The 288,358-nt window shown below is 44.0% G+C and overlaps 2 protein-coding genes across 3 annotated transcripts; both read right to left on the bottom strand.

Annotated features, from left to right (window-relative positions):
• Positions 1–69,849: 69,849 nt before the first annotated feature.
• TRIM44 (TRIM family member 44) lies at positions 69,850–191,068 on the bottom strand. Of its 2 annotated transcripts, none has more exons than XM_055423845.2 (5): positions 190,309–191,068; positions 169,245–169,322; positions 141,121–141,360; positions 129,802–129,821; positions 69,850–74,879 (listed from the first exon to the last, which is right to left on the bottom strand). In XM_055423845.2, exons 1-5 carry the CDS (start codon positions 190,924–190,926, stop codon positions 74,861–74,863), a joined length of 975 nt encoding a protein of 324 aa, XP_055279820.1. In that variant the 5' UTR covers positions 190,927–191,068; the 3' UTR covers positions 69,850–74,860. The 2 variants fall into 2 exon arrangements, with proteins under 2 accessions (XP_055279820.1, XP_088699380.1); XM_088843254.1 differs by lacking the exon at positions 69,850–74,879 and adding an exon at positions 92,450–93,044.
• Positions 191,069–239,483: 48,415 nt separating this feature from the next.
• Positions 239,484–246,439, bottom strand: FJX1 (four-jointed box kinase 1). Its single transcript, XM_055422438.2, has one exon. The coding sequence runs from the start codon at positions 246,319–246,321 to the stop codon at positions 245,020–245,022; it is 1,302 nt and encodes a 433-aa protein (XP_055278413.2). The 5' UTR covers positions 246,322–246,439; the 3' UTR covers positions 239,484–245,019.
• Between the last annotated feature and the right edge of the window lie 41,919 nt (positions 246,440–288,358).

The raw sequence follows: 288,358 nt of genomic DNA, 5'->3' as shown, positions 1-288,358 counted from the left end.
ATTTCAGGTAAAAGACAGTGGGTTCAAGTTCCAATCTGAGTTGCGTGGTTTCAGCAGAGGGTCTGAGTTATGAGGGACCAGCAGCATCAGCGTCTCTAGCATTTGTCACATAAAACTATATAAGAAGGATGCTCAGCACAGCTTCTTTTAGTGGTGAAAAGCCAAGAGAATCTAAATGGCCATCAGCACAGGACTGATTGGAATGTGGGTGTCCGTATAATAGAATCCTTTGCAGGTCTTAGGAGAAATAAGAAAAATGTTCAAATGTGGTCAGGAAAGGCATTCTTCACTTCATGGTGCTCTAGAAAACACAAGTTGCAGAACAATAGTGTCATCCTGTTTGTATATCTTCAAAAATGTGTATATTTGTAAATGCACAGACACATTTTGTAAGCATATGTAAGAAAATGTAAGGAGTGACAGCCTCTGGGGAGTTTAGACTGAGCATTGAGGGTGTAAGGAGGAAATTTTTAAATTTTCACCTTATGGTTTTCTGTTGTTTAAGTTTTTTGACTTTGAGCCTGTGTTAACATACACACTCACTTGCAGATGACAGAATCTCAACTCAAGAGATTAAGGGGAAAGGGGAAATTTGTTAATTCATACAGCTGTGGCTAAGGACACCAGGGGGGCTGGATCCAGGAGCACAAAGGGTATCAGTGGGAATGTGGCTTTCTGCAGCTCTTGGCTCACCTTTCCTGCCCTTCTTTCTCCCTAGGTAGGCTCTCCCTTGGGCTTCCCTTGTAGCTCAGCTGGTAAAGAATCCGCCTGCAATGTGGGACCCCGGGTTCGATGGGTTGGGAAGATTCCCCTGGAGAAGGGAAAGGCTACCCACTCCAGTGTTCTGGACTAGAGAATTCCATGGACTATACATGGGTCACAGAGTTGGTCACGATTGAGCGATTTTCACTTCACTTCAGGCTCTCCCTTTATAATGGCAAATGCCCTCCAGCCACTCCAAGTGTATGCTTTTTTCAGCTCAGCAGTGTCAGTGGGAATAGAGAGTTCCTCTTCCCTAAAGGTTTCAATGAAAGTCTAGAGTTGACTCTCACTGAATCAGGTCTATGCATGCGTTCACCCCTAAACCATTCACTGGGGCTAGAAAGAATTAGGCTGAAATCACCTTCCAAAATGGGGGGTGGGATCACTTTTACCCAAACCACTTGGGTGAGCACTGGGAGAGGAAGGAGAAGGGATTCCATCCAGGAAAATTGAGGTGCTGTTATCTAAAGACAAAAAGAGGACACCAACAGGCCGGAGCAGCCATCTGCCACATGTGCATTCCACTTACAATTTTAATGGGAGAGAATTTCAAAAAAGAAACAGTGCAGATTGTCAGAGGAAAATCTCAGAGCAAGTGAAATCTCTTACTGTTTTGCTAGTAAAGCAAAACAGAAATTATTGAAGACAACAATTGAACACAGAGTAGAGAAAATTCTCTTTTGCTCTCTTTCCAAAATAAGCTAAAGCTGCATTTGTTTGCTGCAAGAATTAGGCCAATTGAATAATTAGTGTTTAATGTTGAGCTGAATTAAATAAATTATTAGTATATCCATATGATGGGGACTATGCAGCCATTAAAATGATGTAGTAGATGAATATTAATATGAAAAAAAATTCCCTGTAGTTACTTTTTGGGAAAATGAGTGTTGCAAAACAACACTAACAACACAATCTCACAGTGAATAAATGTGCATATGTGTGTATATAGTGAAAGACTCTCAAGTAGTGTTTCTCATTTGGCTTTTCTGGGTTGATATGTTATGAATGGCTTTTATTTTATTCTCTTTCCATATTTGTATTTTCTGAGCTTTCTTCAATGAATATTTATTAACTTTTTAAACATAATTTAAATTTTTATCAAAGTTATTGCCTACTTTAAAAAGTCAAACAGTCCTATGAAGCTTATAATAAAGCTTCCTCCTGTTTACCCCAGTCCTTGCTTTCAGAGGCAACCACTTTTAACCGTTTTAGATGCTGCTTCCAGCATTCACTTCTAAATCACTTGTTGCATTGCTATTCTTAATTTTCTAGGTTCATATATCATATATTGACTTCCTAATAAAAAAGATGAAGATTCAACTCTAATATAGCATCCTCATCTGTATGGCTTAAATCGTCACTTTTATTAAACTCTTGTTTGTTGTTCTCATGATTAGGGACCATGTAAATATTATCCACTGCTGAGCCAAAAATTGTAATTAGATTTCATTTCCTAAATACCTATTCCTTTTACAGATTTTAATTTGATCCGGAAAACCTTACAAACAAGTTCAGTTCAGTTCAGTTCAGTTCAGTCGCTCAGTCGTGTCTGACTCTCCGCGACCCCATGAATCACAGCACACCAGGCCTCCCTGTCCATCACCAACTCCCGGAGTTCACTCAAACTCATGTCCACAGAGTCGGTGATGCCATCCAGCCATCTCATTCTCCGTCGTCCCCTTCTCCTCCCGCCCCCAACCTTTCCCAGCATCAGAGTCTTTTCCAGTGAGTCAACTCGTCTCATGAGGTGGCCAAAGTATTGCAGTTTCAGCTTTAGCATCAGTCCCTCCAATGAACACCCAGGATTGATCTCCTTTAGAATGGACTGGTTGGATCTCCTTGCAGTATAACGGACTCTCAAGAGTCTTCTCCAACACCACAGTTCAAAAGCATCGATTCTTCGGCGATCAGCTTTCTTCACAGTCCAACTCTCACATTAAGAGCTGTTAAATGAATGAAAAAAAATTCCACTAATTAGGGAAAATATTGATGTATCACAATGCAACCCCGGAAGATATTAAGAAGAGGTGGCAAGAATACACAGACGAACTGTACAAAAAAGATCTGATAATCACGATGGTGTGATCACTCACCTAGAGCCAGACATCCTGGAATGTGAAGTCAAGTGGGCCTTAGGAATTATCAGTACGAACAAAGCTAGTGGAGGTGATGGAATTTCAATTGAGCTCTTTCAAATCCTGAAAGAGGATGCTGTGAAAGTGCTGCACTCAATATGCCAGCAAATTTGGAAAACTCAACAGTGGCCACAGGACTGGAAAAGGTCAGTCTTCATCCCAATCCCAAAGAAAGGCAATGCCAAAGAATGCTCAAACTACCTCACAATTGCACTCATCTCACACGCTAGTAAAGTAATTCTTAAAGTTCTCCAAGCCAGGATTCAAAAATATGTGAACTGTGAACTTCCAGATGTTCAAGCTGGTCTTAGAAAAGGCAGAGGAACCAGAGATCAAATTGCCAACATGTGCTGGATCATGGAAAAAGCAAGAGAGTTCAAGAAAAACATCTATTTCTGCTTTATTGACTATGTCAAAGCCTCTGTGTGGAAAATTCTGAAAGAGATGGGAATATCAGACCACCTGACCTGCTTCTTGACAAACCTGTTTGCAGGTCAGGAAGCAACAGTTAGAACTATACATGGAACAACAGACTGGTTCCAAACAGGAAAAGGAGTACCTCAAGGCTGTATATTGTCACCCTGCTTATTTAACTTATACGCAGAGTACATCATGAGGAACACTGGGCTGGAAGAAGCACAAGCTGGAATCAAGATTGCCGGGAGAAATATCAATAACCTCAGATATGCAGATGACACCACCCTTATGGCAGGAAGTGAAGAAGAACTAAAGAGCCTCTTGATGAAAGTGAAAGAGGAGAGTGAAAAGGTTGGCTTGAAGTTCAACATTCAGAAAACAAAGATCATGGCATCTGGTCCCATCACTTCATGGGAAATAGATGGGGAAACAGTGGAAACAGTGGCTGACTTTACTTTTCTGGGCTCCAAAATCACTGCAGATGGTGACAGCTGCCATGAAATTAAAAGACGCTTACTCCTTGGAAGGAAAGATATGACCAACCTAGATAGCATATTAAAAAGAAGAGACATTACTTTGCCAAAAAACGGTCCGTCTAGTCAAGGCTATGGTTTTTCCAGTGGTCATGTATGGATGTGAGAGTTGGACTATGAAGAAAGCTGAGCACCGAAGAATTGATGCTTTTGAACTGTGGTGTTGAAGAAGACTCTTGAGAGTCCCTTGGACTGCAAGGAGATCCAACCAGTCCATCCTAAAGGAGATCAGTCCTGGGTGTTCATTGGAAGGACTGATGTTGAAGGTGAAACTCCAATTCTTTGGCCACCTGATGTGAAAAACTGATTCATTTGAAAAGACCCTGACGCTGGAAAAGATTGAGGGCAGGAGGAGAAGGGGATGACAGAGGATGAGATGGTTGATGGCATCACCGACGCGATGGACATGGGTTTGGGTGAACTCTGGGAGTTGGTGATGGACAGGGAGGCCAGGTGTGCTGCTGTTCATGGAGTCGCAAAGAGTCGGACACGACTGAGCAACTGAACTGAACTGAATGCAACCCCAGGTGCCGAAACAATTTTTACCAGCAGAAAAATAAGTCAATTGAATAATAAAACAAGTTTAAATAAATATACATGATAACTTGATAGTAAATATAGCTTGTGTATGTGTATTTATATACATAAGGCTTCTCAGGTGGTGCTGATGGTAAAGAACCACTTGCCAAATGCAGGAGATGTAAGAGATGTGGGTTCAATCCCTAGATTGGGAAGATCCCTTGGAGGAGGGCGTGACAACCCACTCCTATGTTCTTGCCTGGAGAATCCCATGGACAGAGGAGCCTGGTGGGCTATCGTCCACAGGGTTGCAAAGAGTCGGACATGATTGAAACAACTTAGCATGCATATATATATATACATACATATATAGTATACACATTTTATACATATATATAAAATGTGGGCTTCTCCATGGGTCAAACCCAGGTCTACTGCATTGCAGATGGATTCTTTACCGTCTGACAGCAGGGAAGCCTCAGTATATATATGTATATATATAAAATGCACTTAAGTCTTCTCTTCCTCCTTTGGTGAAAAAAAAATATATATATAATGTGATGCTATATATATATATGTGTGTGTGTATATATATATATAGTGTGAATAAAATATGTACATATAACATGAATTTTGAAAATGTATATGTGTGTGTGATGTAATGGAGATTATTTTATTCACCAAAGGAGGAAAAGTAGACTTAAAAGCACGACTGTTGCAGGAGTCATTTTCAGGAAGGTATGTTCTTTCTTCACTTTCTTCACCAAAGTTTTTGGGCTTATGCATGTCTCTCACTCAACCTGCACTTAAATTTGGAGTATGTAGAAATGTTTCTAGAACTAAGAGAAGGCTAGAGATGAGAATGCTTGGGAACACAAGGAAAGAGCAGGCACCCGTAATAGACTGAAGTGTTGGTTAAGGTCTTTCTTGTTTGGCATTCCTGGCCTAACAAAGCATCTGGGCTCACCCAAGCATAGTAAATATCTCACATTGGTCCAGTATGCTAGTCTCTGACTGGAAACTGTTTAATCAGTTGGGAAGTGTGTCATTGCCTAACATTATAATGTTAAACTATCACCTCCTATGGCATATATATTTAGTGTGCTTCTGGGTCTAATTTTGTTGTCTCATAGCAAAAATAAAATGAAAGGCAGAAAATGCTTATTGTCTGAAAAGTGGTATAATCTGTCAAGAGATATTATGGAGAGAAAATTTTAATAGTTCTTTTAGAAGGTAATTGTACGGTGTTTATTTCTTGTTCTTCAGTTCAGTTCAGTCCCTCGGTCGTGTCCGACTTTTTGTGACCCCATGGACTGCAGCACGCCAGGCCTCCCTGTCCATCACCAACTCCTGGAGTTTACTCAAACTCATGTCCATTGAGTCAGTGATGCCATCCAACCATCTCATCCTCTGTCGTCCCCTTCTCCTACCATCTTCAGTTTTCCCCAGCATCAGGGTCTTTTCCAATGATTTTCTTTTCTTGTACTTAATTGCTTTTAAAAAACTGTTTGGTGTTCTTCAAATTTCTGATGAAACCTTCTGTACAACTTATGGAATGGCTCTTCTCACACTCAACTGTATCAAATAAGCCACCATTTTCATTTTTACTCCTAGAGTCACTCTGCTCTTCTGCTCTGTTCTGGATTGGTTTTCCTCTTTGGGTGCTATACAGCTGGTTTCCTTGTCAGCTCTTTTCCATCCTCCTGATAATCCCCTTTCTCTGCCATCCTGTGCTGGGTGAATGACTTGCTGATTCCATTCCTCTTTCTTGATTTACTCCTTCATTTGGATGGAGCTCATCCTTCAGTGTCTTCTTTCAAATGGTACATTGGAGGTAAATTTTTTTAGACAGAGCAGAGCAGCACTTGATGAGAATGACTGATGGTGTTGGACAACCCCCAGCCTTTCCTTCCCACCCCATCCTCCTCTCACTGCCACAGTGACTATAGCATCCTAGAAAGAGCACTGACTTCAGCATCAGGCCCTCTGGGGACTGGGATCTTAGCTCCAATTTCTGAATGCTTCTATTTTATGTGCATTCCTGACTGATGATTCAACTGGCCACAGAATTTAAGTTGGCAATCATTTTCCTTCTGAATTTTGAAAGCACTGTTCTGTAGTCTTCTATTATAGTTGTATGCCACTGTAATCTCTAACTATTTCTCCTTGACAGCTTTTGGGATCTTCTTTATTTCTGGTGATGCGTAATTTTGGAATGCCTGGCTTTGATGTGAGAATTCCTTCCTTAGGCTAGGTTCTTTGAAGGCTCCTTCCATCTGGAAAATTACTTTCTTGAGTCCTAGAAAATGTTCTAGTACTTCTTCCTCCACTTGGTTTTCTCCCTTGATTAACCACCAGACAGAACACACCATTTTCTCTCATTTTTCCATCTCTGTTCTTATGTTTGAGTGTCTGGGGGTATGTCTTCAACTATATCATCTCATTTATCAACTGCATTTTCATTTCTGCTCTTACATTTTGCACTTCCAGACATTCTTTCTTGTTCTTTTTCTCCTTGTTCTTGTTTTATAGTTGTAAAATCTTCTCAATATGGCTGCTAATTACAAATTTGGTGGAACTGTTATTTTGCCTCCTGCTTTGAATTCATTTTCCTGAGTTCATTTTCCTTTCTTTTTCCCTCCCTTTCTTCCATTTTCCTTCCTTCTTTCCTTCCTTTCTCTTTCTCTTATCTGCCTTTCTCCCTCCCTTCCCTTTTTTTTCTTTCTTTTGGATTGTTGTTTTAGCCTCTGTCTTCCAGAATCCATCCCATAATATCTAGTGGACCTCTAGGAAAGAAGCTCTGAACTGCTGACAGGAAGTCCTCTGCTTGCCAGTGTGACCAGTCAGCTGCTGGACTCCTCCGTGGACAGATTGGGAAAAGATGGCTCTCTCACTGGGACTTCTTCTGTGCATGAGATTTTTAAAATATTTTTTTTTATTTGGTTGCACTGGGGCTTGGTTGTGGCACACAGGGTCTTCACTGCATCATGAGGATCTTTCATGGCGGTGTGGGGTTGCTCTGCAACATGTGTGATCTTAGTTTCCCAGTCATTGGCAGGTGAATTCTTAACCACTGGACCACCAGGGAAGTCCCCTGTACATTATGTTTTAATTTAAGAAAGCAACACATTATTTTATAGGAAAAGGCAATTACACACCACTTACATCAAACCTCAACTTAAGAATACCAAATGATTTCAAGATCACATACATCTGGGCACTGTAGGCTATCTGATTACTCACCCAAAAAATGTCCTGTAAGTAGAGAGCTGTGACCAACTTCTGGAGCTCTGGACTCTAAAGAAAAATGAAAATGGGTTCCCTGAGGACATCATAGCCCTGTCACCACTGAAGTTGCCTCATATATCACCATGGCTACAACTTTCTACTCTGAAGCTATTACACCAGCTGAAAGCTAGGTGGTTGTCCTTTTATGAATTGAAAGTCTGATGAATAAACCTAATCCTTTTTGACCACAACGATTCAGCACTCACTAGGTTCCAGGCCTTGTGTCAGATGCTTCTAACACAGTATTTCTTCCCTGCACAATCCAAGGGCTGTCATTGACTTTGTGGTCTTATGATGGCCACCTGGATTTGTGCAGTGCACAACCTGAGAAGCAATACATGATGGCTCTGACTTAAATCCTCCCATCAGTTCAACAAGGGAGTTACTGTTCAGGTGATTTAACAGATGACAAAACTGTGATTCAGAGAGGCTAAGTAATTTGTTGAAGTTCTCCCAGCTGCCAAGTGTGGGAGTTAAGATCCCAGTCTTCAAACTGCACGGTTCTGAAGGCAGTGATCTTTCTAGGACACTATTTTCACTGTGGCAGAGGGCAGGGGCTGGCGGGTGGCAGGGAGGGTCAGGATGTGGTGGGATGGAGAGGCTGGAGACTGTCCAGTCCCGTCAGCAATTCTCATCAGGTGCTGCTCTGCTCTGGAAGCCACCTTGGGGTGCCTTGCCATGGTGGGACAGTCCTTCAGAAAATCTTTGTCTTTGAAACTCTGCCTCCATGATGATTGCCCTGCTCATTGTGTGTCTTCTCTCCACCTGAGACAGGCACAGATTCAGGCAGCTTGTGCTGCCAAGCATTCCCCTTGGCAGTCAGATCACTAGAGGGTCTCTGTGTCTTGAAGTCATGAGTCCCTTCAAGAAGACTCGGAAGGCTGTCTGAGGCTGTCAAGAGGGCCACAGGGAGGGACAGAGAGCCATGTTTGGCCAGGGACAGCATCTAGGAAGGACCCTGAGTGTAGTCATGCCTTTCAGGGTGTAATTTCTATCCCAAAAAGAGTGAAGTAGTTGCCCTCCTACAGGGTGCCTTTCTTGGGGGTGGGGGTGGCCCCTTGTGCATGATTGTGTATGCTTGAGCACCTGTATATGTGTGTTGTGTTTATAATACTTGTGCACTCACAGATACCCAAAGATAGAGCTTGGAATAATTGTGATGGGGATTAAAACTCATGAAATCTAACTTCTATATGAATGGGATGGTGTATGTGTACATGTACACACACAGACACACATACACACACAGGGGCTTCCATACTGAAGCATCTTGGCATGTAAGTTTTATTTTGTTTCTGACCTCAACCCAGGCAGATTTGAAGGTTTTCATTCTTTCTGTTGACAGGTTCTCTAGCTTTTGGGTAGTAACAATCAGTTACATTCTCACAACAGCAAGATAACTGTTGGTTATTTTCTTCCTATTCCGAGCCAGACACTGTGCTCAGTACTTTATATGCATTATCTCATGACCCTCCCCTCAGCATGAATGCTCAGTCATTCAGTTGTGTCCGACTCTTTGTGACCCCATGGACTGTAGCCCACCAGCCTCCTCTGTCCATGGGGATTCCCAGGCAAGACTGCTGGATTGGGTTGCCATTCCCTTCTTCAGGGAATCTTCCCAACCCAGGGATTGAACCAGCATCTCCTGTTGTCTCCTGCATTGAAAGTGGATTCTTTACTCTCCTTTCTGGTGCTCTATAGAAAAGATATTATACCCAATTTACAGATAAGGAAATTGAGACTCAGAGAGAAGTAATGTTTCTAACCAGTTGAACACACATTCAAACCAGATCCAGTTCTAAACATGGGCTCATTCCAATGGATTAATTGATTCAACAAATATTCTTTGAGCACCTACTGTGTGCCAGGAACTGGACAATCAGAATCTTATAAGAGGGGACTGATTGCTGGTGATTTAGCAGTGAATGAAAGAGAAAAAAATCCCTGACCTCATGAAACTTATATTCTATAAGAGAAACAGATAAACAAATAGTAAAATATATCAAGTATAAATAATAAGGAGAAAAAAATGCAGAAAAGAAGAGCAACAGTTTGGAGTGACTGATACTTCTGATACAGTGACCAAGGAGAGCAGCGTGGAGAAGGTGACATTTGTGTAAAGATTCAAAGGAAGTGAGAAAGCAAGCCAAGCAGAAATGTGTGGGGAAAGAATTCTAGGTAGAGGAAACAGCCCGTGCAAAGGTCCTGAGGTGGGGGCATGGCAGCTGTGTTTGAAGAATATGGAGAGAACCAGCATGGCTAGAGCGGAGGCCATCCAAGGGAGAGCAGTGGATATCATGCTTCTCTTAGTGATGAACTACAAACCTGTGCATTACCATCGGTGTCCTCAGACCAAGCATTTTCAGCAGACTCTGCACCACTCCACACCCCACTTTTCTGGCATCTTTCACTGAAGTCTGCAGAGATTGGAGGCTGGGTGGTGTTTGCAGAGAAGGAGGGAGGGAGCCTCTCGATTCCCACCGCTGTCCACTTCGGTGGGAGGAGCATGCAGGGTTAGCAGGGGGAGGGAAGGTCCTGTGGGGACAGGAAAACCTCAGCCCTCTCATTGCACTGGCGTTGCCCTCAAGTCACTTGGCAACCAGCCCAGCAGCAGCCGTGCAGGCCCCTGCACAGTTATACCTCTGTAGCCCTGTCTCTTCTTTGTTGGAGCCAAAAGAGAAGCTCTGTATAATTCTTAAGACCACATATTTAGCTAACCTACTCTGGCCTAAGTGACATTTTATGAGGAATTAATCTAACGGCTGATCGTCTCTCACCCTGACAGTGGTTAATGTGTCCTGGGAAGCCCTCACTGCCGAGCCAGGATCTCTGTTCTTGGCAGGGACTGGGCCTGGACTAGGGATATGGCTCCAGATGCAAGCTGGGTCTAGGGGTTTGGGAGGTTTTAAGGAAATCAGGGCCGACCCAGAGAAAATCAGGCACAGAGGAAAAAAATAAATAACTTGAATTTTTTGAGGAAATTGCTTTTATTTTTTTCCTCTCATGTCTAGCTCCCTTTAATTTGAGGGAACCCTGTATGAGTTAGTTATAGGCAATCAACAGTATTTTCCACCCATGAATCAGTAAATATTAAAGAATCCAGTTTGGGGATGACCAGTGACCTGGGATGGCCACAGTTACAGGAGGTGTGCTGTGCCACCAACTCCTTTCTGGAAGTTCTTTGCCCTCAGCTGCCGCCGTGGCACCCTATGACTCCCATCTCCCTGGTTACAGGGGGATTGGCCACCTTGCCTAAGGACAGCCAATCCTTCCTCTAATCCCCAGCCTACGAGATGGTCTCGGATCCAGCAAAGTCAAGGATGAATAGCCAGATTGTTTCACTGGGAGAACTTGAGGTCAAGGCCCGGTTGCAGGAGCTAAAGAAACAGAGAAGCAGAGACAGATTAACTGAGGCTTGTTTAGAGGAGGCGGCGAGAACTGGTCAGAGCGTGTGCTGGATTCTGGAGGGCTCCCCCTTGCTTCCACTGTTCTCTTTCCATTTCTCTCTAATCCTCTTTGCTGTCTTTTCCTCCACCCATCTTCAAACTCCACTTCCCTTCATGTGGTCATACATTCCAGTGGCAAAAGGAGGATGAGGGAGGTCTGTCACCAGATGATCTCAGCACCAGACTTCCATCACACTATTTGGAAACTCCAGCAGAAGAAAGCTTCTGTCTCCTGGAGCCCACATATAAAGTCCCAGGGAAGGGCCCTGATTGGTCAGTGTGCATCACATGCCCCTCTCACTTGGCAAATTCCCATGGGCAGAAGGCTGGTTTGATTTGATTCCTCTGGCTTATGTCATATGCCTAGAGCCTCCAGGCAGGAAGCCCCATGAATCACATGAAATGGAAGATGGGCATAATTAAAAGAACCTGTCACTGAAGTTACCAGAAAAAGAGGCTGAGTGGTGATGGCTGAGCCAGACTGATATGTCGGCTCTGTGTTTGATAGTCCACCCTGGCCTAGGCACCTGTGGGGAAAGTGGTATGGGCACAGCCCTCTTCTGTGTTGGAAAAGATGGCACACTCACCAGAGACAATGATCAGCACTTCTGAAGCAGCTGGAGAACTGGGATTCCTGAAAGTCAAGGGGATGGTCTAGACATTAACTCAGTTCCATGTCACTTGCCCTACTGATTCAAAAAGGCCCCAGTGCTGTGAGATGAGTCTGTGGCAGAAAGGTAAGACCACTTCTGTATCACCTTGAACAAATTCTTAGGCTGCTGGTCACCTAACAATTTGAGAAAAAAGAGGTAGTTGGGGTGGAGGGAAAGAGTACAGGATATCACTGTCTTCTCCTGAAGCCATCCAAGAGAGGGTCCAGGTGATCTTGGTGGCTCTGAGCCTACGGAAGGTTGTCTGCCAGGGCAGCCTTCCCTGCCTGAGGGACTGGGTGTGGGGAAATGCTTCCGTGAAGATGGGCTCAGGGATTGCACAAACCAGGATGTTGTACAGGGAGGTGAAGTGGAGTTTCCCTAGCCTGGATGACCTCATTAGAACAGACCATCGACTGTGGACCTAGAATGAAGGCCTGACCTGGAAATGGGAGGCACAGGTGTGCAGCTCCATGGGTCAGGGAAAGAAGGCAGGATGGGTAAGGGGTGGGGCATGAAGAATAGTTTGGTAAGTTCCACCCTTGGAGTCAGAGTTGCAAAGAACTTAGAGATACACCTGTGAGGCTGTCAGGAATTAAGATCTAGAGCCGAATGACAGAGGAGGAGCAGGATTCTGAGGAAGAAGATGGAGCTCAGTACTGAAAACCTTCTTAGGGGAATGATGGAGGAAAATAGACATCTCTGACTCAGGTGAGGGACCCTGGACTGTGACATCTAATTGATACAAGACAGCAGTACTTGGATATTATTAGGAAGAAGGGCCACGCTATCAGATCTAGGGTGAAATGGAGGAGCCACGCAGAAGTGGGAGAACTGAAAACCAAGGAGGCTGGAGAGGTCCATACATGGGGCTGCACAGTGGATGGGGCTCTGACCCGGAAACTTAAAACAAGAATATCTTCTATGTGCCAAGTTTTATACCTTCAATTAGTTAATCCGTGGTGTGTGCCTCTCGTACACCCCAGGAGAAAGGTAGCATTGGTCATGGGGCAGTGGTGGGGAGGAGGAGGCCAGACAGGCCTGGGTACCAGGAGTCAGCAGGAGGTGACTAGAGGGGAAGATGGTGCATAAAGTTAGGCTCCAAGCCTCACTGAAATGAAGACCCATCGGCCTGGACTTGCTGGTGGTTTAGCTGTTAAGTCGTGTCCGACTCTTGCGATCCCACAGACTGTAGCCAGCTAGGCTCCTCTGTCCATGGGATTTTCCAGGCAAGAATACTGGTGTGGTTTGCAATGGGTTTCTTCAGGGGATCTTTCTGACCCAGGAATCGAACCCAGGTCTCCTGCACTGCAGGCAGATTCTTTACGGACTGAGCTACCAGGGAAGGCCTGCACTTATAGAACACAAATTTAAACATAAAACTATCAAGACTTTCAAGATAGTGACTAAATAACATTAAACCCTAAGCATGGCCCTTCTAAGTACAGACTATAAATTTCTGTGTGTCTGCACTGGTGGCAGGCCTGGGAAGCTGGCCCCACTCAAGCACAGCAGAGGAGAAAATTTCAGTGGCCGAAAAGCTGTCCCCAGAATTCTGGGGAATGAATTATATTTGAGTTGGAGGCAATGTCCCAAGGGCATGGGCTTTGGCAAAAACCAAGGTGGCAGAGGACAAAGCTAAGCTGTTCCTAATGAGTTCAGGAGAGCAGTTCTTTCTTTGTTTCAGAGAGGAGCAGGGAGAGATGTGCCCATGAGAAAGGAGAAGCTGGCAACCGTGTGAATGTGTGGGGAAGACTAGCGGAGACAGGTCCCTGGTGTGATGGTGGCAGTGGGAAATTTAAAGCCCTGGGATGTGTGACGTTGAATTTTAAGTTCTTCATAAGTCTGTGGTTACAATTCTCTTCCACTTCTCCCCTCCCATTTACCCTGATTGGGAAAATATATACCCACAGATGCTTAGAAGAAGTGGCGTGTGTGTGTGTGTGTGTGTGTGTGTGCACGTGCGTGCATGAGTCAGATGAGGAAGGAGCTGGGTTTCACATCAGATTCATAGCGATACAGACTTCATAGGCACAAACAGAAGCAAGAGTCTTGCGACTATAAATCTCCCAACCCTGAGAACCTAAGGAATCTCAGCCAGAGCTTTGAACTTCCATGGGATGTTGAAGCAGGAGAGAGAACGCCCAGGCCACTCTGATGTAGATCTCCAGGGGCTGTATGAAATGTGGGCCAAACAAATCTTCATGGATCAAAGTAATCCTGAACTTCTAAGTGGCGGTGGTAGAGATGATGGTGGGAGTGGTGGTGATGATGATGAGGAAGGTGATGATAATGACAATGATGGTAATGATCAAGTCAAACACTGTCCAATATAATTCTCACATCATCCCATCAAGAAGGAACTCTTTATTGCTCGTTTATTAAAGAATGTATGAGGCACAGAGAGATGAAGTAACTTGTCCACAATCACAACCAAAATCACAATAGACAAAGTCTATTCTGATGGACCTAGCTGGAGGGAGGTAAATCTCTTCTTGAGATCTGCCTATCAGGATGGTCTGTGGACAGATCCACCAACAATGCCGTGTGCAGCACAATCCAGGAATGTCATTCCTATTTTAAACTATGTCAGTGTCCCCTGCAGGTGTTCAGTACACAACCTAAGTCACGTCTACAGTAAAGCATTTTCTCCATATCTTGATGATGAAGCAAGCACAGTTCAGTTCAGTTCACTTGCTCAGTCGTGTCCGACTCTTTGCGACCCAATGAACCACAGCACGCCAGGCCTCCCTGTCCATCACCAACTCCCGGAGTTCACTCAGACTCATGTCCATCGAGTCGGTGATGCCATCCAGCCATCTCATCCTCTGTCGTCCCCTTCTCCTCCCGCCCCCAATCCCTCCCAGCATAAGGGTCTTTTCAAGTGAGTCAACTTGTCGCATGAGGTTGCCAAAGTATTGCAGTTTCAGCTTTAGCATCAGTCCTTCCAATGAACAGCCAGGACTGATCTCCTTTAGAATGGACTGGTTGGATCTCCTTACAGTCCAAGGGACTCTCAAGAGTCTTCTCCAGCACCACAGTTCAAAAGCATCAATTCTTCTGTGATCAGTTTTCTTCACAGTCCCACTCTCACATCCATACATGACCATGGGAAAAACCATTGCCTTGACTAGATGGACCTTTGTTGGCAAAGTAATGTCTCTGCTTTTTAATATGCTATCTAGGTTGGTCATAACTTTCCTTCCAAGGAGTAAACGTCTTTTAATTTCAAGATGCAATCAGCATCCGCAGTGATTTTGGAGCCCAAAAAAATAAAGTCAGCCACTGTTTCCACTGTTTCCCCATCTATTTCCCTGAGGAAGGCTTTCTTATCTCTCCTTGCTATTCTTTGGGACTCTGCATTCAGATGCTTATATCTTTCCTTTTCTCCTTTGCTTTTTGCTTCTCTTCTTTTCACAGCTATTTGTAAGGCCTCCTCAGACAGCCATTTCGCTCTTTTGCATTTCTTTTCCATGGGGATGGTCTTGGTCCCTGTCTCCTGTACAATGTCACAAACCTCCGTCCAGAGTTCATCAGGCACTCTATCAGCTCTAGTCCCTTAAATCTATTTCTTACTTCCACTGTATAATCATAAGGGATTTAATTTAGGTCATATCTGAATGGTCTAGTGGTTTTCCCTACTTTCTTCAATTTAAGTCTGAATTTGGCAATAAGGAGTTCATGATCTGAGCCACAGTCAGCTCCTGGTCTTGTTTTTGCTAACTGTATAGAGCTTCTCCATCTTTGGCTGCAAAGAATATAACCAATCTGATTTCGGTGTTGACCATCTGGTGATGTCCACGTGTAGAGTCTCGTCTTGTGTTGTTGGAAGAAGGTGTTTGCTATGACCAGTGCGTTCTCTTGGAAAAACTCTATTAGCCTTTGCCTTGCTTCATTTCGTGCTCCAAGGCGAAATTTGCTTGTTACTCCAGGTGTTTCTTGACTTCCTACTTTTGCATTCCAGTCCCCTATAATGAAAAGAACATCTTTTTTGGGTGTTAGTTCTAAAAGGTCTTGTAGGTCTTCATAGAACCGTTCAACTTTGGCTTCTTCAGCATTACTGGTTGTGGCATAGGCTTGGATTACTGTAATATTGAATGGTTTGCCTTGGAAATGAACAGAAATCATTCTGTCATTTTTAAGATTGCATCCAAGTACTGCATTTTGGACTCTTTTGTTGACCATGATGGCTACTCCATTTCTTCTAAGGGATTCCTGCCCACAGTAGTAGATATAATGGCCATCTGAGTTAAATTCACCCATTCCAGTCCATTTTAAAAGTTCACTGATTCCTAGAATGTCGATGTTCACTCTTGTCATCTTCTGTTTGACCACTTCCAATTTGCCTTGATTTATGGACCTAACTGACTCGTTCAACAGCAAACGTGTATGGAGAGCAACTGCAGGCTGGAAACTGCTGGGCCCTGCGGATCCAGACTAGGTGATGTAGTTCCTGGGAGAGACTGTCACATGGGGGCTGTGTTTTTATAATTGTCCAAGTATGGGGGAGGGGATAGAGAGAAGGCAGCATCTCATTCTGTCTGGAGAGGGTGGTTAGAGAGGGTTTCAAGGAGGAGGCCATACTTGTACTGAGCCTTAAAGGATGAAGAGGTCACCAAATAGACCAAGAATGATTGAGGACCCATTCTTGGCTGGCGAAATAGAACAAACAAAGGCAAAGAATTGTCGCTTCATGCCCTGCCTAAGGGGAAAGCAGTTTAGATATGCTTGTTTGCAGTGGTGATAGAGTAGTTCATGTGCATGGTTGAATAGGTGGGTGGGAATTTGGATCTTGAGATGCTTTTCATGTCGTGCTAACAGGTGAGATCTCCATACTAAGGGAGGTGTGCAGTGAGGCCAGGGCTTTATCGCCAGCCTCCAAGAATTGGATTATGACACTGGAAGTAATGTGAAGGGAGTTGGAGAGCCTCTTACCAGGAGCTTGAGGGCAGAGGTATCAAAAAATGAATTTACCACACGCCTACTTAGTAAAAGGCCCATATTTACTAGGTCTTATGATGAGTTAACAGGGCTTCCCTGATAGCTCCATTGGTAAAGAATCCACCTGCAATGCAGCAGATCCCGGTTCAATTCCTGGGTCAGGAGGATCCGCTGGAGAAGGGATAGGCTACCCACTCCAGTATTCTTGGGCTTCCCTGGTGGCTCAACTGGTAAAGAATCTGCCTGCACTGTGGGAGACCTGGGTTCGATCCCTGGGTTGGGAAGATTCCCTGCAGAAGGGAAGGGCTACCCACTCCAGTATTCTGGCCTGGGGAATTTCCTGGACTGTAAAGTCCTTAGGGTCACAAACTGTCGGACATGACTGAGCAACTTTCACTCTTACTCTCACTCTGTCATGATGAGTTGACAAATGGCGACTGGGCAAGTAGATAATGTCAAAGAGTGAGGCTGGCAGGCATCAGGGCTACTGTGAAGTGGCGGGGCCCCCAGTGGACTGATGCCTGCATGCCAATTTAAAGCGGGCAGTCATTACTCATCAGTTGTTTCCAAGAAGGAATATAGGCCCAGTTTTGCCAGAGCTGATTTTTCAGGAAAAGCCAGAAACAGTGGAAGTGAGGAATAGATTTAAGGGACTAGATCTGATTGATAGAGTGCCTGATGAACTCTGGACGGAGGTTCGTGACATTGTACAGGAGACAGGGACCAAGAGCATCCCCATGGAAAAGAAATGCAAAAAAGCAAAATGGCTGTCTGAGGAGGCCTTACAAATAGCTGTGAAAAGAAGAGAGGCGAAAAGCAAAGGAGAAAAGGAAAGATATAAGCATCTGAATGCAGAGTCCCAAAGAATAGCAAGGAGAGATAAGAAAGACTTCCTCAGCGATCAATGCAAAGAAATAAAGGAAAACAACAGAACAGGAAAAACAAGAGATCTCTTCAAGAAAATCAGAGATATCAAGGGAACATTTCATGCAAAGATGGGCTCGATAAAGGACAGAAATGGTATGGACCTAACAGAAGCAGAAGATATTAAGAAGAGGTGGCAAGAATACACAGAAGAACTGTACAAAAACGATCTTCACGACCAAGATAGTCACGATAACATGATCACTGACCTAGAGACAGACATCTTGGAATGTGAAGTCAAGTGAGACTTAGAAAGCATCACTACGAACAAAGCTAGTGGAGGTGATAGAATTCCAGTTGAGCTATTTCAAATCTTGAAAGATGATGCTGTGAAAGTACTACACTCAATATGCCAGCAAATTTGGAAAACTCAGCAGTGGCCACAGGACTGGAAAAGGTCAGTCTTCATTCCAATCCCAAAGAAAGGCAATGCCAAAGAATGCTCAAACTACCGCACAATTGCACTCATCTCACACGCTAGTAAAGTCATGCTCAAAATTCTCCAAGCTAGGCTTCAGCAATATGTGAACCGTGAACTCCCAGATGTTCAAGCTGGTTTTAGAAAAGGCAGAGGCACCAGAGATCAAATTGCCAACATCCACTGGATCATGGAGAAAGCAAGAGATTTTCAGAAAAACATCTATTTCTGCTTCATTGACTATGCCAAAGCCTTTGACTGTGTGGATCACAATCAACTGTGGAAAATTCTGAAAGAGATGAGAATACCAGACCACCTGACCTGCCTCTTGAGAAACCTGTATGCAGGTCAGGAAGCAACAGTCAGAACTGTACATGGAACAACAGACTGGTTCCAAATAGGAAAAGGAGTGCGTCAAGGCTGTATATTGTCACCCTGCTTATTTAACTTATATGCAGAGTACATCATGAGGAATGCTGGGCTGGAAGAAGCACAAGCTGGAATCAAAATTACTGGGAGAAAAATCAATAATCTCAGATATGCAGATGACACCACCCTTATGGCAGAAAGTGAAGAGGAACTCAAAAGCCTCTTGATGAAAATGAAAGAGAAGAGTGAAAAGGTTGGCTTGAAGCTCAACATTCAGAAAACTAAGATCATGGCATCTGGTCCCATCACTTCATGGGAAATAGATGGGGAAACAGTGGAAACAGTGTCAGACTTTATTTTTGGGGGCTCCAAAATCACTGCAGATGCTGATTGCAGCCATGAAATTAAAAGACGCTTACTCCTTGGAAGGAAAGTTATGACCAACCTTGATAATATATTGAAAAGCAGATACATTAATTTGCCAACAAAGGTCCATCTAGTCAAGGCTGTGGTTTTTCCCGTGGTCGTGTATGGATGTGAGAGTTGGACTGTGAAGAAAGCTGATTGCTGAAAAATTGATGCTTTTGAACTGTGGTGTTGGAGAAGACTTTTGAGAGTCCCTTGTACCGCCAGGAGATCCAACCAGTCCATTCTAAAGGAGATCAATGCTGGGTGTTCATTGGAAGGACTGATGCTAAAGCTGAAGCTGCAATACTTTGGCCACCTCATGCGATGAGTTGACTCACTGGAAAAAGTCTGATGCTGGGAAAGGTTGGGGGCAGGAGGAGACGGGGACGACAGAGAATGAGATGGCTGGGTGGCAACACCGACTCTGTGGACATGAGTTTGAGTGTACTCCAGGAGTTGGTGATGGACAGGGAGGCCTGGCGTGCTGTGATTCATGGGGTCTCGGAGAGTCGGACACGACTGAGTGACTGAACTGAACTGAACTGAACTCGTCTGTGTCTTAATGAGAACTATTAATTCAAATACCATATAGGTGAAACAAACACAAACATGACCAGGATTTAGCCCCCTAGCACCCCGATCTTCCTATTTACCACCCATTCATTCATTCACCTATACTTCTATCCACACATCCAACCAGCCAGCCACCCCACCATCCATCCACCTTTCACTTTGTCCATCTGTTTCTTCCTATCCACTTGTCTACCCATCTATTTGTTCTCCCATCTAATAACGCACTACACACACACACACACACTCATGCATCACCCACTTATTCATCCAACTATCCATCCGTCATTCAAGGAGATCAAAACAGTCAATCTTAGGGGAAATCACCCTGAATACTCATTGGAAGGACTAATGCTGAAGCAGAAACTCCAGTATTTTGATCATCTGATGCGAACAACTGCACTCATTGGAAAAGACCCTGATGCTGGGAAAGATTGAGGGCAGAAGGAGAAGAGGGCATCAGAGGATGAGATGGCTGGATGGCTTCACTGATACCATGGACATGAAACTGGGCAAACTTCAGAAGATGGTGAGGGACAGAGAGGCCTCGTGTACTGCCACCCATGGGGTCGCAAAGAGTCATACACGACTGGGCAACTGCACCACCACCACAACAACACTTGTACATTCAACCACTTATCCAGCTACCCATCTATCCATCCATCCATCCATCTTTCTTGCACTGTTAAAGTATCAGTCAGTTCAGTTCAGTTCAGTCGCTCAGTCGTGTCCGACTCTTAGCGATCCCATGAACCACAGCACGCCAGGCCTCCCTGTCCATCACCAACTCCCGGAGTTTACTCAAACTCATGTCCATTGAGTCGAGGATGCCATCCAGCCATCTCATTCTCTGTCATCCCCTTCTCCTCCTACCCCCAATCGCTCCCAGAATCAGAGTCTTTTCCAGTGAGTCAACTCATCGCATGAGGTGGCCAAAGTATTGGAGTTTCAGCTTTAGCATAAGTCCTTCCAATGAACACCCAGGATTGATCTCCTCTAGGATGGACTGGTTGGATCTCCTTGCAGTCCAAGGGACTCTCAAGAGTCTTCTCCAGCACCACAGTTCAAAAGCAACAATACTTCGGCGATCAGCTTTCTTCACAGTCCAACTCTCACATCCATACATGACCACGGGAAAAACCATAGCCTTGACTAGACGGACCTTGGTTGGCAAAGTAATGTCTCTGCTTTTCAATATATTATCCAGGTTGGTCATAACTTTCCTTCCAAGGAGTAAGTGTCTTTTAATTTCATGGCTGCAATCAGCGTCTGCAGTGATTTTGGAGCCCAAAAATTAAAGTCTGACACAGTTTCCACTGTTTCCCCATCTATTTCCCATGAAGTGATGGGACCAGATGCCATGATCTTTGTTTTCTGAATGTTGAGCTTCAAGCCAACCTTTTCACTCTTCTCTTTCACTTTCATCAAGAGCCCTTTAGTTCCTCTTCACTTTCTGCCATAAGGGTGGTGTCATCTGCATATCTGAGGTTATTGATATTTCTCCCGGCAATCTTGATTCCAGCTTATGCTTCTTCCAGCCCAGCGTTCCTCATGATGTACTCTGCATATAAGTTAAATAAGCAGGGTGACAATATACAACCTTGATGTACTCCTTTTCCTATTTGGAACCAGTCTGTTGTTCCATGTCCAGTTCTGACTGTTGCTTCCTGACATGCATACAGGTTTCTCAAGAGGCAGGTCAGGTGGTCTGGTATTCCCATCTCTTTCAGAATTTTCCACAGTTTATTGTGATCCACACAGTCAAAGGCTTTGGCATAGTCAATGAAGCAGAAATAGATGTTTTTCTGGAACTCTCTTGCTTTCTCCATGATCCAGCGGATGTTGGCAATTTGATTTCTGGTGCCTCTGCCTTTTCTAAAACCTGCTTGAACATCTGGAAGTTCACGGTTCACATATTGCTGAAGCCTGGCTTGGAGAATTTTGAGCATGACTTTACTAGCGTGTGAGATGAGTGCAGTTGTGCGAAGTTTGAGCATTCTTTGGCATTGCCTTTCTTTGGGATTGGAATGAAGACTGACCTTTTCCAGTCAGTTTGCTGAGTTTTCCAAATTTGCTGGCATATTGAGTGCAGCATTTTCACAGCATCATCTTTCAGGATTTGAAATAGCTCAGTTGGAATTCCATCACCTCCACTAGCTTTGTTCATCATGATGCTCTCTAAGGCCCACTTGACTTCACATTCCAAGATGTCTGGTTCCAGGTGAGTGATCACTCCATCGTGATTATCTTGGTCGTGAAGATCTTTTTTGTACAGTTCTTCTGTGTATTCTTGCCACCTCTTCTTAATATCTTCTGCTTCTGTTAGGTCCATACCATTTCTGTCCTTTATCGAGCCCATCTTTGCATGAAATGTTCCCTTGATATCTCTGATTTTCTTGAAGAGATCTCTTGTTTTTCCTATTCTGTTGTTTCCCTTTATTTCTTTGCATTGATCGCTGAGGAAGTCTTTCTTATCTCTCCTTGCTATTCTTTGGGACACTGCATTCAGATGCTTATATCTTTCCTTTTCTCCTTTGCTTTTCACTTCTCTTCTTTTCACAGCTATTTGTAAGGCCTCCTCAGACAGCCATTTCGCTCTTTTGCATTTCTTTTCCATGGGGATGGTCTTGGTCCCTGTCTCCTGTACAATGTCACAAACCTCCGTCCAGAGTTCATCAGGCACTCTATCTATCAGATCTAGTCCCTTAAATCTATTTACTTCCACTGTATAATCATAAGGGATTTAATTTAGGTCATATCTGAATGGTCTAGTGGTTTTCCCTACTTTCTTCCATTTAAGTCTGAATTTGGCAATAAGGTGTTCATGATCTGAGCCACAGTCAGCTCCTGGTCTTGTTTTTGCTAACTGTATAGAGCTTCTCCATCTTTGGCTGCAAAGAATATAATCAATCTGATTTCGGTATTGACCATCTGGTGATGTCCATGTGTAGAGTCTTCTCTTGTGTTGTTGGAAGAGGGTGTTTGCTATGACCAGTGCGTTCTCTTGGCAAAACTCTATTAGCCTTTGCCCTGCTTCATTTCATGCTCCAAGGCGAAATTTTCCTGTTACTCCAGGTGTTTCTTGACTTCCTACTTTTGCATTCCAGTCCCCTATAATGAAAAGGACATCTTTTTTGGGTGTTAGTTCTAAAAGGTCTTGTAGGTCTTCATAGAACTGTTCAACTTTGGCTTCTTCAGCATTACTCGTTGGGGCATAGACTTGGATTACTGTAATATTGAATGGTTTGCCTTGGAAACGAACAGAAATCATTCTGTTATTTTTAAGATTGCATCCAAGTACTGTATTTCGGACTCTTTTGTTGACCATGATGGCTACTCCATTTCTTCTAAGGGATTCCTGCCCACAGTAGTAGATATAATGGTCATCTGAGTTAAATTCACCCATTCCAGTCCATTTTAGTTCACTGATTCCTAGAATGTCGACGTTCACTCTTGCCATCTCCTGTTTGACCACTTCCAATTTGCCTTGATTCATGGACCTAACGTTCCAGGTTCCTATGCAATATTCCTCTTTACAGCATCGGACCTTGCTTCTAGCATCAGTCACATCCACAACTGGGTATTTGTAAAGGCAAAATTATAGGATAGTGAATGAGGAATTCCCTAGGTCGGTAGGTGCCCCGTATGCTACTGGAAATCAGTGGAGAAATAACTCCAGAAAGAATGAAGGGATGGAGCCAAAGCAAAACAAATACCCAGTTGTTAAAGTATACTTCCTCTTAAATCTTCACAGGATAAGACCGAAACATTCCTTTTGTTTCACTTGCCCCTGGCCCTTGGAAAGTCCTATTTCCCTCCAAGTTTAAGCAAAAGTTAAGTTTGCAACATGGTGCCAATGTGAGCGGCCTTGTACCTTCCTCCTTCTACAGGAGGATTTTCACTTTTGAGATATGTCCTTGCTGTGCTGCCTGGAATAGAAGGGTATTTTTTCTCCCCTTGGATCTGAGCCTTCACAAGCGTTCCAGAATAAAATGAAACCCTCCCTTTTCTTGGAAATCTCTTGCCACTGGGCCAGGCTCACTGGGAATTAAATAAGACTTCTAAAGGAGATCTGAAACAAATTTCTCAGTGGGGGTTCAGTAAATGGATTTATGGGACATGGATTAGGATTGGCAAATTCTAAATTGCAATACAATGAATGTACAATATATCTGTGCAAATATCCCTTCATTTTCTCCTTCTCCATATCCAACTGGAACTCCTTAATGTCTTGCATCATTCAATCTTCATTTCTTGACCTAAATATCTCTTCTAGCTGGAGGCTGGTGGATTTTATATTCCTGATTTCAGTGGCATATAATTTGGCATGAGCTAAATAGCAAGGCATAACTACATTGAGAAATTCCTTGAGCTTCAGTTTCCTCATCTGTTGAAATGGTACAAAGCTTCCCTAACCCTTCCTCACGTAAATATCCTCAGAGGGGCTACCAAGGTATCTGACAACACCACCGGGACTCACCCACCTTCAAATGAATGAAAACTTTGCTGAAATGTCAGCGTCCTGGGAGTTCTTCCCATCATCAAATAAACTTTTATTTTTCATTAATTCAAATGTATTAGACGAGGAAGCCCATGAGGAGATGGAGCAGAGTAGGCGGTGGTGATGGAGTGCGATGGAACCAGAGAAAGGTCTGCACAGAAGCTGCAGGAGGGAGAGGCTGATCCTGCAGACTCTGGGGAACCTCAGGGGTGGATTAAACATTGCCAGGTAATGGGATGGCAATGGAGGAGGGACACCTTTCCTACCATCTCTGACCACTTAGTCTGCTACTCTCTCAACTGGAACTCTTCCCTGTCTGTACAGCATCACAGTGTGTCAAGTAGAACGGTGTCATGGAGGCTGCTGAGTACTTCTTGTCATCCATGACCCTCAGTCTCCTTGTCTATCATAGCGACAGAATTGCTGTAAGGGACTAATACTAAATGAGATGAATCAAGCTAGTGTCTGTGTGGGGGTCCTGTGTTCTCCTCTAAGAGACTGCTTCAGACCGGCCTGCCAAGCTGGGGTTGGGTCTCTCTTGATACCAAGGACTAAAAGGCAGAGTGCTCAGTCGCTGTGTGATTCTTTGTGATCCCATGGACTGTAACCCACCGGGCTCTTCTGTCCATGAAGGCAGAGAGGGGTCTGCACAGCTGGGGCCAGGTGTGAGGGCAGGACAGGTGACCTGATGGCTGTATCCAGCTGCAGACCTGGGGAGCAGGAGGAGGAACAAAAGCAGCAACCTTTCACTTTTATTTGGTGCCAAGAACTTTAAAAATATTATTTCATGTTATCTTTTAAGAACCACCGGAAGTAGGGACTTTCCTGAGTCCCATTTTATAACATGGAAATGGTGGCAAACGCAGGGGTGAAGTGATTTCTCCAAAGCCCCAAGAAATGGAGCGATCAGGACAAGAGTAGGAGCGACAGGGACCATATGGCCTGCAAAGCCGTAAACATTTCCCATCTGGGGCTTTCGAGACCAAGTGCACGGACCCTGCTACAGAACAGAGCTGCTGACCCTCTGATGCCCTCCCCTCACTGTGCTCCGTTCTCGTGGAAGTGCTCACCCTCACCTCATGTTACCAGTGGACTGTGCCCACACGTAGATGAGTACAGTATGCATGGTTTTGTGTCTGCACACAAAAACACATGAAGTATGTACAGAAAGTCCCATACATGTGAAACTAAGTTACACACGTTCAAAGGTTGAACGTGCCTGCCAGTGCCCGGATGCTGGCTGCCGTACTGCACTACTGCACTTTTCAAGGCGCTGTAAGATTTAAAATGCTTGCTTTTTGTGCTTGTTGTCATGTATATTTATTAATGTGAAATCTTATAAACCGATTACAGTACATTACTCTATAGCTGGGGCTTCCCTGGTGGCTCAATGGAAAAGAATCCACCTGCCAAGCAGGAAGCATGGGTTCGATCGCTGGGTCAGGAAGATCCTCTGGAGAAGGAAATGGCAACCCACTTCAGTATTATTGCCTGGAAAATTCCGTGGACAGAGGAGTCTGGTGGGCTAGAGTCCATGGGAGCCAGATACAACTTGGTGACTAAACAATGGCGATTATATAGCTGACTGTGTTAGCTGGGTACCTCAGCTAACTTTGTTGGACTTAAACAAATTGGACTTAGGAACAAGCTCTCAGAACAGAACTTATTCATATATCGGGGGCTTATATACAGTGCATATGTATGCGTGTGTATAAACATGTGGCTATTTGTGGTTATCACCTTATGTCTACCCTGCCACCTCAATTGTCACTCTATCCCTGGTACCCCAAAACATCAATCTGCTCAAGCCAAGCACTCAAAACGTGCTGGCTGACTGAAGGAGTGAAATAATTTTAGTTGCTTTTAATCATTTCTTTTGCTTTCACCTGTTATGGACTGACTGTTGACCTCCTAAGACCCAGCGTGATGGTCTTAGGTGGTGGGGTTTTTAGGGAGTCTTCATGAATGGGATAAGGGCCCCTTTTCCTAAAAGAGGCTCTAGAAAATTCTCTCACCCTCTGCCATGTGAAAACCCAGAAGAGGGCTCTCACCGGAGCCTGGCCCTGCTGGCACGCTGATCTCCACCTTGCAGCCTCCAGAACTCTGACTAATAAACTTCCATTGTTTATAGGCCAACCAGTCTAGGACGTTCTGTTTTAGTCGCCCGAACTAGGGCCCCCTGCCTGCCAGCCAGTAAGCACTCAGATTGTACCAGGTTGCTCTGATGAACGCAGGAGTTCGGGATACACATTTGCAAGCATATCAAGGATTGAGAACCCCTGGCTCTGGGGGGCCCACGCTCACACCTAAATCCCCGATGCCCTTTGGCTCCAGCCCTCACCCTGGACCCTGGCTTCCTTCCCTGTCAGATGAGCTCATCCTCCTCATTTCCTCTCCCTGTGGCCTCAGGAGGCAGGTGAATGGGAGCAAACAGCTGCACTGCCAGCAGCACCAAAGGCAGGGAAATGTGTGCCATTTCCTCAGGAACACACAGGAGAGCGCAGCTCGTAAAGGGGAGGAGGCAGGAGCCGGGAGGCTGGCTGGCCTCAGGCTGGCTTCTTTTCCCAGGGCCCCTGCGGCCAGCAGAGCACAGTGGAGTCACGGTAAAGGGACTTCCTCGCAGGCCTCCGACTGGAAGCGTTTGGTGAAGGCTGAGGACTGTCTCTGGGGTGGGTAGCAAGCCAGCTCTGTACCTTTCAGGGAGGCTTACCTTGGCTGCTGTGGTCCCTGGGTTTTCCCAGGAGATGCACCCCTGTATCCGTGTCACCTGGGAGTCCATTTCAGCCCGTGAACCTCCGTCTCCTTTTTCCTGCTGGAGCTGACAGGCCTATTACAGTTGGAGCCAGTCCCCAAATTACCCACTTGTCTCTTGGGGCTGCAGAGAAAATGTAGTTTCTCTAGTTGTCCGTATCTACTCAGATATTTTTCTTTTTTTATAGGCTCCCAGCTGCCGGATAAAATATTTTCTATCCAGTCCTATAAACTTAGTTTAATGCAAGTTTTTAGAAGTCATCGTTCACCTCTTTAAGTAAAACAAACAAGTGAGCAAACAAAAACCCTCTCAGCCTCTCCGACTGTCCCACGCCTCTCTGAGATGGCGCTTGAGTGTGGAGAAGGACTGTGGCCACACGCACGCAGCAGGGCGAGGCCCTCCGCATCCTTGCCCTGGGCCTGCTGAGGGATGGCTGTCCACACTGGGCCCCTGGCAGTGGCCAGGGCAGCCTGTGGCTGCTGGCCTGTCCCTGGTCCTTTACTTGGCTTGGTCAGGCCCTCGGCCTACTCTCTGCCTGAACTGGCCCTATCTTGGTTCTCAGCTTGAGTGCCTACCAGGTCCTCCATCCAGCCCCTGGGCTACAGAGCCAAGAGCCAAGTCACATTGATTTTGCTGCCCAGGGACTTCCCTCGTGGTCCAGTGTCTAAGACTCCATGCTCCCAATGTAGGGGGCCGGGGTTTGATTTCTGGTTAGGGAATGAGATCCCCTATGCCACAACTAAAGATCCCTCATGCCACAATGGAGACCCAGTGCAGCTAAATAAATAATTTTAAAAATGTTTGCTTTCTATCCGTTGTTTTCATTCATTATGATTCTTCTATGGGGAATTTCAAACCTGTGTTATTTCAATGAGTGTCCTCACCAGAAATGAATGTTATACTCAAAAAGCATTTAGCTGAAGAGATATGAATGAAGGGGCTGAGGAAAGTGTGATCAGGTTCATGGAACCAGAAAGGGGAAGCGTGGCCCCCAAGGAGCAGCAATAATGGGGACTGTTACCACCCCGTGGCTTGAAGGGCAGAGACCATTGAAAACTGAACAGAGGAGAGTGTGGCTGACGGATGGGAGCTGATCAGAAGCAGGGTTCAGTGGACTTCAGCCCTAGGGCCAAAGTTGAACTGCCACCTGTTTCTGTAAATAAAGCTTTAGGGGAACACAGGCATGCTTATTCATTTACATAATATCCATAGCTGCTTTAGAATGCGATGGCAGGGTTGTGGTGATCAAGGCCATATTGCCCACAAAGCCTAAAATACTTACTCTCTGGCTCAAATGTACTGACCCCACCTCCTCAGAATTTGACATGTTGAAGTCCTAAATCCCACTACCTCAGACTGTAACTGTATCCAGAGAGAGTGCTTTTAAAGAAATAAGTTAAAATGGTCATTCAGTTCAGTCGATCCGTTGTGTCTGACTCCTTGTGAACCCATGAATCACAGCGCGCCAGGCCTCCCTGTCCATCACCAGCTCCTGGAGTCCACCCAAATTCATGTGCATCGAGTCAGTGATGCCATCCAGCCATCTCATCCTCTGTCGTCCCCTTCTCCTCCTGCCCCCAATCCCTCCCAGCATAAGGGTCTTTTCAAGTGAGTCAACTCTTTGCATGAGGTGGCCAAAGTATTGGAGTTTCAGCTTTAGCATCAGTCCTTCCAGTAAACACCCAGGATTGATTTCCTTTAGGATGGATTGGTTGGATCTCCTTGCAGTCCAAGGGACTCTCAAGAGTCTTCTCCAACACCACAGTTGAAAAGCATCAATTCTTCGGCGATCAGCTTTCTTCACAGTCCAACTCTCGCATCCATACATGACCACGGGAAAAACCATAGCCTTGACTAGATGGACCTTTGGTGGCAAAGCAATATCTCTGCTTTTTAATATGCTATCCAGGTTGGTTATAACTTTCCTTCCAAGGAGTAAGTGTCTTTTAATTTCATGGCTGCAATCAGCATCTGCAGTGATTTTGGAGCCCAGAGAAATGAAGTCAGCCACTGTTTCCACTGTTTCCCCATCTATTCCCATGATGCCATGATCTTTGTTTTCTGAATGTTGAGCTTCAAGCCAACTTTTTCACTCTCCTCTTTCTCTTTAATCAAGAGGCTTTTGAGTTCCTCTTCACTTTCTGCCATAAGGGTGGTGTCATCTGCATATCTGAATTTATTGATATTTTGCCCGGCAATCTTGATTCCAGCTTGTGCTTCTTCCAGCCCAGCATTTCTCATGATGTACTCTGAGTATAAGTTAAATAAGCAGGGTGACAATATACAGCCTTGACATACTCCTTTTCCTCTTTGGAACCAGTCTGTTGTTCCATGTCCAGTTCTGACTGTAGCTTCCTGACATGCATACAGGTTTCTCAAGAGGCAGGTCAGGTGGTCTGGTATTCCCATCTCTTTCAGAATTTTCCACAGTTTATTGTGATCCACACAGTCAAAGGCTTTGGCATAGTCAATAAACAGAAGTAGATGTTTTTCTGGAACTCTCTTGCTTTTTCCATGATCCAGAGCAAGTTGGCAATTTGATCTCTGGTTCCTCTGCTTTTTCTAAAACCAGCTTGAACATCTGGAAGTTCATGGTTCACATATTGCTGAGGTTGGCTTGGAGAATTTTAAGCATTACTTTACTAGCATGTGAGATGAGTGCAATGGTGCGGTAGTTTGAGCATTCTTTGGCAATACGTTTCTTTTGGATTGGAATGAAAACTGACCTTTTCCAGTCCTGTGGCCACTGCTGAGTTTTCCGAATTTGCTGGCATATTGAGTGCAGCACTTTCATAGCATCATCTTTCAGGATTTGAAATAGCTCAACTGGAATTCCATCTTTAGATTAGGTCTAATCCAGTATCGGACAAAGGTCCATCTAGTCAAAGCTATGGTTTTCCTAGTAGTCATGTATGGATGTGAAAGCTGGACCATAAAGAAGGCTGAGTGCTAAAGAATTGATGCTTTCGAACTGCGGTGTTGGAGAAGACTTTTGAGAGTCCTTTGGATTGCAAGAAGATCCAACCAGTCCATCCTAAAGGAAATCAGTCCTGAATATTCATTGGAAGGACTTATGCTGAAGCTGAAACTCCAATACTTGGGCCACCTGATACAAAGAGCTGACTCACTGGTAAAGACCCTGATGCTGGGAAAGATTGAGGGCAGGAGGAGAAGGGGACGACAGAATGAGATGGTTGGATGGCATCACCGACTCAATGGACATGGGTTTGAGCAAGCTCTGGGAGTTGATGATGGACAGGGAAGCAGGGAAGCCTGGCATGCTGCAGTCCATGGGGTTATAAGGAGTCGTACACAACTGAGCGCCTGAACTGGATTGAATGCAGTAAGACTGGTGTCCTTACGAGGAGAGGAAGGAAGGCTACCCACAGGTACAGAGGGAAGACTATGTGAAGACACAGGGAGAGGGCAGCTATCTGCAAACCAGAGAAGAAGGCCTCAGAAGAAATCCCCCCTGCCAACTCCTTGGTCTGGCTTCCCAGAACTGTGGGAAAGAGGTTTTTGTTGTTTAAGCTGCCTGGTCTCTGGCATTTGTTACGGCAGCCCTAGCTGACTATTACTACTGTTATAGCAGAACAGAGCTATTAGAGTCTCAGGAAGGCAGTGCAGAAGCGAGGGGGAATAAACACCAACTGCTCTCTCCTCCTCATCTGCTGTGGTGACCCCCACTGGCTGGACCACCAGGCGAGAATGCAAGTCTAGGGGATTCTCTATCAAGATTGGCCTTAAAGGTACAGAGCAAGGCAAAATAGAACAGAGAATAGATCTAGGGGCAAAAAGTTGGATAACCAGTGAAGTGAGTGAAAGTTGTTCATTTGTGTCCAACGCTTTGCGACCCCATGGACTGTAGCCTGCCAGGCTCCTCTGTCCATGGAATTCTCCAGACCAGAATACCAGAGGGGGTAGCCATTCCCTTCTGCAAGGAATCAAACCTAGGTCTCCTGCATTGTAGGAAGATTCCTTACCATCTGAGCCAACAGGGAAGCCCAAGAATACTGGAGTGGGTAGCCTATCCCTTCTCCAGTGGATCTTCCTGACTCAGGAATTGAACCAGGGTCTCCTGCATTGCAGGCAGATTCTTTACCAGTTGAGCTACCAAGGAAACCCAGTGTATACTTGGAAAAATAGAGAGAATGGTGTTGTAATAAACCCCCCATGTACTCACCTTCAACAATTACCAACATATTCCATTGTGGTTTCATTTCTAACTTCCCCTTTTTTTCTGGAGTATTAAGGAAAATCCCAGGAATTTATAGGTCAATATGCAGTTATACAGGGCTTCCCCAGTAGCTCAGTGGTAAAGAATCTGTCGGCATTGTATGACCTGCAGGAGACACGGGACATGGATTTGAGCCCTGGGTTGAGAAGATCCCCTGGAGGAGGGCATGGCAACCCAGTTTGGTATTCTTTTATAAAAAAATATTTATTTATTATTTGTTGGGCTGCATCAGATCCAAGTTCTGGCAGCACATGGTCTCAGTAGCCCCATGGCATGTGGGATCTTAGTTCCCTGACCAGGGATCAAACCCACATCCACTGCATTAGGGGGTAAATTATATTCTTAATGACTGGACCACCAGGGAAGTCCCCCACTCCAGTATTCTTTCCTGGAGAATCCCATGGACAGAGGAGCCTGGTGGGCTACAGTCCATGGGGTTGCAAAGAGTCAGACAGGACCAAAGCAACTTAGCACACACCCATGCAGGCATTTTAACCAGATAATAACTTTAAAAAACATGATAGCATGTCTTATAGCTAATAAAATGAACAAAAACCCCTTAATAGCACCATCTCATCCTAGTCTATACTCAAACTACCCCATTGTTTCAAAAATATCTTTCAATACTTAGTTCATTCCAATAAAAAGCCAAAATTCATACATCACAATTATTTTTTGGAAAAATTGGGTTATTTGTCTTGTAGTAGAATCTCTTACATTTTGGGCTTATCTGATTGCATCTTTATGTTATTTTTTAATTTGTTCCCATGCTCCCTGAATTTCCTGTAAGCTGATCATTAGATTCAAAGGTTCAACTCGGTTCAGGCTTCTTATTCACAGGGCGGTGCCTATCGTATCACATCACAAGAAGAGAATATCTGCTTCACTCGCTCTCTGCGATGTTAAGAATGATCACTGGCTTCATTCATGTCAGCCTCCACTGTCAAGTTCCCTATCGACCTTTTATCTAATTTCGTTGGTGTTTATTGATAATCACTACCAAATCTATTATTTCATTCCAGTTTGCAAATTGGTGAAGTATTAGGGGTTTTCCAAAGAAACAGAACCATCAGGGTTCTGTAAAGAGATTCATTAGGGAGATTGGCTCATGAGATCATGGAGGCTAAGAAGTTCCATGCTTTCCCATTCACAAGCTGGACATCAGGAGAGCCTGCTGTCATTCAATCTGAGTCCAAAAGCCTGAGACCCATGGGAGCCTATGGTGTAAATCCCAATCTGAGGGCGAGAGAAAATCAATGTCCCAGCTCAAGTAGTTAGGCAGAAGAAGCAATGAATTCTTCCTTCTGTTTTTTTTTTTTTTTTAATGGTTGTTGTTCTTTTCAGGCCCTTAATGAATTGGATGATTATTTTCTTGGGCTCCAAAATCACTGCAGATTGTGACTGCAGCCATGAAATTAAAAAATGCTTGCTCCTTGTAAGAATAGTTATGACCAATCTAGACAGCATATTAAAAAGCAGAGACATTACATTCCCAACAAAGGTGTGTCTAGTCAAAGCCATGGTTTTTCCAGTAGTCATGTATGGATGTGAGAGTTGGACCATAAAGAAAGCTGAGTGTCTAAGAGTTGCTGCTTTTGAACTGTGGTGCTGGAGAAGACTCTTGAATCCCTTGGACTGCAAGGAGATCAAACCAGTCAATCCTAAAGGAACTCAGTCCTAAATATTCATTGGAAGGACTGATGCTGAAGCTGAAGCTCCAATACTTTGGCCACCTGATGCAAAGAACTGACTCATTGGAAAAGACCCTGATTTTGGGAAAGATTGAAGGCAGGAGGAGAAGGGGACACGATGGAGGATGAGACGATTGGAAGGCATCACCAACTCTGTGGACATGAGTTTGAGCAAGCTCTGGGAGTTGATGATGGACAGGAAAGCCTGGTGTGCTGCAGTCCATGGGATCACAAATAGTCAGACACGACTGAGCAACTGAACAGATGCTTACCTATTCTGGGGAGGTTGATCTGCTTTACTCAGCCTACTGATTCAAATGTTAATCTCATCCAGAAATATCCTCACAGATATACACAGAAATAATGTTTAGCCCAATCTTTGGACACCCCATGGCCTGGTCAAGTTGACACATAAAATTAATCATCACAGGTTATTTTCTAAATCTAGTATTCCTTCTGCATCTATTAGGTAGAATTCTTTTATTCAATGTCTATCACCATCCACCACTGTCTAAGGGCTGACAAAATGCCCAATCTCTCTTTATAGAATCCTATACTACATATACTACATTGAACCAAAGAACACATTTCATAATACCACCAAGCAGGTGTGACCCACTGGCCTCAAATCAAAGATCCAGTCTTCATGTCCCTCATCACCAAGGGATGACCAGCCTGATAAAAATGGTGGAAAGGCTTAGTTAAATGTCAGCTAGAAGGCCAGATCAAGCTGGTTAAGACACTGGTATATGGACTGTAGTCTTTTTCCTTCCAAGTCGCTGACCAATAAGTTGGGCCATTCGCTACTGATGAGGAGTTAACATCTGCACACACATTAAGCCAACTGCTGGTAGCTCTGGCTGTCTGGAGGAGTTCTTTCACCGTGATTTCTGGGGGCATCTTTAAGTGGTGCTTTATTGTGGCAGCAGCCCATTTTTGGCTAGAATCGACATTCTACTCATGCTTCTAGAGCCAAGTCAAGTCCTACTGTATGACTCAGAGGAATGAGAATTTCCTATGAGGTTTGAAGCCAAAAAGCCATAAAGGGCTCCCCTACTTGTCCAGGCAGTAGTATAAACTTCCCTGACATTTAGGCTATATGACCCAGCAGCACTGATAATAATAGAGGTGATTGCAGCCATGAAATTAAAAGACGCTTACTCCTTGGAAGGAAAGTTATGACCAACCTTGATAATATATTAAAAAGCAGAGACATTACTTTGCCAACAAAGGTCCGTGTAGTCAAGGCTATGGTTTTTCCCGTGGTCATGTATGGATGTGAGAGTTGGACTGTGAAGAAAGTTGATCGCCGAAGAATCGATGCTTTTGAACTGTGGTGCTGGAGAAGACTCTTGAGAGTCCCTTGTACTGCAAGGAGATCCAACTGGTCCATTCTGAGGGAGATCAGTCCTGGGTGTTCATTGGAAGGACTGATGCTAAAGCTGAAACTCCAATACTTTGGCCACCTCATGCAACGAGTTGACTCACTGGAAAAGACTGATGCTGGGAAAGGTTGGGGGAGGGAGGAGACAGGGACGACAGAGAATGAGATGGCTGGATGGCATCACCGACTCTGCGGACATGAGTTTGAGTGAACTCCGGGAGTTGTTGATGGACAGGGAGGCCTGGCGTGCTGTGATTCATGGGGTCGTGGAGAGTCGGACACGACTGAGCGACTGAACTGAACTGAACTGAACTGAACTATGGCAGATGATGATGCCATGGGGCTTTAAATAAACTTCAGTAAAAGAGATGCAGTACAGACTCCCAGGGTTCTGCAATGAGGCCATGCCTTGATTCTTGGCTCTACCCATGACTAATGCCTGACCATGGGACACCAAGTGACTAGGTAACCACAAATGTTCCCTATGATCTGAGTATTATCGGAGCCAATGAGTCATAAGGTTGGGTGGATACAGAAGTAATCTGTAAAAGAGACATAGGCATTTAGAACAGTCTTTGGGACTCTGTGGGAGAGGGTGAAGGTGGAATGATTGGAGAGAATGGAATTGTAGCATGTATATTATCATAAGTGACCAGTCCAGGTTCGACGCATAAATTTTCCTCTGTTCATTTCTTTGCATTTGTGCTTTTTTAATAAAATTCTTTTTTAGAAATAAAAAAAAAAAAGAAGTAATCCGCTGTATGGTAAAAATGATACATTCGGGATTCAGCCTGACCACATCCAGATGGCTCGAGTGACTGACATGAACAGGTGGTTGAGACTCCCACAGCACCTACCTCTTTTGCTCCAATACGTCTCTCAACAGAGGAACAAAAGGGGAAGTTTATTGCTTTCCTAGCCATGTAAAAGAGAACAGATTTTCACCTTCCTATTATTAAGAATGAAGGGAAAAATAATTCACCCTATCAACAGCCACATATCAAATATCAGAGATATCACAACTGCCAAGGCAGCTGGGCTGCAGTTGTGGCCACCTGATTAAGCTCACAGTCATTTCCCACCACCATTCTCCAAGAAAAGTCTGGCTCCTGCAAAGGCTGGAAAAGTGAATAGCACGGTGTGATGGGAGCTACTGCCCCTGCATCTTTTAAATCTTCAACAGTAGCACTCATTTCGGCAATTCCTCTCATAAATGTCCTTTTGCTTCTGATTCACTGTCTTGACCAGGACAAAAGATAGCTTCCACATGGCCCTTCCTATGAAAATGGCTTTTACTGCCCCACCCTCCCCGTCATCGAGGGAGCCAATGTGAAGGACCTCTTAAAGATATTTATCCCATTTATGCATTCTAACCAAAGCTATCATTGGGAACCAGAGAAATAAACAAGGGGTGGATCCAGAGACATTCAACCCAAGGTACTATATTACCCTGGCAAAAGGCAATGGGTCTCTTTGGGGAAAGATTGGAAAACTACTTCCAATATATACTCAAATTGGCATTACAGGGTCCTTCTTTAAGGGAACCCAATCCCTCATCTATGGCCTAAGGGTTTGTGAGTCTGACTTAGATCCACAAGAGGATGAAGGACAGGTATCAGCCCTTTGTTCTCCAGCTATGGGTACTTTTCATTATGAGCAACTCTCTCGCCATCTTCCTAACCACTGTGATGCGTACTAGCCAATGCCACAGATCCCTGCAGATCAAGGTGCCCTGAATGCCACTCTGGTCTTCTGCCAATTTTAATAATCAGGCCTCTTGCCCTGGTGTTAGGTGCTGCCACATGTGTTTGTTTTGCCGTTCCAGAATCCCACCTTTCCTACTGATATTAGGAAGTCTAGTTCCATGGTGACATCGCTTACTGTTAACCTGGCCTTCAAAGATACCAGTGCCCCCTCACTGGTAAGATCTCCGTTGCCTTAGTGAATGAGCTGTTGTCTGTATCCTCCAGGAGCACACAGTCTGGCAACGCGTTTTCAGTAGTCTCACATCATAAGTCCATTCTACAACTAATGTTTTCCTGAATTTTTGGCTTCTTCAATATTCTGCCAAGGCAGTTCTGACGTCTGACATTATTACTGCATTTGTTGAATGCTATTGTCATGTACAAATTTCAAGGAACCATTCTAGATAACAAGACTGGTCTCAAATACTTTGGGTCCCACGTCACAGGTGTGTGCTCTCATACATTAGCTCCATATTCTGCCCCTTTCCCTAGTCTAATATCCTAAAGATCCGCTCCCAGATATATATTTTTGAGTCCTGTTCGTACAACTCAGCCAGTTTTTAAAATTTCTTTTGGGTGTAGGCAATTTCCTCCTGCAGTAGGGATTATAGTTCTCCACTCAGGCTGTTCTGGGATCTGACCACTAGCACCACCTGGGAAGGCCAATACACCACTGAATGCAGTTTAAGATTTTTTCACAGTGTTTTTTAGTCTTCAGGATCTACCCATTTAAGGACATACTGTCAACATCCTGTTTTATAGAGTCATTTGCAACAACTCTTCTTTGGGTGGCTAAACCACCTATCTAATATGCCATGATTATTATGAATTTCCATTTTTACAACTTTTATAAATTTCTTCTTCATCTATAATTTTATTTTTATTTACAGCATTTACATGGCTTCAAAGTTAAAACTATACAACAAATTAGATGCAATTAAGTCTCCATTAGGCTCCATCTTTGCCGTTCTTTCCTGTTCCTTCTCTCTCCTTAAAGGTCCCCCATTTTTATTGGCTTATTCTTCCATTATTACCTTTTGATTAGATAAGAATATATGTTTCCATATTCATATTCCCCCTTTCTTAAATAAAATATAACATACTATAAACCCTATTGTCTAATTTTCTCATCTTAACCCTACATCCTGGAAACTACTTCATGTAAGTATGTAGAGAGCATTCTTAGTTCGTTAGTTGTATGATACTCCATGGTATGGTTGCACCACAATTTATTCAACCAGTGCCCTCGTGATGGATATCTGGATTGTTTCCATCCTCTTACTAATGTAATTACTGGCAATGGATATCCTCTACTATGTCACTTTATATTTTTACCAGTTTACTTTCTGAGATAGATTCCTGGAAGTGGGATTGGTGTGTTAAAAGTTATGTGAATTTGTAATTTTGCTGGATGGTCCAAATTCCCCCCCATGGAGTTGTACCCTTTGCACTTCCACCAGCAATTTATGAGAGGACTTGTTTCCTGAAAGTTGTATTAACAGAATATGTTGTTGGACTATGGATTGTTGCCAATCTGATAGCTGAGAAATGATATCTCAATAGAGTGTTACCTTGCATTTTTCATACTCAGAGGAAGTTGAGTTCTTATCATGTATTTGCACTGAGGTCATTGCATTTCCCCTCTGTAAAACCATTCATAAACTCTGTATGAATGGTTTTCTGTATGGTTTTTTGGTGTTTTTCTCCCCAATTTTTAGAAGTTCTTTATGTGTTAGGAATATTTCCTTTAAGCTACTGCAATCAGTTTTTAAATTTTTCTTGTTACCTGAAGATGCTTTCCTACTCGAATACAACCATGTTTTTTTACACATCAGGCTATTATAAACATTTATTGAAATGTTTTTCTCTTCCACTAGGCAGGGCAAGAACATAGATTCTTTCACCCCAACCACTATCGGCCACCTCTCTCATTTCTCTCATAGTTTTTCATTTCCCCCCTCCAAGGTAGGCTCCTTATCTAGTGAAGCAGCTATAAAAATGTAGGATCTGATGCAGAATCTAATATGAGTCCCTCCAGGGCACAAGAGTTTCCAGAGGAGCAGAAGGAGGATAAGCAGCTCCATTTCTTTTTTCCTTTCTTTCTTTGGAATGAGCACTCTAAGACTAGAAGGTGTAGCATGGTTGCTACAAGTCTATACAGGATCTAGACTTGTATACATGTCCAGGAGATATCCAAAGAGACTGTGAGTTGACTGGGATATGTCTGGAGGCTGGCCCCTGAGCTGGCCTCCTCTGCTGCCTTGATCGTGTATCTTATTGAGCTTCCATCCCCTTGGCCATAGAAATGCTATGTCTTCTCTCCTGACCTCAGAGCAGCTCATGTATTTCAAGAGCTGGGTGCGTTGGCTCAGCTCACAGCTGTGCTTATCATTTCATATGGAGGATGCCAGATTTAGAACCAACACCCACAGACTCTATCCCGTAAAAATGAAAGTACCAGCACCAGTGGATTTAAATTATAGGATATTTATTGCTACATCGTTTGTAGTGGCAAGAAAAAAAAAAAAAAGGCAGAAACACCATCAATCCCTGTCAATAGAGCCAATGAATGACAGTACCTTCAAACAATGGGGCATTGTTTGGCTCCTAAAAGATTAGTTAGAGCTGGCCCTGTTGACCTAGAGGACAGCAGTGATATCCTCTACTGGAAAAGCTCCTGCAGTGAAATGAGTCCTGTGTGTTCCACGTTTCTGCTTTATTTTAAATGACTGAAAAACCTCCTTTGTTTGTGTCTAGGTATTTGTTTATATGTTTGAATGTTTTGTATACCTTGGACCTCAGTTGCTTCATGTGTAAACTGAGGATAACACTAGTATTTCCTTTTTAAAAAAAAGTCTTTGTTGAATTTGTTACAGTATTGCTTCTGTTTTCTTTTAATATTTGTTTGTTTGTTTGTTTGTTTTCGGCCCTGAGGCACTTGGGATCTTGGCTCCCTGACCAGAGGTCAAACCTGCAACTTCTGCATGAAAGGTGGAGTCTTTCTGGACTTTCTGGACTGCCAGAGAAGACCCTAGTACTTCCTTTAAGGTTGTTGTGAGGATTAAACAAGCTAGAGTAGATCATATGGCTAAAAACAAAAAGCAATGCCTGCTTTGTAATAAGCATTGACTAAGGGTTTTGCTATTATTATTTGCTGTTATTTTAAATGAACATAGAGAGAGATGTAGACGGACGCCCCAGGCTGTTAACACAGGTCACAGTGTAGGGGGCAGAGAAAGTTGGAAGAAAGGGAGATCAACTGTGATTTTCACAAAATGCAAGTATTATTTATGGTAAAAATTAAAGTGAAAATGAAGAAATTAATGTTCCAAGTTATATCTATAATGTTATAAGGAATATGAAAGAACTATATATGCACGTGAAAAAAATAAAAATAGCGACTTAATTATGTGACTGAAGCGGAGGCAGTTTTTATCTTGGATCCTGTCACTATGTCAATATTGTTTTCCCTATCACCTATTTAAAAAAAGAAAAAGGCCTCATACAGCTCCTGGTTTACCTGTTGGCTCAAACGGTAAAGAATTGACCTGCAATGCAGGAGACTTGGGTTCAATCCCTGGGTTGGGAAGATCCCCTGGAGAAGAGAATGGCAACCCACTCCAGTATTCTTGCCTGGAGAATCCCATGGACAGGGGAGCCTGGTGGGCTACAGTCTATGGGTTGCAAAGAGTTGGACACAACTGAGCGACTAACACATACACATAACTCCTGACATACAGATGCTCCATAAATGGTAGCTAGCACTAAAACAATTTCATTATAAGAACCACTTCTCTAGCAGCTTCCCTTCTAAAACCCTGTGGGAGCCCTTAATAAACTCCCCTCTCCCTAATGGCCTATCTGCTGATGATTCCTGTTTGCAGGGTTGTTTCCATCCTGTGCCACTAAGCCAGCAGAGAACCATGATAAATATGGTTGCCAATGATGGAGCTGCAAAACACAGCAGGGCCTGACTCGGAGGCCCTCCACCTACTCCAGCCTTATCTACACAAGGGACATGAGAGGGAAAGCCTAAGTTACTGTGTGATATAAGACAGAGCCAATTTTCACGTGGGAGCTTCACCCCTTGGGAAGTCACTTTGGAAAGAATAAAATCTCAGAGTCAAATCATCTTCTCCCATTTTACCAGAGAGGGCACAGCAAGTTCTAGTAATGCAGATCCACAGAAAAGCAGCCCGAGGAGGAACAGAGAGGCCTAGCATGGGTGGTAGAAGAGGGAGTGATGAGTATTGGTCAAGGCCTTGGGGCCAGCACAGCAGGGAATGCTGCTTGCTCTGTTCATCTTCTTGCCTTCTGTTCCACTGGAAATTCAGACTGGCTGTGACCACGAGGAGACATTGTGACTGACTGGATTTTTACCTCACTTCTCAGGGAGAAGCCAGGCATCTTGTTCTTAAAAAAATAACCTCATGCCTCATATTAGGATCTGGAAGAGGATATAATGGGAGGGTCTGATGGATCTGAGACATTCAGAGGTGATATATCTTGGACACATCTCAGGGATGTCCTCAGATTCTCCTGACTTCACTGTCTTTCTTGGATTTTTTTGGCTCCACCTGCAACTTGGCCCTTCAGCTGATCGCACTGTCTCGGCCATCACTTCCCCGGAGGCCTGCTTAGGCTGACCAAATGTTCATGGAGTGTCGGGTTCCTTCCATCACTTCCAGACTCAGGCACAGCACCATACTGAAGGGCCTTTCAAAAAACTCTCAAGGATCCCAAATGATGCAGCCCAAATATGTGTAGGGATTCACTCCATGTGGGGCAACCGTTGATCAATGGGAAATAAGAATTGGGAGGTGACCTGGCAGATAAATTCCCTTTCATTCCTTCCTTCAACTGACTGCTCCAGAGACAGTGTCTCCAAATAGCCTGCTTGGAGACTTCCACAGGGCTGGACCATTCACCCACAGAGCAAGCTGCTGTGTCTTTTCTCAGCACATCCTGGTCTGCTCAATTATCATCACCTTACATTGCTTTGCATTCTTGTTGCTTGGTAGCTCAGATGGTAAAAAACCTACTTGCAATGCAGGAGACCCAGGTTTGATCTCTTGGTCAGGAAAATCTCTTGGAGTAGGGCACAGCAACCTACCCCAGGATACTTGCCTGGAGAATTCCATGGACAGAGGAGCCTGGTGGGCTACAGTCCATGAGGTCACAAAGAGTAAGATAATAGTGACCAACTAGCACTTTCACTTGCTTTACTTCCCCTTTCCCTCACTCTTACTGCCCTAGGCTTATACATAAGGATAAAATGGGCAGCATATAATCCTTACCTTACGCTCTATTTTCTAGGGTACATTGGTAGAGAGAATAGTGGCCCCTGAAAGATGCCTACATACTAATCCCAGGGACTTGCGACTATGTTACCTTATAAAATAAAATATACCTTGTGAATATGATTAAATGAAGCATCTCCAGATGAGGAAATTATCCTGGATTATCCAGTGAGCCCAATGGAGCCACAAAGGTCCCTATCAGAGAGAGACAGAAGAGTAAAAATAAGGAGGTGATGTGGTTATGGAAGCAGAGATCAGAGTGATGTAGCCATGAGCTAAGGCATGCAGATGCTTGTAGAGGCTGGAAGAGCAAAGGAACTGCCTCCCTTGAAGTCTACAGAAGTAACCCTAGTAACACCTTGTGCCCAGAAGACTCCTTTCATACCTCTGACTGCCAGAACTGTCAGAGAGCTGATTTGTTTCATTTACCACTAAGCCTGTGGTAATCGGTATAGCAACCATAGGAAACTAATGCAGGAACCTTGGCTAAACCCTCTGGTTTTCTGCAAAATCCTATTTTGCATGACTAAGGCTTGGTGTCACATTGTACTTTGCCTTTGAATTCCTTCTGTGAACATATCCTAATCTCTTCTCAGGTAGCTACTTGACCTGGGTGGACTTGGGCACAGATTTAATTCTCTGGAAGGCAACTGTTTACCTATATGTTTATATATGCATCAGGACAAAAACAGGAAGACCGGAAGGAGATATTAAATAATGGCAGCAGGTGACTTATTTCCTGCTTTCAACTGTTATGGATTTTCCAACTATCTTTATCAAACAGGCATTTCTTTTTACAATAAAAACCATCCTTTTAAGTTATCAGATATGAGAGTCTAAGTATTTACATCATTCTCTGTAGTTGAGCAGTTAACCAAAAGAACAGACCACCATGAGCTAGAAGGATCTGGGAGCGTTTCATGGAGGAGGAAAGAATCTGAGCAAGGCCTGGAAGGATGGATATTTGAGAGGTAGAGCAGTAAGGGGAAGGGGTATGATGTGAGGCAAGAAAAGAGTGAATCTTCCTAGGTTAATAAATAAACCCATTTGACTTCAGAGGAGCATCTTCAGAGACTATACTGACAACACAAAGAATAAAAAATGATTTATCCGGCATATACTTTTTGCTGGATACTGTACTAAGTGCTTTGGTAGATTATCTAATTTAATTCTCCCAACAGTCTCGTGAGGAAGGTTCTATAAATATCCTAAATGTATAGATTCAGAATAGATGTCATTAACTGGTCAGCAAGTGATAGAGTTCAGATTCAAATCCCATAATCACACCAGAGCTTAAGTTTGAGAGGTGGATTGGAGATGTAGCATGACTAAGAACTCTTAAGGGCTTGAAATATCAAGTGTATTTACTTCCTGCTGCTGCATGCTAGGAACTGAGTATTTGTATCTTCCCCAAAATTCATATGCTGAAGCGCTAACCCTCAGTGTAACGGTATTGGGAGGCAGGGACTTTGGGAGGTAATTAGATGGTGAGAGAAGGAGCCCTTGTGAATGCCCTTACAAGATCAGAGGCCAGAGAGATGAGCTCTCTCTCTATAACATAATTCACAGCAAGATGAAAGCCATGCGTAAACCAGGAAGAGGACCCTCACCAGGACCTGACCATGCTGGCAACCTGATCTTAGACTTTCCACTTTCCAGAACTGTGAGAAATAATTTTCTGTGGTTTAAGCCACCTAGTCTATGGTATTTGGTTAAAGCAGCTTGAACGAACATGCTGCATAACAAATTGCTAAAATCTTAGTAGACTGAAAGGGCACTGCTTATTATATCATAGTTGTGTAGGTCGGAGATCCTGGTAGGTTCACCTGGGGTTTCTGTTTAAAAGTTATAAGGCTGGACTCATGGCCTCGGCCAGATTAGGCTGTTATCCAGATGGCCTGGGGAAAAGTCAGCATCCACGCTCCTTCAGCTGGTGGGATTCATTTCCTTGTGGTTGTGGGAATGAAGTTCTTACTTCCTTGCTGGTTATTGTTGAATCCTTCCCAGGCTTCTGATCTCTGAATTCTCTTCTGCTACTAGCTGAGAGAAAACTCTCTGCTTTTAACAGGCTTATATAATTAAATTGGGTCCACCTGGGTAATTTCCCTTTTGCTTTATGACATAATTATGGACGTGTTAGCTCATCCTATTAACAGGTTCCACCCACACTCAAAGGAGAATGAATTATACAAGGATGAGTGTCACTGGCTCATTTTTAGAATTCTGCCTACCACCACTAGACCTGGAATTTGGGCTTTTGTTCTGGTCAAAAAGAATTTTTGTTGAGGGATGCGCTTTGCTGAGCAGTGGGGTTTAGAAAGATCACGGGGTGTTAGTGCACAGCTGGGACTGAGGTGAGGAAAGGGTAAAGACAGACCAACAGAAGCAGAGATGGGGTGATGGTGGCCTAGACTGGGGGAGGCTTGGGGGAAGACAGACAGGAAAGAAACGGCGAAGAGAGGCCTGGTGATTATTCTCTAGGACTTTGACGTTTTGGAACACTTGTGCATCCATTACTTCATCTGCTCCTCAGAGGCAGAGCAGCAGCTGCCACCTGTGAGGCAGAGACACCTGTCAGAAGATTCTGTCCTTTTGACAAATGAAGAAACTAGCAAATCCCCGAATGCCCTTATACTTCAAAGGTCATCCTGTGGCTCTGCGGTCCTGGTCATTTGCCTCAGCCCCCTTTCTCCTGGAGCTCAGGAGAAGGAAATTGCGCAGGATGGATTTATGGCCTTATTGTCATGTGTCAACCCTGTTCCTGCCATCTACCCTGCTGGAGCCCATGGCAGTTCCTTCCTAAGTGAAACATCTGTGGGGATCTGATGCACAGGCATGTGGCTGAAGGTAGGAGAAATTCCTTTTACATCCTGGAACCCCCAGGAATCTCAGCAAGGCTGTGAGGAGGAAGGAAGGGAGGGGAGAGAAAGGAAAAGTGAGCGTATTGTCACTGTTCAGTTGCTCAGTCATGTCCAACTCTTTGTGACCCCAAGGACTGCAGCACGCCACGCTTCCTTGTCCTTCACCATTTCCCAGAATTTGCTCAAACTCATGTCCGTTGAGTCGGAGATGCTATCCGACCATCTTTTCTCTGTCACCCACTTATCCTCTTGCCTTCAATCTTTCCCAGAATCAGGTGGCTAAGGTATTGGAGCTTCAGCATCAGTCCTTCCAATGCATATTAAGGGTTGATTTCCTTTAGGATTGACTGGTTGGACCTCCTTGCAGTCCAAGGGACTCTCAAGAGTCTTCTCCAACACCACAGTTCAAAAGCATCAATTCTTAGGCATAGTGAGGATTTTCTCAGCCCTGTTAGGTACAGAGGAGATGGGGGAGAGAGAACGTTTTATTTTTTAAAGTCTTCACTTTGAAAAGGGAATGAAAGTGGGAATGAAAAGAGTAAAGTGGGTGGAGAGTTGCCTGATGATATCTATGCTAGCCCATGACACCTACTGACTTTAGGAGACAAAAGGCTATAGAAGAAACATGAGACATTTTTCTCAAATGGAACAAAAAAGAAACAAAGTCACTCGTAAGCCCACCAAGTAGAAATAACCCCTTTTAAGATTTTAGAGCCAAAGTTTCCAAGTTTTGTATGTGAATATGTGTGTCCTACATCAGGTACCTACTGTTCTAGAAATCTGCTTCTGTGATTGATCAATACTTATGACAGCTGTCAGGGACAGGTCCCTGGGGCCAGTGGGAGTCGATGTCTCTTGACGCAGGTTCCTGCAGAGGCTGTTCCCCCTCCCTTACCACATCCCTCCTGACCTCAGACAGGAAGCAAGGAAGCCCTGTCTTCCTCTCGCTCCAGAAAAGCCGTCCACTTGGCCAGCCCCAGACTGCCTATTCTTCGGAAACAAATCACTTCAACAACAGCAAAAATCACTCCATTAAGAAATTCAGCTCAGTAATCTCAGCCCTTAAATGCTTGCTTTTTCTCCAGCCTGCCTGAATAGGAGAAAAGCAGAAGGAGAATTTTAAATGGCACATATTGATTGGCTTGGCTCACCAAAAGAAGGCACTTTTATCAGCTTTTCAAATTACAATTTATTCAATAGTGAGAAAGTAACTCAATTTGAGAAAGAGCTCTGACACCCTTAGGAGCTGCTTTCTCACCACTTGAATTTTGTCATTATCACTGTTCACTTATCCTTCTCTGGGAGCCACTGGGCAAAGCACAGTTCTTGGCACCCAGGAAGCAAGTGATAAAGGCCATTGAGTTAATGAGACTGCAACTGGCAGGGAAATTCAAATTCCAGGGACTTGGGAGCTTTGATGTGGGCTGAAATGAGATATGCTTGTGAAGTTTATCCCCTTTGACAAGCATTGGGAGGATCTCAAAGTTTAGAATCAGCTACCTTAGGTTCAAGTCCTGCCCTCTGTGCCTCTGTGAATGTCACATCTCTGAGCCTTGGCTTCCGAGGGACAGATAAATTTCCTGCATGCTTCTTTTGAGAATTCAGACAGATCCCCCTCATCAGATGTGTCTATGGGACCAGAACAAAGATGTCAAAATGGTTCTCACATCTGCACCTCGCAGAGTGCTGCTTCTAGATCCTGTTTTAACTGGAGACTGGGGTTTGATTTTCCACGGAGAAGGCAGCTCTATCATGTGTGTGCTGTGAGGTAAGTCATGTCCGACTCTGTGTGACACTGTGGACTGTAGCCTGCCAAGTTCCTCTGTCCATGGGATTCTCCAGGCAAGAATGCTGGAGTGGGTTGCAATGTCCTCCACCAGGGGACCTTCCCAACCCAGGGATCGAACTCATGTCTCTCTTATGTCTCCTGCATTGACAGGCGAGTTCTTTACCCCTAGCACTACCAAGGGAAGCTGTCTCATGATCCCCTTAAAATAGTTGTTGAATTTTTAAAATAAGTGTTAATTCTCTTTGCATCCCATTTCTTCCTTGACTGCAATTCCATAAGCTGCCACTAGGGCTACAGCAGGGGGTCCACTCAAAGTTGCAGTGAAACACTGGATTATTGACTTGAGGAGTGCATAATTTTTGTATATATTCCCTCTCCCATTTTTCTGTCCTCAAATGATCTTAATTTCTTTACCCAAAATAGAAGAATCTATTTGTATATTAGTTTCTCAATTATTTCATTGTCAAAATTATGGATTGCATCTTTGCTTGGAACTGTCAGTTGTAGGTGAGAAAAAGGATAAATGAGAAAATCTTTCTGAATTCTTGCATTGGGATCAGGTGATGACAGCTTGGGAGAGATTTACTTCTAAGTGTTCTGGGATGCTTAATGAGGTTCCAGAAGATAAGTGGTTAATTCAATTCAAACATTGAATTAAGAACAAAGATCATAGTGGCATGAAAAAGAATTTTTTAAAAAATTTCATGGGATTTTCTTTTACTTTAATTTTCATTCAATTAATTTTGCTTCATTCTATTTCATTTCTTTCATTTATTCATTCTTTTCATTGCATTTTTTTTTCCTTTCAAACATTTATTGGGTGTTACATTTTGTTCAGCACTACTCTGTTTAGGCCCTGGAGACAAACCATATTCCTGGGAACAAAGCAAAGGAGTCTTTGTCTCATGGAGTTCCAGTGGGGGAGACAGACAATTGAACAACAATCAAATATAAAAAAATGGCAGGTGGTAATAAATATTTCAAAGAAAAATAAAGCAAAGTAAGAAGTTAGACCGTCATGAAGGTAGTATTAAGACAAAATAACAGAGGACCAAGTCAGAGCAAGCCTTTGAAGAGATATGGGGGTGAAGGAGTGTTATTGGAAGTAGAAAGTGAAGGCCTGCAGACAGGAGCGCACTTTGATGCGAGGAGCTAGAAGACCGGTGTGACCAGAGAACACAGCAAAGCAGGGATGGAGGGAGGTATAGCTGGAGATGTGGCGGGGCTCCGAGCACACAGAACCTTAGAGGATGTGGTGGTGACTTGGGATTCTAGTCAAAGTTAGTTGGAAAATCATGAAAAGGTGTAAAATGGCTGCATTGTATCCCCCACAATATGTTGAAGTACTAACTCCCAGCACCTCAGAAGGTGATTGGATTTGAAGACAGTGCCTTGATAGAGATGCTTAAGCTGAAGTGTGGGCATTAGGGTCGGCCCTAACCCAATATGACTGGTCCTTGTAAGAAAAGGAAATGTGGATACATGAGGGATGTCAGAGATGCACATTTATGGACAAAAGACCACATGAGGACACAGCGAGAAGACAGCCATCCACAAACCCAGGAGAGAGACCGAAGAACAAATTACGCCTGCTGACATCTTGGTGTTAGACTTTCAGCCTCAAAAGCCCACGTGCCCTAGAGTCTGTGTTTCACGAGAGGAGAAACCAGCGCAATGAGAAGCCTGCCCACCACAACTAGAGTAGCCCCCGCTTGCTGCAACCAGAGAGAAGCCCACACAGCAGTGAAGACCAAGCGCCACCGAAACTAAATATATAAAATTATATAAAAATACAGAGGACATCCGGAGAAGGCAATGGCAAGCCACTCCAGTACTCTTGCTTGGAAAATCCCATGGATGGAGGAGCCTGGTGGGCTGCAGTCCATGGGGTCGCTAAGGGTCGGACATCACTGAGCGACTTCACTTTCACTTTTCACTTTCACACATTGGAGAAGGAAATGGCAACCCACTCCAGTGTTCTTGCCTGGAGAATCCCAGGGATGGGGGAGCCTGGTGGGCTTCCATCTATGGGGTCACACAGAGTCAGACACGACTGAAGTGACTTAGCAGCAGCAGCAGCAACAAAGGACATCAAAGTGTAGACTGCTACAATCTGACTTTAATTTTCAAATGATGTCATTCCAGCTGATATGAGAAGAAGACCATAGTAGGGAAGTGTAGAGTTAAGGAGACAAGTCAAGAGGCTACCGCAGTGATGCAGGTAAAAGGAGTCAGTGGGTTGGACCATATTAGTAGTAAAAGAAGTGAAGAGAAGTGACCAGACTAAGGTAGACTCCGCAGGCAGAGACAACAGGATTTGTGGGAAAGAGGAACTAGAACTGTTGGCAAGGTTAGGCTTGTTCAGAATGTCCACCCATGCACTGGCTAAAATTATTCATAGCCTGGCCACCACGAGGGTCTAGGTACTGGGACAAGTTCTTTTAAAAAGAGAAAAACAAGGAAGGTCTTAAGACTTTCAAAAGGGAAAACGACCCCCTGAGACTTCAGAGCCAAACCAGTTTCAGAAGGAGCAAAAGGCAGAGAGAGGCTACTGAAAGAAAGGAAATCCTATAGGGCAAGTTATTTAAATTTTTTAAATCTCAGAAATTTTATCTACAAAATGAGGATGGCAATATCTACTTCATGAGCCAGTGTGAGAATTAAATGAAGTATTTATATAAACCTCCCAAGGTTTATATAGGTTTGGCTTACAGTAAATGGTCCGTGGTCTTCCCAGGTGGCGCCAGTGGTAAAGAACGCACGTGCCAATGCAGGAGACAGAAGAGATGCAAGTTCAATCCCTGGTCTCTGTGTCGGGAAGACCCCCTGGAGGAGGGCATGGCAACCCACTCCAATATTCTTGCCTGGAGAATCCCATAGACAGAGAAGCTTGGCAGGCTGCAGTCCATGGGGTTGCAAAGAGTTGGACATGACTGAAGCAACTTAGCATGCTTATTTATGGTCCCCGAATATGATGTATTGGTTAGCTCTTGCTGTGTAACAACTCCCTCCCCCAAACTCAGTGGCTTGAAATATGAAGCGTGTATTATTGCTCAGGCGTCTGTCAGTCTCTTGTTTAAGGAGGCCAGGCAGGACTGAAAGAGATGAGCTCTGTTTTCAAGGAGCCTGTAAACTAGGGGAACAGCGGAGATACGCCGTAAGGGCGCGAATCTTTGCACAGGCTGTAGGAGCGTGTGAGTCTGGACTAGGATGAGCTGGGGAGCCTGAGTTCTAGTTGTACTGTGTCATTTGGGGCACGTTTCACCCTCACTGTGCCTCATTTTCCTCATATATAATGGGACGAGTTGGATCAGACAGTCTTGAGGCTTTCCTCCGGATATGAACTCTCTTGAATATATGTAATACGCCTACCTACCTGTGTCTTAAACAAACAGGGAGTTACCTGTCTTTTACAAATTCAGAGGCAAGCAGTCTGAACTGAAGTGGCAGCTGAATGACATCACATGATTAAGTTCTTTTCGGTCTCTCTGCTCTGCTTGCCCTTAGAGGGTAAGCTGGTTGTCTCATGGTGCCAAGGTGGTCACTGCACCTCCAAACATCACATCTTTGTTCTAAGCTGGCAAAGGGAAAAGGCAAAAAGAGAAAAAATACTTATACCAGTGGAGTCTGTTCCTTTTTATAAGGGAAGCAAGTTCTTCCTCGGGAGCCTCCTGATGGTTTATACTTATGTCTTATTAGCCAGAACTGAGCTGGATGGTGACTAAGATTCTGAATGGTAATCAGATCAGGCGACTCATGGTGTCGGCCACAAACACTTACTACAAATTCATATAGTGCGGAGAGGGCATTATTGGGTCAGCCACAAGGAGCTCTGGCCAGTAAGCTGGTATCATGGTAGCCTGCAGAAAGGTTGTTCTCCTGGTAAGAGTTCTCATGTAATGGCATGGGACTAGAAATTCCAAAAGACAAGGACATTGTTTGCTTGCTCTCACTTTGAGCTTCAGGACATAATCCAAGTCCTGGTACTTGGTAGCTGCCTGACAAACATTTGTGAATGAATGAATTGTCCATCAATGAGGATGGATTTCAGTGGGCTGGGGCACTCAGGGAATGAGGGATCAGGATAATTGGATTTTCTGGCAGCCTGAGGGTGAAGCAGAAAAGCTTATGATTTCAAATTAATTCCAGCAACACTAAGTGCCTTCTACATCCAAGGCTCCAGGGTAAAAAAATAAAAAAAGAACATCCCATGTGCTATGTATGTGTAATGGTCAGGCTCTTGGCAGAAAAGATGGCATGACCAGGGTAGTTCAGGAGAGTGTAATGAGAGACCTCTCACAAAGGTGTGGGTCAGACTATAGGAAGCCAACCGTGGGTGGTGAACTCCCTTGGGTCTGGTGATGCCAGAGAGCTGTTACCACCCTGCTCACAGAGCAAGGGGAGGAAGTAGAAGAAGTGGATTCCGAAAGAAGAAGAGAGAGATGGCTGGAGCTGGAGCAGCAGCCTGGACTGTCTGGGAGGAGCTGCAGCCTGCCATAGAGGAGCGCTGCAGCTGTCTGTGGCTGTAGACTGGGGCCCTGGCGCAGAGGGAGCCAGGAAACACACACCCGCCTCTCTTTCCTTCTATCTACTGCTCACCTGTTGGCGTATCCCATCCCTGAACCCTCCTGGGGACCAGAGCGGGGGTCCTGTTGGTGCAGTGTGCCCTGGGGCACAAAGCAGGGAGGAAAAGGGTGGAGACAGGATCTGGGGTGAGCTAGGTGGAGAAAATCCCACACAATGTATTATTTTTTGTTATATATAATTTTGTTATTATTTTTTGTATTATTATACATTTGCAGGATTACTTTTTGAGGTTCAATATTACTGTGTCCACTTCTAAATGGCAGAACAGATGCTCAGAGTAGTTCAATCTAAGTACACACAGCTCGTCAGTGGCCAAGTCAGGACTAGAGCTCAGGTCCTGAGACTTTCATTCCGGTGCACGTGATTGGTTCCACGCTGCCTCCCACTCCAGCCTGCAGGGGAGAAAGCCTGCTCATTCCTTTGTCCTCTGGATTCTCCTTGGGAACAAAGGGACCAGAGTGGGAAGGAACTGCCTTTCTGAACAGGAGAACAGATTCTGCCAAGTGTAGGGCTGGAATCTGGATGCTGGGGAGGGGGTTTTCTGGTGAAGCCTCTCTAGAGTGGCAGGAGAACTAGGTCAATGGCCAGCAGGGCTGAGATCTAGGAGGCCCGCACTGATGACTGGAGACACAAGCAGCTGAGCCTGTGTTATGTGCCAGGCACATAAGTGCTTCACACACGTCCTAGCAAACCCTCAAATAATACAAATGAATTGTTATTCCCCCTTACTGGCCCCCAAACAAAAGCACAGAGAGGTTAAATGACCTGTTAACGGTAGAATCAAGACTGGCTGCAAAGGCCACGCTCATCCCTTTACGCCAGTGGTTGACCTTTGGAGGACTGCAACCTGATTTTAAACCGCTTGCATCCCAAGATTTTTGTAAAAAAATAAAGCCAGGGTCTAACCTCTTAAAATTGTGTAATTTCACATAAAACCCTGAATTTTTGACTTCTATTTAAAAATTGGAAGGTTGGAGACCCTGGGTCCACATATGGCAACTATTGACTGAAACTGACGGACAGCTGTTTCCTTCAAATGAAGGATTTGTTCTCACTGTTGCCACAGTCCCTACCACTCCCTATTGGCCCAACACTGAGGCCGAGAATCAGTTGCCATTTCTCAACTGTCTGTACCACCGAGTCTCTTACACTCAGTCCACTTTACTTACTTATGTTGCCTGCCTGGCTCTGACAGGCACTTGGGCTTATGTCTCCAAAGTGCCCACTTCAGCAATGGTACAAGATCACCTGCTGGGGCGAGAGAAGCAAATATTGGACCTTCTGTTAATAAGTATGATCTCATTCATTTTACCATTTATCTTCATGTTTTTTAATGTGATTAATAGAACAGTAGTCATGACTGTATTTTATAAACAAATTAGGCATATACATTGTGGGTATTTGCTCAGAATTCATTTTCCTGTTAAGGCTCTGAGATATAAAAATTTTAGCATCACTGCTCTTTTTTTAAAAAGAATTATTTATTTTTGGCTGCACTGAGTCTTCGTTGTATCACACGGGCTCACTGGTTATGGAGCATGGGCCTCGTTGCCTCGTGACATGTGGGATCTTCCCTGACCGGGGATCAAACCCGTGTCTGCGGCATTGGCAGGCAGATTCCCAACCACTGGGCCACCGGGGAAGTCCCGAAGAAGACCACCCCTCTACATCACTACCTTTTTTACTAGCTGTGCCACACTGTGAAGAGTCCTTTGACTTCCTAGTCCTAGATTATATTTTTCCACTGGAAAATGGAGATATTGACACTGTCTACCTTGAAGAGTTGTTTCAAAATTCTAAGCCCCCAGCAACCAATAAAGTTGCTGAGCAATAGAAGCAGAAAGCCACCCTGGGAGCAGGCACTCGGCACAGCCAGCCTCGCGGTGGCTGCTCCTCCTACGTTAATGTCAAGCTGGAACAGGAACTGGAAGATTCCCTATAGGGTGTCCAGTCATAAACACTGGGCTGCGGGCTGACCTGGTCCAACCCCCTGAACAGCAACAAGGATTGATTTCCAAGTTTATTAGTGCTGGTGATGTGTTCCTGGGGCACACAATGGCTCTGCTCTCATTAACGAGAAGCAGCTGCCCCATTTCTGTTCACCTTCCCCTCACCTCTAACCTACCGCTGGCATCCTGGGGAGAAATCTTCCCATTTCCTTCAACCCCACTGGCCTCCTTTGTCCTTGGGTTCATTTTGGCTTGGGGAAAGTCAGGATTTCAAGGGGGACTCAGAAACATGGGGGAGGGTGTCACTGGAGCACTCAGCCTAGTGTGGTCATGTCAAAGCTCCCTCATCCCAGAAAGAAAGAGGTGACCCTGAAACCAGGCACTTCATAGACTTTCAAGGGCAGATGTGCTTTTTTGTGAGCTTGGGGTTAGAGGGACCCTGAGAGCTGATTGAGTTTCTGGGACATGATGCTCCAGGATCTCACTTCCTGCTGTCCAATCACCAAGGACGGAGAATGGAGGTATGGAGGAGTACTGTTAGAACCATTGCCCACTAAGGAGTCGAGTGAGGATGACCAAATGTCCTGCTTTGCCTGAGCTTGAAAGTTTCCCTGGGATGTGGCACTTTTAGTGCTAAAACTGGGACAGTTCAGGACAAGCTGGAAAGGTTGGACATCCCAGATGGAGCCGGAACTCAAACACTTCACCATCTGTCTCCAAAGGACACATGCCTCTGCAGGGCCCCGAGTGAGGACAGTGAGAGCCAGTGGGGCGTGTGCAGCATGGCTGGCAGGGAACACCTGGAGAAGGAACAGAAATAGCCTCGAATGCAGGGACCAGTGCCCTGTGTTGCTTTTTTGTTTTAGAGAGGGGTGGGAGAGAGGCAAGAGGGTGGCTCCAAACCCAGTCTGTTGGCAAGATGAGATTCCAGTAGGAAGACAGTCTGAGTCTGTGCAGATTCTAAGAGCTGCTGTTCATGAAGCATCTTTCCATTTAAATTTCAGTCGGGCCCTTGGGAGGTAGTTTTCACAGATGAGGAAGCTGGGGCTTCAAGAGGCTCAGCAGTCTGCTCACTGCCCCCTGTAGACCCCTGCAAGCGCTATAGCAGAATACCATAGAGTGGGAAGCTTATAACCAGCAGATGTGTGTTGCTCACAATTCTGGAGGCTGGACATCAGAGGTCAGGGTGCCAGCACGATGGGAGGAGGGCCCTCTTCTGGGTCACAGGCATCTCATGATATTTTCACATGACGGAAGGGGCGAGGGAGATATGTGGGACCTCTTTCATGTGAGTACTAACCCAAATCACAAGGGCTCTAGTCTCATGATCAAATCACTTCCCAAAGCCCCCACCTGCCACTGCTATCACCTTCAGGGGTTAGGATTTCAACATACGGATTTTGCAGGGAGGACACAATCGGATCAGAGCAGCACCATCCCCCTCACCCCCGCCCCTGTTGAAAGTGCACTTGACCTCAAGTCTGCTTGCTTCCAGTGTCTGCAGGTTTACCATCAGGCAACACGACTTCTCCAGGACTTTCTTAAGACAGCAAATCATTTCAGAAGATTATTGTAAGTCAGGAGCTGGCAGGGGTGGAATGGAGGCGGTGGGGAGCTTTTGTTAAATCTTTCTGTGCCTTTTGAGTATTCCTGAGACTTCACTATTGGTTGGCTGGAGTTAAGGCAGAAGAGAGTGAGCCAAACTTCAGCGTCTCTATTTCCTACTTATTAACACCTGGTCAGGAGAGGTCAACACTGTTAAGTGCAACAAGGTCTTGGAGGTGTCTGTGGATTTCAATTAACCACCAGAAGCTCCTCCATTCCCAACAAACACGGACAGTCTTCAGCTGAATTTTGCTCAGAAGATACAGGAGGTGGGGGCTGCCTGAGCCTTGTCTGAACATTTTGGAGAATAGCGAATGGTGTTAGCACACATGTGTGTGCTCTGGGTTTAATTTATCAGTGTTACTGATTGTAAAAAAAAGAAAGCTAGACTTTACAGCACTGCCTATGGGCTAGCACCAAAATTAGTGTTATTTAAAATACAGTAGAGAAACCAATAGATATTTAAATAGCTTTAAAAAGAATAAGACTTCATTGGTTGTAAAATACTGCCTTCTTGGGAGATCCATTTCAAAGAAGAGATTTTTCCTAGGTCCTGAAAATTTATGTTTAGGTGCAGTCTTCTCGTATCTGAGTAAAAGTCATTCATTTAGTCATTTCACAAACATTTACCGAATGTCTCCTATGAACCAGGACTTGTGCTCAGTGATGTGAGGATATAAAGAAAGATGAAATTGACTAGGATCTTTCCTTGAAATTGACTAGGATCTTTCCTTCAACAAGTCCCCAGATCATTAAAGGCAATGAGACACAAAAATTAATTTACTACTAAGTAGAAATGAGGAAAGGGAAAGCATTCCGAGTAGGGGGCAGTGTCCTGAGCAAAGATCCCAGAGGATGGAAAACAATATGGTAAAGAATTCACCTGCAATGCAGGAGACCCAGGTTCAATCCCTGGGTCAGAAAGATACCCTGGAGAAGGGAATGGCAGCCCACTCTTGTACTCTTGCCTGGAAAATTGCATGGACAGAGGAGCCTGGCGGGCTACAGTCCATGTGGTTGCAAAGAGTGGGATATGACTGAGCAACTAACACTTTCACTTTACTTTCACTTTCTTGGAAAGCCAGAAAACTGTTCTGGCTCACAGAGCACGCGGGAAGAGATTAGAGACCACAGCAGGAGAGAAGTCTCCCGTAATGTCATCAAGAGTGAAATGTTGATAAATCAGAACCCAATGAATGATCCAAACTCGGGGAACTGCCAAACAGGGGGCACAGAGGACAAGGTCAGAAGTTCAGCTGAGAGAGAGCTTGGTAGGGGCTGGAGGAGGTGCAATCTGTTTTAAGGTCAGAACAGGAATTCAACCTAGAGGTGGGCTTTGAAGGATGGGAAGAATTTCTTTGGTAGGAGAAAAGGGCTAAGGTCACTTTGAGCAGAGAAATTGCCCTGAAAGGGTGGGGAGGAAGGAAGGAGGGAGGCCTGGACTGGGGGAGTCCCTGGTTGGGCAAGCACAGAAAGATGCTGCTGTAGCTTCCTCCCCTTCTGGATGAGTGGCAGACTGTGTGATGCAGGGCAGCCCAGGTTTTGGAGGCAGACAGGTCCAGGTTGGGTTCAATTCCAGCTCTGTCACTGACTCATTTTAGGGCACCTCTGTGTGTCTCCCTGGCTTTGGTTTTCTTATTTTCAGAAAGGCCTTAACGAGGTTTCCCTAGTGGGGCTGCTGTGAGTTAGAACCTTAAGTCGTTTAAAGCATCTTAGGCACAGGTCCTAACAAGTTTGTTCCAAGTTGCCTTGCCTTCTGCTTTGCCTCCCCAGGTTTGCTCCCTCCTCAGGAACCCGGGTCACATCCAGGCACCTGTTTCCCTAAAACTGTTAAAATACCAAGTTATTTTACCATCAGAATTTTGCAAAGAATTGCAATTCAGGACATGCAATCTATGGTGAAACATAGGCATGTCTAAAGAACAAAGGAAGGGAGCCTGTTTTTATAGGAAAAAGCAGGGGACTAGGAGGGGCTGTTGTGAAGGAAATTCATTGGAAAAAAGTAAAAGTTCAGGAAAAGTAGAAGTTCAATGTTGCATTTCTCATTGGCTGGGTTGTTGGCTGAGCAAGGAGAAAGTCTTCCTTGGGGAAAGTCCAGTACTTGCACTTCCTGTTTGGGAGTGCAAGGTTATGCTTCTTCCTATGGGTCATGCAGTTGACCTTGAGTAGCAGGGCATGAGAGCACCCTCTCTGGCCTCCTGACTCCATTTTTAAAACTTTGGCTGTGCTGCTTTGCTGCACGTGGGAATCTTAGTTCCCCAACCAGATATCGAACCCATGGCCTCTGCAGCGAAAAAGTGGAGTCTTAACCAGGGGACTGCTAGAGATGTCCACTGACTCCATTTTAAAGGAAGTTCCTGTTTATTAATTAATAATGTTAATTTAATGATATTAATTAATAATGACAATTACAAGTAATAATATTAATAAGTCAATTCACACACCAAATGGGGAAAGAGGAGAGGTAATGCCTTGGAACCTTCTAATGGCCCTCTCCCAACTCTGAGGAAATCTCCCAGAAGCCCCAGCAGGTCACATCTCATTCTGAACCACTCCCTGACAAAGGGACTTCTTTTAGACCAATCAGGCCCTATCCCTGAGCTAGGAGGCGGGGCATATTCCCAGCCCCTGGAAGGGGCAGGTGGCTGCTGCAGCGCTCTTGGTTAGACAGACTACCCGAAACACCCATTTCAGAGACACTCCAAAGTCCTCCACACACAGAAGTTTCTCAGGTTGTGGAGGTCACAGATAACTGAGCTTCAGGGATCTTTCCTTAACTGTGCGTGGGGTCATTAAACCTCCAATTAAAAGGGAGAGGAGAAAGTGAAGTGAGATGCTAAGAGAACCTGAACAGCTCAGAATGTTTAGCATCAAAATCATGTTGTAAACTTCCTTTAAATCTGTATTTCCTGATTTAAAAAAAATCTGTTAACATATCTCTCATCCAAGGTATGGCCACATAGCCCTTTTCACTTCACACGGAGAAGCTCCCGGGGTCTGGCGGAACATTCTAGATCCTTCCTGTTGCCCCCTTGTGCCACCTGGAGGTTTCTCTATTGGGCCCACAGAGTCCAGCTCCCTGAATACAAATCTTAGCTCCAGCACTTAGAGGTTTCCCTCTGCCTTTTTCCTCATCTGGAAAAATAACAGAACCTAACTCTTCAGATTGTTTTGAGGATTAAAAAACGATTTGATCTCTCTTTGGCAGAAGCAGCTTGTTGAAGATAGAATTTGTGAATCCTGCCATCTCATCAAAGAACAGAATGTAGAATAGGGCCATGGGAAGGCAAGGAATGTGCAACTTAATGAAAAGCATGCATTCCCTAATTTAAGGAAATTAGAGTATTATTACTCTCCAGCATAGCAACAAGATATAAATAGATACTAATAAGTAAAATTGGGTTAACTGATGCAAAAAAGCATTGATATAATTCATAATAGGGTTGCATTATAGAATTGTTTGCACCTGGTAAAGTCTGTTAATATACACGGACTTTAATTGCTGTATTGGCATGGAAAATTGTCGACTCTGCCATCACTACCTGTGTGATTTCAGACAACTCTCTTTACCTTTCTGAGCCTCAATTTCATTGGCTATGAAATGAGACTAACAATTTCTTTCTTTCAATAAAGGACCAGATGAGGTAATGTGTGAAAGGGCTTTGAAAACTGGAAGGCACAATACTTTCCTTAGGTAATTAATAATTATTGTAACTAATAATCATCCACAATAAAAGTATATTCAAGGAAAATGTAAAGACTCATTCTTTGAAACACCAATCTTAAAAAAGATCCATAAGTACTAAACTCATGCCCTTCTTTACCATAGCGTCTATAAGACATTTGTTTTGCTTTTTTAGACACTGACTTTTTTTTTTATTATTAACATCACTTTTGGATCTCGTGGCATCTTCTTTGGGGACAGAACAGTAATTGACAAACTGTTTCAGACAGAAATCTGGAAGATCCAAGCTCCTGGATTAAGGTAACTCCCTTATAGAATGTATTTTCTGTGTAAACATGAAAACAGGATTAAGTCAAGCACTTCACTGTAGATAAGGAAAATCTATGCCATGTGGGCTGAGGTGTTTATAGTCTTACTACAGAAATGGGTGCACTAGTTATACCTATGAGTTCTGCTATCTCAAACCATGGCTCCTGAGCTCCTCACTTCGTGTTCACAGAGCCATCGTGATGGAGAGTCAGTCATTGTGGGTTAAAAGCAACTAATGTCAGACCCCTGCTGGCCTAGTCTGGCACTGCATGGGGAAACACAACCTCCAGGTCACATTAATGAGGAAACGGGCTGCAGGGGCAAGAGAGCTGAGATGCCAAGGATTCAGTCTTGTCTCACTTCACATGTAGGTGTCGATATTCATCAAAAACTGTGTCAAATGGGAGCTAGAGGAAAGGTCAGACTTGACTTACAATAGCTCTTAAGAGGCAGCCGGGGATAATAATCTCCATTCAGGGCAATTTGAGGCTGGAATCTGCCTGTCCCTCCAGCTTGTTCTTCATTGCTAACAGCACTGAGCATAGCAGTTGTTTTTCAATATGCTTTCAAGCTCATTGTTTGTTGCATACTCTTAACTGCTAGGGGGGCAGAGGTCTTCTCTCCAGCTTTTTCACTTTACCTCTGAAAGGCACGGAGGAAGAACTCTGAAGGGTCAAGGTCAAAAATGGACTGCTCAAGGATATATTTAATGGGGCCATTATAATAGGAGGTAGAGTTTACAGGTATAAAGACTGCCCAGAAGGGGCTTCCCTGCTCTCTCCTCTTTTTCATGAAATTGAGATAAAATGGAGCCTGCCCCTGCAAAGAAAATGGGGTCCAGGGAGAGGATGTACAGGGTAGCCCAGGGATAGAGAAAAAACACAAACAAAAACCTCAGATGAAGAGTGATGGCTCTTGTTTTGAGGAAGAGGCTGTTGATTAGTGCTCCTGGCTGGTAGAAACGAGACACAGCAGGAATGAGGATTTACTTTGGAGGAGCAAAGGCTGGAAGGTGGCCAGGCGGCTGAATCGTGTCTGGCTCAAGTCACAAGCTAATGCTTCTGGCTACAGGGAATAGGTAAACCCCAGGGAGAAGACCAAGGGATTGGGATTGCAGAGCCACAAGGGATGGGGAAAGTCATTTCACTTTCTCTGTTTCAATGGCCAAAGAGATGAATTTTTCTTCCTCTCATGGCAGGGGGCTCTGAGGAGCATTCCCAATGACCGGAAGTCAGGTCCTTAATCCATTTCCTTCGCCCTAGTGACCCCAGTGACTTGAAGGTCACAGGAAGAAGATGGGATTGCACTAGGAAGCTGAGCCTCCTTCAGCCAAGCCCATTAATCCCTTCCTCTTCAGGGTTTGTGCCTCTTCAGTTTGGCTTGAGTGATGCAAATCCATTCTTCCCAGTAAAACGAAATCATCTCATTAGCACCTCAGAGAATATCCTGTGATTGCAGGAAGGAAATCTATGATTGCCAGTCTAAATACAGAGGTCTCGATGATTTTCAAAAGAATTGTTGGCTGAGCTGAGCAGGCAGTGAGAAACCCACCTCGATTTTCTGTAGAGCAGTCCTCTACATCAGCGGTCCCCACTCGGGACTGGGTTTGTGGAAGACAGTTTTTCCACAAACCAGGGGTGGGAGGATGGTTTGGGGATGATTCCAGGGCACTATATTTACTGGGCCCTCTACTTCTATTATTATTACATCAGCTCCACCTCAGATCATCAGGCATTAGATCCTGGAGGTTGGGGACTCCCCCTCTACATGGAAGAATTCCAGGATAGTTAGCTAGTCTTCTGTTGATGGATACTTAGGTCATTGCCAGACTTTTGCCATTAAATACGATGCTACATGGACACTCTCATGCAAAAAAGCTTAACGTGTCATATTTCTTTGTTAGATTTCTAGACATAAGATTGAATATAGCCAAATTCCCTTTCCAAGCCTTCCCCGTTAGAGTCCGGAGTCGGCCTTCCCTCAAAGAAACAGAGGACACTCACGATAATGCAAGACACACAGCGAGGTTTATTTCCAGCTAGCTGGGGTCCAAGTGTCCCCCTGACGCAGCGGGTTTCAACAAGGACCACGGCGGGGGCGGTGTTAGAGTCCGGAGTCGCCCTTCCCTCAAAGGAACAGAGGACACTTGGACCCCAGCTAGCTAGAAATAAACCTCTCTGTGTGTCTTGCATTATCGTGAGTGTCCTGTTCCTTTGAGGGAAGGGCGATTCCGGACTCTAACACTCCCCCCACTCCACCGCCAAGTCTTTGTTCTACTTCATCAGTCAATTTATTATAATAAAGCCAATGTTAATCACAACTTCCTTATTTCTTGAGGAGGTACTATGTGCCAGGCACGACAGCAAACACTTTCCATGTATATTCTTATTGGTCATCTCATCAACCCAGAAAGGTAGGTTCTATTATTATCCCCATTTTAGAGGTGAGGAAATAGAGGCACAAGGCCTGTAAGTTACTTGTTTAAAGTGACTTATAAATGTGAGACCCAGCCCAGGCATTCTGATCTATTATTTCACTCAAAAAAGAACCTATCTTTATTTTAGAAAGAGAGAGTTTGGGTAAAAGGTACAGTGAACTTGGCCACCATTGCAGGGAAAGGAATCCAACTGGAAGCATATTATTGGACGTGTCAGCATCTTGAGTCTTCATTAGCAAATCTTTGGGTTTGGTGTTAGTACAAGGACCTTAAGCTCAAGGTCACATGAGGATTTCATTCCAGCTGTGCCCAAAAGCTCTTTTTTTAATGCATAATCCAATTGACCCGAGTAGTTGTTTCATTTAATCTCTGCAAAGCAATTGGTTGAAATGAGTTTTTTCCCCTCAGTTACCTGACTGTCTTCTTGTTCCGTCAGGCTAAAAGATCCTGAAATGAGAAGGTGGGAAATCTAGTTCAAGGCCATAGGTGATGTGCATTCCTAGGAACGAAATCCTTGAAAGCCGTGCAACATCATATTAGAAATGGGGACCACGCAGGCATTTGCGTTTTCCAGGCATGTTTGTGTCCACGAGCTCCTCTGGGGAAGTACCTTTGTCCCTGGGAGAGAAAGGGTCCGCAGCAGCTAAGGAAAGGGGTGAGAAGGAGGAGGCAGAGGAAAGACAGCTGCTCCAGCAAGTGGGGATATTTATTCTACTGTTGAGCAGTGCTCTTGCTACATTCCAGTGGATCTAATAATCGCCTAAGAAAATACCACCCTGTGTCTCTTGCTTACTTGGAAGGGCATGAACCCTATTAGGAGACAGCCTGTGACCACATGGGGAGCATCCTGCTTGCTTTCTATCTAACGAACAGCGTCGTCACTAAACCATCAGCCTGACGATACACACACACACGTGTACATGACTCATGTCCAGTCGGTTAGGGGTGAGCACTGGTGTCGAAGCGTCACTAAAATTGTAATGAGGTAGAAAACCAAACTTTCAAGAAGTCCATTCGGGAGATACTTGCATGGAACTGCAAGGGATGCTCTAACAGCCACTGGGAAGTGGTGGAACGAGACCCCAAAAGAGTAATTTGGAATAACAACAGACGATCTTTTCTAACAAGGGGAGTCAGGGCTTTTGCCTCTGTGAGTGTGGAATGCAAGTGGGAACTGCCTCGACTGCCTGCGCACCACACTCAGAGAAAGGTGCCTGCCACCCCTTCCTCTAAGTAAATGTTGACCTCATACTTGAAGAGTGGCAATTTGGAGGGGTGCCAAGTCAGTGTTCTGCCCAATGTGCCCACATCTTCCTCCAGTGTTGCATTCACGCGCGCGCGCACACACACGCACACACACACACACATTCACCGACATCTCCCATCCCTGTGCTGCTGCCTGCCACACTGATGCCCCCACAAGTGCATTTGAAGATTCAAGGCTAAAGCGCAAGGAAGGCATTTGAGAATGGTCCATAGTCAACTCTGTTAGAGGCCAGACACAAATGCCTTTCTTTAGTGACCTTAATTTCCTAGTGCTGGAAATGGATGTAACTGTTAAGCTGGGAACAAAAGGGCTGACCTATCCACAAGGCTTACTGAGCACCTTCGCCCTGATGCTTGCTGTACTGTTACAGGAGGGGTCTCAGTTTAGTGGCCAGTGCTTTTACTTGTCCCAACAGTAACCCCAGAATGCAGCCTGGAAAACAGAGCCCACGTGTGGGGGAGAGAGAGAACTATAAATATGTAGGGAGCACGAGAGAGAACCATAGCTTGGCTCCCGCTGCTGCCACTCTGGGAAGCTTGCAGAAGGCTGAATGCTAATGTCTGAGGACTAATGTCCAGTCTCGGGACTGAGACTAAGAGCCCCAGCCTACGCAGTGCTTCTCTTTGGCCTCAAAGAAGGACTCTTGGGGTGTCTCCTAGAATGTTCTAATGTGGACTCTTGGGCCAATAAAGAGACTTTCTCTTCTGGGAGAGGGTGGCCAAAGCAAGGCAGAAGCTTAGGTTTCCCAACAGCCGGATGACCTTAGCAAATCATTCCATCTCTTTGGGCCTCAGTTTTTTTCACCAGTTATATGAGGTCAGCTGGGCTCAGCCCTAAATCAGTGCTTCCTAAAATCGTTAGAGGGAATGCCCTAAAAGAATCCCCTACCCTTTCTTGAGGTTCGACAATGCAACTGAATGTATGAAAAGGTTTGGGAGGTCCCACGAGAGAGAAACCAGCTCAGCATTGTCGAGCCCACTCTTCCACTTGCCTACTGCACAGTTTGCCGTGGCTTGTGCACATCTGGTGTCAGTCTGCTCGGCCTGCAATAACACCGCACCGTGAACTGGATGGCTCTTCAAGAGGAATTCCTTCGTTTCTCACAGCTCAGCAGGCCAAAGTCTGAGGTCCCAGCCAGTCCTGGGGAGGGCCCTCTAGTGGGCTGCAGAATGCTGACTTCTTCAACACTCACGTGAGAGCTCACACTCATGACCTAATTACTCCAAAAAGGAGTAACGCCATTACCCTGGGGGTTAAGATTTCAGCATAGTAATCTGGGGGTAACTGGGATGTGACGCCCAAAGCATTTGGGCAAATGTCACTTTCATGGAGTCTGCATGAGTCTAACTCTCCTGGGCAGCCCCCGTTCAGGTGTTCCTCCCCACCCCATGCTCACACATCTGCATGGACGCGCGCGCGCACACACACACACACAAACACACACACACAGGAAGAAGGGTTGGGACTCTCAGAGGAAGCATCTTGCCATTCCTGCTGTCACTTCCAGCTTTGTTAAGACCTTACAATGTTCGAGCGAGAAGAGACGGAGAGAGCCTGCAATGCAGCTGACTCGAGCCCTCATTTTATGAGTATTGAGAGAGGGAAGCTGACCTGCCAAATGCTGCACAGCTGCTTAGTGGCAGAGCAGGGATGGCCCTTAGGTTTCCTAACTTTCTTCCCTCTTCTGAAGGAAGGGACCTTTTGATGCCACCATGGGCATTGGGCACTCCTGCTGGGGTAGATGTCGCTAAAGGTGTTGCCCAATTTTCTGCATCAAGATGTAATATCTGGAGTAACTACAGATATGAATGCTGTCAAGATGTCAGTCAGCATGTCCACAAATATTTTTGAACATCTGTTTTGTGTCAGGCAATCGGTAGTACAGTGGTGAACGAACAATACAAGCTTTAAAGAGGTGCAGATATGAACGTGTCGTTGGGCAGGTGTGTAGACAGGGCTACGAAATTAGCCCTCAGGGGAGCTAGAGTCTGAGGAGACGAGCCCGTGTGGGGCAAGCTGAGGACAGGCTCCATCCACAGCCCCGGGGAGGCTCCATTTTGCCGAGGGACGGTCGCCACAGTGCATAGTGGTGAGCTCCCACTTACTAAGCCCCTCCCATGTGTCGGGGGCGGTCTAAGCCTCATAGGTAGATCCAGCTGCTTATTGAATTCCTCAGACTTACTTAAGAACAGAGCCAGTACTAGACCCCAGTCTGTCTGCTTCTAAAACTAAGTCTCAAGAGGAAGCTCATTCCATTTCCTGCGGACAGAGGGCCACACAGTGTTCTTCATCCTGGAGCCGCAACGCTGCGGTTAAGTGGCCCTTAATGTTCCAGTTCCTCCCAGACAATTTAGGCTACATTTCACTTTCCACCTCATTCCGTCGCTCTTAGCTCTACCCTCCAGAGACCCTCCTCTTCCTCAGCAGATCCGGCACACAAAATCAGTTACATCCTATTATCTGATGCCAGTTTTGTTTATACCCCAGGAGAGAGAAAAATATGTTTTTATGAGTGCAGACTTTATTTTTTCCATTCTGTCCCCTCCCGGGAGGGAATTTCAGTATTTCTTCTGGAATCAGACGTCGTGTGGGGGTTTGGCGTGGGCGAGGGGAAGGGTGCGTACCCCACCTTATTTATTTTCTCTTCTGCAGAAGGGTCTCAGCTGTTTTTCCTCCCAAATTGAATTCTCTTACTCTTGAAGAATGACCCAAGCAAAGAAACTTCCCAAACATCTGAAATCTGAGAATTGGTGCCTGGAATCCACGAGGCTCATAGTTTCCAGATGGGGAGGCCGGAAGCAGAGGAGGCGGAGGAGCAGAGGAAGGAGGCTGGGAGGATGAAAGGCAGGGGAAGCCTGAACTCTGGCTCACTCCCCTGCCCCGTGAGCCAGGCCGGCCTCTCATCTGTTCCGCAGGTCTGCCATCTGACGGCGTGCCAGGCCCGAGGAAACGCCACAGTCGTGCACGACCTCATGAGACCATTCCAGTGATTACTGGGAAGTAAGTCCTCGTGAAATTGTCTCTTCTGAGGGCGGAGACTGGCTTCTGGAGCACAATATGAAAGAAAGCCCATGGCCTTGCTATCAGGAGGGGCAGAAACATTCCAGATGGATTTTCTCACCATCTCAGAAACGGCAGAAGACCAGACTCTTCTAGAAATCTTGGCTTCTCTACACCGCTTAACCAGATGCAAGAGTGGACCCCCAGCTGACCTAACTCTTCCTCCACACGTCTCGTCCTCATGCCGGAGGCAGGGAGAGAGGCTTAAAAGGCAGCCTAGCTTTGAGTAAATCAACAGGCAAGTATAGTTTAGCCATAAGTGGGCTAGGTACACCCTTAAAAGGAATGCCCTTGTTTGATCAGACAGGCCAGTATCTCAGGCCAGGCAGGCCAGAGGGAAAAAAGGAGTTTGGGGAAAATAGATCACACCCACCTGTTAGCAAATGGGAAAGTGTTTTAAGTGCTGAGGAAACATACCTATTCTTTTTGTTATCAGTGGTTTCTTTACCATCATCTCCACCCACTGTCACCATGCTAGCTCTCACCACCACCACCACCATCACCCCACCCCCCCACCCCCCCAAACCAAGGAGCACTCTTGTCTCTCATGGTTCTTCCCACTTGGAATAGGCTCAGTGTGACACCGGGATATGGTCATATAACTGGGTCTAAAGGTCCTAGAAGCCTGAACGTGTGGAGAGAAACCAAATACAGAAACGTTCCCTCCAATTAACACCTGCAGTTTCCAGATGTCCTAACAAAAATGGTGAGTCAGCAAACAGCCACCTTCAAGTCCACCTGGACTCGGTGTTTGCAAGAGCCAAGCAGTCAAGCTCCTCAAAACCCGAACTCCCGGCCTGGGACATGTAAATGTTGAACCACTCTGGCTCGGGGCGAGAGAGCAGGCAGGGGTGAACGTAACCTGTAATGGCATGACTTCAACAGACCATTCATCTCACCCTGAGGTATGCAGGGAAACTGCCTGCCTCCTCAGACTGAGCAGTGCCCAGAATTTATGAACTTCTTCAGAGTATGATGTGAATCTGGGGTCTGAGCCAGGCATTATCATCAGGAAAAGGTGGATAATTTCCCTCTCCCTCCCCTCCTTTTCCTATTGCTGACTGTATTGTTCAGACATGAACTACGATTTAATCCCTTCTGCTGCTAAGGGTGTTACAGCATACTGGTTGCCATGTAGTCATAAAAAGTATTTAAGTAAAAGAAAGAATGAATGACAGAAAAGAAAGCTAGGGGGAAAAAATGGTAGCAAATGATAAAACTCGTCATTACTACAAGCAAAAATTAGATAGGCATGGAAAAATCCTTGCCCATATACCAGGGGCAATGCAGCTGATTAACTTAGATCATTTCTATCTATAATCAACATGGCATGTGCTTTTACAATCATGCAGTGTTGAAAGCAGTGCATCTTGGAAGAAGGGATAGTTCCAGTCCCATGCTTATAAATTTCCTTTATCTTAGGGTCATCAGATGAGGGCTGAGTTGCCACAAAGTGCTCAATGACCCATGGGAAATGAATCATGTTTCCATTCCAGGGCTTAATATATGCATTACATCACTATTAGAAGCAAGCGACTCTGTGGTGGATGACTCTGACGTGGATTAAGGTCAAAAGTGGCCCTGGAGACCAAATTCCCTGATGAGAGTTTGCCACACAGCTCCGTGTGCCCTTTGCTTCTGAATTCTTTCTTTTCCTAGCAACAACTACTAAATACCAGCTTCCCAGGCTGGTTTTATGAGGTTTATTCTTTTTGCAGCAAAGAACTGGAGAAATACAAGTGAGCCTCTTTTATTCCAGGTTAAACTGTGGTATACTCAACTTGTGGAGAGGGTCCAGTTTCCTTTTATTATACCCCAATTTTGCTGTTATGACTGTTGTTTGAAATAAATGAGCGATTGACAGGGTAAGGTTAGAAATAGCAGGGATGCTTAAGTGATTTTTATGGTAGCAGTATTTGTTGTAACAGAATTTGCCCTGTATTCTGGTTATTAGTTTTACTCATCACATTGGAAAGTTGGCACTTCCATTGTTCATGCCGTTATATGCAAAGCGCTGTAGCATGAAAGTCACTTACAAAGCTATGAAAAGAAACTCTCTAATCACAAGAGGCTCCTGGAAAATAAAACCTCGGGTAGGAGAAGGAAATGGCAACCCACTCCAGTGTTCTTGCCTGGAGAATCCCAGGGATGGGGGAGCCTGGTGGGCTGCCGTCTATGGGGTCGCACAGAGTCGGACACGACTGAAGCGACTTAGCAGCAGCAGCAGCAGGGGGATGCTTTGTCTTGTTAAGTAAATGTTCTGGACAGTCCCAGGTTTATTCCTTTAACCCCTAAAAAGGAAATTTATTTCATTCTTCTGTACCATTTGTGATAGAAATATTTCTAAAATTTGATATGGAAATTCTTGCTTTCTTCTGAGCATAATTTAATTTCAGGGTCATCATTTTGAGTATAATTGAGTATAATTATATGATCCTATGATATGAGCGTTTAGAAATTGAGATGTGTAAAGAGCTATTTTTGGCACTAAATGCCACCCTAAAATAGTGGTTTTTGAGCTCTTCAGTCTATTTAAACTTTTTTTTTTGTCTTCTGTATTTCTGTCAGCTCTTTTTCCTTCTTAAGTTTCCTTCTTGATTTAAGTTTCCTCGAGATATCTGTTTCCCGCCCTTAGATTTAATCTGCGGTAGTCGTGGAAACCAGACAGCAAACATTTACAATTATGTGTGAAACAGAAATAAATGGGTTCTGAGTAGGTGCTTCCTGGGGAGACAGATGGCCTTTCTCTTACGCGTTTGCTTCATACTATTTATTTCAACTCATCAGAAGCCTTGTTTACTCGCTTCTTAGTTCTCAGTCATTTTTAAACGGGTCCAGCCTAGGTTTCAGATCTTTTCAGGTCTGCCTCAATTACTCACTGTCAAACCACTTGTACTGTGTGGGTTTTGTTTAAGTAGTAGGGATAGGTGAAGCTAGCTGAGCCCTAGGAAAATGAGTTGTGACTGACTCCCTAAACTGGTGTGAAGACTGTGGACCATTTCGGTAAGGCAAATCGTATCCTATGGCCAAGATGGCTCAACTCAGTAAATGAACTACAAAACTGACAAGCTCCCTTTACAGTCCCTTTCCAAGAATATGAAGCTGGCCTGATGTCAAGCTTTTGGAGACGCCTTCAAGATGTTTAATTAAATGACAGACTCGGTGCCAGAGATGGCTGACTTTGGGTATTCTAAGACTAAAGCCCAAGAAGCCAAGGCTTTGCCTCCGCTGGTGATTTAATGATTTATGGCCTTGGAAGAAAGGAGATAAAGCAAGTCTAGTAATTTCCCTCCTTCCCGAAGTGCAGTTTCAGGCCAGAGAGGGTTTCACTGTTCTCCTTAGCCTGCCTTCCCTCACTGTACCTCTGTATTTCACAAACTGTATAAAACAAGGCCTAAAAAGACAAATTCCTTCGCCCCACGGCCACACTGCATGTGTTTGTGGGGAGGATGTGTGTGGGTGATGCTGTTCACTAGCATAAAGTAGAATCAGTGCAGCTAGGAGAGGGGAGATTGAGAGCTGGGGTTTTATGTCAGTTCCTGCTGTGCTGTGCTTAGTCACTCAGGCATGTCCGACTCTTTGCAACTCTTTACAGTCCACTGACTGGAGCCTATCAGGCTCCTCCGTCCATGGGATTCTCCAGGCAAGCCATGCCCTCCTCCAGGGGATCTTCCCAACCCAGGGATTGAACCCAGGTCTCCCATACTGCAGGCGGATTCGTTACCATCTGAGCCACTAGGGAAGCCCAACTCAGCTAGATCTGGGTTTAAATCTCATCTTTTCATTTATTGGGGTGTGACTTTGGGCATAGCTTTTAACTCTCTGATGCCTGAGCAATAAAATAGAAAATAATATCAGTGCGATGAGAATTAAATAAGATAATGTAAAAAAGCAATGAGGACAGTGCCTGGTCCGGAAAAAGAGCTCCCTAAATGGTGGCTATTATTTAACAAAATGAATGATTTAGCCTGAAGACTGTCACACTGAACAAGGAATTAGTACAGACACTCTGCTCAGCCAGGTATTGACTTTCTTTCCTTTTCTGTGACGTCTTCTTTTCTTGCTAACACCGGCAGCCTGACTTTCTGCCGGGTGTACCCACCTCTGGTGTCTCGTTAAGGCCAGGAGACAGTCCAATCCAGCTGCAATTTCACTCTTCTATGAGTGTGAAGGAAATGGGGCCACCTGTAAGTTGGACCAAGCAAAGATCAATGAGACAAAATAAAGAGTTGTAGCTTTCAGAGGGAAAGACGATAAAATGAGAAAAGGCTGGGGCAGTGGGATGTGGTATTGAGTTGCTGGCACCAGGAAGCAGGGAAGAAAACCTCCAAACACACTGTGGTTTGTTAAAACACCGAGACTCCCAAGTATCACAATGCTTGGCAGCCCCATCTCACCAGGCAGAAGTGTCCTCAGCAGCTGGGGAGGTTATGAGAGATGGGAGGAAGTGGGCCTAATGGTTACTCCAGGAGACAGTGAGTCTGCTCGCCTGGCTCACTGGGTGACCTTGGGTGACTGACCTGCTCTAGAACCCTTACTTGAAGAATTTCTCCAAAGTTCATATAGCCCCCAGCTAACTAAAGGGGTTTGATGGAGACAAATTTGTTTAAAAAACTGTTTTACAGCAGGGCTCATAAACTGCAGCTCCTCCAGACACTCTTGCTGGTAGGCTTTAAAAACGGAATTTTAATCCATTTGGGTGGGACTTCTACTTTCTAATTCATACCATATCTACTACCTTCAGTTTTCACACTTTGCCTCTTGGTTTTAATGCATCCTTGGCTCCTAGCATTACAAACTGGATGAGCACTCATTTATAACTTAATTCTATCTCTTCATCAGGTGTATCAAATGTGTACTTCTAAGATTCCCCAAAGATGATTTTGCTGGCTTAACTGTAATTTGCTCTATGAAAACATTTTTTTTCCCTAGAAAATATGGTAAAGATTAAAGTTTGACCACCCCCTTGGGCTACTCCAAATTGTAAAGCTTTAACATTATTTGAAAACATCATTCAGGACCAAGCATTCTTTGCTTTACAATCTACTTTGCTCAGAAAATTGAATGTAGGCATGGATCATTTCACTTTGAGGAGAAAATGTCTCTTTAAATAACTGTGATTTTCAATCTGTCCTTCTGCAACTCCCAGAGACCTCCTAAGTCACTCCAGAGAAGTCAGGGCGAAGGAGCATCCCATCTCTCATAACCAAACCACCATCATCTGCGGCATGATCACGGTTAGGAGTGCAGATCACCGTGAATATTTACACCTAGCAGGGTCCTTTGTGCAAAACTCTGAGAGACAAATGGTATTTCCAGGAATAGTTTATTGATTTCCAAATGCACAGGGGCGCCAAGTCCAAACATCCTGGGATAGCGGTAAATCTCTCTTACAAAATAATTTACAGCATGAAAATGATATACTGCAACATTAACTCAAACGTATAATTCCCTTGAAAGATTGAGCGTTCCCTTGTTTAATGTAAAGGGTGAAAGGGGAAGACGACTGAGGAGGGAATGTGACAGTGTGCAGGAAAACGGGCAGAGGACAGTGGATTCGTCGGTTCTCCCCGGCATGCAGTGTATGAAAGCCTGGTCACTGATGCTCCCATGAAGTATAAATCTACTGTCCCCTCAAGGTCATATCAAGCCCAGCATGACTGACCTGGCCCTGTGGTATTTTTGTACCAGTATACCACAAGTGTTGTAATTAATTTATTTTTATTTTCTTGCTCTGGCACCTGTTCTGCTGTTTCTGGTGTGTTCTTGGGCCTTATAGCTCTTGGAATGAGCTGGAGTGGGACTTCCAACACACTATTGGGTAAGGCAGTATTAATGAGATCTAAAGTCTCCTCTAAAGGCCTTTTCTTCCCGCCCCCTCAAGGCTAGGCTGAGTCCACTCATGATGAGATCGATTTGTTTTTTAAACAGAATATTTTAGATGTCCTAGGCACATAGTAAACATGCAACTGATTCTGTTATAGAAAAGCATGTGTTGAACAGCTATTATATGAGTGTGCCAATATCGGGTATGGGCAAGAGAATATTGTCTAAGGGAGGAAAGAGCTTCCTAAGCCCTACCATTCTTACCAGTTGTGAAGTCTTCAGCCATGCCCTCAGGCCTGACTGGAGTGGTCAGACTCTCAGGTCATCGAAATGGCTAGGTATCCAGATTTCCCATATCATTAGACATCCTGGAGTAGGGCTGGAGTGTAAATTCCTTCAGGGCTGTCACCTTGGCTCAGCTTTAGGAGCTCACAACCTTTGCCAAGGCACTGCTCTTCCGTATAAGCATCTCTTGAGCAAGCACCAAAGTTCCAATTACATGGTGACACTTGTGATCAGAAATGGCAGAAACCTCCGCCGTGGTATGTAAGATAATGAGGGGACTGCTCTGTGGTACCCTTAGTTGTTAAACTGAGTGTGTGTGTGTGTACATATACACATCAGGTATCTGCAGGAACGTCTGTGTTCCCTGGACTTTGAATTGCCACATCCTCACAGGGCACAGACTAGCTAGGTTTACTAGAATATGAAGATTTCCTTTGCAGCAGCAGGCATTTTCAAATAGAGAGCAGAAAGCTGCTCACTTTCACTATTTCTGAGAAGTCTCACACTCCTAAAGGTCTAGAAACACTTTATTTGTGGGCTGCGTGCATGCTCAGTAGTGTCTGACTCTTTGAGCCTGGACTGTAGCCCGCCAGATTCCTCTGTCCATGGGATTCTCCAGGCAAGAATACTAGAGTGGGTTGCCATTTCCTTCTCCAGATCTTTTCCACCCAGAGATCGAAGCTGCGTCTCTTGTATCTACTGCATTGGCAGGCAGGTGCTTTACCAGTTGAGCCATTGGGGAAGCCCAGTAACTGGCCTACATGGCTTCAACTTCCCCTTCTTTATGAGGGATGGCACCAAAAAGGAAAGGCCTCCACCCATTCCTGGGGGTAGGCTCAAGTTAGCAACATGTACTTAATGTATCTGCTAAAATGGAAGAATAAGGCTACCCTGATGCCATTTCTGGGCCCAAACTACTGCCATGAGATGTCACTGTGAAAAAGAGTCCTTAGAGTGGAACGGTCAGACTGTGGCAGGGGAACCCACAGCCCTTCCTGTGTTTTAGGGATACGTAAGAGTTAGGAAGGGAGAAGGAAATGGCAACCCACTCCAGTATTCTTGCCTGGAGAATCCTGTGGACAGAGGAGCCTGGAGGTCTGCTGTCCATAGGGTCACACAGAATCAGACACAACTGAAGAACTTAGCATGCATGCATGCATTGGAGAAGGAAATGGCAACCCACTCCAGTATTGTTGCCTGGAGAATCCCAGGGACAGCAGAGCCTGGTGGGCTGCCGTCTATGGGGTCGCCCAGAGTCGGACACAGCTGAAGTGACTTAGCAGCAGAAGCAGAAGTAGGAAGAGCCGGGTACAAAAGACTGGCTCCCATACTTCCTAGCTGTGTAACTCAAGACAAATAACTCTTACCTACAAATCCGTATTATCATCTGGGAAATGGGGCCTTGGTGCAGGGTCCTCAAAATTTAAAATCATTTCCCTTTTTGGGCTGTCAGAGAAGACTCCAGGCACTTCTTGAAATTGCCCTGGATTTAATGACACCAAGTCAAAGGTCAAACCTCCTCTTAGCCTCGGATACCCAACCTTTGGAAGGCATCCAGGGATTGCTGTGAGGACCCAATTCATTCTGAAGACACTCATTACCTGTCTCCCTTGCTGACTTCTCCCTAGGGATGTCTGCAAACCCTGCAGCCAGGCAGGACACAATTTGGAGCAACTCTACTGACCTGGTAGGAGAGAGGCTTCCTCGTGCTGGGGCTTAAGGCCAAGCAGCCTGCTCCAGCTTTGGGGAAGCTGGTGCCGCTCCAGGAAGCATCCTAGGTCTTCTGTTGATAGATGCTGCCGGCAGGAACTCAGAAGCCTGGGGAGAAGCTGCTGTGCCGTGTTTAATGCTTCCATGGTTAAAGTTTTATCAGGTACTGAAGACAGCGGGAGCCCATAAAGCAGATCTGAAATCGTTTCTAGGTAAAAGCCAAAGTGCTTTCCTCGAGGATTATAGAGATATGATAATTTATTGAGACAGACTGGTATGTATTTTTATATTTCCATTCATATCCATTGCATAAATGCCTGGGTTTCCCAAATACTGATTTAAAGTAATAACCTATGATCAGTTATGGAGGATCCAATAAGCTGTCCATTGCTAAGATAAGGCTACCACTTGGAGACTAAACAATGATTACCGGGGAAAGAACACAAGCTTCCAAATCCTAGAGGCTTCTTAATCTTCTGCTTTTTTAAACTCTTTTTGAGAATGGCCACTGGTCTTCCTTTAAAGGTAGTTGCACTGGATGTGGCTGAGGGATGTAATTAATGCTATGCCAAAATCTCCAGTTTTTTGTGGGCAGAAAGGTAAAGCACCGAAAATGTCTCAGCCATTTGTTGACCACCAGTTTAAGAGAAAAAATAGTTGTCTTTAAAAAAAAAAAAAACAGCCCAAACTACTGTCAGCCCGCAGTGTCCCTCATGATTCAGTGAGCTGGGGTACTCTTAACCGAGGGGCGCATGTGCCTAGTGGCTCCTGGTGTCAAAGAAACAGTCATTTCATAGCACACACAGGATTGAACAGTGACATAAACAGGACTCCGACAGTAAGCATTGTGTCTGCCTCCAAACCAGCCTGCACACACCCATCAGTTGGCCCTAAAGCTTTGCTGACAGGTATACAGGTCACAGGCAGGCAGGCAGGAAAGGAGGAGGATCCCCCCGGTGCAGGCTCCTTTGGTTCTGCCTCAGAAGCACTAGGAGTCCGGATCCTGAGTCGGCAGAAACCCCAAGGCTCTTGGATGTGTGCAGTTCCAACTGTACTTCTCAGAAGTGAACACCCAAATACCACTAGCGGCAGAGAAGGGGGAACACACAGCCCACTTGCAAATCACAGTCCTCTGTGAAGTCTCCCATCCTATCTTTACAGTTTATGTATATGAACATTCTATTTCATAATGTAACTGTGTTTGTTTTATCCGAAAATAACATCATTCCCTGATGCCAAAACATTTGTTAAACCAAAACTGCTGCTGCAGAAGATGTAAGCTTTTCAGTTTACAGTTCTGTGCTCCCTAGTATATCACTGCTTACTTGGGAGTAAAAAGCTTGGTTGTAAGGAAATGTGATTTGGGAGTGGAGAGAACCCGGAGTGCAGCCACGGTGAGTCTCCGCTCACGGCGTGTAAGAGGGGAGAGGCAGTGGGTGGGAGATGACCTGGAGGTGGGGAGTGCTGGGCCGGAGGGGTCCTCCCCTGGAGTGAAAGGAAGGTCTGTCTGCCAGGGGGTGGAGCTCAATTCACACACCACAGAGGGCCAAGTATCCTCCCAACTCTGCACTGAAGCCAAATCAGGCTAAGCTAGGGGAAAAGGAGCAAAACCTACAGTGCAAATTCCCATTTGTGACACACATTCCAGACTTTCATGATGTGACAAGACCCACAAAACCTCAGAATCCACTCAAATAATTCAGGTTCCATCAGATTCTTTACTATTTTGGAAACCTAGGCAATTTTGAGTTCAGAAATACTGATTTCAATTTCAACTTTTAATCAGATCTTTTTGGTCCCCCCTCTGTTTTTTTTAAGGTAATTTCCTTTCTACCTCTTCAATTTTTTTTTTTTTCATTTCCACAGGATTGAATTATGAATCTGAAGTCCAGGATAACCTCACGTACTAAAAATATCTTTATGTATTTCTTACTTTTAACTCTGTCAGTTTTCAAGCCATCCATTTTATTTCATGAAACCACATTTTTACAGATGTATAATTGGACTTGTAGAGACTAACTACATGGGTTGATTCAGCCCTACTTTCCCCCTCATTTATTCCATGCTTCGATATGAATAAAGTGGGGGGTTACTAGCAGGGAGGGAAACAAATCCTGACTGCCCTTCAAGATGATTTCAGCTCCTTCTTAACGGAGAGATGCTGTTTGGGTATACATCACTACAGGGACTGGCTCTCCTGAGAAGTTCAAAGCAGCTGTTGAGGGACTGACCTGAAGGACCCTGTAACTGCTCCTGGCTGAGCACAGGGGCACTTTTCCTTTTCCTACCACGATGAGAGAATGAGAAGCACAGTCAGTAACAGTAAAACTGGTCACTCCTTGGAGAGCTCTGTGCCTGCTGCGGGTCTGGGCACGCATCTGGCGGAAGCACGTTGCTTGCCGGGCAGCCTTCACAGGGGTCTGAAGCCGTTGCACACGCGCTGTCACACACACAAGGGGAGCGGGGATGTTCCACCGGGGAGGGCGGGCCTTCATGTGTCCTATTCTTCATCGGCGCCGCTACAAAGGAAAGGAGAACCGGTGAGACGTCACACGACGGGAGGCCCGCCTCGCCTACTGACAGCAGGCATAGGTCCTGCTTGCTGTCAGAGCCCCCTGGATTCCAGCCCTCACCCTGCCACTACGGGGCACTGTGGCCAGCGGCATATTTCTGCACTTCTCCATGTTCTGATTTATTTGACTGCAGAGATAATGACGATAATGAAACCTACTTTCTCAGGTTACCGGAGGAATAAATAAGATAATACAGGTAAAATGCCTGTGCCTGGTACACAATAGGTGAATAGCTATTTAAAGGAACAAGTGATTTGTCGTAGTACTTTTTTTTTAACTTGACAAAATAAATAGTTTCTAAAAATTGGGAGTCTGACTTCCCCTAAGCCTTAAAGCCAGGGCTTCCTAGATGGCTCAGTGATAAAGAATCTGCCTGCCAATGTAGGAAATACAGGAGACGCGGGTTCAATCCCTGGGCTGGGAAGATCCGCTGGAGGAGGAAATGGCAACCCACTCCTGTATTCTTGCTTGGATAACCCTGTGGACAGAGGAGCCTGGCGGGCTACAGTCGTGGGGTTACAGAGTCGCACGCGACTGAGCACACACACAAACCTTAAAGTCACCTATTGTTAGAAGAGAAAAGCAAAGAGAAGCTATCATTCTGTATACCCAGTGGCACTTCTTACTTGGAGTAAAACCAGGTTTCCGTTCATGCCACAGTGACAGTCACTGGATTCAGGTGTCACCGCCACAGAGAAGTCCCTCTGTCTCAGTCAAACTCCTTGGTCACTGTCCGTCGCCACCTTATTTCTTTCACAGCCCTTATCACATCCTAGAAATCACTTGCTTGCTATTTACGCTTCCCTCTACCCCACCAGAGCATAAAAAGAGCAGCAGTACTATCTATTTTATCGACAACTGTTTATCTGGCACTAGTACTGTGCCACGCATACAGAAGTGTTCAATAAGTAGCTGTTTCTAACAAGGAGTGAGAAATCAAAACGGGAAGGGAGGGAAGGAAGGTGCTGAAAGGAACAGTCATTCAAAGCTGCCTTGATCAGGGCATCTTGGGTGTTGGCGGTATGTCAGTGGCCAAAAACTGAGTTGTGAGTCTTAGAAGCACAGCTCGAAGCTCAGCTGCTCAGGGTTAGAACCTTGCTGGCTTGGTCCTTGGAGATGCAAGTACTAGGGCAAGAAGAAGGCAGGGTCAGTAAAAGCCTTAGAAAAGCAGCAAACTTGCCTGGTTCCTCCTCCACCACTGCGAGGGTCACTATCCTGAAAATAAAGAAGGCTGAGCACCGAAGAATTGATGCGTTTGAACTGGAGTGCTGGAGAAGCCTCTTCAGAGTCCCTTGGACAGCAGGAGATCAAACTAGTCAATCCTAAAGGAAATCAACCCTGAATACTGGGAGAACTGGAAGAACTGATGCTGAAGCTGAAGCTTTAATACTTTGGCCACCAGATGTGAAGAGCTGACTCACTGGAAAAGACTCTGATGCTGGGAAAGATTGAGGGCAAGAGGAGAAGGGGGCGACAGAGGATGAAAGGGTTGGATGGCATCACTGTCTCAGTGGACATGACTCTGAGCAAACTCCGGGAAATAGTGAAAGACAGGGAAGCCTGGTGTGCAGCAGTTCATGGGGTCGCGAGAGTCAGACATGACTCAGTGACTGAACAACAGCGACATCCTGAAAATAAGTCAGCTTGGTCAACTGTGCCGGGGCACCAAGCTCAGCGCTCCTAGCCCATTCTTCCTATTACTCCTCACAACAATCCCAGGACGCAGGGCCTACTATTAACATTACGTTCCCCATTTGGCAAATGAGGAAAGTGAAGCTCTGAGAGACGTAAAATCCTCAGCCACAGAGTAAGATCTGTGTCCTTGAAACTTAGGGATTAGTTTTGGCTGGAGAAAGTCTCACGGAGTCAGGCTAGGGTACTTGGAGGGAAAATCTTCCTCTGGTCAAGACAGGAGTCAGGAAGAGGAAAGACCTGGGGTGCCTTAGCTCCCAGCTATGACCTAGAAATTTGTTTTTTTAACCTCACAACGGATTATCTATGTCTATATAAAATCAGGGCTGTTTTGCATCCACTTGGGAAAGACTGTAAGGGAAAATACCCTTGACAACAGACCTGTAGAACTGCTGCTAAGGGCGAAAGCGTTTTAAGACACGGAACCTGAAATTAAGGCAAGTGTACTCCAGGAGACAAAAGATCCAACCCAGCAACCTCTACTATCCAAACTCTGCCCTATTCCATGTGCCCTATTCTATTCCCTCTTTCTGCCTGTTGTCCAGTCTTGGGAGGAAGGGAGCATGCTTGGAGGGGCTGGTCAGTGAACTGTCATTAAAGAGCAGTGTTTGGTGGCATCTGTCCCAAAGGGAACAAAGGGTCTTTCATGAGAGTGTCTTGGCAGAATCAAGGCACAGTTGGAACTGGCGCCATAGTCTCCCCTCTAGTATTATACCCAAAGCAAGCTCAATGTTCTTTTGTCCATTTTCCTTCAAATATGAGAGGTCTAGCATCAGCGTGTGCCCTTCCCTTAAACTGCGGCTTACTTTTTAGCATTCTTAACTTGAGATGCATAGTTTAGAGGGTTCATGAACCTACTGAAATTGTATACAAAATTTCATCTGTGTGTTCCTTGTCGGACAGAGGCCATAATTTTCATTATACTCAAAAAGGGGTCAACAACCTCCCCAAACTAAGTATAATGAAATTATAAATAAATTTAAGTTCCTTTCAAGTGGCCAGGTCCCTTACTATAAGACATGCAGAGTTGACTTGGAGAAAAGATCAGAAGCCCTGATCGATAAAATCTTTTCTCATTATCTTGAAAGAGATCTGTTATGGGGCCTGAATGACCACACTCACATCACAGTTTAAAAGCATAAGACCTTGGGATTCTGGCACCAACTCTTTTGTGACCCCATGGACTGCAGCCTTTCAGCCTCCTCTTTCCATGGGATCTCCCAGGCAAGAATACTGGAGTGGGTTTCCATTCCCTTTTCCAGAGGATTTTCCTGATCCAGGGATTGAACCCACGTCTCCTGTATTGGCGGGCAGCTTCTTTTGCCCCTGAGCCACCAGAGAGGTCTACATCACTGGTTCGTTTGACTGTACACTCTGTGTGAGTCGTGGCACTAGGCACAACAATGAGTGAGGTGAAATCCCAGTAGCTGCCCTCATGGACTCTACAGTCCAGTAGGTGAGGGAGGGGGATGAGGGGGGACAGAGAGGTGGGGGCAGAAGGAGAGAACTAGTTTTGTCCAGAATAGCATCTTCAAATAAAGCATCTCCTTTTCCACAGTTAATAACCTGGCTTTTTTACAACAATAAAGAAGAAAAAACTAGAACTGAATCGAGAGCACAGAGCTCTGTTCACCCGTGTGTGATCTCTCCTGGAGGGTGTGAGCTAACTCTGAATGCGCCTCCTTCACTCTCTGGATGAGCTGATCTGTGTTCACAGGATTTTATCTCAGCCGGCAGGAGCCTTTCCTTTCTCCACGGGAAGAAGCACAGTCTTCCATCACAGCCTCTTATCATCTCTACCCCTCACACTGGATTTACAATTGGAGCGATACTCAGAAATGTTTAAAGTGTTTGTTTTGTTACTGCTGTTTTGAGAATAAACTAAGGGTATTAGCCCATTCTGTAGTAGATATTTACGAGAGAAGCAGCACTATATAATGGCTTTGAAGTCCCCAAACTAAACTAGGTTAAAAGTCCCACTCACTCTGGCACGAATGAGCTGTGGGACTTGGGGTGGGCTGATCAACCTCCCTGGGTCTCAGTTTCCTTGTGGTAATACTATCTTACGGGGTTACTGTGAGAGGTCTATGCATTTTATGCAGTATAAACACAATGTTGGCTCCCTTCTCCACCCTGCCTTTCTGCTCCAGAAGCAGCACCTGCCTTTCTTTCCACATGCTCTTCTAGCATCTGAGATGTAACATTTCAGAGCATGTGCGCTCCTGTCCCCAAATGTCCTTAAAGTTCTGGAGTGCGACAGTGCCCTGCTTTGCTTGCTTGGAGACAGATATGGAATAGAAAGAAAGGCTGAGCTCCCTGCTTCCCACCCTTTTGCTAGACTCAGTCGTGTCTGACTCTTTGCGACCCCACCGACTGTAGTCTGCCAGGCTCCTCTGTCCGTGGGGATTCTCCAGGCAAGAAGACTGGAGTGGGCTGCCAGGCCCTCCTCCAGGTTCTGTTTAACAGATCTCTAGAAAAGTCAGTCCCTGAAAAACACTGGTGAGGACGGACACGGCGTGAATCCAGTTCCCTGGCCTCAGTCACAGACTGACCCAGTTAGAGTGCTGGTGTATCTAAAAGCATAGGCTTTGAAACTAGGGTACACATACCTTTGTGGTACCTAGTGATCTTCCAGGAGGCTATCTGGTCACGGCTGATTCAAAGGAAATTAATGTCCAGATCTGTACCTTCCACATATACTCTTTCTTAAAACTGACCTCTCCCAGCACATGCTTGTGATCTCCAGGTTCTGTCTTCAGTCACTCCCACTTTTTACAATCACCTTACCTCCACCTCAGAAAAGAAATGCATATCCCTCATCCTACTGAATCTCGCCACAGGACAATTTTAGAAAGTCTTCCTTCTATGAGAGCAGGGTAAGAAATAGTGAAGGGTATAATCCCTTATTTCATCTGGGTAGTAAACTCTTGGCAAAGCTGTGTGCCTTTATCTATTCATGGATCTAGGAATTCATATTCAGAAGTCAGACGCTTGTCATGAAATGTGTACTATGTTCAATTTAACTGAAAAAAAAAAAAAAAAGAAACCAGACTTGGATCTGACAGAAAGCAAAACTGATTTGGCTGGATGGTTTGACCATATAAACCATCTTTGCCCATAAGATTATACAGAGGATCTTGCCTATAAATTTAAAAAGCTGTATCTTGCCTATAAATTTAAAAAGTTTTGACAAAAATGTATATAAAGCAACACACTGTGTCAGAAATAACATCCTTTTCAACTGTCTGAACTTGATGCATAATTTTAGGAATTAAAATGGGCAAGAAGACACATGATTTTTTTCTAAATTATTTTTGGGGGTGTAAGAACAAAAAGAATAGCCAAAGGAACTGAGAATTTCTAAATCGTGACTGGGTGAGTGATTTGACATTTCACACCTGCTGGGGGTAGGGGTCCAGGTGACAGAATGCGACCAAGAAGCCCAGCCAGCAGACGGCTGTGCTTCCTCTGCCAGCGGGGTGAACCTCCCTTCTATTTTGCTATGCCTGTGAAACTGAAGGCATTGTTAGAGGCAGGCCACAAGCCCCCATCCTACTGAGTCCCTCAACACCTGCTGATAAAGTGATTATGATGGAAGAGTGTTTCCCTGCCTGACAAGCTTTTAGATAGTTCAGCTTGCGTCCCCACAGATGGACGCTTATACGAGGAAGTTAATAAATGAGGTGGGTAAGTACTTTGATCTCACGAGTCACTTTCTTTTCCTGAGAATATAATACAACTTAATTTGATTTGGCATCACTTACACTGCCGAGTTCTTGGCTATTTATTATTACTGCTGTGAAAAGATTTTTCACTCATGAAGATGGAGAAATTAAGAGGTATCAACGAGAGAGGAAAGCTAGACTCAGCTGGGATTCCAAATGATAGATGTGGTGGTCTTCAAAAATGGAGCCACACAGGTAGTGTATAAGGAACTAACGGGAAGTCTCCGTTCACCATCTAAGGCTGCAGTGGCTCACCTCCAGTGAGAGCGTGCTCAGCCCAGCCGGGGGTGGGCTGAACGCCCAGATCAGAAACACTCCTCCACCAGCCCGAGCAGCGCTGCCACCCCTGTCTCCCAACTCACCGGTCCCAGCAGCCTAGGATGCAAGTGCGGGGGTTACTGGGCTAGAAGGAATGAGAACTCATATATTTAGCTGCAGCTATGGTTTTCCCAGTGGTCACGTATGGATGTGAGAGTTGGACTATAAAGAAAGCTGAGTGCTGAAGAATTGATGCTTTTGAACTGTGGTGTTAGAGAAGACTCTTGAGTACCCTCCTGGATATTCATTGGAAGGACTGATGCTGAAGCTGAAACTCCAATACTTTGGCCACCTCATGCAAAGAGCTGACTTATTTGAAAAGACCCTGATGCTGGGAAAGATTGAGGGCAGGAGGAAAAGGGGATGAGAGAGGATAAGATGGTTGGATGGCATCACCGACTCAATGGACATGGGTTTGAGTGAACTCCGGGAGTTGGTGATGGACAGGGAGGCCTGGTGTGCTGCAGTCCTTGGGGTTGCAAAGAGCCGGACACGACTGAGCGACTGAACTGACTGACTGACTGTAGGACTAATACAAATTAGTTTTAAGAGATATAAGTGTAAACTTAAAAGAGACACAAATAGAAAGCAAAATTCCTCAGTTTATCCTGGGCTAACTGAGAAGCGCGTGAGCCCCACCGTTCTAGTCTTGGCTCTTTGCTGAGCGACCTCACTTCCTCATCTGGTGAATTTCACCTCAGTGAAATTTACAAACTTTCGAAGCAGAGAAAGTGAAGCTCCTTTCTGACTTACACGTTGCTGGGACAGTTAATGAGCTCTCACTTTCCTGTTTTTTCTCTTCCTTCCAGTGCACTACCCTCCTGCTCCATACTTCTCCAACTCAAGCTGAAGGCTGGCCTCAAGAGTTCAAGTTCTTTCACCTCTTTCTCTGGCTGGGCCCAAGTACCAGGTTGATGAACTGCAGCGCTTGCTCAAGACCAAGGGCAGACCCTAGTTCAGTGAGCTCTGGTAACCCAATTCATCGTGGTTCTTGAAGTCTAAAGTGGCACCAGCCTTATTGCATCTTTTTGCAAATTACAGGAAACAGGGAGAAGGTCACTTTTCTCTCTTGATCCCTTTATACTTCATCCCATGAATCTTCTCTCCTTCAATAATAACCATTGTTCACAGATGGGTGACTTCATGTTCTAGGCACTGGGCTAAGCAATTTATACATACAATCTCACTAAACCCTGAGAGTGACTTTAGGATAAGTATTATTATCTCCATCCTACAGATGAAAACACTGAGGCCAACAGCAGCTACGTGACTTGCTTGAAACACACAGCTTGTAAATGGTAGATCTAGCCTATGAACATTCCAGGACCCTCAGATATGAAACTGCTGCTGCTAAGTCACTTCAGTCGTGTCCGAATCTGTGTGACCCCATAGATGGAAGCCCACCAGGCTCCCCCCATCCCTGGGATTCTCCAGGCAAGAACACTGGAGTGGGTTGCCATTGCCTTCTCCAATGTGTGAAAGTGAAAAGTGAAAGTGAAGTCGCTCAGTCGTGTCCGACCCTTAGTGACCCCACGGACTGCAGCCTACCAGGCTCCTCCGTCCATGGGATTTTCTAGCCAAGAGGACTGGAGTGGCTTGCCATTGCCTTCTCCGAGATATGAAATTGCACTCGTGTAAAAGGAGAGACATAAACCTGATCCTCTGACCCTTGGTAACCCAGATGGTAAGAGACAGCCATTTAAGAGCTCTAGGTTCAATTTTTACCTGAAAAATGAGATGATAATTATCTACCTCCAAGGGTTGTTGTAATGAATTGGAAGGTACATGCAAGTTCTTTTTTAAGATGAAAAATTTCCAGTTAAGGGTAGGATGACTATGGAAGGAGAAGGAAATAAGACACTGGGTTTGCCTCTCAGCCCTCACAGCTGCCTCTGCCCCTATAGACGGATGTAGGACCTCTGAGAGAGGCTTGGGGTTCCAGTGGCCACAGATCCACACACTGGCCACAGTGCTAAGTTTGATCTCTATGCACCTTGCAACCTCTATATCGTTTGACAGCTGGCTGCCCTTCTCACACTCCACAGAGGCTGTGTGGGCGGTGGCCCTTTGTTGTAGAGGATGGACAGGCACCAGCAGGCCTGTTCAGGCAGTGCCTTTTGACAGGGAGACCCCTGAACAGAAGTACTGGGCAGGCTTCTTAGCCAGCCAGTGTTCCATCTGTTGTCAGAACTCCCTTCTGTAGGACTGAATCTTCTGCTACTGCTGCTGCTGGATTTATAATGGAATTAACCCCAACCTTTTTTCTTTTAATTAAAAAAGTAACTTGGATTTTGCTGATCTGTACTTTCTGGAGCAAACAAGTACTGATTCTATAAAAAGGAAAAAAAAAAAAAGCCCATGGTGTCATCCACTGGCATTTAACACACTGAAATATATTCATCTGTACTCCTCCTGCGCATGCAAAGTAGTTTCAGTCATGTCCTACTCTTTGCGACCCCCATGGACTTTAGCCCAACAGGGTCTTCTGTCCACGGGGTTCTCCAGGCAAGAATATGGGAATGGGTTGCCATGGCCCCCTCCAGGGCATCTTCCCGACCCAGGGATCCAACCCATATCTCTTCTGTCTCCTGCAATGGCAGGCAGGTTCTTTACCACTCGCGCCATCTGGAAACCCCTATACCCCTCCTATGCATATGTAAAAAAATATATTTCAATAGGTTCTTTCATATCTACTTTTTTCTTTCAACTATCATCACGAATACTGTTCCTTATCAAGAAATATAGTTCTATAAGGTTGTAATTCATGATTAAGTTGTACAGATTTATCATACCTAATACTGGACATAAATTATTTATACCTTTTCACTATTACCTACATACTCTGTGATGCATATTCATACTGGTGAATCTTTAAGTTCACCCTTTATTATTTCCAAACAAAAAATTCCCTGAAGGGAAACTCCTGGGTCAAAGGAAAAATTACAAAGATAGTACCGAGGGTTCTAATATCTAGTTTCCTCTAATACTATTATCTTACATTAGTGCATTTGTTAGAATGAAGCAACAAATTTGGTATACTAGTATTAACACTTACATGAGTACTATACTTATATAATACTTAATATAATATTAAAGTATTAATATAAGTATTAATACTTAAATAGACAACATATTAAAAAGTAGAAATATGACTTTGTCAACAAAGGTCCATCTAGTCAAGGCTATGGTTTTTCTAGTGGTCATGTATGGATGTGAGAGTTGGACTGTGAAGAAAGCTGATCGCCGAAGAATTGATGCTTTTGAACTGTGGTGCTGGAGAAGACTCTTGAGAGTCCCTTGTACTGCAAGGAGATCCAACCAGTCCATTCTAAAGGAGATCAATCCTGGGTGTTCATTGGAAGGACTGATGCTAAAGCTGAAACTCCAATACTTTGGCCACCTCATGTGATGAATTGACTCACTGGAAAAGACTCTGATGCTGGGAAGGATTGGGGGCGGGAGGAGAAGGGGACGACAGAGGATAAGATGGTTGGATGGCATCACCGACTCAATGGACATGGGTTTGAATGGACTCGGGGAGTTGGTGATGGACAGGGAGGCCTGGCATGCTGTGGTTCATGGGGTCTCAAAGAGTTGGACACGACTCAGCGACTGAACTGAACTGAGAAATATATATCACGTCTATATTTGATTCAGATCCCCCTAGCTTTTTCCCTAATGTCCTCTTTCTGTTCCAAATTTCACTTGAGATACTACATTATATTTAGTCATCAGGTCTCCTACGTCTTGTTTTGGCTTTGACGGTTTCTTCGATTTTCTTGTTTTTGATGACCTTGACAGTGTTGAGAAGTGCTGGTCAGATATTTGGTAGAATGTCCCTCATTTGGGATTTGTCTCAACTTCTTCTCGTGGTTATGGGTCTTAAGAAGGAAAATCATAGAAGTAAAGTGCTGTTCTGATCACATCATATCAAGGGCACATGCTATTGACATGACAGTGCTGTTGATGTTGACCTTGATCACCTGGCTGAGCTAGTACTTGTTAAAGGTTTTCCACTGGAAAGTTACTCTTTTTCCCCCTTCACCTACTGTACTCTTTCGAAAGAAGTCATGATGAGCAGCTATACCTAAGGAGTGAGGAGTTACGCTCCCCTTGGATGAAGGCAGAGTATCGAAAATAATTTGAAGTTTTCTGAACATGAGGTCTGTCTCTTCATTTATTTATTTATGATCATTTGTTTACATCAGTATGAACTCATAGATAATTATTTCACATTTGGGTTATAATCCAATGCTACTTTATTTTGAGGTCTGTCTCTTCATTTATTTATTTATGATCATTTGTTTACATCAGTATAAACTCATAGATAATTATTTCACATTTGGGTTATAATCCAATGCTACTTTATTTTGTTGCTCAAATTGTTCAGCTTTGGCCTTTGGGAGCTCTTGTATTAGTAATAGTCCAATCCTGTGACCTCTGACATACCCTCATCAATGTGAGGTTGGTTTTGAGGTTTTGGGGAAACACTTCCTTACTTTCTGACAGTACAAAATACTGCAGCCTCATCCTATATATTTCCTGTCCCAGCCCAAGAATCAGATATTCCCCCAACAAGCAAAGGATATGCATTTTTAAAAGTATTTAATCTATTATTGTTAAAATGCCCTCCAGAAATCATTCTGTACTGATTTACAATCATTACTCAAATAGGTATGAGAATGTCCATCCTCCCCACACTCCTGCCAACGTGGGGCAGTTCCAGTGTCTGTGGGGATGAGATGGTGTGTGTTTCTTCTCTCTGTAACAACTTCTACGTTAAATGCCATAGGGGCTGATTATTTGGTTTCCTGTTGAAATTCAAGAGGGAAATGCCAGGTGGGCTGTAAGCTCTCCCTTTTCTCTGCCTTTCTGTTGGGTCTTCCCCAACCTCCCCTCCCTTCCACTACTGCTGGATTTCACAAAACTGACGACCTCCTGTCGTGAGGGCTGAAAGGAACTCTTTCCAAAGCCTCCATTAGGCCCTGGGCAACTCCAGGGGGTGGGAGTTTAGAAGCAGAAAATAGCTCAAGGGTTTACCTTCCCTGCTCCCTGTACCTTCAGGAAATCCACCCGACCCAGTTTCCTCATCTTTTCTTGGCAAGTGCATAATGGAAACCAAATCTCTCTCAAGCAGTTTCCTTCCACAGAAATCTTAATCGTAAGGTTTAATAAAATGCTGGACTTCAAATTTCTTCTTGCCTCAGCTGCTGTATCTTACAAGCTACCAAAGGCAGAGGAGAAAAGATCAATAAATAAATACACTCTTGACATAAATCTCTAATCTCTGTATGAATAGTAGGCTTTTTTCCCCAAATGTCCCATATTAGTTCTCAGTAGTTTTGAGTCCCAAGATGACCTTAAATTGAGGTCCGGAAGTTGTAGAAAGTTGGAAATTGGAAGCACGCCAACTCTCAGAATCTACTTCTCATGTCACAGAGGGTTATGAATGTGGATTTAAGAGTTAGGAACACCTAGGTTTGAGTCACAGATTTGCCATTATGGCAACCCACTCCAGTGTTCTTGCCTGGAGAATCCCAGGGACTGGGGAGCCTGGTGGGCTTCCATCCATGGGGTCGCACAGAGTCGGACACGACTGAAGCGACTTAGCAGCAGCAGCAGCAGCAGTTGTGGGAGTTTGAGTTTAGTGTTCCTACCTGGAAATGGAGGACAACTTGGCACCTACCTAGAAGAGTTACTGGAAGCATCAGCTGAGGATTAACGTAGAGAGACTGCTGGACCTATGTAGAAAGAGCTGGGCATGGGACCTGGCACCTAGAAAGTGCACAGTACACTGTATAGTTATAGATGAAGAAATTAAAGCTAAGAGAGGCCACAAGTTAAACAGGGCCTCTAAAGAATGTGAGATGAACTGAACATGAGTTTCTGGTTCCTGAACATGTCATCGTATTTGCAAGCCTCATTTTCTCTAAGAATGCCATTTATTAACAAGAGAGAAGAGCCAACGCCGCTGTCACACATGCATGACAGGTATCATTCTGCCACTTGAATGCGTTCAAGATGGCTTCTCAAGCTTGTTCTCTTGGTGTTTGATAATAGGTGGCTGGCTGATAACAATAGTCAACAACTATAACTTATTGAGTGCTTTATGTGTACCAACCACTGTGCTCAAAATCTCCCTATTCCACTGAGTCCACCAGCGAGTTCTGTCCACTCCCACCACACTTCTATCCTGTGGCTGTCCATTCCTCTTTTCCAATGATACCACCATCTCCTGCTTGAACTGCTGCAGTTGACTTTGGACTGGTTTCCCTATTTCTATCCTTACTTCACTACTGTTTAGTTTTCAAACTGCACTCAGAGTAATAGTTTGTAAATGCACAACAGGTCATGGCACTGCCCACTTAAAAATCCATCAATGGCTTCCTAGAGCCTTAGAATAAAGTCCCTGGCCTCCATGGTTTGGCCCCTGCCTACCTCTCTGACCTATTTCATGCCACTTGCCAGCCACACTAGCTCTCTCTTTGCCTCCTCAGATAAGCAGAGCTTGGTCCTGTCTAAGGCTTGTGCATTTGCTGTTAGGTCTCAAAAGCTTTCCCCCTCACAGCTGGGAATGACTGGCTCCTTAACACTTAGGTCTCAGCTCCAGTGTCACCTTTTCTGAGACTTTCCCTGACCAAGCAATCTAGAGTAGCAAGCCCAATCCTGTGCTATTACATTAGATCCTCGTGTTGTCTTCACAGCACTGATCACTACCTAAAATTGTTTTGAGATGTAAAGGTCCTTAACTATTTTGTTCCCTGCTATGTCTCCGGTACCTGATAATGCACCTGGGACCAGTGAAACGTCAACATAGTTATTCTGAGAGAATGATCAAAACAACCCCATAAAGAATCACTGTTCTAGAAACATTCCAAGTCTCCCCAGGCAAGGTGTGGGCAACCTGCTGGTCTTAGAGATACTGCCCAGAAATCTCACGGACAGCTTCCAAACAGGTGAGCCCGGGATCCATTTCTTTCCTAACTCTCATTGCGATCACCAGGCACAAATAACCACTGGGGGAACCAGGTGCAGATTAAAATGCTGTATTATAAGTGATGATTACTTTTACAAATGGCTAAGCCTTACTGGTAAAGAATGTGCATGTTTGATAGACAAGCAATGATGTGTCACTGAGGATAAAGCAGAAGCAAGTCCATGTCCAGTCCTTCCCAAGCAAAGAAACCTGTTCAGCTCAGTTCAGTTGCTCAGTCGTGTCGGACTCTTTGAGACCCCATGAACCACAACACGCCAGGCGTCCCTGTCCATCACCAACTCCCGGAGTCCATTCAAACCCATGTCCCTTGAGTCGGTGATGCTATCCAGCCATCTCATCCTCTGTTGTCCCCTTCTCCTCCTGCCCTCAATCTTTCCCAGCACCAGGGTCTTTTCCAATGAGTCTGCTCTTTGCATCAGGTGGCCAAAGTATTGGAGTTTCAGCTTCGACATCAACTTCCAATGAACACCCAGGACTGATCTCCTTTAGGATGGACTGGTTGCATCTCCGTGCAGTACAAGGGACGCTCAAGAGTCTTCTCCAACACCACAGTTCAAAAGCATCAATTCTTCTGCACTCAGCTTTCTTTACAGTCCAACTCTCACATCCATACATGACCACTGGAAAAAACATGGCCTTGACTAGACGGACCTTTGTTGGCAAAGTAATGTCTCTGCTTTTTAATATGCTATCTAGGTTGGTCATAACTTTCCTTACAAGGAGTAAGCGTCTTTTAATTTCATGGCTGCAATCACCATTTGCAATGATTTTGGAGCCCAGAGAAATAAAGTCAGCCACTGTTTCCACTGTTTCCCCATCTATTTGCCATGAAGTGATGGGACCGGATGCCATGATCTTAGTTTTCTGAATGTTGAGCTTTAAGCCCACTTTTCTACTCTCCTTTTTCACTTTCATCAAGAGGCTCTTTAGTTCTTCTTCACTTTCTGCCATAAAGGTAGTGTCATCTGCATATCTGAGGTTATTGATATTCCCCATCTTCCTTATAAAACAGCTGCATGTTTGGCAACTTCCAGCCCTCTACAATCCAGCTGTGAGCTGACTCAAGACAGGTTTGGATTCTAAGAGTTCAACTATTTGCCCGTCACCCTGATGGTCTATGGAGGGAGAGTCGTCCAGGCCAAGACGGCAGTAAAGGGGAGTTTATTCACTGCCCCTCTCCTTCCCGTGGGTGAAATGTCAGCGGGGGTGTAGATCCAGGAGTGGGAGAGCTGGGTGGTCCCTGTGGTCGTGGTTAACAGTGGAAAAACACACAACCAAGAGTCAGAGGCGGGGCTTCAAACCTCACTCCAGGGAGCATCGAAGCGTGACCTTGAGCGGTGGGGAGAATGGATACGTGTGTGTGCATGGCTGAGCCCCTCTGCTGTCCACCTGAAACTATCACAAGATTGTTAACTGGCTATACCCCAACACAAAATAATGAGTTTAATAAAAATTTCGGTTAAGCCCTGTGACATGCTGTGAAATCAAATGTGAACTTCACACTGAAATCATTTACTAACTCAGTTCAGTTCAGTTCAGTTGCTCAGTCGTGTCCGACTCTCCGCGACCCCATGAATCACAGCACGCCAGGCCTCCCTGTCCATCACCAACTCCCGGAGTACACTCAAACTCATGCCCACAGAGTCGGTGATGCCATCCAGCCATCTCATTCTCCGTCGTCCCCTTCTCCTCCCGCCCCCAACCTTTCCCAGCATCACAGTCTTTTCCAGTGAGTCAACTCGTCGCATGAGGTGGCCAAAGTATTGGAGTTTCAGCTTTAGCATCAGTCCCTCCAATGAACACCCAGGATTGATCTCCTTTAGAATGGACTGGTTGGATCTCCTTGCAGTATAAGGGACTCTCAAGAGTCTTCTCCAACACCACAGTTCAAAAGCATCCATTCTTCGGCGATCAGCCTTCTTCACAGTCCAACTCTCACATCCATACATGACCACGGGAAAAACCATTGCCTTGACTAGACGGACCTTGGTTGGCAAAGTAATGTCTCTGCTTTTTAATATACTATCAAGGTTGGTCATAACTTTCCTTCCAAGGAGCAAGCGTCTTTTAATTTCATGGCTGCAATCAGCATCTGCAGTGATTTTGGAGCCCAAAAAAACAAAGTCTGACACTGTTTCCACTGTTTTTCCATCTATTTCCCATGAAGTGATGGGACCAGATGCCATGATCTTTGTTTTCTGAATGTTGAGCTTCAAACCAACCTTTTCACTCTCCTCTTTCACTTTCATCAAGAGGCTCTTGAGTTCCTCTTCACTTTCTGCCATAAGGGTAGTGTCATCTGCATATCTGAGGTTATTGATATTTCTCCCAGCAATCTTGATTCCAGCTTGTGCTTCTTCCAGCCCAGCGTTCCTCATGATGTACTCTGCATATAAGTTAAACAAGCAAGATGACAATATACAACCTTGACGTACACCTTTTCCTATTTGGAACCAGTCTGTTGTTCCATGTCCAGTTCTAACTGTTGCTTCCTGACCTGCATACAGGTTTCTCAAGAGGCAGGTCAGGTGGTCTGGGATTCCCATCTCTTTCAGAATGTTCCACAGTTTACTGTGATCCACACAGTCAAAGGCTTTGGCATAGTCAATGAAGCAGAAATAGATGTTTTTCTGAAACTCTCTTGCTTTCTCCATGATCCAGCGGATGTTGGCAATTTGATCTCTGGTGCCTCTGCCTTTTCTAAAACCTGCTTGAACATCTGGGAGTCCACGGTTTACATATTGCTGAAGCCTATACTACAATTATCAGAATTATTATATGTTTTGTGACTTTTAATACATAGTTTTCTTCCTATCTATATTTCAAAATTTACATAGAACATTTTAAAGACTTTTATAAACTCTGATATCGACATTTGAAAATTTTTTGTTTTAAATTTATATTATATATCAAAAAATTTCTTGATGCTTGAAACATTTTATTAAAATATCATTTCTGAAGTAAAAGTCTTTTGCATTGCGAAAAAAAAAAAGCAAAGCAGTATGACCCTGAGTGAAAGGTCTCTTTAAAGCTTCCATGTTTATTTGTAAAATGAGGATAATGATAGCTGTAAGTAATCACTAAATGGATGCTACCACTCTTTACTAATGGGCTTCCTTGGTGGCTCAGATAGTAAAGAATCCACCTGCAGTGCAGGAGACCTGGGTTCAATCCCTGGGTTAGGAAGATGCCTTGGAGAAGAGAATAGCTATCCACTTCAGTATTCTTGCCTGGGGAATTCCATGGACAGAGGAGTCTGGGGGGCTACAGTTTATGGGGTCGCAAAGAGTAGGATATGATTGAGTGACTAACACTTTCACTTTTCACATTATTTACTAATAACCCTAACCCTAACTGTAACCCTCTATAATGGCACCACCACTCCATTTTACAGATGAAAAAAGTGAGAAGTAGAGAAATGAATGACATCCCAAAGGCAGAGCTGGAATACAACCAGGGCCTGGCCCTTGCTTTCAACCATGGACAGGGGACTCAGTGCTGAGTGAAGGGAGCTATGAGGGGGCATGTGAAGTCAGCTTGGCTGCATTTATTCAGCCGGGTTACTGGTAACGCCTCCCTACCAGTAGTACAGGTGGTGACCTTGCTGACTGCTGAAGACTTTGCCAAGGCTTTGGCAGGCTCAAATCCAAACCAGGTACTAGAAAACCACCTCCCTACCTAGAGGATCCCAAGAGTCTCTTTTTTAAAAAGATACAGCTGGACGTTTCCAGTTTTTTCAGCCACAGCCAGTCTGTGACTTCCTTGTAGCAAGCCAGCTGCAAGTCAGCCATTTCCCTCTGATTCTCACCTTGGTTCTTGTGAGCTTCAGCAGTCATGCAAAAGGGCCCGCCCCTAAGATACCATGCCCTGGACAGAGTCTCTCTGGGTCAGACATCAATTTCAATTTCAATTCCACTTGTCTTGAGGTGACAGGCACCCAGGTCCTATTTAATTAGGCTGCATAGAAAATATGCTTCAAGGCTTCAGCTGATTTTCACTCCAACCCACTAGAGAAGAAAATCGGTGCTAAATCGAGATAATGCCCCGCTGTCTGCCTTCAGGGAACTGGTGATGAAGGTGGCTGGAGGGATGTCTGCTCGGACCATGCAGCCTGTAGGGGTTCAGGAATTCAGCTCGCCTTTACGTGGCTGTGTTGTAAATGTCAGTCTTTGCTGCTTGGACTCCTTGGAGGCCAGATCTGTTTCTCATTCACTGTTCACCCCGAGTGTTCACCAACATGCCTGGCACTTACGACGAATCTGGTGATAGGCACAAAATCTCTCTCACAACCTGCCTCGGCCGAGGAGAAAGGAGTCAGCTGGTGAAGGAAGCGGTGGGGAAGGCTGACCTACAAGCAGAAGCTTGGTGCAGCAGGAAAGCAGGTTTTCCTCCTAGGATCGCTAAGATCCACCTGCTAGGAGAACACCTACAGGAGGTGGTGTGACATGTTAGGCTCGCCCACTCTGGAGGAAGACCAGAATTCCCACCCAAGCCCTTCTGAGCTGTGCGAGTTCGGCAAAACAACCTCTCTAAGTCTTCATCTGCTCCTCTGCGTAATAGGGAGCCATCCGTTCACTCACTCTCTCAGTGAACACATGCTTACCGAGTATTCACAATATATTAGGTTCTGTAACACATGATTAGAGTACTGAGCAAGACTGACAAAGTCTGGTTTTCACGAAGCTTAACTTCTAGTAAAGAAAGGCAACTGATAAGGGAGTTACACAAATTAGCACTTTCAGATGGTGAAAGTACTGTGAGGACAGCAAAGCAGGGTTCTCAGACAGTGATTAACGGGCGCATGTGTGCTGAGGGGCGAAAGTACTGGGATCCACCACTCGGAGTCGACAAGTATTAAGTGAGATAACAGATGTAAACGATTTAGCATCCTCACTAACAAGAAATGAGCACTCAACTGAAAGTCAACTGTTTTATGTTACTTCATCCTGAGGTCAGCTGCTTTTCTCTCAGCTCACAGTGGCTGAGCCCCTGCTATAAGCAGGTGATGGGAAGGCAGGGTGGAATCAGATATGAGCTCAGAGTTGGGGAAAGAATGTAGCCTGTGTGTTATGAGAGAAGGAAGAAGTGGTAAATTCCACCTAGAGAGTCAGCAAAGGCCATCACTTAATGTTGACAGATGGACTGGTATGATCCAGGAAGACTATGGGGCCAGAAGAAGGGCATGCCAGGTGGAGAGAACAGCTTGAAAAAACTCTTGAAGATGCAACACAGCTTGGCATGTTCAGGGAGCTGTGAAAAACTCAGAATGGCTAGAGATCAAGTGCAAAAGGGCACGCCGAGAGGAGAAGCATCTCATCAGCAGATCCTAATGCTTATCTTCAGGGGTCTGAAGTCTCTCCTAAGGAGATGCGGTGGGGGCTGTGGACGGGAAAGAGCAGGAGATGAGAAGTGTGTCAGAGCTCCATATGGCGTCTACCACACTGCTAGCACTCCACTCCAAAACGTGAATAAGGGCTATGTTGAAAATGTGCAGCCTGCGTTCCGTGTGACGCTCCCCCGGGCAGCACAAACAGATGTTTCGAGAAGGGGGAAAACCAAACAGCCAGTGGTTAACTCAATATAAATCCCGTGTCGGTGGAAGGCAGGCATCGGGCTGCTCAAATGGGACTGTATCATCAGAGCAAGCCTGAGACAGCCTAGACAAGGAATGCAGGTGCCAAGCATGATGCTGGGGGTCTGGAGTGAATGGACTTTTGTTCCCAAGAAGAACCAAGGACTCCCTCTTTGCCACAGCCAGATTCACTTGTCCAAGGGTCTAAGGCCCAAGGGGGAACTCTCTATATCTAGAGGGCTGTGTAACAGGGAAACAGGAAACTATAAGGAGGTTTCTTGCGCCAAGTTAATAACTCAGGCACCGCTGCCAGCACGTCTTCTCTGAGATGAGCGCAGAGATGTTTGTATAAGGGCACCATTCAGACAGAGGCCTGGCTCCCTGCCTGTTTATTACTGTGTCCTGTCCCTGCCCCTGCAGTACACGTTCTTTTGTCAGGAGTCTCCCAGGAAATGGAGAAGAAATTAAGAATGTCTCATCTCCATTCCCAATATTCTAAAAGCTTATGATACAGTCAACAGGTCTGGCCTGTAGGAATCTGCCCTTGCTGGGAGGAAGGCTGCTCAAGGCAGACAGTCAAGGAAGGAGATGAACATCAATTCATCACACATTCAGCATCTTACCTGAGGCTCTCCCCGGACTCCAAGTCAGTGCTGTTGGAGACAGAGCATTAGTCTGGCCAGAAGAGAGGAAGATGACACCACACACGTGAACACACCAAGCAGGAGAGCCGAAGCAAAGTGAGAAGAGAGGAGCTGAACACTACACGTCTATCATCCTTCTGCCCACCACTGCCCAGTCACAAGACTGAACAAAGGCCACTGCTCTGACTCAAAGGGCTTCCCCAGGCATTGGAGGGATGAATCGATACCCAACATGACATTATGCAGAAAGCAGCCATAGCCTTCGTTACATCCAAAAGGTCTCCGCATAAGCCATTAAATCTAAAAACCTTATCAAAGTCATTTACCGTAAGTCTAAGGTACTCACTTGAGCTGAGCTCCCAGAGTTAAAAATCAGTAGATATTACAAGACAAGAGTAGGCCGTGGGATCACCATAAGCACTTGAGCACAGATGAGTTTTTGGGTGAGTCAGCTGTCATCTCAGAAGCTGACGGGTTGAGATGGATGGTTAAGTTTCACTGGGGAAAAAGAAGTAATACTCCTTAAAGGGCCAGGACTAGCATATAAGTACAGGATGCTGAAGGAAACAGATAACGATTATTAAATACATGTTCTGTCTTCCTCCTAGGTTTTCCTGAAGCCAGCTCTGCTGTGACACTCAAATGACATAACCCTACCACTTCAGACCTGGTTCATCGGCTTTGAGAAGGACCTGTCTATGGCTCAGTCTCAACATGGATCAGATATTTTAAGATTATTTCTGATACCTGGAAGGCAACTGTTCTCCACTGGCCCAGTCACACTGCTTAGCCAGCCAGAGCCGACAATACTTCGACTACCTGATGCAGAGAGCCGACTAACTGGAAAAGACCCTGATGCTGGGAAAGACTGAGGGCATGAGGAGAAGGGGGCGATAGAAGATGAGAGGATTGGATGGCATCACCAATTCAATGAACATGAGTTTGAGCAAACTCCAAGAGACAGTGAAGGACAAGGAAGCTTGGTGTGCTGCAGTCCATGAAGTGAAAGTCGCTCAGTCATGTCCAACTCTTTGCAACCCCAAGGACTATACAGTTCATGCAATTCTCCAGGCCAGAATACTGGAGTGGGCAGCCTTTCCCTTCTCCAGGGTATCTTCCCAACCCAGGGATCGAACCCAGGTCTCCTGCATTGCAGGCTGATTCTTTACCAGCTGAGTCCCAAGGGAAGTCCATGAATACTGGAGTGGGTAGCCTATCCGTTCTCCAGTGGATCTTCCCAACCCAGGGATCGAGCCGGGGTCTCCTGCATTGTAGGTGGATTCTTTACCAACTGAGGTACCAAGGGAAGTCCATGAATACTGGAGTGGGTAGCCTATCCGTTCTCCAGTAGATCTTCCCAACCCAGGGATCGAGCCGGGGTCTCCTGCATTGCAGGCGGATTCTTTACCAACTGAGGTACCTAGGAAGCCCAGTCCACGGGGTCTCCACTTACTACCTGGTTCCCCCGGCCTCAGTTTCCCCACCTGTACAACAAGTCTGCACAACAGGCTCACAGGTTCTTCAGGAATCTAAGAGGCATATGGCACATGGCAAATGCTCATTAAGCAGCTGTTCTTGTCAGGAAATGGTGCGCAAGACACCATTTGCAGGCACCTGCAACTTTCCCCACGCAGCTCTGTCCCCGTCCTCCTGCCTGGATCAGATGATCTCTCAGACTCCACATCTGGAGTCCCAGTCGGAATCAAAGTTGACACAGGACAGTAAGCATGAGAAACTAACAAAGGTACACAGATCTCCTGCTTTCCCTACCTGCTCACCCGCTAGCTACTTGAAACATGTCACACAGTCCTCACCCAGCCCTGCAGAGATGGGTCGGAGGGCCAACAAAATAAATATTTCAGCTCATCACTTTGGGGAAAAGATGAGAGAATCCCTTTAGGAGTGGTTTCTAAATTAAAAATAAATTTTGCTGTGAGACAATAAGGCCACTCTTCCCTAAAAACTATTTTTATGGCTCTGGGCTAAAATATATACAAAAAAGAAAGAAAAGAATAAAAAGATGAGAATTCCATATATAAGAGTTTAAGACAAGTCTATGGAACTACTTGACCTATCGAAAGAGAAAGCTCTAGTCCTTCTCACATAGCTTCTCTAGTCTCTCTGAAGTCTATTTCACCAGCTTTCCTGATCTCTATTACAGACCTCATGGACACATGCTAGTGTGTCATTTAAGGTAAACATGACGTGTATATCAAAGGTGATGATTTGATACACGTGTATATTGTGGAATGTTTCCCATAGTAAGGTTAGTTAACACATCCTCTGCCTTGCATAATTAGACTTTGCTATTGTTGTTATGATCTAAGTCTGATTTCAGACAGTGCTTGGAGCCCAGTGGGACAAAGGACTCTGGTGGCTACTCAGATGCCTCCTCTGGCCCATGGAGGAGGATGGGAAGATCAGTCTCTGGAAATGGCGCTAGATTAACTGCAGGAACCTGGCAACAAAGGACAGAAGCAGTGGTCTACAAGGAAGACAGCACGATCACCCACTTAGCTCTGATTTATTTTAAATGGCATGAACAGTCGCAGGGTAACTTGTAAAGGGCACTCTTGCTAGGGGTCAAAAAGAGACTGACGAGCCTCTAGCACAGGAATGTGAGACACGTCTAGAAGAGGAGTAGAATGACTCCCCGAGTCTGACATAACTCCACACTAGAGGCTTTACTTTCTTGCTTTCATTCCAACTCCCCCTCCCCTCCCCTCTGGTAAAGAACAGTAATAGCATTGAAATCCACAGATAATCCTTAAATCTCTGTGGCAGCTCCAGTTCTAAACTCCTCCTTCACACTGACGGTTTTAACAGCTGTTAACAAGTCATAACAAGGCCCTCTCTTGCTCCAGCCTGGAATATCAATATCCTTTCTCTTGCCCTACTCAAATCATACCAGCCTTCAGGTCCACGTGGTCCACGAGGCTGTGCTGACCCTCCAGACTACATGTGCGTGTGCTCAGTCATATCCAACTTTTTGCAACCCCATGGACTGCAGCCTGCCAGACTCTTCTGTCCATGGGATCGTCCAGGCAAGTATACTGGAGTGGGTTGCCATTTCCCCCTCCGGGGCATCTTCCCAACCCGGGGATCAAACCCACATCTTGGGCGGCCCCCACACTGCAGGTGGATTGTTTACCACAGTGCTACCTGGGAAGCCCTACAGACTCCAGCCTACAGAGGCTACTCATCATTCCCCCTCAGACTCTCAGGGTCTGGGTCCTGTCTGTAGGGCCCTGGGGAACTTAATGGTTCCACAGCTCACAGTGGAGTGGTAGAAATACAGGCTCCTGAGGGCGGATGGATAAGACCAGGCAAGCTAGAAGCAGCCTAGTTAAGAGAATATGCATGAAAATTGCCATGGAGGCAAGGCACTGAAGGGGCAGAGTGGCAGCTGGAGCAGTGAACCATGTCTATAAACAGGATCATTCGTTATAAAGCCCAAACTTCAGAAGGTCCACGAGGGCTAGGAAGTAGAGTGCAAGGTGAACAGGACTGAAGTGTTCAGGAGCGGGGCTGTGAACACGGTGGGCACTGGAAGCCCCTTTAGGTCGTCTAGGCTGTGTGATTTGGGGCAAAGTGCCTGAAAAGTTCAAGAGTCACAAAGACAGGGATGACGTACTTAATGTGAAATCCACTTCCCTGGCACTGAATCCCTCCACTACAGGTTATCTCTTGTGGTGCTGTTAACCTGGTGGGATGCTTGCCTTTTCCTCCTCTGGACAGCCTGCAGCCTCTCAAAGGCATATATTGTGACTTATCACAAATCTGATGAGCAGTTTTGTATCTAAGAGTTGTGAAATGGAGGTACGGGCTTTGCATTTCCCCTCCATTTCCTATACCTCAATCACCTTCCCCTTGGTGAAGAGAATAGGAATTAGAAGATTAAGAAAAGTAGGAGGCAGTCTAGACCCCCACCCTGGAGTAGGGGGCGGACCATGGGATGATGGCTGGTGGGCTCTAGTGATGGCAGGATGCTCCCAAGGGCGCTGCACGCCTCACAGGGGTAACACGCACACTGCGGAAAGGTGCTTCCAGCTGCACTGTGCTCCTTAGCTCTGTTTCCTTTTGTCTGGGGTTGGTGTTGTTTAAGAACAATGGAAGCCAACCCCTCCCATAATTCTCTCCTGATTATACCTCCAGACGCGCTGGACGTGGGGAGCCATGGTGGGAAGGCATCTGGAGCCGCGCCTCCCACTGCCTCCCAGGTGCTCTGGGACCCTTTGATGGAGCAAAGCCTGGCTGCCTCCTCCAGTCCCCACTGCTTTCCCAGAGGTCAGCCACAAGGTCACATCAGCAACAAGCAGCGATCACAGGTTGCATGCCTGCTGAGAATATCCTTCCAGTGTCAAGCGACTGTTAAAAGCACTTAAGGAAATCACGAGTGGGAGGTGAGAGAATACTTTGGAGAGGGATGGGATAAGAAGGGCAGAAAGGGAAGCGGCAGCCCACCTCCTGCCTTGGAGGAAAAACAGGCGAGAAAAAGCAAAGAAGGGGCCCTTCTTTGGGAAAGGCAGAACACTGCATTTTCAACCACTCAACTGCTAGGGTCAAAACATTTCAGGGTGCCTGGGAAACCTTTTGCTGATACAGAATACAATGAAATTTTAAGCAACTTTGTATTTCTTAAAAATTACTCAATGGCATGTATTATAACAGTTATTTCTATATAGTCTCTCATCCAATTTGGACTGCATCTTTGTGAAGAAGACATTTTGATTCCCCATTTTACAGATGTGTAAACTGACGTTCCATCTATTTTTCCACCTATTTTCCATCTATTTCCAACCAGTCCATTCTAAGGGAGATCAATCCTGGGTGTTCATTGGAAGGCCTGATGCTGAAGCTGAAACTCCAATATTTTGGCCACCTCATGCAACGAGTTGACTCACTGGAAAAGACTCTGATGCTGGGAAGGACTGGGGGCAGGAGGAGAAGGGGACGACAGAGAATGAGATGGCTGGATGGCATCACCGACTCTGTGGACATGAGTTTGAGTGAACTCCAGGAGTTGGTGATGGACAGGGAGGCCTGGTGTGCTGTGATTCATGGGGTCGCAAAGAGTCGGACACGACTGAGTGACTGAACTGAACTGAACTGAAACTGACGTTCAGAGAAGTCAGTGGCTCGATCACGTTTGGAGTTCAAGTTTGTCTGACTGCAAAGCCAATGTTCTTCCCACCAAAAAAGAAAAGAAATGTGAGCTGTGACTCCTTGCCAGGGCTGCCTCATTCTGACCTACCTGCCGTTGAGTTACTCCTGGGTTAATCAGGTCTTAGCGTGTAGTGTGGGGTCGGTAGAGCACAGTGGCCTCTCCTGGGACCCATTTAAAAGAAGAGCAAACCTATCTATCATAATTGGGCTAACTGAGTCTCTGATAGAATCTTTCTTCAATCTTCTAGGTGTCAATAACCACCTAGAGGAGCAGGACCAGGTTCTGAGATAAGCAGACACGGTAATCCAGGTCACTTTCCTCTTTGAGTTTAGTACCCTCATCTGTAAAACGGGTTCAATAAAACCTGTATAATTGAGTAGTTGTGAAATCTAAATAAGACACCTTATTAGAATCCTTAGTATAATACCTGGAACAAAGTAAATACTTAATGACAGCTATTATTGCAATTTTATTTCGGACAGTTTTGGAAAATACATAGGTTTAGCTTCAACTAGTTCCTGTTCGGTAGATACTATTCATTATTGAAATTTTTTTTAAATCTTGCGTTTGTTTCATGGCCAAGAACCACTGTTACAGAAGAGCAGCAGTGGAAGCACAGACCGTCTGGGTCAGGGACGGTCCTGCTCTCTCGGGCGCTGGTCTGCTCCCTGTCTGTAGTTCAGTCATCTTTGCTGTTCGTCGCTGAGTCCCGTCCGAGTCTTCTGCGACCCCATGGACAGCAGTCTGCCAGTCTCCTTTATCTGTGGGATTTTTCAGGCAAGAGTACTGGAGTGGGTTGTCATTTCCTCCTCCAGCGGGTCTTCTGGACCCAGGGCTCCAACCTGCACCTCCTGCGTTGGCGGGTGGGTTCTTTACCACTAAGCCACCAGGGAAGCCCATCAATCATCTCAGAGCAGACTGTAGGTACAGCTACTTAGAGACTAGAAACTGATGCTATATATAAACATATATATATATATGGCAGGAGCCTTGAGCACTTTAGGAGGCAAAAGACATGTGTAGGATGAATTAATGCAAATGGCTCTGCTTCCAGTTATATAGTCCCCTGAAGGCACATTTACTTGAGGAACTCTCGTAAGATGGGCGGCTCCTCGGGAGGGCAGTTTAGGCTGGTTCCCTGGCTTGCCAGCCAGCTTCGTCGAGCAGGGAGTAGCGAACTGAAGGAGAATCAGGCTGATACCGTGTCCTGGCTCCTGCTCCTCACTCTGACCCCAACAGGGGCACAAAGACCTAGATTTCTCTGCAGGTTTTAATCCCTGGTACTTCTGACTCAAAGCTGGTGGTCAACTGCATCTTCTTTTGCTCAAAGTCCATGGAAACCTGAAGCCACTGCTGCAGGAGACAGCTTCTATCTGCATCCTCATTTCTGCACCCCTGTCAGAAAGGCTTTCCAGGTTGAAGCAAGACTAAACCCTGCCACAGGGCAAAAGTAAACTGTGCTTTATATCACTGCCCCTGAGGAAATGGTGAACAATCTTTCTCTTACTGTTTGACTCCTTTTCTTTTTGAGGATACAGCAAGCCATTCCAGTTGTTTGAATTTGCAAGAATGGAGACTTTGAGACACAAGAGATTCAACTCCGAGCTAGATTCACTTGTGTTTTAACTAAACCCCCAAACAGTATATTTGGTTCTACAGAACTTCCTGTAAAATAGACTTTTCAGTGTAGGACAAGTTCAAGTAGCTTTGTGGCATGAAAGAAGGAAGAGCAATAACTTCTTTGAGTCTTAACTGGGCTTATACTTGTAGGTAGATCTGGGGAAACTAGTTCTCTCAAGTCTGTCTTTCAGGTATTGACAGAAGAGTCAGGTGACGAACTGTATAAAAATTAAGGCTCCAGAGACTCAGAGGAAAAAGCACTCCCTATGAAACAGAAAAGGATAGATATTGAAATTTCACAGCCTCATTTTTTTGACAGTAGATTTTCAGCAATAAAAATGTAGTGAGATTTCAGATTACTTAGAGACTAGAAAGAAATTTTGCTCCCCCAAGCCAAATTTTAGAGTCGTGCTTGCCCTTTTTTTTTTATTAAAGGCAAAACCAAACATTTCTAGAGCCCCCTCCCCAATATTTGCATGTTGCACGTGTGTGTACAAACATGCATGCCCACACCCATTACCCATTCTAAATTCAGTTTGCAACCTCTACTTCTTCTTTAATTTGCTTTGCAATCACTGAGTGGCCAATTTTTATTAATAGGCAACTCCAGAATATCTAAAAGATTAAGGTGAAATAGGTGCAGCATAAAAACATAGGATTTTATTGAAATTTAGGATACTCTTACATTCTGTAAACCACCATATCACCTCCTTTAAAATTCCTAGAACCTTTGAATGGGGATTCACAATATTGGGCCTGACAGGTTATCTTCCAGGTACCCTTTAACCGCTGAGATCCCAAGCCTTGGAAATATACATCCAAGGTGTTTGGTATATATATACCTAAAAAGATATCACCCTAAGAAACCGCTGCAGACAGCAGGCTAAATGTCTAGCACTTCTTGGCCCACATATTGATTCAAATATAGTGGAGGCCATTTCTTGGAGAGCTAAGTGCCCCAGCCTCTCTCCATAAAGTCAACGTTCTAGTACAATTAGGCATTTCAGACTCTGTGACTATTACCATCCCTTTATTTCATAGACACACTCTCACCATAAAGATCAGGTCACATAATTAATTCCAGACTGAGCACATTCTGCTCCCTGGTGGGCCTGTCTCACTGTTTACCCTCAATGTCAAAAAGTCTGTGACGGTGTGTGCTGACTGCTGAGACTGGCTGGTACCAAGCACATCCACCTTGCTGGCTATACACACGAGTTCAAGAAGATCTTGGGGGTACCCCCAAACTTGGACCCCTCAATCAGCAAGGCTCTCTCTCTGCCTTTCTAACAATGTCTGACTATAATTTATGCCCACTGGGTAGGCCCTTCTATCCCTTAGGAAACCTCCTTGCATAGGTTTGCTGATGTTCACAGCACATTACTTCCAATGTGCCCTTCCAGGAAAGAGCCAGACTCCTACTTCAGGCACACAATTCATTCCGACCCAAACATCCTATCTGCTGCATGAATGCAAAAACATATGCACACACACAGGGCGGCCCTCATTTTCTCTGGAGTAATGGGAGCCTGGGCAATACTTTAAGTATTCATTTCCCAAAATAAATTAGAATGGAGCATTGAAAACACCAGTGACATCTGCACAGATCCAGAATGTATTCATTATGGTTGGTGCTATTACAATGAAAGGAAATGCATTCATAATGGCAGGACATTTGAAATAATGTGTTGCTGGGTTCCGTGTCCATAAAGCAATAATGAAGAAACAGGAGTGGGTCAAATAAATTAGAAGGAGTAAGAGGGGCTTGGGATGAGGTGGCTTCAAGGGCTCTGGGCAATGTCAGTGAGCTGGCACATTCACTGGGTTCATAGGGAGAAAGTTATGAGAGTTTCAAGGTAGCAGAGGCAAGAAGGGCATCAGGCTGACACTCTGGAGAACTGAGGTCTGAATCCTGGCTCTGTTGTATGCTAGCTTTGTGATCCTGGGCAAGTCACGTCAATATGCCCTTGGTTATGTCCATAACTGGACTACTCATTTCTAACAAGAGGAGATAGATCTCAAGGACTGCACGAGGAGGAAAGGAGAGACCATATGTTAAGTGCTCAGCTAGAGTCTGGTGTGTAATAAGCATATGTCAACATTAGCTCTCCATTTTCTTTTTTTGTTATCACTAAATAAATGTTCAACTCTGTGATTTCAGGCATCATCTAGCTCTCCAAATCTCAGTTTCTTCTGCAAAGTGGAGCTAATAACACTGGCTCTTCCTACCGCGTGAGCTTATTACAGAGAGCAAGTGAAATGGAAAGTTTGGCAAGATACTATTGATTGAATTTAGTCCTTCTCAGCTCACTCTCCCTGCTGCTTTCTACTCTGGGGTGAGGAAGGGTTAAATATCTGCATACCAAGCCCATACTGCAGTGGGGGATGGGGACACGGAGCCCAGTTCAAGCCTCTGACATAGAAGGATAAGTCTTCCGGTTGTATGTAGGGGGCTGTTTGCTAGAAAAAGTGTTTACTTTTCTGATTAATGCAGACATGGCCCTTCTTCATGCTTGAACATGGATATGACACCCAGAGCTGCAGCCCTTTTTCAATCATAAGGCAACAAGCACGAAGGAAAAGCCCAGGGAGCTTCAGAGGAACATGGCAGTACTGTCATCAATAGACACTGAACCAAAGCCAGCACTCACCTCCCTCCAAACTTATCATGTGAAACAAATAAACCTCTGTTTGCTTAAGCTACTGATACCAGAGTTTTCTCTTACTCAAAGCTGAACACAATTCTGATACAATGCATTAGGTGCTCTGGAGAATTAAAAGCCCTATATATAAGTACATGATCCTTCCTCTGCCAAGAACTTCATTCCCTTGGACCCATCTGGCTAATCTATCTACATCCTTTAAACTTAGGTTTAGTAATATCTTCTCTAGGAAGCTTTCCAAGACCCTATCCCTTGCATTTCTGTCTTCTGGACTTCTCAAAGAACTCCATAACACCTGGATCAGGCAGGACATGTTCCACTGTCTTGTAATGAGCCATCTCCTTGTCTCTTTGCTCCACCAGATGCTTTAAATGTCTCAACAACAAGGATCCCTACTTTACCCACTTAAAAACTTTTGTAGCACACAGAAATAACTCATTAGGGATTTACTGAAATACTGAATAAACCAACAAAAGAATGACCCGAAAGGACAGGAGAAGTAAATGAGAGCCCGTGTAGTCTCATTTTCCATTCAGAATTTTGAGATACTGCAAATAGCTTTCTAATTCCCGTTATTACTTTTGGGGATATCTGGGTTGGGACAGCCTATGTTAGGTCTAGGCAGTGATTTACTGCTTTAAGTCACTCCACTTGATCCTAGTTTGAGTTAATGACAGTCCCCTACTCCTACCTCCTAAACTATTTTTTGCTGTGCATTGACTGAGTCCATGACCTACACAAAAAGAATTTTATTTCCTTCCCTGTGGTGATAACCAAAGGTATCCTGGGAATAATGCTATATAGCACCAAAATAAATGTTCACACCCCCAGCAGCCACCCTCCTAGGTGTCTGAGTTCTGTCTGTGTATGACTGCGTTTCTGGGAGCGCCTGTCTGATTCTGCCATACCTGGGTCCTTGCCATCCCTGAACGTACAGTGTGAGGTCCTCAGGCTCAGCCTGAGGTATGTGGTTCCCTAAAAGGAGATACATGTAAACTCCCGTGTCCTCTCTTTGTTGATAAAGCCAGCTTGTTTCCATGACTTGTAGAGATCATAGCCTTTTTGAAGCCACATTACTAACCCACTGAAGAATACCCAGAAAAAGAGTAATGCCGAATAATGTAATATTATGATTCATATTATAAATCAGAAACATGTTCCATTATGAGGCATGTTATATTTTCAGAAAGTCTAAAAGGTGAAGTGGCCTGCTGTGACGGTCACCAGCGGTCAGCCTCAAGTCTGAACTCCCGTTCGCTTTGCCTCTCATGCTCACATGCCCATTTTTGCTTGGCTGGCCCCTTTGTTCTGTCAGGTTCCAGCTCAAAAGTGACCTCCTTAGCCCTTCTTTGAACACCTTATCTTTAGCAGCTTCGTCTCCCCAACCCCCTTCTATCAAGTCACCCTTTTTCATTTCCTTTCTAACACTGCTATCTGAAATTATTTTCTTCATTTAGTGGTTTACTAGTTTTTTTGTCTATCTCTTCTCACTAGAATTAAATTCCACCAGGGAAGGGATCGCATCTGTCTTGTTCATCATGTATCTTTAGTCGTAAGAGCTGTGCCTGGCATAATAGAGGTGTTTAATAAACGCGCGTTGAACATGAGGAAGACGAGAGTGGGCAGCGTGTATTCACCCAGGAAATCCACTTTGGTGCCCTTTACTTGAGTTTCCCTTTGGGAGTGAGGACGAGGATGGCGTTGAGGGCCGAGAGGAGTCCTCAGGAGGGAGAGGTCAGCTGCGGTGGCTCCGTGGAGATATGGAAAGAGCCAGAGTTCTGGTGCTGCTACTGTCCTAACTGGAACATGTCCCTTGATCTCGCTGAGCTTCAGTTTTGTCATCTGAATGGTAAACTGATTCAGCGGATCAGTGTATCAATTAAATGAGACAGCAGTGGCACACAGTAAGTTTGTTCCCCTCTGCCTGGCTTTTGAGGGTGTAAAAGGAGGAAGCAGTTCAGGAGCCCCAGGAAAGTTGGGAAAGTCATCTAATGCTTTTCCCCCTTCTAGCAGTCACCTTAGCAACCGCAACAATTCTTCATGGAGATAATGTCAACCTGCTGTATCATGGAGGCTAGCCCACGGGTCTGTTGTGAAGTCCTGAGGATGTTCTGAAAACACTGAGCATGAGTCTACTCTGCAAGTTTATTAGAAATGTATTCTTCTCTTCTCAACCTTACATCAACCTGCATTAAACTGGGGCCGATGTTACTCCACAGAGGTAAGCTTATCCACCTGCTTAAAGAGCTATGGGTGCTGAGTCTTCTCTTCTCAACCTCACATCAGCCTGCACTGAACTGGGGCTGATGTCACTCCACAGAGGTGAGCTTATCCACCTGCTTAAAGAGCTATGCGTGCTGATTCTGCCGCAGCATGTGCTTACTGTGAGTGAGTGAGTGAGTAAAGTCGCTCAGTCGTGTCCGACTCTTTGTGACCCCATGGACTGTAGCCCACCAGGCTCCTCCATCCATGGGATTCTCCAGGCAAGAATACTGGAGTGGGCTGTCATTTCCTTCTCCAGGGGATCTTCCCAACCCAGGGATCGAACTCAGGTCTCCCGCATTGCAGGCAGACGCTTTAACCTCTGAGCCACCAGGGAAGCCCGTGCTTACTGTAATCTCATCAAAATCAGACTTCAAAGCCATCAAAAATGTGTGGTCTCCAGGCCTACTAGATACACTTCTGGTGACATTTTCTTTGATAGTTATTTACTTGTTTAAACACATTTAAATCCTTACACTCAATGTTTTCTACCTGTTCATTTGTTCATTCAACAAGCATCAACTTAGTGCCAACTGCATGTTTAACCCTAAGAGTTACCATATCCTCGCAGTTATCAAATGGTAAGCACTGTGCCTAACTCTTATGAGCATCAGATCATTCGCTCTCCATTTCACCCCACAGGCATTATAATTATACCCATTTTACAGACAAGAGAGCTGAAACCCAGGAGTTTACGTAAATTGCTTACATGGATAATTAACGGTGATCAGAACTTTAACCTAGGTCTTTCTGACACCAACACCAACCCCATTCTGTTTCATAATACTCTAGCAAGTAGTTCTGGAAAAGGCACTTGGTACTTATCAGGGTCCTAGATACTTTCATGAATTAAAAAGAGACAACGCTAGACTACTTTACCTTTCTCAGGAACTCTGTTTTACTCTTCTTTGCATTCCCAACCCCTTAAACAACAATGAGAATGTGACTGCTATTCTCAAAGATACAGTAGAGCCAAACAGATAAGTGTGCAAGAAAGACTTTAAGAAGAAGCCTAAGACACAAACTCTATAGAGTACAAAATGTGTGTGTGACTACCACTGCTGCTAAGTCGCTTCAGTCGTGTCCGACTCTGTGAGACCCCATAGACGGCAGCCGACCAGGCTCCGCTGTCCCTGGGATTCTCCAGGCAAGAACACTGGAGTGGGTTGCCATTTCCTTCTCCAATGTGTGAAAGTGAAAAGTGAAAGTAAAGTCGCTCAGTCGTGTCCGACTAGTAGTGACTCCATGGACTGCAGCCCACCAGGCTCCTCTGTCCATGCGATTTTCTAGGCAAGAGTACTGGAGTGGCTTGCTATTGCCTTCTCCGACTACCACTAGGGGATGGGTTTAACTTTATAACTAAGCAACAAAATAAGGAGACTGGATGAGCCTGGGCATCAGAGATTCCAATGCTTATAGGGGCCCCATAGGTAACATGAATGAATGAGGCAAACAAATTGGGCCAGGTGGAGTCTGGTAAACCGCAAGGTACATACCCCTTCTAAGGAGCCAGCTGGTCAACGTCATGGGTAAATACAGATTCAGTACTGCTAAAAATTCTGAATTTTCAAAAGAAGTTGAAAAAAATCTGCTTTTCGATGTGAATGAAATCTTTCAATTTTCAAATGCTGGTCAGTTGGAAAAAATACTTTATGAGGCAAACAAAACATCTTTGGGCTAGATTTGGCTGGCTGATGACCCATGCGTTTGCAGTTTGGGGATTAGGCTGTATTTCATAATCTTTTCACCATCAAGGATCCCCATGTACCCTCCACAGGCTTCAGAATTTGAAACTCTTTGTCTAACATACAACATTTTTTAATATTTAATTAGTTTTCTTGTGTGAATTAAATAATCAATAACTGACAAATCAGGTCACCGTGGGGTGAAAAAAGGTAACATAATTCTGCTCTGTTGCAGTTAAATGTAAGATTTCTCACTACAATTTTTGAAATACTGAAAATAGTTCACAGACTTTTATTTCTATCTTCATAGATCCTTTTGTGGTCTGAAGAGCCCAGGTAGAAATTAAACATGCAGACTCTTAAAGATCTGGGGGCAGTAAAGCATAGTGGGGAAAATGTGGGAACTAGAGTCAAACAGAACTGAGTTGAATCCTAGCTCTTTGACTTACTAGCTGAATGAACTTCAATAAATAATTCAGCATCTTTTACTTATTTGCAAAAGGGAATAATTTGTGATCCACATTTTTCTCTTACCATCATCTAATTAAAAGAAGCGCCCAGATAACAGCCCACTTAATACCATTACGATGATCAAAATAGTTCCAGCTCACAAATGAGCAAAGCAAAAGGCTCCCTGTCGTGAACAGGAGTCATGATGACATTCACGCTGATGGAGGAGCAGCGCACCTATGTTCAGTTCAGTTCAGTTCAGTTCAGTCGCTCAGTCGTGTCCGACTCTCCGCGACCCCATGAATCACAGCACGCCAGGCCTCCCTGACCTTCCATTATACCTTTCATTCGAGGAACTCCAAGTACGCGACGACAGCCCAGAGAGGTAGAAAAGCAGGAACTTGGTGTGTTTACAAGTCCTGCCGAAAACCATGCATGCCCTGCCTTAGATGAGCAGATGCCAGAGGGTCTAAACCCTCAGTAACTCATGCTAAATATCAACCAAAAAACTATCTTTGTTGCCACCACTAACATAATTGATTAATAACTGAACTCATCAGTATAGTGTTTTACTATTCACAAAATCATTCAACGCGCATTTATCATATGTTTCTCACAAGCATCTAGAGTGGCTGGGGAGGTACAAGTCAGCCCCATTTTGTGAATCAGAAAACAGATTCTAAGAGGCTGGAACTAGTTTATGGCTACTAAATTAGCAAGAAATGGAAGTAACTCCATGTGACTTAAAATTCATGGTTTTTCTCACATACCCTGACCTTTAAGAGGCAACAGCAAATGAGAAACAGGGGTGCTGTCAGGAGTCACATGTTGGTTGAGTATGCATCTTCTGTTTGTCTGTGAAATTCTAAGTGTATAAGAAGTGAAGTTGTGCTGCAATAGACACTAGGTACAGGCACTTAAGGGCACTCTGCTGTCTAACTATAAAAAAACTGTTAAGAAAAATTAAATTGTCATCTTTGATTACATACCAGTTTGCTTCTCTAGGGGCGCATAGCAGAATATTGTTCAATTTTTGCTTCCCTTTTTCAGTTCACCCTTTTGTCCTGTCCGTACCTGGGGGAAGAAAAGCCCTACAAACCACACGACTCCTCACCCCCACCCTCACCCCCCTTCTACAGTAACTGACGAGACAGGCATGGCCACCTAACTCAAGGGTGGCTAATTAATAGACAAGAATTGGCTAGATTTTCTCTCAAGACTGTGGTGAAGCAATGTTGAATTCTGCATCAGAAAACTGCTATATAGCAGGGACCAAAGTGCTGCCAGGACAAGCTGAGATTACAGGGAAAGAGGAGAGACAAAGCAAACAGAAAGTCTGCTCTGTGGGGTGGAGGGTGAAGCAGGAAGAAGAAAGAGAGGAAGAAAGAACAGCAATAACTTTCGGTCTTAACCGTTTTCCATGCTTGTGCCCACCAGGTGCAGAAACGCTTCCTTTGATCCTGTGAAAAATGGACCATATCTTTTCCATATCCCACTGAGTCATCTGAACTAGTTGGGGTAGATTTCTGTTCCTTACAATCAAAGAGTCTCTGGTTAATACAATGAGAAACAGGAGCCATAGTTATAACAGAGAACAAATAAAAGAGCAGAAAATAGTTAAAAAGAAATTAAATCTCTTTCTTTTAGATGGCAGAGAAAGAGAGGAAGAGAATGAACTACTGAAACTTCAAAACTCTAAATCACGGCTCCTCAAAATATGCCAAGTTTATCTCCATTATGTCTACGCTCTTTCTAAAACCAGAAGGATAAATGTTGGCAAAGCTCTCTTCTTACAAAATAAAGCACAATGCTGACAAAGGACTTAAATAGTGATATAGTACATACTTTCCCCTCGTGCACCACAGTTCAAAATTCCCTTGTCACCACCAGAACGTACAATTATGATGCCCATTCTCTAATCCCCATCAGTCAACTTACTATTATATAGCTCAGTTCAGGTCACTGGTTCAAATGGGTCAACACCTGTGAAATCTTCCCTGATTCCCCAGGAAGAATTAGTCACTTTTTATTCTGCTTCCCACAGTACTTAGCACATCTCTCTATGTGGGTTCTCATACCGGTATATGATAATTCTTTGCCCATGAGATTCATTTCTCAATCTACTACAAGGGCTTTGAGAGCAGGGCCCACTCTTCAACCCTGCTGCACCTCACACAGGGTCTGACACACACACTGATGGGATAATTCAAGGCTCGTTAGCTTTGCCTCCTGGGAGACTTCCTAGAAACAATAATTAAGATTTAAAATTTTTTTGTAACTAATTGAGTGGGGTTACAACTATGCACGCAAATTGTGTTTAACCATTTCAACTGAATTGGCCTATAATTTTAGTTTTTAAAAAGGTACCAAAATCATGTCAGAATTTAAACACCTGCTTGTTAAAAAGTTATATTTCAAAACACTGGCTGCAGTGGAAGATAGGAAGGAGGTTAAAAAACCTCAAACTATTAAGTACAGCTCTCATCTTTGGGAACTTAGACTGTACCATTAATTTAATACTGACATTTCAAAGTAGTCATTTAACTAAAATGACCATATGAAAAGAGCACTGAATCCCAGCTGTTTGGGTGAAATGGCTAAAAATATCAGGATATAAGAGGGAACCCAGTTTCCTGGAAACAAAGTTTACAGGCCAGGCAGACACTGGTTGATGGCAACTCAGCTTTGACGCAATACTTATGATGCACAATAAACCAGTACCCTCTTTCACAGCTGCACTTTCCTGTGGGCAAAGCTGAAGGAGGGGGACAAGAAGCCATGACCAAGCGTGAGGTGATGCTGAAAGGGGTCTGCTGAAGACCATGCTGCCACTTGTTCACTGCATTCTCCATTTTCAAACAAGGAGAGCAGAGACTTCAGGAGCTAAACTATGATCAAGGTATTACTTTTGTTTGTGGAGACCCAATTAATAGAGCGGGTCTGTATTATACTTTTAAACAAAGAGAGCAGAGACTTCAGGAACTAAACTATAACCAAGGTATTAGTATTGTTTAGTGGAGACCCAGTTTAATATAATGCCGAGATTTCTAAAGCTACAGTAGGTGCCTCCTGCCACCTCTCCCACTAAATTGGTGAAAGTGAAAGTTGCTCAGTCATGTCCAGCTCTTTGCAACCCCATGGGCTATACAGCCCATGTAATTCTCCAGGCCAGAACACTGGAGTGGGTAGCCTATCCCTTCTCCAGGGGATCTTCCCAACTCAGGGACCGAACCCAGGACTCCCACTTTGCAGACAGATTCTTTACCAGCTGAGCCACCAGGGAAGGCCAAGAATACTGGAGTGGGTAGCCTATCCCTTCTCCAGGGGATCTTCCCAACCCAGGAATCGAACTGGGGTCTCCTGCACTGCAGGCAGATCCTTTACCAGCTGAGCTACCAGGGAAGACACCCCCCACTAAATTATTAAAGTCATCTGAATTCCACGGAAGAAGTGACTTAATTTACTTAATTAGTCATTGATGGGGAAGTTGGAACAAAGACCTATCTGCATCCAGAAGAGACAATTTCCTCCTAGTCTGCTTATTTCAATGGAGAGCAAAGAGCAAGGAAGGTCCACCTTGCCTGAACCCAGTGATTCAAGAGAGCAAAAGAGAAGAGAGAGAGACACGGCCATGCTGTCTTTTCAGGGCAGTGACAGTTAACACACTAACCCTGTGCAACTGAGAGGACAGGTCAAATAACCGCCAGACTCCTACCAATCAGACAAGTTACTCCTCTTCCAAGGGAGGGAGCGAGTGCAGGATAAGAGAGGCTGAAGCATGCTCTTGAGAGGGAGGAAGAGTGGCAGAAATGCCCGATTCTGTGGATTTGTGGTATGTGATAGGCTGGGGCAGGGGGGATAAGGATTCCTCTCAAACAGACTCCCAGCCTGACACTGTGAAGGTGCTATCATAACATGAAATATGCTGAAGGAAGCATAGAAAGATGCCAGGATACCAAAAGATGCTGGAGAAACACCGTCCATAAGGTTACCTTAGTCCCACGACCTCAAGGTGCTATGTGCTTCCAAAGACCCCGGTTTGGAGATGAAGAAGAAATTTTATTTCCATTTTGGATTCAAAATGAAGCCAAGAAGAAGGAGGGCTCTAAGCAAAATCAAAGAGGAAAGGCACACAGCCCAGTGGGCTGGGACAGATGCAACCTGGAGTCACTGCAACACCTTCTCTCTAAGCCAACCTGCCTTCCAGTGAGCACCACTCCCAGAGTGGTGGGACAGACTTCAGAGTCCTACAGGCAGAAAGGGACAGGCTGGAGGGAACCTCAGGGGCCACATCAAACTCAGGCCTTTCATTTTAGAAACCCTGAACTCAAAGCCCAGAAAGGTTCAATGACCTGCCTGAGTTTACATTACTAGGGAGCGGCAGAGCAAGGCTTGGAAGCCAGTGCTCCTGACTGAGCTCCAATCTTCCTCCTTTATTCTCAAATGCGGCCACTCACTAAGTTCTCGCAGTCCCCAGCCCATGTTTCCCCCACCTATTCTTTTCTCCGCATGGCCACTCTTCTAATCCAAGCCTAGAACTTCAAGCTCTTTCATCTGAATCACCACAAAAACGTTCTCATCTTGCAAGCCTTCTGGACTCTTCTCTCCCTCTGTCACTTGCCTCAAAAGTGAGCCCCTGCTCTCCTGCAGTGAGCTGCACCATTTTGCCCCCACTCTTTTCCCTTTGCCAACCAGCATGTCCTACACGGGGTCTGCTCTTTAGCCTTGGTCTTGGAATGAAGGAGAAGGCAGCAGAGCTAAAGCTGCTTGCACTCAGAACAGTGTCTAGCTCAGATCTGGCACTCAAAAGATTTTTTTTTTTTTAAACTGAATGATCTCACTAATCCTCTCATTAATCTTAACTTTAGATACTGTTATCATCTCTATTTGGCAGATGAGAAAACCAAGGCCTAAGGAACTGAAATAGTAGGGCTAAGGTTATACAGCTAGTAGGTGATGAGGTTGGAATTCTGACCCTGAACCTCTGACCCCAAAGCCTGTATTCTTCACCCAGTGCATCACACTGATTCTTCGAACTCTTAAAGTGATGAGTATAAAACACGCGCTCAGTGTTTAATGAGTGTTTTATCTTAAAGCTGTCTGATTATTTCGTATATTACATCATTCCTCCATATCCACAGGGGAATTGATTCCAGGATCTCCCTCAGATACCAAAATCCACAATGTGCAAGTCCCTTATTTATATATAACAGTGTAGTACACACATACAACCTCCTCTGCCATTTCCCCTTAGTTGCAGGCAGAGTCCCTCCTAAAGACGTCTTTACTGACTGATGCTGGTTGATTCAGGACAAGAGTTCATTCTTGTTACTTCCAGTTCTCATGGAGTCAGAAAGCTGACTTGAGTACTCCTCATCTTGACTCAAGAGCTCCACAGGCAAAGACTGAATTTTAAACAACTTTCAGGTCTGATGGAGATGTAACTTGTAAAGAAGTAGATCACTTCTCCTTTTTCCCAGATGTCAGCCCTGTCACTCAAAGGCAGGTAGGAAGAGAAACGCCTTCTAGAAAGATTGTTTTAAGAGAAGAAAGAGGAAACAGTCAGGCGTCAGCTGGAAAAGCAAGAGTCAGCACAAAAACCCCTATTTTGGGAACTATCTCACAGTGATACATGTGAGTTCACACCCTGCTTTTCCAGACAGCAGTCTGTACTACTGCTGGCTGAGATAGGCCACTGTTCTCCAACTTCATCATCACAAGGCAACAAGTCCGCAGCTAAAAGGGCGGCCACTGACATGAAGGCACCTCTGCAGCCCATCACTTGTCAAGGACAGGCAAACAGCACCGCCTGAATCTCTCCACAGTCCTGAGAGCACAGTTTACTCCATGCAAGGCTCTCATTGCTGCATGCCTACCCTTCTCAGAAGGCTCAAACAGAGCAGATGGGGCTCGGGTACAGCTTTAAATGAAAAGAGCCAAGAAACTAGCCTTGAATACTTAGATTAAAAGCCCTCTTTAGAGCAGATGCACACAGCTGAACTTTTATTTTTTTAAATATTTATTCACTAGATCATCTATCTATCTATCTTGCTGTAAGCCTACACTGAGGATTTGCACAGGCAGAAGAAAGAGTTGGTTAAGAATACAGACTCCACAGCCAGATGGCTTTGGTTCAAACCCTGGCTCTCTATCATTCACTGGCTTTGTGACCTTGGGCAAACTATTTACTCTTTCTGTGCTTAATTGTCCTCATCTGGAAAATGGGGACAGTAGCAGCCTCTACCCCTATGGGGCTATCAAAAGAATTCAATGAAATCATGACACGTAGGACTCTTAGAACAGCGCCTGGCCCATGGTAAGCCCTTTTATCAGTGTTTGCTATTATGGCCATGATCATTATTATCTAAGGAATAGCCAAGGGTTCAAGAGTCCTAGTCAGTCATTTTCCAGGCCTGGAACACGGCTAAGTATTGTTCATGTACACAGTTAGCGAATAGTATAACAGACCTGCTAGGTCTCCTATTGAGATGAAGAAAAACCAAGTACAGCTGCCACCGTTCAGAAACTCACAGGCTGTTGGCGGATAACAAAAGCAGATTCGCAAATAATGGCTGAAGATAAATGATGTACACGAAGTGACAGACACAATATAATCCAGTGAATCTAAGGTTTTCCTATTCCAAACCCAGAGTTCTCTCCACAACTTCGAAAACAGGTTTTGCATAGCTATTTATTCAAATTAATTGTGTGCCTATCACTTTCCAGACATTGAGAGAACACTGGTGAAAAAGACAAAGCTTTTGCCCTCATGACATTTACTTCCAGTGGGGGAAAAATAAGTTATATGTAAAATCCATTTTCACGTAGTGACAAGTATAGCAGAAAGCCAAAGCAGGTAAGGAAGGAAGGTCCGAAGAGGCAACATTTCAGCTGCTGCTGCTGCTAAGTCACTTCAGTCGTGTCCGACTCTGTGCGACCCCACTGACGGCAGCCCACCAGGCTCCCCCATCCCTGGGATTCTCCAGGCAAGAACACTGGAGTGGGTTGCCATTTCCTTCTCCAATGTGTGAAAGTGAAAAGTGAAAGTGAAGTCGCTCAGTCGTGTCCGACCCTTAGCGACCCCACGGACTGCAGCCTACCAGGCTCCTCCATCCATGGGATTTTCTAGGCAACATTTCAGCTGAGGCCTAGATAATTAGGGAGTGAGCCCTGTGAAGGTCTGAGGAGGAGCACCCAGGCAGAAGGGAACCCAAGCACGAAGGCCCTGAGTGAAGGACCGTCCCCTCTATCTGAAGGACAGTGAGAGAGCTGTGTGGCTGCAGCGAGCATGGGGGTGGACAGCAGGCGTGAGGACGGCAGAACCCCCTCCTGTGTGCCTTTATAGGTCCTCTTCCTCCAGGCGATTCTGAAGCAAACACCAGACATGATATATTTCATCCTGGGGCATTCTAAATAGTTAGATGACCTCCTTTGTATCCTAAAAGAACATTTCAGTATCTATGTGAAGAATGGCTTGGGCGGGGCCGGGGGGCGGTTACAGTGAGGGGAAGATGAGTAAGAGTGGCCATAAGGGAATGACAGTAGGAGCCTGCAGAGAAATTATGTGGCCTGGACCAGTATGGAGAGTGGGTGAAGGAGAGAAGTCCTTGGATTTGATGTATAGATGAGGGTAAACCTGACAAAATGTACTGATTAATTAGACATGGAATTGAAGAAAAGAGAGATACTGAGTATTACTCTTACGTTACTGGCTTGAGACATGATGATGCCATTTACTGAGAAGGAGAAGTCAAGGGTAGAACATGCTGGAGAGGGAGGAGAAAAGCAAGAGCGATGTTTTGAACAAAAGCAGCTGTGAGGGCAAAGGCACGGGACAGAGAGCAAGAAGGCTTTGCTCCAAATTCTGACTCTAGGTGCTTCTAGTTCTAGCTGGACGACCCTGAACAGATCCCTTACTCTCATTGACCTTTCTCATCTATGGAACATGGGGGTAAGCAAAACTACATCTCAGGTTTGTTTGAACAAGGAAATAAGATGTACATGTCGTTGTTGTTTAGTCACCAAGTTGAGTCCAACTCTTTTGTGACCCTATGGACTGTAGCCCACCAGGCTCCTTGTCTATGGAGCTTTCCAGGCAAGAATACTGGAGTGGGTTGCCATTTCCTTCCCCAGGGGATCTTCCCAAGCCAGGAAGCAAATCCACTTCTCCTGTTCAGCAGGCGGATTCTTTATCACTGAGCCACCTGTGTATATCATGTAAACTGTAAAGGTACTGAATCAAAGGTAACCTACTTGTTTCTTTTGTTACTTCTGATAAATGTTTGTTTAAATAATTCATATATGAACCTCAGGTTATGTCTTAAATAGTATTATGAAAAAACTTTCTATCACTTTGCTTGTTTAATGCTTATACTTTTGAAGGGCACAGAGCATCATTTACATTTCTTATTTGCATTTATATACTATCGTTCACATACGTTGTCTCACTTAATCGTTAATACAGACAGAATGGGTGCTCTATGGCCCCTAAACGACTGATGAGAAAATTGAAGGACAGAGAAGTTCTGTCAAAGACCTGACATCCTAGTCTCACGGCCTTCCTCTCTTTAAATCAGAATACTGCAATCCTGGTATATAATCCACTAGGCATTAGGGCTGAGTCATACTAGGGAAATTTCTGACACATAGAATACTGAGCACCTTCATGATCACTGGTTTAAAAAAAAAACAACACCAAACAGGACAACTTCTTAGACCTGGCATGTAACAGTTTGAAAGATACTTGTACACATGTAAATTCCCTTGGTTCCCTCACCTGTGATTAAGCATGGCACTATCGTATGAGAAAAGGATGCACTCACTTTATACTCTGGCCTAAACCTGGAAAAATGGCACTTTTCTGTATCACTCTGTGTTTAGTAACGCTCCTTAGCATTGTCTGTTTCGGTCACCCACTCAACCAATGCCTGAGAGTCTACTCTGTGCTCCATAATATGCTGGGTGCTTGGGTTATGTAGGAATTACAACTATTTTATTGTTAAAGAGTGAAAAGAATCATGTTATTAAGACCAGAAGAACAAAAAACTGATTTATGATAGATAAGTTATTTTTGAAAGGAATCATGGACATCCAAGTTTCATTTTCACGTCAATTAAAAAAATTCCCAGTGGCCCTCTCCAGATTTTCTTTTCCCAGGAAGGTGTATCAGTTTCTATTATTTGAACCGCTGATAGTTACACTCCCATTTGTATTGGACATAAATTAATAATAGTAGAGAAATGGTTCAGAAGACCTAGTTTTTTAAAAATACAACAAGATTTCAACCTAAGAGATGTGGACTCCAACTACACTGTGTTTCTTATACCCTTTTTCTAGATGGCAATTCATCAGCAACAGTTCTTAATATCTAGTGGACGATGAGCCACAGTCCTCCAGCTGAGGAACACTGGTGCTAAAGGGTATTTATGTGATAGGGGACAAAAGATCCTTATGGCCATGAAGTTTGAGAATGCTGGGTTAAACAAAGTAAGTAAGTCCTACTATTTACAGGAGTGCTCAAAGCCTTTATTATGCCATGGTACCTGTGGAACTTCAAGAGCTGGGTAAATAAGCAGCATCTGCCAGACTTATTGGACCCTAGAACCCTAGTTTAAAAGACTAAGTCAACAACTCAGATAATCAGTGTTCAGTCCAATATACTTGGGTGCCCAGGATTGGGGGATTTCCATTTATAACTGAACATGACGAGCATCTGTTTAGTAAGGTGCTGATTCTTTAAGACTGGGGAGAGTTGAATGGAGAACAGATGCATGGCTCTGAAGTGGGGAGGAGAGACCAGCTGCTCTAAGGTAAGCACCATGCAAAAAGGGACTGCTTTGGCTTTTGATTTCTATGACAGCTTCAACATCTAGCACTGCCTGGCACATAACAGACACTGGGTATAATTTATTTAATACATGGATAAGTGGAATGAAACCTACAGAAATAAAGGTTGCGTAAATTTCAGAATGAGTGACTACGTTGTTTTTCTGTCTTCAGTGATTTCGATTTCCATATCGAGACTCCTAGACAGTGCTTAATTTATTTTCTTAGAACAAAAGACTGAGAATTATTCCAACTGCCTTTTGCATCATGACCCTGCAATAATCTAATAAGAAAGGTTACACTGCTTTTTTGTAGATGAACGCACATTAATGAGATCTCCTTGAAGTAATCCTGCTTCCATTATGCAGACAAAATTACATTTTCCAGCATAATTATTGTGTCAGTCGAGCTCCCAAATTTTGCTATGAATTGTTTCATTTGCAAAGGCAACATCAACTTACTAGTTTGTCAAACCTCTGAAAAACTGAAGGGAAGCTCATAGTTTTAAGTAGTGATTATCAATCTGTGTCTCTCTTGGATTCTATCTTTTACATATCTTCCTCCTAGCCAAAAGGACTGGGCAAGTTTTAGTTCTTTCTTGTTGAAAGTGAAAGAGGAGAGTGAAAAGGTTGGCTTGAAGCTCAACATTCAGAAAACTAAGATCATGGCATCTGGTCCCATCACTTCATGGGAAATAGATGGGGAAACAGTGGAAACAGTGGCTGACTTTATTTTTTTGGGCTCCAAAATCACTGCAGATGCTGACTGCAGCCATGAAATTAAAAGACGCTTACTCCTTGGAAGGAAAGTTATGACCAACCTTGATAATATATTGAAAAGCAGAGACATTACTTTGCCAACAAAGGTCCATCTAGTCAAGGCAATGGTTTTCCCTGTGGTCATGTATGGATGTGAGAGTTGGACTGTGAAGAAAGCTGATCGCCGAAGAATCGATGCTTTTGAACTGTGGTGTTGGAGAAGACTCTTGAGAGTCCCTTGGACTGCAAGGAGATCCAACCAGTCCATTCTAAAGGAGATCAATCCTGGATGTTCATTGGAAGGACTGATGCTAAAGCTGAAACTGCAATACTTTGGCCACCTCATGTGACGAGTTGACTCACTGGAAAAGACTCTGATGCTGGGAAAGGTTGGGGGCGGGAGGAGAAGGGGACGACCGAGAGTGAGATGGCTGGATGGCATCACCGACTCTGTGGACATGAGTTTGAGTGAGCTCCGGGAATTGGTGATGGACAGGGAGGCCCGGCGTGCTGTGATTCATGGGGTCGCAGAGAGTCGGACACGACTGAGCAACTGACCTGAACTGAATGGGTTTTAAGAGAAGAACTAATGGCTTTCTTTAAGATGTGTTTTTAAATTACACACCATTTACATTCTTCAGTCTTTACTTGAGATTTCAGACTATAAGCTCTTTGAGGGCTACGTGGATCATGAATGCTTTGTGGAAAACTATATTCTGCACACCAAAGAACAATGCCTAGAACAATGCGCTGCAAGTACTGCATGAACACCATGTTTCTCCTTTCACTGAGACTCACTGTTTTAAAGTAAAATCTTTCTCTCTCCCTTCCCCACATTTTCTCCCTCTCCCCCCTAACCCCCGCCAACTCTTTATTTGTTTCTCTCTCATATCATGTATGTGCATTACACACACATACTCTGGAATACAGGGAGGTCTTGCTATACGCTATGGCATTTTTCCCATGAAAAACACATAAAGCATGGAAGTTTGGTGGACATCTATCATTAGAGGAGTTTTGGACAGTTACTACTTTGCATTGTGCAATGTCACCTCCTCATCCAAGCCTGAACCTGCCCTGAGCCACAGAACAAGTCTGGAAGAAATCCTGACTCACACTCAAGTCATCTGATCAGAGCTGATCTGTGACACAGGGCTGATCTGTGAACCATGAGTCTGACAGATCTCAAACCCACCACAGGACATTCTTCAGCACTGCTTATCTAGTAATTTTTATTTTGTAGCTTATCTTTATTCTACTAGAAAAAAAATATTTTCCTTTTTATTGTAAACTGTTTGTATCTACTTAAGCCTGATTTTACTCTAGATAGGGACCATGACATCCCCATAGAGTACTATAGGTTTTAGTCTAAAAACACAAATCAATAGGATAATAGGATTCAGTACATTGCTTTACTAGCTCTGTGACCTTGGGTAAAGCACTGAACATGTATAAGTCTGATATGAGAATAATAACAGCACCATTGTGGCTGTTGTAAGGGTTAAATGAGATAGATGATCCATGTGGAATGCTTAGCTCATGTTCATTAGTGCAGTCTCTGGGGAGTTAATAGATGAATAGCCATGATGATCAATGACCTTAACAAGTTCATCACGTCTGTAAGTCCTCTTTTTATTTTCTTTCTAATAAGCTACTCTCCTGGATTCCATCCACAGAAGTAGAAGCTCACAATGGGTACGCCTTGTGGGTCTTGTTTTATCTCCAGGCATGAATTCCTCCTGCAGAGTTTAGATAGCATTTCTGGATTACTGGTGGTTGGGTGATGTCATTTAGGGTAGTCATTTATCTGGCCCCCTGCATTTCTTTCTTACAGCCTATATAACTTCCTTTTCCCTTATTTGGTACTTAAAGAGTCTTGATTGGCGGGGACTCTACCCTTCATTTTCATTTATCAAAAATTCCTAACCAGAAGGGATGAGTGCTGAGTTTCAGGGACATGGTGAGCTGGGGCGTCTGTGTCTGGCCTTTTTATCTGTGCAGCTTGCTGGTAATTGCTAAGTTTTCCCTCCTGAAACAATTATCCCCCCATTTCTCTCCCCACCTCCACCCCACCCCCCAGTTAATTATCAGTTCTGGAATTAAACTGCTTGCCTCTCCTGCCGTTGTCATGACAACAGTTGGCCTGCACCTGCCACTGGGTGAACAGTGGCTCTTTCAGAAGAGGCAATGGCAGTTGCTGGCTCCACAAAAGCCAGGGAGTAAACTAATGTTTACCTGTCTGGGGAGAGAAGTTTCTGTTCATTCCACCTTAGGCAGTTTCCTGGCAAGTTCCACCTCGACTTCTGCCTCATACAAACTGTTGCTGGCATTCAATAAAGAAAATGAAAACAACGTTTTCTGATAAAAATGCCAAATCCCTGTTGGCTTGTCACCATTCCATCCATTAACTTTACTCATCGCCAGCCAAGATGTTGGAAGATACGAATCTTCCATCTCCTGAGAATGCGAGTCCAGTGTGCAGGTTAAAAGCACAGAATTTTAGGCCTGACAGATCTGGGTGACCATGGCCTAAGAACTTCTTGTAATATCAATCTCTTCATCTGTAAAAAGGGGATGGGAATAACTAAATTTAACAGAGTTTTTCTTTAAAGCTTTGAAATAATGTATGTAGGTCTGACTCCTATTTTAGGTACAACGCGGAAGCAGGTATCACTATGACAGCTGCTTAGGTGCTAATCCTGAACAGCCCTGAAAGTCAGGGCGCAGTTGCCAGCCAGGTCGGTTTTAACCGTCCTTATCTGAGTGGCAGTACCTGAGAAGCAGGGTGAAACGGTCCACTGCCCCACAGCCTCTGAAGCGATGCATCCAGCAGCCAGGGACAGCTGAGAAACGCTTCTCTGCGGTTCTGTCAGCTCCTCCCTCTGTACTGTTTTTCTCATGCTCAGACTCACTTTCCTTTAAACAGAACTGATAGAACCGGGGCGGGAGTTGGGGGGAGGAGACATGTACTCACCAAGGAAACAAAACAGTTTTCTGTTTTACAACCACATTACAACCTACAGGGAACAGTTGGTAGTGGTGCTAAGGAGTGGGGAAGGAAGCGTTTATGTAAGGAAGTCTTTTTCTTTCCTAATACCCCCACTTCTGGCTAAAGAAGTCTTTTTTTTTTTTTTAAATGAACCTACAACCACTCACAGGTCGCAGGTCCAAATAGGACAGGCACAAGAGTGCTGCTCCCTGGCAAAGACGTTGCCATCCGGGGCGCCCCCGTCTTCACTCAGTCTCTGGCCACCTTCTTCATGTCCTGAAGCCTCCTCCTCGTAGTTCTAGTTTTAAAGAAGCCTGCACGCGGTGACTCCAAAACTTCATCCCATCTTGAAAAGAAAAAGCCCCAAACAAAAAACGCACCAGCTTCTGCTCCCAGCATCTGGTTACAGACACCTGCTGTGGGTTTCTGGGTGAAGAGGTGAATGCAGTTCAGCCATACAGAGCTTACAGAAAAAGGAAGGCTCCTTGGAAGTTATTGGGGAAAGAGAATTATTCACCTCTTGCCTGCCTCTCACTGAGAGGCAGTAAGAAGATGCTAGAGACCAGCAGGTTTCTCCTAAAATAAAAAAGACACCACTAATGACATTTGTCTGTGGCTGCCAGGGGTGAGGAGGGGGCAGAACCAAGGACATCAAAATTACTTATTCTTAAAACACAGACTGGAGTTTTGTGACTCCCTAACATCTATCACTGGCTTAGTGCCAGTCCAAAATGTTTATGAAGATTAAACAAGGAAGAAGAGAATTAGGCTCCAACCAGACTATTCAGCACCGGATCTAACTCAGGGATACCTGTGACATCAATTTAATTCTTTGACTTGCTTCTAAGAAACATCTAGAGCCTTAAATCTGTTTGGAAAATGCTGGTGCTTTAGTATTCCTTATCTCCATTAATTTAGAAGGAACCAGGTAGCTACTCTCCAAATTTGGTTTTAAGTTAGAGCAAGGTGGGAGCTGTCAAAACAGGTATAAGTAAGATAAAAACAAACAATTTCCTTTTACAACTATATCTCAGTTGCTTTTCTATATAAAAGAAGAAACCCAAAAGGAGAGTACTTTTAACGCTTCATAAACTACTTGTCCTTTCAGTATAGCTTAAGTTGTGCAATTTGATAGAAAAACTGAGGTACAGAAAAAGCAAACAAATTACACATAACAACTCATGAGCTATGACTACAGGAGGAGACCCATTCAATTCAAAAGTCCATCCATTTCTTCTATGAATAGGGAGGGCACTGCTGTAGTCAAGAGGCAAAGCCAACAGGAAGTGGTATAAACCATGTGGTGCCTCAAATGGCACACAAGACCCTGGACAAGGGAGACTCAGCCACCCTTCAGTCCCATCTCCTCCCTCAGGCCAGTCATGCAGTTGCTAACCCTTTCCCACACAGCATAAGAGTTTACATCCCTCTGAGCCTTCAGAAATGCTGATCTCTGTGCTTGCATGGCCTTCCTACCCTGTCTGTCTAGAAAAGCTAATCACTACACCCATCCTTCAAAGCCGGCACAAACGCTATTTTTTCTGGTTCTCTATTTTGAGTTAGTTGTACCTGATTCTATATCCAACATATTTATTGCAGAGAATCATTGGACTGTAGTGGTCAAGAGCCCGCAGTCTCAAATCAGAGTACTTGAATTTGAATACTGGCTCTACCACTTTTCAGCTGAGTGACCTTGTTAGTGTACATATAACCTTTCTGCAACTCAGTTTTCTCATTCAGATGAGAAATGAAGATAATGTATTAACCACTTATTAGGACTGCTGTGAGAAATTAAAAAAAAAATGTTTAAAGTACTTTCTGATGCGCTGGGAAAGACCCTGATGCTGGGAAAGACTGATGGCAGAGGAGAAGGGGCAGCAGAGGGTGAGCTGGTTGGACGGCACCGCTGACTTTACTGTTGCTCGTGTCTGACTCTCTGCAACCCCGTGGGCTGTGGCACTGCCCTCAGGGTCCTCTGTCCTCCACTGTGTCCCAGAGTTGGCTCAAATTCACGATCATTTAGTTAGCGATGCCATTCAACCACCTCATCCTCTGCTGTTCCCTTCTCCTCCAGTCTTCGATCTTTCCCAGCAACAACAACATAGCTGGCATTCAATAAATGCTTTTTAATAATAATTTATAATTATAATTACTGTATCGCTCTTACATGTAAAATTAAAGTTGTTTACTTAGTTGTCTCTTTTGAACTAGACTTTGAGATCTTCAAATACAGAGCCAAAGTCTGTATTCATCTTCATATCTCTGAGGCCTAGCATGGGGCCTGGCAACAGAGTAGACAATTGAAAATGTTTCTGAACAAACGAATGAAAAAATCCCTCTGCAATTTTACTTGCTAAAGAGATAAGGGAACAGAGCTCCTAAAGGTGAATCTTATTCTGATGAGCTCTGAGGTCAAACATATAAACAAGGTATGCCTGCCGAGCATCATAACTACGCACTGGATGGCAAACCAAAGTTGATTTAGCATAAAACCACACGATGAAAAGTGACATCCAGGTCTCTTCCTCCTGGGCCTTTTTTCCTTAGCATTATGAAGCCAAAAAAGGCAGGCTGCTCCTAGCTAGCATTCCCACTGTAAGGCAGGCAGAATAAGCTAGAGTCACCTTGGCTGAATTTTCCAGCTGTGAATGGATTCTCTGGTTATTGGCGAATATGTACAAAATAAAATAAAGCTGTGGCTCTCACAGGCAAATATATGAAAATCAATTACTCTAGGAAGAAGGCTTGCTTTTATTAAAGATAGGCAATACAATGCATTGCATGGCTTCATACTTCACCCAGGAGAGGAGAGGATAAACAATTCACATCAGCAGAGGAAAACAAAGTCAGCTCAGGCTCCATAAGAGGGAAATGTGACAGCAAAGACACTCTCTGTGCTGAAGACCAACTTAGACTTTAGAGCCCCACGTGAGGATAATAGGCAATCCTGACAGTTCCACTCAACGTCACAAGTATCAGAGCCATTTTCCTTGGCTTCCACCTAGGTCTTCTTAAATGAAGACAATGTAAATACCAAACCAAAAATTTACCATCAGAGGATAAAAGATACCTAAGTGTATCACTGACTTAGTGCCCTCTTATCTCTACAAACTAAGTAATTAGAAAGAGAAATGCCAGATCTGAGGACATGCATATAGCCATTATTTTAGGGCGTGGGGGGGAAGAGTACCTAGTATATAGGTACTCAAGAAAATTTTTAAAGAAACAAAATTGAGAAATGTAGGGGAAAAACCTCTACCAAATTATAGAGTCTATAATCTGCTATAAGCAATTATTTTCATTTCATACTTGATATATGACCGTATTCCTGCACATACTATATTCCCAAAAACTGGGGGCAGAGTAGAGCAAAGAAGGGCTAGCATTTACAGGAAAATAAAACCCAGCAACACAGAGACAAAGAGGTTAAATGACTTGCCCAAGGTCACACAGTCGGTCCCCTACCAAGAACAGAAGGTAGGTCTGCTGACTCTCCTCGAGCTCCTGCTTCCTCAGAACTACTGTTTGTTGGATCACAGAATCAGCATGGTCAGATTCACACTGATCTCAGCGGGAGCTCTTTACCTGAATAAGAGCCAGCTCTGAAGATGAAAAATTCCACAGAAATCCTCAGTATGGCTGTTACTATTTAAAAAGCCATTTTCCTTTTAGTTAAAAAAAAAAAAAAATCAAAGAAAATCTCAATAGCAAATGAAAATTTAATATTGATCTTGCTACTTTCTCCTCGGAACACACAAGTTTAAGGGTCCTTCCCTCTCTGACTTCCTCCCACTACACAACAGCTTTCAAGGCAGCAGAGCCTATTGCCGCCTCCTCTCCTTGAATATATATTACTTCTCAGCAGGCTCCGGCAGCAGTAGAGAAGGAGCCAATCTGTGAGGGAGCAAACACAAGATCTCCCATTATAGCATAGAGAAGACAGAAAATTGCTGCCAAATGTGTAAATTGCTTTTTTTCTTCTTTGGCTTGGAAAAAAAAATCACTCTGGGCTTTAAAGATACCCTCTTAAAAAGTGATTCCACAGTGGTTAATATCCATGTTCTACATATCAGAACTTCTGTTCCTCCACTCCCTCCAAGAATCCTTGTCATCTGTATAACTATCATGGATTTGAAGAGGGACTACCGAGAAGCGAGAGGCAGCTGATTCTGCAGGGTCAAAGGAAGGCTTGGATGCCTGCTCCCAAGGGAGTCTAAAAGCACCCCTTTTACTGCAGACCCTCAGGGGGCATTGTGTGAGAATGAGATGAAGAAATAGCCCCTTACAGTTACAGAGGCTAAGGAGAGGAAAAGAAGCCTGCAGAAAACAGAGGCCGTAACATCCGAACGTCAATGCAAGTAAGAACTCCCAGGTTAGAGGAATGAGATCCAAGTGATGCTCTTACAGTTACAGAGGCTAAGGAGAGGAAAAGTAGCCTGCAGAAAACAGAGGCCATAACATCCGAATGTCAACGCAAGTAAGAACTCCCAGGTTAGAGGAATGAGATCCAAGTGATGCTCTGACAAGTGAGTGTGAATCCACACGCCTTTCATTCAGTGCCACAGAGAGAGGTGGGCTGGCCCCTGGGAGACAGTCCGCATCATGGCTGAGGGCGTGGGCTCTGAGACCAGACTAGATTTAAACCCCAGCTCTGCTTCTACTAGCTGTGTGATCCAGGGCGAGTTAATCTTTCTGAGTGTTCATTTCCTCTCTTTTACAAGTGGGATAATAGATCCATCATAAGCTTTACATGAGGGTTAAAAGAGAATATATAGAAAACACTTGTGCACAGTAAAACTTTAAAAAATGGTATCTTTGATTATCATTGTTGTTAACTAGCAGGAAAAGTACACAATAGAATTCAGAACAAGGAAGAGACATGACCAAAAGCACAAATACTTGGCCACCTCAAATCTAACCAGCTTGGGAAGTCAAAAGTGAAAAGAAAAAAGAAGGCAGGGAGACTCTAGCTGGCAGGAATGGAGGAAAATGTAGATCTATTTCAGACAAATATGTTTCAAAAAGACAGGATATTTCCTTTGTTCCGACCACCACAGAGAGTGGCTGGAATCCAATTCTCCCTGGACTTTGTGCAGAGTGGGGAAGGAGCTGTGTGGTAAGAATACTAGCAAAGGAGACGCAGGTGTGAAACTTGAGCAGACCTGGAACACAGTGTCTCCAGATTCACGTCTCCTCCATCCCCCGTGCGGGGAGACCCACACTTCATTCCGTCTTCCTGACACATCAAACTCTCATTTAACACTGTCAGCAATACAGAAGCCTTTGGAACAAAACTCTGGCTTACGGAGATGGTAAAGTGTATATCATAAATGTAAGAAATTTCAGATCAAAGGCAATCTGCCCTGAGGTGTTAACTGGAATAAATTGAGCCAAATGGTAGTTCAATGCAAACTGAATGGAACCAGGTAGGAATTTAAAGGGTAAAAGGAAAATTTGACTTCTCTTTCTGCCATTCTGGAACATGCTTTTTTCAAGTGCTCGTTTTACCAAATAAGTCCCAGTCCAACAGATCCCTACTGACATCCATGGCAGCTTGGCTTGAGGGAGAAAGCTTGAAATCTTGGTTACTAGTAAAGAAACTCTATTTGTTGTTGTTGTTTAATTGCTATCTAGTGTCTGACTCTTTTAAGATCCCCCCATGGACTGCTGCCTGCCAGGCTCCTCTGTCCTGGAATTCTCCAGGCAAGAATACTGGAATGGGCTGCCATTTCCTCCTTCAAGGATCTGCCAGACCCAGGGATCACACTCACATCTCCTGCATTGGCAGGTGGATTCTTTACCACTGAGTCACCAGGGAAGCCCAAAGAAACTCTAAACACTTCACCACTATCTTGTCAAAATGACAGGAAGGAACCTGCAATTAAATTCTGAAGCCAGTATCTCATACTGAACAGTATCTCTGAAGGGAGTTAATCTCTTCATAAGGTCCCTTCATAAGGTCAACATGACTCTGGCATGTGTTCATAAAGACAAGATGAACGTGTCCATCCTAACCAGGCACTCACAAGACAGAAATGCCATTTCTATATGCAGAATATGTACAACTACATCGGCTGAAGTGTTTTCTTTATATTGGTCTTGCTTGAATCCTCTCTCTGGGGAAGAAAATGTCCAGGACTCTGCTTTGTCTGGATTTTAAGGAGCTAGAGCTAGTTTTGAGAGAAGAGGTGGAGCTTGTCTAAACCAAAGGTTTACAAATAATCTAATGAGTTTGTCTAAAACAAAGGTCTGTGTAAAATGGTGAAAACTTGGTCAATAACTAGAGAAGATGTTGATATAGGCTCCCATCATCACAAGCCTGATCTAACTAGTCTCCCTGGCTCCCATTCTCCATTCTGCATGCAGAAGAGCATACAGATGAGACTTCCAAAATGCAAACTGACTCAGGTTAATTCACATTTTAAATTATTTAGTGCCCTCCCACTTCAAGAGGCCTATACGGGCCCTCGGTGGGCTGGACTCCGCTTTCCTTCCTCCACTCTTCTGTTGTCTAGAGCCAGTACCCACGTTGTTCCCTGTCCCTGTAACAGCCCTGTCTCTGCCTCTCCTCTGACTGCCTTCCCATCCTTCAGAACTCCATTTACACAAAATCTTTTCTGGTGAGCCGCCCCTTATTCTTCAAGACTGTCTCAGGAGCTCTTCCTAAAGCGGCCTGCTGCTGCTGCTAAGTCGCTTCAGTTGTGTCCGACTCTGTGTGACCCCATAGACGGAAGCCCACCAGGCTCCCCCGTCCCTGGGATTCTCCAGGCAAGAACACTGGAGTGGGTTGCCATTTCCTTCTCCAATGTGTGAAAGTGAAAAGTGAAAGTGAAGTCGCTCAGTCGTGTCCGACCCTTAGCGACCCCACAGACTGCAGCCTACCAGGCTCCTCCATCCATGGGATTTTCTAGGCAAGAGTACTGGAGTGGCTTGCCATTGCCTTCTCCAAAAGCGGCCTAAATTTCACTTAATCAAAGCACTTCCTCCAGACCATAAGTGCCTAGTCACGTGCTCGTCCCTCCTACTAGACTTAGGACTCACAAGGGCAGGGACCATGTCTGCCTTAGTTTTCACATACGCTCAGTGTAAGCACAGTGCCTGACACACAGCAGGGTCAGAGCAGAGAAGGAGCGAGTGGCAGAGAGCGAGAGAGGAAGGAAAGAAAGAAACGAACCACAACACAAAGGGAGCCTGTTCCTGAGGACGGCTGGAGGATGGACTCTGACGGGATCCCCTGAAGCTCTCCGGGTTTAAATCGGGGGCGCCTGTGCCATTAGCCACAGAGGACAAGGAACGAGATTTAGGCTGAGAACTACAGCCCCAAGGAAGGAAGCAGCAGGAAATCCAGATGTGGGATAATATTTGGCACTAAGACAGGGGCTCAGGATGAGTGGAGGGAGGAAGGAAAAAGAAGGAACTGTATCTGTAAACAAAAACACAGAAGGACCAAATCCTGGCTCCAGGAAGGTAACCTTGGGCAACTCGTTTAGCTTCTTTCAATGAGAGGCTTGCATCAGATGAGTGACTTTCAAACTAAGTTCTCAGGAACCCTAGGTTTGCGCAGCAGCCCCTCAGGGTCTATTGTAAGGAACAGAGGAATCTCACTAGAAGATGTGGCCCCAACTTTAACCAGACAAAAAATGTTTTGTATACATTCTACCCAAAGCCCATCTGAAAAAAAAGCTGTTTCTACTAAAACTAAAGTTTGAATAGCAGTGGCCTGGATGATCTTTCTGACAACTCCCAGCCTTAACAGTCCTGAATCCTATGTGACAGAAGGGGCCCATCTGGACATTGCATTTTACTTTGTACAAATGCCCCTTGATTGTGTTCACAGCAGAGCTACAGCATTGCCTAGAGCCTGTTCTCGCTGCTGAGCAGAAAGAAGCAAAGGTAAGTAAACTAAAGTCCAGGTTCACTGAGAGGCAGAGGCAACGAAAAAATGAACTTTTAAATCTCATGTGGTGAAACAACAGCACAAAGAAGCATTTTTTCCATCCTAAACAAAGTGTTGCATACCTATGACCTTGGGTTCACCGTATAGGTGTCGTGAGTCAGACACAAGGCTGTTATGGGTCAGAAATAAAGAATATTGGATCCAGAGTCCATTAAAATAAAAAAAAAAAGCAATCCAATTCCAATCAAGAAAGAACAATGCAAAAGTTTATCTATTCAGTCCACCTGATACCTAATTACCATTTAAATGTAGTACCTACTGGTCTTAACAAGGTATTCAGAATGTGCTACAGAATAAGGCAGAGTTACTGTCCTTGTACACTTTAAAGCTTATCTTTATCTGAAGGTTGCAGACAGGAAATAGCATAGATGGGGAGGGAGATGGGAATCTTACAAAATAAGATCTTCAAAGCCCCTGGCTTAAGATGGAGATCCCTTATCTGTGCTGTTCCTTGGCTGGTCATATTTCATGGGGCCTTCAAAGGCCACAAATGTCACTCTACTTCAATTCTGAGAACACACAAGCAACAGTAATGTGATCTTACCCAGGTTCTTCCTCGTCGCCCTGAAAGAAACAGAAAAGAAACAACATAAGAAATCAGGATCAGTAGAGACTGATTGAGATTTTTTTGTTTTCCCTCTTCTCTCCCAACCTAAAAGCAAAGCTTGTACATTTACTGCAACAGAGACAAGCTAGTCGACATCTAAGTGCTAAGACAAGGGCTAATATAAATTCCTACGTTCAAACTGCCCAGCAGAGATGAACTAATAATTTGCCCTTGCATGCAGAGAAGTGAATGCATAGACCTAGGAGGTCTAAATAATAGCCTTGCCTTTTATTTGTACGGCTGGCTGTATTTAGTTTTGAGCGATCTGAGAGCCCAAAATAGCAGCGGGTCTCAGGCAAAAGCTGACCAGCTCCAAAAGCATCAAGCTGTTCCCCTCAAAGGCCCACTTCAGCCTCGGCCTAGCATCTTTTCCCTCCAAACATGAACACAGAAGCTCTAATAGAGAGCACACTATATGCACAAGGCTCTAAACTGGGAGTCGAGAAACTGGAATTCTAGTCCAAGCTCCGTTATTTATTAGCTATGAGCCCTTGGGCAACCCAGTAATTAATCAGGACCTTGATCTTCTTTGTAAAAGGACAGTTCTGGCATTTGATGAGCCACACCATTCTCCAGTCAAACAATGACATTTCTCTACTTCTCATCCACTCTTTACAAAAGCAATGTGTGGTGGTGATTCTTCCAGATACTGTATTCTGTGAGCCTAACTTGATCAGTGATCACAGCAGATTTCTTTGAGCCTCTTTTTGTGACCAAACAAGATTTTTCAAATGACGCTCAACCCTTCTCCAAAGGACCTCACTTATCCTTTTGGTGACAGAGTATCTTTGATGTCCTCCTCTTTAGTCATTCAGGATTGGTTTCAATAGAGACTGTATTTCTTAGTTGGAGATAACTCCCCAGGAACTTGTTTCATTAATGGATAGACTGACTGACTGATCTTACAGGTATAAAGGAGAATGAACTCTGAAGTCAGACACTTGGTTCAAATCTTCACTCAATTACTTGCTTGCTGTCCTACCCTGGTCAAATTATTTTGCCTTTCTTCACTTTTCTAATTAGTAACATAGGGGTAAAAATTGTCCTTATAATATAGGGTTCAGTTCAGTTCAGTTCAGTTCAGTCGCTCAGTCGTGTCCAACTCTCCGCAACCCCATGAATCACAACACGCCAGGCCTCCCTGTCCATCACCAACTCCCGGAGTTCACTCAAACTCATGTCCACAGAGTCGGTGATATCATTCAGCCATCTCATTCTCTGTCGTCCCCTTCTCCTCCCACCCCCAACCTTTCCTAGCATCAGAGTCTTTTCCAGTGAGTCAACTCGTCGCATGAGGTGGCCAAAGTATTGCAGTTTCAGCTTTAGCATCAGTCCCTCCAATGAACACCCAGGATTGATCTCCTTGAAATTAAGTGAAATAATATGTACAAATGTCAAACACAGTGCCGAAGACACAGAATGCACGTAATAAAGGTTATTATCAATATCACTAACAATTCAGTATGATTCATTAGGAAGCTCTTACCTGAGGGCACTGAAGATAATAGACAAAAAACCCAACACGATCAATCCTTCTAGGAGCTCCCATTCTGGAGCAGGGGAACTAGATAGAAAGTGAACTATGCCTAAATGTCTTAAGGGTGCCACCAAAGACACACACAGAACGCTGGGAGAGTCAGAAGAGATAAACACAGCCTCTCCCGGAGGAGGGGGAGAGGGCTCCACAGAGAACGTGGCATTTATACTGCCCCTTGGGAATACGAAGGATTTTTCCCAGGTTGAGAACAGAAGATAAACAGGAAGGGCACTGGAATAGCGAGAGCAAAGCCACCGCGGTTTATAAAATGCAGGTGTAAGGAATTATGAGTTCTGTGAAACTGGAGGATGGGGATGTGTATGTGCGTGTCTTGGGCAGGAAATGTTGGGGGCGGCAGTGGTGTGGGTGGGCGGGAGGCTGGGAATGCCACAGAGGTAACGGGAGATTGCCAGCGCACAAGCCTCTCAAGGACACCTGCAGTCGGAAAGGTGATTCTGAACAGATTATGCACTGGAGTGGATAAAAAAGGACATTTTCAGAAGGCTGTTAAGAATCTGCACTATTGCTGAGGGTGCTAATCATCTAATGAGAAGTGGCCAAGTAGTGGAAGGAGGGTACAGGGTTGGTGGAAACCTTCTCTTGTAGTTTGTTTGACTGGCATGTCTTATGGGAACTATAATCTAGTGGGAAAAAATCCATATAATTTAAATTTAATATGAGCTACATAACTATCAATGACATATTTAAACCTCAACACAATTTTCCAATTATCTTGGGTGTTAAAACATAATTATCTAGGAGAACTATAAGGAAAAAAGTATCCAGACTTCCTTCCATGATTCGGAGGAAGTCTTCACAATCACCTATCTTGGTATAATGATCAGGAGACAGGCTTTCTAAGTTAGAGAAACGTGGCTTTGAATTCTGGCTCGTCAACTCCAACAGTGAAGCTTTCGGCAATTTACTTAACTTTTCCAGGGTTCAGCTTCCTCACCTGCACGTGGAAATCCTAATTCTTACCTCACAGGGTGGCTACATGGATACATCAAATGAGAAAATGTGTATAAAACATTAACCAAGTGTCCAGCATAAGTGCTCAACAAACGGTGGTCATTATTCCACTTCTCTGAAATGGTATTTGATAACATTTCTGGGGATAATGGGAAATAAGAGAGAAGATGGGGTTTGCCTTCATTCATCCGTTTCTGCTGCTTATAGGTAAGTGGCTAATTTTAAAAAAACAATAATCACTATCACAAAGCCTGGGAAAAACAGGGTGAGTTTCACTTTTGAAGAAATGCACAAATGCATGCAAGAACAAATGCACATACACGTAAGGCGGTTTTGAACAGGTGAGCAGACTTTCAGAGGGTTAGTAATCTTGCCAGTAAAAGGCGAGCCCATTCTCTTCCCACTGCTTGGAATGCACATCCCTATGCTGAGAGCTAAGGTCAAGCCTCACTCAGAAAATCTTCCTCAATAGCAGACTGAGTGGTACAAATCAACTTCTTTACTGAACAGAGAAAGACTCACAGACATAGAAAACAAACTTACGGTTGCCAAATGGTAAAGGGGTGGGGGGGGCATAAATAAGAAGTTTGGAATTAACAGATACATACTTGCATACATGCTACGTTGCTTCAGTAGTGTCTGATTCTTTGTGACCTATGGACCACAGCCTGCCCAGGCTTCCCTTTCCAAGGGATTTGCCAGGCAAGAACACTGGAGTGGGTTGTCATTTCCTACTCCAGGAACAGATATATACTATTATTTATAAAACAGATAAAAAATAAGGATTGACTGTATAGCACAGGGAACTGTATTGAATATCTTATAATAATGTATAATGGAAAAGAATCTGGAAAAGTATATACATATAAACATATATGTGTGTATATATATGTCAAAGTGATTCAGTTATATAAATATATCACACTTATATATATAAATTTGATATATTTATATAACTGAATCAGTTTGACATACACCTGAAACTAACACAACATTGTAAACTAACTATACTTCAATTTAAAAATGGTATAAAAAAAGGATTCTACATTCAGCTTTCTTCAAATGTTATCCTCCTCACTTAAAACGAGACTGAAACGGGACCTTATAAGTGAAACAGTATAAGTAGGTTTGTGCCAGAAACAGGACATTCCACTCCAAAGAGCAAACTCATACTCCCAAAGAAAAGGCCTTAACTTGGAACCAAATAAATATACTGGCTATATATTTTGCTGGCTATATATTATACCGGCAAATAATTTGCTGGCTTTAGAATAATCTTCATAAAAAAGAAAGCAAAAGCACTTGGGCAGGTAGGACACCTAGACATATTGTTTTCATCAGCTTTATCGACTTATAATTTTTAATACCATAAAATTAACTGCTTTAAGTTTATGTAAATAACTTTAAGTAAATTTAGAGTTAAGCAACTATTATTACAAACTTGCTTAAAAACCCTACATACATACACACAAGCACACAGACATGAAATTATCTTTTTCCTTCTTAATTTCCTTAAAAGCACAGTTTTAACCTAAAATTACAGCTGTCTTACAGTGTTTATAACATACATAAATTATATACATCTGACAACTAAAACACAAAGGATATGGAAAGAGGGTCAATTGACCTATACAGTTTCAAGCTATGTACACTTTATGTGAAGTGGTTTAAAATTAACTTTAAGTAGACTGAAAATTTAAGGATACATACTATAATCCTTATAGAAACCACTAAAAAATAATGCAAAATAAAAGGACTAGAAGGCCAATGGATATATGACAATGGAATTCAAGGAAATGTTCAAGCATCCAGAAGAAAGCAAGGAAAGACAATGAGAAGAACAAAACCAGAAGACAAACTGTACAGTGGCAGACCCAAATTTAACTGTATTAATAACAACGTCAAATGTTAACGGACATCACACTTCAATTAAAAGACAGAGATTACCAGAACGGACAAATGACTAAGACCCAGCTGCATGTGACCTGTAAGAGACACACGTTAGGAACACAGACAGAAGGAAAGCAAAGGAATGGAAAGAGATAAGCCACAAGAACAGGGAGCATAGCACTGGCCCGGCTTTACTAACATTAGATAAAACAGGTGTCAAGACGGAGCACTAACAGAGAAGCAGGGAATGTTCACAATGATCAAAGGACTGGTTCATCAGGAAGATGTAACAATCGTAAATACGTATTCGGTTAGTGACAGAGCTTCAAAATATCTGAAGAACAGCTCACAGAATTAAAGAAATGCAACATCCCTCTCTTAGCAGTAGACTGAACTAGACATAAAAATAAGCAAAAACATAAATTATCTGAACTCCTAATTGCTATTTTAAAAATACCTCACTTCAAACTACAGAATACATATTCTTTTTAGGTGTGCATATGCATTCAACAAGAAAGACCATACGACAGGTCATAAAACAAGCCTCAGTGAGTGTTAGATAACTGAAATCATTCATAACAGGTTTTCTGTTGACAATGAAACCAAACTAGAAATAACAAGGTATGTAGGAAAATACCCTATATTTAGAAACTAAAAAATATACTTCTAAATAATCAATGAACAAAAAGGAGGAAATCACATGGTAAATGAAAAAATATTTCAAACTGAATGATAAAGAAACCACAACATAACCAAAGTTGTATGAGTCAACAGTGATTAGAAAAAATGTACTGCTCTAAAAATTTACATAAAAGAAGAACGTAGTAAAATCCATGATATACGAAGACAGAAAAAAGAATAAGGTAAACTCAAAATAAGTAGGAAAAAAGCAGATGTAAACAAAATAGAAAACAAAGAGTAAAATTAGCAAATCAAAAAGTCTGTTCTTTAAAAAGACTAATAAAATTAATAAAATATAAGTTAGACTGATCAAGGATAAAAGAGGGAAAATCACAAATTATCAGTATCAGAAATGAAAGATGGGTTCCCATTCTAGAGACTACAGTTAAAAAATATAAGAAATATATGAACAACTTTATATTAAAAACTAAAACAACTTAGGTGAAAATGACAAATCCCTTGAAAATTACAACCAATATAAAATTTTAACATTTCAAATCAATGTAAGATGAAAAAATTTGACTAGGTCTATATCAAGTTCATTCTAAAGGAGATCAATCCTGGGTGTTCATTGGAAGGACCGATGCTAAAGCTGAAACACCAATACTTTGGCCACCTCATGCAAAGAGTTGACTCACTGGAAAAGACTCTGATGCTGGGAAAGATTGGGGGCGGGAGAAGAAGGGGACGACAGAGAGTGAGATGGCTGGATGGTATCACCGACTCGATGGACATGAGTCTGAGTGAACTCTGGGAGTTGGTGATGGACAGGGAGGCCTGGCGTGCTGTGATTCATGGGGTCGCAAAGAATCGGACACGACTGAGCGACTGAACTGAAATGAACTGATATCAAAGAAACTGAATTGACTATCAAAAACCTTCACATAAAGAAACTCTAGGACAGACAGTTTTGCTGGTAAATTCTACCAAATATTTAAGGAAGAAATAACACCAATCTTACAAAACTCTTCCAGAAAATAGATGAGGAGGAAATACTTCTCAGGTTGTTTTCTGAGGCCAGCACTATCCTAACACCAAAGCCTGAAAATGACATTATAAAAATACAAATTTACAAATGAATATCCCTTTCTGAAGGGGGATTCCCTGGTGGCTGAGACAGTAAAGAATCTGCCTGCAACGCAGGAGATCCAGGTTCAATCCTTGGGTCAAGAAGATCTCCTGGAGAAAGGAATGGCTACCCACTACAGTATTCTTGCTTACAGAATTCCATGGGCAGAGGAGCCTGGTGGGCTACAGTTCATGGGTTCGCAGAGTTGGACGTGACTGAGAGACTAACACTTTCACTTTACCTCTCTCTCTGAACACAGACATAAAAATCTTTAACAAAATATTAATGAACTGAACTCAGATCAGACATAATGACCAGGTGGGAGTTTATCTCAGGAATGCAAAGTTTAGGATTTTAATGCAAGATTCAACATTGTAAAATAAACCAAAGTAATCAGCCATCACACCAGAATAATGGAAGAAATTCACTTAATAATTTCAGAGGATATAAAAAAAAAATCTTACTTCTAACCATGTTCATTTGAATTATTGTTCCCTATGTCTAACGTAATTTTTCCTTGATTTCAAGATTTTGTTTTTGTCCTAAGTTTTTCAAAATTTGATTTTGATGAGTCTAGGTATGGATTTTTTAGGTTTATCTCACTTGGGTTCATTCAGTTTCTTAAATCTCTGGGTTTATATTTTTCAACCAAATTTTAGAAATTCCTTTTCCTCCCCTTGCAGGACAAGTGACATGTATGTCAGAGCTTTCTTTACTGTCCCACAGATCTCTGAGATTCAATTCAATTATTTTTCAATCTTTTTTTCTTGGTTGTTCAGATGGAGGGTCCATTGATGTGTCTTCAAATTCACTGATTCTTCCCTCTGTCATTTCCCATTTGCCATAAAGCCAGTCCAGTGAATTTTTCATGTCTGTCATTGTATTTTTCAGCTTTAAAATTTCATTTGACCCTTTTTTATATCTTGTATTAATATTTCTTTCCTGAGATTTTAAAATATTTTTCACTTGTTTCCAGCATTTGTTACTGCTTATTGAGACATTTTTATCGTAGTGACTTTAAAATTCTGGTCTGATAATCCCTAGTACTGTGTCTTCCTGGTGTGGCCATCTACTGCTTTTCTTTCTCATTAGAATTGAGATTTCATTGGTTCTTGATATAATGAGTAACTATGGACTATATCCTAAACATTGTAAGATCCGGTTACTAATTATATCTTCTATTCTAGCAGACTGTCAACCTATTTAGGTTCAGAACACATTTCCTAGATCACTTTTATGGCTTATGGTTCACATGTCATTTGAGTTTATAAAACTTCTGCAGTGCCATTCTGGTTGCCTCCTTCAGATGACAGAGCTCCAGTCTATAGTCTCCATTAGTGCTAGCTCAGGAGGAGGAGGGGAACCAACTCATCACTACAAAGTAAAAAGGGAAGGTATGATTCCACCCATTGACTCAGCCAGGGAGGGCATTGCCTAGTTAATGCAGGTGGGAGGGAGGCGTTAAAGCTCCATCTACGGTCCCCAAGGGGAGGGGTGATATGAAAGTGAAAGTGTTAGTCGTTCAATTGAGACCCCATGAACTACAGCCTGCCAGGCTTCTCTATCCATAGAATTCTCCAGGCAAGAATACTGGAGTGGGTTGCCATTCCCTTCTCCAGGGGATCTTTCTGACACAGGGATTGAACCCAGGTCTCCTGCACTGCAGGTGGAATCTTTACCATTTGAGCCATCAGAGAACCCCACAGGGGGTGGTTTGCTGTTTCCTTCCTATTGTTGCAGAGGAGTGAGAGAAGTCAGAGTTCCAACTTCAGGCTCCATAGGAGGTAGGCATTACTTAATTACTTTGAGGGGTAGGTACCAACTTTTACCTAAAGACTCCATGGAGAAAAAATGACACCCCATTACTACAGGTGAGAGTGTAAAATAGGTTTTCCCTCACTGGCTCCACGACTGTGGTATCAGCTGGGGCTGGGAAGGGATGTAGCTTTTTTCATGGTGCCTTCCACACCAGGAAGGCACAGTATTAGGGATTATCAGACCAGAATTTTAAAGTCACTATTATAAACACCATGCCCATTCATCCAGAATAGGCAGAAATGATTAAAGGGTTTCTCTTCAGTTGAACTGCCCTTTTCCAAGTCCTTCGGCTAGAGAGCAGGTTTTCTCATGGAGATACTCTTTTTGTCTGTGCTCATTAGTATTTCTAGCTGGCAGAACATCCAGGCCAGGATACACAGAAAGCAAGAACCCTGCCTCCGCTCCTTCCAAGGACCTCATTGTGGTCTGGCTCCTCACATCCCAAGATTCATGGTCAGTCTGCCATCTTTTCTCCACTTTTGAGAATCTTCTGGTAGGTGACTCGGTATTCTGCCTAGGAATTTTTGCTGTGATCAGTGGGAAGGAGTACAATGAAAATGCATTTACTCCATCTTGTTCAGAACCAGAACATGCAATTTGTTTTTAAATGCGAAGAACTGAGGATAGAAGGTTGGAAAGATGGCTATATACATAAAATGAATCAAGTGCAGTAAACTGTTAATGGCAGAATCCTGGTGCAAGTATATGGTTGTTATCTACAAAATTCTTTCAACTTTGCTATATATATGAAATTTTTCATAATAAAGTGTTGGGTAGAATTTTCTGATCAAAATAAAAATTTAGGAAACTTTTAAAAACCTATACAATGCAAACAGAAGAAAACAATTCCTCTGTTGACTGAAAGAGAGGTACTGGAAATTTGCTCTGATCAGTAAGTTACCACATTAGCTGGAATGACCGGCTATTACAGAATAACAGCTTTGTGTAAAAGCTTTAGCCAGATGTATGCTACTTCTCATTTTTAATAGCTTACTGTGTCCATTGCCCGGTCCTTAGGACTTGTCATCTTTTCACCCCTCAGAGCAATTCCATCGAAGTTAACAAGCATAATGAAACTGAGCTACTCAAGTAGTTAAAGGACAATTAATGTTGGGGAGGGGCTAAATTCTTTATTTGAAATGAAAATAAAAGAGAGGGAGATCTCTTCAAAACTGAATCTTTATTTCTGAAAAAAAATAATCAACACAGAATAAATGTGAAGGGTCCAATCTGAGCTGAACTGGGGAGAAAGTTATGTCAATGATCTCTTAAGGCTGAACCTTTTGTTTGTTTGGACTCTGGACACAAAGTCCACTCCAATATTAAAATTTTTAAATAAATTTATTTAAAAATAAATTTATTATTATTTATAATTAATTTTTTAAAAGACACACAGTGACCATTTCCACAGAGTAAAAGGTCTTAGGAATGCAAAGCGGTCCAGGACACTGATTCTCCTTATTCTTCCCACAGATATAAACAGGACATTTGGCAGATAGTATAAGGCAATGGCAACCCACTCCAGTACTTTTGCCTGAGAAATCCCATGGACAGAGGAGCCTGGTAGGCAGCAGTCCATGGGGTCGCTAAGTCGGACACGACTGAGCGACTTCACTTTCATTTTTTGCTTTCATGCACTGGAGAAGGAAATGGCAACCCACTGCAGTGTTCTTGCCTGGAGGATCCCAGGGACTGAGGAGCCTGGTGGGCTGCCATCTATGGGGTCGCACAGAGTCGGACACGACTGAAGCGACTTAGCAGCAGCAGGGAAAAGCACAGGCACGGGAACAGGATGGACTGAATCCTGGCTCTTTTCTGCTAACTAAGTGACACCTGGTCAGTGTCTACAGTTCTTGGCATCTCAACAGCCGTCTGTAAAATGGGTACAGTGAACACTGAAACAGGATTAAATGAAATGACAAATAGAACATGCTGTCTCACCTATCTAGAAACGTAGTTAGGCACACACTTCATTAATTCTGGGGAGGATGAAATGAAAAGAACAAGTTCTATTCTATTCCGTCACACACTGATGAAAATTAATCAAAAGCTCTAGATGAGTGAAGCAACAGTCTCTTACGTTTCCTGTCAGAATGACACCAGCAGCACCTGCCTCCTGGATGTACCCTGGCTGCTTTGTTGGCTGGATTATTCTGTGGCTGGGCTCTCCTGGGCCAAGGCAAAATTATTCATTAAGGCTGAGCTCACTGAGTCAGCAGCTATACCAGAAAGTTCACAGGACTCTCCTAGGTTTTCTTCTAGAAAGGCCTAACCTAAACCTAGCTGGCATAAGCTTAACCAGAATTTTCAACACAATGGTATGAAACCTCATCAACAATAGCCTCTCTCCAGTGGCTGAAATATAAGTTACATGTGGGCTTCCCAAGGCAGCACTAGTGGTAAAGAATTCACCTGCCAGTGCAGGGGCTGCAAGAGATGTGGGTTCAATCCCTGGGTCTGGAATATCCCCTAGAGTAGGAAATGGCAACCGACTCTAGTATTCTTGCCTGGAAAGTTCCATGGACAGAGGAGCCTGGCAGGATACAGTCCATGAGGTCGCGAAGAGTCAGATGCGACTGAGCACATGCATTTTAAAAAATGGCCACCTTTTTTTTTTTTTTTAGAAATAGATTCTAAATGCCTGAATATGTTGTTTGGTAAAATTTCTTAAGATTCTTTTATTCTTGTTACAAAATAACAATGAATGTAGTGACTAAAACTGTCATTCAACATTTACCTTGAGTCTTTCACTGATATCTATGATCCTCACAATGCCTGAGCCCACATGCCCGTCAATCCAATGGTCATGCCCTCAATTTATGCAATTAGCTTCATAGAAAGACCAGCTGGAAGCACTTTTTCACTATTCACAAAATGAGTCCAATCTTTTATCTTGGCCTGCTTTATGCTCACTTCCTGACATTCTCATTCAGCCCAATTCTCATCCCCATGGTGACTTTATCTATAGGCTCACTTAATAATTGTCCTTTTCTCTGGCTCTGATTTCTGGCTTCCCTCTTTACCTGGGAACAGTAGCTGCCCCACTGACTACACTCCTTCAAGGACAGCGTACACATATTTTGCTAGGCCTAGTTTTTGAGTGCAGGCCCTAGCAGCCAATACTTCCAAACTGGTTTACACATCAGTCTAAACACTTACGTCCTATTGAAGCTTTCAATCCATTCATGTTTAGGGACCAAAATGGGGGAATTTCCAGAATTAACAAACATGGCAGTCAGCTTCTGCCTATTTCTCATGCTACTGGTTTATTACAGGCATTCTCCTTTACCTCCGCCTTTGGCTCAGCTGATTCATTAGAGGTATCAAGTTGTTCCTTGGCTTGGGCCATCTGAGTCATCAATCTATCCATATGGGACTGGATGTCAGCCAGTATCTCAGTCACATGAGCTGTGGCCATTGCTTCCTGGATGTCCACTAAATGAAGGGCCTTCTGCTCCTCATCCGCAATCACTTTTTGAACTTTCTTAAATTCTTGCTGTATAAACACCTTCATCTGGTCCCGGGTTACCTGCAGAAGAGAGGCAAGTAAGAATACACTGGACATACAAAGAAATGGGAGAGCAGGGCTATTATTCTAAATGCTAGGTAGCCCTGGCCAAAACACAAACCGTGGGTCCTATCTGATCCTGAAGTTTTGGGAATATCCTCTGACAATGTTTCTCAGATATTGTTGATGAATTTCCTGCCACTCTTTTTGCTTTTTTCATTCTTTAGGAAGTGATTCCTTGTTCTTCCTTTCGACTTTTTTGCTTTCATACTAGTAATACATAATTACTTTTTGAAATTTAATAGATATTGTTGTTTAGTTGCTCAGTCGTGTCTGACTCTTTGTGACGCCATGGACTGTAGCCATTCAGGCTCCTCTGCCCATGGGATTTTCCAGCAAGAATACTAGAGTGGGGTGCCATTTCCTTCTCTAGGGGATCTTCCCCACCCAGGGCCTGAACCCATGTCTCCTATATTGCAGACAGATTCTTTGTGTATATTAAAAAAGAGAGAGAGAAATTCTTCTTCTCTCTCTTTCCCAATACCATTTTCCTCCTCGGTGGGTAATTACTGTTAACAGTCTGATACATGCCTTTCTTGGGGGGGGAGTGGGTGTGTGTGGGTGTGTGTGTGTGTGCGCGTGCGTGCGTGTGTGTGTGTGCGTGCGTGTGCGTGTGTGTGTGTGTACAGGCATACCTTGGAGACACACAGGTTCTGCTCTAGGCCACCACAGTAAAGTCAATATTACAATAAAGAGTCACACAAATTTTTTGGTTTCCCAGTACTTATAAAAGTTATATTTATACTACACTGTAGTCTATTAAGTATGCAAGAGCATTATGTTTACAAAAACAATATATATACTTTAAAAATATTTCATTGCTAAAAACTGCTAACCATCATTTGAGCCTTCAGCAAGTAATAAACTTTTTATAATGGTAACATCAAGATCACTGATCAAAGATCAACAACATAACAGACACAATAATAATGAAAAAGTTTGAAATGCTACAAGAATTACGACAATGTGACACAGGGACAGAAAGTGAGCATATGCTGTTGGGAAAAGAGTGCTGCTCAATGCAGGGCTGCTGCAAACCTTCAATTTGCAAGACACGGTGTCTGCAAAGCATAATGAAGTGAACCACAGTAAAACAAAGTATACTGCACACATACAGACAATTACATTGTTTTATGGTTCTGTGTCTTGATTTCCTACTTAAAAAGTTAGTATATACAGAGCAACTTCAGTCATTGTTTTATTTTTAATGACTGTATGATAAGGGTATATACAGATATGGACATCTATATATAGAGAGACAAAAGAATAAATATATCCATTAAATATTTCCCTTCTTAATAAAAATACAAGATATTTCCAAACTTTTGCTTTTATGAACAGGACAGCAATGAACATCAATGGTCATACCTCTTAATATTTGCATATGAATTTCTTTAGAAACCTTTGGAATCACTGAATCAATTTATATATATATATTCTAAAACTACTGACTGATACTCCCAAACTGTCCTCCAAAAAAAAATGCCCCAATTATATTCCCACAATGTGTAAAGTATGCATTTTCCTACACTTCCCCCAAGAGTGGATAATATCAAGTCTTTAAATTTTTACTCTCTGATAAGTGAAATATATTATTGTTTTATTTTGCAACAACTGTGTAGAATAAATAAAATATGACTCCGCTACATTTGGCTAAGGCATAAGGCAAAGAAAATGAGAAACTACCAAATCTGAACTTCTAAATGCCATATCTTGCCAGCAACTACACGTACTGATGTTTCCCCATAACCATGTTTATTTTATGAGTATTGTTAAACAACTATGCATACTGAGTAGCTGAGGTAGGAAACAGGGAAGAGGCAGAACAGTAGACAAAAGGACAAAAGCCAATAGAGATTAAAGCTGAAAGAGAAAGGAGCTGTCATCTAGGTGAACCCCCATCTTTCACAGATAAGGAAACAGACCCTGCTGTAATCGTGTAGGAGACACTGAGTTCTCCAGTCTCCTTGCTCCCAGTCTGGTATTCTGTTTACTGTAAGTCTGTCAGAAGGGAAGTCAAACTGGGAAAACCTAAAAAGGAGACTAGGAGAGAAAAAGACTAAAGGAGAGAGGAAGATGAGGCCATTTTCTATTAGCCTCTTAAAAACTGAAATAGGCTTGATACTTTAAGCAGCTTTTGTAACACTGCCATAAAAACATCAATGTAAAATAAGGCCTGCAGGACACGTACCATTCACACGGCAAGTGACAAGTGACATAAGCCCTCACGAATTCACATACTCTTTGCAGGTACTCTCCCCAGTGCTAAAGAAAAGGGGAGAGGGAGTGTTAAATGCTATTAATGTCCCTCCAAGTGCTTTATCAGATTGAGAACTGAGATGTGTTTATTTATATAATTCCTTTTTATTTTTAGTGTATGTATTTCAAGGGTGTTATGCTTTATGGTAATCATTTATCAGTGAATCTGGATCCCTACCCTTGAAATAAATTTAGTCTTATAAGACCTCTCTTTACAGACTAAATCTTTAACTAAGGCATAAACTTTTTGAATTCCTAAGAAAAGCTCTTCCAAGTGACTAAAAATGGAGAACATAATAAAACATTACTTGTAACCTACAGAGAAGACTCTTGCGACTCCCTTGGACTGCAAGGAGATCCAACCAGTCCATCCTAAAGGAGACCAGTCCTGGGTATTCACTGGAAGGACTGATGCTGAGGCTGAAACTCCAATACTTTGGCCACCTCATGCAAAGAGTTGACTCATTGGAAAAGACCCTGATGCTGGAAGGGATTGGGGGCAGGAGGAGAAGGGGATGACAGAGGATGAGATGGCTGGATGGCATCATCGACTCGATGCACATGAGTTTGGGTGAATTCTGGGAGTTGGTGATGGACAGGGAGGCCTGGCATGCTGTGATTAATGGCATTGCAAAGAGTAGGATACGACTGAGCAACTGAACTGAACTGAACCTACTTCACTAGACATCACAAACACATGTGATCTGAAGTTAAGAAGCTGACATCACAGTCAGAAAAGGTGGAGACTACATTGCAGTAGGTGAATAAATCATGGTTTTTAAAATTTAAATTCTTTTCCTTTACTTTACATAGGCTTTCCAACCTTTACTTTATGCAATTAATTTTTATACAGATTAGGCCACAGATTTGAAGGCAGAATACTTTATAAAACCTTTATGCCTTCTTCTCACTCCAATTCTCTACTAATCAACAATAGGTATTCTCCAGTCTAGTTCAAAATGGCAAGAACAAACTTCTGGGTCATGGCATGCATTTAAATCCAGAGCCCAAAGGAGAGACTCCCCGGGGGATTAGGCCACTGGTAGGTTAATAGGTTGAGTACTCTGGAGAAAGGATCCCTACCAATGGCAGGAATGAAACAGCTTTCAAAACTTCCTTTCAGGTTTCATTTCACCCCATCATCAGAAGTCCACCCTATGGTAAACTTCACAATTCTCCAGGAACAGCCAGCCCTTCACATCAGCACGATAGTTGGGAGCCACTGACATCATTTCTGAGTCGGTTTCCTAGAATTTAGGTAGCCTCTATCCGACAGCTTCTCAAAGATAACAGTGATAGCCCCACACTCTTGACTATACTACACGCAAGTTATGTCAAAAAAGAAAGTTCTTCATAAGCAAAGAAGAGAGAGGCCAGATGTATCACAGAATGATAAGAGTAATGATGTAGAAGTTTCCATTTTATAGAATCTACTAGTAATTGTCACACCTTTTTAAAGCCACAGAACTTCCCTTGCCCCAAACAAAGTCTTAATGTAGAACCCCAAAGTGTAATAGAGCCCAAAGTAAAACCACTCTGGTTAAAAGAAAAACCTCCCCTTCCTCCCTGAAGTGCTTCCTGGGGCACTGGAGGTGCTCTCCAGGAAAATCGCACCTGAGTAACCTGGGTCCCCTACACAAATGAAACCATAAAAAGAGTTTGCTCTCTTTGGTCAACTGATTGGTCCCTAAGTTGTTAAAACTTTAAAGTCCTGTGTATAGCAGGTTGATATATCTTTCTTATAGGTGTATTCGGTGAAAAAAAAATAGCATTTTCTAAAATTACTTAAACACAGCATTGTAATATCAAAGAATAAGCAGCTTATTTGTGAACGGTTAGAATTAACTAGTGAACATCTGATTGATCTTACTAGAGCTGAGTTCAACTTTCTGGTGAGGGAAAAAAAATCCCCAGAGAGGTACAGTTACAAAGTATGGTTTAGAAACCAACTTTCCTCTGGTCTAGGTCTGGGGTACCTTCTGCTGAAACATGTTGCCTCTAAGGACCCTTTCTGCCGGCTTCAAGTTCTTCATATTTATTTCTTCTTAATTGAGATATTTCTGCTGTTAACAGGTTGCTTCTATTATTATCCCCACCAGGACATTATTTCCCCAAAGTGAATCTTGGGACAAAGGATGTACATCTGAAGAGTTAAGCCTCATCCTGTGGTACTTTCTATATGCTCTTATAGTTAATATTTCTAAGCCGACCAGACCCAAGAGGCATGCAGACTGGCACTTTACATATACATAATTAAACACATAAAACCCTGAATTAAGAGCTTGTACTTGGAAACACTACCATTCAATGGGTTTGACATGAACTGGAAGTCATTAACTCCTCATTAGCTGGCCTGTAGGAAACCAAGTTTTATTTACTTTTTATTATAGGAAGATTATAAAAACAACAAGCATACTAGCTAGAAAGCATGATGGCTTAAGAAAGATTTGTTCCAGAAAAGTGTTGCTGAGATGAACTGAGAAAGATGGAACAGGGTCAGGAACAGGAAGCTACACAAAAGCAACACATCTGAGTCTACCCTGATTGAAGCTTCCAGAAATACTTGCTCTATTAGCCAAATCTCCGGCAAATAACTTTAAAGCAGCCCATTCCAAAAAAAAAGATTCCAGTGGAACTTTTTCAATGCTGTAATCTGTCCTCACTCCCACAACACAGTACCCTCTCAGCACCCCAGTGTCCACGGAAACTTCCAGGTAGGGAATCTCAAAGTTAACGCTGCCAGTATAGCCTGTGGATTTATTCTGGCATTTTTACCTCAAGAGAGCTCCTTGCAACCCTCTGCCAAGCTCCAGTGAGGGCAGACAAGGAACAGCTTCATCATCAAGGAGGACACAGTCCTTTTTCAGTGGATGCCTGGATCTCCCATCTCCTGTGTCTTTTGTGTATGAAGGGAATAGCCAATCTTTATGAATAAAACAAGTGTCCATTCCTAAGGCTTGGAAAATTATCCAACAGAAGTTTCCCTTGTGGCTCAGACAGTAAAGAATCTGCCTGCAATGTAGGAGACCCACGTTCAATCTCTGGGTTGGGAAGATCCCCTGCAGAAGGGAATAGCTACCCACTCTAGTACTCACGCCTAGAGAATTTCATGGACAGAGGGCCCTGGCAGGCTACAGTCCACGAGGTGGCAAAGAGCTGGACACAACTGAGTGACCAACACTTTCACTACACTTTACTTTTAGAAGCATAGCAGATAAGAACTATGAAAAAAACCCCAAAACTATGAACCACATTCTATTACCAACATTCTGAGAGATGACAAAAATTTTCCTGACAATGGTTAAAAGCCTGGATTGCTTAGATTTTACAATGGGGTATTGAGAAGCATAGTGCAAAGGTTGTTAAAAGGAACGTTTAATCTCCTCCCAAACCATTTTTCGCATCACCAGACGCCTCGAGACAAAAGCAGTCATTAGCGTCTTCCTTACCTTCTCTCCTTACTTTGCTGAGAGGACCATGGGATCGCTACCTCAGCTATCACTTAGTTATTTCAAGTATCCACTCAGTAAGTAGTAATGATATTCACTGTTCCAGTCATTATTCGTATTATAAAAACTAGAATAAACATGGCTTCCCTGGTGGCTCAGTGGTGAAGAATCTGCCTGCCAATGTAGGAGATGCAGGTTCGATCCCTGGGTTGAGACGATCTCCTGGAGAAGTAAATTGCAACCCACTCCAGGATTCTTGCCTTGAAAATTCTGTGGACAGAGGATTCTGGCAGGCTACAGTTCATGGGGCTGCAAAGAGTCGGATACGACTGAGTGACTAACACACACCAGTATTCTTGCTTGGGAAATTCCATGGACAGAGGAGCTTGGTGGGCTACAGTCCAAGAGGTCACAGTCAGACGCAACTTGGCGACTAAACAACAGCAAAACAAACACATCAAAATGTTGGAGAGTGGTTATGTCTGAGTGCTGAAATTAACAGTGCTTTTTTTTTTTTAACTTTTAAGTTCAAATTTTCTACAATAATGTGTAATACTTTTTAAGAGTCACTTTTAAAAAGAAATATGGCTCAAAGAAAGTTAAGTCCTCAATAAGACATTAGCAAATCAAATCCAAAAATGTATAAAAGGAATTATATACCACGACTTAGGGGGATTTACCCCAGGTATGCAAGGCTGGTTCAACATTTGAAAATCAGTTCATCTAATCTATAATCAACAGGCTAAAGAAGAAAAATCACATGACCATATCAATAGATACAAAAAAAGCACTTGACCAAATCTAATATCCATATATGATAAAAACTCTCAGCAGACTAGAAATAGAGAAGAACTTTCTCAACTTCATAAAAAACTGTACCAAAAAAATCTACAGTTAATATCACACTGTGTGGTAAGAAACTGATTTTTCCAGCTAAGATCACGAACAAGGCAAGGACGTTCTATCTTACTTTTCCTTTTCAAAAGACAAAAGGAAATAAAAGGTTTATAGGTTGAGAAGGCAGAAATAAAGCAGCCTCTGTTCACAGCTGACATGATTATTTATGCAGAAAATCTGAAAGAATCATCAAAAAAAAGCTCCCAAACGAATAGGCAGTTACAATAACACTACCAGACATAAAGCTAATATATAAAAGTCAATCACTTTCCTATATATACCAGCAATGAACACGTGGAATTTGAATTTAAAAACATAATACCATTTAAATTAGCACCCAAAAAATGAAAGACTTAGGTATAAATCTAACAAAATATGTACAAAATCTGTATAAGGAAATCTATAAAGAAAGAAATTAAAAGAGAAAAAAATAAATGTAAAGACAGTCCATGTTCATAGACAGGAAGACTAAAAATTGTGAGGGTCTAATTAGCTGATTCAGCAACAGTTAGAACTGGACATGGAACAACAGACTGGTTCCAAATAGGAAAAGGTGTACGTCAAGGTTGTATATTGTCACCTTGCTTATTTAACTTATATGCAGAGTACATCATGAGGAACGCTGGGCTGGAAGAAGCACAAGCTGGAATCAAGATTGCTGGGAGAAATATCAATCACCTCAGATATGCAGATGACACCACCCTTATGGCAGAAAGTGAAGAGGAACTCAAAAGCCTCTTGATGAAAGTGAAAGAGGAGAGTGAAAAGGTTGGCTTAAAGCTCAACATTCAGAAAACAAAGATCATGGCATCTGGTCCCATCACTTCATGGGAAATAGATGGAAAAACAGTGGAAACAGTGTCAGACTTTGTTTTTTTGGGCTCCAAAATCACTGCAGATGCTGATTGCAGCCATGAAATTAAAAGACGCTTACTCCTTGGAAGGAAAGTTATGACCAACCTTGATAGTATATTAAAAAGCAGAGACATTACTTTGCCAACCAAGGTCCGTCTAGTCAAGGCAATGGTTTTTCCCGTGGTCATGTATGGATGTGAGAGTTGGACTGTGAAGAAAGCTGATTGCCGAAGAATTGATGCTTTTGAACTGTGGTGCTGGAGAAGACTCTTGAGAGTCCCTTATACTGCAAGGAGATCCAACCAGTCCATTCTAAAGGAGATCGATCCTGGATGTTCATTGGAGGGACTGATGCTAAAGCTGAAACTGCAATACTTTGGCCACCTCATGCGACAAGTTGACTCACTGGAAAAGACTCTGATGCTGGGAAAGGTTGGGGGCGGGAGGAGAAGGGGACGACGGAGAATGAGATGGCTGGATTGCATCACCGACTCTGTGGACATGAGTTTGAGTGTACTCCGGGAGTTGGTGATGGACAGGGAGGCCTGGCGTGCTGTAATTCATGGGGTCGCGGAGAGTCGGACACGACTGAGCGACTGAACTGAACTGAACTGAATTAGCTGACTCAGTGAGTGATCTGAAGTGTGAAGTCATTGACTTTTAAGAAATACCAGGCACATCAATGGCATATAGACATCACCACAATACAGTGGAAAGATATCTGCTTTAAGACCTTGTATAACTACAGCAACACCAGCCCTCACTATACTGCGCTTACGGCAGAGTAGGAGACGGGGTTAGGAGCAAGGCTGGGTGACTCAGAAGGCACGTCTAACGCTGGCCTGCTTTCTATCACTGGACATTCTCTTGCTCCTTAATCTGGGACAAAGGCAGGGTCCTATGAATCACAATGATGAAGATATTGAGAGGGACCACGCGCAAGCAGTGACAATAATGAAGATATTAAGAGGGACCACGCGCAAGCAGTGTTCCAAGTGCACTGCAGACGTGTTTCTTATTTAATCCTCAGGGAGGCAATGATACTTTCATTTATGGGTAGAGGAAACAAGCCCCCACTGATGAAGTCACTGGTCTGGTGTTACACAGTGGGTAAGCTATGGAGCAAAGATTCGCCTCAGGCCAGCCTGACCTAGGTCATCACACTGAAAACCACTCTATCTAGCAGCCTCCTTCCTCTGAGAACCAGGATGAGACCACTGGAAAGCAGCACAGCACAGAAGAGAGCACTTGCGATGGGAAGTCCGCGGCCGTGGATGGTATTTGGGTCTGTCTGTTAGAACTAAGCAGCTGCGTGACTTTGGATAAGTCAGGGAATCTCTCAGGGCCTCAGGCTCCTGAGCTATTAAAAGTGAAAAGCTAAACTCGGTCTTCCTTTTATCTCTAAAATGATACAGCTGCACAAATGTTACACTCTTGGAACTAATTCACTAATCCAGATTTGCCTCTAATCACATTTGTTGCTAAGACAAGAGGGGGCATCAGAGGAGTAGGACTCTGACCTAGCAGTTGTTAGCCTGATACAGTCAAACTGAGAAGTAAAGAGGAATGCAGAATAACCCTATACCTATGGCAACGCTGCTATCTCAAGAGATCATCCTCTCTCCTACCTTTCACCACCGAGCTCACTCAGAAAGTCACATAAAACTTGCTTCCCGGCCTCCTCCAGCACTGAAGACTCAACGGCTGCTGACTCCATCTGCTCTCACGACTGACCTCTCTGTACTGCACGCCACTGCTGATAGCCCTCAGTCCTTAATTTCTCTTCTCCCACAGTTTCTGCGACCTGGACTTCCCCAGCTTTATGTTTATCAGCTTCATCCCCACAAACTTTACACATACTCTCCAGACGACTGTGATTGAGGAAACTACAAGGGTTTTTCAACCTTGGCACAACTTACATCAGTTGTTGGTATTTGCTGTGGGAGGGAAATGAACTGTGCATTCTAAAATATGAAGCAGCATCCTTGGTCTCTGGGTAGTAGATGATACATTGCTCCCCATCCCCAATTATGACAAACAAAGAGTCTCCAGACATTGTTAAATGTCCTCTGGAGACAAAACTGCTTTCTTTCCATAACTTCCTCCTTATTAGTTTCATCTCATCTTTGCGATTCAACTACCACCTCAATGGAGATGGCTCCTAAGCCTGGGTTTTCTCCGCAGGTCTCCAGTCTCACGATTCCTTTTGATGTGTATCTCTACCTGGATAATTTCCTATTACTTAAACCATCAGGCCTCAAACGGAATCCTCATCCTCCTCATTGTCACCGCCACCCTTTTGAGCACTTACATATTAGGCACCATGCTACGCACTTTACATGCTGCTTCAATTAATCATCACAATGATATCACGAGGTGGCAATTCTTATTATATCAGTTTTACAGATGAAGAAACTGAGGTCGAGTGGGGGTAAGAAACCTGCCCAAATTCACACACAGAGCAGGTGGCAAATTTGGTGCTTGAACTCACGTTTGATTGCATAATCTGCCTTCTAAACACATTATTCTTTCACATCTTCCATTCAAACCTTCTCTGTTCCCTTCTCCCCGTTAACAATATCAAAATTTAGGCAGTCACCCAGGCTTTCAACTCTGGAGTCAGGTTTTATTTTCTCCAATAGATAATAGATGGACTTAATATCTGCAGAAAAAAATTATGACATCTTTGTTTAGGGTCTGGTACATAACGGCAGTCAATACCTTCTGACCGAGTGTCAGAAGCCATCCCACACCTGTCTCTCCACCGCAGGCTGGCTGAAGAAGCCTGTCCCTATACAAATGAATCCCTTTTCTTGCACCCTCTCCCACTATTCCCCACTAAGTAACTGCACCCACTCTCTAGACTCGAACACTCCATTCACGCCCCACCTACCCCAGCCCCCACCGAGACCCACGGCAAACTAGCCCCACGCTCACTTGCACCATTAATCTTCTGAAACAAAATTCTAAGTCACAAAGGGCTTCTGAGTGATTTGAAGAAACTCTTTAGGATTCCAATCCTACCTCTAACTTGTTTGCGGCCAGCTTTTCCTCCTTTCTCATTTCCACTTGGCCCAGAATCCTTGGCTTTCTAATCTTGACCTCAAATCCCACCTTAACCAATTCAGATTTGGTAACTACATATGTCCTTCAAGCTCTCCTTCTTGGGTGTTTAGACCTTAGATTTGCCTTACATAGTCTTCAGCTAGGCTTCTATCTTTGATTTGCAGAGTCACATTCTCGTGGATAGAAGCCCCATATTTCAGCTAGAATACTCCAGCCTTGCTCTGTTTCTGCCAGAGTGCTTCTTCCTGAGATTATAAATTTTGGTACTTGAGCCTAAGTACTCTACTGTTCTTTATCAGCCTCATGTATAAGACCCGGCAACATGCTTCTTCTGAATATCCTCCCTTTCATGGTTTTTCCTCAACATACATGAACACACATGTACATGAGTACACACATACACAGAATGTTAGAGACTCAGGCCTATGTTTTCTAGAGGCTTGATGCTGGAAGGATTCTAATAAACACTTGAACCTGCTAATCAGCTGTGAAGTGGATAGCAACTGTGTGCTCTAGTCATCCGTGAGACACAGTCACAGCAGACTGACAAGCGCCCTACGTGAGAGATAGAGACCTAACCACCGTGGTTATGGCATCAATGCAAGTACTCTCTCCTCCCAGGACTGCTTGTTCATACTGGCGGCTGCTATGAATTTCTTGCCAAGAGAACTTGATGTGGAACCTGGTGTCATGGCACTGAACTGGATGCACCAGAGAACAATTCAAGAGGGATGCTGGGCTCTCTCTGAATGGTACTGTTGCTTGCTCTTAAGATGCTTCTCTCTGCCTGTGGCAACAGAGAAAGCAATCAGGAGCTTCTGAACACTTGCCTTGCGTGGACAGAAAAAAATTCTGGGTGACCCCTGCAGAAATGTGAAAATAGAAGAATGGGTCCCCAGAGACCTTTAACAAACATGAATACGAGTGACAGCATCTACTCCACCTTGTTTTTAGGTTTATTTCTACCTTAACATATATAGAAACCAGACAGATGGCTTCTGCCTCAGGAGTTATTGTTTAGGAAGTGGGAGGTAGGAACTGACCCTGAAAGTTTCAGGGGCAACTAAACAGAAATTATACTATTTTTAAACTTCTTAAATATACAAAGAAAGCCTATTTTATCTGTTGAAGATGAAAGAAATTTTAAAACAAGACCCACCCATCACCTCCATTCTGGTTCTCTACTCAAACATCTTTCCTAAAAAGCCACGGATATCTGCATAGCATAAGGACCACCAAACCAACACAACCCGTGCTACCAGGAATCCTCAGGAAAGGACACTGAGATGCAGGGCTCATGGTTTCTGGGTCGTCTTTGCCACAAAGGGTCAGAATGGTAAAGCTGCTGGAGTCTGTGGTAAAAGAGAAAGCTTTTAGCGTTGGCCCTGCTAACTCTGTGCTTCTGAAGCTCAGAAAGGGGTAAGTTTTTTCATTTGTAAAACAGGGCTAATAATATGGCTCTCATAGACATTTCTGTGATGCTTATACAAAATAATACATGGAAAGAACTTAGTACTTTCTGGGAACACAGACGTATCAGCAGAACTGCTCTGCTGGCCCAGGTAACAGTAACTGTGATCATTTAGGGCCTTCCTGATTAGTTGGATCCCTTGAGTTCCAGAAAAACATCTATTTCTGCTTCATTGACTATGCCAAAGCCTTTGACTGTGTGGATCACAATAAACTGTGGAAAATTCTGAAAGAGATGGCAATACCAGACCACCTGATCTGCCTCTTGAGAAACCTGTAGGCAGGTCAGGAAGCAACAGTCAGAACTGTACATGGAACAACAGACTGGTTCCAAATAGGAAAAGGAGTACGTCAAGGCTGTATATTGTCACCTTGCTTATTTAACTTATATGCAGAGTACATCATGAGAAATGCTGGGCTGGAAGAAGCACAAGCTGCAATCAAGATTTCCGGAAGAAATATCAATAACCTCAGATATGCAGATGACACCACCCTTATGGCAGAAAGTGAAGAGGAACTCAAAAGCCTCTTGATGAAAGTGAAAAAGGAGAGTGAAAAGGTTGGCTTGAAGCTCCACATTCAGAAAACAAAGACCATAGCATCTGGTCCCATCACTTCATGGGAAATAGATGGGGAAACTGTGTCAGACTTTATTTTTTGGGGCTCCAAAATCACTGCAGATGCTGACTGAAGCCATGAAATTAAAAGACGCTTACTCCTTGGAAGGAAAGTTATGACCAACCTAGATAGTATATTAAAAAGCACAGACATTACTTTGCCAACAAAGGTCCATCTAGTCAAGGCTATGGTTTTTCCAGTGGTCATGTATGGATGTGAGAGTTGGACCATAAAGAAAGCTGAGCGCTGAAGAATTGATGCTTTTGAACTGTGGTGCTGGAGAAGACTCTTGAGAGTCCCTTGGACTGCAAGGAGATCCAACCAGTCCATTCTAAAGGAGATCAGTCCTGGGTGTTCATTGGAAGGACTGATGCTGAAGCTGAAGCTCCAATACTTTGGCCACCTCATGCGACGAGTTGACTCACTGGAAAAGAGTCTGATGCTAGGAGGGATTGGGGGTGGGAGAAGGGGACGACAGAGAATGAGATGGCTGGATGGCATCACCGACTCGATGGACATGAGTTTGAGTGAACTCCAGGAGTTGGTGATGGACAGGGAGGCCTGGCGTGCTGTGATTCATGGGGTCACGAAGAGTCAGACATGACTGAGCGACTGAACTGAACTGAACTGAGTAGCTCAAATGGTAAAGAATCTGCCTTCAATGTCAGAGACCTGGGTTCAATCCCTGGGTTGGGAAGATTCCCTGGAAAAGGGCATGGCAACCCATTCCAGTATTCTTGCCTGGAGAATCCCATGGACAGAGGAGCCTGGTGGCAACATTTATCATGGGGTTTTCCTTTGGTACCCACTGAGCTCTCACAGATACACAGCTCCACTCAGTTCTCCCAGAGAAAGAGAGCCCACACCCTTGGGAGCAGATTCTGATTTCCCAAAGGAACACGGGAAGGACTTCCTCACAGACCCTAGGCACTGAAGAGGACAGATGTCACGTCAGAGGTCCCTCGCCTCAGTTTCAGTAGATGGTCAAATTGTCACGGAGCCTTTTCTAGTTTGATAAGATCAGATACAATCTACTTCCATGACATACAGGCAAAGCACACAAAGTGCAGGAAGGACAGGTCACACTCCGCTCCTCAGCACCTACTCAGAGTCTGAAGGGAGAGTCAGCTCCTGAACTTCACAGCTTGCCTCTATCATATCTTCTCTCTTTGGCTGACTGAAACCCTACTACACCTCCTGGAGGAGCTAACAATCTGCTAACCTAAGAACCACAAAGCCTGTTAGAAAACTACAGTTTCAAAAATTCTTTTCAGGCCACCAAAAGCCATGAAACCAATCTTCCTCCATCATTTCTTAGCTGCCTCTCAAAAGTTTCTGTTTCAGGGTACTCGTTAATAAAAACATAGTATGATTAGTCTCAGTTCAGTTCAGTTCAGTCGGTCAGTCGTGTCCGACTCTTTGGACCCCACGACTGCAGCGCACCAGGCCTCCCTGTTCATCACCAACCCCCTGAGTTTACTCAAACTCATGTCCATCGAGTCGGTGATGCCATCCAACCATCTCATCCTCTGACATCCCCTTCTCCTCCTGCCCTCAATCTTTCCCAGCATCAGCGTCTTTTCAAATGACTCAGCTCTTCACTTCACGTGGCCCAAGTATTGGAGTTGCAGCTTCAACATCAGTCCTTCCAATGAACATTCAGGACTAATTTCCTTTAGGATGGACTGGTTGGATCTCCTTGCAGCCCAAGGGACTCTCAAAAGTCATCTCAAAAGCATCAATTCTTCGGTGCTCAGTTTTCTTTATAGTCCAACTCTCACATCCATACATAACTACTGGAAAAATCATAGACTTGACTAGATGGACCTTGGTTGCCAAAGTAATGTCTCTGCTTTTTAATATGCTGTCTAGGTTGGTCATAACTTTCCTTCCAAGGAGTAGGCGTCTTTTTATTTCATGGCTGCAATCAGCATCTGCAGTGATTTTGGAGCCCCCAAAAATAAAGTCTGACACCGTTTCCACTGTTTCTCCATCTATTTGCCAAGAAGCAATGGGACCGCATGCCATGATCTTTGTTTTCTGAATGTTGAGCTTTAAGCCAACTTTTTGACTCTCCTCTTTCACTTTCATCAAGAGGCTCTTTAGTTCTTTTTTGCTTTCTGCCATAAGGGTGGTGTCATCTGCATATCTGAAGTTATTGTTATTTCTCCCAGCAATCTTGATTCCAGTTTGTGCTTCATCCAGCCCAGCATTTCTCATGATGTACTCTGCATATAAGTTAAATAAGCAGGGTGACAATATACAGCCTTGATGTACTCTTTTTCCTATTTGGAACCAGTCTGTTGTTCCATGTCCAGTTCTAACTGTTGCTACCTGACCTGCATACAGGTTTCTCAAGAGGCAGGTCAGGTGGTCTGGGATTCCCATCTCTTTCAGAATTTTCCACAGTTTATTGTGATCCACACAGTCAAAGGCTTTGGCATAGTCAATGAAGCAGAAATAGATGTTTTTCTGGAACTCTCTCGCTTTTTCAGTGATCCAGTATATGTTGGCAATTTGATCTCTGGTTCCTCTGCCTTTTCTAAAACCTGCTTGAACATCTGGAAGTTCATGGTTCACGTGCTGTTAAAGCCTGGCTTGGAGATCTTTGAGCATGACTTTACTAGCGTGTGAGATGAGTGCAACTGTGTGGTAGTTTGAGCATTCTTTGGCATTGCCCTTCTTTGGGACTGGAATGAAAACTGACCTTTTCCAGTCCTGTGGCCACTGCTGAGTTTTCCAAATTTGCTGGCATATTGAGTGCAGCACTTTCACAGCATCATCTTTCAGGATTTGAAATAGCTCAACTGGAATTCCATCACCTCCACATGCTTTGTTCGTACTGATGCTTCCTAAGGCCCACTTGACTTCACATTCCAAGATGTCTGGCTCTAGGTGAGTGATCACACCAACGTGATTATCTGGGTCATGAAGATCTTTTTTGTACTGTTCTTCTGTGTATTCTTGCCACCTCTTCTTAATATCTTCTGCTTCTGTTAGCTCCATACCATATCTGTCCTTTATTGAGCCCATCTTTGCATGAAATGTTCCCTTGGTATCTCTAATTTTCTTAAAGAGATCTCTAGTCTTTCCCATTCTATTTTTTTCCTCTATTTCTTTGCACTGATCACTGAGGAAGGCTTTCTTATCTGTCCTTGCTATTCTTTGGAACTCTGCATTCAAATGGGTATATCTTTCCTTTTCTCGTTGCTTTTTGCTTCTCTTCTTTTCACAGCTATTTGTAAGGCCTCTTGAGACAGCCATTTTGCTTTTTTGCATTTCTTTTTCTTGGGGATAGTCTTGCTCCCTGTCTCCTGTACAATGTCACAAACATCCTCTTCCAAAACCACAAGAGAAGACTCTACACATGGACATCACCAGATGGTCAGCAACAAAATCAGATTGATTATATTCTTTGCAGCTGGAGAAGATGGAGAAGCTCTATATAGTCAGAAAAAACAAGACTGGCAGCTGACTGTGGCTCTGATCATGAACTCCTTATTGTCAAATTGAGACTTAAATTGAAGAAAGTAGAGAAAACCACTATACCATTCAGATATGACCTAAATCGAATCCTTAATGATTACACAGTAGAAATGAGAAATAGATTGAAGGGACTAGATCTGATAGAGTGCCTGATGAACTATGATTAGTCTCACTTTATAATTAAACTGAAGGTTCAGTCAAATCAAATGAGGGAGGTAATTAAGTGCCAGTGCTTGGAATAAAATCATCCTGTTCCAGTGTCTGTGCTCTTTTGCCATAAAGGTAAAGGGAAGCATGGCATACTTAACTTTTCCCATAAAAGTTTGAATAAACTCCGACTGTATTTGTATACTATTCCCAAGCCATCTTCTACAAGTAAAAAGGTAATAACCTCCTATACTCACTAGTAATTCTATAGCAATCACACAAAGGCAATTGATTGCCATCACCAACCCTGTGTCCTTGGACAAGTCATTAAACCTCTTACATATTCGCTTCTTTAATTGTCAAATGGGGATTATAATGTGTATTTAATCAGATTGACCTGGGAATTAAGGTGGTATCATAGAATTTGTTTCACCTACTAAAGAAGTAAAACAAAAGCCATTCAACCATTGGATGGTCATCAACTGGATCGTGGGGTTGAATGGCAGTTCTCCACACAACTGCAGAGACTCAGAGACTTGATGGATTTTGCCCTTTGCCTAAATGCTCTCAACCAGGGGAGAGGCTGGTTTTCAAATTTTACATTCATATATACACACAAGCATCTATGGGGCTTCCTTGTTGGCTCAGCAGTAAAGAATCTGCCTGCAATGCCGGAGACGCAGGTTCGACCCCTGGTTGAACTAAGAGGAAAAGGGGAGGGAGGGGGACAGGAAAGGAGGAGGTCCTTAAATAAAAGTCTGGATGGTTTTTTATCACTATTATCGCAGTAAAGTTTTATATCTAGATACCCAGGCTCCTAAATTAAACGTCAAATACAATCCTGCACTGGAAATGTGAAGTGTAGCTGCGGTGGGGGAGTCCTGACAGCTCCATTGCCTTCTTCACGTTGGCCACGTAATAGGCCCTTTAAGCTCTGGCAGAGAGTATATTATCAAGGCTCCTGTCAGTGCAGAGAGCTGGAGCAGTGGGGAGAAGGACATCATGATGTGTTAATTTTATTAAGCCATTTAAAGCTCAATCCCTTTGATTTCTAACAATGCTCCAGCCCACCGGGGGGCTCAGAGACCATGTCCACCCAGTTTTAAAATGCCTGCAGTCGTACGGTGCTTCAGTCAGGAGCTCAGGTGCTCCACGAGAAAGAGAACAGTCAAAAGGCAAAGCGGAAGGGGCAGCAGGGAGGGAACCAGTATCTCAGTGCCATTTACTGTAAAGCGGGGTGTATTTCCTAGTGGGTCTCAAATGCCACACTCGATTTCTTTTGTGGCTCTTAATTTCTTTATTTTTATTTTAATCTGGCACCAGATAGTTATGCTAACTAGAGTTTGCTCCATAACAATAAATATAATTGCTTCTATGCATTGATTTCTTATTTCTACTGGGACTCTATGGACAAACAGTCGCATACTCCCCAAGGCAGATATGTTTGCCTCGACTTGAATGGGCAACAGACAGAGTCAACAACCAGCAAGGTCGCCCTGCAAAGCCCACAGAGTCAGCCAGCCAGGCAGCAACACCGAAGGGTCTCAACTCAATTTATTTAACTCAATTTATTTGCATGTCATTATCACTCAAAGAGGTAGCAATGGCCCTTTGAAACTTGCAATCTGTAAGTGTCACTAATCCCGGGAAGTGTTAATTGATGTAAGTGCAGAATCCAGTTAGTTATAAAACAGGTGGCTTATTTTTCTCCACCAGTATCAGAAGGCCTCCTGAACTCTTGGAGGGGTTGAGGGCAGAATCTACACCCACCATGAACCCTTGCCTTTCTGCTGGAAACAGTGATGGTTCTCAGACTAGGAGAGAGCTAGCAGCAGCCACTATTTACAGGATGTTGTCCTGTGCATTTTAAATGGATTACCTCATTTAATTTTCCTAACAACCCTATGAAGTATGTACTATTATCCTCTATTTTGCAGCTGAAAAAAACAAAACAAACAAACAAACAAAAAACCCTGAGAAATGGGGACGTTAAACACAGGATCCGCCCCAGACTGCAGTTATCAAGGCATCTGTCCCAGGGAGCTTTTAGTAACTATAAAGTGCTGCCTCCCCTAACAGAGGCTAACATTAGATCTCTGACCTTCACTCCTGCTAAAAGAGGAAGGGGGAAAGAAAAAGACTTCACTGATGACATTTCAAGTGAAGGGCTGAAAAAAAGTGACTCAGACAATAATCTCTCAACAGCTTTACTGAGATATAATTCACATCATATAATTCGGTGCTTTTTAGTACATTCACAGAATTGTGTGATCATTACCACAATCAATTTTAGAACATTAGCAATCACTATCTCCCCATTCCTTCATCTCCCTCAGCCCCAAGCAACAAGTCTATTTTCCTTCTCTAAAAATTTGCCTATTCTGGACATTTCTTATAAATGGAATTGAAGAAGGAATTCATAGGGCCTGGACTCCATCTTAGGCCTGTTCATGCTGATCATGCTCGGTCACCTCTTCAAGGACTCTGAACTCTGTGCTTAGTGTCTATGGAAACTACAATAGAAGGATAAGACCCCCTCTGGGCAGGGGAATCTTGAAGATCACATCCAGGTTACTCATTGCCTAAGAAAAAACATACTCTAGTCACCCCTGCCTCCGGAGAGATCATAAATTCTTTCTGTATCTATCAGAATGTAACTGTAGGTTTATTATTAACTGTTTGAACACCTAACTTATGAATGATGGGGTTATTGTGATTGTATCTTCCTTTGTTTTATATAAGTCTCAAGGAAATTGGGGTGGTGGGTTCGACGTACACATAGGGTATAAAAGATTTTCACAAATGGTGGTCGGGGTCCTTGGCTGAGAGGAGACTCTGCCTTGGGCCCACCGGTGTAATAAACTGCACTCCACTATCTGCACTGTCCTTCTGAGTGAGTTTGTTTCCTGGAACGTGTGGCTACAACAGAATCATGCAATCATGCAATATTTGGCCTTCTGTGAATGACTTTCACTCCGCATGTTTCCAAGGATTATCCTTGTTGCACCATGTGTCAGGACTTGATTTCTTTTTATTGCCAAATAGTACTCCACTGTCTGGATAGACCACATTTCATTTACCCATGCATTGGCTGGGTTGTTTTCACTTTCTGCACAGTAGGAATAATGTTGCTATGAACACTGGTGTGCAGTTTTTGTGTGGATGTATGTTTTCATCTCTCTTGGGTTTATACCCTAGAATGGAATTGCTGGATAACACGGCAACTCTTAGGTTTAACCTTTTGAGTAATTGCCAGATCATTTTCCAAAGTGACTATACCATTTTATATCCCCCCAGAAAGCTCAGTTGGTGAAGAATCCACCTGCAATGCAGGAGACCCCTGTTCAATTCCTGGGTCGGGAAGATCTACTGGAGAAGAGATAGGCTACCCACTCCAGTATTCTTGGGCTTCCCTTGTGGCTCAGCTGGTAAAGAATCTGCCTGCAATGTGGAAGACCTGGGTTCCATCCCTGGGTTGGGAAGAGCCCCTGGAGAAGGGAAAGGCTGCCCACTCCAGTATTCTGGCCTGGAGAATTCCATGGACTGTATAGTCCATGGGGTCGCAAAGAGTAGGACACGACTGAGCGACTTTCACTTTCAAGAAAGATATGAGGATTCTAATTTTTCCAATCCTTGTCAAATGGACAAAATTTCTCTTTACTGAAAAACTACAGAGCTGTAGTCCTAAAAGCTGTCGACTCTCTCTTGCTCTGGTGTAACTGCCTGGGTGACCTTGGACAAGAACCTTTATTCCCCTGGCACCTCAGTGTTCCCGTCTACAGAGTGCAGGGACTGGAGCCGATGGCCTTGGACGTCCCACTGCGCTCTGCATTTATTCATTCAGCCCCATGATGGGAGAGACCCTGACCAGTGGGGAGACAGACACTGTGAAACAGGCAGCTTGGAGCCGATGACACAGCTGCGTATCTGACTGTGCACCAGCTCAGTTCCCACCGTGTCTGAATACCCTTAAACTGTGACTATCATGCTTGCCTCAAAAAACAAACTCACAGAATCTGCTTACACTATTAGGGAGAAAACAGAAATGCCTGAAGTTTCCATTTGGCAATAAAGGCAGACTGGCATTCAGGACTTGAGCTTTTAAAGCTGGGCTTCAAAGATAGAAGTGAATTCAAATGATAAAATATATGTATTTATAAGGAATCATGTCAGGAGATAAAAGCAGGATACAAACTATGTATGCATTATGTGTGTATACAGCTATATAGTTCTACATATATAAACACACATACACAGAATTCTAACAGGTATATGGACCATTGTCTCTTGAACGGTGCTGTGGGCAACCCTCTGTTGAAGTTCGGCTGAAGGTCCCTGTCTGGTTCGGAGTCAGCCCTCCACATACGGGATTCCTCCATACCTGCCGTCTGGGTTCTGTGTGCACAAATCCAACCAACTGCAGACTGCGTAGAATTATAGTATTTACTACTGAAAAAAAGTCCTTATGTAAGTGGAACCTCGCAGTTTGAATCACATTGTTCAGAGGTCAATTGTATACAGAATAATAGGACTATTCAGTCTAAAAGGCCAAGCACCACAACATTAACCAGCTTTTTCACTGGTGTGTTTCAAAGTTGACGGTATGCATCAGGCTGCATACTAAAAAAGCAGAACTGTGAACTACCAAATTAGATGTTCTGAGTGAGGCTCAAGAATCCTCAATTTTAGAAAAAAGAACTGAAAGCTTACAAACCACTGCAGGCAGCAGCAGATTGGCAGACTTTTCCCCTTTTTCATTATAGCTGTCTGTACTTTCCATATTTTTCTACGAAGAACATGTATTACTTTTATAACCGGCGGAGAAAAGGGGAAACTGTTTTGTTTTTATAAAGGCAGAGAGTTGGTAAAAGATGGCAAAGAGCTTGCTTCTCTGTTTTTCAGTGCCCCAGTGTCTACATGTGATGAAAAGAGGTCACGTTTGCTTCTGGGTGATTTCTATGCCCCAGAGCCTAGACTGGACCTGAGAAAGCACTGGTATGTTTCCTAAAAGAAGGATGTGAGGGGAAAACAGTGAAGAGTCATGTTGTTAGACAGGCTATGTGTATAAATACCAATTCATCCATGGGTTCAGCAATAGTATGGGGTATGTAACATGAAACAGGATGAATCTGAAGTTAAGTTCTATTCCCATCACTTACTAGCAAGCTATTTAACACCTTTGAGTCTTAGATTGCATATCCATAAAACAGGGCAAATAATAATATTTTTTTCATATGGTTGTTGTAACAGATAATGCATGTCTATTACTATAGGGTTTCCCAGGTGGCTCAGTGGTAAAAGAATCCACCTGCCAATGCAGGAGACATGGGTCAATTCCTGGGTCTGGAAGCTCTTCTGGAGAAGGAAAAGGCAACAAAGACTAGTATTTTTGCCTGGAAAATCCTATGGTTGGGAAGCCTGGTAGGCTATAGTTCATGGGGTCACAAAGAGCTGGACATGACTAAGCATGCACAAGAAGAAGAAAATCTATTACTATCTGCCAGGTACCATGCTCGTAGGGCTTGAGGATACAGAGATAAACACAATTCATGTTTTCCAAGATTACTATTTACACCTTTTTATTTAAAGTGAAGAACTAGGTCAATAATTCTGATAACCCTCCAACCAAAGAAACCAATTTAATGAACCAATTTAATAACTGGGGCATCTTAATTATTTGCTTCAGATGGTTGATTAAATACTGCCTCAGTGAACACTTCTATCTTGTGGCAGGACAAGGCCTGGCTTGACCCAGGTGATAACAAGACACTAAGAATTCAAGTTCGGTTTGGCTTCTATTTGTACATGCAAAACCTATCATTTTAAGAACAGTCTGATTAGCACTGGAGTGAAGGTCTGGGCTATGTTCTATGTCAATGACATCAGCTATTAAAAAGTACCATAAAGTCCACTTTCAATTATAAAATGCTCTGTAAACGCTGAACAAAAATAAAACAAGAAAACAATCCTCTATGTAATTTCATGTCGCTAGACAATTCTTTGGTTTCACACTTCAGTAAGAATACCTTTAGAGATCAGAGATAAAAGGAAAAGAACCTGACTGTATTCTAGACAGGCCTAGTATGATTAGATCCCATGTTTAATCCCACTCCAGTCAGAACAATGGGAACCGTTTGGCTCGAGTTTAAGATGCTTGAGGATAAATTCTTAATAAATTAGTATAAATTCTAGATATACAAACATGGTTTAACTGTTTGTTTCAAGCACACCAGCTATAGGAAGCAGTCAGTGGTGCATCTTATATGGAAAGAAAAGTAATCAATATATAATGGAGAAAATGGCTATCATTAATCGCATGATGAGAAGCTGGTTACACTGAGCTTAGCATGCTATACTTTTGATTCAATGCTTTCTGGGAGACAGAGCAGAGGGAAGGAAAGGAACAGATCGATGTGTTTTTTAAGTTTCAGGTTTCCCTGGGGTGAACTATGAAAGATGACTGCATAGTCACCACAAAGGAAAGCTGTGAAGAACTCACGTGCTTCAAATTTCCTAAAAATCCAGCCTGGACACACACACATACAAACCCCTAATTAACGACATCTTTTCATTTCCCTAAAGTCTAGAATTGCTGAAGACTGCGTGGAGAATTTTGAGCATGACTTTACTAGTGTGTGAGATGAGTGTAATTGTGCGGTAGTTTGAGCATTCTTGGCATTGCCTTTCTTTGGGATTGGAATGAAGACTGACCTTTTCCAGTCCTGTGGCCACTGCTGAGTTTTCCAAATTTGCTGGCATATTGAGCGCAGCACTTTCACAGCATCATCTTAAAAGGCAGAAGCACCAGAGATCAAATTGCCAACATCCACTGGATCATGGAGAAAGCAAGAGAGTTCCAGAAAAACATCTATTTCTGCATCATTGACTATGCCAAAGCCTTTGACTGTGTGGATCACAATAAACTGTAGAAAATCCTGAAAGAGATGGGAATACCAGGCCACCTGACCTGTCTCTTGAGAAACCTGTATGCAGGTCAGGAAGCAACAGTCAGAACTGGACATGGAACAACAGACTGGTTCCAAATAGGAAAAGGAGTACGTCAAGGTTATATATTGTCACCTTGCTTATTTAACTTATATGCAGAGTACATCATGAGGAACACTGGGCTGGAAGAAGCACAAGCTGGATCAAGATTGCCGGGAGAAATATCAATAACCTCAGATATGCAGATGGCACCACCCTTATGGCAGAAAGTGAAGAGGAACTCAAAAGCCTCTTGATGAAAGTGAAAGAGGAGAGTGAAAAGGTTGGCTCGAAGCTCAACATTCAGAAAACAAAGATCATGGCATCTGGTCCCATCACTTCATGGGAAATAGATGGAAAAACAGTGGAAACAGTGTCAGACTTTATTTTTTTGGGCTCCAAAATCACTGCAGATGCTGATTGCAGCCATGAAATTAAAAGACGCTTGCTCCTTGGAAGGAAAGTTATGACCAACCTTGATAATATATTAAAAAGCAGAGACATTACTTTGCCAACAAAGGTCCGTCTAGTCAAGGCTATGGTTTTTCCCGTGGTCATGTATGGATGTGAGAGTTGGACTGTGAAGAAAGCTGATCGCCGAAGAATTGATGCTTTTGAACTGTGGTGTTGGAGAAGACTCTTGAGAGTCCCTTGGACTGCAAGGAGATCCAACCAGTCCATTCTAAAGGAGATCAATCCTGGGTGTTCATTGGAAGGACTGATGCTAAAGCTGAAACTGCAATACTCTGGCCACCTCATGCGACGAGTTGACTCACTGGAAAAGACTCTGATGCTGGGAAAGGTTGGGGGCGGGAGGAGAAGGGAAGGATAGAGAATGAGGTGGCTGGATGGCATCACCGACTCTATGGACATGAGTTTGAGTAAACTCCGGGAGTTGGTGATGGACAGGGAGGCCTGGCGTGCTGTGATTCATGGGGTCGCAAAATGTCGGACACGACTGAGCGACTGAACTGAACTGAACTGAACACAAGTTCTGGATCCCCAGAGGTCTGTCCCTTTTAAAACTAGGCTCACCTCAGCAACACACAGACACACAACCTCATGTGGACCTGGGCCTTATTTACCAACCATCACTGGTGCTCCTTCCCATCCTCAGCCTCAATCCTAGTAGCTGGGGTTTGATATCTCTTGCTGTTCCTCTGGTCTTAGAACTCGGCCCACTCCTGGACCACAACACTTTGATCCTCGTCCTCATTCCTGACCAGGACTCTTTTCCCTTCATCTGGCCTTGTTGCTTCTCTGTTGGACCTAACTGTTTAAAGGAACGTGTCCTCTTGGGGAGCCTGAGCGGATGACGCAGCTCAGCCCCTTCCCCTCTCTTACTCCTTTGCTGCCTCAGATCAGTTTGCTTTCTGAGCCTGGACTTCTATGTGTTTCATTTTTTTCAAGGTTGAAATCATTTGGACTTATTTATAAGCGCTCTTCTGGCTATTTGCAGAAAAGAATGAGAAAAACCAAAACACAAGAGGGCAGGAAAATAACGAATATCCAACACAGTTTCTAGTCCCCCAGACTCACTGAATCAGAAACTCTGGGATGGGTCCAGTATGCTATATTTTAATAAGTCCTCCAAGTGATTTTCATGCACACTAAAGTTTAAGAGCCACTGATCTGAAGAAAAGAGGGTATCTGACGAATATTTTGGACAAAATGAGGCATCTCATTTAGAAGTCTATATTACTGACACTGAAGAATGTTTTATACATTCTGTGTCTTAAGCCACAGCTATGGTATAATTTTTATGAAATATCCTAGAAACGTATTTCCACATGAAAAAAGGTCTAGAAGGTTACATAGCAAAATGTTAACAGTGGTTAACTTGAGGGAAATTCATTTTAATTTCCTTTATGAATATTTGTATTTTTAATCTATAAGCATATATTATTTTATAATTGAAAATAAAAAAAGGTTAATCTAGGCATCTTCCATTTCTCTCTGGCAAAGCTGAGATGTAAAAATTAACTCAGCGCCCAGCAGCCCTCAGTGTCTGGACTAATCAAGTTTTGTGAGGCTTCAGGGAATTCCTGAGGAAGCGAGGCAGAGACAGTGCTCAGAGCTCCATGGCTCAATCAGTGCATCTACGTAAAGGTGCCACAGCAGGAGACAACAGGTCCCAAAGCCTGAGAGCTTCTGCCCTTCTTAAATAGGCCAACATAAGAAAGGGATGGTAGGGTTAGGAGGGAAGACAGAATAGACTAAAAATGCATGGATTCTTTTGGAAGACGCCAGTTTATTTCTGGGAAAATTTTCTTTGTTGCAGAAATTATCTATTTAAGTGTCCCATTTTTCATCCCCTCTTTGTGATCTGACAGTCATTCTGCAATGACGTTCGTCCTTCTTCGAGCTGGCTCCAGGTAAAAAATGGCACACACATATGGTGGATGAGAAAGGGGCTTGACAATAAAACAGACTGATGGAAAAGTATCCAGGATAAGACAAAGAGAAGATGAAAGAAAGGTGAGTGGGTATAAACATCCTCAAGATCAAGCGAGGTCCTAACAAATATCCTTTAGCTTATGATGCATCGTGGGAAAATCCTGAGGCTTCCATGGGTTGCTCTCAGGGACTACTCGGTCCTTTCACCTCTGGTAAGTTTCCCATCAGATGCACTATATGCATTCATAAGGATCCCAAAGCACTTCACCTGTATTGTCATCTGGCACAGAAGCCACTCGGTATAATCTGTACATATCCTCTTGCTCTTCACTGCCTATAAGCATGTGGGTATGGCAAAAAGAGGGCTTCCCTGGTGGCTCAGAGGTTAAAGCGTCTGCCTCCCGGGTTCGATCCCTGGGTCGGGAAGATCCCCTGGAGAAGGAAACGGTAACCCACTCCAGTATTCTTGCCTGGAGAATCCCATGGACGGAGAAGCCTGGTAGGCTACAGTCCATGGGGTCGCATAGAGTCGGACACGACTGCGCGACGGAACGGAACGGATGGCAAAAAGAGGAAATACACTTGTTTCCTTCAGGATAGCTGCTGTCCCAGAAACCAGAGAAACTTGGTAAAAAAAAAAAAAAAGCTTTCTGCTATCTTTAATAATCAATTGGCTCACCTTCACTAAAGGAAAACTACTTTAATGTAAGTAGTTTTGAGGGGGTCTTTCTACTTTGAGCTACCAAAATTGACAAAAGTTACTCCATTTTATTTTTTTTTTTTGGAATCAAGATGCTCTGGAACCCTGACTACACCAGAAGGCAAGAGGTGTTACTGACTGATGTCCCAAGAACTTTCAATTCTGTATAAAACGAAAATCACTTTGTAGACTGGTGACTGCAGCCACGTTCTGAAGAGCCTGTCACTGGCTGTGACTCTGCCTCACACAGTCTTTCGCATTAGAAAATGGAAGCATAATGTGATTATATAGGAGAACGGAGAGGAAACCCAGTGCCTGCAGCATAATAAAAATGAACACAAACACTGGAATCAGATTTTGAATCTCAGCTCTAAATCACACTCTACTTGGGGCTAATGGCCCTATCTCTCTGAACCTCAGTGTTCTTATCAATAAAATGGGAATAAAAGCTAATGTACAAGGTTACTGCAATGATCACAAGTGTGCAAGAGGAGAGGGAGAATGAAGAGTTAGTGCTTAATGGCACAGGCTCAGTTTGGGATGATGGATAAAATTCTGGAGATGGAGGGCAGTGATGCTGCAAAACAAAGTGAGGGTACTTAAGGTCATGGAACTGAACACTCCAAAATGGTTACAATGGTAAATTTAATTTTGTACATTTTACCACAATTTTTTAAAAAGGTATGTAAAGATCCTAGCACAGTGCCTGGCTCTTAGTAGGTGCTCAGGAAATGCCAGTCTAATTCCTCTTATAAAATTTTTTAATTAAAAAAAAACGACAATACAGAAAGTCAAATAAAATCATGCTCCTTTCTCTCTTAAATTGTGAGGCTCTGACTCTCAGGCGAAGCCAGCTGGCACCAGTACTGGGTAGCGCCACAGCGAGTGTCTGGGTAGGAGAAGGGAGGCTGCATGAGTCAATCCCTCAGGCATGTTCAGTCCCCCGTCCACCCCCAAACCCTGGTATGGCACCTCCCAGAACACCAATCCTAGAGCCCCCCGCAACGGCTCGCAAAGAAAGCTGGGAAGCTTAAACCATTTCCCAGACCAGACTCCAGGTCATGAGGACAAAGGCATTCACTCCTTTGTCCTTTGGCAGCTGGTTCCTGTAAGTGGGAGAGTGACAAGACGCTGGTACTGAACAACAACTGCATAGGCCTAAGCTTATTCCAGTCTCCAGCATTAAGCTGACTGTATCTCTGACGCCTTTGGCTGAATTTAATGGACACAGGGACCAGTAGTCTCAAAGGCCCAGTAAAGGAAGATTAAAAATGCACTTGTCTGCAGTTCAGAGAAAACAATTAATGATTATGTGTTGTAAGTCATAAAATAGAGAAGGGGAAAAATAGATGACTTATCTATCTCTAGGCACATTAGAACACTGCTTTTGATGGGCAGGCTTAATTAATCTTGATGCAATGTTCAGACAGACTGTCATTAACATCCCTCGAATTTAGCCCAAGGAGAATGAAATACTTGGGGTACCAGTATCAAATTGAATCCAAAACAATACTTACTTTAGGGTCTGAGCTCTTGAACTTTAACCTTTCCACCAACTCTATCATAGCCGCCTTCAATCCGCCTGAGTCTTTGCTCTAGAAGAAAGGAAAGTCAGGGGTCATTAGACAGCACTTGTTACTCTCTAGAACACAAACAGTATTTCACGGGACAATGAAACGGAAGGCATTTTTTTTCTTCCTATCAGCAAGAAGACTAAACGACTAAGGAAAGCTGTGTTATCCCTTTTCCTCTTCTCTATGGACAAAGATGGCTGGGACATAAATTGCCCAGTGACCTGAGAGAACAATTGGAATGAAAATTAAACACAATTTGTATAGGGTGAGTCACTGCTTCATCTCAGGGCTCAACTGTGCCATTATTCACCGAGGGCCAAAGCTTTGCAAGAGATTTCTATCCAAGATGTCTATTTCATAACCAAGTGATTTTGATTTTAAACTTCTACATCACAAATACAGATGTATGCAATACTAAATATTCTTACAAAAATAAAAACAAAAAAAAATGCCCCAAGATTTAACAGAAATGGCATTTCAGTGTGCTGGTTGAACACAGGTTTTTGAGTCAGACATAAAGAGTTTCAAATTTGGGGTCTACATTAACTAGTTAACTAACCTCAGGCAGGTTCAGTTCAGTTCAGTTCAGTTCAGTCGCTCAGTCGTGTCTGACTCTCCGCGACCCCATGAATCACAGCCCAACAGGCCTCCCTGTCCCTCACCAACTCCCGGAGTACACTCAAACTCATGTCCACAGAGTCGGTGATGCCATCCAGCCATCTCATTCTCTGTCATCCCCTTCTCCTCCCGCCCCCAACCTTTCCCAGCATCAGAGTCTTTTCCAGTGAGTCAGGCAGGTTACTGACTCTCAAAACCTCCTCCCTTTTCAACAAAATGAAGATTATAAAAAGGGTTATTTGGAAGCTTAATTGAAATGGTGTTTGTAAAGGCATGAAATAATATGTGGCACATAGTAAGAGCTCAATAAATGTCCCCTATTATTATTGTTGTTGTTACTGCATTATAATGATTTAGACTAGCACAGTCCAGTAGAAATATAAGCCAAAAATGCAAAGCACATATATAATTTTAAGTTTTCGAGTAGTCAAAAAAACAAAAGGAAATTAATTTGAATACATTTTACTTAATTTAGTATACCCACAATATTATCACCGCAACATGTGATTTCAACATGAGGTATTTTATACATTTTTTTTATACCAGAGCTTTGGAATCTAATGTGTATTTCACACAGACCAATTCAATTTGGATTTACCAAATTTCAAGTACTCTAAAGCCATGAATAGCTTGATTACTGCAATGGTTAGCACAGATTGAAAGCACAGACTAAAGCTACACTGCCTGGATTCAAGTCCCAAATCTACCACTAGATCTGTGTGACCTTTGGCAAATCACATAGCCTCTCAGAGCCTCAATTTCTTTATCTATAATATGAAGCTAATAGTAGTACCCATTTCAGAGGGCTGTAGTAAGATAAAACAAGCTCATATACATCAAGATACCTGCAACAGGGCCTGGCATGTGGTAAAGACAGCAGATGTATGAGACATGTTTATTATTACTGTCTGTCTCTCTCACAATATTTAGAACTCCTTAAAGGTAATAACTGCGTCTTTTCTCTGTATCTGCGGCCAGCATCGAGGCGGTTTAAAAAGTGCGCTGAACAAACGAATGAATGCATATGCAATCTTAAGACACAGACGCCTTAATAATAATCCATGTGTGCAGCGCTGGATGAAAAGTCACGTGAATCCGTCTGTGCTCTCATCCCCACTCCTCGGGGCTAGGATAGAATCTTTACCCTCCTTTCACCAGTGATGGAAAGGAGGTATGAGAAAAATCAAGCCATTTTTACGGGTAAGGGACAATAAATAAGTGTAATATAATCAAACATGACAAATATCTGTTCTTCAAAGTTGGCCTCAGAATCAGTGATATTTTCCCAATTTGGGAGGAAAATTCCAATTTCTCCAAAACAGGACATACTTAGTAAGTCTCCATCATACAGATTAAAATAGACTAAAACCTAAATCCTCCCCCCCCCCCACCCTCCATTCTCTCCCAAGTCCACAGTAAAAGTCTGATGTAACCTAAGACGGATATCTGCTTTCGATGTGCTCTCCAGACACAGCTGACATTCCTACCCTAACTGTGGTTCTAAGTTTTAGTTTGTATTTTCAAGATGATGACATCACTTCCCAAATTTCATCACCAATTTAAATCCTTAATCTCTGGTCTCACAGCAGACAGGTGGGAAAAGGAATCTGGAGGTCACATACCAGCAAATGTGTGAGACCCAAAGTACCTAAAGAAGGGTTAAACTGCCAGACACAATCCGCTTTTATGAGACGATCAGACAATAACGCCTGTCTGCTGATATCATTCCTCTAACCTGATTCTCATTGGCTGAACAAGCAGGTCACTTGTCCCTGGAAAGCTCTCTTCCCCCACATCCCAGCTGCCAGCACCCATTTTAAGCTCTTCAGCAAGAGCCCTGATATATTATGACTTCCCCACCACCCTGCCTCCCCCCACAGCTCTAGAGAACAGAAAGGAATGCACTAAACTGTGTCTTAAAACATTCAGAAGAGAAACAAGATGACGAAGGAATCCCTAAGAAGCAGACAGCCTGTTTGCTGGCAGATGTGCCTTGTGAGGGGAGATAAGGGAACCCTTAGCCTTCTTTCATAAAAATCCAGTGGGTCAGCAGAATCCTTCCTCCTTTTCACAAAGCAACAGCAGCACTGCCTACCAGGCGAGTGACAGAGGAGAGGCAGAGACCCTTCCTTCAGGAAATTCACCCAGACCACTCCCCACCCCGCTCTCTTTGAGGATATTCTCAAAGATAATTGGGATCTATATGGAGCCAGCCTCTAAATGAGTGGTGGAAAAACACCGTCCCTAATGGCTTAAAAAAAAAAAAACAACTACCCTCCCCGCTAAATAAGCAGTTGGGAGACTCTCCTCTGACAGCTGCAGGGCCGAGGCAAGACTGAAAATGGACTACTCTGGCCCCAAAGCCACACACCCCGGTCCCTTCCTGCACCTCAACAAGCCTTGCACACAGATGCTCAGGGTAGTACACCCAAGTTCTGGGAACATCTCTTTCAAACATTCACCCTGGGCCACATCTGGAACAGAACGCACATATCAGAAGTGGGGTCTAATGGTTTGAGTCATCTTTTGGAGGATGGGCTCAGAAAAAGCCTCTGCAGGCCCTGAAAGCAGGGTCAGGACATTTCATCAGGTAATTCTTGGATTCTGGATACTTGGGAGAGTGGTCAAGAAGGGGTGGTGGTGGTGGTGTAGTCGCTAAGTCGTGTCCGACTCTTGCGACCCCATGGACTGTGGCCTGCCAGGCTCCTCTGTCCATGAGATTCTCCAGGCAAGACTACTGGAGTGGGTTGCCATTTACTTCTCCACTAGAAGGGGGCAGACATGGGCAAAGGAAGGACCCTGGTTGTCTATGCCTAAGGTGGCATTTGAGTATGAGTGTCTCCAAAGCATCATGTGGTAAGTTTGCTGAGAGCACTCATCAGTCAAAAGATAACTGGAACAGGTCATATTTACATACTTCCTTACTGTGGTGGAATGGAAGAGGTGCCTCTGAAACTTGTGTTCTAACTGAGAAGTCAGAAGAATGCCAACTTTGGACATGTGTGGATCCATAAATGGCCAGATTCTGCTGTGTCAGTCCTTGGGGCAAGCACTGTGAGTGGTGATGAAGTGAGTATCTCCTGCTGCTGCTCTTCCTCACCTCCTTCCCACATGTGAGCCTATCCTTGTTTATGACCCTCTCTCCTCCCCCAAGAAGAGTGTAGATTAAAACAAGACAAGTGCTCTGTTGTGACACCCACCCCTCAAATTACAGAGCTGGTCACTAGCAAAATCAGGATCAAAAAGATCCAAATGACAAAGATTTATAACATATACAAGAGAAGAGGCTGGTATCAGGAACACATGGAAAAATTCATAAGGGATTCCGATAAGTAAGAAAAAGCCAAATAAGCACAAAAGAAATCCCAACACAAGATATGAACATAATAGAAATGTGAAGTGGCTAATACACATATGAAAAGATGTTAAAAGATGCTCAAACCTACTTGCAATTATGATATCATTTCTTATCCAAATCAAAAAAAGTTTTGATAACGCCAAGCGATGAGAGACTTTGGGGAGGTTGGGGGTTTTCATATGTTGCTGCTGTAACAAAGCTACTTTGAAATCACATGCCAAGCAAGTCCATTTTTCACTTTCTTCCCTTGAGAAACACTAACATGTGTCAAGGAGGTATGCACAAAAATAATTATTGCAGCACTGTTTTTAACAGTAAAATCCTGGAAATATCCTAAGCATCCATCAATTGTGGGTGGCTAAATAAACTATGGAATTACAAATGAGGTCTGATATGGCAAATAAAAAGAATGAAGTAGACCGGAATGTACACAGCAACACACAATGCTGAATTTTAAAAAACTTGCCAAACAAGGCATACTGTATCATTTAAGAAATATAAAACTATTCTATGGGTTACGTATGTATGCAAAAGATCAGAAAAGCAATGACTTGGGGCGACTGGTAGTGGGAATAGTGGTAGGAAGAGTCTTAGACTTACTTAAATGTATTCTTATTGTCTAATTAGGATTGAATACACAAAAAGGAGGGGGAGGAGGAAGGGAAGACCGACCCAGAGTTTCTGCTTCAAGTGTCTCTCTCCTTGAATTTGCCTTCGTATAAATATCAGGGCACTGTTCCCTTTGTAGCAAACAAGAACCAAAGGTATAAGAGAAGATTCTCCACCTAGGATTCATATATCGATTTCAGGGAGTTTGAAATCCCCAAACTATACACAAGATTTGGAAAGTACATGCACTAGTCTATGAAAGGGGACTTGTTCCCCCAAAGTTTAATTTTCCTAGTGTAAAGGGCATTGCATAAAGAGAAGGGAGACCCAGGCTTCATTCCTACTAATTGATATGTGAACTTGGAAAAATCATTTTGTATCTCAGAGTTTCTGTTTCTCAACTTGTAAATGAGGAAAGGGGGCCAAATCAGAACCTACAAATTTACAGGCCACGGCCTACACAACTTTTGTTTTCTTTTTAGTGCTGTCCCACACTAGCATGCTAGGAATTTTAAGTTAATCGCCAACACTTAAAAACCAGGAGATATGACATAACAAAGATTGCTAGCTTCTTCTGAAAATCTGAAAGGTCTCACTATACTGGGCTCCCTTTCCACACAGCAGCAACTGGCGGAAGCTGAACAGCAACTACCCAAGGCAAGCTCCCTTCAGTACACCACAGTTACCCTGGATGGCTTCTCATTTACATTACCTTTCTGTTCCCTGTAGACATCTGACCTCTAGATCTGATAGATAGAGTGCCTGATGAACTCTGGACGGAGGTTCGTGACATTGTACAGGAGACAGGGACCAAGACCATCCCCATGGAAAAGAAATGCAAAAGAGCGAAATGGCTGTCTGAGGAGGCCTTACAAATAGCTGTGAAAAGAAGAGAAGCGAAAAGCAAAGGAGAAAAGGAAAGATATAAGCATCTGAATGCAGAGTTCCAAAGAATAGCAAGGAGAGATAAGAAAGACTTCCTCAGCGATCAATGCAAAGAAATAGAGGAAAACAACAGAATAGGAAAAACAAGAGACCTCTTCAAGAAAATTAGAGATTCCAAGGGAACATTTCATGCAAAGATGGGCTCGATAAATGACAGAAATGGTATGGACCTAACAGAAGCAGAAGATATTAAGAAGAGGTGGCAAGAATACACAGAAGAACTGTACAAAAAAGATCTTCCCGACCAAGATAGTCACGATAACGTGATCACTGACCTAGAGCCAGACATCTTGGAATGTGAAGTCAAGTGGGCCTTAGAAAGCATCACTACTAACAAAGCTAGTGGAGGTGATGGAATTCCAGTTGAGCTATTACAAGTCTTGAAAGATGATGCTGTGAAAGTGCTGCACTCAATATGCCAGCAGATTTGGAAAACTCAGCGCTGGCCACAGGACTGGAAGAGGTCAGTCTTCATTCCAATCCCAAAGAAAGGCAATGACAAAGAATGCTCAAACTACCGGACAATTGCCCTCATCTCACACGCTAGCAAAGTCATGCTCAAAATTCTCCAAGCCAGGCTTCAGCAATATGTAAACCGTGAACTCCCAGATGTTCAAGCAGGTTTTAGAAAAGGCAGAGGCACCAGAGATCAAATTGCCAACATCCGCTGGATCATGGAGAAAGCAAGAGAGTTTCAGAAAAACATCTATTTCTGCTTCATTGACTATGCCAAAGCCTTTGACTGTGTGGATCACAGTAAACTGTGGAACATTCTGAAAGAGATGGGAATCCCAGACCACCTGACCTGCCTCTTGAGAAACCTGTATGCAGGTCAGGAAGCAACAGTCAGAACTGGACATGGAACAACAGACTGGTTCCAAATAGGAAAAGGTGTACGTCAAGGTTGTATATTGTCACCTTGCTTATTTAACTTATATGCAGAGTACATCATGAGGAATGCTGGGCTGGAAGAAGCACAAGCTGGAATCAAGATTGCTGGGAGAAATATCAATAACCTCAGATATGCAGATGACACTACCCTTATGGCAGAAAGTGAAGAGGAACTCAAAAGCCTCTTGATGAAAGTGAAAGAGGAGAGTGAAAAGGTTGGCTTGAAGCTCAACATTCAGAAAACAAAGATCATGGCATCTGGTCCCATCACTTCATGGGAAATAGATGGAAAAACAGTGGAAACAGTGTCAGACTTTGTTTTTTTGGGCTCCAAAATCACTGCAGATGCTGATTGCAGCCATGAAATTAAAAGACTCTTGCTCCTTGGAAGGAAAGTTATGACCAACCTTGATAGTATATTAAAAAGCAGAGACATTACTTTGCCAACCAAGGTCCGTCTAGTCAAGGCAATGGTTTTTCCCGTGGTCATGTATGGTTGTGAGAGTTGGACTGTGAAGAAGGCTGATCGCCGAAGAATCGATGCTTTTGAACTGTGGTGTTGGAGAAGACTCTTGAGAGTCCCTTATACTGCAAGGAGATCCAACCAGTCCATTCTAAAGGAGATCAATCCTAGATGTTCATTGGAGTGACTGATGCTAAAGCTGAAACTGCAATACTTTGGCCACCTCATGCGACGAGTTGACTCACTGGAAAAGACTCTGATGCTGGGAAAGGTTGGGGGCGGGAGGAGAAGGGGACGACGGAGAATGAGATGGCTGGATGGCATCACCGACTCTGTGGACATGAGTTTGAGTGTAGTCCGGGAGTTGGTGATGGACAGGGAGGCCTGGCGTGCTGTGATTCATGGGGTCGCGGAGAGTCGGACACGACTGAGCGACTGAACTGAACTGAACTGTAGACATCTGAAGTTGCCACCCTTAGCAGCAATTCGGAGAGTTTTTTTTTATCTCTAACGGCTTTTGTATTTGAACACCAAGAAAGGTGGCATGTCTTTCTTCAAAAGGATTCAGAATACCTCATAAATACATGTCCATCCAAAACACAGAATTAATATAGTTCATTCTGATGTAAACATTCTTCGAAAAATGGGCAAGAGGTAGAAACAAAGGTGGAATATGGCAGGTAAAGGGGGCATCAGAACAGGAAGTGTTTCTTGACAAGTTTCAGAGGAGTCAGTCTAGTGTAATGCCTCTTACTAGCTGGGGACCAAAAGAAGTCATGTGTCAGCAGAAATGTAAAAATCACATAGTGTCTTAAACTGGCTCCTAAAGACTGAATTCTGTATTACAAAGAATCTGAAGATACTGAGTTGCAAAAGAATACTGGCTGCCTGTTTGTTGTTTTTTTTCTATCCCAGTGGCTTTGCATTGGTACCATGCTTTCAAAAAGAGAAAAAAAAAAAAAAATCAATCCAACTTTCTATCATTTTCACAAAAAGGTTTTTTGGGGAGAAACAATGGAAAAGGATTGGGAGACAGAATGTATAAGAAGTCCTTCTAAGGAATCCAAACATAAAGCAAAGTCCTGACAAAAGGAAATTAAACTGAATTTAGTATCACCACACCATGTCCAAAAATTCTTTTCCAAGTTCTTCACATGACTTGATTTTCCAACTCCAAGTCCACTCCTATGTTAGGTAACCACCTTTATACAGTTGCTCAGACCCAAAATCATTTTTTGGGTCTGAGAAAACCTGTCACCAAGTCTTTTCAGACTTAACTCTAAAACCTAGGCCAAGTTCAATTACTCTTTACCATCGCTACTACTCCCTGCTTCTTTGAGGTCCAAGAAGCAATACCACTCCCCTCACCTACCCTACAGTCCCTTCTCCGCATAGGCAACAGAGTGAAATTTAAAGGTTAAAATATAAAAGGGTATACATGACTTCCATCCTTCACACACGTGAAGTCAGAGTCTGTCATTCAACACAAGTTATACCCTACCAGGGTTCACACAGACCCAAAGGATGGAGAGGAAGACAGTAAGGGTGCCTATAATGGCTTCCCCCACTTGTCCCCATTTCCTACTGGAAAGAAAACTGAGGCTATTTTCTAAGCAGAAAGAAAAGGCTGTATTGCCCCTGCCTCCTCTCTGCTTCTATAAAAATTTCCCACAGTTCAGAATGTAAAACAGAATTTTAAGAGGACAACCAGCAAGACTTGTGAACCTAAAATTAGACACAGCAGCTGTGTTTTGGTTAGCTAGTGCATAAGGCACCAGCAGGACACTGAGATACTCAGGAGCCTCTGCTCTGAAGACAGGTTTTTCACCAGCCTGCCTACCCACCAGAATAGAGCAGGCGGCAGGAGCAGAAGGAGAGGGGGCTGACCAGTTCCCACCCAAAGAAACTTGGTGTCCGAACTTCTGTCAGACTAACTGGTCTGGAATTGAACTCAGAATAGAACCAGAGATGGCTCCGTAGGTGTAGGAAGAGTCACTAATGGCTGAGGGATGATTATATCCCAGGTACTGTGCTGAGATCTTTACGTGTATGTATTATTTGGTTTTCACTACAGCCCTAAAAGGAGAAGCAATTATTATGGCCATGTTACAAATGATGAAACCAAGATTGAGAGAGAGGATGAATTCTCCAGCAGGACACAGGTAACCAGTAGCAGAGCCGGGATGCAAAGCCACGGAGGGCAAAGCTGCGACATAGCTGGGTCCTTCATATTCATCCTCCCACTTCTCCTTAGTAAGACACTCCAGTGTTAGCTGGACACACCACGGCCTGAAGAAAAGGCTGTTTCCCAGCACCCCCTCTTGCAACTAGGTAATGCCATGGGGCTGAACTCTGACCACTGAAATATAAACAGAATGTGTGCAACTTCTGGAAGGTTCCCTTAAATAAAGGATCTCTTCCCTTCTTCACGTTCCTGCGCCTGTTATCCTGGAAGTCAGATGTACTGGCTGGCCCGCCAGTAGTCACCTGGGTCCATGACGACGACTGTACCCTAGGGATGCCATAGCAGAGGCAGAAACAGCCTAGATTCCTGCTAACTTCATGATTCCTCCATACCAGCTTTAGACAGCCTACTTCCTTTTATACAAGAGAGAAATAAAATATCCGTCTTGTTTGAGCTGTTGTTATTTTGGACTTTTCCACATTACTTCACTATTTTAGATGCAGCTGAACTTAATGTAAATCCCTATGCAACAGCCTCTTTCCTTGATGCCCTGTGATTATTAGAGATTATTATACTTCGTATCATACATTTACCAAACATATCATGCACACCCACTCTCCAGCAGGCACTGTGCTAGGTGCAGGGAACAGAAAGATGAAGAACATACAGTCCTAACCCTAGAAGGAGAATTGATCACACACACAGGACACAGAGACGCTGGGAAGAAATAATACTGATCTAATATACTGTGCGGAGAAGGCAATGGCACCCCACTCCAGTACTCTTGCCTGGGAAATCCCATGGACAGAGGAGCCTGGTAGGCTACAGTCCATGGGGTTGCTAAGAGTCGGATATGACTGAGCGACTTCACTTTCACACATTGGAGAAGGAAATGGCAACCCACTCCCATGTTCTTGCCTGGAGAATCCCAGGGACGGGGGAGCCTGGTGGGCTGCCGTCTGCGGGGTCGCACAGAGTCGGCCACGACTGACGCGATTTAGCAGCAGCAGTATACTGTGTACAGGCTGTGCTATGGGAACAGAGGCCAGCTGCCTCACTAGTGAGCGCTATCTACCCAGGAAAAGCGCACCCAGCAAATACCCACCTCAACACTGCCTCCTCTAAGAAAGCGTTCCTGCTTACATGTTTCCAGCGGAAATGAACTTCTCTTTTCTCTGAGCCCCCATGCGTGCATGCTAAGCTGTTTCAGTTGTATCTGACTTTTGCGACCGTATGGACTGTGGTCCCTCAGGCTCCTCTGTCCATGGAATTCTCCAGGAGAGAATACTGAGCCCCCGTGACATATTATTTGTACCTCTTTTCTCATATTTACACACAAATAGGCATGTGAAAAGAGTATAAGCTTTCCGATGTCAGCAATCTTTCTTTTTCTCAATATCTGTCACAGAGCTCACCATTAAGTGCTTAAAAATTCACATAAATAAAATCAGCTTAAAAATACCAGTTTTTGACAATAACGCTAACTATATGCTATAGTCTGGATATATTTTCTCTAATATTCTATTGAAGTCAAAAGCAGATTACTCTATCTGATCAAAAATTAGCTAAATATATCTGAACTGAGTTTAATTTATAAATACATGTTCAACAGGAACAATTTAGAATAACACAATGCACATCAGAGTCATTGCCCATATGGTTATTTGCCATAATTCATGGATATAACAGCGTATTTGGAAGCTTTTGCTTGCTTGGTTTTAATTTTTTTCATTCTTGATTAATTTCTGACATCTGTAAAGGGCATCAATATTGATTTTTTTATCCTGATATCATGCTGGCTTGATCCCTAGCATAGTCTCACACACACACACACACATAGGGGCAACGCTCTCATCTCTACCCCACAGATCTGGACTAAAGTATTTGTTTCACCCCTCCTCTGTGCTGCCTGAGGTCATGAGCATCTGTGCTCCTTCCTGCCACATGACAGGTTTAGCCTCTGGCTCTGGATATTAAAACACACAGCAAGAGCGTGAAACTGAGCCAGTTATCCCAGACTGAACTGTAACTGCAAGCAGAAGACACACCGACACCAACAGATCTCCAGCTTCTCAAATGTGGGTCAGATGCACGGGAAGAGAAAAGGCGGAGGTTATCAGTGGACAGACAGGGCACCCTCCATGTTGTGGGCTGTGTCAAGAAAAGGTGGTATCACAGGCACACAGTCCTTTATCCCCAGAGTGGCTTAAGAATTACAGACCTACTACACCAGCAAACTTACCCTGAAAAGTAATCGTCTGATAGCACAGTAAGTCTATTAATCCATTCTATTCTGATTGAAAGGTTGGGGAAGAGAAAAAGAGGGCACTTCTTGGGAGAGAGAGCAAGGAAAGTCTAGACCTATTCTCACAAGAGTCGTCTTGACAGTATGTACTCTTAATTCCATGGTCTTCCTTCTACAAACCAGTAACTCCAGTCTAACCATGAGATGAACAGGTGACAAATCCCAAGAGAAAGACATTCTACAAAATACATGACCATTCCCAAAGAATTTTATCTTAGGCTCAGTTCAGTTCAGTTCAGTCGCTCAGTCGTATCCGACTCTGCAACCCCATGAATCACAGCACGCCAGGCCTCCCTGTCCATCACCAACTCCCGGAGTTCACTCAGACTCGTGTCCATCGAGTCAGTGATGCCATCCAGCCATCTCATTCTCTGTCGTCCCCTTCTCCTCCTGCCCCCAATCCCTCCCAGCATCAGAGTCTTTTCCATGAGGTCTTCGTCACATGAGGTGGCCAAAGTATTGGGAGTTTCAGCTTCAACATCAGTCCTTCCAATGAAGACCCAGGACTGATCTCCTTTAGAATGGACTGGTTGGATCTCCTTGCAGTCCAAGGGACTCTCAAGAGTCTTCTCCAGCACCACAGTTCAAAAGCATCAATTCTTCGGCACTCAGCTTTCTTCACAGTCCAACTCTCACATCCATACATGACCAATGGCTAAGGCCAATCACAGGTATTTTCTGAAGAATCCCACTTCACAGGTGGCTCCAAAATGTGGCAACATGGTGAGAAACACAGCTTCTTGTTAACCTACTTCCTACTCCTCTTTCATTCCATGCTGGCCTTTTTGCTGTCCTTCCAATACCCCAAGGTCACCTCTACCTTTTTTCTTAATTCATAGATTATAAGTGTCATTTTAATAATAAAGATAGGGGGAAGAGTCATACCCTTAACAAAATTTGATGGCTTTATTGATGCTTTTGAACTGTGGTGCTGGAGAAGACTCTTGAGAGTCCCTTAGACTGCAAGGAGATCCAACCAGTCCTTTCTAAAGGAGATTGATCCTGGGTGTTCACTGGAAGGCCTGATGCTGAAGCTGAAACTCCAACACTTTGGCCACCTCATGCGACGAGTTGACTCACTGGAAAAGACTCTGATGCTGGGAAGGATTGGAGGTGGGAGGAGACAGGGACGACAGAGGATGAGATGGCTGGATGGCATCACCGACTCGATGGACATGAGTTTGAGTGAACTCCGGGAGTTGGTGATGGACAGGGAGGCCTGGCGTGCTGTGATTCATGGGGTCGCAAAAAGTCGGACACGACTGAGCGACTGAACTGAACTGAACTGAACCCTGCACTTAACCCTGCAGAAGCCCTCTAGGTTCTCTCTAATGAAGTTCCAACCACCATGAGTGCTGAATCCCCTATTACCTTAGTCTTAGCTTTTGTCTTCTTGTGTCTTAGTCTATACAAATAAATGGGGTTTTCCAGGTGGTGCAGTGGTAAAGAATCCACCTGCCAATGCAGAAGATGCAAGAGACACTGGTTCAACCCCTGGGTCAGGAAGATCCCTGGGGGAGGAAACAGCAGCCCACTCCAATGTCCTTGCCTGGAAATGCCATGGAGAGAGGAGCCTGGCGGGCTGCAGTCCAGGGGGTCGCAAAGAGTCGGACGCAACTTGAGCACACACACAGAGAAATGACACTGAGTGAGGGTCTGTGCAGCCAGCGCTTACGGTTCTATTAGGAGACGCCCCGAACCCGTTCAGTCAGGAGTAAAGCTATAAACAGGGACACTACAGCAGAGATTCAACCTTCGGTCTCCCTACCAGAGCTGGTTCTTACAAGCTGACTACACAGGCAGAGCCACTGGCCATTAGGAGGTGCAGCAGGGGCATACCCCCACCTCCAGCCCCTCCAGAGTCACAGCTGTCCTGAGCATGTGCCTGAATCCTCCCAACCACCCTGCTACTAGCATCCCCTCCCTGGGCTACCCGCTGCAGTTGTTCCCACTGCCACTTAACCACACATTCTTCCCTCCTAATATCCATCCATTTAAAGGCACATCCAAGGACAAAGGGAGTGGCTTCAAAACCTTTGGATCTGTCCATCGCAAAGCAATGTTAAAATCGCCACAGATGCTTATAAGTACTTGCTGGGTTCTGTCAATCACTTCTCCCTTTGCTATTTTATAAGACTCCACCTTTTCTTCGGGTGATCTTAAAATGAACTAGACAAGTGCATTTCAAGCCATAGAACTTGACCCGCTAGTGTGCAATGAAATCAATTTATTGGGAGAATCTAGAATTTTGGAGGGGACAGAAGAGAAACAGAACAGAATATATCATACGCAGTAAGGTTAATAGTGTTCCATTTGCATTAGTTAAATGAGTGTGTGTGTTTGTGTAAACTAGACCACAATGTAAACTATATTTCCCCTACTGTAAGTGATGTTCAAAATGATTTTTTAAATTGCTGGTCTAGAATTCTGAACATATGTAATTGCACTTACATTGTTCAACCAAAACAATTCATTAACTATAGCTATGAATGCAAATTCCCATGGTAACATAATTTTCGCATGAAAATATCCATGAACCAGATCAAGCTCCTTTGTTAGACTCCATGACCTATTTTCAGAATCAGAAACTATGGTCACAGTAAGAGAAACCTGCGTGTCTGAGATGAGGCTCTGACCCAGAAGAGAGGCCATAATATGCGCTGTGTAACCATATTTCTATGATAAAGCTGGAGCACAGGCTCAAAACAAGTTTGGACCCACAGACTCCTTTGGAGACCAAATCCTCTGCAGCCGAACTGGAAACACAGCACAGGAGGAAAGGCAGGACTGGAAAAGTCATTTCAGTGACCAAGGGCTAAACTGACCCCTTCAAGGTGTTCGCCTTAGTCCTTCTGGCACGCACAGCCTTCAGACTGCCGCTGCCTAGACCCCCTCCTGCTCTACCATCACCCCGGTTTTCTGACCATTCTGGCCTGCCTACTCTTAAGTTTGCTTTACTCTAGCCCTTGGCAACAATTTGATCCTCTACTGCCAACATAAGCCACTCACGGTCCAGTCTGGTGTTGAGATCTCAAAACATATATTGTTTAAATTCCTCTTAACTCTAAACTTATACATTTAGCAAGACTCCCCCTGTAATAATGACAAAGAAAACAACTAACATTTAAAGAGCACTTACAGTGTGCCAAGCACTGGTAAAGTTTTATCACAAACTAGATTATTTTACTCTCACGGAACACTGCTTCTTAACTCTATACCCATTTTAGAGATATAAAAACACAGCCAAACTGTTAGGTAACTTGTCCAGGGTCTAAAAGCCAGTGGCAGAACTAGGATACTTCCGTCCCTCTCTAAATCCACAACATTGTTTCATTTTTTCTTTATATCACTTACTACATGCTTATGTGCCCATTTGTTCTATTTCCTTCCAATACAATGTAGACTCCAGCAGAAGTACAGACTTTTTCAATCTTGCTATACTCCCAATGCTTAGAAAGCACTTGCCCTTGGCTGATGCTCAGTAAATATTTGGTGAAAGAATAAATGCAGTATAACAAAGATTCTCTTCTCTAGCCATTATCATGCCAAAACACTTTTAATATTCTAAGAGACCTACTCTCTTGTCAACAGGTAAATGTACACTGGCCTCAAAATATATGAAACCAGACATGAAGTGAAACTAATTAATGCTGCAATCAAGCTCTGACCAAGTTCAAATTTTTACTGGGTAAAAATGATCAGCCCCTCATCCTAGCTCCCTTACAGAGCAAATGGTATGCCCTTTGTGAGGGCGGGAAAATATGACTCTAGTATCTAGAGTTCTTTTAAACAGAGTGTCTAACATTGAATGAAAAATCATGAGAGATGAGAAGAATCACGAAAATATGGCATATAATCAAGAATCAGACTGCAAAAGATAAAGAGAAATGGATTTTTTTTAAAAAAGAGCTCTAGGTTAAAATAGGTGCTCGAGCTGAAAAACAATATCATAAATTAAGAATTTAATGTCTGTGTCTCCTTTCCTGCCCTGCATATAACACCATCCTACCATCTTTATAGATTCCAAGAGGTTTAAAAGGGAAGGGACATATGTATACCTATGGCTGATTCATGGCGATGTATGGCAGGAACCGTCACAATATTGTAAAGTGATTATCTTCCAATTAAAAATTATTTTTTTTTAAAAGTGAAAAAAAATTAATGACTGACACTCATTGGAGTATTTTCAGCTGAAATAGGTAAGTAGATAAATAAACAGGGAGGTCTATGGAGTGAGTTCCAAGACATACTACTAAGTGAAAGAAAGCAACACATAAAAGAGAATTTCTATTGCTCCAGAATCCACAATTCAAGTTTCACCATAAGAAAAACATGAAACAAATCCAAACTGAGGGACAGTCTACCAAATACCTGACTGGCACTCCTCAAAACTATCATGATCAAAAACAAAAAACTATAATATGGCCAGAGGACCCTGGCACTGAAGTCATCAGAGAAAAAACTGGTAAAATTCTAATAAGGTTTAATAGTACTGTCCCAACGTTAACACAAGCAGAGTATAAGAAACAGCTCTATTGATCTGAGTACATTTACTGATCACAAGAAACCGGGATGTGCATTTGATTATAGGCAGAAAGTGGTGTCGGGGGGAGGGGGCTGCCACTTCAAGAGTACATGAACTGGGAACTTTCAGAGTTTCAAGCTCGTTTTAGAAAAGGCAGAGGAACCAGAGATCAAACTGCCAACATCCGTTGGATCATAGAAAAAGCAAAGTTCCAGAAATCCATCTACTTCTGCTTCACTGACTACGCTAAAGCCTTTGACTATGTGGATCACAACAAACTGTGGAAAATTCTGAAAGAGATGGGAATACCAGACCACCTGACCTACCTCCTGAGAAACCTGTACGCAGGTCAAGAAGCAACAGTTAGAACCAGACATGGAACAATGGACTGGTTCCACCCTGCTTGTTTAACTCACATGCAGAGTACATCATGCAAAATGCCAAACTGGATGAAGCACAAGTTGGAATCAAGACTGCTGGGAGAAATATCAATAACCTCAGATATGCAGGAGACACCACCCTTATGGCAGAAAGGGAAGAGGAACTAAAGAGCCTCTTGATGAAGGCAAAAGAGGAGAGTGAAAAAGCTGGTTTAAAACTCAACATTCAAAAAACGAAGATCATGGTATCTGGTCCCATCACTTCATGACACAGATGGGGACACAGTGACAGACTGTATTTTCTGGGGCACCAAAATCACTGCAGATAGTGACTGCAGTGAAGCCTTGCGTACTGCAGCCCACGGGGTCGCAGAGCCGGACAGAACTGAGTGACGGAAGGTACACAACAAGGGGTCCAAAACAAGTCGCACACTTCAGTCTCCGCAGAAGCAAACTCAAATCCTCTTTTGAAGAATCCAGCTTCATGCCAAGGCTTGGGAAATCCCCCAAAAATAATTTGTTAAAGGTAATGAAAAGTCACTCAAATGTAACAAGCACAAAAGCAAACAATGGAACCTGAAAACCGCCACCAAAAACAACAGCTGGCAGAGAGAGGGCTACAAAGTCTTCGCATACGGGAAACATCAGTGACAGATTATACATCAACACGGTTATTGTTCTTAAAGGACTAAAGAGGATAGCGACAGTATGAAAAAGGCAGCAAAAGGATACGATTCATAAATCTATACTAGCATATGTGAAAATTTAAACAAAATGGACCAACTTCTAGGAAAATGTAACTTATCAAAATTGACTCAAAGCAAAACAGACAACCTACACAGGCATATAACCATCAAATAAATTGAATCCATAGTCAAAAATATCATAAAAGAATAACAAAATAAATTCTTTATCTCTCTCATTTCAGATGCAAATGGTTTCCCTGGTCAGTTTTATCAATCATTCTAGGAAGAAACATTCCAATCTTATACAAACACTTCCAGAACATTAAAACAGGAAGAAAATGTATGAGAAGCAATACATCCTGACTCATACTACGAAGCCAACACAACCTTGATAGCAAAATCTCAAGAGGACATTACAAGAAAGGAAATTTACAAGCCAATTTCTCTCATAAATATAAATGAAAACGCCTATATAATTAATAAGCTAAATTCAAAAACATAAGGACACTTCATCACAACCAAGTTGAGTTTACCCCAGAAACGGCAGACTGTTTTAATTGAAAAATATAATAATAACGAAGGGATGAAAATAAGACTATATATATGTACATACCTGTATTTGCAAAAAGAAACACTTGAACAATAAGTGAAAAAACTAATAAAAGCAGTTATCAAAGGTGAAAAGGAGGTTTTTGAGACATATGAACATAAAACTGATTTTCAAATTATTAAGTACATCAATTAATGCAATTCATCACATCTGCACAGCAGAAGAGTAAAATCACATGAACATGCAACAGATGCAGAAAAGGCATTTGATAAAATTCAATATCCATTCAGTACTAAGAAAAACCCTTAAACTTGGACTAGAAGGGAACTTTCTTAATCTGATGCAAGGTATCTGTGGGAAAAAAGCTATACCACATTTGTGAAATGTCATGAATTACCCCTCAATTAAGAACAAGGCAAAAATACCTACTATCAGTTTTATTCAACATTATATTGGCGGGCCTATCCACAGCATCAGGGCAAGGAGGGAAAAAAAACAAGCCTAAGGACTGAAAAGAAACAAAAACTGTCCCTCTTGAAAATAATATGATCATGTGTATAGAATAAATTTACAGATTTATTGTTTAAATAGTACAACAGTTTAAATGAAAGTCAGTATATAAAAGTTAGTCATATTAACATATATATATATATATATACACACACATCGGAGAAGGCAATGGCAAGCCACTCCAGTACTCTTGCCTAGAAAATCCCATGGATGGAGGAGCCTGGTAGGCTGCAGTCCGTGGGATCGCTAACGGTCGGACACGACTGAGCGACTTCACTTTCACTTTTCACTTTCACACATTGGAGAAGGAAATGGCAACCCACTCCAGTGTTCTTGCCTGGAGAATCCCAGGGACGGGGAGCCTGGTGGGCTTCCGTCTAAGGGGTCACAGAGAGTCGGACACGACTGAAGTGACTCAGCAGCAGCAGCAGCAGCATACACACACACAATTAGGGAAAAAATTAAAAACATTTTTTACAATACTATAAAACTGCAAGTACCCATGAATAAACTTCCCAGTAATGTATAAGATCTCCAAGAAGAAAAAACTATAAAACTTTATTGGGAGGCAATGTAAAAGACCTAAAAAAATGGACCAGATGACTTCATTTTGTAATGGCATTAATTCTCCTTGTATCGGTTTATAATTTCAATACAGTAAAAAAGTTTTGCAAACTCTGTTTATTTTTAATATAGAACTTCATGGTATGATTCTAAGAAATGTAAAAGGCCAAGACTGGTTAAGACACTCTTTTAGAAGAACCAAGTGGACAGACTTGCTCTACCAGATATTAAGACATGTTACTAACTTCTGGTAACTAAGAAAACATGCTGCTCATGCAAGAATATACTAACAGATCAATGGTACAAAACAGAAGCGCCAAGAAACACACCGCACACTTATGGGCATTTGATAGATGCCTGGTGGCACAGCAGATCAGTACAGAAAGGAAAGGCTTTTTGATAAATGCTGCTAGAGTAACTGGCTATCTGTACAGGGTGAAAAGTCAAATTGAACAAGACACAAAAAGAACTAATGATAAAGGAAGTTACTGATGTTTATTAACTTAAAATGAAGAACTTCTCTGTTCAAGGCACAATTCTTTAAAAAATGAAAAGAAAAAGAGAGTAGAAAATATTTATAATCCATAAAACAAAGAAGTCAGTTATATACGTGTGTGTGTGTCTGTAAATTCCTGTAAATTAATGAGAAAAAGACAACCCAAATGAAAAATGAGCAAAAGACTTGAACGAGTAGTTTGCAAAAAAAAAAAAACACAAATGACATTCAAAGTAGCTTTAAATTTTAAACAAGAAGAAACCATGACATATACATATCCATATGACTGACAAAAATTTAAAATTCTGTAATAACAAGTGTTGGTGAAGATACTGAGAAATAAGGAACTCTCTCACACTCTTCATGGGAATGCAAATTGGTACAACTTTGGAAAACAGTTGGCAACATCTATTATTGAAGATATGGATAGTGTGTGACCCAACAATCACATTCCTAGGTTGATATTCCATTTAAATGTATGTAGATGTGCAGCAGGAGATATATGTAAGAATGCTTACACCAACACTATCTACAATAATCAGAAGCTCCAGAATTTAGAAATCAGATATTCATCCTTGACAGAACAGGTAACTTGTGGCATATTTATAAAATGGAATTCTACACAGCAATGAATATGAACACACTACAGTCACCCACTGGATGATTCTCACAAACACAACGTTGAAAAAATGATGCAAATTCCAAAAGAATGTTGATAACAATACAATAGCAGTATCAACTGTGTCAAGTTCAAATAAGTTTAGAAATGCATAAATGTGGTAAAATATAAAGATAAGCAAGGAAATTACCACCACAAAAGTCAGGATAATGGCTACCTATGGGAAAGGGAGATGGCTATAACTGGAAAATTATAAAAAGGGCATTGGGCTTCAATAGTGGTACTAATAATCTATTCCTTCATCTAGGCGGAAGTTACATCAGTATTTGCTTTACGGTTGTTAGACTGTGCATATGTTTTTCATACACTGAGTGTGCATTTTACAGTTTTAAAAAAGAGGAAAAATCCTAATTTGTGGATTTCGTTATCAAAGTATTTGCTGTCCCAGTGGCAGCAACTCCAAGGTTGCTTAGAGAAACAAAAGATGTCACAGTGACAGTAAGCTAATGAACTAATCACTGATCACTCACTTTCCTGCCTGGTTAACTCCATATGTCTCTCTCACTGATTGTAAGCATCCACAGTATAAATAAAAGTCAAATCATCTTCAAATTCATTCAACAAATATTTATTAATATTTATAATATTTCCATACACTGTTCCAGGGGACCAGCAAGATTCAAGATAAACAAAGGCACTGCTCTCCTGCAAAAGATAAAGGACAGGGGAACCCCCCACTCCCAGCCGAATTTTGCCTCCACCCTCTCATTCTCTTTTCCAAACAAGTACCAAAGATGAAGAACTAAAATGGACCTCAGGAATACACATGAAGCTATCATCAAAACCGAACCTTAGGGAGTCTTTTCATTACAGAGGAACCACATGCTTCGGTTCTCTGGCTAAACTATGGTTTGCCACGTTTTCAAGTAGGCAAAATGACTGCCTTATCAAGAACCTTAAGTCAAGGCACTAGTCTCAACAATGGAGATGATGTGGGAACTGGCTTAAATGGAGTCAAAATCCAACGGAACGGCATCCAAAGACCAGAGGCTTGTCATTTTCCAGACACTGTACCCTAGACTTTGCGTGTATATTTATTTTTCTCAGGTCAGAGTCCAGAACTTTTATCTGATTCTCAAAGGACTTCAATCAAAAAGGGGTCATTAAGCACTGCTCCCAACAAGTTGAACAGGCCAGCTTTTTAGGGACATGGTGAATATGAGTGTGGCCACAGGCAGGCCTCCTGAGTTGAAACCCACGTGTCCTGACCTCTGGGCCTACGCGCCAAATGACCAATACTTACTCTTAGTTCCTCGAAGGCTTCATCGAGGGTGGAGAGGTGGTGGCCATGGTGAGCCCCAATGACTGGGCAGAGCACACAGATGAGCTGCTTGTCTTCCTGGCAGTAGGTACTCAAATCAAGCCCGTGGTCCGGACACTTCCTCTTGGCCACTCTCTCTGCTTCCATTTCTATTTCGGGGTCAAACTCGCTTTCCGCCTCCGTCTCCCCCTCGGCCTCGGAGTCTCCGTCTTCCTGGTGGTCGTCCTCGGCTTCGCTCTCCTGCTCGTCCTCCATCTCGTCCTCGCTGTCGTCCTCCGCCTCGCTCTCCTCGGCGGGCTCACTGTCCTCCTCGGACTCGCTGTCTAGGGCCTTCTCATTCTGCGCCGGGGCCTCGACCGCCTCCTCCCGGGCGCCGTCCCCGCGGGCCCCCGGGGTCCAGGCCCGGGCGGCGCAGTGAACGTACTCGGCCAGGTGGTGCCCGAGGAACTTCCGCCCGTGCGCCTCCGCGTGGCGGCGGCAGTAGCAGAAGCCGCACTCTCGGCACACTCGCTCGGCCCCCGGAGCCTCGTCGGGCTCGCACTCATCGCACGTGCCGTCGTGCGGCAGCTCCTCGAAGGCCGCAGCCCCTCCGGAGGCCATGTGGAGGCTCCGCCGCGGCCCGGGCCTCGGGGCCACCGACCTCGCCGTCTAGCCTCGGGGCGGCCTCCACCCCGGCCCGGGCCCGTCCCGGGGGCTGGCCGCGCCGAGTCCCGCCGCCTCGGGGCCGCTGCGGCCTGCTCCCGGCAGCCCGCGGGCGGCGGAGCAGCGAAGGGCCTTCCCGCAGGCCCGGCCGCTCGGCGTCCGCCGCGCTTCCTGCCGCGGCGGGGGCACTTCCGGCGCGGCCGCCCCGCGCCCCCGTCGGCCCCCGCGCCGCGCCGCCCGCTCGGCCTCCCGCTGCCCCCGGCGGGATCGCGGAGCCGCGGGGCCCCGGTTCCACTTCGCCTCCCCGCCTCCCCCCCAGTCAGGCGGCCTCCTTTCACTTCCTGAGTCACTTAAAGTGGCGATGGTCCTTTTCTGCGTTTCCCGCGGGGGCTCGGCATCCCCGGAAGGAGGGGAAAGATGGACGAGGAGGCCAGGTCGCTCTGCTCACTCTGGAGGCGGGAATTGCGCCCCGCCTCCTCCACTCGCTCTCTGGAAGTGTCAACCTTTTTCAGGTCACTAGGCAGGTGTACAGGTGCATTTCAGCAGCCTCCTTCCTTCGAATTTGGTGCTGACCGTCTCAGCCCCCGCTGCTGCCTGATCTGCAAGGCGCCAGAACAGAGTGTTGTTTACCAGACTGAACCTGACCCCTTGGGGTTTCCAGGGGGAAAGGTTGTGTTTGTTCCTCTAGGCTCAGGAAATCGGAGTCCGGACGAGCAAACACATTTTCAATCTAAAGCAATACTACGCTTTGTCTATTTGCAAAGTCTATTTGCATTCTTGCTCTCTTAGGGGCTCCGAAACTCTAGAATGGTAACCTCTGCGCTTTTTTTTGAGAGCTTGCTTTGGGTTTGGCTGAGATGTCAGTGAAAGTAGGTAGGGAGAGACAGTATTTGTCGAGTGAGACTTCTAGTATGCAGTCTTTATCCTTTATGTAAGGAGACCATCTGGATTCAGACTGGTTCCGGGAGAAAGACAGAGGACTGTTATTTATTAACCAATACTGAAGAGCCAGGAATTGAGCTGGATTTTTTTTGGCTCTTTAAAAGCCAAGTTTGGAGGAGCCACTGCCCAAGGACCCACAAATCCTGGTACCACAACTTACTGGTTTTGCAACTATGGAGAAGTTAATTGATCATTCTGTTTTCCACTTATATGTATATATATATGCAAAGTGGAAATAATAGTAATTCCTACTCATAGGCCTATTTTTTGGATGAAATGTAAAGGTACCTGCCTTGTAGAAGTATTCACTATATTTTAACTGTTATTGGCACAAATTATAATTAGTGCACATAAGACCCTTCACACATTTTGGCTGGCTGCTGTTTTAAGCAACTCCCCACCTCTAACTCATATATATGTCTCTCCATTCATAGAAGAGCTTTTGATTTGTTTATTTGGGAGTGGAAATGGACATTTTGATCTAGTCTGGGGAGAAACTGAGATATAATTGAGAAGAAGGGAGGGAACTGAGATGGTGTCTGTTTTTTATTGATTCACTTAGACACATCTGGTCCCATCACTTCATGGGAAATAGATGGAAAAACAGTGGAAACAGTGTCAGACTTTATTTTTTTGGGCTCCAAAATCACTGCAGATGCTGATTGCAGCCATGAAATTAAAAGACGCTTGCTCCTTGGAAGGAAAGTTATGACCAACCTTGATAGTATATTAAAAAGCAGAGACATTACTTTGCCAACAAAGGTCCGTCTAGTCAAGGCAATGGTTTTTCCCGTGGTCATGGATGTGAGAGTTGGACTGTGAAGAAGGCTGATCGCCAAAGAATTGATGCTTTTGAACTGTGGTGTTGGAGAAGACTCTTGAGAGTCCCTTATACTGCAAGGAGATCCAACCAGTCCATTCTAAAGGAGATCAATCCTGGATGTTCATTGGAGGGACTGATGCTAAAGCTGAAACTGCAATACTTTGGCCACCTCATGCGACGGTTTGACTCACTGGAAAAGACTCTGATGCTGGGAAAGGTTGGGGGCGGGAGGAGAAGGGGACGATGGAGAATGAGATGGCTGGATGGCATCACCGACTCTGTGGACATGAGTTTGAGTGTAGTCCGGGAGTTGGTGATGGACAGGGAGGCCTGGCGTGCTGTGATTCATGGGGTCGCGGAGAGTCAGACACGACTGAGCGACTGATCTGATCTGATCTGATCTGAGACACATTTGAGCTAGGATTTATAGATGATCTTCACAAAAATGCGAGGGGATTGGGGGGGAGATGTAAAAATCATTTAAAATAATTTTTAATACCTGTAGCTATAATGTATGTTGAATTTCTGTGCAGCTTTTGTCAGAGATTTTCTTTTGAAAAAAATCTTTTGTTTTATTAACCTCAAAGCAATTCTATAGAATGTGAAGGAGGGAGAATCCAAAGGTTCATTTTGTTCCATACACATTTCTATTTTTTTTTTTGCAGTTCATTTCTCCAGAAATTATGCCTTTTGTTGTCATTATTTGGCTTCCCAGGTGGCACAGTGGTAAAGAATTTGCCTGCCAATGCAGGAGAGGTAGGTTTGATCCCTGGGTTGGGAACATCTCTTGGAGAAGTTCATGGCAACCCACTCCAGTATTCTTGTCTGCAGAATTCCATGGACAGAGGAACCTGGCAGGCTACAGTCCATGGGGTCGCAAAGAGTTGGACAGGACTGAGCATGCACACACATTGTTATTATTGTCATTATTGTTTGTTCTTAATTTTGTCTGACAGAAAGTTAAAGTATCATATAATTCAGTATCTGACACTTGACAAGCCTTTTTGGAGTCCTCTGTGGTAAGAGGGTCTTAGAGACAGAAGTTAATGGAACAGTTAAAAAGGGACTTCATAAAATTCTGGAGATGGAATATGGCAGACTCACAAGATGGACTATCTGTATCCCTCTGCACAGAAATCAGAATTGTCTGATTCCACAGGAATTGGAAATTTTGGGGGAATGTAGAGACAGAAACGTATTATAATCCATAAACTATAATCCATTACTGCATAAAAATACTTCAAAATGTAGGAGCTTAAAACAATGAACAATTATTACTTCACTTATTCCTGAGCCAGGATTATAGGAGTGGCTTAACTGAGTTGTTCAACTCAGGGTATCTCAAGAGATTTCAGTGAAATGTTGACTGAGTCTGTAGTCATTTGAAGACTTGACTAGAAGTGTAGGATTTGCTTCCAAGATGGCTCCTTCACATGGCTATTGTCACGAAGCCTTGCCATTTTCTGTTGGGTTGCTTGAATGTCTTCATGCTATGGCAGGTAAATTCTCCCAAAGCAAACAATCCAAGAGGGGACAAAGTGAAAGATACAGTGTCTTTTTTTTTTTTTTCCTTTTTTGGCTCCACTACATACTTGTAGGATATTAGTTCCCCAACCAGGAATAGAACCATGCCCACTGCTTTGGGAGCATAGTCTTAACCACTGGAACTCCAGGGAAGTGCCTACAGTGTCTTATATTGCAATGTCTTATAATGTCTAAATTCAGACATGAATTTAATGTCTAAAATCATTTCCAACATAGCCTATTAGTTATGGAGGGGACTATTTGTGCAGGTCATGAATATCAAGATGTGGCAATCAGGGGCATCTTTAGGGCGGGATATCATATTCTGTCCTTTGTTGCCTAATGATTTATGGCTCTCTTAAACGCAAAATACATTCACTTCCTCCCAAGTTGCCCCAAACTCTTAACTCATTATATCATCTACTCGAAGTCCAGAATCTTATCATCTAAAACAGGCCCAGGAGTGGAAGAGGTTCCTAGAGCTGTGTGTGTGTGTGTGTGCGTGTGTGTGTGTGCTCTGAGCGACTAGTGCACACACACACACACACACACACACACATCCTAGGAACCTCATCCACTCCTGGACCTGTTTTAGATGATAAGATTCTGTATTGTGGACCCTGAAGTTCTAACAACAGGAAGCAGACTGACAAACTACACAGCTGCAAACATGAGTATCTCTTTATGGAAGAGGAAGGATAATTCAGAGAGCAGAAGCAAGAGCCCAAGGGGTATAAAGTCAAAAGCCATGGAGAATCATTCCCAGGCAGAAGTAGGATTGAGCCCTAATCAGGGCACTTCTAACACGTGTCTAGAAGGATTTTTAGGACTGTTACGGAACTCCAACTCTTCTGTGCCTCCTATCTTTTCTTCTTTTTGAACAGGAGTGTCTGTACTAATTATCTGAAGCTCATCCCACCATTGTATGTTGGGTGGCATTCCTGTGAAAAGGAGGAGTTGTATATAGGACACTACACCTGGGGCTTCCTGGGTAGCTCAAACAGAAAAGAATCTGCCTGAAATGTGGGGGACCTAGGTCGGGAAGATCCCTGGAGAAGGGCATGGCAACCCACTCCAGTATTCTTGCCTGGAGAATTCCACGGACAGAGGAGTCTGCCGGGGTATAGTCCATGGGATTGCAGAGAGTCGGACCCAACTGAGTAACTTAGCACTCACTCATCCCTTGCTTAAGTCCTCAGTAAGTCTGCTGGTTAAAATATAATTCTCAACTTTTAGGCTGTGAGTCAGCCTCCAGCTGAACTTAACTTCTCTTTTCTCTGACCCCCTGTATGTGTGTTCTAAGTTGTTTCAGTCATGTCCAACTCTCTGCAACCCCATGGACTACACCCCGGCAGGCTCCTCTGTCCGTGGAATTCTCCAGGCAAGAATACTGGAGTGGGTTGCCATGCCCTTCAGAGATCTTCCCAACCTAGGGTCTTCTACATTTCAGGCAGATTCTTTTCCGTTTGAGCTACCCAGGAAGCCCCAGGTGTGTCCTATATGCAGCTCCTCTTTTTCACCTGAATGCCTTCCAACATACAATGGCGGGACGAGCTTTTGATAACTGGTACAGACACTCCTGTTAAAAAAGAAGAAAAGATAGGAGGCACAGAAGAGTTGGATTTCTGTAACAGTCCTAAAAATCCTTCTAGACACGTGTTAGAAGTGCCCTGATTAGGGCTCAATCCTACTTCTGCCTGGGAATGATTCTCCATGGCTTTTGACTTTATACCCCTTGGGCTCTTGCTTCTGCTCTCTGATTTATCCTTCCTCTTCTATAAAGAGATACTCATGTTTGCAGCTGTGTAGTTTGTCAGTCTGCTTCCTGTTGTTAAAACTTCAGGGTCCAAAGTCTCCTTTTCATTTTGTACTATCTCTGTCCCATTTACTCCATGCTGGCAGTGTTTTAGCCAGTATCATTCGTTTAAAAAGTTTGTGAGTCTCCTGTGAATCTAACTGGTGGTCCATTCCACTGGACAAAAGTCATACCTGCAAATCTCTGAGGTAAGCTCTTCTCTGCTCTGGAGGCTCATTCTGCTGAAACTGCTGAGGTACAATACACTTAAGTTGCTATAAAGCCCTATTGTTTGTCTGAATGATTCTCTGAGTCACTGCTGTAGATCTTTTTGAGATCTGAACAAACGGTTTTACAGCCACACTGTCACCTTCATCATCTGATGATGTTTTCCTTGCAGCACCCTAGAGTTTATTTTTAACTGGAAGTCGTTTCTTCATTTTAGTAATATTTGCCATCCGAAGAAGATAGGGATTTTTCAAATCTAGCCAGCCCTGGGTCCTTTTTTGAAATTTGTTTTTTATATTATCTTTTTCTTCTCACATTTTGCTATAATCAGGAAGGAGACTTCAGTCAACACCTTCAACACTTTACCTGGAAATGTACTTAACTAGAATATCCGATTAATTAGGCAAATTTTCCCCTTTCCACATTATTGCAGGTGACAGTGTTGCTAAGTTCTTGCCATCACATAACAAATACCCTCTTTCTCCAGTTTCCAGTAACATTTTCCGCATTTCCCCTTAAGCCTTTGTCTATAGTTTTTTTCAAAACCCATCAGGGGGACTTCCCTGGTGGTCCAGTGGTTAAGACTCTGTGCTTTCATTGTAGGGAGGTTGGGATTGATCCCTGGTGGAAGAACTAAGATCTTGCATGCCTGTGGTGCAGCCAAAAATAAAAAGCAGGATTCTCGTAACAGTTTCTTCAAGTTTCTTCAGGCTTTTACGATACTCTCCTCCAAGTCCTTCTATTACAAAATCGTAGCTCACTCTGCTCACCAGATAGCCAGTGAATCCGAGACAAGGTTTTGGGACTGCCAAGCTACTTTATTTGGGAGCTGGCTGACACAGAAGATGGCAGGGTAACACCTCAAAATAACCAACGTTGGGGCCTGATTGCCAGGTTCTCATATGGCTTAGAGATGGGGGGAAGCGAGGAAACAAGTAGAAAGACTATTCAGTCTTTGCAAACCTCCCCTAGCTTGGCGAGCTTCAGGCAGGGGAATGTGTTACTCTTACTTCCTTACAGTCCTTCACAGGTAGGTGGTTCCGGTTATCAACCTGTGGCAAGCCATTGTGTAAGGCTACAGTCACAAAAGCAGCAAGATGAGGGTTAAAGTCACAGACGCAGATCCAGCATAAATTCAAAACTAACCCTTCTTGGTTATAATTCCAACTTTTCCCTCTATCTAATTCCAAACACAGTCCAACATTTTAGGTTATGGTTTTGTTATGGAGTGAGCATGTGAGTGAGTCGCTCAGTCGTTTCCAGCTCTTTTCGACTCCACAGACTGTAGCCCACCTGGCTCCTCTGTCCATGGAATTCTCCAGACTGAAATACTGGAGCGGGAAGCCATTCCCTTCTCCAGGGGATATTTGTAACCCAGGGATCAAACCCCGGTCTCCCACATTGCAGGCAGATTCTTTACTGTCAAAGCCACCAGGGAAGTCCAAGAATATTGCAGTGGGTAGCCTATCTCTTCTCCAGCCAATCTTGCGGACCCAGGAATCAAACCGGGGTCTTCTGCATGGCAAGTGGATTCTTTATTATTACTTATATAATAATAAATATATATTAGTTGTCTATTGGCTCAGACCATAAAGAATCTGCTGGTAATGAAGGAGATCCTGATTCAATCCCCAGGTCAGGAAAATCCCCTGGAGAAAGAAATGGTAACCCATTCCAGTATTCTTGCCTGGAGAATCCCATGGACAGAGGAAACTGGTGGGCTACAGTCCATGGGATCGCAAAGAGCTGGACAAAACTGAGTGACTAACACTTTCACTTTCACTACATAATAAACTATTCCAAAACTTTGGATCGTCCTGGGGGTACCATACTTGGCACTGGCATTGTCTTCTTGTTTCAATTAGCAACACCGATAAGATACCTCCAAGATCCTCAGCAGGCAGTACATGTGGAGAGGGGAGAAAAGAACAGAACAGTTTGCATTTGAGACTGTTCATGTGGGACTTTTAGAAATATATGGTTTGTTCCTAAAGTACATAAGAATCTCGTAATTATGAAGGTGATAGCTCCTAACTTGTTAGACATTTGAATATATACACATAAGGAAGCCTAGGTTCAGAGAGGTAAAGAAGCTTGTTACATGTTACCCAGCCATACGGTAGCTAAATTGGGATTCAAACTCAAATCCACCTGACTCCATCTTACCACATTCACTTGTGGTATGAATAGGTGATACCTCCACCCTCCAATTGCCTAACCTCTTCCTAGTAAACTTACCTATCTTAACCTTTCAACTCTGAAATCAGTTTCTCTCTTTCATGTCTTCCAAAGAGACAGTCTGGGTTTAGTAAGATTCATAGCATAGTATATTTAATTTCAGAAAAACCTCTAGAAGTTGAAAAGAGAACATGGTGGAATTTCTAAGTCCACTGCTTTAGGAAAGGTATTTGCACCCCTCAGCCCATCCCATTCTCATGTAATTACATTGTCACTTTAGTGACTGATTTCATTCCCCTTCCCCAAGCTCCTGAGATCACCTAAATCTCCTCTCATGCTGTTATCATATTCAGTTCAGTCGCTCAGTCATGTCTAACTCTGCGACCCCATCAATCGCAGCACGCCAGGCCTCCCTGTCCATCACCAACTCCTGGAGTCCACCCAAACCCATGCCCATTGAGTCAGTGATGTCATCCAACCATCTCATCCTCTGTCGTCCCCTTCTCCTCCTGCCCTCAATCTTTCCCAGCATCAGAGTCTTTTCAAATGAGTCAGTTCTTTGCATGAAGTGGCCAAAGTATTCTAGTTTCAGCTTTGACATCAGTCCTTCCAATGAACACCCAGGACTGATTTCCTTTAGGAGGGACTGGTTCGATCTTCTTGCAGTCCAAGGGACTCTCAAGAGTCTTCTCCAACACCACAGTTCGAAAGCATCAGTTCTTCCATGCTCAGCCTTCTTTATAGTCCAACTCTCACATCCATACATGACCACGGGAAAAACCATAGCCTTAACTAGACGGACCTTTGTTAGCAAAGTGATGTCTCTACTTTTTAATATGCTATCTAGGTTGGTCATAACTTTCCTTCCAAGAAGTAAGCGTCTTTTAATTTCATGGCTGCAATCAGCATCTGCAGTGCTTTTGGAGCCCAGAAAAATAAAGTCAGCCACTGTTTCCCCATCTATTTGCCAGGAAGTGATAGGACCAGATGCCATGATCTTTGTTTTCTGACTGTTGAGCTTTAAGCGAACGTTTTCACTCTCCTCTTTCACTTTCATCAAGAGCCCTTTAGTTCCTCTTCACTTTCTGCCATAAGGGTGGTGTCATCTGCATATCTGAGGTTATTGTTATTTCTCCCGGCAATCTTGATTCCAGCTTGTGCTTCTTCCAGCCCAGCGTTCCTCATGATGTACTCTGCAAACAAGTTAAATAAGCAGGGTGACAATATACAGCCTTGACGTACTCCTTTTCCTATTTAGCCAACATCTTATCTTATTAAAGTCAGTGCAGTGAAATATGATATCCCAATCCTGCCAAAAGAGCAAGAATGAAGTCTGTACTGCTGGGCCTGACTCTTTCTGTTCCTCGGAGGCCTATGGAGATGGATACCAGAATGATTCCTTGGCCCAACACCTTCCTGAACAAGTTCATTTTACCCAATTCTCATATATATGCCCAAGTGGTTCCCTGCTTGTTAGTATTGTAATTCTCCAAATACCTCCATCTCTTCAAAAATAAGTATTTGCAAAGATAGCCCCAGGTAAGCTCTGATCAAGATAGTTTAATTACATTCCTTTAGTATGTTACGTGCTAAATAGTGTTAAATAATTCCTATAACCACAACAGATCATAGAAATATCTCATTTTCATAACCACTATTCCATTCACCCCAAGAATGCAAAAAAAAATCCCACTGATACTTCTATCAGTTTTCTTCAGATACCTTCTACAAAGTCCTTGCTAGTGGAGCCCTTGCCTTGGTTTTAACAGTATGGAAACTAATGCCAAGAGAGTTATTAAGAAAAAAATCCAGTCAATTGTGTGTTAATCTCTGACTTCCTTCATAGTCTCCAAGCCATCTCCCAGATCCCTGAGTAATGCTAATTCTTTTTTGGCAAAATTATGTTTTTCAAACTTTTGGAAATGCTTTCTTAGGGGTGGTCTTGGCGTTAATCTGAGTGGGCTGTAGGGAATGAAGGCAGACACTTAATCATCTATAAGATCAATACTCTTTGGGAGTGAGAAAAATCCCCAAATTTGCCTTCCATTATCCACTTGGAAAAGCAGTCACCTGTGGACAGGAACTAATCAAATACTGTGTGTATTAGCAGGTAGAGCACTGCCCTTGTAAATCAGGAATTATGAGAGAGGATCGCCCTGAGACTTGCTCTCTCCGTTCACTTGTTTGTTTTGGAGTGTAGATAGGCTAGTTAATCATACTACTGAGATCATAACCTGTCTTTAGTTCGTGTAATACATCTTTGTTATTTTATTGCACTTGATCTAATTTTATTTTTCCTTTATCTCCATACCTCACTCCCATTACTCCAACTTTTTCCCATAGAATCTCTAACATATTGAATAAAAGTTCATGAATACACATTTCTAAAGTTTTTTATTGTTTTGCTTATTTGTATGTTAAACTTTACATGTATGATGCTCAAGAAAGTTTTCTGTTTCTTTCATTTTCTCACTGAATGTTGTGATTGGTAAAATCTTGGATGTCTACTCCTTGATATTTGGTTATTCTCTGAATTACTGATTTTTGTCAGTCTTATGGATATAAAGTGATAACTCATTACATCTTTATATTTACATTTCTTGGGTTACTAATAAAGATAAATAGCTCTTTATAAGCTTGTTATGTAATGTCAAAATAAAACAATTCAGTAACAAGTTTGACATCCTTTATTCAAGGGAAAACAGTCCATAACCAGTGGACCACTCTTCTGAGGGATTTTGGGCAAGAGTGAGTTTTACAGATCATTAGAAGTGGCAATGTGGGAACAGCATGACTGACTGGCGTTGCATATCTGATCTTATATTTCAAAAGATCAAGGAACGAGGAAATAACTCTACCGTCCAGAGTTGGCTTGGCGTTTGGAGTTGGCTGACTGGATACACTCTGTTTCTGGTCAAGTGGAACATTTTCAGAAACAGGAAATTTAGGTTTGCTGATGAGTGAGTGTTAGTCACTCAGTCGTGTCCAACTCTTCGCAATCCTATGGACTGTAGCCCGCCAGGTTCCTCTGTCCATGGGATTCTCCAGGCAAGAATACTGGAGTGGGTTGCCATTCCCTTCTCCAGGGGATGTTCCCGACCCAGGGATCAAACCCTGGTCTCCTGCACTGCAGACAGGTTCTTAACTATCTGAGCCACCAGGGAATATGACAACCCAAAAAGGAGCAGCTCCATCTTCAGCCTAGACATGTACTTCAATAGTGAATACCCCATTTTTACCGTTTGCCTATTTTTGAGTTCTCTGCCATTTTCCTACCATTTTGAAATCTTTTCTTGTACTTGCTAGTTGTTAACCCTGGTCAGTTTTAAAGTAAATATCTTCTCCCAGTCTGTTACATGGTCAAGAACATTGTATATAAGAATGCTGTTTTGAATGGAGATCTTATGTTTTGATGTAGTCAAATCCATCCTTCTTAAGTCCTGCTCCACTTCAAGATGATAATATCTTAACTCCAACATCTTCTTCTTTTATCTTTATGATTTTACTTTTCACAATAAGCTCCAACTGAAGATCACTTTTGTGTGCAGTTTGAGGTATAGATCCAACTTTATTTTTTTCTATAGCATAAGACAGTTTTCCCAATATCCTAAGTCAATTATAATCCTACCCATGAATGAAGAAATTTATATTATGGAAGATACCATGAGGAAATGACTGGTGAGGTGACTTCCTTTCCCTAAGCAGGCTTCCTAAAATGGTACCTTTTCAAAGAAGAGTTTCAAGGCAGTACATTGCCATAGTCCTTATTCAGACTGTGAAGAAGAGGTTTTAGTTTTGGGGAAAAAAGCAGACAAACCAGAGGGCAACTGACATAGTCAAAAGTGGGAGGGCTATCCTGAAAAGTCTTCACGAAGCTTCTTCTGATAAGGGTAAAAAGAGGGGTGAAACCAGGCAGTGTCAGACTGGGCCATTCACTCATCCAAGAAGTTTTGATTGCTCTCCATGGGTCAGGCACTCTTCTAGGCTCTGTAGATGCAACCACAAAGCAAGACTGATGGGATTGCTGCTGCCAGTACACTTGTATTTCTAGCATGAGTTGACATTCCTACGTTTCTGCTTTCCCTGCTACACTGCCACCAAAATAATTCTTCCAACTATTTGCTGCTGCTGCTGCCAAGTCACTCCAGTCGTGTCCGACTCTGTGCGACCCCACAGACAGAAGCCCACCAGGCTCCCACGTCCCTGGGATTCTCCAGGCAAGAACACTGGAGTGGGTTGCCATTTCCTTCCTATTTATGATATAAATAAATTGAATAAGATATAAAGCAAATTAAATAAGATATACTAATCTCATGAGCATCCATCAGTAGATTTCTATTGGCCACTGCAGCCCTGGCATGCGATTCCTCAGGTCTTCCCTGATTAGACCACATACCTACATTTGCAGCTTCATCCCTTAGCTACTCCCCTACCTCTACAGGCTGATCCCCAATAAAACAAACCATTATGTGTGCTAAACCTCAGGTTATCCCAGATGTTACAGCAATCCCACTGTTTTCTCGTGAGAGGACCAGTCAAAAAAGCTCTGACAGCCAACTTGAATGCACAAATGTTTGGGGATACAGCTGAAAAAATTTTAATGTCTACTTACTATGTCTAACATTAATGTAAATGTGTCAAATTAAATATTACTGAAATGTTAATAAAATAGAAATATTGATTCTTTTTTCTCTCAAATTTCATGAACTATTTAATTCTAACTCTACATTGACAGCTCTGACAACAGTGTCTGTTTTCACCATCACTACAGCCATTTTTGAGTCACAGAATGCAGATTTTCAGAATATATTTTTAGTTCTGTATGTTGTTTGTACACAGAACTTTTTGAAGCCAAGTGATGTGCCACTGGAATCTTTATCACAAGCCACACATATTCATACCCCTTTGCTGCTGCTGCTGCTGCTAAGTCGCTTCAGTCGTGTCCTACCCTTTGTGACCCCATGGATTGCAGCCCACCAGGCTCCTCTGTCCATGGGATTTTCCAGGCAGGAGTACTGTAGGGGGGTGCCATTGCCTTGTCCTCATACCCCTTTATATAGCAATAAACATTTCAAAAAGTCTCCAATGGGTGTATATTTGTATTCTCCATTATACAGCTATGTGCTGTTTTTAAAATGGTCTTTAAAAGGCCAATTCATGATGACATACCCAAACAATTTTGAAGACATATTCAAACTGTGGTGTTGGAGAAGACTGATCAAACCAGCTAATCCTAAAGGAAATTAACTCTGAATATTCATTGGAAGGACTAGTACTGAAGCTGAAGCTCCGATACTTTGGCCACCTGATGCTAAGAGCCGACTCGTTGGAAAAGACCCTGATGCTAGGAAAGATTGAAGGCAGAAGGAGAAGGGGACAACAAGGATGAGATGGTTGGATGGCATTGTTGACTCAATGGGCATGAGTTTGAACTTGAGCATCCAGGAGATAGTGAAGGACAAGGAAGGCTGGCGTGCTATCGTCCGTGGGGTCACAAAGAGTCAAACGTGACTGAGGGACAGAACAGCAACAACATCCCATGCAAAAAATATAGTACTAAATATACTTTAAATCTCTCCCTCCTCTCTCTCCCCCAATGTCATCTTCCCCAAATGGTAATTTATTTTATTTAAAATAAAGTAACCATCAGGGATGTCATATACAGCATAAGGAATATAGTCAATAATATTGTAAGACCTTTGTACAGTGACAGATGGTAACTAGACTTATCGTGGTGATCATTTCATACTGTGTAAAAATATTGAATCACTATGTTGTATACCTGAAACTAATATAATATTACCAGTCAATTATACTTCAATAAAATAAAATGGTAAAATCAAGTAAACAGGAGATCACTTCATAAAAAAATAGACTTTGGAATAAATAAAATATGACACTTTTCTGAAAAATAAGTTTGGGGGAGATTTCTGCCTTACACTTGCCCATAGGAAAGACTGGTTACTATGGTTCCTAACCCATGCCATGCTTTCCATACTCCGACACCTTTGCACTTGCTTTCCCTCTGTCCATCATGCACTTCCCTGTCTCTCACTTAAGCTTCTGCCTGCCCCTGCACCCAACAGTGCTTCTGTGACCATGTTTCATCCATCAGAAAGCTGTTACCTATTTCTGCTACCATGCAGTGGACTCTTTGAGGTCAGGGCTTGTGTCTGAGGACCCTGAGGTCCTTAGCACACTCGTTCTCTTCCATGAAACAAGCTTGAAGTGGTTGACTGGGAGTTAACGGTTGAGGAGGTCATCATATGATTTATCATCCCAACCGGAACACCTTGTTTGTATGTGAAATGAAGCACTGTTGACAATTATGCCAGGACACTAGGCGTGGACCAGAATTGTTCTGGGTAAACCGAGAGATAGTCATCCTAGTAAGATGAGCGGGGAGGTGACTTTGGGTTTCTAGTTTGAAAATAGTAGATCAGTATTTGACCCTTCATTTGTCCAGCTTCATTTCTGCTTATGCCTTCTTTCCCATTCCTCTTCCTTATTTTCTTTCTTCTGCTCAGCAAGACTCATACAAACTTGCTGCACTCTCATCCTTCGCTTTACAAGGTAATTTAAGGATAACAGCCCATGCATCCTGAGAGGAGTGTCCAGTGTGTTGGGGTTGTGTGGGAAGTGCCTTCAATATAGTTCTTGTGAAGTTAACCCTCAAGATTTTTTTCTTTCTTTCCTTAAGTCCTAGTGAGTCCGAGTATGTGCTCAACAAGGTTAAGGTCTTAAATGAGCCAAACCTGTCTTCTCTGGCTTCATCCTGAAATCCCCAATGAACTGAAGGCGCCTTTAAAATATGAAAGGCAGAGTTGGGCTGAATGGGATCACTGCATCCCGCAAGATAGAAAAACTTGATTTGCTGGGAAAATGCCCTTGTGAGTCAGTGGAAGCTGTGTACCATGATGATTAAAAGAGCAAGAATTTTAGAATCAGACATATGTAGATTTGAATTCTGACTCCATCACTTACTTAGCTGGGTGACTGTGAGCACATTACTTAACCTTTTTAACCTCATTTATCTTATTTGTAAAATAAGGGGTTGCACCAGACCTACTTTAGAGGCTCACTGTGAGAATTAGATGAGATAATGCATTTAGCACTGTGCCATGCACACAATAAATACTCAGTGCAAGCTATTACATTGTATGCACATCAACTAAAGTTGCAAAAGCACTCACTATGCCTGTATATAAACAGTTACGTCAGGTTTGATGATCAGAGCAGCAGGCTGAGCATGCAGACTTCTGAGATCTTACCATGCCTGTCTGCCTGTTGAGCTATGTGGCTCTCAGTAAGTCATTTAACTTTAGTTTTTCAGACTCCTCTGTGACATGAGTGAGCTGAAGATGATTTCTGTTTTAACTCCCTATCACTCTGTCAAGTGTGCGTGCACGCAAAGTGTGTGCACAACTTCAGTCATGTCCGATTCTTTGCCACACTATGGACTCTAGTCCTACAGGCTTCTCTGTCCATGGGATTCTCCAGGCAAGAACACTGAAGTGGGTTGTCATGCCCTTCTGCAGGGGATCTTCCCAATCCAAGGATGGAATCCGTATCTCTTACATCTCCTGCATTGGAAGGCCGGTTCTTTACCACAAGCGTCACCTGGGAAGCCCTTGCTCTGTCTCACACCATCCCCAAACATAATGGCTTAAACCATTAATGATTCATGGCTTTCCTGGTGGCATAGATGGTAAAGAGTCTGCCTGCCATGTGGGAGACCTGGGTTTGATCCCTGGATTGAGAAGATCCTCGGAGGAGGGCATGGCAACCCACTCCAGTGTTCTTGCCTGGAGAATCCCACGGACAGAGGAGCCCAGCGGGCTACAGTCCGTAGGGTCACAAAGAGTCAGACATGACTGAGCAACTAAGCACACATATTGCTCAGGATCTTGGGAATTCTTGGCTCAGCTGGGTGGTTCTTCTGCTCTGTGTGATGTTAGCTGGGGTTGCCCATCCAGTTGCTTTCAGCTGGGTGCTCAGCTGGGGCCAGAATATTCCAGAATATTCTCATGTGGTTTGCAGCTGTATTTGTCAGCTTCACTTCTCAAGTCAACTCATCCTCTGGTGCTGTTCTCTCTCTATAGGGCCCTTCCAGCAGAATCACTATGTCCTATTTACTGGGCAACTAGCTTCTAAGAGGGGAAAAAATGAAAGCTTCAAACTCTCTTAGGTCAGAGGTCAGTGTTAGTTCCATTACAGAACATTTGTCAGAGAAACAGGCCAGCCAAAATTAAGGGTAGGGGAAAAGATTTTTACCTCCTGAAGATTTTCAAGTGAAAGTCACTCAGTCATGTCCAACTCTTTGCAATCCCATGAACTATACAGTTCATGGAATTCTCCAGGCCAGAATACCAGAGTGGGTAGCCATTCCCTTCTCTAGAGGATCTTCCCAACCCAGGGATCGAAGCCAGGTCTCCCACATTGCAGGCAGATTTTTTACTGTCTGAGCCACCAGAGAAGCCCAAGAATACTGGAATGAGTAGCCTATCCCTTCTCCAGAAGATCTTCCCAACCCAGGAATTGAACTGGGGTCTCCTGCATTGCAGGCAGGTTCTTTACCAACTGAGTTACCAGGGAAGATTTTCAAAGTCACATTATAAAAGAAGGAGCAGAATGAAAGGGATTGTTGTGATTATTTTTCAAAGCAATCACTTCAGTCCCCATGTTTCATGCTAGTTTTGACTGTCCACATTGAAACCTAAAACTCAGAGGCAGTCCAGTTTCTTGGTTTGATTTATGGAATCTCTGAATTTCCCAGTGAGCTACTAGTATGCTCCAGAATTAAAAACCTACCCTGCTCTCAGTTTAGCCCCGATACAAATCCAGTGTTTTTGCTATCCAATGTCTTCTCAACCTCCTCCTGATAATCAAATGCCCCAATTTCCCTCCAGGAAACTGGTGCAGACACAGTTGGTTACAACCCAGTGGCCACTCCCCATTCTTCCCTACCAGTAGAACCCTGTTTTTAGTTATTTAGATGTTAGTGTCCTCAGTCCAAGAACATGAGCTTTCTTAGAGATAAACATGTGACTCAGTGCTGGCTGATGACACATCAAGGCAAGTCTCCTCAGGGGCCTTCTGGAAAGGATTTTCTTTTATTTATTTATTTTTTAATTGGAGGCTAATTACTTTACAATATTATATTGGTTGGTTTTGCCATACATTGACATGAATCCACCCCGGGTGTACATGTGTTCCCCTTCTTGAAACCCCCTCCCACCTCCCTCCTCCCCATATCCTCCCTCCGGGTCATCCCCGTGCACCAGCCCTGAGCATCCTGTATCATGCATCGAACCTGGACTGGTGATTCGTTTCACATATGATAATATACATGCTTCAGTGCCATTCTCCCAAATCATCCCACCCTCACCCTCTCCCACAGAGTCCCAAAGACTGTTCTATACACCTGTGTCTCTTTTGCTGTCTCGTATACAGGGTTAAGGTTGCCATCTTTCTAAATTCCATATATAAGCGTTAGTATACTATATTGGTGTTTTTCTTTCTGGCTTACTTCACTCTGTATAATAGGCTCCAATTTCATCCACCTCATTAGAACTGATTCAAATGTATTCTTTTTGATGGCTGAATAATACTCCATTGTGTATATGTACCAAAGCTTTCTTATCCATTCGTCTGCAGATGGACATCTAGGTTGCTTCCATGTCCTGGCTATTATAAACAGTGCTGCAATGAACATTGGAATACATGTGTTTCTTTCAATTCTGGTTTCCGCAGTGTGTATGCCCAGGAGTGCAATCGCTGGATCATATGGCAGTTCTATTTCCAGTTTTTTGAGGAATCTCCACACTGTTCTCCATAGTGGCTGTACTAGTTTGCATTCCCACCAACAGTGCAAGAGGGTTCCCTTCTCTCCACACCCTTTCCAGCATTTATTACATGTAGACTTTTGGATAGCAGCCATTCTGACGGGTGTGAATTGGTATCTCATTGTGGTTTTGATTTGCATTTCTCTGATTATGAGGGATGTTGAGCATTTCTTCATGTGTTTGTTAGCCATCTTTCTTGAACAAAAGAAAGAGATTGATAAGAAGAAAGCCCAGTCCATTCCTTCCTAATTTAGGATCTTATTATGTGGAACCAGCTGTGGAAACCACTTTGTGATCATGAAGGGTAAATGCCAAGGACCACAGAGAAGCACTCAGACCCTTGACATTATTAAACTTCAGATTTATCCAAGCTGGAACTCCCTACCCTGTATTTCTTGTAAAGACCCTGTAAATAAGAATCTGTTAGCTACAGTCAAAATTATCCCTCCCCCACACTTGTGAATCTATATGGTCTAGTGATGCCAACACCACCCCTGAGTCCAGAAGGGAACACATGACCCATAACTAAGCAATCAGAATGTGCATTCATCCAACCACAGCAGTTACTTCAAAGATGGGCCAGGGACTCTAGCATAACCCATGCAGTTTTCCCTGGGACTTTAGGAAACAGGGATTCACTCTTTTCTTATTAGACTTAAATGCTGACAGGAAATAGCAGCTAGAGTTTCCGTGGCTGTTTTGTTACCATCTCACTGACTTGAAGCATCAACTCAGGGAGGCAGATTCAAGAGAAAAAAAGGAAAACTGATCCTTGGCAAGATCATTCGAGTCCAGGATCCAGGCATGCATGAAGCCCTGATCCTGCATTTTTCAGTTTATTTGACCCACTCTTTTTGGAATAAGCTGTCCTGATGAGACTTTTGCCATTTGCAAGGAGAAGACTCCCACCTGAGGACTTGCAGCTAATCATTATGAAACCACCCATCAAGCTACCATTTTGACTTGAGGGCACTAGAACTTTAGTCTTCAACTTCTGTTCTTTATCCAAGCTTATTCAATGCTATAGATATATTTTCAGCACCTGTACTTATATTGTCTAGCCATTAAGAGTAAGACCTTGGGACTATGCCTGGCCCTGGATTCAAACCCAACTCTGCTACAGATTAGATCTTGACTTTGGGCAGGTCTTTCAAACTTCTGTATTTTTTAGCTTTGGCATGTTTAAAATTAGAACTATAATGGTTCCTGCCTCCTAGGGTTATCGTCGTGAGGACAAAAGCAGAAAATGTATGCAAAATGCTTAGTCAGCATAATGCCTGGCCCATAGGTGCTTGCAATTTTTTTAAAATGAAAAACCTAACCTAGTAGGATAGGGCAGAGTAATGACTCCACGAAGATAACCATCTCCCAAACCTTAGAACCTGTGAATATACTATGCTTCGTGGCAAAGGGGAATTAAGATTCCATAAGGAACTGAGGTTGCTAATCAGCTGTCTTTACAATAGAAAGGTTAACCTAGATTATCCAGGTGGGTCCAATGTCCAAGTGTTCTTTTTTTTTTTTCACTTTTTAATTTTTTTTAATTATGAAAGTTTAACATATTCACAGGAGATTTGGAAAATACAGAACAAAGTTACATAAAGTTTCACTATACATTGCAATTATCTTTTAAGTAGATAAGATTTTTAGACAAGAGTTTCAATATCAAACTCTCAAAAACTAATAGAATGAATATACAGAAATATAGAATGATACAGTAGACCTGGAAAGCACTATGAACCAAGTCAACAAATTAGGATTTATACAATTTTCATACAACATTAGGATATAAATTCTATTCAAGTTCCCATAGACTGTAAACTTGAAGACACTGGAAAATATCCAGGGACATAAAACAAAGTGCAAAAATTTCATGGTCTAAATGCATTGAAATCATACAGAGTCTGTTCTCTTATCACTGTGGAATTCTGTTAGAAATCAATATCAAAAGATATTTGAAAATAATCCATATATTTTCAGGTGCAATGTGACATTTACCAAGAGAGATCTTTGACTTAGCTGTTGAAAGCCTCGATAAAGTTAGAAAACTGGAAAAACACAGAGGGCAATTACAGAGAAGATAGTATTTAAGTGAGAAATTAATGTCAAAATGAGAAATTAAGATCAAAGATACTTTTAAAACCCATGTATTTGGAAATCAAACGACCACTTTTAAATGATGGGTGTGTCTAAGAAGTCATAACAAGGAAAACTAGAAAATATTTGTAAAAATGAAAAGAGAATTTACCAGAATTTGTTGCATGCAGATGAAGCTGCTCAATGCAACTAAATACAATGTGGAACCTTGAATAAGGTATGAAAACAAATAATGGACACTCATATAAAACAAAATCTGTACCACAAACTTCTTAAAAATAGAAGAGGGAGGCAGAGGAATTAGTCAAAGTGATGTGATGTGAGAAGGACTCAATCTGCCATTTCTGGCTTTGAAGATGGAGAAAAAAAGGCTCTGAGCCAAGGGATGTGGGCAGGCTCTAAAAGCTGGAAAAGGCAAGGAAGCAAGTCTTCCCCTGGAATCTTCAGAAAGAAATGCAGCCCCGTTGACACCTTGACTTTACCCATCAGACCTTCTACAAAGCTTTTCCTCTATATTGTCTTGTAATTGCTACCAGGGACTCGGCAATTAATGAGAAAGTCATGGCTCTACCCTTATGGAGCTTATGGGGAGGGCTGCATATTCTGTGGGGGAAATGGAAGTGTTTGTTGCTCAGTTGTGTCCAGCTGTTTGCCAACACATGAACTATATGCCAACCCACAGACTCCTATGTCCATGGAATTCTTCAGGCAAGAATACTGGAGTGGATAGCCATTCCCTTCTCCAGGGATCCTCCTCACCAAGGGATTGAACCTGAGTCTCTTGCATTGCAGACAGATTCTTTACCATCTGAGACACCAAGGATACCCATATTCTATGGTATCCAGGGTTTCATTGAGATCCTATTTGGTAACAAGCATGGGATTTACCACTAAAAATTGGGAGATGTGAGTTAAGGCAATCACCTGGAACAGAGACTTCTAGAAAGGGAAAGTAGCAGTGGAGCAGGGATTGTTAATTCTAATAAGAGCTGAGACAGTAGATGTTTGGAAGTCCATCTAGGATGGAAGTTAAGGTGAGACTGATCTGGCTCTTCTGTGTGGGTTCTCAGGGAAGAGAGAAACATCAGTTTTGGTAGGAGGGAGCTATGAGAAGGGACGGGAGACAGGAAACCCGTGCTTTCTATGAGCCAAGCACCGATGACATCAAACCTCACCTCAACCTTCTAGAGATGTTATTAGACCCCTTTCATAGAGGAGAAAATCAAGGCTCATAGAAATTAAGTATTAATTAAATTAAGTAATATAATTACAATAAGTAAAAGTATAATTAGTTTAAGAAATTTAACCAATAAGTAAATGGTAAAAAGGAATTTTTAAAAATTAATCAGCTTTTTATATTTTGCCAGTAAAGAACCACTCATCCTCTCTGTTTCTGAACAGCGTTCACTTAGCTGTTTCACTGTTCTCTGTACACTGTGTACCTCACATTGTAAATTACTTGGTAGCCAGAACTGTCTGGGCTTATTTACTCAGAACAGAGCACCATAAAGCTTAATGCTTAGGACTATATTTTATCAAATCTTAGATACCATCTATTGGAATATGCATCATCATTTCATAAAGCGTGAAGAAAGAAAACATGCTGGGAGTTGTTCAGATTCCCTGATGGAGAGATGTCAAAATATGGGAAAATGTGTATCTTGGGAATCCCTGTAGAGTGGAAAAAAATTTTTTTATGATGATGTTGATGAAGTGTCAAATTCCAGTTTGCTAATCCACCTCCAGTCTTACCCATGATTTAGGTTTCTTATGTTTTTGCTCAGCTTGTTTTAAAATGTCTTAAGTAAATTCCCTTTGGATAATTCTTTTGGAAGACTTTCATTGTTCAAAATGTGGTACTATTAAGTAGTAGCTCCATAAACATTAATAATGAACTTGGGCTTCCCAGTTGGCTCAGTGGGTAAAGAATCTGCCTGCAATGCAGGAGATGCAGTTCTATCCCTGGGGCGGGAAGATCCCCTAGAGAAGGAAATGGCAACCTACTTTAGTACTCTTGCCTGGGGAATCCCATAGACATAGGAGCCTGGCGGGCTACAGTCCATGGAGTCACAAAGGGTAAGACACGAGTGAAGCAACTTAGCACAGCACACAATTTATGTGCTAGACATTGTGTAAAGTACATTTACATGCACTACCCTTTTTAATTTCATACAATCTTCTTACGAACAATTCAGTTCAGTTCAGTTCAGTCGCTCAGTCGTGTCCGACTCTCCGCAACCACATGAATCACAGCACGCCAGGCCTCCCTGTCCACCACCAACTCCCGGAGTTCACTCAAACTTATGTCCACAGAGTCGGTGATGCCATCCAGCCATCTCATTCTTGGTCATCCCCTTCTCCTCCCACCCCCAACCTTTCCCAGCATCAGAGTCTTTTCCAGTGAGTCAACTCGTCACATGAGATGGCCAAAGTATTGCAGTTTCAGCTTTAGCATCAGTCCTTCCAATGAACACCCAGGATTGATCTCCTTTAGGATGGACTGGTTGGATCTCCTTGCAGTACAAGGGACTCTCAAGAGTCTTTTCCAACACCACAGTTCAAAAGCATCAATTCTTCGGCGATCAGCTTTCTTCACAGTCCAACTCTCACATCCATACATGACCAAGGGAAAAACCATAGCCTTGACTAGACGGACCTTGGTTGGCAAAGTAATGTCCCTGCTTTTTAATATACTATCAAGGTTGGTCATAACCTTCCTTCCAAGGAGTAAGCGTCTTTTGATTCTTTTAATTTCATGACTGCAATCAGCATCTGCAGTGATTTTGGAGCCCAGAAAAATAAAGTCTGACACTGTTTCCACTGTTTTTCCATCTATTTCCCATGAAGTGATGGGACCGGATGCCATGATCTTTGTTTTCTGAATGTTGAGCTTCAAGCCAACCTTTTCACTCTCCTCTTTCACTTTCATCAAGAGGCTTTTGATGTAAGGGTGGTGTCACTTTCTGCCATAAGGGTGGTGTCATCTGCATATCTGAGGTTATTGATATTTCTCCCGGCAATCTTGATTCCACCTTGTGCTTCTTCCAGCCCAGCGTTCCTCATGATGTACTCTGCATATAAGTTAAATAAGCAAGGTGACAATATACAGCCTTGACATACTCCTTTTCCTGTTTGGAACCACTCTGTTGTTCCATGACCAGTTCTAACTGCTGTTTCCTGACCTACATACAGGTTTCTCAAGAGGCAGGTCAGGTGGTCTGGGATTCCCATCTCTTTCAGAATTTTCCACAGTTTATTGTGATCGACACAGTCAAAGGCTTTGGCATAGTCAATGAAGCAGAAATAGATGTATTTCTGGAACTCTCTTGCTTTCTCCATGATCCAGCAGATGTTGGCAATTTGATCTCTGGTGCCTCTGCCTTTTCTAAAACCTGCTTGAACATCTGGAAGTTCACGGTTCACATATTGCTGAAGCTAGTGAATTTAACTCAGATGACCATTATATCTACTACTGTGGGCAGGAATCCCTTAGAAGAAATGGAGTAGCCATCATGATCAACAAAAGAGTCCAAAATGCAGCATGAACAATTAGGTTTTTATTATCGCCATTTGCACACAAGATAGTTGAGGCTCATAGAGGTTTAGTACCTTGTCCAAGGACACCCAGCTAGCAAATGCCAGAGATGAGACTTGAGTTTCTGACTTCAGTGTTTGCTCTTTTAATGGCTGTTTTTCATGTAAGCAAAAAGGTTGGAGGGAGCCGCTCTTTTCCTTTATAAAAAATTCTTGAACCATAACCTGTTGCATCAAATAATTAATGTCTGCTTTTCCTTTCTGAGCTGCTTACCCAGTTAGACCTCCAAGAAGTGCTTTTACCTCCCAGTACTCAATTATTCTCGTTCTCTCAGAAATCAGTCTCCAGAATTTTAATCATTCTTGGCTCACTTCTCTGACAAACTTACCAAAGACGTGTGCTAGAACTGGCAGTCAGAAAAGTGCCCTGAAAACTTAAACACACACACACACAAACTTCTACAGTATATCTGATCTACACAGGAAATTAGAAAACACCACATACTTAACTGGAAAAATACTTGAAATGAAAAGTGAGGTTTACTGTTATTTAGATTTTGATTAAAAAATGTTTATCCTTTATCTAAGGCTCGGGGACACTGGAAATGAAGAAGCTGGAAGCTTGCTTTCTAGAACTTTAATGATCTTCTCTTATGATGTTTTATTACTGTTTCCTAAGCCTGTGGTCAAATACAATAGCTTTATTAAAGCTGTGATTCAGTTAGAAAGGGGAATGAATTTTTCTGCCACAGGAACACTGGTGAAAGATGAGGGAAGAGGATAGGGCCACTGGGGGAAAGAAAACTGCACAAGGAAACTGCTCACCCCACCAGTCTATTCTTCCCTCTGGGAGACAGCCTTCCTAAATGCACAGTTTAGCCGCCTGGAGGTACTTAGTTTCTAGTCCATTGAAGGAAGGAAAACAAAACAAAACAGAAAGGAGGCTGGAGTTACTGTTTGGACAGGAGATAAGGCTGCTCGTGTTCTGTGTAAAGTTCTGATGAATGCTTCATGGACTGTGATCAACACTCTCATTTATTCAACATTCACTATGGTCCAGGGACTCCACTATGTTCGTGTCTTTGTTATATCATCTAATCCCTTCAAACCTAGACAGCATATTAAAAAGCAGAGCTATCACTTTACCAACAAAGGTCCATGTAGTCAAAGCTATGGTTTTTCCAGTAGTCATGTATGGACGTGAGAGTTGGACCATAAAGAAGGCTGAGTGCTGAAAAATTTATGCTTTCAAATTGGGATGATGGAGAAGACGCTTGAGAGTCCCCTGGAAAGCAAGGAGATCAAACAAGTCAATCCTAAAGGAAATCAGTCCAGAATATTCATTGGAAGGACTGATGCTGATGCTGAAACTTCAATACTTTGGTCACGTGATGCAAAGAGTCAACCCTTTGGAAAAGACCCTGATACTGAGAAAGATTGAGGGCAGGAGGAGAAAAGGGTGACAGAGGATGAGATGGTTGGATTGTATCACCGACTCAATGGACATGAGTTTGAGCAAACTCTCGGAGATAGTGAAGGACAGTGAAACCTGGAATGCTGCAGTCCATGGGGTCTCAAAGAGTTGGACACGACTCTAATCTCAACAGCCTCGTAAGGTGGATACTATTATCATTTTTGCTTTATAAGGGAGAAAAGAGGCCAAGAGAGTAGCTTACTTAAGTTCACACAGTAAGGGGTGTAGCCAAGACCTGATCAGATATTTTAACTCAAGTCCAGACATGTACAAGGCTATGATATGACAGGACAGTGTTAAATACCCACTTGCTTTTGCAGGAGCCATGCACCCTGGAGGCTAGTTAGACATAGGGGTGGGGGAGCCTCTCATAGAAGCAATAACCTTAACACAGACTGAGAAAAGAGGGATTTCGAAGGAAATTGTGACGGGGCCTCCTGACCGATGCACCCCTAGCTCCGTTTGAAGGGAGAGAAATAAAGCAATTTCAAAGAGTCGGCAGAGGTTAGAGGTCAAGACTAAGCCACCATAGCTAAGCAATGGAGAAATGCAAGCCTGTCATTGCCACAGGACAAAATAGAATATCAGGGCACATTCAAAACAACCTCCAGTAATTATGGAAATCAACTGTTGCTATTTCTGAGACATTTTTGCCAGTTGTGTGAGGAACATATGACATCATGAACAGTTACTGGTAAAAGAGAGGATGAAGAATTGAGACTTGGGGGCGACTGTATGACCTTGGCCAAGTTACTTAACCTCTCTGAGCTCCAGTCCACTTGTTTGTAAAAGGGAGATATTAATAGCCTCTACGTCTTAGCATTCTTGCAAGGATTAAGAGATGATAATGTAGGCAAATCGCTTGGCACCACGCACAGCGCACAGAAAGTGCCGAAAACATGTGAATTCTCCCTTGCGCTCTCCTGTCAATTCCACCTGCTATAAAACGGAGGCCCATCTGTCTTGAGGGAGATGCATCATTTACCCATGAAGAGCAGGATTTGAATACCAACAAATATGTGCTGAGTGTCCTCCTGGTCCCAGAGTGGGTGCTGGGTGCTAGAGACACCGTGGTACTCTCTTTGGGTCTGGTTTTTACAAAAAATCAGAAAGCATTTTCTTTCTTTCTTTTCTTTTTTTGGTTGTGCTGCGCATCACGTGGGATTTAGTTCCCCAACCAGGGATTGAACTCATTCCACCAGCAGTGGAAACACAGTCTTAACCACTGGACAGTCAGGGAAGTCCCAGAGAAGTATTTCTGATTCCCAGAATATATTAGGGCTCCTGCCACATACTCCCAGTACATCCCCTACTGCCTCCATTTTTGCTTATTTCATTTGCAATCCTACTTCCCACCATTCTGTTAAGCCTCCCTGAGTAAGGGACAATTCATGCCTTAAGGAGGAATGTTAGTTGATTAGGGGGAGGGAATTAGAGGCCCCCAGGCAAGCAGAAGAGCTGGGGTGTAGTCTCAGAGTCAATGTAGAAGGAGGGTTTCCAAGAGCTGACAGCCCGCAGGGTCCAGTTTGTTTGGAACTTAGAGAGCATAGAATGGTAGATGTTAGGTGAGGTCAGAGCCAGAGGTGGGATTACAGAGTTTTTACAGTCCTGTTGTGGAAGCCAGCTCCTCAGGTGGGGCCCAGAGATAAGTAGCAGCCTTCCCTGATAGCTCAGTTGGTAAAGAATCTGCCTCTAATGCAGGAGATCCCGGTTTGATTCCTGGGTCAGGAAGATCCGCTGGAGAAGGGATAGGCTACCCAATCCAGTATATTTGGGCTTCCTTTGAGGCTCAGCTGGTAAAGAATCTGCCTGCAGTGTGGGAGACCTGGATTCGATCCCTGGGTTGAGAAGATCCCCTGGAGATGAGAAAGGCTACCCACTCCAGTATCCTGGCCTGGAGAATTCCATGGACTGTACAGCCTATGGGGTCACAAAGAGTCGGACACGACTGAGCGGCTTTCACTTTCACTTCCATTGCACTGTTAAGTCTAGATGAGAGATCCCAGTAGAATTCTCCACGTGTGCATATGTGTCTGGATGTTTGTATAATTCTACCCTGTCAGGGTTCAGTCAGGGAAAACAAAGGTTGCTCAATATCTTCTAAGATTAAAGGGTTATAATACAGGAAATCAGAGTTTCACAAAACTGAGGTGAAGGGAGAGGGGATGGGGAGCGAAGTTTAGAGAAACAACTGATGAGATTCTGGACCCATCACTGCCAAAATATGGCCGCTTGGCGTATTGAAAATCTAAACTGAAGGAATTTGGGAAATCAGCAAAGCAGGAAAGGCATCTGACTTCCCCCACTCTTCTTCCTTGAAACAGATCCTAAAACTCCAGGTAGAAGCTACCTTCCCTGTACCAGGAGGTCTTATCTGCAAGGATGGGGAGTTAGGGGGCCAAGAAATCCTTACAAGCAAACCCTGATAAACTCCCCTTATCTTCCTAGTTACTTCGTCACCATTTGCCACCCCTATCCCAAACCCCTCTGCCTTATCAATTCTTCACCAATGTATTATTTCTTTGTCTAAAAGATATAAAAACGTTCTGCTCTGGTCACCCCTTCAAGGCTCATTCTTTTGTGAAGGCTCCACGGCCATGTAAAAATTCAATATGCTTTGTGTGCTTTTCTCCTGTGAATCTCTCCTTGTCAGTTTAATTTTCAGACCCAGCCAGGGACCCTAAAAGGGTGGAGGAAACCTTTTCCTCCTCCACACAGTCTCTGACCATCTGGTCTTGCTGCCTCAGAGCAGGGGATGTTCAAAGGTCTGCCCGCAGATACCAGTCTATCCATGATCTCAGGGAGAAAAAAATTACTTCTTCTCTTCTGCCTTCCTAGTACCTCCTTAAGGGCTTCTCCCTGGCCATCCTGAACCTGAAACCAAGCAGGAAAGGGGGTCTGGCTTCTCCTCTCTGAGGTGCAGAGAGCATCAGCAAAACATCTCATTGTAAGAGAGATGTACTGCGCTTGAGCAAATCTAAGATTTACGCACCACTGAAAAAGGAAAATAGCTGCCAATTACAAGGATCCAGTGCTTTCTTGTCATCAACAGTTTGGCACAGCCCATTTCAAAGAGGTAAAAATATGTTTGTGTGTTTGGGGCGGGGAAGTACCTTTTACAATTGATTTTTTAAAATGATTTAAGGAAAAGGTAATAACCACTGACTGTTGTGGACTCTTAATTTCCTACCGTGTGCCTTAGGGACACTGAGGCAGCGCTACAGCTGTCTCACCAACAGGACTGAAGATGCTCTCCGGGTGGCAGCAGAAAGGCTCGCCTGGCTCCTGCCGCGCGCTGACCGCCTGGATCTGCCTCTCAGTCTCCCTCAGAGTGACTGTGAGGAAACTGCAGATGCCAGCAGATCCAGAGAGCTAACTGCCCTTGCTTGCTTCAAGGCCAAATTGAAGGGTTTTAAAAAAAAACTTTTAACTTTTTGTGAAATACATCACACAAACAAAAGTAGGCAAAACCACTGCCCAGTCGTGAAACACCGCTGCTAGCACCCCAGAGTCAGCCTTGCATACCGTGCCAAGCCCAGACTTTACTTTTTCCCCAAGTTGTTAGTCACACAGCTGTGTCCCACTCTTTCCAGACCCACGGACTGCAGCCCACCAGGCTCCTCTGTCCATGTAATTCTCCAGGCAAGAATACCGGAGTGGCTTGCCGTGCCCTTATCCAGAGGATCTTCCTGAACCAGGGACTGAACCCCTGTCTCCTGCATTGCAGGCAGATTCTTTACCATCTGAGCCACCAGGGAAGCCTTTTCTCCCTAAAAGAAAGTTGAAAGTGAAAGTTGCTCAGTCGCATCCGATTCTTTGCGACCCAATGGACTAAACAGTCCATGAACTTCTCTAGGCCAGAATACTGGGGTGGGTAGCTGTTCCTTTCTCCAAGGGATCTTTCCAACCCAGGTATCAAACCCAGGTCTCCTGCCTTGCAGGCAGATTCTTTACCAGCTGAGCCACCAGGGAAGCCCAAGAATATTGGGGTGGATAGCCTATCCCTTCTCCAGTGGATCTTCCAACCCAAGGAATCAAACCAGGGTCTCCTGCATTTCAGGCAGATTCTTTACCAGCTGAGCTACCAGCGAAGTCCTTTTCTGCCTAAAGACAGCCACCATTCTGACTAGCTTCATCTGTTATGAAGTTGTATACAAACAGAATCACACAGTGCATCCTCTTTTGGGTCTCACTCCTCTCCCCCAACATCACTTGTGAGATTCATCTGTGTCGTGTGTAGCTATGGTCCAGGTGTCCTCACTGCTTTTTAGTATTCCATTTTCTGGTATTTGGGCGTTAGAATATAATGTTGAGCACTGGGCAATTTCCATTTGGGGGCTATTGTGAATAGTGCTGCTGTCCTATTTCCAATAGTCAGGACATGGAAACAACCTAAATGTTCATCAACAGAGGAGTGGATAAAGAAGATGTGGAACATACATACAATGGAATGTTATTCAGCCATAAAAAGGAACACAATTGGGTCATTTGTAGAGACGTGGATGGACCTAGAGACTGACACACAAAGTAAAGTAAGGCGGAAAGAGAAAAATAGATATCATATATTAATGCATGTATGTGGAATCTGAAAAAAATGGTTTAGATGATCATGTTTACAAAATAGAAATAGAAACGCAGATGTAAAGAATGAATGTATGGATACCATGCAGAAGAGGGGGTGGTGAGGCGAACTGGAAGATTGGGATTGGCATATATACACTACTGATACTATGCATAAAATAGCTCATTAATGAGAAGCTACCGTGTGGCACAGGGAACTCTACTCAGTGCTCTGTGGTGACCGCAACGGGAAGGAAACCCACAAAAGAGGGGATGTATGTATGTGTACAGTTGATTAACTTTGCTGTACAGCTGATTCACTTTGCTGTACAGCAGAAACTTTCACAACATTGTAAAACAACTGCACATGCGTGCTAAGTCGCTTCAGTTGTGTCCAACTTTGTGCGATGCTATGAACTGTAGCCCGCCGGGCGGCATGGGTCACTGTGCCCTCCTCCAGGAATCTTCCCAACCCAGGGATCGAACCTGGGCCTCCTGCAACTCCTGCACTGCAGGCAGATTCTTCACCACTGAGCCACTGGGGAAGCCAAAAGCAATAGTACTCCAATTTTAAAAATACAGCACTGCCGTCAACACACTAGTGAGATCCTTTTGTGAAGCTGTGCGTGCGTTTCTCTTGGGTCTGTACCCGGGTGTGGAATTGAAGGAGGATCCGGCTTTAGTAGAGTGGGCCCAGCTTTAAGTGTTGCGTGCAACTGAAGCTTCCTTGATTTCATTCCTCAAAGTTCACAACAGCCCTACTCAAGAACTTTTCCAGAGAAGCTTCCAGCCAAGGACTTGAACCTTGGAAGCGTTTTATGGAAAAGAAAGTGACTTTCTTGACAGCAGATGAGAAAAGGATGGAACAGGCACATTCTCTGCAGGCAAAAGAAAGAGTTTGGTGCTGGTGAATACAGAAGTGCACAGCTGCACCTGGAGAACTTTCTCCAGGAAGCATCTTTGGGGAGGGTCAGTTCTTCCTTTGCCTTAATTCAGCACCTTGTTACCCGGGCAGATCCAAGTTACCAGCTTCAGGAACCTCTATATGCCTTGTTGGATTTTGCATCCATGGCAACGCATGCTTTACATACAATTTTATTTCAGACAACGGCAAATTAAACACTTGATATGAAGCAATGTTAGGTGGCAGGTTGGAGTGTGGGGGAGGGGGTAGAACTGTGTCTCCAAGTGGCAACTTGTCAGAAAGAATGCCTAATGCAATGCACTTAAAGAAAGCTGTGGATAGAAAGATTCCTTGCTTTGTGCCACGCATACGAAATGCCTCTCACTGCCCAGTTCCCTCAGGCTTCCCTGCCCTTGCATGCTGATGGCATTACAGAATGTAAACTGTGTACACACACACACACACACACACACACACACACACACACTGAGATTCCAGACACGTCACTGCCAAAATCTGTCAAACATACTGTCAAACATCAATTCTTGGATGAAACAGAAAAATTAGAAAAAGAAAAGTCACTGATCTTCAGAATGTAGGGCCTTTGGTGGCTTCCTGGCGGGGCAGTACAGTGGGTACTCGCTAAATATTTGGCTAGTAAATAAATGAATGAACGCAGCCAGGAGCTCTTCAAAAGAAGGGTGGCATTGGCGGCCACGTTTCACTCTGTGAGCTACTTTCTCTATTATGACTCTTAATGACTTAAGTCTGTGATTATCTTTATGCCCTAATAAAAGCGCTTTTGAACAATTAGGGGTTGTTGCTCTGAAGCTGTATTTTAAATTAATTAGGCAGTGTATTTAACAGCTTCCACTGTCTGCTAATGCCAACACAGGAGAGTGGCCGGTGGTGGGGGCGGGGCAGTCCCGTTTATGGTGCGGAGACAGCTTGTCTCTTTGGTTTGGTTTTGTTTTCTTTCTTTCTTTTGACTTTTTGTTCCCCCCACCCCCAACAACATCAAAGGAGAAGCGGGGAACTGGCTGGACAAGAAATCACCTTTGACGGTGAACATCATGTTGAAAGAGAGCCTCAGGTACCTAAGCTTTACTGGCTCAGCAGACAGGAAGCCTTCCTCCTCCCTCTGCACCATATGATCAGGAGCAGGAGGTCTCAACGCCTTTCCACTTGCGAGGCAATGTTGCATATGGGGGCAGGTTTTTGTTTTTCTAAACATACACACACCCACAGTGTATGAGTGCCTAATATTTAGAAAGTCAAGCCTGGCAGGTGGAAATGAGCCCTTTTGACAAATCTCTATTTATTGTGTTATTTCACCGTCAGAGGCTCAAATGCTAACTAGCTTTGTGAATAATTTGTGGATGGGAATGTGATCATTTTTCTAAGTCAGCCGGTGTGTTCAGTTCATTGCACACCCCACCTAAAAATAAATTCTCTGGCTGACTGTGAACATACCGATACTTGCTGCAAGTGAAGCAAACTTATGGGGACCATTAAAGTGCCAGGGCATTGGAAAATAACAGTGAAGTGAATGCTGATTTGCATTTATGTCATAAAATAACTTGTCACCTTCAATTTATCACAGTAATTGGTACCAGAGGAGAATGTATGATGCTTATACTTGGTTCAAAGCCACCTTTCCTAACCTCCCAGTCCCTGCCTCTCCCTCTCCTGAAATAGTCATCGGGCACTTCTGAAGATAAATGGTCTTATTCCTTTTCCTATATCATCGGAATTTGGGAAAGGAGATGGATCAATGTATTCAAAGAAACTAAACCTCAAAATATTCCAATGCAGTATCTGCCGTTATTATTCCCATATCACAGATGAAGAAACTGAGGCACAGAGAAGCAAAATAATTTTCCCAAGGTCAAGGTCATATAACCGGTAAGTGGGAAAGCCAGGATTTGTGCACTGACAGCAGGACCCCAGAGCCTATTGTCTTAATCACTGTGCTTTGCTGTCTGCTTTAGACTATAGATTTCTAATATAAATACTCTGGGGGCATCAAGACCTGGAAAAAGTATTTTCAAAACTATAAGAGAATGACAAAACATACTGAGAATGACACTTCATAACCATTTCAAACCAAGAGAGAGAACTGGTCAGGCATAAGCAAGTTATTCCAACTGGGTTTAGAAAAATAACCAGTGGTTTGTAGTTATTACCAACGCAGTTCAGGCATGACTCTCTTGATTACAAGGGAATGCTTTGAATCCTATGAAACTATTTCCTCAAGCCAACCAAAGCCACACGTGACAGATGGTTGCATCTTTATTAGGTACATTCTTGAGGTTCCTCTCCACCTAGCTATTATCAGAGTACCCGTATATTTTGGTTCTGTGAATTATAAGTTAGACTTGTCCTACTGATGATTTCTAAAGTATTTCTTAGTTTGAGTCACCCATGTTTCAGAAAGCAGGTGAGTTCAGCTTCATCTGACTGGCATTTGAGCACCCTGAAAGAGCAGGATTTTTTTCAGGCATTTTGGAGTATGCAAACTGTGCTGCCAGAGAAGGCAATGGCAAACCACTCCAGTACTCTTGCCTAGAAAATCCCATGGACGGAGGAGCCTGGTAGGCTGCAGTCCATGGGGTCGCTACAAGTCAGATGACTGAGCGACTTCACTTTCACTTTTCACTTTCACATTGGAGAAGGAAATGGCAACCCACTCCAGTGTTCTTGCCTGGAGAATCCCAGGGACGGGGGAGCCTGGTGGGCTGCCGTCTATGGGGTCACACAGAGTCAGACACGACTGAAGAGACTTAGCAGCAGCAGCAAACTGTGCTGCATTTGATGACAGGGAGATCAAGGTTTAAGCTCTCCATCACTATAGTGGAAACGGGGCAACTGAGTTTACCCCTCTGAACTTCAACTTCTTTCTCTGTCAAAAGAAGCTGATGACGTTTCCTTGAAGAAGACAGTAAGGCAAGTGTGCACATTTAGTTGATATTTGTACGACACTTTATGGATTATGGCAATGAATTCCAAGCTCTGTACGTGCTTTGATTATGAGTGTGTTTCTTTAAAAATACGTGGTAAAATAGACACAACATAAAATTTACCATGTTAACCATATTAAATGTATACTACAGAGGCATTAAGTACATTTACATTGTTGCGCAATAAATACATAAATGTTTTCATCTTTTTTATCTTCCCCAACCGAAACTCCTTCACCCATGAAACAAAACTCCCCATTTCTCTATTCCTCCAGCCCTCGGCAACCACCATTCGACTTTCTGCCTCCGTGAATTTGATTATTTTAGGTACCTCATAGAAGAAGAATCACAAATAATTGCATTTTTGTGTCTGGCTTCTCTCACAGACTTAGCATAATGTCTTCAAGCTTCATCCATGCTGTAGCATGTGTCAGAACTTCCTGCCTTTTTAAGGCTAAAAAATATTCTGTTGTATGTATGTGTCACATTTAGTTTATCCAGTCATCCGTCAATAGGTGTACAAATATCTGAGACCCTGCTTCTAATTTGGGGGGTTGGGCTTCCCCCATGGTGCTAGTGGTAAAAAACTTGCCTGCCTATGCAGGAGACCTAAGAGACGCAGGTTTGATCCCTGGGTCGGGGAGATCCCCTGGAGGAACGCGTGGCCACCACTCCAGTATTCTTGCCTGGAGAATTCCATGAACAGAGGAGCTTGTCTATAGGGTCTCACAGAGTCGGACATGACTGAAGGGACTTAGCACACGTACCCAGAAGTGCGATTGCTGGGTCACATGGTAATTTCATGTTTAAATTTTGAGGTTGAGTGTCCTTTGTATTTATTATTTGGAGCAGAAGCAGTGTTGAGAGGTACCCTGAGGGGAGTTCCCAGGTGCTCCAGCACGACTATCCCACCATCAGTCCCTAAATTAGTTCAAGGACCCACAAAGCAACTCCATAAAACCAAGGGCAGGCTGCTGGGTCATTTAGGCTCTCTGCTGCCTGCCTCCCCCCACCATTCCCTCTCTTCCCCAGGCCCCCACCTACAGGTGACAGGTTACCAGAGCAGGAGAGAGAATAATCCGAAAGACATTAGTATGCAAACCAGAACAGGGAACAATATGGTTTAAAACTGTTTCCCTACTGTTTTGCTATGGGTGCATGTGACACAGATCCCACCCCCACACCGCCCCCTCCTCCCTCTGCTGGAAGAGCTCAGGCAGGCACGCTGGGGTGTGTTAACCCTTCCCATGCTGGCATCAATGACTTCCTCAAAGCAGTGCACATTTCAGCAGCCCTGCCTCGGAGCAGTGAGCTAGCTGAGGAGCTGCCAGTCACTCGATGACTTCAATTGTTCCGATGACTTCAATTGTTCCGTAACTGACAGACACTGAAAAGTCTCATTATCACCCATAACGGGAGCACCTCATCCATACCCCACCTGTCACAGCAGTCAGATTGGGCCTTCCACGTGTCCTGAAAAGCCAGCTCTGGCATCACACACAAGGAGAATCCTGCCCTCTGGCCATGCCCTGCCCTCTCCAGTCCAGTCCCCAAAGGCAGGTCCCAAGAGAAGATCAGAAGTCGCCAGAAACCAAACTCATTATTGTTTTGATGTGGCTTTTTTAACCTGTTGCTGATCTTAGCAGAGAGATGAGTGTTTCAGAGGGAAAATCTTAGTGCAAATGGCAGGAGGCTGGGGGATAGTCCTTGAAGCTGTGAAATTGCAGTTGGTCCTGCGATAGACACCCAGCAGAGCTGCCTTTCTAAGTCACCCAGACAGGGTTTTCTAGGAAAAATCACTTCTTGCTGCATTGTCAGGGGAGCTGCTCAATGGAAGAAGTCACTGGAATGGTGTGACAATCGTGAGCTTTGGCAGCAGTGGGCTGGGGGTCACATTTGGATGAATCACGTAACACGGAAAAAGTTCCCTCACTTCCCTGTGCCTGTTTCCTCATCAATGAAATGAAGAGGATTTTTTTAAAAATCCCCTTTGCTTTGGCCTCTTATTAGTGATGTGGGCTTTGGTAGATCAGCTTTAATTGAGCTTTAAATTTCTCTATATGCAAAGTGGGTAGAATAACTCTTGTCTCCAAAAGAGTATTGTGAAGATGAGACAGAATAGAGCATAAGTAAATGGTCCATAGTAGGTCCTCATAACTGTTATCTGTAACTGTTAATGGGCTTTCCTGGTACCTCAGCAGGTAAAGAATCCACCTGCAATGCAGGAGGCCCCGGTTCGATTCCTGGGTCAGGAAGATCCCCTGGAGAAGGGATAGGCTATTCAGTCTAGTATTCTTCGGCTTCCCTGGTGGCTCAGTTTGTAAAGAATCTGCCTGCAATGCAGGAGACCTGGGTTTGATCCCTGGGCTGGGAAACCTGGGTTGGGAGACCTGGGTTGGAAAGATCCCCTGGAGGAGGGCATGGCAACCCATTCCAGTATTCTTGCCTGGAGAATCCCTATGGACATAGGGGAGCCTCAGTCCATGGGTTGCAAAATGTCAGACATGACTGAATGACTAAGCACAGAACAGCATAACTGTTAATATTTCAAGATGCCTTCCATCTCTTTGATGGGTTGTTTTTGTTCAGTTGCTAAGTCATGTCTGTCTCTTTGCAACACCAGACTGCAGTACTCCAGGCTCCCCTGTTCTTCACCATCTCCAGGAGCTTACTCAATTTCATGTCCACCAAGTCAGTGATGCCATCCAGCCATCTCGTCCTCTGTCATCCCCTTCTCCCCCTGCCTTCAATCTTTCCCAGCATCTGGGTCTTTTCCAATAAGTCAGTTCTTCACATCAGATGGCTAAAGTATTGGAGCTTCAGTTTCAGCATCAGTTCTCTCAATGAATATTTAGGGTTGATTTCCTTTAAGATTGACTGATTTGATTTCTTTGCTATCCAAGGGATTCTCAAGAGTCTTCTCCAGCACCACAGTTCAAAAATTTTAATTCTTTGGTGCTCAGCCTTCATGGTCCAACTCTCACATTCATGCCATACTACTGGAAAAACTATAGCTTTGATTAGATGGAGCTTTGTTGGCAAAGTGATGTCTCTGCTTTTTAATATGCTATCTAGAGAGATGGGGGTAAATAATCAGAATGTACATACAGAAAATAAAATCTGGATTCAGGAGAAAAAAACTGTGTTGAGTTTGTCACTCTGCTGGGATATTGAATCTGATGCAACTTCCCATACCCTAGAAGACAGAAGCTTTTCATAATCTGATTCCCTCTGTCAGCAGAAAGTCCGGCTTAAGTGGGCACCTCTGGCTAAATTACCAAGGACCAAGCCATGGCACATCACCTTCTAAGCCTTATAATTTTGAATAATTTCTTATTCTCTTTGTATTTCCATTTCCAATCTGTATAGTGGGCATGAGACTTCCCTACCTTAGAGATCATGATTAGATTAAATGAGATGATACCTGTGAAATGCCTAGAGTGGTACCCTGTACAATGTAAGTGTTTAATAAGCATTAGCCATTATTATTACCCAGAAGCATTCCTATGCAGCTGCCATAGTTAGAAGGTGGGTAGAGGTGGAGCTGGACCACACTGGCTTAGGAGAATTCATGGTACACATACATCTCTTCCCAACTCTGTTTTCAATGACAGTATACTGGTAGCTTGAAATTGGCAGCAGTGGGAATACTTACACCATGGAAATTAACAAACATTGCAAATCAAACTCTCTCCCCTTGCTCTACACAAACCCAAATGTTAAACATTTACCAACATGCTGCTGGTTACAAGATGCCACTAAGTCTGCCTTTCCACAGCTCCAGGGCCAGGTAAGAACAAGGAGACCAAGCAGGTCAAAGGTTACTACCCATCAAGCTAGAGGGAAGAAGCAGATATTTTTCCTCCCCTGACCCTGCAGTCTTCACACCCATCTACCTCTGTGACAATGCTTTAGGTGCAATATCTATTGTCAGAAAATACTTCCAGAAATCATTTCTACTCCTCCTAATTTTTGAGTATTTTTGGGATCTTTAATAGTAAGCAAATTGAATGAAGTAGGGAAAACCACTAGACCATTCAGATATGACTTAAATCAAATCCTTTATGATTATACCGTGGAAGTGAGAAATAGATTGAAGGGACTAGATCTGATAGATAGAGTGCCTGACGAACTATGGACAGAGGTTCATGACATTGTACAGGAGACAGGGATCAAGACCATCCCCACTGAAAAGAAATGCAAAAAAGCAAAATGGCTGTCTGGGGAGGCCTTACAAATAGCTGTGAAAAGAAGAGAAGTAAAAAGCAAAGGAGAAAAGGAAAGATATAAGCATCTGAATGCAGAGTTCCAAAGAATAGCAAAGAGAGATAAGAAAGCATTCCTCAGCGATCAATGCAAAGAAATAGAGGAAAACAACAGAATAGGAAAAACAAGAGATCTCTTCAAGAAAATTAGAGATACCAAGGGAACATTTCATGCAAAGATGGGCTCGATAAAGGACAGAAATGGACCTAACAGAAGCAGAAGATATTAAGAAGAGGTGGCAAGAATACACAGAAGAACTGTACAAAAAAAATCTTCAAGACCCAGATAATACAATGGTGTGATCACTCACCTAGAGCCAGACATCTTGGAATGTGAAGTCAAGAGGGCCTTAGAAAGCATCACTACGAACAAAGCTAGTGGAGGTGATGGAATTCCAGTTGAGCTATTTCAAATCCTGAAAGATGATGCTGTGAAAGTGCTGCACTCAATATGCCAGCAAATTTGGAAAACTCAGCAGTGGCCACAGGACTGGAAAAGGTCAGTCTTCATTCCAATCCCAAAGAAAGGCAATGCCAAAGAATGCTCAAACTACCGCACAATTGCACTCATCTCACACGCTAGTAAAGTCATGCTCAAAATTCTCCAAGTCAGGCTTCAGCAATATGTGAACGGTGAACTTCCAGGTGTTCAGGCTGGTTTTAGAAAAGGCAGAGGAAACAGAGATCAAATTGCCAACATGTGCTGGATCATCAAAAAAGCAAGAGAGTTCCAGAAATACATCTATTTCTGCTTTATTGACTATGCCAAAGCCTTTCACTGTGTGGATCACAATAAACTGTGGAAAATTCTGAAAGAGATGGGAATACCAGACCACCTGACCTGCCTCTTGAGAAACCTGTATGCAGGTCAGGAAGCAACAGTTAGAACTGGGCATGGAACAACAGACTGGTTCCAAATAGGAAAAGGAGAATGTCAAGGCTGTATATTGTCACCTTGCTTATTTAACTTATATGCAGAGTACATCATGAGAAACGCTTGGCTGGAAGAAGCACAAGCTGGAATTAAGATTGCCGGGAGAAATATCAATAACCTCAGATATGCAGATGACACCACCCTTATGGCAGAAAGTGAAGAGGAACTCAAAAGCCTCTTGAGGAAAGTGAAAGAGGAGAGTGAAAAAGTTGGCTTGAAGCTCAACATTCAGAAAACTAAGATCATGGCATCCGGTCCCATCACTTCATAGGAAATAGATTGGGAAACAGTGGAAACAGTGTCAGACTTTATTTTTTGGGGCTCCAAAATCACTGCGGATGCTGATTGCAGCCATGAAATTAAAAGATGCTTACTCCTTGGAAGGAAAGTTATGACCAACCTAGATAGCATATTAAAAAGCAGAGACATTATTTTGCCAACAAAAGTCTGCATAGTCAAGGCTATGGTTTTTCCTGTGGTCATGTATGGATGTGAGAGTTGGACTGTGAAGAAAGCTGATCACCGAAGAACTGATGCTTTTGAACTGTGGTGTTGAAGACTCTTGAGAGTCCCTTGGACTGCAAGGAGATCCAACCAGTCCGTTCTAAAGGAGATCAGTCCTGGGTGTTCACTGGAAGGACTGATGCTAAAGCTGAAACTCCAATACTTTGGCCACCTCATGCGACGAGTTGACTCACTGGAAAAGACTCTGATGCTGGGAGGGATTGGGGGCAGGAGGAGAAGGGGACGACAGAGCATGAGACGGCTGGATGGCATCACCGACTCTGTGGACATGAGTTTGAGTGAACTCCGGAAATTGGTGTCGGACAGGGAGGCCTGGTGTGCTGTGATTCATGGGGTCGCAAAGAGTCGGACACAACTGAGCGACTGAACTGAACTGAACAGAAACAAGCTCTGCTAAACCTAAGATAAAGAGGAGTTTCATGGTAGGAAATGGTGCACTGACAGGCTTGAAAGGAAGAATGAAGAAGTCATTGGCTTGGAACAGATATGACTTAGGCAGATGCAGAAAGTTCTGGTAGCAGGAATCCCTCAACTATCCTACAAACTTGAATAAATAGGCTTTAAGCTTTTTATTTTTTTCTTGCTTAAGGACCAAAATTTTAAGAGGGAGAATTCAGTGGACTGAACTTAGATCACATATCCACTTGTTGGCTGAATGGGGGCATCTAACTTTAGGACTCAGCAAAATTATCCACAACTGGGTAATTTCCCAGAATAAACCAGATGCTCTTGAAGAAATGCGTGCTGTGTGGCCACAACCTTGACAAATGTTCACTCTGTCCTTTTAGTCCTCCTGGTGGGATATGTTTTGCAGTCCCTTTTTGCAAAGGGGAGGGTCAGGCCCACTGAACTTCATGTGCAAGGTCTTTCACAGGATGCGGGGGCAACAGGGATGAGTGAAAAAAAAACCCCAGGCCAACTAGACTGCAGAAAATAATAACTTCAAGGGAAGTGCTCCTTGCCTTTAACTTGGATAATCCCAAAGTTTATTGAGTTCATAGAAGTGCAATTCACAGGGTGATATCCATGTGGCATTCTCTGGGGGAAAGACTTAAGAATTTAATGGGTCCTTTTCACCTCCAATTTCTCCTGTTCCTGCCCAGGGTGATGAATGCGATGATGGCTTTGATGACAGCCCCACTGAATCCCCAGGGATCTGTAATCTTGTGATGGCACCCTGGGATGATTTGTTTTCTCCCAGGCCCCTGTGCATTTCTACAGGCACCAACTAAGCACCCAGGAAAGCTTTCTGTGAATCTGTCAGAAGTACTGCTGGGCCTTGCTGGGCCTTTTCTAGTTTGAATTTCTCACGGTGATCGATTTCCGGTGGTTTTTATCCTCTTTGGTTCTTTCTTTAAAAACAACAACAACAATTCTAGATGATGACCTCATTTCTTTGACTCTGTTTGGATGAGCTTCTATCACTAAGTTTCTGTGGCTTTTCTTTTGAGGAATATGTGGAGAGATTGGCTCAGGAAAGAATGGAAATGAATCCCTAAAGACATATGGAACCTGCTTTTGATAGACTGGGTCATAGGAATGGGGTCAACAAGCAAGCTTCTTCTAACGATCGATGTGATAATAACACAGACAACACTGGATGTCTTTAAAGGGGATTATTAAACACAGAATATTTAACCATGGAACAACCTTTGAATTGCATAGAAATGGATAGAAAAGGAGCCCCTTAATCTGTCTGTGTTTTACTTCTTTCTTGTGCCCTAATGGTCAGTCCTAACATTTCCTGTTTCCTTACTATGTGCTAGGTGTTTTCATAAGTGCTTTATATATGTTAGCTCATGGAAGTGTAACTAAGCAGGACCCTATGGGGCCTTCTGGCAACAGAGCCCATTATGTCCTTCATCTGCCTCCTATTGGTGGAAAACTTTAACCTCCTAGGCTTTCCTTGAGTTCCAAAGAGTACATTTAACCAGATGTGTGAGAAAATGCAGAAAGAAAGGAAAACATTCAAACAAGACAAAATAATAATAGTGTAGCCATTAAATGAAATCAAGGACATTTATTTCCTCCTCAAAGGCTACAGATAATATTCTGAGCCATATCCTTGGAGTTATTTTGCAGATACTGAAACCCCCACCAGGTAGAAGAAATTAACTATATGATGCCCATGGGCATGTAGACCCCAGACTGGTGGGAACCAGAAGGTTGATGGTATTGACTCCCAGTTACCTTACTACCAACCAAGCAGAAGAATGTCCATGAGCTGACCACATATGTCACTACCCTCCTCTCTCACCTTGTCCTTAAAAACCTTTCTCTGCAAGTCTTCAGGGAGTACCTTTCGAGCACTAACTACCTGGACTCCTTGCTTGGTGCCCTGCGATAAATGCTGTACTGTCCTTCACCGTGACCTGGTGTCAATAGAGTGGCTTTACTGCACGCAGGCAAGGGGACCCAAGTTTGAGTCCACTAGTATTTTGTCAGTAACAAAAGCTAGGCCTTATTTTCCCAATTTTCAGATGAGGAAACCGAAGCTAAGAGAGTATCAGTAACTCTGCCCAAGGTGAAAGAGCAAAAAAAATGGAGGGGGCGCCTGGACTGAAACGAGAGCACCTCCCTCTAGAGCCCCGTCTTCTTCCACCATACTAAAATATATGGCTGAGGAAGAAGGGTCATGTTATACATCTCCTGCCCTTGGGATCTGGCACTTAGCAGATACTTCTGCAGCCTCAAATCCTGCACTTCTCCTTCTGGGGCCACTCTCTTCAATCATGATCTTCTTATATTTCAAGCTCCTTTTCTCAAGGCCTCAAACATGCACTTCCTCCTGATTGAAATGCTCTCCACTCCTTCTTTTCCTCTCTAACGCTGGCTGATTTCCACTCATTGCTCAGTGAGTGTTACATCTCTCAACCTCCAATGTGAGGTTGTCCCCTATTAACACTCTCATAGGGTCATGTACTTTCCTGTCAGCCTATTTATTACAGTAATGATTTGCTAAATGTCTGTCTCCTCTACCAATCTCTACACTCCAGAAGATCAGAAACCGTGTCTCTCTAGTTACTGACCTGTCCCCACCATCTAATTCTGCCTGACCCAAAGTTAGCAGCCAGGAATTATTTGTGGATTAAGTAGATGCCCATTGTCTGTTTGCCAAATAGATGAAAGCTTTGGAGAAAGCAGGGGAATCAAGGATAAGGCTTAGGAGGACAACTCCACTGTTTCAGGAGTTTATACTGTTATATCTTATCACTTCATGGGAAATAGATGGAAAAACAGTGGAAACAGTGTCAGACTTTATTTTTTTGGGCTCCAAAATCACTGCAGATGCTGATTGCAGCCAGGAAATTAAAAGATGCTTGCTCCTTGGAAGGAAAGTTATGACCAACCTTGATAGTATATTAAAAAGCAGAGACATTACGTTGCCAACCAAGGTCCGTGTAGTCAAGGCAATGGTTTTTCTCGTGGTCATGTATGGATGTGAGAGTTGGACTGTGAAGAAAGCTGATCGCAGAAGAATCAATGCTTTTGAACTGTGGTGTTGGAGAAGACTCTTGAGAGTCCCTTATACTGCAAGGAGATCCAACCAGTCCATTCTAAAGGAGATCAATCCTGGGTGTTCATTGGAAGGACTGATGCTAAAGCTGAAACTGCAATACTTTGGCCACCTCATGCGACGAGTTGACTCACTGGAAAAGACTCTGATGCTGGGAAAGGTTGGGGGCGGGAGGAGAAGGGGACGACGGAGAATGAGATGGCTGGATGGCATCACCGACTCTGTGGACATGAGTTTGAGTGTACTCCGGGAGTTGGTGATGGACAGGGAGGCCTGGTGTGCTGTGATTCATGGGGTCGCGGAGAGTCGGACACGACTGAGCGACTGAACTGAACTGAACTGAACCTTATATGCAGGGGATGATATTCACATCACACAAGGAGTGATCAGAACTTACTGTTGGTCTTGGTGCTGGAACACTGGTCCAAGAGACCTCCTGCTGTTCTGGGTGTTAACCTATTAGTGACTGGTTCTAGTGTAGTGTGGGGATTACTCAGAGAAGGCCTGGGGTGCTTGGGAAAGAGGGAGAGGCACTCTGGGAACTCCTGGCTGTGATAAACATTTATCAACCTTGCTAGAAGTGTTTCAATAGTCTAACAACGAACATAACTGTACTGATATAACTACACATATCTGGGCCATGAGTAATCACTTGAAAATAACCCAACAGGGATTTCGGATGAAGCACCAACTTCTGAGTTGGTTATCTAGAGGCATGACAATCATTTGTATGGTATGAGTCATGCGCCCAGGATCACAGCATTGGAAAAGATACACATTTAATGTGGAGTTGGGTCATGACTGTTGTTTTGAAAGGAGACTCTGGTGGGGCTCAACTGTAACGAGAGGCAGGAGAAATGAGCTGCACAGCAACTTTTTTTGAACGTCTTATTTTACTAGTTTGATGCCTTAAGAAGTCAAAGATGCTTAACTTCTTCCTTCATCAGCGTTTCTTTGATTGCGCCCTGTGGCCTGCAGTAGGTTTCCTGACCAGAACCCATGCCCCCTGGCCCTAGGAGCGTGGAGTCTCAACCACTGGACTACCTGGGAGTCCCTTCTTTAGCATTTGTGGTGTTGCTACTCAGTCACTAGAAATGGGCTTACTAAATGGTGAAGCCAAATGCGCGGAGCCTGGAAATGCAAGGTTGAGAGTCATGTGTGATGGCAAAGGCTTTGTTTTCTTCACAAGGCTGGTAGAGTCTAATCTTCAGTGTCAAGGGGTCTGAGGCCACGTGGCATGGCTGAATTTTGCATATTTGAGAGCAGTGGTGGAGGCAGGAAGCTGAGCGCAGATGGAAAGAAATTTTCTCTGGAGATCCTTGAGCTTTCTTTAACCCTAAGTGTAGCCTGCGGAGGTACGAGCTCTTTTGCCTGCATCATGGCATCGCTTTTGCTGGCTCTGATGCAAAGGTTAGTCTGAGGGCTAGATGTCCCAGAGGCACGGGCTGCCCTCATGGGATCCGACGACGCTTGCTCACTTACCTTTCCTCTCCCTCTCCGACTTTTCCTTTCTTCTCCCCTTTCAATCATTTCCCTGCCTTACATCTCGAACTTGCGAGTGGCAAACAGAACAGGATTTGCTACTGACTCCTGGGTCACTTGTTTCATGGGTTATTTCAGGTCAAATCCTATTAAAGTAAATGTCTCCACTGTGGGGAAATCTCTGTGAATAACCAAATAGGGCATCTAATCCTCAAGTAAGGGCCAGCTTTTTGCAAGCAGGATTTGATAGCAGGGTTTAGAAAGAGCTCAGGTGGACTTTGTTCCCAGCAATAAGGCAAACTGCTGCTGCTGCTGCTATCACTTCAGTCGTGTCCGACTCTGTGTGACCCCCATAGACGGAAGCCCACCAGGCTCCCCCTTCCCTGGGATTCTCCAGGCAAGAACACTGGAGTGGGTTGCCATTTCCTTCTCCAATGTGTGAAAGGGAAAAGTGAAAGTGAAGTCGCTCAGTCGTGTCTGACCCCTAGCGACCCCACGGACTGCAGCCCACCAGGCTCTTCCATCCATGGGGTTCTCTAGGCAAGAGTACTGGAGTGGCTTGCCATTGCCTTCTCCTAAGGCAAACTACATGACCTAAAAACCTTCCCTTGGTAAAACACCTATAAATGTTTTATAAAATATAACAAACATCTTTTTAAATGCATAGCTGAACTCACAAAAATGTAAGGAAAATTCCCAACGGGTTCCAAAACAAAGAGAAAATCAAAATCAGAGTAATAGGTGTGAACTGAAATTGGGGCTGCTCGGATGTGTAGGAGTATGTGTGTGTGTGTGTGTGATCTTTGTAATCAGATGATCTGGGTTTAATGTGCCCTGTCTTTGGGATGATGGGGGTGGATTTGGATCTTTCCAAGGCCTTAACAAAGCTAAGTCCCTTAAAGGGTAAGTATATCCTTCCAGCAAAGGGAGATGTGAGACCTGACTGCTTGTTTTAGCCTGAACTCTGGTTGGGGAAAATAAAACTCTTTGGAAAGACTCTTCCTATTGTCATATATGTTTAGTAATTAACTTTACACTATCGTTTAGGACTTTGACTTCCAGGCACAATAATTAATATAAAAGTGAACCAGTTTTGCCTTTAACCCTGGAGTGCCTGACACAAGAGAATAAAAACATCTTGGGGAGGACACATCTTCAACCTGAACAAAATGGGAGTGTCACAGATAAAAGCCTGGATGAACATAACCTTTGTGGGCTTCCCAGGTGGCGCTAGTGGTAAAGAACCTGCCTGCCAATGCAAGAGACATGTGAGATGAAGGTTTGATCCCCAGGTTTGGGAAGATCCCCTGGAGGAGGGCGTGGTGACCCACTCCAGTACTCTTGTCTGGAGAATCCTACGAACAAAGGAATACAGCCTGGTGGGCTGTATTCCCTACGTCACAGAGTCAGACACGACTGAAGTGTCTTAGCATGCACACACAAACATAAGCTTCAAATCCAGAATTACCAAATACAAAGCTTCTGTGACTCAGATTGCAGATTCAGGAAAATAAGAAAAATTTTATTTATTTGTTTATGTCTGTGCTGGGTCTTAACTGTTGTGCACGGGCTTTCCCTAGTTGTGGGGAGAGGGGGCTATTCTTCGTGTGGTGCCTGGGCTTCTCATTGCAGTGGATTCTCTTGTTGCAGAGCATGGACTCCAGGCAGGTGGGCTTCAGTAGTTGTGGCTCATGGGCATAGTTGCCCTGTGGCATGTGGGGCCTTGTAGGACCAGGGATTGAACCCATGACCCCTGCATTGGCAGGCAGATTTCCTGCCAATTCTTTACCATTGGACTACTACAGGAGCCCCATAAATAATTTTAATATAAGCATACCTCAAATATTGCATGCAACATACTAAAACTACAATATTAATCATTGTTTATCTAAAACTTAAAGTTAACTGGAAGTCAAAATGAAGACTACGGACTACATGATTCCAGCTGTATGATATTCTGGAATGGGCAAAACTACAGAGACAATAAAATGGTCAGTAGTTGCCAGGGGTTAGGAGGAAGAAGGGATGAATAGGAAAAATACGGAGAAGTTTTAGGATATTGTCCTAAATGATACCAATGATGATACCGGTACTACTCTGTATGATAACATAATAGTGGATACATTTCATTAAACATTTGTCCAAGTCTATAGAATGTATAACACCAAGAGTGAACCTTAATGTAAATATGGATTTTGTGTGATGATGATGTGTTAATGTAAATTCATAAATTATAACAAATGAATCACTCTGGTTGGAAACTCTCACTTGGAAATGTTGATGGTGGAGGAGGTTATGTATATGTAGGGCAGGGGGTATATGGGAAATCTCTGTACCATCTCCTCAATTTTGCTACACACTTAAAATTCCTCTGAAAAAGAAAGTTTGGGGTTTTTTTCAAGAACCAAATAGAACTTTTGGAAATAAAAATAAAGTCAAGACAAATACAACAAAACTCCAGGGATGAATAAAATAGTTGCTTAGACACTATTGGACAGAGAACTAGTGAACTGGAAGAGCGATCTGAGGGAATTAGTTAGAGGGCAGCATAGAAAGATTAAGAGATAAAACATATGTAAGAGAACTTGGGCCATGGAAAATGGTCCTACACATGCCCAATAATATTTCTAGAAGGAAGGAACAGAAAAAATAAAAAAAAGATAAAATATTTCAGAGATAAATATTGAGAGATAATGACTGAAAAATTTTTAAGATTGATAAAAAAGGGTTCATTAGACTTAAAAAAAACACACCATGCTCCTATCAGGAATAAACGATCTATATCCAAATACATATAATGAATTACAGGACATCCGGGACAAAGAGAAGATCTTAAAATAAACCAGTTAGAAAAGACTAACATTTTAAAAAGAGGGGGAAAAAAGGCAGGAAGACAAAAGGAAAAAGTTTAACCTGCTCTTTGGAACTGGACAGATCTAACTTTAAGCCACAGTTCCACCCCTTCAAGACATGTGGGAAATTTGCTTTTTTGAGTCTTCGCTACCACACCTGTAAATATTTGATCCATGGTTATCATTGCTAATTCCATAACAACCTGAAAGTTGTTATAACAGAAAGTCTTGCCTGTTAGCACTTGTTCAGCAAAAAGGAGTTATTAATACTACTGACACAAGTAATAATAATTTCTCTATGATATGAATTTTTACAATATATAATATGAATTTCTACCTTCCCATGAATCCAATCTCAGATGACTAATATTTAATTGTATGTCATCCTGCAGAAAAAAGATGGCATCTCTGCTGTATTAAAAGCTTAAACCACCATCATGGGACTCCCTCAACCCTCCAAGACAAACTATAAAGATCAAGCCTCCCTACAGTCTAGTCAGCAAGACATCTTCAGAAATACAACGAAAATCCCCCTTTTTGTAGCTTTCTTTTCTTCAAGACTTCCTTAAAATAAAAAACAAACACAGGGCAACTTGTAAGACTTCTTTGGCTCCCCTACCCCAGACTAGTTTACCTGGTCCCACAGCACTTTCCTCTGGAAAGATTGAAGGCAGGAGGAGAAAGGGACAATGGAGGATGAAATGGTTGGATGGCATCACTGACTCAATGGACATGAGTTTGAGCAAGCTCCAGGAGATGGTGAAGGACAGGGAAACCTGGTGTGCTGCAGTCCATGATGTCGCAAAGAGATGGACGCAACTGAGCAAAACCATTGATCCCATTGTTTCTGCTGAACTGTTTTCCATCCTCCCCACTAAACTCTAAGCTCCTTAGAGGCAGGTTCCTTACCTATCTTGCTCATCATTGATGCCACAGAACTTAGCACATGACCTGAGACTTTTAAGGAGTCTTCAGGTAGAGAGAAGAAACTAGAAGTTAGGGGTCAAATTCATTTGTACATAAAAACACAGCATTTTCTAGAATTGAAAGGGATGCTAGAGAACATCTAGCCTTCCCCATTGTTTTTCCAGATGAGGAAAATGAGTCCATCAATTGGTGTGAAAACCCAGGTCTATTGAATTATGGAAATTAGACCCCGGTGCAGTTTTGCCAGTTCCCAGATGATACTGCTTACATTCTGTCATGTTGCCTTCAGGATCATGGCTGGGTAAGTGAAAGAAACCAGACAAAAAGAACAAATATGTATGATTCCAGTTACATGAAATACCAAGAATAAGCAAGTTTGCAGAGATAGAAAGTAGATTAGAAGTTACCAGAGGCTGGTAGAAAGGAGGAATGGGGATATACGGCTTAATGATGACAGAGCTTTTGTTTGGGCTGATAAAAAAGTTTTAGAAATAGATAGTGGTATGGTTGTACCACGTTGATAGTATATCACTGACTGTACACACTTAAAAATGATTAAAATGGCAAATTTTATGATGTGTGTAATTTATCAAAACTAAAAAGATGAAGAGGATCATGGCTACAGTCCGCCCCCACTCTCCCTGCTTCTCTAGGCCAGTTATAGGCTGGAGACAAAGACTTTAACAAGCATTGAAAAAAATTATTAAGGGGAAGGTGTAAACAGGCAGAGACAAATGCATGACGTAGGGCCATCAAATTAAAAGTGACACTTCTCTATTATTAACCCACAATTTCTCAGCAAAGTAAAATCTGTGAGCTGATACTGGAAAAAGGCCAGTTTCATAAGCTATTTAATTTTTTCTGGATAGAGTGTAAAATAACTGTTAAAGCCATAAAGGATACCATATGGCATCAAAGAAGGGAGGAAAAAAAAAACTTTTTTGTTGTCGCTGTTATTCAATGAACAATTAGTTCTCTATTCTCCCCCCAAATTAAGGTGCCATTAAGAGAAAAAATTCAAAAATATCAAGAAGACATAGCCAGAATGGAAAGAAAGTTGAAAAGATAAATAAAATGAGCATTCCTTTAGCTATATTTGGAGGAGTCCTGCAGAGAAAAAAATTCCAGCTAGGCAGCATTGAGACATAGTTTATTAATGCAGTTTCCCCCACAGCAGGACACAGAAAGAGAAATTGGTAAAACAGTCACATTAAAAAATTATGACTCTTACATCTGATCTTTATGAATACACAGAAAAGAAACCGTCCTCTTGAGTCGTCCTTGGGCCATGTTGAAGCAGAGATGCAAAGAATTTTTTTCCCTTCCAAAGCCTCACAACATTTGCACACATGGTAGGAACAAACTGAAAGCTATATTCCAACCACATTTAGGGGATTTTAAAGGTGTTTATGAAAAGACCCTAGGTGAGATTTTGAGCAGTTCTTCCAGTTACGTTTTGCAATATACTACAGTCTTTTGTTTTTAGAAAATGTACAAAATTGAAATCTGCCTGGATTCCCTTCGGGGAAAAATTACAGTAGGTGGTGAACTGGTTATAAATGGAACTTCCCTAAACCTTGGAGGTGGAAAGGAGCTTGAAAAGTGCAAAGTGTTAGTTGCTCAGTTGTGTCTGACTCTTTGTGACCCAATGGACTGTAGCCCCCTAGGCTCCTCTGTCCAAGGGATTCTCCAGGCAAGAATACCGGAGTGGGTTGCCATTCCCTTCTCCAGGGGATCTTCCTGACCCAGGGACTGAACCCAGGTCTCCTGCATTGCAGGAAGACTTTATTGTCTGAGCCACCAGGGAAGCTGGAAAGGAGCTTACCAACCACCTAATCCAGTGTTTTGCCTAGGATAGACTATACTGCACTGATGAGTTATTAAATCAGTTTAGAGGGTCAGGACTAGCATTGGGAGTAGAGGAAGAGGAGGAATAGAATAAAATTGAATTGAACCTAAAAGTGTGTTGTATAGACTGTTTTGTGACAGTTTTGTTTCAATTGTGTGTTTGTGTGCGTGTGTGTATGCATTCGCGTGCATCCTGGGTTACAACATAAAGTGTGTCTTACTTGGCATGATCCAGAGCAATTGGGTAGCTCAGAAGGTGCACAGTTCCACGGTTTACTGCTCCCTAGGGCTGATGAGCCATTTGAGAAATAGAATCACAGCCTCCCTGTGAAAAAGAGGGGGTTGCATATGACAACACATACAAGGGCATGTTATGTTGTTAGTCGCTCAGTTGTATCTGACTCTTTGTGACCCCTGGACTGTAGTCCGCCAGGCTCCTCTGTCCATGTGATTTTCCAGGTAAGAATACTGGAGTGGGTTGCCATTTGGTTCTGGTGAGAAACACTGTGAAGTTGCCAATCTAATCTAACACCCCTTGTTCCAGGTAAGATACCTGGAGTCAGAGGGGAAATGACTTTCCCAAGTCCATGACTCATAAACAGCCCTCCTCTCTGGCTTACAATGTCCTTTCCATTTGACTTTAATGATCAAAGCATTCTTGGAGGTGGGTGTCAATTCTTGCCCTGTGGTTTCCATGCCACTTTGGCAGCTGACATTCTATTCCTTCCTGGAGAAATTCCTGTGCTTTTGGATCAGTTGGACTCCCCTCTCCTTTCATGCTCCTGCCAACCTTGCACACCCAGGATCAGTGGTTCTGTAGGGTGGGGCAGGTGTGTGGAGGGATAAATAATCTGTGCCCAGGCTTGGATGATGCATGGCAATTGGGTAGCTCGGAAGGTGCACAGTTCCACAGCTTACTGCTCCCTGGGGCTGACGAGCCATTTGAGAAATAGAAGCACAGCCTCCCTGTGAAAAAGAGGTGGTTGCTGCCGACAACTCATACAAGAGTATTCTCAGAAAGGAGGCGACCAGCTGACAACTGTGGGCTCTAGGTAACTCCTGCCAGACTCTTGCACTCTGGCTGGTCTCCCTGAACCAAAATAGAAGCATGTAGAAAGTGTTCTGTGACTGCAGATACAGTGGGATTATGAAAGAGGATCCTGTCTGGGACTCAAAATGCCTCTGCTTTTGACTTAGAGAAGAAAACTATCTACTCCATGAATAAGCAAACATTTATATTACATTTACTCTGTGCCAGGCACTGTTCCGAGAATATTACAAATATTTACTCATTTAATCCAAATAATCAACCTCTAGGCCTTAAGAGGACTCTCCTAGCTGCAGTCCTAGGCAGAAGGTGGAGAAGTGTTGAGAGGTGTTAAAATAATTTGTTTTTCTTCAGGATCCGAAGACAGAAGGGCAAGCACTCTTAATAGAGTTTAGAACTATGTCATTGACAAAGTGCATTAATCAACAGTCAGATCCAGAGAGTAAAGGTCAATTGCCTACTTTCTCTTGGCAGAAGGAATTGGGAGGAGGATTGTTCTTCTTGCAAAGATTCATCACTTTTTGATGCTTTCCAGAAGTGGTGATGGATTTTCAATGAGCCATCTACTCTTGAAAAAAATCACCCTCATATATTTGCGGTGCAGCTGCCTTTGGTGCAAGGGGTCTCCTTGGGTCCTGAAACCACCCACTCAAGCTCATATAGAAATCAAACCTGTGCCCCTGGCCATAGGATCCAGTGCTTTGCTCAGGATTGTATGCTAGGAGAGGGTTCTCAATCATTTAAAAATTAGTTTATTATTAATTTCAAAAACTGGACCTGTACTCAGAAACTTCTAAATTTGACTTTGATAATGAAAATTAGTAGAAATTTACTTAAGTGTAAGAAAGCAAGAGTTTTGTTTTTTTAAAGAGCAATAGGAAGTGAGATTTTTTTAAAGTACCTCTATGTATCCTTATGTTTTCTATGTTAACATTTAAATCCCACAATACTGATTGAATCTCCGTTTCATAGATGAGAGAACTAAATTAAATGACTTGCTGAAAGTAAAGAGGTGAGGGACAGAATTCAGAATTTAATCTGCCTGCAGAACTCATTACTCTTTTACATCATGCTACAGCCTGAAAGTTGTTTTTTTTTCATCTGAAAAATGATTTGGTCCTAGCAGCATTCACTGACCATGACAAAATGTTAATTGATCTTTTCATGTCACAGCCTACCGATTATCCACAAGGAATAGCAACAGTTAAAACCTCTTCTCTGTAATTAAGTTTTGGTTCCCTTAACAACTCCACCATGTAATTAAACTTATTTCTCAAACAGGCAGAAATGGTTCACTAAAGAATCTGAGAAGAACCATTTAAATTACGCTTAGTTTCTTGCTCTGGGTTAACCATGGTCAAGTCTGGGCTTGGAACTGAAGTTCAGGAGGAATGCGGAGAATGCTGCTGGCCCAGAGTGTACCAGTGCTGAAGTTAAATGGGAGTCAGGGTGTATTTCCTGCGCATCTGTGAAACTTCTAACCTCGCTCTGCCCATGGTTTTTCTCCACGAACATGTCGGGTGAACATGTAGACTACTGAATATTTATCCTTTTGTCGGAGCAGCCTCTATTGATTTGGGCAGCAAATCTCACACAATTATTAATCATCAGAAATGGAAAATGTTTCTTTTTGAAAGATGTAACTATCAGAGTTTTCACATTAACAATGTCTTGAAAAAGATTTCCCATTATCACTACTGTCTGCGGCTGTATTGTGAAAATATTTGGCTTACACCACAAAGTTTATGGACTGTTTGTCTTAGCAGAGGCACTGAAACATAAGATGGCATTAAATGGTTAAATTACATGCTGTGTTGTAATGCACAGTGAGATGGGAAACCTAGAGATTTAATACCATCATGAGTCTATAAAACCCCAGGTTTACAAATGCAAGTCAAATAAAAATCTATTAAAGTAGCCAAAAGTTGCTTTGAGTTAGAGGTCGTTAAATAAAAAGAAGATAACAGGCAAGATCATTTGGACTCACATGTCAAATAAAATGCCAAGATAAAACAACAATGGGCCATTAAAAAGATACATTAATAAACTGCCTCCCTCTCCTCTCCCCTATGGGTCAAAAGGAAGCTTAAGAAAATACAAAGATGTTTTCTAAATTTGAAATCTCCAAGAAGTTAAGGGTCCACGTGCCATATACAAAGTACTACACACTTTCCTGGTCTGACAATGGCTGCTCCGAGGGGACCATGCAGTCAGTACCTGGGGGGGTAGGATGGGGAGGAGGGCTGGTGGGGGGTATTGACCAGTACAATCTCCTAAGAGAGCCGGATGAGTCCAGATGTTGGAGAGTATGATCTCCTGGATGCAATGGAATTTATGCTGGGAGATTAAAGAGAAGAATTAATTTATGACTTTCTCTACCTGTTTGCAACATGTGCTCAACTTATTATCGGTACACATTGAGATGCGCGGTAATTACAATGCTGAAAATCGGGTGCAACATGACCACGGTAGTTAAGCTTAAGAGGGGTGGGCATTTGTCATATTTCAGTCTGCACATCTGGTTCTATCATATTGCCAAATGATTAATATAGGACTTTATTACAGTGAAATCCTTTTATATCAAAGTTTTATTTGCCAGGAAATAGAATAATTTCCTTCCATGTCTTTGTCCACCATCCCCCACGTTCTCTGCTGAACTCTGAAATTTCCAGCATTAGGATTCATTTGAGTGAGCAGGACAGGGAATCTGCTGTTGCCTTTGTTCAGCTCTCTTAAGTTCTGTGGTCACAGCTAGGATATACATGTGTCCTTTGTTGTAAAAGCACATCCACAAGGGAGAAACCCTAAAGCTTATTAAAAAACTAGGTAGGATGTCAGGTACCTCCAATAGTTAAAACCACAGGAATTAAATTCTAAATTTTAAACTCCCTTTTATTGAAATATAAGTTTGTTTAGTATATTTACACCATACTTTATGCACATATATACATAGAAGGCAAATTCTGTCAAATAAAAAAAAGTTTTTCTTAATAAAAAATTAAAATAAAAACAAAGTAAAGTGCATAAAACGGATTTTTTTTCCTTCTGGTGAACATCCTCATTGTCAAAATTTTGGCCGATTGGGATGGGGGAGGGATTAGAAATTCATTCTTTGACTCGGTGCACACAGGCAGTCCTGCATTTGTAGCCTTCAGGCCAAGGCGACAAGCTGTTAAGGAACAAGTCAGACAAACCGCCAGGGTCTGCAGGACTCCCCCCTTTCTGTAGGTCCTGCTCCCTTTGTCCTATCGGAGCGGTTCCCCAGCTCTTAACAGTGACCTCACCATCACGGAGCCGGAACAAAGGGAGAACACAGGAAGGGGGCTCCACCAGCCAATGTCAGAGCCCTGCTCCGGGGCCACCAGCGCGGCGATCGGTAGGAAACTGCAGAATTAGCTCAATGGCTCCAATAGAAGTTTTCCTTTTTCGGGCAAGGGGCGGCTGGAGGGGTTGCCAAGGAAGGGGCTGTATCTCCTACCGAGACGGCCACCCGGGGGCCAAACTCCGGCAGCAGCCAGTTTCTTTGGATGCAAACTCCGTGCTGGCACAGGAAAGAATCCTTTTATAGGCTGGGTGAGCTCATCCTCCCAGAACTTTGAAAGGAAACAGCTTGGGACTGCGAGAAAGGGGCAGGTGGGTGAAGCGGGAGTTTTCGGTCGCCTTCGCGCTCGGGTCACCGGCTGGGCGTTGGCCGGCTGGTCCCCAGGAGGTGGCAGAGGCGACGGCCCTTCCCCCCCACCATCCATCCCCCAGCCAGGGGTCTCACACGCTCGCTTCCTCCGGGTAATGCTAAGTCCCGGGTCGGCGGCCGTACTTAGCCTTACAGTGCAAAATGTGCTTGGCAAGGAAGTCGAGGCGGCGCTGCAGCAGCTGAGCGTGGGGGTCGGCGAGTGCGGCCAGCTCCGGGAAGCGAGGCTCGTGATGCTGGTAGAGGCGCAGGAGCCGGGCGGCCGCGTCCTGGCCTCGGTGTAGCTCCAGGACGCGCCGCGCCGTCCGCTCTCGGAACACGCACACCGACTGCAGCAGCGGCTCGTTATACTTGTCCCACATGCCCGCCACCCGGTAACCGTGCACCAAGCCCGCCTCGTTGTCCAGAAAGACCAGCGCCCCGCCGGGGCCGCGGTGCAGGTTGCTGGTGGCGCGGTGCATGACCCGCGGGTCCCACTGCAGGCTGAAGAGGTTGCTGACTAGCCGGTCGAAGTTGGCCGTCAGGTAGTCGAAGAGGATCAAGTCGGTCCATTGCACCAGGTCCACCAGCTCCGCCCGGCTCCGGTTGGCCAGCTCACCCCCGGCGGCGCGCAGGGGCCGCAGACGGCCGTCCTCCGAGCGCCAGGGCGCGGGCACCACTACGTCGGTGAGGTTAGGCAGCCAGCGAGTCAGGCTTACCACGCTGCCCTCGGTCCAGTGCGCGGCACGAAGCTCCTCCTGCACCTGAGCCCACTGCGCGCCCCGAGCCTCCACCCGGGCCAGTGCCAGCGGCGGCACGTGGCGTTGGAGGCCCAGCAAGCGCGCCAGGTAGTAGGACAGGGCCTCGCCCTGGATCTGCTCCGGGTTGATGCCGTAACGCACGCAGGCACGGGTGCCGTCGGCGAAGCGGGCCAGCCGGTTGGAGCTGCGCCCGCAGCCCCCGCGATCCAGGGCCACCACCCGGGCGCGGCGCGCCGCCTCCAGCCACGTCGCCGCCTGGGCCTCCGAGAAGCCCCGGGGCACCTGCTCCTCCAGGCCGCGGCTCCAGAAGACGCCCCCGTGCACCGCAGCGCGTTCCTCCGGCCGGGGCCGCCCGGTTGGCACGTGCCGCCTGCGCTCACCCGGGGGCTGCCCGGGCGGGCGGTCCGCGCCTGCCGCCAAGGTGAGCAGCGCCCGGAAAGTTTTCAGGGAGCCGCCGCGGGCGTCCCGCGCCAGGGGCGGGGGCAGAGGAAAGCGAGGCGCGGGCTCCCGGCTGCCGCTCCGGGCCAGGTGCCGCGGGAGTCGGTCTTCGGGCGGCCCGGAGGTGGGTAGCTCCGTCCTCGGCGGCAGGAGCCCGCCCCACAGCGCCAACAGCGAGCCCAGCGCCAGCAGCCAGAGCCCGGCGGTGGCGGCGGCGCCCCGCATCCTCCTGCCCGTGCTCCGCGGCCGCGCCGGGGCCGCCGCCGCTTCAAGCCGAGCCCCGGCACCCGGGTCCCGGTGGCGAGGCGGGCCCGGCAGCGCGTTGGCTCCGGGGCTCCGGGCGCCTCAGCTCCATCGCGGCTGCGGGGCTCTGCCCAGCGCTCCGCCCGGCACTGAGAACTCGCCTGGCTGCCGCTTCCCAGCTGCTTTTGTATTTCGCTGTGAGACCCTCCGGCGGGCGCGATTCACAGGCGCCCGGACCACGTGGGAGCAAGGGCGGGGGAATCCCCCTCCCCCTCCGCCGCTCCCCGCCCCCCACCCTCCGCCCCCTTCCCCGCCTCTTCCCCTTAAAGCGGCGATGGCTCCTTCCAAGCGGGAGAAGCGGCCCCACACTCAGTCTGGGATTTAGGGGCCGGGAGCTGGAAGCCCGGCTGCAGGCGCCCGCGCGGGGGCGTGGGAGCAGGCGGCACGGAGCTGGAGTCGTGCGGGGTGGGAACGGCGCGCCGATGGCTCTCACGGGGTTGGAGTGGGCGCGGAGTCCCTCCTGCAAAGTTCAGACTAACCCCCAACCGAGCTCCGGGCGCCGCCCGGCGTGGATGGGGGCGGCTCTTCTTGCCTTGTCCGTTTCCAATAGTGTGATTCACCCTGCCTTATGTAAATCCCCGGGGAGCTCTCCGAGCCACAGAGGATGTGACTCCAGCCGGGTTAGAAGAACCATCTGTAGGAAACAACTTTGAACCGACACCGCCTTTCCCGAGTGCGCTCACTACCCTGGTCCTGTGCGCTTTGAGATTGGTCTCCCGCCCTTTCCCGAGGGACTCTCTGGGAATTCGACCTCTCTGTGCAAGAACAGCTAGGCAGGTTTCATTCAACAAAGCGTCTGTCCTCGGTTATGGACACGGAACAGTAAAATCCACAGATGCGGTCCCCTGCTCACGGAGCTCACAGTCTAGGGAGATGTTTAGGTTGCCATGACAGCCTTACAACCCAAGATCCAACTTAGTCCAGGGGACGGGGCCTTAGAGACGATTTCTCTTAAGAATGACACGATTCGGCTCGTGGGGGACACGGAAAGGATCGGGCTTGCTCTAGACCACAGAGGTAGCAAGTGAAGAAACTAAAATTCTAACGGGGGTCTCCAAGTAGTATGCAGGTTGATTTCCCCTCTATCAGGAAAGTTCACTATTTTTAGTCAAGTGGCCGGCATTCTTATTTTTAAAGGCTCACTGTCATTTAGCTAATCACTTTATGCCCCACGTATGATTTTCAATTCAACAAATGAAAAAGCAACAACCATACTGCTTTTGACTTCCTGATTTAATGGTTTTAAGGGAAGAAGTGTTTGGGGAAGAGGGTGGAGGACCAAAAAATAATAATAAAATGAAAAAAAAAAAACAGCAAACCACATTGTCTTCCAGACAATTTTGGGTTCAGTTCACCAGGAAAGTTCTTGGACAAGAACTGGCTCTCCCTTTTAGCTCTGTGCATGAGACTCTGTCCCAGATCCAAACCAAGATTCTCAGGTAAGACACAAGAGGAGGGGTTGGGGTGGATTCCATCTCTGAAAGCAAGGGTTTGAAATCTGTTGCCTTTCACACGTTTCTCTTGCCTTTATCCCCCCCATCAGATGCACACGGGGGTTTTCAACCGCATCAGTGCATTGCTGCTGCTGCGTCACTTCAGTCGTGTCCGACTGTGTGTGACCCCATAGACGGAAGCCCACTAGGCTCCCCCATCCCTGGGATTCTCCAGGCAAGAACACTGGAGTGGGTTGCCATTTCCTTCTCCAATGTGTGAAAGTGAAAAGTGAAAGTGAAGTCGCTCAGTCGTGTCTGACCCTTAGCGACCCCACCGACTGCAGCCTACCAGGCTCCTCCATCCATGGGATTTTCTAGGCAATAGTACTGGAGTGGCTTGCCATTGCCTTCTCCGGCATCAGTGCATTACCTGGTACTAATTATACTGTATTTGCCCAAAAATGAACGTCCTAGAGTTATAGGGCAGGCACCCTAAGGTTTGTGACTAAGTGGAGGCATCTGAAGAGGCATCTAGAGACTTCCAGAACTGCCCCAGTATACCTTCAAGTGTTTCCATATTGACTGAAATGTGGGATTTTGCTTGAATCTCTTCTGCACCCCATGGCAGCTATATCATGCCTTTGTATAGATCTTATCTGATGATGAGATTACTATTGCTGTACAATCTTACTTCATTCGAAGGTACCATCTTGTTCTGTGCAAGCTACTTACCCTCATCTTTCCCTAGAAGGCAGAGGACTATATCTTAACAACTTTCTATTTGTCTTACCAGGTAGCATAGTATATTGCGCTAAAAAGGTGCTCAGTAGCATTTAACTTTTTGTTTTTCGGTTTAACTTCTGAGAATTTTTTTTTTGGAATGCCTTGCTTTCAGCTTGGTTATAAACTATAAGCAAGATCTCCACCTTGTGGGCATAAGTAGAATATCATCTAATTAGAAAAGCACACCTTTTCAACAGGCCGGTTAATGGCTTAAATCTGAGAATATTACTTGACTACCATGGCCCTTGCTGTGTCCTGGGGGCTAGGGGAAATCCAAAGTAGTTAGTGTCACTGTCTTTTTAGCTGTTAACAGAAACTCTAACTATAAGGGATCAGTTCAGTTCAGTCGCTCAGTCGTGTCCGACTCTCCGCGACCCCATGAATCACAGCATGCCAGGCCTCCCTGTCCATCACCAACTCCCGGAGTTCACTCAAACTCATGTCCACAGAGTCGGTGATGCCATCCAGCCATCTCATTCTCCGTCGTCCCCTTCTCCTCCCGCCCCCAACCTTTCCCAGCATCAGAGTCTTTTCCAGTGAGTCAACTCGTCGCATGAGGTGGCCAAAGTATTGCAGTTTCAGCTTTAGCATCAGTCCCTCCAATGAACATCCAGGATTGATCTCCTCTAGAATGGACTGGTTGGATCTCCTTGCAGTATAAGGGACTCTCAAGAGTCTTCTCCAACTATAAGGGATAGTTCACTGTAAACTCTATGAGGAGTCTTTTATGGTTGCCTGGCACAATACTTGGCACTTAGTGGGTGTTCAGTAACAACTCGCTGAATAAATCAGTGGAATGTTAATGAGATAAAGCTCTGCAAGTAGGATGTAACAAGTCATTTAAAAAAACTGCTTACCATTAAAAGATACAAAATAAGAGCTTTCATTCATAAAAGAGGAAAAAAATTGGTGAAGGATCCACTTGATGGAAAAGAAGAAGCACATGATTTTCAGGCTAGGAGGGCTGACTTCAACCCAGTCCCAGAATCTTCCGGTCACCTTACTGGTATTGATAAAGAAACCGAAGACTTGAAGCAGTCAGCTGAGACCTTGCACCTCAGAAGATGGACTGACCTTATCACAGCCAGTTGCTCATAGACATCGGACTGAATGCACTGGGTTCCCCAGTGAGAAGTATTAATAGAAACGTGAACAAATGCATTGAAATGCAGAATGCTGTAGGAATAAAAGGAAACAAAAAACAAACCCAAAGTAGAAGGCAGTTTAAGTCTGTTACATAAATGATTGTTTTAGGCAGTGTCTTTGGCCACCTCATGCGACAAGTTGACTCACTGGAAAAGACTCTGATGCTGGGAAAGGTTGGGGGCACGAGGAGAAGGGGACGACAGAGAATGAGATGGCTGGATGGCATCACCGACTCTGTGGACATGAGTTTGGGTGAACTCCGGGAGTTGGTGATGGACAGGGAGGCCTGGCGTGCTGTGATTCATGGGGTCGGGGAGAGTCGGACACGACTGAGCGACTGAACTGAACTGAACTGAAAAGCACTTCTCTGTTTACTTGTAAGAGGAAGACACTCCTATTCTTTACTTCCTGGCATGAGGACACCCCCCACTGCCGTCCCCTTGCGGCTCCTTGGGACAGCACAAGGCTGTGACCACAGGCTGGCCCCTCTGGCAGTTTCTTAGGGATGAGGGGAGGTGCTGTTCATCTGTTCCTACACAAGAACCTATTTTCACTTGGAGAACTTTCCTAACAATCCTCAGAGCTTCTCCCTAAGCCTCAGCTTCCAACTGCTTCACACTTGTCCACGGTCCTGTTAGAAGAATGATTTGTCTCATAAAAGAGTGCCTGCTGGAGAAGAGAGAAGAGGTGGAGTTGAGGGGTGGGTGCAGAGCAGTAGGCTGGGGGTTGGGAGGTTTTCTAAGTCCAGCATTTCCTCTTACTGGCTAGTTATTTCCTATGTCTATGAGTACCAGTTTTCACAACTGAGAAATGAGGATAATAAACCCTACCTACCTCATATGGTTATTATGAAGTTCATGTGAGATGTTACTAATAACCATAACAGCATTAACAGCAAATGCTTATTGAGCATTTATTATGGGCTAGGCACAGGTCTGAGCTCTGCACATGCGTTCTCCTTTCACCATCCCAACAACTAGTCTTGTTGCCACTGTACAGATGGGGAAACCAAAGCTTAGCCAGTAACTAGCCTGAAGTCACATAGCAAGTAATGATGAGGCCAAACTCTTGGGAAATTAAAAACTACTAAGAAAAGGACAGATATAAAAATTTTTTAAATTAAACTCAACTGTATGCAGTTCAAGAAGCAACAGTTAGAACTGGACATGGAACAACAGACTGGTTCCAAATCGAGAAAGGAGTACGTCAAGGCTGTATATTGTCACCCTACTTATTTAACTCACATGCAGAGTACGTCATGAGAAATGCTGGACTGGATGAAGCACAAGCTGGAATCAAGATTGCCGGGAGAAATATCAATAACCTCAGATATGCAAATGACACCACCATTATGGCAGAAAGTGAAGAATTAAAGAGCCTCTTGATGAGAGTGGAAGAGGAGAGTGAAGAAGTTGGCTTAAAACTCAACATTCAGAAAACGAAGATCATGGCATCTGGTCCCATCACTTCATGGCAAATAGATGGGGAAAAGTGATAGACTTCATTTGTGGGGGCTCCAAAATCACTACAGATGGTGACTGCAGCCATGAAGTTAAACTATGTTTGCTCCTTGGAAGAAAAGTTACGACCAACCTAAACAGCACTTTAAAAAGCAGAGACATTACTTTGCCAACAAAGGTCCATCTAGTCAAAGCTACGGTTTTTCCAGTAGTCATGTATGAATGTGAGAGTTGGACTATAAAGAAAGCTGAGTGCAGAAGAATGGTTGCTTTTGAACTGTGGTGTTGGAGAAGACTCTTGAGAGTCCCTTGGACTGCAAGGAGATCCAACCAGTCCATCCTAAAGAAAATCAGTCCTTAATATTCATTGGAAGGACTGATGCTGAAGCTGAAACTCCAGTACTTTGCCACCTAATGTGAAGAACTGACTCACTGGAAAAGATCCTGATGCTGGGAAAGATTGAAGGTGGGAGGAGAAGGGGACGACAGAGGATGAAATGGTTGGATGGCATCACCGACCCAATGGACATGAGTTTGAGTAAACTCCAGGAGTTGGTGATGGACAGGGAGGCCTGGCGTGCTGCAGTCCATGGGTCGAAAAGAGTCAAACATGACTGAGTGACTGAACTGAATTGAAACTCAACTCAGATTTTGCTCTGAAATGTTCTCAAGGGTGGCTTTTAAGTAAAATGCTGAAAAGCACGAATCCTCAAACCAAGCTGTTCAGATTTAAAACTTATCAACAATGTGATTTTGAGTAAGTTACTTGACCTCTCTGTACCTCTGTGTCCTCATCCTAAAACACAGTAATACCAGTGTTATTGGTATTACTAGCTACAACAACAGTATACTATCTAATGAGTAATGTGTGTGTATATTAGTCGCTCAGTCGTATCCGACTGTGCGACCCAGTGGACTGCAGCCCACCAGGCTCTTCTGTCCATGGAATTCTCCAGGCAAGAATTCTGGAGTGGGTTGCCATTACCTTCTACACAGATGAGTAATAGAAATTGATTAATAGTGATAACCTTACAGTTTATCCTGATTAAATTAGCACCTGTATGTAAAGCTCTTAGAAGACAAAGTCCAATATACATACATATATATACACACACACATATATAGTTTTTCCTTGATGGCTCAGCAGGTAAAGAATCTGCCTGCAATGCAGGAGACATAGGAGATGCAGTTTCCATCCCTAGGTTGGGAAGATGCCCTGGAAGAGGGCTCGGCAACCGACTCCAGTATTCTTGCCTGGAGAATCCCATGGACAGGGGATCCTGGCAGGCTTCCTGGTTCCCATAGGGTTGCAAAGAGTGGGACACGACTGAAGTGACTGAGCACACACACAGCACATAGTTAATTTGCAATGTGTTAGTTTCAAGTGTACAACAAAGTGATTCGGTTACACATAATATATGTATATATTTATTCTTTTTCAGATTGCTTTCCATTATAGCTTATTACAAGATATTTGATACAGTTCCCTGTGCTATACGGTAGGTCTTTGTTGACCTGTGTTATATATAGTAGTGTGTATCTGTTAATCCCAAACCCCTAGTTTTTATCATTCCCTTTTCTTTCTGTTTCTCTACTTTTCTCCTTCTTTTCCTGTTGCTGACCTGCACCAAGCCTCACTTGAGTCTTGAGAAACATAATGCAGGTGGCGACCCTGCCCAGTGCACCTCTGTAAGCCCCGGATGAGCATCTTCCCTGAAAAATTTACTCTCTTCCTTCTGTATAGAGTCAGTCCATTTGGTCAAAAGTTCCCAGTGTAATTCTTGTTGAAATCCCAGAGCCTTCTACCAGCCTTGAACAGCTGGCTTTCTCTCACTACTCTGCCTCATTCAATCCTGACCTTTTCTGGGTCTTCTGAGTAGCAAGCATTTCTGGGGAAAGATGCCAACATGCACTCTTCTGGATGCTTCTTCAAAACAGAAGAGAGGGAAAGACCATGTCAGAGATAAGTACAACTTTCCTTGAAACTGGGTATGACTCCTGTTTTAACTGTTACTAGCTGTGTGACTTCAGGTAGCTTTCAAGTCTCGCTGGGCCAGAGTTTCATTATTTGTCTTTCCTTCTCTAATCTGTCTCCCCCTAGGGTACATTAGTTTTCTGCTTGAGGATCATTTTCCTTTTCTTGGTTTCTATTTGACCTTGATCTGGATCTCCCAAGAAATGCTTAACTGATTTCATCTCTACATATTTGGCTGTTAGGGACAGGTATTATACACACCTGGCTCTAGGTAAATCCTGCTGGATAGCTAGAAGGTCTGGAAACACAGTCTTTACAATCAACCTGTCTGCATGAGTGAGCCCTAGTTGTTGTTTTGGCCGTATCATGGAGCATGTGGGATCTTAGTTCTCTGACCAGAGATCAAACCCATGATCTCTGCAGTGGAAGTGCTGAGTCTTAACTGCTGGACCACCAGGCAAGTCTGAGTCCCAGATTTAAGAACACACTGTGTTTCTGGAAAGAAAGTCAAGGTTGACACGAACCCTTAATTTATGTTGAGACTAATAGTTATAGGGTTCTCTTTATTTCATGTAGCTCTCTTTTTGACCTGCTTTTGGAAAAGGTTCCTGTAGCCACTGTTGTTAGAGACTAGAATCTAGAGTTAGAGCCTTGGTGAATTAATTTAGTAAATTTCAAAGCAGTTGCTGATGCATGTCTCAGTCATATATCATCATACCCTAGTTACAGTGTATGATGGTAAAAATTCTAGACTGGGCATTTGGGGACATGAATTTCTTTCTCTACTATAACTTAGTTCAACTGACATTTATTGTTCATGTGCTAAAGGCCAAGAACTGAGCAAAAAGTGATGGCATCGGATTTTCTCTTGTCTTTAACACCTGCATCAGGAAACACTGGTTGTCTTTTCTTCACCCTTCTCCCTTCCCTTCCTGCTTCTTGGCAGGCTCCATCCTCCTCCCTGTGCCTGGTGCTGGAGGGGAGGCTGAATCCTGATTGGGCTAAATCAATCAAGTCCCTTCCATCCCCTTGCCAGTGTTGGATTTAGGCATAGACAAATGGCAGCCATTCTGGCCGGTGACCCCAGAAGGGAAGTCCACAGCGAGGTTTCTGGAAAAGATGTCTGAGCCATGACAAAAAGACACAGAAAAGATATGGCATTTTCCTCCATGGCTCAGGTCTAGATTTGAGGCCTGAAATTGTGGCCATCATCACGTAACTGCAAGGGGAACTAAGTGGACACACTGAGGGGAGCAGAGCAGAAAGACGGAAGGAAATCCCTGGTGATGTCCTCACATCCTTGGTGATGTCACCAAGCTCCTGGATTAATCCGCTCTGGAGCTACCCTGCCTCTGGAGTTCCCTGGAGGTTAAACTCACTCTGTGATGGGGGTTTTGTTCTTCGTAGCCAAAAGACTTCTAAATGATATACCTCTCACACGGGAATTTGCAAACCAGAAAGAGGGCAGACATGTAAACAGAACTCTTCCACTACACCTCTGCTGCTGGGAAAGCCGTGTGCTGTTTTGCGGTGCATATGCTTGCAGCCAGGCTGAGTCTTGCACTTACTAGCTGTGTTGTCTTGGGAAAGTCACTTAACCTATTAACTCATCTGATAAAGGGAGGTGAAAACCTCACCTGCCTCGGTATGTTATTGTGTGGATGAAATGCACATTAAGACTTATTAAGTGCTCAGTAACTGTGATCAGTTGCTCTAGCTATTATGGAAATATTAATAGAAACCACACAAGAGCCCAGAGGAGGAAGCAACTAATTCTACTAGAGAAGAATTAGGAGGAAGGCTTCACCAAGGAGACAGATGTGAATTTAGGTCTTGAAGGGTAACTGGGGATTTGCGGGCAGGGTTTGGGGAGGAAGAACATTGGGGGTGAGCAGAAGGAGCCGTGCTTGAGTTCATTCCTACATTTCAGGAGCTCAGTGTCCTCATCCTTAAAAGCACTTGAGTGTGTTGGATTAGCTTAATCCTCTTTTCATGAAAGAAACAAATCTCAGGTCCCTTCCCTAGACTGAGAAGCTCCAGATGGGAGATTTTTCGCTGTCCCTTTATCACTCACTTATCATTTTTCAGCCCACCCTGGGGAAATTCACTTGGCAAACATTTGCCACTGAAGAAGGTGACTCTCGCTGGCTTTGTTGATTTCTTTGTTCATTGCATCCCAGAGCCTTATCTGCTGTGCAATTAGCAATGCTGTACTTCTTCAGCTTCCCCCGGCCCTGTGCATCTCATCAGTCAGATAGATGCTGAAGCTTAATTAAGCTTGTAAAGCTTTCTGATTTCCTTAGATGAAAGGTGGCCCGTAAGTACCAGGTTTTATTTTGGTGGCTCCTGCCAAGGGTTATTATAAATAGGACTGAGTGCCACGTGGCTGAGCTCTTAGGGTGATAATGTGTCAAGACCAATTGAGGCTGCTGAGAGCAGAGATATTATCATAATGGTTCCATCATAGGTGGTGGGTGTTAATGGAAGTGACTGTGGAGAAAAAAAGTACTGGAGGCAGCGAAGCTGGACCAGAGGTGGCTGTGCGTGAAATATCGGCAGCTCCTGGGATCTCCATCATAATCATTAGCTATATTAGCCTCAGAGCCATTCTTCTGCCATCTCTTCTAGACCAGGCTCAAATTCAAGTAAAAAATGATGCTTTAACTCCAAATGAAAATATATTCCCTTGCTGCTTTTTAAAATCCATTTACATTAAAATGATGGCCAGTAGGTAAGTAATTTATAACTGGGGGCTCACTGCAGAGTGGCGGGTGTCTTTGGAATAGCGAGCAGCCTAAGTGGGAGACAGGGATTTCCAGGCCTGGCCAGAGTCATTGCTGTTGGCCTGAAGAGGGGCTGGAGGAATATGTAAAAACAAGAGATAACTTAGGGACACTCCCTGGTAGGGGATGGTGACTGGAGAGGTGGCATTGTATTTCAACAGGAAGGTTGGTGAGCAGTCATGCAGCCCTTGTTAAGAATGTGTGAGCTTCCTGGCCTCTGGGGTTTCATTTTCTGAAACCAGTTCTCTGCCTTTGATGGAAGACAGTCAACAATATCTGATGATGGTGATGTTGATGATGATGACAATGGTTTAACCCCATTACTAGTTGAACTCTCCCTGTTCTTTTGAGGTCCAGTTAATCTTAACCCAAATCCTATTCCATGGCCTGGGAGGGTCCAGAAACATTGCCTCCCTTTCTGAGCATGCCTGGGCCTCTGCCCCTCAAGCCTGTCTCTCTGTGTCCACCTCCTGCTTCTGTGCTTGTTGCTTTGACTCCAACACATGTGGCGTGGATATAAGGTTCACTGCCTGATCCACAGACCCCACCCCCAAATCCACTTGGACCAAGAGATGAGTTTAGTAACTTTGCTGAAGATCTCCGGGGGCTTCTGGGGTGGGGCTGGGGTCATCTCATTATACAAAGCCTTCTTTCATCCAGCTCTCCTTTCCCTTTCCTTCTCCCCTTTGTGGAGAAACAGGCAAAATTTCCCTCTTCTCTCATGTCCAGCTCCCATTCAGGCCTCAGCAGGACCTCAGCTTCTTCCACCTCAGGTCCAGGTTTACCTTGTGATCAGGTTGGGAACAGAACTCTGGGGGGGCACCACTGAAAGATTCTGGGGGTCCTTTCTACAGTGGTGTGATGTGTGAGAGCTTTTCATGGACTCAGTATTTACAACCTTCCCTCTCCACCCCTCCTCCATTTCATTGATGGGAAAACCAGAGTATCATGAGAAGTAAGACTTCTAATTGGCCTGGGACACTTTTGCTAAGTAACAGAAGAATTTCAAATCTGGTCAGCTCAAAGACAGAAGTTAGCTTAACTGCAGTGCCATGTGACCTCCTGGAGCTGGGAAACACCCTGGCCAGTTAAGCAAGGGGCCTCCTACAAGGGACTCATCTCTTCCTTGGTCCTGGTACGTTGTCTTACACCAGGCATGTTGGAAACGGGTATTTGCATCTCTCTTTCTCTCTGCTAGGTGATCGAGCCCAGCCCGCCTCCTGAGAGGCCTGTCGTAGCACAGAAAGCTCCCTGTGGTTAATGTCATATGGGGGTGGATAAGAGGTGTTGGAAAAGAAGTGGGCTGGACTGGCTGGCTGACCCAGTGGTCCTGAGGATAGCACTCTCTCCATCTCAAGACAAGATTAGCCTGAGTTAAGGTCAGCAGTGCAGGGATGGCCGTCACCTAGTATAATTTCTCTTCTGATTTCACCCCTCCTGAGAACTGACTCTGAGACTGCCATGCAGAAGCAGGGAATTGCCTCCATGGGGCTGGGCATGTTTGTTATGCACCAGACACTGAGACTACTGGCTCCTGAATATCTCTGGTTCTTTTTCATTTCGCTCGAAGAAAAAAGGAAGAAAAAAAAAGCAGAGGCCGTTTCTTGCCTGCTTGAGTTTAAAGAACGAGAGCCTTTTAGGGACAATGTGGGCCTGAGGAATAGCGGGAGGGCTGAGAAATGATAATGGTGATATATTTCTAGAGCTCCTTGCAGTTTTGCTGAGTTCTTTCCTGCGACAGTCGTGTTGAATTTTTACAATAATCTAGGGAGGGGGTTTGGCCTTCCCTTGTAGCTCAGCTGGTAAAGAATCCACCTACAATGTGGGAGACCTGGGTTCAATCCCTGGGTCAGGAAGATCCCCTGGAGGAGGGCATGGCAACCCACTCCAGTATTCTTGCCTGGAGAATCCGCATGGACAGAGGAGCCTGGCGGGTTACTGTCCATGCGGTCGCAAAGAGTCAGACAGGACTGAGGACTAAGCACAGGGAGGGGTAGTAGGGCAGGTGTTAGTGACTGTTGCTATTTTATGAAGGAGAAAACTGAGCCTCGGAGGGTTGTGTGATGAGTCCAAGGACGCACAGCTAGTTCCTAGCAGATCTGGAACTTGAACACGCTTTATCTGGCTTCCACGTCAGAGCTTTTCCATGGCGTTTCATTCCCATGGCATTCATACTTTGTTCAGTTTAGTCCACATCTGCAGACTTTGTCACCACCTCTGGTTTTCCACATGGTTGCATATCCCTGTTGAATGTATGTTATAGTGACCATTAAAACTCCAGTAAGGATGGCAGGAAAAGGAGCCCAGGGACAGCTCCCCAAAACCTGTAATAGTTAAAAGCCCCCCTTCCCTTAAATGCTGCTTTCTGTTTCTCTCATTAGCAAGTGTGACAGAGAGGAGGAGGGAAAGAAAAACCAGAGGGGTGTGGAAAAAAGAGAGAGATTATCTGGAAATCATTTTCTTTGCCAGCCTGGTTCTGTTAAGAAACAGGATTTAATCAATGAGAGTCAGAGACAGAAAGCGGGGTAATGACTGATCATTGGATTACGGGAGGGGGGTAGTTATCATAAAACACCTCTGAGATGGCAGAGAAGAAATGGTGAAAAACAAGAAGTTTTCTCTTCCTTCTCTGCTCCTACACGTGATACCCTTGCTCACACAGGGCGAAACCAAGCCAAGAGACCAAGGTAGGGTGCTTGACCTTGTTGCCTTTCTCCATTGAGAGGGTGGCTTAGTTGGGGATGATGACAGATCTGTCTGGCTGTTTAGGCTCAGAGAGGGTGGCTAAACTACATAGAAGCCTTCCTGCCATGATTTTCTTTCAAGATGGGATGTTAATGCTTGCCTCATAGGAGTATTATGAGAATTGAATAAGGGTATGGGATTTAATAAATATAGCAGGTGAGACATTCCAATACAGTTTCTGGCATATAGTAGGCATTCAGTTCAGCTCAGTCGTGTCCGACTCTCCGCGACCACAAGAATCACAGCATGCCAGGCCTCCCTGTCTATCACCAACTCCCGGAGTTCACTCAAACTCATGTCCACAGAGTCGGTGATGCCATCCAGCCATCTCATTCTCGGTCGTCCCCTTCTCCTCCCACCCCCAACCTTTCCCAGCATCAGAGTCTTTTCCAGTGAGTCAACTTGTCGCATGAGGTGGCCAAAGTATTGCAGTTTCAGCTTTAGCATCAGTCCTTCCAATGAACACCCAGGATTGATCTCCTTTAGAATGGACTGTCTGGATCTCCTTGCAGTCCAAGGGACTCTCAAGAGTCTTCTCCAACACTACAGTTCAAAAGCATCAATTCTTCAATAAGTATTAAAAACCACACATTCAGCTGCATGGAAACTTGCCTGAGAGGACATACTTAGTGATTAACAGCATGACTCTTTAAGAAAAAAATCTGTGTGTGGGCGGCACTTTTACTTTTTATCATATACATTTTTTTCTTTATCCTTCCTGATGCATTTGGGAAAGCATGCTGTATGTATTAATGGGTGTGTGTGGAGGCTCAAGTTAAAAGTTAAAATCAGATGCAGACTAATGAAGAATGTGATATTTTGACACCCCCAGTTTTGTGTGATTGTAAAATTCGTACTCATTACTCTTGAGTCAGTTGCAGCGCCTTTGATGGCAGGTGACAGAAATGGACTGGCTAAGTCAAGAAGTAGAAATGGGATTTGATAGAAGGATGCTGAAGTAGTTCCCAGCATCAGTGAAGGACCTGAAAATTGGGTATTGGAAAGCACCAGAACTCCACAGCGCCAGGGAGGTAAGCAGGAGGGCCTTCCCTCAAACGTGCAGGCATACCATGGCTCAGCTCCAGTCATCTCCCATTCAGGTGTTTATGTTCCACGGAGAGGAAAGCTAACTGGTCCATTTGAGGACAGCTGTTTCCACCATTTTGGTTCACCTGGACTTTGCACTGTGACAGGGAAGGTAGTATATAAGAAAGCATAAAAGGGAGCAGTTTGGACTTCCCTGATGGTGCAATGGAGAAGAATGCGCCTGTCAGCATAGGGGACACGGGTTCGATCCCTGGTCGGGGAAGTTGCCACATGCCACGGAGCAACTAAGCCTATAAACACAACTACTGAAACGTGCATACTCCAGGGCCAGCAAGCTGCAGCTACTGAAGCCTGCACCTTGGAGCCCATGCTCAGCAACAAGAAACCACTGCAATGAGAAGCCCATGCACCGTAACTACAGAGCAGAACCCACCTGCCACAACTCGAGAAAGTCCACACTCAGCAACGAAGACCCAGCACAGCCAAAACTAAATAAATAAATAAAATTAAAAAAAAAAACAAAGGGTCAGTTCTGAGCTGGACCATGATGCTATAGGTACCTACCCTAATAGTCTATACTGTTTGATTTTTGAAACATTATAATCTTGTGTTATTTTTAAAATAATATTGAGAAAACTCTTAACCATTCATAAAATAAGTAGAGCTGTACTGTAAGATCTTAACAGAATGTATTTTGTGCATCTCTTATAAGGAACCAATACAAATCACAACCAAGCAGCATTATATGCCTAGTGATACATCACAGAGTGACACATCAGCTCTGGGTCTGCGTAAATGCTGATTATGATGGCAAACACACCCACACAACAGCAACAATACCTGTCTTTTTGACTCCAACTGTTAGCAGATCCAAGATTTCCATAACTTTGTCTAGCATTGCCTCTCAAATTAGGAAGGGAGTTTGAGACCTTTATTAGGGTAAAGAAAAGTAATAGGGGATTTCTGATTTTTCTGTCACTAGGTGTTATTTTATGGTGTTTAGGAGGCATGCAGAGTGGATACAAAGGTATGCAGGGTGTATTCTGTGTGTGTGTGTGTGTGTGTGTGTGTGTGTATGTGTGTGTGTGTGAGAAGGAGAGAGAGAAAGAGGGAGGCAGCATTTCATTGCTCTGGGGCACAATGATTTAGCCAGTTCTGTCTTGCATGAGGCAAGCTCCAATCCAGATTGTATTTTCAATGCTGACCCTCTGTGTTTCCCAGGAAAGAGGAGCCCAGTCATGGGTCCCAAGGGGCTGAGAAAAAGTGAGAAGCAGGGAGTGTGGCCAATCCAGAGGATCTGGGGAATGCTTTGTTCCTTGTAGTACCTCCTGACATCAGCACCACAGTGGCTGGCTTGGCTCTCTCCCCTCCTGGCAGCCCCATAAGCATCCTTCCCAGTGTCAGTAAATCTTGTCTTTGGCCATCCACCCCTTCCTTGTGAGTTTTTTTTCTTTTCTGAGGGTGTTGCTGGGGGAGGTCAGCAGAAACTTCTTTATTGAAGGCAGAAACCTCATCTCTAACAAACAGGGATGGATTGATAATGGATACCATTTACCAAGTCTTGCTAACAAGCCAGGCAGCTCATATATCCTCACTAACCCTTTCGGGTGGGTTTTTATAGACTCTTCTACAGATGACGAAACCACAGTTCAGAAGGTTTGAGTATGTTGCTCAGTTTGGCCCATTTTTAAAAAGAATTAATGCTTTTGTATTATGGTGCTGGAGAAGACTCTTAAGAGTCCCTTGGACAAGGTCAATCCTAAAGGAAATCAAACTTGAATATTCATTGGAAGGATAGTTGCTGAAGCTCTAATACTTTGGCCACCTGATGCAAAGAGCCTACTCATTGGAAAAGACCCTGATGCTGGGAAAGATTGAAGGCAAAAGAAGAAGTGGGCAGCAGAGGATGAGATGGTTGGATGGTATCACCAACTCAATGGACATGAGTCTGAGCAAATTCCAGGAGACAGTGAAGGACAAGGAAGCCTGGTGTGCTGCATTTCATGGGATCACAAAGAGTCAGACGCTACTTAGCAACTGAACAACAACAACAGCAACTTAAATGGTAGAGCCAGATGCAGATCTGGCCAGTGTGTCCTCAAGGTCACCTGGTCCTGATGCCTCCTCTGTATGGGAAAGCCAGCTCAGGAGCGCCCAAGACCTGGTAGCTTTGTCACCCATCACTGATGACTCTGGGACCAATCACCGAACTGTTGAGCAGTCACAGCTTAAAAAAATTTTTTTTATTAGTTTATTCCTTTGTATTTCACTTGTTTATTTATTTATTTTTAATTTTTTGGCTGCACTGCATGGCATGTGGGATGTTGTTAGTTTCCTGATCAGGGATCAAATCCACATCCCCTACACTGGCAGTGAGGACTCTTAACCACTGGACCACCAGAGAAGTTCAGCAGTCTCAGTCTTAACTACAACAAATTTGGGAATTATGAGATAATATAACCCCCAAAGCCAGCAATGTAATGACATCATTTTAAGCCGAAGCTCTGAGTCTGCTCTTTGGGGCATGGTTGGGAGACCAAGGCCCCATGACTTACCAGGACTGCATACCCAGCTGGAGAACCCTCCAAGGACTGCTCTTTCTGAGATGCCCAGGGAAAGCTTTTCTTCTCTCTTCTGCTTCAGACGCTGGGCATCCTAACCTCTAAAGTTCCTGGGAACAGAACTATTAGACTTCATAGTTTTATTGGAATTAAAAATATTGTGAATTTTGGGCTAACTGCAGCTGGCCATAACGGAAATAAAAATTGCATTGCTTTAGACAATACCATGCACTAATTAAGCCAGTGGAGAATGAAACGACAGAAATACAACAGCAGTGAAAATGGGAGTTGTGGGCTCCAGGATACTCCCCTAGCAGGCAGCTGAATTGAAATTTCCATTGTTTTGAGTGAATGTGGCCCTGAGGAATCTTGTCGGGATGGTTTTTCATGTGATTTCCGGGCATTCCATCTCTTGTAGGGTAGTAACTTTGATAAAACGGTAGCGTGTTTTGTTGGGAAAAAAAGTATAAAATATGTGTATAACTAGGAAAGGATCCAGGAGGACACAGCTCACTGTTAGCAATATGTTTCCTTGGGGAAAGGAAATTTGAAGAGAAAGGACTTTCTTTAAAAAAAAAGTCTATATATCTCTGGTGTATTTAAGTTCATTATGAAAGTGAAAGTGAGAAGTATTAGTCGCTCAGTTGTGTCCAAGTCTTTGTGACTCCATGGACTGTAGCCCACCTGGCTCCTCTGTCCATAGGATTTTCAGGCAAAAATACCTGAGGAAGTTGCCATTCCCTTCTCCAAGGGATCTTTCCAACCCAGGGATTGAAGCCAGGTCTCCTGTATTGCAGGCAGATTTTTTTACCATCCGATACTCAGCACAAATATTTTGAACAGACTAGAATGATCAGAGTTGCTTTACAGTGAATGATTCATGCTTCATGGCACCAGGTTACCCAAAGGCAGATAGGTGACCATTAAGAAATTGGTCCAAATGGGCCAGGAGTTAATATGGGAATGGGCTGGGATTGGATGGTAGCCATAGAGATGGAAAGGAAGGGAGAAGGACTTGAGAAGTCAGAAGGCAGGGTGTGATGGTTGATTTTATGTGTTGGTGAGACTGGGCTAGAGCATGCCCCAGATGGCTGGTAAAATATTATTTCCGGGTGTATCTGTGAGACTGTTTCTGGAAGGGATTAGCATTTCAATCAGTAGACTCAGTCAACAAGACCACCCTCACCAAGGCGGGTGGGGGAACTTACTTGCTTAAGCTGGTGCATCCTTCTTCTGCCCTGGGACATTGGTGCTCTTGGTTCTTAGGCCTTTGGGCTCAGATGAGGACTTACATCATTACCCTCCCTGATTCTCTGGCCTTTGGAGTCAGATTGAGTTACACCACAGGCTTTCCTGCTTCTCTGGTTGGCAAAGGCCTCTCGACCTGCCTAACTATGTGAACTAATTCCTATATTAATTATATATTCCTACAATAATTCTATATATGCATTTATGTACACGTATACATTTTGTATTTATATAAATTTAGAAATTTATATAAAAATTTACAAATTTAATATGTATTAGTTATCTATCTTTGTGTTTCTCTGGAGAACCCTAATACACAAGGGTGCTACCTGAATTGGCTAAAAGCTTGCAAAGTGGTACTTTTTGGATGAGGGTGGAGCCTAGATGTTGGTGCTGAGTTATGGAGGGATCTAAAGAGTCGGACACGACTGAGCGACTGAACTGAACTGAAGGGTGCTAGAATTCTGAGTATGTGGGTGGATGGGTAGATGGCTGGACAAATGAATGAGTTCCCTCCTAGGAACTCCTTGCTTTCAGGTTTAGGCCAAACTTCTTTAAAAGCCTACTTAGATCCTGAGGTTAGGTAGTAATTTCTCATACTCTTCCCCTGACCTCAGTTATCCTTCTCCAAACCAGGGAGGGTGAAGGCTTTTCTGAGATCTGGACCATTTCTGGATGCCTCATGGAGTCATTTAGGTCTTTTTATGTTCCAATTCCCTGGAGTAGGAAATGGCAACCCACTCCAATATTCTTGCCTGGAGAATCCCATGGCCCGAGGAGCCTGGCAGATTATGGCCCATGGCGTCACAAAGAGTTGGACATGACTGAGTGACTAAGCAAGCATGTTCTAATTATGAGAACCTCTATTTTGAACTCTTTCACCCTAGGGCTGGGAAGGGAACAGAGTGTGGTGGCTGGGATTCCTTCCAATCTGATGTATAGGAGCATAAACAGGATCTGATATGTCTGAGAAGTAAAGACTTATGGCATTATTGTGTAGCATGAGCAGGAAGCTGTTCATACAGACAGAATGTAAAATCACATGCACGTGTACTTCATGTACAGGATCACATTTAAGCTTCACAACATCCTGCAAGGCAGTCATTGTTATCACCGAGAGGGGAGGAAAGCCCAGCTTGGAGGTGGCTTTCAATACTTTGGCCACGTGATGTGACGAACCGACTCACTGGAAAAGACCCTGATGCTGGGAAAGACTGAAGACAGGAGGAGAAGGGGACGACAGTGGATGAGACGGTTGGATGGCATCATTGACTCAGTGGACATGAGTTTGAGCAAGCTCTGGGAGATGGTGAAGGACAGGGAAGCCTGGCTTGCAGCAGTCTGTGGGGTTGCAAAGAGTCAGACACAACTAAGCGACTGAACAATAGCAACACTCCTCACTTCTAGAGGAGAGCTACAGGAATAGCATCCCTCTTCTGCCTCCAGATATTAGTACATCTGGGTGAGACATTTGGAAGTGCTGCATAGCCATGTGCTACCAGTCTGAGAACTAGGCCAGTACTGAAGATGGCAGAGTCAAGATGGAGGGAATCTGGGTCCCTGATGGTGGGGTGAGCCACTAAACAGCCCACCACAGAAGCCTCCGGATACTTCTGGTTGATTTCCCGGTGTCCGTTTTGGTCTTCTTCCTTAGTCACGTAAAAATCTATATTGGTGGATGTAGCAAAGTACCTGACACAAAACACCTTTTCCAGACTCCCATGTCAATGCAAGTAGCTGATAAGATGTTAAGTGGCCCTTTGCCCTGCCCCTTTTTATCTTCCTGTTTCCTGGGATGTGAACGTGATGGCTAGAGTATAGTAGCCACTATGTGATCATGGAGCTCACTTGAGGATGGAAGCCATGTGCTAAAGATGGCAGCACAAAGAGTGTGGGTCCCTGCTGACTGTGGAGCTGCCATGCCAGCTTTTGACTGTTTATATCTGGGCTTCTTGTATGTGTACATAAATCTTCTGTTTTATAGAAGTTGCTGTTTTTGGTGTTTTCTGTTATATGCAGCTGAGTCTAATCTCGGATGCTCAGACTATGTCTTTCTAAATTTCCTGCTGGGTGAGAATTAATTTCCTTAAAGTCTAAACTGTTCAGAGTGGGGGTTGCAATCAATAGCTTCGTCATTGTTTCCTCTTCAAAATCCATACTGTTAACATCTCTACTGTATAGTCATATAGTCACCTATAACACAGGACTGCATTCTTCAATTCTCCATTATTCTTGAAGTGAGAGGTCTTATTGGTAGGATATCCTCCACTTTCTACATATCTTTCCTGTCTCTGAGTCCCATCATTGGGCAGTAAATAACTTCCAGAAAGCCCAAACAAAAAGCAGACTTTCCAGTTAGCTGCTACAGGAGTGGTACAGCATTGGTGGGGAATTCAAGTGGTTTCTTTGGCACTGACCTCAGACTGTCAGAGTAATACCTCCCACCTGAGCAGGGTCTGGCTTTCAATAGCCTCTTGTCTAATCCTTCACCTTCTCCACAGCTTGTTCCTTCTCGGTTCCTCCACCCGAACCCTGTGGTCTGCCTCCCACACAAATCCTCAGGGAGAGGAGCTTTTAATAACTGGCGAGGCAACTATTGACTCAGGTTTTGTTTGTCTGCCATTAAGTTCGCATTTAATAAATGCAGGATTCTTGGTTTAATAGGCTGGTCATTGTGTATTATCAAAATGGTAAATTAATTATTCAGAGCTGTGCTTGAGATTGACCAGAGATGGAACCGCGGTGGCCTCCCTCCTTCCTAATTCACAGTGAGCGTTGCATTTCTGGCCAGTCAGGATTTATTTAAAGTATAATAGCTATCTTGTTAAACTCAAGTCTGTTAAATCTAAATGAAAGTCAGGGATTTGTACCGGAGGGTGGGGAGCGGTTCAGTTGGTCTATGTTGAGAGCATCCCAAACCACCCGCTTCGTTACTTGCATCTCGTTGTAAGGTTGCCAAAGCCAGCTCGTAAAGCACGGCTGGAATAATAATCCTTCCTTATCCAGGGACAGAACCACCCACCATCCCTTAGCCCAAGAAGTTTTCCCTGGGATGTAAACCTGTAATGTAATGATAATGACGGCTACCACTTAGCAGGGCCTATAGTATGCCAAGTGCTTTCGATCCATCATCTCCAGTTCGCACAGCAATCCCGATTTATTGAGGATATTGATGCCTGGAGGGGTTAAATAGTCTGCCCAAGGTCACACGGTTGTTAACTGGAAGAGCTAATTAGCAGAGTTACTTTTGTTAATTAGCTCCAGAGTTTGGGCATTCAGACTCAGATATTTTGGGTTCTAATGCCCATCCTCTCTTGCTGTAGAGACTGTGAGGGGTTTGAACATGTGTCTTTGTGTCAGCAGAGGGTTTGGTCCCTTGCCTCTTGGCTCAGACCCTGATTGCTGGAGCAGTTTTGCATCCCACCTACTCTCTTTCTCCATTTAAGTCCCCCAGACTCACACACCTTTGCATGGTCATGCACAATGGCCTTCCCCGAGCTTGCAGTGCCTCCCTGAGGATGATGTGAGTGGAGGCCATCTTGAGCTTCATTTGGTTCCATCCCTCCTGTTTCTATCCCTATGTGTAGGACTTCAGGGTTTGTCATCACATTCTAAGGAGAAGGAACAAAATTCTCTAGGAGAAAAGAATTTTTTTTTAAGTGTATCTGAGCCACTTTTCTAGATTCTCTATTAGAGTTAGCCCCTGCCCTACATCGTGAACCTATCCGAGCTCCTTCAGTGGGGGTCTTTGGCTTATAGCTGACACCCAGCAGCCCTAGTGAAGGGAACGTAGGACATGAACAGCCAACTTCTTGGGGACTTCAGTGCAGCTCATATCTGAGATGCCTAGTAGGACCCATGGCATGATGTTGCTGAGCAACCAGGTCACATGGTTCAAGCCAAGGACCTAATACAAGGACAGTCTATTCTGCTTCAGTTGGAGGGAGCCATGCCATTTTATTCATGCATTTGATCCACATGAATGTGTTGTGTGTCTCCCTTGCATCAGGCACTGATGTAAAGCATGGGGTCTTTGACTTCACATAAGATAGTCCTGGAATCCCAAGAGTAGGACCGAGGAAGGATCTCTGACTGGACAGAGAATTGGTAGATCTGGGTTTGAGTTAGGATGACCAACTCTCCTGGTTTGCCTGGAACTTTCCTCGATTTAGCACTGGAAGTCCTGCATCCTACAGACCCCTCAGCATCTGTGGATGGTTGTTTGCCCTAGTTAGACGCCAGTTCTGCCATCTCCTAGTCTGTCATAGGGTATATTTCTTGATGGCCCATTATGTGACAGACAGCGTTCCATTGCTATGAGAACAACTGTGAGCAAAGTCAAGTTCATGCTCAAGGTACCCCCTTTCAGGGCCAGTAAACAATACAAGCAAGAACAAGTAAGATCATATAAGACATGTCTATGGGCTTCCCTGGTGGCTCAGCAGTAAAGATTCTGCCTGCAACGCAGGAGCCATGGGGGATACAGGTGCAATCCCTGGGCTGGGAAGATCCCCTGGAGGAGGGCATGGCCACCCACTCTAGTATTCTCGCCTGGAGAATCCCCATGAGGAGCCTGGCGGGCTACAGTCCCTAGCATCCCACAGAGTTGGATACAACTGACGCGACTTTGCACACACACACATGCAAGGCATGTCTAAAGAGATAAAGCAGGTACTGTTACCTAGGTTGACTGTATGGTGGGGGAAGGGGCTGTTCTAGGTGGGAAGGTCAGAGATGGTCTCAGTGACAATGAACAGACACAGGCCACCATGTACAGCTCTTGAAGGGAAGGTTTCCAAATAGAAGGATCGTGAAGGACAAACGCCCTAAGCTGGGAACAGATATTGCCAGGTTTGAGATCGGAAGGAATGTCAGAGTGGATGGCTATAGGGGAGGTGGGAGAGGGAAGGAGGAGGGTGGCAGCAGGCCGGGGCCAGGTGGCAAAGGGCCACGGGCTATGCATTAGGCATGTGCCCTGGGGGAACCACTTTCAGAGGAGGAGTCAGAATTTCAGAGAAGCCGGTGGAGCTAGAAACACACTCCGGAGGGCTGAGTTTAGGTATCCTGGCTTCCCCTGAAACCTGCTGTCTATACTGTTTTCTATCTTGGTAGGAATGTCCATTCACAGAGTTGTCTGGGCTCAGAACTTCAGTGTCATCTGGTTCCTGCTTTCCCATCCACCTCTGTCATTCAGTTAGCCTGAATGACATAAATCATTGCATTCCATGACCTTGCTTAAGATGACAGTACTCAGCATGCTTGCTTAAGTTGCAGACTTTCCCAGAAGCAGACTCTGAGGTGAAGATTTGTATACAGGAAGTTTTTTGAAGAGTTTTTTTGTGTGCTTTGATATGGTGAATTAAATTAACTAATCTTCTAGTGTTGAACTAACCTTGCATTCCTGAGGTAAAACCCACTTGTTCATGATGTGTTAAATTATATTTGTATTTTTATTATTATATATTATATTTATAATTATGCTGCTGCTGCTAAGTCACTTCAGTCATGTCCGACTCCGTGTGACCCTATAGACGGCAGCCCACCAGCCTCCTCCGTCCCTGGAACTCTTCAGGCAAGAATACTGGAGTGGGTTGCCATTTCCTTCTCCATATAATTTATATATATATATATATATTTATATATAATATATATATATATATGTAATAGTCTCCTAAAATGAGGAGAGATTGAATTAAGAATGGAAGTGGTAAAACAAGGGACTACTATTTTTCATTATAAAACTTTTAGCACTATCTGATTTTAAATTATTTTCTCCTAGTGTATGAAAGGGCTTCCCTGGTAGCTCAGCTGATAAAGAATCCACTTGCAATGCGGAGACCCTGGTTCGATTCCTGGGTTAGGAAGATTCCCCTGGAGAAGGGGAATCTTCTCTACCCACTCCAGTGTTCATGGGCTTCCCTGGTGGGTCAGACAGTAAAAAATCTGCCTCCAATGTGGGAGACTTAGGTATGATCCCTGGGTTGGGAAGTTCCCCTGGAGTGGGGCATGGCAACCCACTCCAGTATTCTTGCCTGGAGAATCCCTGTGGACGGAAGAGCCTGGCAGGCCACAGTCCATGGGGTCACAGAGAGTCGGACATGACCCAGCGACTAAGCACAGGACAGAAGCACATTATGTGAAAATCCATTTTTTTAAATACTAAAAAAAAAAATCAAACTAAAATTCAGACCTGTAACTTTCCATCACTTGATGCTGGTGTGGGGTTTTTGTTTGTTGTTTTTTGTTTTTGTTTTGGGGTTTGTGGCCTTTGAGAAAAGGCCTTAGGTCACTGCAGTTGGGCTGGGTAACAGTTGAAAGGAGATAGTGGGTAGGTCAAGACTTGAGCCAAGGTAATCGTCACCACATAGAAAGCCAGTTTCTGTGTCAGGAACTGTGTTGGCACATGTCATTACCTGATTAAATCCTGACAAGAGCTGTTCTCAGTTAACTATTGTTAACACAACAAACCACCCCAAAACTTAGTGGTTTAAAACAACACTGTTTATTTTGCAATAAATAGTAATACCACAGGCTCCCTTGCGAGAAGCCAGAGAAAGAGATGGAAGGATTAAAGAACACAAAACTTTTCTCCCTGCTTGGCCCTTTCCTTCCTATAACTGAATGCTAAAAGGATGATTTAAGAGAGGACAATTTGCACCAACTAAGTGCATAGACTCATCTGCTGATGGTACAAGATACAAAGGGTCGTCTCTACAAATGTGATTGGCATTCTACATTTTGAGCTGGGCACTTATTCTTTGGTTTTGCTTGGGGTCATCTGTGTGACTGCCATCATCTGCCTGTGTGGCTCAACCAGGAGAGTGAAGTGAAAGTCACTCAGTCGTGTCCGACTCTTTGTGACCCCATGGACTATACCGTCCATGGAATTCTCCAGGCCAGAATACTGGAGTGGGTAGCCCTTCCCTTCTCCAGGGGATCCTCCCAATCCAGGGATTGAACGCAGGTCTCCTGCATTGCAAGTGGATTCTTTACCAGCTGAACCATAAGGGAAGCCCTCAACCAGGATAGAATCGTCCGAGATACTGATTGCCTTGTGGTGACAACATATATGAGTGATTAACTGGGGTTGCTGACTGGGGTGTCTCCAGTCTCCTCCATGTGACCTTCCAGCAACATAGGTTTCTTTGATGGTTGTAGCAGAACTACAAAAGGGCGAGCCTCAGTGTGCAAATCTGATGATGTCCAGTTGGTCAAAGCAAATTATATGGCAAAGTGGTTCAGATGGTAAAGAATCCACCTGCAATGTGGGAGACCTGGGTTCGATCCCTGGGTTGGGAGGATCCCCTGGAGGACAGCATGGCAACCCACTCCAGTATTCTTGCCTGGAGAATCCCCATGAACAGAGGAGCCTGGTGGTCCCAAAGAGTTGGACACGACTGAGTGACTAGGCACAGTGTCAGTATGGAAGGAAGATACGCAGGGGCATGGATTCTGGGAGAAGAGATTGGTGGGGACATTCAATGTAACAATCTGCCTCAGAGTGCTTTGAAGCTTACATTTATTATTATCCTTATTTTATAGATGAAGAAACCAAGTTAAATAACTTGCCCAAGGTCCTCTCTCACATCTGGCAAGAAACTCTTCTCTTTCTGACTCCAAAGCCCACACCTTAACCATTGTAGTGTCTCCAGTGCCCTACCCTGACAATGACTTCTTTTGCACAGTCCGTTGTCCGATTATCTGATTGTCTTGATGCTAAGTCATCTAGTCTCAGGTCTGCTGCTGGTCTCTTGTGTGTTTGCCCTTGATGGTCCTCCCAGAATACACATACACACCCCGACACATACAAACATATGTGTGCACTCAAAAGCACCATATGAGTGTCATCTTCTCCCTTTGTATATTCCCTTCAAGGTACTGCATCGTACTTCCCACTTTCACTTCCTTTGTTCGTGAGACCTGGGGAGAATGAATGCTGCTGCTGCTGCTGCTAAGTCACTTCAGTCGTGTCCAACTCTGTGTGACCCCATAGATGGAAGCCCACCAGGCTCCCCCGTCCCTGGGATCCTCCAGGCAAGAACACTGGAGTGGGTTGCCATTTCCTTCTCCAATGTGTGAACGTGAAAAGTGAAAGTGAAGTTGCTCAGTCGTGTCTGACCCTTAGCGACCCCATGGACTGCAGCCCACCAGGCTCCTCCATCCGTGGGATTTTCTAGGCAAGAGTACTGGAGTGGCTTGCCATTGCCTTCTCCTGGGAGAATGAATACTCGTCACATTTGCAGTGACAACCCTTTGCATTTCGCACCTTTGAACAGATGAGATGAGTCCATGTGCCTACTTGATACTAATTGTCCTCTTTTTAATCAACCTTTTGGCAGTCACTTACAAGAAGAATATGGCCAAGTGGGCAGAAAAGTTCTGCATTCTTTAATCCATCCATCTCCTTCTCTGGCTTCTGGAAAGGGAACCTGCTATATACTTCTTTCCAACCACTCAGCAGACTGGTGGAAACACGGGAAGTCACGTCTTCTTGTTGTCGTTGCCACCAGAAATCCTGTAGCATCTGACAGACTGAGACAGATGGCCTCTTACTTAGGGAGGCCTGTTTTGTTGACGCGGTCCAGCCTGAAGGCCCCAAGCACCATTTCGGTGTTGTTATTGGCAACATGATTGAGAGGGAAGCACGATGGCTTGTCAACTTGACCTTCATAGGAGTATTAAAGTGAAGCAGGAGATAAAATGTATTTTGTTTCCAACAAGGTTTCCTTTCTGTCCTACATGATCAACATGTCATAAAAATATGGCTTCTTCTTATCCCTCCTTTAAGGGCACTTTGTTAGGAGAGATGCTGGCAAAGAGCTGAGTGTTGACTGTTGCTGATGAGTGTGATGCTGCTCTTTCTGAGATCATTATCTGTGGTAGACAGAATAATGCCCTCTCTGCCCCCCTGCCCACAAAAATGTTCCTGTCCTAATTCCTGGAACTTGTAGATATGTTACATTTCATGGCAAAGGGAAGTTAAAGTTGCAGATAGAAGTAAGATTGCTAATCGGTTGATTTCAAAACAGGGAGAGGATCCCAGATTATGCAGGTGGGTCCAGTGTCCTCAAAGGGGCCATTAAGTGTGGGGGAAGGAGGTCAAACAGTCATCCATTGATAAAGACTCAACTGGTCATCGCTGGCTTTGAACGTGAAAGGGGATCACCAGCCTAGGAGCGTGGGCAGCCTCTAGTAGTTGGAAAACACAAGGAAAAGAATTTTCCGGAAGGAATGCAGCCCTATTGACACCTTGCTTTTAGCCAATGAGACCCATTTTGATCTCTAGAAGTGTCAGATGATCAATATATATCATTTTAAGCCACTAAATTTTTGTTAATTCATACAGCAGCAACAGGAAACAAATACACAACGTTTCATTAGCTCCTTGTATAATGGGCAGTGTTTAAAGAGCGTCCTGCTTGCGTTTGTGGAAGACTTCAGCATATGCGATAGGAACAGAATGCATCATGGTGGGATATTTTCCCATTTTTCGTGTTTCCATAGGAAACCTGTGAGAGCCGTAGTCCCCTTATACCAGAGAGACTTATCTGGCTGGTGAGGCTGAATCTCAGTTACCGAGCACGCTCTGCTCAAGTTTAAGTTTTAAGTTTATTTGCTCAAGATGTGTGGGCTGGCAATTTGGGCAGGACTCAACTGAGACTGCTCGTCTCCATTCTATGTGGTATTAGTTGGATTTTTTCCTGTGTCTGTGGTTGCTTAGCATGTTGATTGGGTGCCGGCTGATGCTGGCTGATGTCATTCACAGGTCCAGCAGTTGGTTGAGGTTTCAGCTGGGCCACGGTGTACATCCACATGGCCTTTCCACTGGAGTAAGCTAGCTGCTTCCTCCCAAGGCAGCTGGGTTCCAAGAGGGAAAACGCAGATATCTCTAGAGGTCTTGGCTCAAAAATTACACAGGGTCATGCTCCTTCCCATTGGCCAAAAGAAGGCACAAGAGCTGTTCAGATTTACAGGAGAGCAGAGAAACAGACTGCACCTGTGGATGGGAGCCAATCGTGCGAACCAGCACATACAGGGATGGGAGGCATTTGTAGCTGGTTTTTCAACCTTCTATTCTCTCCGTGGGGCTTCCAGGTGGCTCAGTGGTAAAGAATCCACCTGCCAATGCAGGAGCTAAGGGTTCAGTTCTGGGTTGGAAAGATCCCTTGGAGAAGGAAATGGCAGCTCACTCCAGTATTCTTGCCCATGGGAAATCCCATGGACAGAGGAGCCTGGTGGGTTACAGTCCATGAGGTTGCCAAAGAGTTGGACACAACTTAGTGACTAAAACAGCAATACCCTCTGTGGGTCCTTTTTTGGGCTCGGATGCCTCAAGGTGGAATGCATTCTTCCTTCTGCTCCTGCCTCTTTCATGCAGTGAGCTCACCAGGGCGAGCTCTGCAGGGACTGACTTGGAGTTGTTCATTTGCCATGACCAGGCTAAGTGCAATTTGGAGAAGAAGGAGCAGAAAGCTCACTCAGGCTCAGGGCCAGTCCCCGTACAGCAGTTTGGGTGGCCAGCAGTTTAACTATTTTTAGGACCTCTGTCTGACTCCTCTATTTCTTTATTGCTTTAGAACTTGGGCTGGAGAGAATGCATGATTAATTAATACCTCGATGCTGCTGCTGCTAAGTCTCTTCAGTCGTGTCTGACTCTGTGTGACCCCATAGACGGCAGCCCACCAGGCTCCCCCGTCCCTGGGATTCTCCAGGCAAGAACACTGGAGTGGGTTGCCATTTCCTTCTCCAATGCATGAAAGTGAAAAGTGAAAGGAAAGTTGCCCAGTCGTGTCCGACTCTTAGCGACCCCATGGACTGCATCCTACCAGGCTCCTCCGTCCATGGGATTTTCCAGACAAATGTACTGGAGTGGGTTGCCTTTGCCTTCTCCGAATTAATACTGTAAGAACTTAGTAGTAATCACCTGAAGGAGATAGAGATAACCAGTGACAACTACAAGAGATGGTATCAACTAAGTTTAAGTGGTAGGTATATGATGGAAAAGGGTTTCGTCATCCATGTGGACTAACTTTTAAAAAGTGCAACAATTAAGATGCTTATAAAACATCGACAAAATTCTGGAAAGCAAGTACTGGTTTTGTGTTTCCATTTAAGTCATTTGTTTTCAGCATGATAGTTGCTATATGGACAGGTCTCCTGAGACAACAATGGAGTATAATATAAACTGGCAGATAGACATTCCCCATCTTGTTAGTTCATCTTCTTAATAGACAACCCACAGGAATAAATATTGAACATACTCATACATTGGTGGCTTAGATGGTAAAGAATCTGCCTGTAATGTGAGAGACCCAGGTTCGCTCCCTAGGTCGGGAAGACACCCTGGAGGAGGGCATGGCAACCCACTCCAATTGGAGAATTCCATGGACAAAGGAGCTTGGTAGGCTACAGTCCATGTGGTCACAAAGAGTTGTCCATGACTGAGTGACTAACATTTCCACTTTTCATGCACAGACACATCTGCACTCTTGTTGTTGATGCAATTGATAATGGGACTCTCTGGGCATGGGTGAGACTTTTTTGGTTAGCACTTCATCCAGAAGTCATTCTCTTCCTACAAAAATGACAGTGAAAAATCAGAGAGTTTACGTAGATGGGCTTGTTCTACATCAGCGGCCGCAGGATGGAGAGAAGGCACTGGTGTGTGGCTGCAGGCAGGTTTCTGGTTAGAGCAGCTGTAAATGTGGCGCTAGTGGTAAAGAACCCAACTGCCAATGCAGGAGACGTAAGAGATGTGGGTTTGATCCCTGGGTCGGGAAGATCCTCTGAGGAGGGCATAGTAACCCACTCCAGTGTTCTTGCCTGGAAAATTCCATGGATAGAGAAGCCTGGTGGGCTACAGTCCACGGGGTTGCAGAGTCGGACTGAAGCGACTTAGCACACAAAGAAGCAGTGCATTATGTTGAAATGAGCATGGGTTTTGATTGAAGATGGGCCTGGGTGTTTTCACTCTTGGATTTACATATCACTCACTCTGAAACTTTGGAGAGGTAATTTCACCTTCTTCCATCTCCATTTCTTCTATAAAATGGGGCTCGTGATACTCAAATTCACATGACTATTGTAAGGATTAAATAAAATGCATTTATAATGTCTGTCCTTGTGCTTAGGGCCACAGTGATGGCCACTTGAGAACCAAATTTGCAAGATTGGTGGAAGGAGTCATGAGTCAAGCCCTGGCATGGATCTGTGCAGTAGCTAGTAGGAACAGGGATCGCTAAGGTGGCAGAGATGTGCTTGAAGAAACCTTACAGGATTCCTGGTTTTAAGAAATGCATTTCATTGATAGCAACTACAACATAGCAAGAGACAATATTAGAACTAACATCACTTTCAGAGGATTCTCAACTAATGGATCTGACCTGAACAGCATGGACAAGCGTGGCTGGGCTAAGCGGATGAGAGGCTGATGAGAGGAAGACAACAGCAGACTGAACAGAGCTGAGCACGCTCAGATAGTCAGCTCTCTAGGCTGGTTTTGCGTTGAGCTTTGTCCATGGCAGAGACACGGTTTTGGTTCCCACTGGCTATGCCCCCAGTCTTTCTTCTCATTGGCTTGGCAAGGCTGGTTCCTGTTCTGTAAACCTCAGCTCTAGCAGCTCTTGGACTGTTCTAGTGTAACAGGTAAAAGTCAGCTGACAAAAATAAAGAAAACTGGCAAACACTCTCCCTGTTGAGCCCCTCAGCTAATCTCTCCACAGCTGGGAAAAACCACTTCCTAGCTCAGCTGGTTCCCCCATAAACTGGGTTCCTGGGGCCTTTCCCAGCTCTTCTTTCAGCAACCTGCTATAGAAGCAAAGGGAGGGAGAGATTCAAATGATCTTTCTAGAAATCAACCTTCATATTTCTGACTGCTTTGTTATATCATAGTGATGGCTCCTTGGGTCTAGTGACTTGTATGCTACAAGTAACTGCAGTCTTCGGGACTGTCCCTGACTCTCTCTCTCCCAACAGGAAGGGAAGACCACCTCTCCTTCCAAGCCATGGAGGTTCTCTCCTCCTGTTCCTCTGTTGCAGCAGTGGTGAGATCAGACTTTACACACTAGAGCTCAGGTGTGCTGAACCAGAAGGGAATTTCTTTGATTTTAATAACTGATCTCTCCACTCTGAAGCCCCCGTTAAGAGTCAGAAGAAAAACACAAAAACAGATGTGCCAGTGAAAGAGATCCCAGTCCCTTCCGGTTCAAAATCATCCCTGGTGGGTAAATATTCTGACGTTCTGTTTCCTTTCAGGTCTGTTTTTCTCTTTTCGGGAAGTTGTTCTTTGCTCTTTCCCAAGAGGACATGTGAGATGGAGGGCAGAGAAGCCATATCTGTCCTCAGGGGAGGGGAGGAGCCCTTTGTCTGCGTGTGGTCCCCTGAGCCTCTGGTCTCACAGCCTTACAGCTCCAGAGCCAAGCCTGGTATATCTGGGGGATGTTCTCTCAGCCCTCAGGATGCAGGCTCAGCCATCTCACCTCCGCCGTCCCCAACCCTCCTGGGATTTCACTGGTTCTGCTCGTGCTATGACTGGGTCGCATCCACCATCCACCATCCACCAGGCTCCCAGACCTGGCCAGATCCCTCTGTGGCCACTGTTACAGGAGTTCCTCACTTGTGTCTTGGTGAGCTTTTGTGGGCAGGCTTCTCAGTCCTTAATTCTCAGCTCCCTTCATCATTCCTCTCCTACTGGCCCTGGAGAATGTTCCAGGTTTTCTGTGTGCTGTGGTGGAAGAGGAAAGAGTTGAGAGTTTCAACCTGAACATGGTAGATATTGCCCCAAATAATCCACTCCGCCTATCTCAGTGGGCGAGGATTCCAGGGAGTGGAATATTGTATCCATGAGAACGGGGCGGGGCTGCCTTTCTCTGGCACGCTGCCCACCCTCCCTTTGAAGGATGCTGGCCTCTGTGACATTTCTCAGTAGCTGACAGCAGCAAAGAGGTCCTGTGAGAAACACCAGCCTCCCTCCTGCCTTTGAGGGCATATGAGGGCTTCAAGCTGCCAACAGCTGTGAGGTACTGAGGGTTATGCCACTGTGTTGCCTGAAATGGAATCTCATTCACAATTCAGTTCATGGTCCAAGAAACAAAAATAATATTTAATGAGGAAAATCTTCTTTGTTTAATTATGGTAAATGTCAAGGTCAAATCCGAGTGCTTTGCTTAAGGTCAAATGCTCAGGGCTATCAAAAAGCATTTAAACCAGAGCGGATGGGCTATTAAAACCCAGACTAGTTAAAATGAGGCACCATCCTCTCTCAGTGATTTATTTCCCCTTCGGAAGCAGTAATGTTGGAGCTAGAACAATCCTCTTGTGTTTTGTTCTCCTCTGATGATTTCTTTAGGATGATGAGGGATTCCTAATGAAATCAATGCCCCGAGGCTCCCAAAGGGTTACCCCCACAGCTCAGGAATCCTGTTTCCGTTTGACTAGTGTTTGAGGAAGGTGCTGATGCCCAGACCTTTCTCTTAGAGCTTCTGATTTAATTGGTCTGGGGGAGACCTGGGCACTGGTATTTTCTTTAGGGTTCCCAAGTGAAATGTTTCTAATATACGATGGGATTTAGAACAACTGGGTTAGTCAATTTAGTCAAAATACCAAAAGCTGATGCTCTGTGTGCCCTGAGCTTTCTGCCGTATTGCACTGGCCTTTCTCATAGTTTTCATTCAATACAAATTTATCTTTTTCCCCACTGCCTCTTATCCTCACAGCCCAAAGCTGCCTCCTCAGAGACAGCACGTACTATCAAGCTCCAGAAAGGGTACAGTTGCAATGCCACACTCCCCTTGTCCTTGGCAGTGAATGGAATGGAAACCATCTCTCAGACGTCCCTAGCTCCGCACCAAATGGGTTAGCCAAGATCACTTCTGAAGGCTCAGAAGAGAGATGAGAACTGAGACTCTGGTGTGGGTCTCCTTGAGTATTCTGAAAAGAAGGGGCGGCAGAGCTTGCCTGAGCAGAGAGGAAATCTATGTCCTGTTATTTATGCACAATGCTTCACTGTTCCTTCTTTCTTTCTTGTCATACAACAGAAATAATGATCTTGGTACTGGACCCTGTGCTGCGCCAGGACGATTAATCACCCACTGAGTCATTTATTTCCTCATAGTCTCGTCCACCAGGACCATTATCCTGCAGGTAAACAGAGGTACCAGTAAATCATGGATAGAACACAAGTTGGTGGGAGAATAGTTGATTAAGCGTCTCCATAACTTACAGTTATAGAGCACCTCTCATCCCAGAGGATCTCCAAGCACCAGATAGACTGATGAATGCTCCACTGCCCAGCCTCTATATATGTCACTTTCTACTCCACTGCCGCAGGGGGGCGGGGGAGGTTTATTGCCCTTGTCATATAGTTACTCTCAAAACTGCAGTCATGGTTTAGATGGGAGGTAAAGAAAGCAGCTTTTCACTTCCTTGTCCTTTCAGGGAGTAGAAATCAGCTACTCACCAGGAACTCAGCAGCAGAGAGTAATGTATATACCTTCCCTTTGGGGCAACATTTTTTTGGTTCCTGAAGTGCTGCCAATATTTCTAAAGTTGCCAGCTTTAGAAGAGCGGGCATTGAGATCGAGCTAGGACAAGATCTAGACTAAGCTGTATAGCACAGGGAGCTCAGCGCAGTACTCTGTGATAACCTAGAGGGGTGGGGTGGGAAGGAGGTCCAAGAAGGAGGGTATATATGTACACATATAGCTGATTCATCTTGTTGTACAGCAGAAACTAACACGACATTGTAAAGCAATATACACCAGTGGAAAAAAATAGAAAACAATTACTTCAGTTGTTCAGTTGTGTCCAACTCTTTGCGACCCATGGACTACAGCACGCCAGGCCTCTCTGTCTGTCACAACTCCCGGAGTTTACTCAGACTCGTGTCCATTGAGCCAGTGATGCCATCCAACCATTACTTAAAAACGTATATATATGTGTGTGTTACCAGGGTAAAAATGTTTTAGGATCTGCTAGAATCTTAATCTAGGAGAGAATCACTCTCAGGGAGGATTATTTACTCACAAGACTTTAGAACTATTCATGATAACTCTACTCTTTAAAACTTAGTAATATATGGGCCCCTTTGAAGGAAGAAAATTTACACTTTCCTCCCAGGGCTTTCTACAGTTATAATGCTTTCAAGCATATTGTTATAGCTCTGATATATGTAGAAAGCAAAAAACCAAGCTGTATTCAAGTGAGTTAAATTCAGTTCAGTACCATTCAATTCAAAACAAGCTGAAACCAAAAAGCCAATGTGATTCAATTTAACAACATTAATTTAATGGGAAGGATGATGTTGTTTTGCTGAAACCAAATTACCTCTCAAATGAGAACATGATATTGACTACTGCCTCATTAGTTCTTTCAAGTTTCATATAATTGTCCTACAGGGTGCCGTGCGATGACCCAGTTTTCCACCATTTCTGTCTATTTGAACTGCAATGGAAACTCCCTCTGTGCAGCACACTATTAATTTATGTGGCCTTAATTTGGGGTGAGCATCACGTTTCTGTGCTGAGTCTACATATGTGCCACTGGAACAAACAAGCCCTTTAGGACCCTATAGCATAGTGACTATGTCACGTCTTTAGAATGATGCGGAAAATAGCAAAACTAAATTTTAATACTATGATCAAAAGGAAAGCCCCCAGTTGAAAAATCCTCATAAAACTTTTTCAAGACTCTCCTAGGGGTTTGTGTGAGCCATGGACCCCGGGTTAAAATGCGTATGTCCAGAGTCAATAGGTTTAGGCCAATATTGGGTTTAAAGCTAAAATCAACAAAACAGTTCTGGGAAAAAAGCAAAAGGTGGTCCAAAGACATCATGATAATAAAGTTCATCCCTAATCAGAACCACGGACTTGAGTAAGGAATCTTTTCATAGTCGTGACAGAGACTGCTCAATGTCCAGGTGTGTCTGTTGTCTTCTTCTTTCTTTCTTCTTTATTTAGAGGCTAATTTTATTTTATTTATTTAATTTTTTTTTTTTTTACTGCACCGGGTCCCAGTTGCAGCACACAGAATCTTTGATCTTAGTGGTGGCATGAGAACTCTTCAGTTGCAGCGTGTGAACTCTTAGTTGCTGTATGTGGGCTCTAGTTCCCTGACTAGGGGTTGAATCTGGGCTCCCTGCATTGGGAGCACAGAGTCTTAGCCACTGGACCACCAGGGAAATCCCTCCTTTCCCCTTTTAGTAAGAGGCTCTCCCTTGACCCCATTCCTCAGCTGATCTCAGGGAACTTGGATAATCAGCTGGAGGCCACATGTCCCAGCCTTCCTTGAAGTTCCTTGTGGTCATGTGATCAGACTCTTGCTAAAAGAAATGGGACCTGAGAGGTGCAACTTCCACATCACTCCTTTACAAGGAAATTGCTTGCTTTCCACTCTCTGCTTCTTCACTCTGGCAGGTACTCGGATGTGATGCTGCTGAATTAGCACCAACCATGCAGCATCACCCTAAGAGGATCCAGAAGAAGAAAGTGGAAGCAACTTGGGTCCCAGGATAACCTCAGAGAGTACAGTTGTCAGTCCTTCCTGCTTGCTACTATTCTGCCATATCAGAGAGACATAAACGTCTTTGTCGTTTGTGCCACTGTATTTTGGAGTCTCTCTGTTATAGCCTCTGAATCTATACTCTGGCTGATACAGAAAGTGATAGCTTAAGATCCTGTTTCATCCATTCAGCAATGTGTGTTATGTATTATTATGTGCCAGCAATTAGTGAGGAAGGGGTTTATTTGAAATTGTGTATTTAGTTAGTGGTAGAACTGGGGCATGGAGAAGGAAACAGCAACCCACTCCAGTGTTCTTGCCTGGAGAATCCCAGGGATGGGGAGCCCGGTAGGAGGCCGTCTATGGGGTCGCACAGAGTCGGACACAACTGAAGCGACTTAGCAGCAGCAGCAGCAGCAGAACTGGGGCAAAATGCAGGTCTTCTGCTTTTCGGCCCAGAACTCTTGCCATTTCATGCTTCCTCCTCATCCAGTTCTGTGGCTAACGCTCCAGTCATTGTGATTAATTAAGGGAGGGCTTAGTGTTCCCAGAATTGTGTGTGACCTGGTAGGCTTTATCCTCACGTGGCTTGTTTGACTCTTGTTTGTTTGGGGTTTATTTTTTTAAAGGGAAAAATAAGAATCGTCCAAAACAAATTAGAAGAGTTACTAACCCAGAAGAAATGTGTATTCATCACTGCAGGACCAACCCTGTCCCCTGTGTACAGAGGGATATACAGGGAAGCTCACAGTATTCTAGGGATATGACTTTCCAGCAATAATATTGTTACAGGCAGGCAGAAGCTGGAGTGAATAGACCTAGTGGATATTTTTGCCAGGGAAGAAAACAAATGGCAGTCAGTTTCTATGAGTGTTTCAGAAAAGTCTGAGTGATGAGAAAAGGAGCAGAAAACATGATCAAACACAACAGCTTCTCTTCTCCCTCCCTTTAAAAACCCTTGTTTATTTCATCATCCTGTTTTGTTTTCCTTAAGGTATGATCATGATCAGAAACTTTCATCTTCATTTCCTTGTTCACACTTTTATGGTCCATACAGTATAGAGATCACAGTTTTTCAATAAAGACAAATCGAGTGTTTCCTCTGAGAGAAGTGCTATTATTCCAGAGTAACCTTCCTGCCTTACTGACCTCAGAATTTTCATTGTTAAATGACCCTGTGGTGATCATGAGAATGCCCCTTGCAGTCTTCTACTATAGGGAGGTAAAGTGGCTAATGCCACACTTCCCACCACCAGCCAGCCACTGGCAGGGCAGGGATACTCAGGTAGACATGTTTCCAGGAGACCCAGGACTCCACTGACAACCAACTTTAGCTTAGAGACTTCCTGACAGCTTTTTTTTTTTTTAAAGCAGCTCCATCTGCATTCTTTTTTTATATAATTTGTTTTAAATTTGAAAAATATTTTTTAAAAGTCTTTATTGAATTTGTTACAATAGTGCTTCTGTTTTATGTTTTGGTTTTCAGACCCCAAGGCATGTGGCATCTTAGCTCCCTGACCAGAAATTGAATCCATACCCCTTGCTTTGGAAGTGTGGAGTCTTAACCACTGGACCACCAGGGAAGTCCCATCCCTGACAGCTTTGAAGACTCCTCCTTGGACTGCATGGTGGTCTAAGATGTTCTCACCCAACTTTCCTTCTCTCTCTTGTTCTCTTGGGGCCAGACTCACATTGCAGCTGATGGCTCTCCCAGCCTTTTCTGACCCCTGTGTTCCCCCAACAAACCCTTACGTATGTAATCTCATGTTGAGTCTGATTGTTACAGGCCTTGGGCTAACACAGGCTCTGAGAACAGTTCTGGGGCCTCAGGTGGTGGGAAGGCTGCCTAACCCCCAGGCACCATCCAATTTTGAATGTGAAGCCCACTCTCATAGAGCCACCATCCAATTTTGCCTGCCACAGCCAGATCCAGCTTAAATTTGGAAATGCTAATGGGAAAGCAGAGCTATAAGGCAAACACTATTTATTAGTCCATACTCTAGATACAAGCACCGACGTGAAGCGTAAATATCAGAAAAAGGCTGAGAAGTTTAACAGGGAAAACAAAGACGTAAAAATCTCTTTTGAGTTCAGATCCTTCTTTACCGTGGGGACGATGTCAATTCTGACAAGCAGTAGCATGTTTACTGAATTTTTGGAGGTAAAAGAAGAGAGACTGGACAGTTTAAATGAGAGAAGCAGCTCTTGGAATGAAGACACTTAAACACACATACCTGTTGACTTTGTGTAATTGCAGAAGTGGGAGGAAATTGGACAGGGCATGTTAAACATTGAATTTCATAGCATGCCTTGGAGAAAGACAGTAAATGTGAACATTTGTTCCTGAAGAATGTATTTTCCAGTTCTGACCTGCCACATTCTCTGGAACACTCTTGGCCTGGAAAGACGCTGAATTTTTCTCTCTTTTACTAAAGGTGAAGACAATTTTTATCAATTTGTAACATAACAAAGGACAATACGTTTATTATTATCTATGGCTGCATAACAAATGATCCCCAAATCTAGTAATTTAACAACAGTTTTTACCTCCTAGTTTTTGTGGTACGGAATCTGGCAAAACTTAGCCAGTACTTTGGCTCAAGGCTGATCATAGTCTGTAATCAAGGTATCATCTAGGCTGGTTCCAAATTGGGAAAGGAGTACATCAAGGCTGCATATTGTCACCCTGCTTATTAACTTATATGCAGAGTACCTCATGCGAAATGCTGGGCTGGAGGAAGCACAATCTGGAATCAAGATTGCCGGGAGAGATATCAATAACCTCAGATGTGCAGATGACACCTTTATGGCAGAAAGCAAGGAGGAACTTAAGAGACCCTGATGAAAGTGAAAGAGGAGAGTGAAAAAGCTGGCTTAAAACTCAACATGCAAAAAACTAAGATCATGGCATCCGGTGCCATCACTTCATGCAAATAGACGGGAAAGCAATGGAAACAGTGACAGACTATATTTTCTTGGGCTCCAAAATCACTGTGGATGGTAACTGCAGCCATGAAATTAAAAGACACTTGCTCCTTGGAAGAAAAGCTATGACAAACCTAGACTGTGTGTTAAAAATTAGAGACATTACTTTTCCAACAAAGGTCTGTATAGTCAAAGCTATGTTTTTCCAGTAGTCTTGTATGGATGTAGAGCTGGACCATAAAGAAGGCTGAGTGCCAAAGAATTGATGCTTTTGAACTGTGGTGTTAGAGAAGACTCTTGAGAGTCCCTTGGACTGCAAGGAGATCAAAGCACTCAATCCTAAAGGAAATCAATCCTGAATATTCATTGGAAGGACTGATTTTGAAGCTGAAGCTCCAATACTTTGGCTACCTGATGTGAAGAACTGACTCATTAGAAAAGACCCTGATGCTGGGAAAGATTGAAGGCAGGAGGAGAAGGGGATGACAGAGGATGAGATGGTTGGATGGCATCACTGACTCAATGTACTTGAGTTTGAGCAAGCTCCAGGAGTTGGTGAAAGACAGGAAACCTGGTGTGCTGCAGTCCATGGGGTCACAAAGATTTGGACATGACTTAGCAACTGAACAACAGCAAATGGACTGCTGCCATTTTGAAACTTGACTGGGGAAGGATCTACTTCTGTATGGTTGTTGCCAAGATTCAGCCTTGCGGGCTGCTGCTTGAAGGATTTTGGTTTCTCAGTGACGGTTGGTTGGAGGACACCTGTCCTGAGTTCCTTGATGGGTGAGCCTCTCCATGGACCCACTCACAATGTGTGCCATTGAAGCCCATGAGAGTGAGCAAGTGAGAGGATCAGAGAGAGGATATGAGCATTGCAGGTGGATTCTTTACCACTGAGCCACCTGGGAAGCCCGCGTAAATTTTATGCTTTGTTGCAGAAGTTCACATGAATTGTGTATTCTAGGCTGTAATAAAAGGCTTCCCTGGTGGCTCAGCTGGTAAAGAATCTGCCTGAAATGCAGGAGACCCGGGTTTGATCCCTGGGTTTGGAAGAACCCCTGGAGACCGGAATGGCTACCCACTCCGGTATTCTGGCCTGGAGGATTCCATGGACTGTATGTAGTCCATGGGGTTGCAAAGAGTCGGACATGACTGAGCAACTTTCACATATAGGCTATAATATAAAGGTTTGTTTGAATATAAAAGTATAAAAGCTGCGTACCATGGAGCACAATTGATTTTCCAAGGTGAGGCACCATGTGGATTTCATTTGAAGAGCCTTATGAAGAGCTCATAGCACCGAGGCCTTTTCCATGGGTCATCTCTGCTGAGTCATGGAGGAACTTGTCCTCCGTGACAGGAAGAAACTAATGACTATCATCTGCTGATAGGAAAAACATGGGAGATTTTGCAATGTCTGTTTATTTTCTGTTTTGTTAGGCATCAGGCCTTTGCTTGCTAATCCTCGTGTGGCCTACGCACCAGCCATGTCAATACCCACTTGCTCTTCCTTGAGCATAGCAGCTCTTTCTCACCTTGGATTATGCGGATTTACAATTCTCTCAGCCTGAACTGCCTTTCCCTGCCTTGTCTCCCTTTGTGATTCCTCCTTACCCTTTTATATTCCCCTCAGGAGTCAGGGTTAGTATTGGAGAAACAGTGACATTTCATCTGAGTTAAAGGCTGTATCAGCCCTGCATTTCTGGAGCCATCCTTGTGATCCCTCATTTGAGTGTTCTGACAAATAAATCTACAGTGTCTATCTATTAATACTATTTGACATTTCCTCTTCTTGATGTGAGCTGCTTAAGGACAGACTCTGACTTTTCTGCTTTACATCTCAGCTGTTGGTATAAAGTATCCATTGTTTGACGTATGTTATTGTCCAGTCGCTAAGTCATGTCCCCCTCTTTGCAACCCCATGGACTGTGGCATGTCAGGGTCCTCTGTCCTTCGATATCTCCCAGAGTTTGCTCAAATTTATGCCCATTGAGTCAATAATGCTCTCTAACCATCTCATTCTCTGCCACCTACTTCTACTTTTGCCTTCAGTCTTTCCCAGCGTCAGGGTCTTTCCAACGGATTGGCTCCTCACATCAGGTGTCCAAAGTATTGGAGCTTCAGCTTCTTCAACAGTCCTTCCAGTGAATGTTCAGGGTTGTTTCTTTTAGGATTGACAGGTTTGACCTTCCTGCAGTCCCAGAGACTCTCAAGACTCTTCTTCAGCACCACAATTCAAAAGCATCCATTCTTCGGTGCTTAGCCTCCTTAATGGACCAACTCTCACATCTGTACATGACTACTGGAAAAACCAGAGCTTTGGCTAGACAGACCTTTGTTGGCAGAGTGATTTCTCTACTTTTCATACACTGTCTTGGTTTGTCATAACTTTTCTTCCAAGGAGCAAGTGTCTTTTACTTTCATGGCTGCAATTACTGTCTGCAGTGATTTTGGAGCCCAAGAAGATAAAATCTGCCACTGTTTCCACTTTTTCCCCTTCTCTTTGCCATGAAGTGATGGGAGTGGATGCTAGGATCTTAGTGTTTTGAATGTTGAGTTTTAAGCCAGCTTTTTCACTCTCCTCATTCACCTTCATCAGGAGACTCTTTAGTTCCTCTTCACTCTACCATTAGAGTGATATCATCTGTATGTCTGAGGTTGTTGATGTTTCTCCTGGCAATCTTGATTCCAGTTTGTGATTCATCCAGCTCGGTCTTTCACATGATATACTCTGTATATCAGTTAAATAAGCAAGATGACAAAATATAGCCTTGATGTATTCCTTTCCCAATTTGAACCAGTCAGTTGTTCCATGTCTGTTTTTAACCATTGCTTCTTGAATCACATACAGTTTTCTCAGGAGGTCTGGTACTCCCATCTCTTTAAGAATGTTTGACATATAACAGATGTTTTTAGAAAATGGCTGTCGACTAACTCAGTGGTTCTCAAACTTTTTAGTTTTTTAACATCTCTTTATACTCTTAAAATTTATTGAGATCTCTGAAGAGCTTTTGTTTATATGGATTATATCTTTTGATACTTACAAAATTAGAAACTATAACTAAATAATGGTAAGTTGCTTCAGTCGTGTTTGACTCTTTGAGACTCTATGAACTTCAGCCTGCCACCCTCCTTGTCCATGAAATTCTCCAGGCAAGGATACTGAAGTGGGTTGCCATGCCCTCCTCTAGGGGATCTTCCCAACCCAGGGGTCCAACCTGCATCTCCTGCATTGCAGGTGGATTCTTTATGCTGGGCCACTGGGGAAGCCCAGCTAAATAATAAAATCTACTAAAAATTTTATTAATTCACTTAAAAATAGCCACAGACCTATTACATGTTAACTAAATAGCATGTAATTTTCCTGGATCTTGTATTTTAAAAGCCTGGATCTTTGGAGGAACTGCAGTATCTTAAAGCAGAGAAAAAAGATTTGGGAGAAAATGTCATGAGTGCAAAGCATCTTTTCTCCTTCAGGAGAAGTTCTTCTCCAGGAACTGTTGGCCTAAGCTTAGGAAGTGGAAAGATTATTGGTGCTTGTGGAGCCTTAGACAAGAGCTAAGCCCAGGGATGGGAAAGAGTGGTTGCAGACACCAAAGGCACCAAGCTTCATTCTCTGGGACCGTCTGAGAGAGTACTCCAGACTCAGTGAGAGAGAGAGGAGAGGGAGGCTGTGTGTGATGTGTCTCAGCAGGTGGCACCTTAGATAGCCTTCCAATTTTGTATGCTCCAGTGGGCCTGGGGGCAGGAGGATGATTCCAGGCACCCAAATGTGTCAAGTAAGTTGCGGCAAGAGCCCCAGACAAGGGGAAAGGTCCTGTTCAGTGGGGATCTGTGTTGCTGAATACTGTGACTACCAGCTTAGTCTATGAAAAAGACCAAAGATGGATATTTTTGTAGATTTTGTGACGGTTAGATAATAGGGATGAGATGAACCCTCCACCGTTTAGCTCTTTTTAACCTCCTCAGAACTAGGTCACAACCACTGGGAAAAGGGCAGAAGACATTGGGACAATGGAGATCTGCCATTCAGATCTAAACAGAGCTCAAGATAAAAATTAACCTGGGCTATAGAAACCTGGTTTCTCCATTATATGAATTTCTGGACAGAGATTTGTCTTTGTTATCACCATTTTATTGATGAGGAAGCGGAAACTTTGAGACAGCAAGACACTCACCCAAGGATTAACAGCTGAGTGACCTGGCTGGGATTCAAACACCAGAGTCCTGGTTCCTAAAAATGGATTGTTTTTCCTCCCAGAGGACTCAGCTCAAGGCTGGAGGTATTCAGTGTCCAAGGCCACGTGACCATTCGGGGCGGACACAGACTTGGGACCGTGTCTGTTGACTCCTC

The sequence above is a fragment of the Moschus berezovskii genome, chromosome 14 (genome assembly GCF_049115385.1).
Source record: "Moschus berezovskii isolate FMDL1 chromosome 14, NW_MosBer_1.0, whole genome shotgun sequence".
NCBI classification, from domain to species: domain Eukaryota; kingdom Metazoa; phylum Chordata; class Mammalia; order Artiodactyla; family Moschidae; genus Moschus; species Moschus berezovskii.
Note: the sequence above shows the minus strand (reverse complement) of the source record. Positions and strands in the feature narration are given on the sequence as shown.

Coding starts and splice junctions, on each gene's coding strand:
- TRIM44 (XM_088843254.1), bottom strand. CDS start 190,926: ATGGCCTCCGGAGGGGCTGCGGCCTTCGAGGAGCTGCCGCACGACGGC. Junction 141,361..169,244: donor TCAAGAGCTCAGACCCTAAA/GTAAGTATTGTT, acceptor TCTCTTCTGCAG/GTAACCCGGGACCAGATGAA. Junction 93,045..129,801: donor GGCGACGAGGAAGAACCTGG/GTAAGATCACAT, acceptor TCCCGTCCACAG/CCCCCACCGCATCTCCTTAG.
- FJX1 (XM_055422438.2), bottom strand. CDS start 246,321: ATGCGGGGCGCCGCCGCCACCGCCGGGCTCTGGCTGCTGGCGCTGGGC.